General features: G+C 43.9%; 2 protein-coding genes across 2 annotated transcripts; both read right to left on the reverse strand.

Moving 5' to 3' along the window:
* Nucleotides 1–13511: 13511 nt before the first annotated feature.
* LOC143935144 (myosin-4-like) lies at nucleotides 13512–29697 on the reverse strand. The gene is made up of 40 exons (XM_077458789.1): nucleotides 29646–29697; nucleotides 28722–28935; nucleotides 28479–28622; nucleotides 28236–28392; nucleotides 26738–26765; nucleotides 26509–26626; nucleotides 26331–26423; nucleotides 26178–26241; nucleotides 25396–25494; nucleotides 23778–23881; nucleotides 23523–23661; nucleotides 23066–23184; nucleotides 22826–22975; nucleotides 22564–22734; nucleotides 22138–22447; nucleotides 21952–22019; nucleotides 21769–21856; nucleotides 21472–21589; nucleotides 21051–21174; nucleotides 20829–20965; nucleotides 20487–20742; nucleotides 20141–20383; nucleotides 19849–20025; nucleotides 19618–19763; nucleotides 19382–19472; nucleotides 18901–19290; nucleotides 18691–18817; nucleotides 18485–18603; nucleotides 17352–17548; nucleotides 16882–17065; nucleotides 16624–16789; nucleotides 16293–16417; nucleotides 15733–16041; nucleotides 15440–15643; nucleotides 15229–15354; nucleotides 14427–14597; nucleotides 14230–14334; nucleotides 14053–14148; nucleotides 13817–13948; nucleotides 13512–13649 (listed from the first exon to the last, which is right to left on the reverse strand). Exons 2-40 carry the CDS (start codon nucleotides 28920–28922, stop codon nucleotides 13635–13637), a joined length of 5811 nt encoding a protein of 1936 aa, XP_077314915.1. The 5' UTR covers nucleotides 28923–28935; nucleotides 29646–29697; the 3' UTR covers nucleotides 13512–13634.
* A 41078-nt stretch (nucleotides 29698–70775) lies between these two features.
* Nucleotides 70776–202203, reverse strand: LOC143934966 (uncharacterized). The gene is given in 77 exon segments (XM_077458511.1): nucleotides 70776–70910; nucleotides 71605–71736; nucleotides 71841–71936; nucleotides 72205–72309; nucleotides 72429–72599; nucleotides 72683–72808; nucleotides 72896–73099; nucleotides 73189–73622; nucleotides 75044–75209; nucleotides 75382–75565; nucleotides 77177–77373; nucleotides 77458–77576; nucleotides 78101–78227; nucleotides 79041–79430; nucleotides 79518–79608; nucleotides 81059–81204; nucleotides 81295–81471; nucleotides 81591–81833; nucleotides 81950–82205; nucleotides 82820–82956; nucleotides 83045–83168; nucleotides 83262–83379; nucleotides 86925–87012; nucleotides 87132–87199; nucleotides 88792–89101; nucleotides 89202–89372; nucleotides 89748–89897; nucleotides 89981–90099; nucleotides 90207–90345; nucleotides 91820–91923; nucleotides 94487–94585; nucleotides 97989–98052; nucleotides 98180–98474; nucleotides 101424–101451; nucleotides 101821–101977; nucleotides 105161–105304; nucleotides 105399–105612; nucleotides 122006–122154; nucleotides 124622–124717; nucleotides 124946–125050; nucleotides 125136–125306; nucleotides 126755–126880; nucleotides 126982–127185; nucleotides 129351–129659; nucleotides 129796–129920; nucleotides 131044–131209; nucleotides 131452–131635; nucleotides 131843–132039; nucleotides 132149–132267; nucleotides 132758–132884; nucleotides 136582–136971; nucleotides 137723–137813; nucleotides 137982–138127; nucleotides 138214–138390; nucleotides 139630–139872; nucleotides 142732–142987; nucleotides 144669–144805; nucleotides 144909–145032; nucleotides 147150–147267; nucleotides 147358–147445; nucleotides 149931–149998; nucleotides 154472–154781; nucleotides 154870–155040; nucleotides 157193–157342; nucleotides 161233–161351; nucleotides 163782–163920; nucleotides 168669–168772; nucleotides 170756–170854; nucleotides 173883–173946; nucleotides 174147–174239; nucleotides 181875–181986; nucleotides 182383–182410; nucleotides 184184–184340; nucleotides 191319–191462; nucleotides 191573–191833; nucleotides 201330–201362; nucleotides 202165–202203. Coding segments are annotated over 75 exon segments (11718 nt in total). The 5' UTR covers nucleotides 191777–191833; nucleotides 201330–201362; nucleotides 202165–202203; the 3' UTR covers nucleotides 70776–70895.
* Between the last annotated feature and the right edge of the window lie 77605 nt (nucleotides 202204–279808).

Here is a 279808-nt window from a genome sequence, read left to right on the forward strand (position 1 = left end):
CCATCCATCCTGACAGAGCTTGAGATATTTTGCAAAGAAGAATGGGCAGAAATGTCCTCTCTAGATGTGCAAAGCTGGTAGAGACATCCCCAAAAGCTGTAATTGCAGTGAAAGGCGGTTCTACAAATTATTGACTCCGCCATACAAATGTAGACCCCACACTTTTCACATATTTATTTGTAAAAAAAATTGAAAACCATTTATCACTTACCTTTCACTTTACAATTATGTGCCACTTTGTGTTGGTCTATCACATAAAATCCCAACAAAATACATTTAAGTTTTTGGTTGTAACACGACAAAATGTGGAAAATTTCAAGGGGTATGAATACTTTTTCAAGGCTTCCTCTGATTGACTGAGGTGGAACATCAACCACCTTTCATGGAATAGAAAAATTTGGCTCGGCGGTACACCCACACTCAAAGTGTAATGGATTCCTTTATTGAATAAGATAAAAGCAATAGATGGATACAGGCAAGGGAAAAGCAGGTAGGTTGACGCATCGACAAAGCACTTCTATAGTGTGAAACGCGTCAACCTACCTGCTTTTCCCCTGCCTGTATCCATCCATTGCTTTTATCATATTCAATAAAGGAATCCATTACATTTTAAGTGTGGGTGGGCTGCCGATCTGAATTTCTCTGTACCTTGATTTCTGCTGCAGTGGCAGGGCGTGCCCCCCGCCCTACGGGATCATCTTTGGATTAGAAACTGATGGTATCACCTGTGAGCAGCAGTCCTTTCTTTCAATCAACTACCTGTCACTCCATTTTGACCAATCATAAAATCACTTATAGTCATTAAGAAAAATACAAGGCTTCTCCTAAATGGCGGAGAAGCAGTCAGACCAACTCTTGGACTGGGGGATCTTCGATGTACAGACAACAGACATGCAAGGGCAATGCGAGGTCTTCTTATGCAGCTGTGGCCCTTTCAGGAATGAACATATACAGGCAGCTATGCAGGGGTTCCAGGGAGATTGCCCAAGGCAATGTAGCCACCCAATAAGAGGAAGCATAGTAGGCAATATTGTCAAGTAGATCTTCTACAGCATGGAGCGACCTGGGAAAAAAGTGACTGAGCAAGTAAGTGAGGCTAACAAAATATAAGAATTTAATAACACTTCAAACTACATATCCATCTAGGCCTATCCCGTCCACAGGGTGACAACACTGCTGGGAAGAATAAACAGTGTTGTCACCCTGTTCCAGGAAGTAGAAACCTAAGAGATCTACTGGTAATAAAATTATGCTACCGGAAGGACTCAAAAGCTGCTGCGTTGAGGATATTGCGGGAATGGATATGTAGCACTGGAACCTTAGAATTTAATTATTGGTGTTACTATCCAGTAGTGCTGCAATGGTGTTTATGAAGGCTGTCAGGATTCTGGGTGGACGGCTTCTACACACCAAAAAATTCCCACAGTTAAAACAGTTTGTATTGCAAATGAAAGGGTCTGAGATTGAGACGCTTAACTATGGCCAGATATGAATCTAATATTTGATTGGAACAGCCCCCACGAGCCCACCTCAGGAAAAGTTTGAAAAGTCTACATCTTATATCACGGCAGATACCTTACACACTGGACCTTCCATCTCATTTTCATGCATTGTTTGATATTCTTAGGCCCTGATGAAGGAGGTGAGCTCTGGTCACACATTGGCTTTTGTGTGTAGACTTCCACCCCTGTACATCGGAATAGATTTGTGTATGGAGTATTCACTGACAGTGTGGCCTTTCCAATCTCAGATCCATTGGTGAAGGAGGCGAGCTCTGGTTCATGCATTGGCTTTTGTGTGTAGACTTCCACCCCTGTACATCGGAATAGATTTGTGTATGGAGTATTCACTCACAGTGTGGCCTTTCCAATCTCAGATCCATTGGTCATGTACCTGTATGAGGAGCTAAAGATGATGAGAGTGCCCTCTTGCACAAGTCCTGTCTGAGCCCCCCCTGGTGTGTGAGACAAGGGGCTGCAAGGGCAATGGAGGGGTACAGGTGCCAGGAAGCTGAAACACACGACTTGAACTTGGTGCCAGTTGAGAAGCCCATTGATGAGGACATCTCAACTTGTCCCAGTAGAGAGCAGAGCTGGCTCTCAAACAAAGTTTGGTAAGGAAGCCACCAAATCATGAGCAGGATCAAGGTCAGAAATGAGCATGGTTGGTAACCTACAGGCAACGAGGTACAGAATCAATGAGGCAGAATCTTGGTCAAGAGCCAAAGCCCAAGCCAACATCGGTAACACAGGTAGGCAACAGACATAAACAGCCAGGGGTAATCCAGGGGCAAGTCAGATGGAAGTCGGGTCCATAACAGAGTCAAGCATAATTCAGGAACAAGGATAACAGAGATAAAAGCTAAAAGACCATCCAGCAATGATCCCATTTATTTTTCCTGGCGTACCACTGTAAAAGGGGAAACAGTTTAGAACAAAAATTGATGTTTGAATTTGGCTTTCAGATCGAATTTAAACTAGCCATACACTGGTAGATTTTTAGTATGAAGATTCTCACTAGTATATTCTATAATGCCATCAGAGAATGTAGTATTAAAGAGGAAGTAAACCCTGATGAGTTTACTTCCTCTTTTTTTCCCTGCAAAGGTAAAGCATAATGGACTACTATGCATCGCATAGTAGCCCATTATGTGTCACTTACCTGACACAGGAGCCAGCAAAGTCGCGCTGTCCCCTGTAGTCCGCCGCATCCATCTTGCTGGTGGCGTCTCGCAGCTCCGCCGCTGTCATTCGGCGAAGCCCCGATGACGTCACTCCCGCGCATGCGCACGGGAGTCGACAAATGCGGCAGCTCCATTCTTGGAACTGCCGCGTTCAGTGCGCCTGTGCGCCGCTGTCTACGGCGCATGCGCCGTAGACAGCGGTGCCCGTTTTCGGGCAAATATCTCCTAAACCATATAGGTTTAGGAGATATTGCTTGGACCTACAGGTAAGCCTTAATCTAGGCTTACCTGTAGGTCAAAGTGGTTTGTAAGGGTTTACAACCACTTTAACGTGCTTTGCAATTTTGGTTGCTTTTAACGTTTGATTTTGTAAGAAATGAAAAGCACGTAGACTATTAGAAATTTGTTCATTTGAGAATAATTTTCCATCCTGATCCTTTGAATTTTCTCATCACTACAGGAGAAAACAATCTTTGATTTGACCCCATTAACTATTAGAAAATCGAATGAATGCTCCAAAAATGGAAAGCAAAATTCCACCAGCGTATGACCACCAGTGTTAGAATTCATTTAACTTCTTCCAGATCACTGATTCCTGCGTTGTGCTACCCCCAAAGACACCGCTGGGTAATTTAGGTTCTCTGTTCCTTGCCTCGACTCTGAACAACCTCGACTCCTCTGACACACCCAGCTGAGAAAGTCGTAATTATAAGCTAAATGGCAGTGTATTCATAAATGAGAAAATAGAGAGCTCAGTCAATGACAATTCACTATACAATATGGCTTATACCAGTTGGGTGTGGAGCCCTATATAGTGGAATTGATCTACACTCTGTAACCCACAAATCAGCATAAAACAGTGTCATAGATAACATTAACTGCAGTAGTAAATGGTGTTGTATTGGCTTTCCTGTAACCAGTGTGTTAGACTGCTAGAGTGCACTCTAGGAATGACTATGTCTATACCCAGGTCTCACCACAGGGCTACACCTTTTTAGACAGCAAACGGCATACCTATCGAAGAAGAAAGTCCTTTACCCTGGTTTTTCATCCGGCTAGCGTTGGGGCCCAGCCTTTATAGTGGTGCACATAAGTACAATTCTAGTAAAGCCTGCATGCAGTGATAGAGGCTCCTAGTTAAATATCCAGTCACTATGTGCTCAGTCTCTACTAGCAGCAAACTGGTTAATGACAGCAAGACCCTCTCACCAGACCCAGCAAAAAAGCTGCAACAGTCCCACTCTTCAAATGCCCTTTGCATTGGCCTGGTATAGAGTGGCACAATACATATAGTCCATAGTCCATCTTAGGAGTGAGCAAGAGAGGGTGACTAAATTCCTACATTCAGTGGGACCATGAAGAATGAACATAGCCACCATCAAACCGGAAAATGGATTACAGCAGCAGCAAAAAAAAAAAGCAACTCAGAGATCTGGAGGAGGCTGTAAACAATAGAAGAGACGTTTTAGTGTTAGGAATTCATACTTAAGTAGAATTATTGCAAACCAGAGTTTAGTGTCACTTACTTTGAATTTTTTTTTTTTAATTTGTGAATGGACGTGCTTCCTGAATTGAATAAGCAAGGATAACCTTTCCATTCGCTGGCTGCCTCCTTGGACGCCTATGTCACATTCCAGGAGATAGTATTCTGATGTTGCAACAAAGGTCTCACGCATGCGTAGACTCGGAGCTCTCTTGCGCATGCAGGTCTCTGACAGTCTATGGGTACTGGCCTACGCAGGGGGAGCTTGCACATGCACAAACACAACACGGGTCTCTGCCTGGTCCAATAGACTTGACAGGCAGCTGCAGCCTGAGCATGCGTGGGATATCATTCCAAGATGGTGGTGTGGGAGCAAAGCGACATAGAAGACCTTCTAGGCTCAGAGGAGGACAAAGTTGGCCTCTATGGACCTGTAATTATGTTTTTTTTTTTCAAATACAGGAACAATTATCAGGGACTAGAAATAAAAGTTTATCTAATGTGAATCACCAAATCACAAATAAAAGCGGTAAATCTTGAGTTTGTATTTAAGTCACTGAGAGCCATCAGGATATGAGAAGGCCGAAGGATGGGAACACAAACAAATTACCGGTAGCTAAGAGCTGGGAAGAGAGCAGCTGCAAGATGAGCAGCTTGTGAGATGGAAATGTGAGAGCAGTCAGTTTAGGACACGGTTCCTGCTGGGCTCAGGACATGAGATCCGGAGTGGGGGGGGGGGGGGGTGGCTGCTTGGGCCAGGAGCCAGGAACATCATTACTACCAACATCTAGAGGAGAAGGCCTGGGAGCGAGGTGTTGAACACTGGAAGAACAGCCGGTGCTGTATTAGTTATAACAGCACTCATGGGCTGCTGCTTAGGGCGTCAGGGTTAGAGGGGGCATCAAGCCTGTTAAAAGCTGAACTCTGGGTACAAAACTTTAGTTTAAATATGTTTCTTAATACCCACAGAGGATATAAATCCACTTTGTAGGCACTAAACCCAGGGCCGTCTTTAATATTGATTGGACCCTGGGCAAAAAAAAAATGTTGCCCCCCCCCCCCCCTCCATGCAGTTTCGCTCTCCACCTGCTTTGAAACATATAATAAAAAGCAGCAAGTCTCAAAATCAGTTTACAGAATCAGATCAGACAGCAATTGCATTTGGTTGCCAGAGGTTACAGTGTATCATTATCACTCACTGTCTGGTTGCTAGAGGTTACAGCACATAATTTCTGCTTGTTGATTGGTTGCTAGAGATTACTGTACATCAATACTGCTCATTGATTGGTTGCTATAGGTTACTGCACATCCTTGCTGCTTACTGATTGGTTGCTAGAGGTTACAGCACATAATTTCTGCTTGTTGATTGGTTGATAGAGATTACTGTACATCAATACTGCTCATTGATTGGTTGCTATAGGTTACTGCAATCCTTGCTGCTTACTGATTGGTTGCTAGAGGTTACAGCACATCATCTCCTCACTTCCTGCACCCCATGGACTGGAGAGATGAGGGGGCCCATTAATAGACATTAAACTCCTAGGGATCCTAGGACTCCTGGGCTCAGTGCAGTGCAGACTTTTAAGCATGCCCCTTCACCTCCCCAGTGGGCAGCATTCAGTATAGGTAATGGTGGATATGACATCAGGGGGGAATGATATACATATGAATACTGCCTCTATTTACATATGAATCCTGCCGGTCTGCCTCTATTTACATATGACTGTCGTCACTATTTACATGTCAATGTCAGTATTTACATATAAACATAGGGTTTGCTGGTGAGTCATCTGTACACAACAATAGGGCAGAGCTGGGCAGCATTAGTAACAGCACTTCACACTGAGATATCAGGACACAGCACAGGACTAAAACCTCAAGGAACAAGGGAATTTAAACTGGGATAGTCGCCAAGTATGAGGCAGATGCTTTGGGCCCCACAACAATGACAGGGTCCAGGGCAGCTGCCCCTTTTGCCCTGCCTTAAAAACGGCCCTGACTAAACCTCTTTACAAACCCAGATAAGATCTTGCAAAGTAGCAGTGATATCATCACTGTTGCTGTGCATAGCTTGTGCAGATAACAGAGCCGTGGGAGGGGCCTAGCAGGCTCCACCCACTACAGGCTGCCTGCAGAAAACTACCGGAGGGGGAGGAGACAAGACCAGTCACCCTGTGCAAGGAGAGAGAGCAGCAGAGAGCGGTCTTCATTACAGGAAGTCTCACACTGGATTACTATACAGATCTGGAAAAAAATACACAAAGCACACAAAGATGTTTGGTTATTCCGGAGTTCAGCTTTAAATTCACTTTCTGTTGACTTACTGCCTCTGCTGGAAGTCTGTTCCAAGCATCAGCTACTCTTTTGGTAAAATAATATTTTCTACGGTTAGTGTTGAATTTCCTTCTACTAATTTCTGGTCATGTCCCCATGATCTTAGCTTCATGCTGAAAATGATTAGCGCTTGATCTCCATTTATGCCCTTCATGTATTTAAAGGTTTCAGTTCCGTCCATCTTTTCCAATCTTTCCTCCAGGCTGTACATTTAAAAGTGGTTGTATGCCTACGGAAATGAAAAATGAACAGAGCATATCCCTCCATAGTGTGTACTTGCCTCAAATCAAAGCACATAGTGTGGTTCCTACAGGGCTGCTGTTAAAAAACACAGGGCCCAATGCAGCCTAATTGACAGGGCCTCCCTCCCCCTCCTTGGCCAAAAGTGACTGAGGACTTAGATTTATCAGACTCTTTCTCTACAGCCTGGGCTGCACAGATAAACAAATAGGAAGCGCTCTGAGGCTTCCTGCTCATTCACAAAGTGAAGCACAGTGAACACAGTTGAGTGTGCTTCAGTGATGAATGGACACAGGAGTGATGAGCACCAATTACTCACTGTGTTTATTCAGAAAAGGAAGGGGCCAGTAAATGACAGATTTACTGGCTCCTTCCCCTGCTCTCTATCCTGAAACATCCCCCTGTGTGCCCCCAGCAGCTGCCAGCGGGAGAGGAGGGAAGCCGGCAGCACTACAGGAGAAAGGGGCACACAGTGGGGCCCGGACAGCGGATTGAAGGGACCAACCCCCCTGCAGTGCAGCCAGAGGGAAGAGGTGGAGAAGCTGGCGGCACTGCAGGGGGAGGTAGAAGAGGATCGGTGTCTGCAATAAGACAGTACAGCCAGGACTGCTGCTCAGCAGGTGCCCGGGCCACCCTTTTTGAACTGATGGTGCCCAGGTCCAGTACAAGGGGGCTGGCTGTACTGCCTTATTAGCGACCCTGGATTCCTATCTCTCCTTCCTCTGCTATCTGCATGAGTTACTTCTGATAGTTTATGTCCACACCACAGAACTCTGGAGACAACTTACTTCCACCCACCCTTCCACCCAGCAGCAACCACTGTATTTGTAGGACTGCTGTCTCCTATGGCAACTGAACTTGTAACAGTCAATAAAGATCTTTACATGTAACTCACAGTAACCTGGTATGGATCTTCTCTCACATCTCACAGTGTGCCACTGTAGATCTTCACTCACTGAGCTTCCAGTCTCACCCTAGACTTCCAGATCCCAGTCGTCACTGAATCCCCTGAGCTTTTCCACAGCTACCACGCTGTATATTCCTCAACCATCACCCTGGCTAACCCGCTGGGTCCCTGGCTTGGCATTTGCTGAAGCTTTCCCACGGCTAGTGAAAAAAGCTGCTCTGGTACTTCTTCAGGCTTCCATAAACTGGCCTCTGATAACAGGAGGGATGGCCCCTTAGTGGCGACTGCTTCCTCTTTACCTCTGGCCTTGACCACTGGCAACCGGAGTGGTTGTCCCTGATGGCAACTGTTTCTCCTTTGCCTGTACAATAACTTGGTTTCCCGTCCGGCTGAACCTCTGCAACTCGGTTGGACTCCAAGCCTGATATCCCAACCCTACGCTGCTTCTCCAGCTCCTGGATAGGCCTCAGACAGCCTAGCAGCCAGGTGCTCCCGGGATAGGTCTCAGGCATCAGGCCTACCGGAGCATTTCAAAACACGTCCGCCTAGACAGCTGTCCAGGTGGCACAGAACCCCCCGATCACCTAACTCCACCCAAATAAATAGGCTCTCCCAACATGCCAAGGGGCTAAAGAAACCCCTGCCGATTGGCTGAGACAACCCATCCACTCGTAGTCTGAATTCGCTATGCCCTTGTCAATCCAATGTCACCGGCAACAGTGCCACTCAGTGACAGAAGAGAGAAGTGCATCAAACTCGGATTTAGGGAAAATTCAGAGGAGCTTCTAACAATTAACCAGGACACTTACCCCCTGAAGACTAAATTTGTAAACACCAGTGTGTTACAAGTGCCTATGTTTAGTGTGTGTGTGTTTGTATGTATGGGTGTCTGTGTATGTGTTTATGTTTGTATGTATGTGTTCCTACGAATGGGTGTCTGTGTATGTGTGTGTGTATGTTTGTATGGGTAGTTGTGTCTGTGTGTGTATAAATGTTAATGTATATACGTGTGTGTATGGGTGTATGCAAGTATGTGTGTGTGCTTGTACGTATGGGTGTCTGTGTGTGTGCGTGAATGGGTAGGTGTGTTTGTGTGTGCAAAAGTGTCAATTTGTATATATGTGTGTGTATGGGTGTATGCATGTATGTGTATGTGTATGAATGTATATGTATATGTGTGGGTGTGGGTGTATGCATATATGCGTGTACGTATGGATGTCTGTGTGTGTCTGTGCATTTGCGTGTATGGATAGGTGTTAATGTGTATGTGTGTGTGTGTGCCTGTGTTTATGTGTGTATAAGTGTTAATTTGTATATATGTATGTGTGTGTATGGGTATATGCATGTATGTGTATATGTGTATGTATGTATGTGCATATATATGTATGTTTATGGGTGTATGCATGTATGTGCATATATATGTATGTTTATGGGTGTATGCATGTATGTGTGTACGTATGGATGTCTGTGTGTGCGTGCATGTGCGTTTATGGGTAGGTGTGTTTGTGTGTGTATAAGTGTTAATTTGTATATATGTGAGTGTGCGTGTGTATGGGTTTATGTAAGTGTGTGTGTGTGTGTTTGTACATTTGGTGTCTGTGTAATGTGTGTGTATAGGTAGGTGTGTTTTTTGTGTGTATAAGTGTTAATGTATACTGTATATGTATGTATGGGTAGGTGTGTCTGCGTGTGTATAAGTGTTAATGTATATGTGTGTGTATGGGTGTATGGATCTACAGTATCTCAAAAAAGTGAGTACACCCCTCACATTGTTGTAAATATTTTATTGTACCTTTTCATGTGACAACACTGAAGAAATTACACTTTGCTACAATGTAAAGTAGTGAGTGCTGTCCCCTCAAAATAACTCAACACACAGCCATTAATGTCTAAACCGCTGGCAACAAAAGTGAGCACACCCCTAAGTGAAAATGTCCAAATTGGGCCCAATTAGGCATTTTCCCTCCCCAGTGTCATGTGACCCGTTAGTGTTACAAGGTCTCAGGTGTGAATGGGGAGCAGGTGTGTTAAATTTGGTGTTATCGCTCTCACTCTCTCATACTGGTCACTGGAAGTTCAACATGGCACCTCATGGCAAAGGACTCTCTGAGGATCTGAAAAAAAGAATTTTTTCTCTACATAAAGATGGCCTAGGCTATAAGAAGATTACCAAGACCCTGAAACTGAGCTGCAGCACGGTGGCCAAGACCATACAGTGGTATAACAGGACAAGTTCCACTCAGAACAGGCCTCGCCATGATCGACCAAAAAAGTTGAGTGACGTATGAGTGCTGCCAGCTTTGCTGCAGAGGTTAAAGGGGTGGGGTCAGCCTGTCAGCCTGTCAGTGCTCAGACCATACACCACACACTGCATCAAATTGGTCTGCATGGCTGTCATCCCAGAAGGAAGCCTTTTCTAAAGATGATGTACAAGAAAGCCGGCAAACAGTTTACTGAAGACAAGCAGACTAAGGAAATGGATTACTGGAACCATGTCCTGTGGTCTGGTGAGACCAAGATAAACGTATTTGGGTCAGATGGTGTCAAGCGTGTGTGGGGGCAACCAGGTGAGGAGGGCAAAGACAAATGTGTCTTCCCTACAGTCAAACATGGTGGTGGGAGTGTCATGGTCTGGGGCTGTATGAGTGCTGCCGGTACTGGGGAGCTACAGATCATTGAGGGAACCATGAATGCCAACATGTACTGTGACATACTGAAGCAGAGCATGATCCCCTCCCTTCAGAGACTGGGCCGCAGGGCAGTATTCCAACATGATAACCACCCCAAACACACCTCCAAGATGACCACTGACTTGCTAAAGAAGCTGAGGGTAAAGGTGATGGACTGGCCAAGCATGTCTCCAGACCTAAACCCTATTGAGCATCTGTAGGGCATCCTCAAACGGAAAGTGGTGCAGTACAAGGTATTCAACATCCAACAGCTCTGTGATGTCATCATGGAGGAGGGGAAGAGGAATCCAGTGGCAACCTGTGAAGCTCTGGTGACCTCCATGCAGGGCCGGATTCCCCACAAGGCCACCGAGGCCAGGCCTTGGGGCGGCAGGGGTGACAGGGGCGGCCCGTGCTACTTGCTAATTGGGGCCCCGATGACAGCTTTGCAGAGTGCGAGGCTGTAATCCTGATCTAGCCAGCAGGGAGGGGGCGGGGCCGGGAGCTCCACTGATGCGCTGACTCCGCCCCATGTAGCCTCGGAAAAGAAGGGCTGTAGTTAGAGCAGTGATCGGAATGGGAGTGTCAGTGGAGCTCCCGGCCTCACCCCCTCTATACTGGCTGGGGAAAACAGAGGTCCGGAGGCGGGGCCAGAAGCTCCACTGACGCGCCCACTTCGATCACTGCTCTAACTACAGCAGCTCTGTTCCGAGTGGAGCTCCCGGCCCCGCCCCCTCCCTGCTAGCTAGCGCGCAAATACAGGCTCCTGTGTCCTCTGTGCACTCTCTCTGCAAAGCGGTCATTGGGGCCCGTTGAAGCACCTGCCCCCTGGATTATCCATGATATCTGATATGCTTGTATTCACTCTGCTTTTGTGAGTAGCCATTTGGCTTTGGTTTTTACATTTATTAAATAGTGATATTTTTTTTTCTGGTAATCTCATGCAGTATGTCTGCAGTCTCTTATAATCCTGTGCAGTATGTCCACAGCCTCTTATAATCCTGTGCAGTATGTCTGCAGTCTCTTATAATCCTGTGCAGTATGTCTGCATGTCTGCAGTCTCTTATAATCCTGTGCAGTATGCCCACAGTCTCTTATAATCTTGTGCAGTATGTCTGCAGTCTCTTATAATCCTGTGCAGTATGCCCACAGTCTCTTATAATCTTGTGCAGTATGTCTGCAGTCTCTGATAATCTCATACAGTATGTCTGCAGTCTCTGATAATCTCATACAGTATGTCTGCAGTCTCTTATAATCCTGTGCAGTATGCCCACAGTCTCTTATAATCTTGTGCAGTATGTCTGCAGTCTCTGATAATCTCATACAGTATGTCTGCAGTCTCTTATAATCCTGTGCAGTATGTCCACAGCCTCTTATAATCCTGTGCAGTATGTCTGCAGTCTCTTATAATCCTGTGCAGTATGTCCACAGCCTCTTATAATCCTGTGCAGTATGTCTGCAGTCTCTTATAATCCTGTGCAGCATGTCCACAGCCTCTTATAATCCTGTGCAGTATGTCTGCAGTCTCTTATAATCTTGTGCAGTATGTCTGCAGTCTCTTATAATCTTGTGCAGTATGTCTGCAGTCTCTTATAATCTTGTGCAGTATGTCTGCAGTCTCTTTTAATCCTGTGCAGTATGTCCACAGTCTCTTATAATCCTGTGCAGCATGTCTGCAGTCTCTGATAATCTCATGCAGTATGTCCGCAGTCTCTGATTATCTCATGCAGTATGTCCACAGTCTCTGATAATCTCATGCAGTATGTCCGCAGTCTCTGATAATCTCATGCAGTATGTCCGCAGTCTCTGATAATCTCATGCAGTATGTCTGCACTCTCTGACCCTCTCCTGTAGTATGTGTATTAATGTGCTGCTTTACTTGCTCAATTATTTGGGATTGCTCCACTGCCCAGTGAGTGTTATTGATGTGCATTAAAGTATAGCAATCAGACTGACCAGTTTAGCTTTACTTGCCATTGAGTCAGAACAATACTTTGTCCTACGAAGATATTATTGATGAGTTTGCCAAAAGAAAAGTTAGAACTAAAAAATGTCTTACTGCTATAATCTTTAAAAGGCATTTTCTGCATTACAGAGTATTTTCAGTCTGTACATTTAAAGGCAGTTATTTTCAGTGTTCTTGTGTGTGGAGATATGTTTTTAATTGATCTATTTGATCTATTGTAGCAGTCATCGATAAAGGATGAGAATGGTGGTGTGTGTGTGGTGGGGGGGCGGCGGCGGCGGCATTGAAGGACCCGGCCTTGGGGCGGCAAAGGGAGTAAATCCGGGCCTGGGTGTACTCACTTTTGTTGCCAGCGCTTTAGACATTAATGGCTGTGTGTTGAGTTATTTTGAGGGGACAGCAAATGTACACTGTTATACAAGCTGTACACTCACTACTTTACATTGTAGCAAAATGTCATTTCTTCAGTGTTGTCACATGAAAAGATAGAATAAAATATTGACAAAAATGTGAGGGGTGTACTCACTTTTTTTTAGATACTGTATGTGTGTGTTTGTATGTATGGGTGTCTGTGTGTGTGTGTGTGTGTGTGTGTGTGTGTGTGTATGTATGGGTAGGTGTGTGGGTGTATGGGTAGGAGTGCTTGTGTATGTATAAGTGTTAATTTGTATACATATATGTGTGTGTATGTATATGGGTGTATGCATGTATGTGTATATGTGTGTGTGCATGTATATGGGTATATGCATGTATGTGCATATGTGTGTGTGCGTGTATATATGTATGTGTGTACGTATGGATGTCTGTGTGTGTGTGTGTGTGTGTGTGTATATATGGGTGTACGCATGTATGTGTATATGTGTGTGTGCATGTATATGGGTGTATGCATGTATGTGTATATGTGTGTGTGCTTGTATATATGTATGTGTGTACGTATGGATGTCTGTGTGTGTGTGTGCATGTGTATGGGTAGGTGTGTTTGTTTAGAAGTGTTAATTTGTATATATGTGTGTGTTTGTACATATGGTGTCGGTAGGAGTGTTTTTGTGTGTATAAGTGTTAATGTGTATACATGTGTGTGTGTGTGTATGTGTGCATGTCAGTAACCATTATATCTCAGTCTAATTTTACGATCAGTCCAGAACAAGTTGACTATCTCACTTGATTACACACAACCACACCTTATTTCTTAATTGATTACCAAAAAAAAATGAATGGAGACATTTAGATACTGACTGATTATTTATTTGCATCTAGAGCCTAAGAAAACTATAAAGTGGGTTTCATATTTACAAACACAGCTCATATTTTATGAACATCCTTTGTAAATATCTTCTTTTCGGTCCGTTTCATTACTCTTCTACCTTCTGCAGAGAAAAAAAAAATATATGATTTAGATACAAAAATAATGACGAAAACTTCTAGTCTACAGTTCAGGGATTCATCATTTTGATTCTGGAGTTATATTGCAGTATATTTTGACATTGTATAAATGAAGGTAAATAATGATCCTCTATAAGAGAACTCTACTTGCCTTGCTGATATCCCGGCTCTTGACTCTCAGTTTGTTGACCTGGGACTCAGCAATGTCGGCGCGCTCTTCAGCCTCCTCCAACTCATGCTGGGTTTTCCTGAACCTAGACATATGTGCATTGGCTTGTTCCTCCTACAAGGAAAGTGATGTGATGGGAGGTTATGAATTATTTCAAAGGAAACTACGGACTCTTAATGTCTAGAAATAACCCTCCACCCCATAAAAATTGTACTTACAGATTCCTCAGCCTGTCTCTTGTAGGCTTTGACCTTCAGCTGCAGTTTGTCTACCAGGTCCTGAAGCCTGAACACATTCTTCTTGTCCTCCTCAGTCTGTAAAGTAGAGAATCAATATGAGATATAGAATATAAAGTTCAAATAGAATGTTTCATCTCTAAGAAACACGGTATATACCTGGTAAGTCAGTTCCTTGACTCTCCTCTCATACTTGCGTACACCCTTGATGGCATCAGAGCCCCGTTTTTGTTCAGCTTCAAGCTCGTTTTCAAGTTCACGCACCTAAAAAAAAAAAAGGAAATGATATCACTGTGTTAAACATGTCAAATACATATTCATTATCAAATACTGTAAATATATAAAAGACCGCTTACCCTGCTCTCCAGTTTTTGCAATTGCTTCTTGCCACCTTTCATTGCCAGTTGCTCAGCCTCATCCAGGCGATGTTGGAGATCCTTCACAGTCTGTTCAAGGTTCTTCTTCATCCTCTCGAGGTGAGCGCTGGTGTCCTGCTCCTTCTTCAGCTCTTCAGCCATCATGGCAGCCTATAAAATAAAAGAGCAAGCACATTAACAAAGATCTTCGCCCCTGTACACACGGTCGGAGATTTCCACAACCAAATCCGTCGGATTTTGTCCATTGGATCTTGTCCGAAACTGTTGCATACACACGGTCGGACAAAGTTGGCGAAAAATCTGATCTTTCAGAACGTGATGACGTAATTTTTGTTACGATGGGACTACATTCGGACTAGTAGCCAATAGCTTTGATGTAGGAATTTGATCTGAGCATGCGTGGCACTTGGTCCAATCAAAATTCTCTACACATGACGGAGTATGTCCGACCGGCCCAGTTGGTCGGGAAATATTTCCAACATGTTGGAAAATTGGGTATGACGGATATTCCGACGAAATCAGTCCGATGCATACCACACACAATCGGATTATCCAACGACACGGTCAGATAGGACACATTCCGACGGATTCTCCGACCGTGTGTACAAGGGCTTCTACATATAGGATCAACTAAAATATCTTCCAAAGCATAGTTTGGGAAAGTTACGTTGACATATTGTTTTGAAATTGCAATAGTTTGAATAGGAAGCTGCAAATGGTCGTGTGAGGCATGTATTTCATTACCATGCGATTTACTAATTATGGATGAATTGGGACTTACATCTGTGATTGCCTTCTTAGCTTTGTCATCTGCATTCCTGCATTCTTGGATAGCTTCATCCACTTCACTTTGGAACTGAGAAACATCAGCTTCAAGCTTCTTCTTAGTGTTGATCAGACTGGTGTTCTGTTGGATAAAGATACCCAAAAAGTTGTCACGTGTTCTGTTATTGCTTTATTCAGATTTGTTAGGAATGAGCCGTCATCGTTACCTGTGTATGTAGAAGTTGGACACGTTCGGTGACATCGAGCAGCTCGTGCTCAGCCACTTTGCGACCACGCTCTGTCTGTTCCAGGGCAGACCTCATCTCTTCAATTTCTGCTTGCATGAGATTGTTTCTCCTCTCCACAATAGCCAGCTGTTCCTTAAGGTCATCATTTCCTCTAATAGCATCATCAAGATGCAGTTGGGCATCCTAAATTGAAGGAACACAGTGTTGCTGATTATGATATTTTTGTAAAGCCACAAAAAAGGTAAGCATTCATGAAGGTAATTATTTTATACCTTGAATTGTCCCTGGACATTCCTAAGCTGTTTCTGGGCCTCAGCTGCCTGTCGGTTGGCATGGCTCAGTTGGATCTCCATCTCATTGAGATCTCCCTCCATCTTCTTCTTTAGTCTCAGCGCATCATTCCTGCTTCTGACCTCAGAATCTAGGGAAGTCTGCATGGACTCCAGGGCCCTCTGGCTATTTCTCTTGAGCTGTTCAATCTCTTCCTCCTTTTCAGCCACCTTTCTGTCAACCTCAGACTTCACCTGGTTCAATTCAAGCTGTACACGGAGGATCTTGGCCTCTTCATGTTCCAGAGATCCCTAAATGTTACAAATTTGTAAATACGAAGATCTATGAAGACTCAGTGGTTTATGTATAGTGGCCATAATGTGTTTTTTTTTTCCCTCTGAAATGCAATATGGACACCAGATGGCACTCATGATGTAGGAATTACACATATTTAAGAAAAATAGGCAATTTTTTGTATTGACTGCTAGTACAGCAAAAATTTTATACATAGAGCCCAAAATATCAAAGAGTTTTAAAGCATAACATTGTCCAGTCTGCCTACCTCAGCTTCTTCCAGTGCTGATTGCAGCTCAGATTTTTCCTGCTCAACCTGTTTCTTGGCTTTCTCAATCTCATGGATGCTCTTTCCAGACTCGGCAACTTGCTCTGTCAGATCTGAGATCTCCTCTACAATCGTAAGAAAAGAGCATATTTTGCCATAGTCAGGATCAAAGAACCTTCAAACACTACTTTTGTGCAAACAAAAATATATGACCAAACAAATTCAGTGCTGGTGGCCAAAATTACAAAGAAAGTCACTTTATACAATAATTATGTTCCAAAATGATAGTTTCTTTGCTCCTCCCCTATGTTAAATGTAAAGTTGGACATACGTTGGAGGTTCTTGTTTTCCCTCTTCAGTGTCTCAAGCTGGTCGAGTGCTTCCTCATAGTTGTTCTTCATCTTGAAAACTTCTGTGCTGAGACCTCTAGATTCCTTTTGAGCAGCTTCAAGTTCAGCCTGGGCCTCCTCATACTTCTGCTTCCATTCAGACAGGACCTATTCAATGCAAAATAATATTTTTTTATTTCATAAGTTCAGACCACTACACTTACATCAAAATCTTCTCTTGCTTCTATTTTTTAGCACACCTTGTCAAAGTTCCTTTGCTTCTTATCCAGAGCGGCACATGCTGAGTTGGAACGTTCTACATCCACCATGAGATCCTCTACTTCACATTGTAGTCTCTGTTTGGTCTTTTCCAGAGAAGCACATTTAGAGTTGACAGCCTCAATTTGTTCTTCAGCCTCTTGCAGACGCTGGGCCAGCTTCTTCCTGTTATGCAAGAGATGATATTATAGAGATGAGATTATAGAGATGATATATATAATGCTCACAAAAAATTTACATTACAAAGATAAAATTGCTTATCTGTGGATGTCAGAATTTCACTATCGCATTATTTGAAATAAATATCATCTTCCACTGGTGGAAGATGATCATCAGTATCATTTTCCACTGGTTGAAACTTGAACAACTTTAACTCTAATTCAATTCACATTGAAGGATATCATTCAAAAGCCTCTACACCATTTATTTTAAAAACCTGACAGAATCTTACTTGGCCTCTTCCAGTTCCTCTGTGCGCTGAATGGCATCTGTCTCATATTTTGTTCTCCATTGAGAAACCTCACTGTTGGCTTTGGAGAGTGAACGCTGAAGTTCACCCTTGGCTTCCTGTTCCTCTTCATATTGCTCCCTGAGAAGGTCACAGTCATGGCGGGCAGACTGAAGTGCATGAGCAAGGGCATTCTTGGCCTTGAAGGTAAAGGGACATTTTATAAATGTAAGACAAACAGTCTTCTATTATAGCATTAAAAATAGCTGACAAAAAATTATGATCGATTAATGACAAGTATGTAAGGTTTAGCATTATTTACAAGCATGGCATACACAATTCATTATGGGCATTCAAGGACTGTTTTTCTGCATTAAAGTTTAGACCTGCAGCCTGCTTCCAGGTATAATTGTATATGTTGTAGTAGTAAATATCAGCCCGGTATGAACCAACATACTACTCACCTCTAGTACAATGCCCTGCCCCCTCTACAGATAGGCACCCAGATATTGGTGCTGTGAGATATTTTCAAATGCCAACAGGGTAGGTATTTAATGGTTAGGTACGTGTTGGGTAAAGGTTAATGGTAGGCTTAGGTTAAGGGCAAATGGTGGGTAAAGGTTAATGGTAGGGTTAAGTTAAGGGCAAATGGTGGGTTAAGTGTTGTCTTCTCACAGTCTAGTCAGAAACTGAAATTCTGTACTGATTTCCAAAGAGCCCATATAAGAGCAATTTACCACGTGGGCTTCTATAAGGGAATATCATTAATGATTGTGCTCCAAGTCAACATGAGCCCTGGGAGAAGTCTGAAAATGACACTAAGCAATTGTTAGCCTTAAAGTTTCTGTGAAAAGCTGCAACACAAGCTGTCCTAATTTAATGATGGGCGGATGTAGGAAAGGCTTACATTATTAATGAAATTATATTGTATGTGTTGGGTATGCACCAGTTAAATGAATTCCTAAAGGTACCATTCCCAACAATTTTAGTGAATTGTCCTAAACACACCAGTCATAAGAACTATGTCAGATGAATAGTAAGAGTTGATTTTTGGCCCTTATCATTAAACTTTATTTTTGCAAAAGCATATACTTAAGATAGTGTTTCACAATTTTTTTTGTGTATGGCCAAAGTACCTTGGTCTCCTCCTCAAGCTGTCTCTTCAGCTCCTCGGTTTGTTGGGTGAAGGCTTGTTTTCCTCTAGAGAGCTGAGAGACAAGAGATTCTTTTTCCTCCAGCTGACGGGTATATTCACCTATTTTATAAGAATAACATTGTAGTTAAGCATATTTTGTGAATCTGTTATGTGTCATCTTTTTTACTCTTGGCATTCAAAAATTACCATTTTCTGTATGAAGACGTGCTTTTTGAGCATTTAAGTCATTAATTACTCTCTGATGCTCATCTTCTTTGGCTTTAGTTTCACTGTATTGGTCCTCAAGAGTTCTGCACATCTTCTCTAAGTTGGCCTACAAGGTAAATCAAAGTCATTATTTCCAGTATTCAGAATTGTATTGGTTGGCAATAAAAGCCAATGTAGTATTTTATTTACCTTGGACTTAGAGACACTATCCATGTTGCTGGCGAGGTCATCAATCTCCATCTTCAGCTCACTCTTCTCCTTTTCTAATTTCTGTTTGACTCTTTGAAGGTTGTCTATTTGTTCTCCAAGTTCAGCTACACTATCAGCGTGCTTCTTCCTAAGTGCTGAAGCAGTGGCTTCATGCTGCAAGGTGGCCTCCTCTAGGTCTCGTCTCATTTTCTGGAATTCTGCTTCACGTTTCTTGTTCAGTTCAATCTGAGCAGATGTTGCCCCACCAGCTTCCTCTAGACGCTCGCTGATCTCTTCAAGCTCTCTGGAAAGGTCTGCGCGTGTTTTCTCAGCCTTGGCACGAGCTGCTCGCTCTGCCTCTATTTCTTCTTCAAGTTCCTCAATGCGGGCCTAATGTTAACACAAATTGACATTTTCTTATAACACAGTTGATAGGAAAAGCACAAAGTTGGTATTGTCATGTTTGTTGGAAAAAATCTACCTGAAGCTCTTTGATTTTTTTCTGCAATTGTGCACCCAAGGCCTGCTCATCTTCAATTTTACTTTGAAGCTGGCTAATTTCAAACTCCTTCCTGTTAAGTTAGAAGACAGACTTATGTGAGACTTCAAGGTATGAAATGGTGCACAAAACAACACAAAATCTAAATTATACAAAACATCAACAACAGGGGGAAGTGGGACACCCAGTTCCCTACATATCTGATTAAAATGTCTTACTTTTTAACTTTTTCATCCAGCTGTTGCCTTTCATTTTCCAGGTCCATTGTTGATTCCTGAGACAACTTCAGATCACCCTCCAGCTTCCTCTTTGCTCTCTCCATGTCCATGCGGAGCTTCTTCTCTTGTTCAAGAGATCCCTCCAGCTACAAGAAAAGAAAACTTGTTCAAACGTGTGACATTTTTATATAACTTTTAGCACCAGTATATATTTTTTATACTTCCACATACATCATCAACTTGCTGCTCCAGCTTGGTCTTGGCCTTGCTCAGAGTATTGACCTTGTCCTCTTCTGCTTGTAGATCATCCAGAGTTTGTTGATGGGCTTCTTGAAGGGCTTTCTTTTCTTTAGAAAGTTTGGCAATGTTCTCATCAAGAACAGCCATTTCTTCAGTGAGGTTCTTAACCTACATTTCAAATTATATTTAAGTGTGATTACCCCAAAACATTAGCTGCAAATAACATAGTTGGGTAACTCTTAACTGTTGATGTTGAAGAGTACCAAGTAGAAAATGAAAATACCTTGTTTTCTGTAGCATGCTTCTCTTTCTCTACTTTGGCCAAAGTCAGTTCAAGATCATCAATGTCCTTTTTCAGCTCAGAACATTCATCTTCAAGTTTCCTCTTTTTGGCTGTCAGCTCTGCATTTGATTCTTCTTCATCTTCTAGTCTCTCATTGGCCTCCTTGATTTTGGCCTCCAGTTGAATCTTGGCTTTGATGAGACCCTCACACCTTTCCTCTGCATCTGCTAGGCCCTCAGATTCCTGGGAAGTACATTTAATTATAGGTATAAATTGTTATTCTTAGATTGTGTATCATGCAAGGTTTTTTGGTCTGAAGCGTTATTATAAATGGGTAAACACTTACAGATGCAACTTGGAGCTGCAGGTCATTCTTCTCTTGAATGATGGCTACCATTTTCTCTTCAAGCTCCTTCTTCTTTGCCTCTGACTTGGCCAGAGCCTCCTTTGTCTTCTCAAACTCTTCCTTCATGTTGGCCATTTCCTTCTCAGATTCAGCGCTCTTTAGCAAAGGCTTGATCTTGAAGTAGAGTTTCATCCATGGCCAATGCTTGACATTCATGAAGGAGCGGACATTGTACTGGATGCAGAAGATGGACTCTCTGGAACAAAATGTAGCACTCAGAGTCAGATTAGACATATCTGGTTTAAAAATTGATTAAGTTAAGAACAAAGAACTTGAAGGTACCTCCTCTCCATCATTTTCCTGAACTCAACCCTCATGAGATATCCTCTGCAAATGGCCTGAGTACGAGTAATCAGTTGTGCCAACTTATCATCTCGCATCTCCTCAAGGACACCCAGCAGACCAGCTTTAAAGAACACCTGTGCATCAAGTCAAATAAAATAATATTATATTGTTTTGCTTGTACTATTTGATTACCTAAAATTGCACAAACCGTAAAAATACCTTAGTGTGTCCAAATTTGTACTGTGTGTGGTCAACATCAATGGATCCAAGAAGCTTCTCAGAAGCCTTTTTGCTGTCAATAAACTGGCCTTCTGGGATGGCACTTGCATTCAGGACCTTGTAACTGTATTACAAAGAGTAACACATTTGTAAACTAAACTAAATAGAACTTCCTTAACTTCACACTTTTGTTATGGTATGTTAATTCCATATGCACACTTAGGGGAGGTTTACTAAAACAAGAGCACTCAGAATCTGGTGCAGCTGTACATGGTAGCCAATCAGCTTCTAACTTTAGCTTGTTCAACTAAGCCTTGACAATAAAACCTGGAAGCTAATTGGTTTCTATGCAGAGCTGCACCAGATTTTACACTCTCCAGTTTTAGTAAATCCCCCCCTCAGTGTCCGATGTGGCCCATACCGTTGTTTGAAGTCACCGTAGATGATTCTGCTGGGGAAGCCTTTCCTGCAGATCCTGATGCCCTCCAGCACCCCGTTACACCTGAGCTGGTGCATGACCAAATAATGATCCATAGCACCTAAAGATAACAATTTTTAATTGTTAAAGAGAATCCACAGTATTTAACAGATTTAAAATTGTAAGCTGGTGCATAAGCAAATGATGAACTATAATATCTAAATTAAGGAAAAAAATCTGAATCAATATTTTAACAGGAATTATGTTTCCTATCAAATCAAATAATTTTGTTCAGCTGACCTGGGGTCTTGGTTTCATTGGGGATCAAGCAGCGCACAAAATGAGGGTGGGTGCTCCTCAAGTTTGACATCAATTTGTTCAAATTCTCCTGTGGGTTGAGCAGTGATAATTGTATCATTAAAGCTAAAGAAATGCACTAAACTATTGGTATTCTAATTCATATTTTTTTTTTTAAATGTTTACCCTGAAAAGAGCAGACACAGTCTGGAAAGAGGAACCCTTCTTCTTGCCACCCTTCTTTGAACCGGAATCTGTAAAAAAAAAAAAAAATGTAAGTTAAGTTAATATACTGTATAAGAAGACTGACTAGGATGCTGTATAGTGATTAACATGTTATTGATTCGAGCAGATGATGAAACCATGTAATACCTGCGTCAGTAGCATTATGGCCAGAATACAGGAAGGATAAGAGTTTTACTGAAGACTTCTGGTAAAGCTGAATGACACTGTCATTCAGTGGGTCCTTATTCTTGTCCAGCCAGCCACTGATGTTGTAATCCACAGTTCCAGCATAGTGGACCAGGGAGAAGTGAGCGTCAGCTTTGCCTTTGCCAGGTTTGGGTTTTTGGAAGTTGTTGGACTTGCCCAAATGTTGGTCATACAGCTTGTTGGTGAAGGACTGGTCTGTTGCCTTGGGGAACATGCACTCCTCTTCAAGGATGGAGAAGATACCCATAGGCTAAATACAAAACAGTAAATCTTAAGAAACTTGGTACTGCTGAAGCATATTACTAATGACATTAGTGCTCAAAATATGTAATGTTACTGACAAATGCCAATTTTTATATTAAATACCTTTTCAATAAGCTCAATGCAGGCAGCCAAGTCCATGCCAAAGTCAATGAACTCCCACTCGATGCCTTCCTTCTTGTACTCCTCTTGTTCCAGCACGAACATGTGGTGGTTAAAGAACTGTTGCAGTTTCTCATTGGTGAAGTTGATACAAAGCTGCTCCAAGCTGTTGTACTATTCAAAAGAATACAATATAATGAGTTAACTTCTTCCAATGAAGACAAGTACATAACAGGACATTCATTAACCAAGTCATTTTACTCACATCAAAGATCTCAAAGCCGGCAATATCCAAGACGCCAATATAGTGCTGCCTTGCTTGCTTGGTGTCCAGCTGCTGGTTGATACGAATGACCATCCACAAGAACATCTTCTCAAAGACAGACTTGGCCAGGGCACCAACGTTGTTGTATACCTAAAGATCAAAGATGACAATGAGGCTTCTGTTTTATCAATTTTAAAAACAAAAAAAAAAATTATATGGAAGCAAAAAAGTGAAGTTTACCTGCTGGACAGTTTGACCTTTGGTGACAAATTCATTTCCGACTTTGACCCTGGGGTAGCACAGAGCTTTCAGGAGATCAGCTGAGTTGAGGCCCATTAGATAGGCAATCTTGTCAGCCTCTGAAGAATAGTAATATTTGTTTTAATGTCTTGAATAAATCAATTCAAACGATAGAGATTATGTTTAAAGAGCATAATAATAAGTAATATCGCTCTGTCTTTTTTTGGTACATTAATAAATAATAACAGTTTTTCTAGTGCTAATAAAGGATTCACTTAAAATCACAGCCGGCTTTCCACAGTCCACATGTCTGCACCAAAGACAGGCGAAGAACCGGCCCAGGTGAGGACAGCGCTGGATGCCTGGACTAGTAAATGTCCCTTTTTTTTTAAAAGTCAGCAGCTGCAGTATTTATATATTTTTTTTTGAATGACCGAAGATGCTCTTTAATTCTCACCTTCTGTGCCGTCTGGCTCAGCCTGCTCCTCTCTTTGCTTCTGCTTGAACTTCATGTTACCGTAGTGCATCACAGCGCCGGTCATTTTGTAAATCCCTACCTTCTCGTCTGGGTTGAAGCCCAGGATGTCAATGGCACTCTGTTAAACAAAAACTCAGTAGATTAAACGTCTCCTTGACTGTAACACATTAATATATACACTGCATTTGGTAAATCAAAGCGTTAAAAGTATAATGTTGCAGAGAGTCCACTTACATCGGTGGCCATTAATTCTTCTTGATCATCTATGCTGGCCACGGTGATCTCACCTTGGCTGACAAAGTGGAAGTCATAGGGGTTGGTGGTAATCAGAAGCATGTCTGGAATAAGGAAGGGATGCATGTTTTTTTTTTTTTTTTGTTGCAGACATTACAGTCATTTTAACTAATAACCAGCCTTGAGAAACCAGGTTTTTTTTCTTAATATGATTTTAGGTCCATCTTAAAGCGGAGGTCCACCCTAAAGTGGACCTTCCGCTCATCGGAACCCTCCCCCCCTCCGGTGCCACAATCGGCACCTTTCAGGGGGGAGGGGGGTGCAGTTACCTGGATAATCCAGGTAACTGCACCCACTTCCGGGATAGCTCTCTGCGGAAAGGGGCGTAACTTACGCCCCTTCCCGCAAGTGCCCCGCCCCTTCCCGCAAGTGCCCCGCTGCCTGCTGGGAAACACACAGATCCCAGAAGCAGCGGGGAGCGTCCTTATTGCGCCACGCGATTCGCGCATGCGCAGTAGGGAACTGGGAAATGAAGCCGAAAGGCTCCATTTCCTGATTCCCATACCCAAGATGGCGGCGGCAGGACCCGACAGACGACCTACAGATCGGCTTCGGGTGCCGACATCGCGGGCGCGCTGGACAGGTAAGTGTCACTATTTTAAAAGTCAGCAGCTGCAGTATTTGTAGCTGCTGGCTTTTAAAAAAAAAAAAAAAACGCGGAGTCCCGGTGGACTCCCGCTTTAAGGTTTACATCCCAGATCACAAGTCACCAATTCAGTGACAATTTTCTATTCCTTGTCAAAATTTTCTGATGTTTATTTGTATATATTCTCCAGATCTAATCAGTCACTTTAACGGTTTTCCTAAGACCAGTCCTTCCAAAATTCATACACCACTTTGCCCTTGTACACACGGTCGGAGATTCCGACAACCAAATCCGTCGGATTTTGTCCGTCGGATTTTGTCCAGCGGATTTTGTCCGAAACTGTTGCATACACACGGTCGGACAAAGTTGTCGGAAAATCCGACGTGATGACGTTATTTTGTTACAACGAGACTACGTTCAGGCTAGTAGCCAATAGCTTTGGTCTAGGAATTTGATCTGAGCATGCGTGGCACTTTGTCCGATCGTTATTCTCTACACATGATCGGAGTATGTCCGATCGGAGCATTTTGTCAGAAAATTTTTCCAACAAGTTGGAAAACTTGGTCCATCGGATACTCCGACGGAAACAGTCCGATGTACACCACACACAGTCAGAATATCCGACAAAACGGTCCGATCGGACACATTCCGTCTGAATCTCCGACCGTGTGTACAAGGGCTAAGGGTTGTATTATACATTTTCTCAGAGTTGGTTGCAGTGAAATCTTTGCCAAGCTGCTTTGGACAATACAATCCCTCTCCTTGTTGGATACTTATGTTATGGAAAAAGTAGCAGCAGGAGTGAGACTTCAGAGCAGAACCAAGAGATCTCCCCACTGGAGCCCCCCAAGAGATTTAAGAAGCAGAGTTATGATTCAGTCTAGCCCTCTGCAGAAACAGACTTTCATTTGATGGACTTTTATGTTTTTACACAAAGAGGTTAATAAATAGGTATTCCTTATCATCACTTACCAATCAGCTCGGGCCTTTTGTTGGACATGATCTGGTAGAAGATGTGGTAGCTCCTCTCAGCAGACAACTGGAATGTTACTCTGGATTTTTCCAGTAGATCTAGAACAATTAATAATCAATGGCTCTCATAAGGTAAGATTGTCATACAACATATATATTTGAAACAGTTTACCTCCCTAACTTTGGTCAGCCATGTACTGCAATCATGATATTTGTCAGGTCTATGCACTTCCTGTAATTATACTGTTTGGAATTTTGGTAAAAAGAGTAAGTGGGCATTATGTGCCACCTGTTATAAGGCTAGCAGCAAAATAGTTCAAATATACTTACAAATCTTGCCACCTAAACAGTGAGCTGCATAGGTAATATTCCCATGTTTATGTCTTCTACTAGATAGGTAAAAAGGAGACCACATGTGTTTGAGCTATGTATTAAGTCTCCTCCATTCTGGGAAACAACATAAAACCCTTCCATGGTGGATCTATCATAACTCTTTAAATAGTAAACCATTTCGAGATTAGCCCTAGATTTTGGCCAGTGAGTGAGATATCACAGGATCAGCACAGCACAGTGCACCTGCCCCCAGCTTGCAGGTAAAATCGCTGGTATGACCAATCTGGTATGACCAATGTGGTATGGTATGGAGAGAACAGAAAATAACTGCTTGGTGGAGATACCAACAATGACCTGTTTCTAGATCTCCTGAGTCCCCCCCCTTTTTTTTTTTTTTAGTTTGACTGTCCCTGTTTTTACAAGTAAATTATCTCCCCTACAAGACTTACATGTCTCAATATCAGCAGAGGACAGTTTTCCTGTGGTCCCAAAGTGGATTCTGATGAATTTACCCTAGACCAGAACAAGAAATACCAGTCAACTGGCAATTTTCTTTTCAATGCAAAAAGGAGAAGTATAAGGTTAAAATAGGTAGAACTTACAAAACGGGAAGAGTTGTCATTCCTCACAGTCTTAGCATTACCAAAAGCCTCCAGCAGTGGGTTAGCCTGGATGATTTGATCCTCCAGATTCCCCTATAAAGGTTTAAAACAAAATAGTTTCTGTGTTTGTTCTATTAGCATCATTTTCAATGCTTAGAAGGAAATGGAAGCTACAGACCTGGATTTTTCCAGTTTGCTGTGGCTCGTCCTTCTTTTTCTCACCAATAGCTGCAATTGTTGCAAAGTACTGGATTACACGTTTCGTGTTGACAGTCTTTCCGGCACCAGATTCTCCACTGTAGGTTAAAAAGAGGTAACAAAAATAGAATTAAAAAATAGTTATCTCTTGCACAACTCATGTTTACAACGTAAAGCAACATAGATTCAATTATATATTTTAAACTTACGTAATCAGAACAGACTGGTTTTCACGATCTGTTAACATGAAACAGGGTGAAAGTAAACATTACAACCCCATTATATGCAAATATAGCATGTTAATCTATGTGAGAGCTTGCTAATTAATATGTTATGTGAATTTGCCACTTATCTTATACATATTGTACTTTCTTTTTCTGGGGTTTGGATTGTAAAACTGTGGCCTTTTAAAAAGGTCTATGTAATGATTTGAGTTAAACATCTAGAGCAGCCATTCTCAACCAGGGTTCTGTGGCACCCTAGAGTTCCTCCAGGGGTTGCTAAGGGGTTCCTTGAGCTGTGGTTGATTGACCTCTCATCTGTTGGTTCCTATATAATTCCAAGTCCATTACCATTTGGCAGAGCCAAAGGCTACATGGAGTCAAGCCCGACTTGTGGAAGCCAAAGACTATCTACATGTTGATCTGAGCCACTGTGGAGCCTGTTCCAGGCCTACCTCCAGCCACTTGCAAGGTGGTCTGGAGGAATGTTTCTTCAAAGAGACTTACCAACATGCACAAAGATCTGGCATGGATGAAAATCCAAGGGTGGGTGCCCACTCAGGACATGTATGCATGCCAGAAACCTGTGCAGATACAGACACTGCCCTTTCTGCATCATCAAGGAGGATACTGCTTTGCATGTTTTCTGTGAGTGCCCCTTTGCACAGGACCTTTTGAGGGCCTTGGAACCAGAGCTCAATGACTTTGTGCTACAGCCATTACTCACTTTGGTGTGCTGAATGGACTATTCTGTAGGGCTTTTACTCAGGAGGACATTGATGGTGCCTGGCAGGTGATGTGCTGCTTTAAGAATACTTTATGGTGTGTCTCGTCCAGCAGCGGGAGAGGATGTCCATTGAGGACTGTCGCAGACTGGTTCACAGTCTGCTCAGAGACTATAACCTGATAGATGTCAAGGAGGAAGAGGACATCTGAATATCTCCCCTTCCCCCACTCTCCCTTGCGTTTTTATCCTTTCACTAAACCTTTGGGCCTGTGAACTCTTTTCCCATCCCCTATGCCTTGTCCCTACGCCCCATCATACCAGTTGCTTATTAAATTGTATTGAATTATGTTTGAAACTTTGCATGCTTTCTTTTCAGTCGCGGTGCCATGCAGGACGTGTGGGACAGGGGTCTAACTCAGGGCACTGCATGACACTAATAGTCTTTTTAGCTGTCTGTAAGGGTGGCACTCTGACTAAAACTGTAAGGGGGGCATTCTTACCACTAGCAACCAATGCAAGGGACACTTTTTTCCACCGACCCTGAATAAATAATTATAGCAGTGTTTCCCTGAGGCCTGAAGATAATTGCAAGGGCTCCTCTGGGGTAAGAAGGTTGAGAAAGGCTGAAATAGAGCATTTTGTTTTCTATCTGCTTTGAAACATCTTAATGAAAGGTTTACATTTGGCCACACTTCCAGAAAGTACTCTACGTATATGAATCTAGTGTTGTCTGCTAGCAAGTAAACCCCCAGTACTCACCAGTCAACATGGCCTGATAGGCATTATCAGAGATGGAGAAGATGTGTGGTGGGGCCTCCTGACGCTTCTTCCCTCTGTATCCAGCAACAACCTCTGGGTTGTACACAGGCAGCCACTTGTAGGGGTTGACTGTGGCACAGAAAAGGCCAGAGTAGGTCTGCAGAGATCACAGAAAAAACTTAGCGACACCAGGAATTTGTCATGGAGTCAGATCCAGAGGACTGAGCTGGCTGAGAGACTTACGTAGATCATCCAGGCTGCATAACGCTCTTTGAGGTTAAACAGGACAGATGGTTCGTTCAAGTGGGTCATCATGGCCATGTCTTCAATCTTATCGTACTTTGGAGGGTTCATGGGGAAAATTTCATCTTCCTTCACTGTTGCACTCTACAGAACAGCATGGGGCAATAAAAACATGACTGTGTGCATTTATTACAGATTATATTAAATACAACCCAAGCTGATAATTTGATTTTTTCAACTTACGGTGTTGTCTTCTTTCTTTACGGTGACCTTTCCCCCTTCTCTGCCGGTGACAACGCCTTTCACGTACATTTGCTTGGGGTCAATCACAAAGACATTTGTTTTGGCATCAAAGGGGCGGGTCTGAGCCGCAATTCTCTCCTTATCTGACTTTCGGAGGTATTGGGCGGCCTCCCCAAACACAGCCATCTCACCGTCACCCATGGCTGCTGGCTTTCTGTATGGAGGAAATAAAAGCGTCAGCTTCTAACAGGACAATAACTAGGTGTATTGGGGCCCCATAGCAAAATCATTAATGGGCCCTCATGTCCCTTTATTCTTCATGGCAAAGCAATTCCTCTAGTTAGTACGAATTACTTTAAGAACAATTGCTATAGGGGGGTCCCAACATTAAATACATTATTTGTATTCAAATGTGTTAGACAAATAATATTGCTCTACATGGATTTATCTTCAAGGCTACACAGGGCCCATAGCATGGTCTACTATTTCAGTAGTTATCCTCTAGACTTTTAGAGTGGTCAGTATGACACCTTCCTGACATATTGAGAGAGATTTACTAAAACTGGAGCCCTCAGAATCTGGTGCAGCTGTGCATGGTAACCAATCAGCTTCTAACTTCAGCTTGTTCAATTAAGCTTTGACAATAAAACCTAGAAGCTGATTGGATAGAATTCACAGATGCACCAGATTCTGTATGCAACCGTTTTAGTAAATTCCCCCTATGTCATCAAAGTATTGTTATTTCAGAAAGCTTTAAAGAGAATAACATTTGAATTAATGTTCTGCTAACTCCTTATTCTATAACTGTTGTTAAAACATTTGTGATGTGATTAATTGTATGCAATCTAAAGAAATTGTAATTTATTAATTATTTTAATTACATGGGACAAAAAATTGTAAACTTTACAGAGGCAATGTACCAACCTTGTGTCCTTCTAAGATGGAAAAATATTGTTCAAAGTATTTCAGCTATGGAAAAAAAAATATTCATTAAAAAAATGGCAAATTGATTTCTTATGTTTCCTACTTCTTATTTATTCACATCTCTCTAACTCTTTCTTTCTTTCTTTCTTTCTTTCTTTCTTTCTTTCTCTCTCTCTCTCTCTCTTTCTTTCTTTCTATCTTTCTCTCTCTCTCTTTTTTTCTTTCTTTATTTCTTTTTTTCTTTCTCCCTCCCACCCACCTCATAAATGTTAAAAATATTTTTTATAATTGTACATGATAAAAACTTAACACTATTAGGCAAGTTTGAATAAAAATAAAATACCTTTATGAATGTATTTTATTTTTATTTTTTTTTAGCCTATACAATTCAAGTTATTTTTATATCAAGTCACTTCTTGCTGCTTCTGTAATTTTTTAACCTCATCATTTTTAGCTACTGAATTTAATTGTACTCAAATACTGTATTTCTAAACTTAGACCACAACATTTTTTATTTATAACATGTATAGTTAGCATTGAAATATTGTTTAACCAAAAACAATTCTAAAGGTATTTTTATATCAAGTCACTTATTGCTGCTTCTGTAATTTTTTAACCTGATCATTTTTAGTTACCGGATTTAATTGTACTCAAATACTGTATTTCTAAACGTAGGTAACTAAATTATTTATTTTCAACATTTATAATTAGCATTGAAATATTGTTTAACCCGAAAACAATTCTAAAGGCCATTTTTTATATCCGGTCACTTATTGCTGCTTCTTTAGTTATTTAATCAGATCATTTTTAAATACTGAATTTAAATATACCCAGATATTGTATTTCTAAACTTGGTTCAATATATATTATATAGCTGTTATTTAAAAAAAATTGGACATTTTTTTTACACACACATATAAATATATATATATATATATATATATATATATATATATATATATATATATATATAAAATTAAATAAATATATAAATATATATATATATAAAAGCAATGTGTAATTCTATATATTTATAGCACACTGTAACCCTTTTTACATTTAATAATAAAAAATAAAAATAATAATTTGCATGTCAGTCTTTGATTAAAGTTCTAATTGGCTAACTTTTTGAGTGGTTGGAGTAGAAAAAAGATCTAATTATATTAATTGTTGGTTATAAAATATATACGTTTTATAGAAGCATGGAGGTTGATTTACTAAAGGCAAATATACTGTGCACTAGAAGTGCAGTTGCTCCAGATCTGAAGGGAAGCTCTGCTTATTTCTATCATCCAATCATGCGCAAGGAAAAATGCAGTTTATTATTTTACTTGCATGTTCCCCTCAGACCTAGAGCAAAACTTGCAATGCGCAGACTATTTACCTGACTATCAACCCCATTGATACGTAAAACAAGTTTTTTTTTTACTTTTTGTCTAAGTGTAGATCTAAGTTAAACCCAAGCAAGTTTCTCTACTTTTTATGTTTTTTTTTTATTTTTATTTTTTTCTTAGTATAGATCCACGTTTATCCCAAGCAAGACTCCCTACCTCTTCTGGAAGTCTGTTAAGCATCTTCCACTCTTTCAGTGAATTTTTTTTTTTTTTTAAATATAAAATAAAATTTAAAATAAAATATAAAAAGTTAATCATGATCCTTACTAAAAAAAATAAAAAAAAAATAAAAATTTTTTTACTTTTTAATTAAACATTTCTACTTTTTTTTCAAGTCTGTCTTAAAAAAAAAAAAAAAAAATTCTAAATGATTCTCTATGTGAGGATTAACAATAGCAGGACTTGCTTGCTTGTGGAGATGAGTGTGAGCACAGTGGACAGGATGCTGTGTGTGGTGCAGTGCTGCTGAGCTGGAATGAGATACCACACAGACGCAGGGACCGACTTACCTCTAGATGCAGAGCCAGTGAAGGATAAGTGGGTCTGTGCCTTGCTAATACTTTTATATAGTGAGATCTGCTAGACCAGCATTATTGGCTCTCTATATTTGGAGATTAAATATTAAAGGCTCTCAGCTGCGAATGTGTCGATGCTGTAATTTTACTTCTGTTGACCACTGTGAGATACAAGATACGCCCAGTACATGAAGACCAGCGGCCATATGGGCGATCCATTTATTTTTCTATTTTTTTTTTTTTAATGTAACGTGTCACCTGCTATGTGTTTATATCTCCCGTCTTCCCAATATAGAACGCTGATCTGAAACTGAATCGAGCAGCTCAGTGTCGCCAGAAAACCTGGAGAAAATTCTGTCTATTTCTCAATGAACTTGTATTACAAGTGTACATACGTTCCAGGGTGGGTATCACTTTCAGGAGGGCACAAGTGTTTGTGCTGACGGTGGTGGCGCACGGACTTTGTAGGAACGAGGACATTTGAAAATATGAGAGTAGATCTGTGGGATTGTTAATAAAAAAAAATAATTAAATTAGGGAAAACTCTGAGAATTATGCAAAAAAAAAAAAAAAGTCTGCTATTTTGACATATATTTTTTTACAGTAGAGAATTTGTTTACTTGTCAATTCTGCTGTCTTCGGATTGCTATTTGTAACCTGTTTGTTTTTCACTTATTTTGTAAAATTTTTCAATAAAAACAATTGAAAGAGAAATTCCTTCTGGATCTTTTTATCCACCCTCCCAAAAACCTAAAAGAAAAGCAAAAATCCCCCCCCCCCCCCCAAAAAAAAAAATCAATAAAAAAAATCAATCCCTTTTAAAAAAAAGTTGTGTTTTTTTTTTTCCCTATTGGTCTGATTTTTATCCCGTATCCAATATAAAATAAAAAATAAAAAATCTTTTAATCCCATTTAGGACGACTATTAAGATATTTTTTTTAAATATATATATAGGTTCCAAAGTACACTATTTTGTCAAAAGGACGCACATGTACAGTGAAACCTCGGATTGCGAGTAACGTGGTTTACAAGCGTTTTGTAATACAAGCTATTTAAATTTTAAAAAACCCTGACTCGATTTGCGAGCGTTGATAAGCAGGATTCAAGCCGCTGGGGGTGTGCAGTACCGCATTTGGCCAGAGATGCGGGGGGGGGGGGGCGTCGGAGGCGCTCGGGAACACTCGGAGACACATCATTCCCGAGTGTCTCTGGCACCCCCCGAACCTCTGGCCACATGCGGTACTGCATACACCGGTGCCTCCGCACTTCTGGTCACATACAGTACTGCATACACCGGCGCCTCCGCACTTCTGGTCACATACAGTACTGCATACACCGGTGCCTCCGCACTTCTGGTCACATACAGTACTGCATACACCGGTGCCTCCGCACTTCTGGTCACATACAGTACTGCATACACCGGTGCCTCCGCACTTCTGGTCACATACAGTACTGCATACACCGGTGCCTCCGCACTTCTGGTCACATACAGTACTGCATACACCGGTGCCTCCGCACTTCTGGTCACATACAGTACTGCATACACCGGTGCCTCCGCACTTCTGGTCACATACAGTACTGCATACACCGGTGCCTCCGCACTTCTGGCCACATGCGGTACTGCATACACTGGTGCCTCCACACTTCTGGTCACATACAGTACTGCATACACCGGTGCCTCCGCACTTCTGGTCACATACAGTACTGCATACACCGGTGCCTCCGCACTTCTGGCCACATGCGGTACTGCATACACTGGTGCCTCCACACTTCTGGTCACATACAGTACTGCATACACCGGTGCCTCCACACTTCTGGTCACATACAGTACTGCATACACCGGTGCCTCCACACTTCTGGTCACATACAGTACTGCATACACCGGTGCCTCCGCACTTCTGGTCACATACAGTACTGCATACACCGGTGCCTCCGCACTTCTGGTCACATACAGTACTGCATACACCGGTGCCTCCGCACTTCTGGTCACATACAGTACTGAATACACCGGTGCCTCCGCACTTCTGGCCACATGCGGTACTGCATACACCGGTGCCTCCGCACTTCTGGTCACATACAGTACTGCATACACCGGTGCCTCCGCACTTCTGGTCACATACAGTACTGCATACACCGGTGCCTCCGCACTTCTGGCCACATGCGGTACTGCATACACCGGTGCCTCCGCACTTCTGGTCACATACAGTACTGCATACACCGATGCCTCCGCACTTCTGGCCACATGCGGTACTGCATACACCGGTGCCTCCACACTTCTGGTCACATACAGTACTGCATACACCGGTGCCTCCGCACTTCTGGTCACATACAGTACTGCATACACCGGTGCCTCCGCACTTCTGGCCACATGCGGTACTGCATACACCGGTGCCTCCACACTTCTGGTCACATACAGTACTGCATACACCGGTGCCTCCGCACTTCTGGTCACATACAGTACTGCATACACCGGTGCCTCCGCACTTCTGGTCACATACAGTACTGCATACACCGGCGCCCCCGCACCTCTGGTCACATACAGTACTGCATACACCAGCAGTCACTGTGGAACGAATTATCTGAGTTTTCATTGATTCCTATGGGGAAACTGGCTTTGATATACGAGTGCTTTGGATTACAAGCATGCTTCTGGAACGGATTATGCTTCGTAATTCAAGGTACTACTGTATTGATTTGTCATCTGTATTAAATAATAATTAATACCAGTGTAAAGAGAAAAAATAAAATGTGAATTTGAGTCTTGTTACAATCTAGATACTTTATGTAAACTTAATGAAAAAAAAGTGCGCACCCATATTGACCAATTGCAAATCAGCTTTCCCAATTTTTATTTTGAAAGGTTTGCATTGGCATATTTAGTTGCCTTCGTTAAATCCGAAGCTGCATTTGAAAATACTACAATTTATTTATAGACATTAACTGGTAATCCTTATATAGCCTGATATTTATATTGTGTTGACACCCCCCTTATATAAACTATATTGTCAGAAGTATTGGGACGCCTGCCTTTACACGCATATAGACTTTAATGGCATCCCAGTCTTGGTCCGTAGGGTTCAATATTGAGTTGACCCACCCTTTGCAACTATAACAGCCTCAACTCCTCTGAGAAAGCTGTCCACAAGGTTTAAGAGTGTGACTATGGGAATAGTTGACCATTCTTGCAGAAGCGCATTTGTGGCTTCAGGCACTGATGTTGGACGAGAAGGCCTGGCTCGCAGTCTCTGCTCTAATTCATCCCAAAGGTGTTCTATCGGGTTGAGGTCAAGTTCCTTCACCCCAAAGTCATCATCCATGTCTTTATGGACCTTGCTTTGTGCACTGGTCCAAAACATTTGGTGGAGGGGGGATTATGGTGTAGGGCAGTGATGGCTAACCTTGGCACCCCAGATGTGTCGGAACTACATTTCCCATGATGCTCGCCTACTCTGCAGAATGCATGCGCATCATGGGAAATGTAGTTCCAAAACATCTGGGGTGCCAAGGTTCACCATCACTGGTGTAGGGTTTTCAGAGGTTGGGCTTGGCCCCTTAGTTCCAGTGAAGGGAACTCTTAAGGCGTCAGCATACCAAGACATTTTGGACAATTTCATGCTCCCAACTTTGTGGGAACAGTTTGGGGATGGCCCCTTCCCGTTCTAACATGACTGCGCACCAGTTTTACAAAGGAAGGTTCATAAAGACATGGATGAGCGAGTTTGGGGTGGAGGAACTTGACTGGCCTGCACAGAGTCCTAACCTCAACCCGATAGAACACCTTTGGGATTAATTAGAGCTGAGGCTGTGAGCCAGGCCTTTTCGTCCAACATCAGTGCCTGTCCTCATAAATGCGTTTCCGGAGGAATTGGTCAAACGTTCCCATAGACACACTCCTAAACCTTGTGGACGGCCTTCCCAGAAGAGTTGAAGCTGTTGTAGCTGCAAAGGGTGGACCGACTCATTATCGAACCCTACGGACTACAACTGGCATGCCATTAAAGTTCATGTGCGCGTAAAGGCAGGTGTCCTAATACTTTTGACAATATAGTGTGTTTACAATCATAGACCTTTTTTGCTCTTTTTTCTAGTGATCAAAGGGCAGTATTAGAACTTCTGTTGATTTTTATAGTTTCTTGACTTGTTTTCCTTTGTAGGTGGCTGATGTGCTGGATATTAAAGTGGACTCATGCTACCAAATGGGTTTCATTTCCAGCTTTATTTATTGCCTCTCACAGAGTTCTCAATGTTCCCCCTGGCAATCCCTCTAGCTGTATGTTTATGTATGATGGAGATGACAATCATAGGAAATATTTTAATTAGATTTTTATTATTATTTTTTTTTTATTGTGCATTAAAAAAAAGAAAACAAATAAAATTAGACATGCTATCAGCCAATAGAACATAACCAAAAAGTGCATTCTATGCATCCAAAAATATAGAAAATATACCAAGTCAAATCATTATTAGTCAACCAAAAAACAAAATATAACCCTCATGCATGTGTCCTGCTTCTTAATATAGGGGGTCAGCAATGTCAAGAGTTGGTGAAAGCAGGGGTCCGACATCCGGAGATAATGACAAAAATCATCCGGATTATTCCCCTGGAGCTCCCGCAGCAAAGGCATATGACGTAATTGGTCACGATTAATAAAGCAACCAATTTTTGGTCCAAGAAATCCTCCTCCTCCTGTTCCTGGACTGGACTTGGGTCAAAGCAATAACTCCAAGGCCAAGAATAAATAACACGTTATCTCCTCCGATTCCGAAACATGTCTGGTTGAGGAACGGCCGTTCATAAACGAACTGAAAAGCGCAAAATGAAAAGCGCAAAAATAAAAAGTGCGAATCGACACTCAATCAAACTTTTACTAACACAAAATTAGCAGAAGGAGCCCAAAGGGTGGCGCTAAAGAGCTGAAAAACCATGTAGTACGTCACTACATTCGTGTTTGTTGGCCGACAATTCCCTGCTGTTTGTATGCAGGACAAATTCCTGGCCAACGCCCTTCGGAAAAAAGTCAGAGGTTTTGTCTGCGCCACATCCGATTGTGTGTATGAGGCTTAAGTCTAGGTTCACACATCTATGCGTTTGCAGTTGATGCGGTTTCCATGCGTATTTAAACACACTGTATATAGCTGGTTGCTAAGGAGCGGGCCGAGAAGCTGTCCGCCGGGTCCTTAACAACTGATCATCAGCTGTCAGTGGGGTTCCCCGCTGACAGCTGAATGTAAAAAAAAAGAATTGCTGGCAAAAACAAATTCAATACCACAACCTTATCCGAGCATACACCCTGGAAGGTCAGGAAAGGGAAGAGACGAGAGAGCACTCCCCCTGCCCCTCCCCCCTGAACCATACCAGGCCGCATGCCCTCAACATGAGGGGGGTGCTCTGGGGCAAGGAGGCTTCCCCACGCTAAAGCATGTGTTGATGGGGACAAGGGTCTCTTCCCCACAACCCTGGGAACTGGTTGTGGTGGTCTGTGGGTGGGGGGCTTATCAGAATCTAGAAGCACCCCTTTAACAAGGGGGCTGCAGATCCCGGCCACCACCTCCTATGTGAATGAGTATGGGGTACATTGTCACCGACCCAGCATGTGCCTGGTATGGATTTAGGGGGGACCCCACGCCATTTTTTATTTTCCCGTCAGTCAACGACTCATCGGTTGTTAAGGATATGACGGCCGGTGATGTGTCGAATAGTGCCCCCGTCGGATAGTGTCCGCCCTGTACTGCGCTTGCGGAGGACAAGGAGAAGCCGAACATCTCCGAAGATGAACGACGCCTGTGCAGATTCAAGCACCACCATCCAAGCGGACATAGAGCTAGAATAAAAAATAGCCAAGCGAAGCGAGGCCGCGCCCAAAGCGTGGTGAGCGAAGCGAGCCGGCGAGGGGCCCTGTTACTACGTGCCACCGTTTGTCCACTTGGATGCTGCGGCTTGCACCTGGACTCACAGCGCAGGCGCCGTTCTTCTTCGGAGACTTTCGGCATCTCCTTGTCCTCCGTACTGCGCAAGCACTGCGACTGCGCCTGCGCAGTACGGGCCGGAACACTATCCGATGGCCGGACAGTTTTTGACAGACAGGCTCCTTAGCAACCAGCTATACACAATGGGGTTGATTTACTAAAACTGGTGCACTTCGAATATGGCGCAGCTGCGCTTGGTGGGCCAATCAGCTTCTAAATTCAGCTTTTTCAATTAAGCTTTGACAATAAAACCTGGAAGCTGATTGGTTTCTATGCAGAGCTGCACCAGATTTTGCACTCTTCAGTTTTCGTAAATCAACCCCAATGGGTTTCAAGAGAATCACTGACTAGAGATCAAAGAAGATATTCTAATTATAAAAGTGTAACATGCCAGGAATTTATTCATGCAGACTTCTAAAGTTACTGACCGGGTCGACTTAACATTTGCTTTAGCTTTGTTCACAATTGGGAAATTTTCGTACATTTATGCCCTGCCTACCAACATACACACCCCGGCCACTTTATTGGGTACACCTGTTTAATTGCTTGTTAACAAAAATTGCTAATCGGCCAATCACATGGCAGCAACGCATGTATTTCAGCATCTAGATATGATGACGACTTGCTGAAGTTCAAACATCAGCGCATCAGAATGGTGGGAAAAAAGGGGATTGAAGTGACTTTGAACGTGGCGTGGTTGTCGGTGTCAGACGGGCTGGTCTGAGTATTTCAAAAACTGCTGATCTACTGGGGTTTTCACACACAACCATCTCTCGGGGGTTTACAGAGAATGGTGGGAAAAAGAGAAAATATCCAGTGAGCGGCGGAGAATGTTCCAGATGATAGAAAGGCAACAGTAACTTAACCACTTTCAGACCGGACCAATTTGCTGGTCAAAGACCAGACCACTTTTTGCGATTCGGCACTGCGTTGCTTTAACTGACAATTGCGCGGTCGTGCGACGTGGCTCCCAAACAAAATTGACGTCCTTTTTTTTCCACAAATAGAGCTTTCTTTTGGTGGTATTTGATCGCCCCTGCGGTTTTTATTTTTTGCGCTATAAACAAAAATAGAGCCACAATTTTGAAAAAAATGCATTCTTTTTTACTTTTTGTTATAATAAATATCCCCCAAAAATATATATAAAAACATTTTTTTCCCTCAGTTTAGGCCGATACGTATTCTTCTACATATTTTTGGTAAAAAAAAATAGCAATAAGCGATTATTGATTGGTTTGCGCAAAATTTATAGCGTTTACAAAATAGGGATAGTTTTATAGCATTTTTATTAATAATTTTTTATAATTTTTTTTTACTAGTAATGGCGGCGATCAGCGATTTTTATTGTGACTGCGACATTGTGGGGGACCCATCGGACATTTTTGACACACTTTTGGAACCATTGTCATTTATACAGTAATCACTGCTATATAAATGCAGTGATTCCTGTGTAAATGACACTGGCAGTGAAGGGGTTAACCAGTGGGTGGCAGTGTAGGGGTTAAGTGTTCCTAGGGGTGTGTTACTAACTGTGGGGGGGTTGGGCTTTCATTTAGTGAACACTGATATCTGCTCCAATCACATGGAGCAGAGATCAGCGTCACTAGTTGCTAGGCAGAATGGAGAAATGTTGTTTACAACGGCACTTCTCCATTCGGCCGCTCGAGTCCACGGGGATTGAGTCCACGGGTCCCGCGACCGGACTCACGGGGGTCCCGACCATCGCGGGAGCGCGCCGCCGCCGGCGTGCTCCCGATGGCAGGGCGGCAAATTTAAAGGGACGTACATGTACGCCCATTTGCCTGCCCGTGCCATTCTGTCGACGTACATCGTCGTGCGCTGGTCGGCAAGTGGTTAAATAACCACTGGTTACAACCAAGGTATGCAGAATGCCATCTCTGAATGCACAACACATCAAACCTTGAAACAGATGGGCTACAGCAGCAGAAGACCACACCGGGTGCCACTCCTGTCAGCTAAAAAACAGGAAACTGAGGCTACAATTGGCGCAGGCTCACCAAAATTGGACAATAGAAGATTGGAAAAACGTTGCCTCGTCTGATGAGTCCGGATTTCAGCTGCGGCATTCAGATGGTGGGGGTCAGAATTTGGCGTAAAAAACATGAAATTATGGATCCATCCTGTCTTGTATCACCGGTTCAGGCTGGTGGTGGTGTAATGGTGGGGGGGGGGGGGGGATATTTTCTTGGCACACTTTGGGCCCCTTAGTACCAATTGAACATCGTTTAACCACTTCAATACCGGGCACTTATACACCTTCCTGCCCAAGCCAATTTTCGCCTTTCAGCGCTGTCGCAAATTGAATGACAATTGCGCGGTCATGCTACACTGCACCCAAACACATTTTTTTATCATTTTGTTCCCACGCATAGAGCTTTCTTTTGGGTGTATTTGATCACCTCTGCGATTTTTATTTTTTGCGCAAGAAAAAAAAAACAGACTGAAAGTACGTTTTCTTCTTCAATGATGGGTAGGGCCTTCTTTTTGCGGGGCAAACGGGGAAGCTGCCCAGGGCCCTTTCACTGTTTGGGGCCCAAAAGCATAGCTGCTTCTTGCACTGCCCGCAAATCGCTGAAAATCCCCACTGTCTGTCACGCAGTGCCAGTGCGGCATTTTTTCTGATCAGGGAGCAGGCCGTGGGTGGGCGGGGCCTTGAGCTCCACTGACGCTCTGGCCCCGCCCCTTGCTATGCTGCTTGCAAGCAAGCGTGATCGGTCTCGGAGGAGCAGAGGCCTCGGTAGGAGGAGTCTGACCGTGACGCGTAGTAGAGTGGGGTCAAGTGAAACTAGCAGCAGCAGTGTGGAGGAATTGATCAGATTCAGAGCTGAGCTGGCCAGGAGGACAAGGTAGGTCTTCTTTCTCCTCCCCTGGCTCCTGCACCCCATGTGTAGAAAAGTAGAAAGTTTTAAAATTTTATAAGCACAGTGGCTGCATTTGATGGGCACAGTGGCTGCATTTGATGGGCACACTGGCAGCATTTGATGGGCACAGTGGCAGCATTTGAGGGCACAGTGGCAGCATTTAATGGGCACAGTGGCAGCATTTGATGGCAAAATGGTAGCATTTAATGGGCACAGTGGCAGCTTTTGAGGGCACAGTGGCAGCGTTTGATGGCACAGTGGCAGCATTTGATGGGCATAGTGGCAGTATTTGATGAGCACAGTGACAGCGTTTGAGGGCACAGTGGCATTTGATGGCACAGTGGCTGCAATTGATGGCACAGTGGCAGCGTTTAATGGGCACAGTGGCAGCGCTTGATGGCACAGTGGCAGCATTTAATGGGCACAGTGGCAGTGTTTGGCACAGTGGCAGAATTTGAGGGCACATGGGCCTGCACCCCATGTGTAGAACTGGAAAAGTAGAAAGTTTTTAAATTTTATGAGCACAGTGGCTGCATTTGATGGGCACACTGGCAGCGTTTGATGGGCACAGTGGCAGCATTTGATGGGCACAGTGGCAGCGTTTAATGGGCACAGTGGCAGCATTTGATGGCACAATGGCAGCGTTTAATGGGCACAGTGGCAGCATTTGAGGGCACAGTGGCAGCTTTTGAGGGCACAGTGGCAGCATTTGAGGGCACAGTGGCAGCGTTTGATGGCACAGTGGCAGCTTTTGATGGGCATAGTGGCAGTATTTAATGGGCACAGTGGCAGCGTTTGAGGGCACAGTGGCAGCATTTGATGGCACAGTGGCTGCAATTGATGGCACAGTGGCTGCGTTTAATGGGCACAGTGGCAGAATTTGAGGGCACGGTGGCAGCGTTTGATGGCACAGTGGCAGCAATTGATGATTTTGTGAGGCTGTGGCTGTATTTTTTATTACAGAGCACACAGCATTACAGCACATAGATAGCATTATACCATGTACACACGATAGGATTTTCTGACAACAAAATCCATGTTTTTTTTTTCCGATGGATGTTGGCTCACACTTGTCTTGCATACACACGGTCACACAAATCTTGTCGGAAATTCCAAACGTCAAGAACGCGGTGACGTACAACACGTACGACGAGCCGAGAAAAATTAAGTTCAATAGCCAGTGCGGCTCTTCTGCTTGATTCCGAGCATGCGTGGCACTGTGTGCGTCGGAATTATGTACACACGACCAGAAAATTTATGCGAACGGATTTTCTACCGTCTAACAACATTGAGGTTTGACTTTTGATTATCTCTATTGCTGTTAATTGACCCCTGCTGTTCAGTGCCCCCTGCAGCTACACTAAGGTGGCTACGGGGTGGTCGCTGCTTGCATGATTGCGTCCCGGCGGTCTTTCATGCGAGGCCATTAAGGGAACTTCTACTATCCTCCTTGGATTTGTTTTCTATTCACCCCTGAGGAAGCCATCGGTATGGCGAAACATGTAGGGAAAGATTGATCAGACAGAATCTAAAGGCCAATACCATCTGTGCCCAACATGCTCTATATTTAAGGCTGTCTGATAATTGGATAGAATATATACATTGTATGTTTTAGTATGTCACTGTATCTTTGTCTATGTTGGATTTATATTGTCTATTGTATTGTTATACTTTTTTACTCTGTGTGATATTTATTAAAAATTGTGATAATATAATTTATGGTTTTCTTTCTATTCTTCTTTTGAATTTGGCACCGCAATAATCCCTTTTCTCCCCGGTCGCGCTTTCTTTCTTTTCATAATATAATATAATGTTTCTTTTCTAATAAGCTATACAAAACTGGAAGTGCCTGGGCTTAAACCACATTTGATATCTCAGCCCTCTACATGAAATGTCGCATTTTCACAAAGAGGAATTTTCTGTATTCCAAATGTGTGTCGCAAAATTAAAACTGGAAATTGGAAGTCACCATGACTCAAGACAGAGGAGGGATCTCCTTATCCACCGGCACCGTACATGGCAGCGCATCTGACAGGCAGGGCAGGACTTAGAGTGGTGGGGGCCCTGGACTTTTGGGCCCTACCTTCTATACATTCCAGTATTTATCGGTGTACAGCACGCACCCAAAGTTTAGGAGGGAAGTTTAAGGGAAAAACTTACATTTAAATGCCCATCAATGCAGCCTTATCAGTGTCCATCTGCAGCCTTGCCCATCCATCTGCAGCCTCGCCCCAGTGTCATTTGCAGCCTTGAAGTTTAAAAATGGCGCCGCCAAGATACAGAGTCCTGTGTATCTCGGCGACTCTCGGGTCCTCTCGCAGTCCCGAGTGGAGCCGAGAGTAGCCGAGTGTACTCAGCTCACAGTCACCACCAGTTCCTGTGTTATGTCCATCATAGGGCGGGACTGGGCGTGACTATGAGCGGAGCCAAGTACAATCAGCTATGTATCTCGGCGGGGTCCCCTATTGGACGGGGCACATGGGCTTGAGCCCAGTCAAGCCCAATGGTAAGTCCAGCCCTGCTGACAGGGCAAACACTCTGATCACCGTCTGCAAAAATTCTGAGGCTTGAACTGGCTTCAAGTGACTTTGGTCTGGTGGGACCCTCAGAAGAATCTAAACTTCCTGGACATTTCTAGGTTGGAATGTTTTACGCTCACATATGTTTTCCCATTTGCAGAGGTTCTTGGATAGTGCAAATGAGGGACCCCTTGAAACAAGCAGCTGCCACTTAGTAATGATCGCCTGGAGGGAAAATAATTAAATTTGGATATCTAGAGTGGTCGTCTGAGAACATTGTAGTAATTGAACATCTGGGAAGTTAATTACAGATAATTGTTAGGCATATTGTGGGCACCTCTACACTCATACTTATCTGAAGTGAAGAATCCTAGACTTGAATATGCATTCTGATTTTACATACACAGCTTAGAAAAAAAAAAAAATGTTCTGTGAAGTTTGGGGTCTGTGGCTTGAATACGAGCCTAAGCTTCTATAGGGTGGAGAAAACAAACCAGCCATTACACATAATACCATTCTGTCTAAGCCCTTGTACACACGATCGGAGATTCCGATGGAATGTGCCCGGTCAGAACGTTTTGTCGGATATTCCGACTGTTTGTGGTCTGCATCAGACTGTTTCCATCGGAATATCCGTCTGACCAAATTTTCCAACTTTCCGGAAATATTTTCCGACAAAATGCTCCGATCGGACATACTCCGATCATGTGTAGAGAATTCCGATCGGACAAAGTGCCACGCATGCTCAGATCAAATTCCTACACCAAAGATATTGGCTACTAGCCTGAACGTAGTCCCGTCGTAACGAAATAACGTCATCACGTTCTGAACGATCGGATTTTCCGACAACTTCGTCCGACCGTGTGTATACAACAGTTTCGGACAAAATCCGACGGATTTGGTTGTCGGAATCTCCGACCGTGTGTACAAGGGCTAATACTGAGTTTAGCAGTAAGAAATTTGCCTTAACCTAAAGAAATCTGGTCATATTTTCCATGGGAGCCGGACTTGTGATCTCAACGGGCAGCCATAGTGGTTTTTCAAAAGCCAATGCATGTCAAGACTTCAATATGGCAGGTAGGAGCACAAAGAAAAGAAAGAAAATAGAGGCTCTGGACTTGAAGCTTGGCTTTCCTGGACGGACATCTCAAAAGATAAAACACGCAGGCGGGCAGAGTTCAATGGCTGTTTGGTGGCAATGCGATATTTGTCCAGAAAGTTATACGAAAGTCCATATTGGAACTCAAACAACCAAGTTTTAGTCCTTATGAATGGGGGTTTTTTGGCCCTTAAAATGCATTGGCTACTTTTTTTCCATTGGTTTTGACATGTGTAGCACTAACCCCCGAAGGAGCTGCTGAATTTAATTTGGGCTTACCAATTACCTCCTCCAGCTCATACTCGTTGTCCTTGTCTAGGGGTTCCCAGGGTTGACCCAGTAACTGTAGAGACCGACACTTGAATTCCTTGTTAGGATTTTTATTTATATCTCTAAGTTGGGAATACAGGATATCAGTGTAGAGTTTAGCTCAGGTGCTTGGAACTGCTGACTTCAAATGAAGTCTCTTTCTATGTTCACAATCCAGGGAACAGCCGCTCACAACTGGATTCTTTAACTGTTGGATAAATCCTTGAGTTTTGGGTTTAGCAGCCAACAGGTAATTCTAGCTTTTCAAAGTCTCTCGCACAGACTTGGTTGGAAACTTGGTTACAACTGGAAGGGTAGGAGTAGGAACTTTTCTTACTGTACCAGAATCTTTCAGCCAGTCCGGCGATACTGTAAGAATTGTGGATTCAATCAATGTCCATGGCAGCTCTGCTTCCAGGCTCTTAACGAGTAGCCAGCCATGTGTGTGGCTCTCTTACTGAAGAGTCCTCCCCTGGTCAGGTGTAGAGTTGCTGGGCCTCTCCAAACCCGAGACGGCACTGGAACACCTTAGAATCCTCCTTCCAGTTACTGCGCCTTGAACTAGCCAGTTCCGAGGCTTGGAAATGGATGGATCCACACCCCAGGCCATGAGGGCCCCCGGGGGCTGGTCAGGAGGACCAGGACCACGGAGTCAGCAACAACTTCTGGACCGGAACCCAGAACCACATGACTTCGGCACCTTAAGTACCCTTCCCCCGGACTACGCAGGATTGGCTCCGAGATAAGATTGGCTCCGAGATAAGATTGGTACCCAATGCGTCCAACCAGACTGCGTTCTAAAGCCTCCCACAGGTGTACAACCCCACCTATGACCAGGCAGAACTTCTATGCAGCACAGCCAAACTGATGCCAAAGTACAATTTAGCACAATTAACCCCAAAACTCACTACAGTTTTGAGCAAAAACTAAATTTAAACACATAGCTCGTACTCGTTAGGAGTACCGGCACTACACATGATTGTCAAGATTAAAGGATATATGGACTCATAAATCGATTGTCTAGCACAGGAGTCTCCATACTTTTCAATATGAGGGCTACATTTCAGTATGAGGGCCACATCCCCATTAGAGCCCCCCTCCCCCCTTATATCAGGTTACCTATTAGAGTCTCTTTTACATCCAGGTCCCCTTTATGTTAAGGTCCCCACCGGAGTCCCCCTTAAATCAGGTTCCCCATATGAGTTTCCCCTTACAGAGTTTGGGTTAGGATTGAAATAGAGACCATAGGTAGCATCTGCTGACCTGAATCCTCAGTCTACTGCACATTGAAGATCCTCCACTGACCCTAGCTGTGGGCTGAAAAAAATCCTGTAGAGGGTCAGACACGTCGTTTCGAGACCCCTGGTCCAGCACTTGTTCCCCTTTGTTTGTGAAAACTCTTCAAGTTGGGTGTGTCCCCATTCATGTGGGACTATCCCCCCCCATTTTGGCCAATATCCATTTGACAAGACCCACTACCAACCTGTATCTGGAGAAAGCCAAGCTTCAAATCCAGAGCCTTGATTTTGTTTAATTTCTTTGTCTTCCTTCCTGTTATATGGAAGACATTGCTATGCATTGGCTTCTGAAACACTACTAAGGCTGCCAAGTTTGATTAGAAGGCCAGCAACCGTGAAATAAGTGCCCAGATCTCCTTAGGAGAAGGCAGGTTTCTTAATGCTGAATGGAGAAGGCTTGGTGTTGGACAGAATGATCCCTTCTATTCAGGTGAGAGGACAAAGGAACAGACGTTCGTCACTTGATAGATGTTGGAAAAGATAATGTATTTAGTTAAGAGATGACCTCAATTATAATATATGGCGGTTACTTCTAAAGCCCATTTCCATTTTATATGTGTATCGGACTGAGCGGCCAGAGTGTGTATTGTGTGTTATATGTCATAATCCATCCCTTATCCCACAAGAAGAGCCAAACACTTTCAACACTAATCAGATTTTATTTATGAGCCAATTTAGTGAAATATCCAACTTATGGCTGCAGATATTTTCATAGATCTTTTCAATGGGAGGTCTGAGGTTCATAGAGGAAAATCAATGCATGTTCCAGGAATTATGACTTTCTCATTGGCAGCTAACACAGAAAATGTTTTGATTTCTTAAAGCGGTTGTAAACCCTTCCATATACCCAGTGAAGTAAATGGCCTCAGGTATAAACACAGGGATGAACAAATTCTCCTACATAAGTTGTACCAGTGTAACTACAGTCTTCTTTCCCCTACATCCAAAGTGTCTCCGTGATCTCCGAGATCTGAAAAGCAGGGGGCGGAGAGCTTAAGTTACATCAGGAAGAAGAGCTCTGAGAGCTGATTGGAGGGAAGGGACACCCCCCCCCCCCCTTCACACAGCACAAAGGAACAGAGCTGATGCTGTCAATTCCAGGCTGTGCCCTCCCCTGTCACCTTTTTTTCTCCTGGTGTCAGGAAACCTCGTCAAAAGTGACTCATACAGATAGCAGAGGAATGGGGCAGCAGACAGAAATGACACTCAGTGCTTTGGATTGAGATAAGTACACACCAGAGGGATATGTTTTGTTCATATTTCATGTCCAAGGTTTACAAACACTTTATTATGGGAAATGTCCTGCCTGCAAACTTGCGCAGTGTAACGTCCTCTGATTTCTGTTGCACCAATCACATTCATACTTCCAAGGCAGGCTTTGATTTGATTGGTGGCTGTGACCATCTTGCTATAGACATTTTTAGAGTATGAGGCAGGGATAAGCCTGCAGAGGGTGTGTCTGGGAACTCCTCTTTGGCATCACAAATCAGGGTTCCCAAAACACCCAAAACAGGAGGGGGGTGGGTGGAGTAGTACACAAGTGTCTGGATAAAGGAACGGAGCACCCAGACAGTCCACTGTGAATAGAAGTCTTCATTTTTATTTTTTTTTAAAGCTGAATACAATATACAGTGAGGGAAAAAAAGTATTTGATCCCCTGCTGATTTTGTAAGTTTGCCCACTGTCAAAGAAATGATCAGTCTATAATTTTAATGGTGGGTTTATTTTAACAGCGAGAGACAGAATAACAACAAAAATACCCAGAAAAAAATCATTTCAAAAAAGTTATAAATTGATTTGCATTTTAATGGGTGAAATAATCCCATCAAACCCCTATCAATCCGCAAGATTTCTGACTCCCAGGTGTCTTCTATACAGGTAACGAGCTGAGATTAGGAGCACAGGAGCACTCTCTTAAAGGGAGTGCTCCTAATCTCAGCTTGTTACCTTTATAAAAGACATCTGTCCACAGAAGCAATCAATCAATCAGATTCCAATCTCTCTCCACCATGGCCAAGATCAAAGAGCTGTCCAAGGATGTCGGGGACAAGATTGTAGACCTACACAAGGCTGGAATGGGCTACAAGACCATCGCCAAGTAGCTTGGTGAGAAGGTAAGAATAGTTGGTGCGATTATTTGCAAATGGAGGAAACACAAAATAACTGTCAATCTCCCTCGGTCTGGGGCTCCATGCAAGATCTCACCTCATGGAGTTTTAATGGTCATGAGAACGATGAGGAATCAGCCCAGAACTACACGGGAGAATCTTGTCAATGATCTCAAGGCAGCTGGGACCATAGTCACCAAGAAAACAATTGGTAACCCACTACGCCATGAAGGACTGAAATCATGCAGCGCCCGCAAGGTCCCCCTGCTTAAGAAAGCACATGTACAGGCCCATCTGAAGTTTGCTAATGAACATCTGAATGACTCCGAGGAGAAATGGATGAAAGTGTTGTGATCAGATGAGACCAAAATCAAGCTCTTTGGCATCAACTCAACTCGCCGTGTTTGCAGGAGAAGGAATGCTGCCTATGACCAAGGAAACAAAGGAGTGGCTCAAGAAGAAGCACATCAAGGTCCTGGAGTGGCCTAACCAGTCTCCAGACCTTAAACCCATAGAAAATATGTGGAGGGAGCTGAAGGTTTGAGTTACCAAAGGTCAGCCTTCGAAACGTTAATGATGTGATGTGTGCAAACCTGGTGGCCATCTACAAGAAACGTCTGACCTCTGTGATTGGTCAAGGGTTTTGAGACCAAGTACGAAGTCAAGGGGTCAAATACTTATTTCACTCATTAAAATGCAAATCAAGTTATAACTTTTTGAAATGCATTTTTCTGGATATTTTTGTTGTTATTCTGTCTCTCATGCTCCGTACACACGATAGGAAATACCGCCAGCAAAAGTCCCATGTGAGCTTTTGGTCAGAAATTCCAACCGTGTGTAATGCTCCATCGGACTTTATTGGTGGAATTTCCGCCAGCAAAAGATTGAGATAGGGTTGCCACTTTTTCTTCAAGCCAAACCCGAACGCTTTAGCAAAAATATGTATTTTATACACTATAACAGTGGTCTCCAAACTGTGGCCCTGGGGCCAGATGCAGCCCTTTGCTTGCCTTTATTGGGCCCTTGAGTCATTATTCCTACCATTGACACCAACAATGGGCAGTATTCCTTCCACTGACATCAACGATTGGGCATCACTTCTTCTAACGACAACAGAAATTGGGCACGTTTCCTCCCATGGACACCAACTATTTCTCCCCCTAATACCAAAGTTCGGGCATTGTTTACTCCCACTGGGTACAGTCCAGCCACCCTAAACTGGCCCTTTCTTTAGAATGTTTGGAGACCTCTGATCTATAGGATTGTAACAGGCCTAGGACACCTTTGGGCACTCCAAAGAGATTAGTAATGTGGCCATGCATAGTGCTCCCCTTACCCTCCTATGGGGCCCTGTTCTAAGCCACATTCCTGCCAGAATATTGTGTCCGGGTTTCAGGTGGACTGAAACCCGAACACGATTCAAAACCCGAACTGTCCAGGTGAATCCCGAACAGGTGGCAACCCTAGATTGAGAGCAGGTTCTCTAATTTTCCGACGGAAGAATTTCCAATCGGAAATTCCAATCATCTGTAGCAATTCTGACGCGCAAAATTCCTACGCATGCTCGGAAACAAGTCAACGCATGCTCGGAAGCATTGAACTTCATTTTCTCAGCTCATCGTAGTGTTGTACGTCACCGCGTTCTTGACAGACGAAAGTTCAGAGAACTTTTATGTGACCGTGTATGCAAGCCAAGCTTGAGCGGAATTCCGTTGAAAAAACCATCCAAGATTTTTCCGATGGAAATTCCGCTCCTTTGTATGGGGCATCACTGTTAAAATAAACCTACCATTAAAATGATAGACTGATCATTTCTTTGTCAGTTGGCAAATGTACAAAATCAGCAATGGCTCTAATACTTTTCCCCTCACTGTATAGAGGATGGGATAAATAGATCAATCTCAGTATTTGCGGATGGTACAAAGTTAAACAGGGCAATAACTTCTGTGCAGGATGTGGAAACCTTACAAGAAGACCAAAATAAAATAATGGGGTGCGCAACTAAATGGCAAATTAGGTTTTTTAATGTTGAAAAATGTAAGGTAATGTATTTGGGTTCTAAAAACACGAGTGCAAGTTACTCTCTAGGGGTAGAACCTCTGGGGGAATCCAGGATGGAAAAGGACCTGGGGGTCCTAGCAGATGTCAGGCTCAGCAATGGCATGCAATGCCAAGCTGTTGCAAGCAAAGCCAACAAAATATTAGCATGCATCAAAAAGGAGATTCACTACAGAGATAAAATGATAATTCTCCCACTCTACAAGACTCTGGTCTGACCACATCTTGAGTATGCCATCCAGTTCTGGGCACCAGTCCTCAAGAAGGATGCGCTGGAACTGGAAAGAGTTCAAACAAGAGCAACAAAGCTAATAAAGGATCTTAGCTATGGGGAAAGACTACAAGCATTAAACATATTCTCTCTGGAGAGGGGACACTTGAGAGGGGATATGATAGAGATGTACAAATACCGTACTGGTGACCCTAGTAGGGAGTTTTAAAGGACACGCGGCCATTCATTGAAATTGGAAGAGAAGCTGTTTAACCTTAAACTGCGTAGAGCAGTCAAACTCAAGGCCCGCGAGCCAAATGCGGCCCTCCAAGCCTTGACATGTGGTCCTCACACCAGGCTTGGAGCTGCATTGTGCTGAAACTGTAGTCCACCACCTCTGGCACTCACCCTCTGCTCCAGCTCCACACTATCACTTGTAAACACAAAAGACTTCTGTGTTTACAAGGGCCAGCTTTGGTCTCAGGAACTGACAAATCTCTGCTAGCACTCATGGCAGGGCATGGTGGGGGCAGATCTCCAGAATCTGTGAGGGAGAATGATCTCCCTCCAAGGCTAGGCAGAGTGCTATACATAGGGAGGTACTAGAGCTGGGTCAGGTAGGAGAGAGAGACACGAAGAAGCTTTGGGGGGTTGGGGTTCCACACTGTGCATAGTGCACTTTTGAACCCTGCACTCTGTACACAGCACACCCCTAAACTCTGCACTCTGTACACAGCACACCCCTAAACTCTGCACTCTGTACACAGCACACCCCTAAATTCTGCACTCTGTATGTAATGTACTCCTGAACCCTGCGCTCTGTACATAGCAAACCCCTAAACTCTGCACTCTGTACACAGCACACCCCTAAACTCTGCACTCTGTATGTAATGTACTCCTGAACCCTGCGCTCTGTACATAGCAAACCCCTAAACTCTGCACTCTGTACACAGCACAATCCTAAATTCTGCACTCTGTATGTAATGTACTTCTGAACCCTGCACTCTGTACACAGCACACCCCTAAACTCTGCACTCTGTACACAGCACACCCCTAAACTCTGCAATCTGTATGTAATGCACTCCTGAACCCTGCACTCTGTACATAGCACACCCCTAAACCATAGCATAGCACACTTCTGAACTCTGCATGTAGCACACCCTAGATACAACAGGTCCTTTGAGGGCAACCATAATGCCAATGCGACCCACAATGAAATTTAGTTTGACACCCCTGATATGGAGGGTTCTTTACTATCAGAGCGGGAAGGATGTGGAATTATCTTCTACAAGCAGTGGATCAGCAGGGAGTATCGATGGTTTCAAAAACTATTAGATGGGCATCTTAACGATCGCAAACATACAGGGATATACGATCCACTATTGACATAAACACATGCACACTGGGAGATACCTTGCTGATGCAGTATAACTACCTTGGGTCTTGTTGCTGTGCTCAGTCTTGCCATGGTGTATTAATAATGCATGAAAATGTAACTGCGCTGACCAAAAAGTGCTTGTACAATATTACCACTAAAATAGTGTCTACTACATGTGCACAAACCCCAATATTTTATAACTATGAATTCCTGGTGATGCATGTATGTATGTGAAATGCGTAGAGGCTTCTGGGTAATCGCCGACGTCACTTCCCGTCCCAACCCATACAAGATCGAGGCTTGGAACGCACGCCGATCCCGGGAGATGAAGCGGCGGAGCTAAACCCAAAAACTGGAAAGACTCAGTGTCGGTCTTAAGGCACTTGAATTATACCAAGATTGACATGGAGATATGAGGAGTAACTAGCGGCAACCTAGGTGGAGAAATGCCAGGAAAGTGCTGTGGTTATCCCAATATGAACCAAAGGCAAAGCTTTTTCTAGGTTCTGGTGAGTGCCCATTTCAGAAGGTGGTGGTGGCACACGAAGTGGTAAAAAGGCTTTTTATAGAGCACAGATGAGAATAGGTGCATACTATGCACAAGGGATTTTACGTGATAACCATTGTGAAGCGGACCTTGGGGATTATTGTAAAACACCTATGTTTTGGGGTTTGTGATATTTTGTACCTGATAAATTGCACTTTATAGTAAAATATTGAGGTTTGTGTACATGTAGTAGACACTGTTTTTGTGGTAATATTATACAAGCACTTTTTGAGCAGCCCAGTTACATTTTCATGCATTATCAATGTTCCTCTTACCTATGGTATAGGTTTTCTAACTGTAGAAGATCACACTTTAATTTTAATTTAAAAAAATTATTATAATTTTTTTGCGCCGGCGACACACTTTTTCACTTTTGCCATGGTGTATGACCTGTGACATGAAACATGTCTTCCACAACCCCGCCTTAGTAGCAGAGTTTGGCTGTTCCTCACCCAGTTTTAGGCCTCCAACACAGCTGTTTCAGTTATTGACTGTGTTTCAACCTACATACGACATTGATGTTAATTAGCACCTACTTGGTATAATTAGTTAATCATACTAATCCTACCAAATTCCTGACTTTGTGCGGGTGTTGTTGTTTTGAAGAAAAAGGTTAGTCACACCAAATATTGATTTGATTACATTTTTATTTATTTTTTGCTCTTTTTTGCTTAGATACTCTTAAATCTTCAAAATCTAAAGAGGAATCCAGGACATACGCTGCAGGGTAGAGTTTCAGTAATAAATATTAAAAATAATAGATAGATAGATAGATAGATAGATAGATAGACAGACAGACAGACAGACAGACAGACAGACAGACAGACAGACAGACAGATAGATAGATAGATAGATAGATAGATAGATAGATAGATAGATAGATAGATAGATAGATAGATAGATAGATAGATAGATAGATAGATAGATAGATAGATAGATAAAGAAGAAGATATTAATAATAATAATAATAATAATAAGATAATAATATTAATAATAGATAGAGAGATAAAGAAGATAATAATAATAGTAATAATAATAATATGTAGATCATAATATTAATAATAGATAGATAGATAGATAGATAGATAGATAGATAGATAGATAGATAGATAGATAGATAGATAGATAGATAGAGAATAAGAAGATAATAATAATAATAATAATAATAATATTAATAATAGATAAAGAAGAAGATAATAATAGTAATAATAATAATAATAAGTAGATAATAATATTAATAATAGATAGAGAGATAAAGAAGATAATAATAATAGTAATAATAATAATAATAATATGTAGATCATAATATTAATAATAGGTAGATAGATAGATAGATAGATAAAGAAGAAGAAGATAATAATAATATTAATAATAACAATAATATTAATAATAGATAAAGAAGAAGATAATAATAGGAATAATAATAATAATAAGTAGATAATAATATTAATAATAGATAGAGAGATAAAGAAGAAGATAATAATAATAGTAATAATAATAATATGTAGATCATAATATTAATAATAGGTAGATAGATAGATAGATAGATAGACAGATAGATAGATAAAGAAGAAGATAATAATAATATTAATAATAATAATAATTAGATAATAATATTAATAATAGATAGATAAATGGGATAAAAATCTATTCCCATAATAATAATAATAGTAATAATAATAATAATAATAATCATCATAATTAGATCGATAGATAGATCTCCATCTAATCATGTACAGATATAACAACATCCAAATTCTTAATATCCTTTACTAGCTAGAAGTCCTCCAGAATTTGCATTTAATGCGCTTTAAAAGGTTTCTGGAATCTATTTTAATAGGGATATTAAACATGATCCTTCATTTGGTAAATTTAGATTGTCAGCGCTATATTTTATCGGCGGCAGTTATCATAACTCTCGAAATAAACGATCGTCCTCCTCCCTCCATATTCGTCATTCCGTGGATATCGTTTTACCATCCTGGGACCCACGCCCGGAGGCCCTTATCATTGATAATCTATTACACATCTGCTTGTACTAAGGAATAATACTGCAGATCCACATTTATCCAGGCTGCAAAAATTTCCAATAAACTTTGGGCACAGAGTTGGAAACTGGGACAGGAAAATTGTGTGCAAAATTGTAAGAAAAAAAAAAACTCACATTGCGCCAAATGATCTAATATGAGACAATGACCAAAGTTTATAAGGAGTTCTGTGCACCAACTATGTGGTGCATTAAGACCCCATACACACTATTCAATGTTCTGCAGATTTTTGCCTTCAGATTTACCAAAACCATATAATATGAGGTCAAACCTTAATGCCCCATACACACGGTCGGAAAATTCCGGTGGAAAAAGTCCGATCTGATCGTGTTGTTGGAAAATCCGATTGTGTGTGGGCTCAATCTGACTTTTTCCGTTGGAATTTCCAACGCACAAAGTTTGAGAGCAGGATCTAAAATCTTGCGACAACAAAATCCGATCGTTTAAATTCCGATCGTGTGTAGACAATTCCGACGGACAAAGTGCCACGCATGCTCAGAATAAACGAAGAGACTAAAGCTATTGGCTACTGGCCCGTTTATAGTCCCCTCGTACGTGTGTTACGTCTCCTCGTTCAGAACGATCGGATTTTCCGACAACTTTGTGCGCCCGTGTGTATGCGAGGCAAGTTTCGGCCAAAATCCATCTGAAAAAATCAGACGGATTTTGTTATTAGAATGTCCGACCGTCTGTATGGGGCATAAGAGTTTCAATGTGTATGCAATCAGGAAGGCCCTTGCACTACATGGTTTTGGTAAATCTGAAGAAAAAAATCTGCAGAAAATCCAATAGTGTGTATGGGGGCTTTTTACTCGCTCGTCCCCACCCCCTTTCCTGACCAGCCGGGCTGCATGCTCGGATAAGGGTCTGGTATGGATTTTTGGGGGGACCCCATGCTGTTTTTAAGGATCACCTTAAAATCCATACCAGACCGAAGGGTCTGGTATCGTCCGAGGAAGGGAGGAAGGGAACTCCACGGCAATTTTTTTTTCATTTTGGCTGGGTTCCCCTTCATCCTCAGCACACAAGTCGCACCGCAAGTCGGATCATCATGATCCGACTTCTGGTGCGACTTCTATTTAAATAAATGGGCTCCCATAGGGAATCATTGATTTTGAAAAGAGGCAGAGAAACAGCCAAATTAGGCTTTAACGCTCTTTTTACAGCGTTAACCCTCGTTTAACACCTTTTAACACCTTTTTTTCCGTGTTTCCAGTATTGCTCTTGAATGCGATTTTATGGCGTTCAGAAAACAGCCCATAAACTCCACTGCTGATAAACGTCCAACAACGTACTTGTGTGCATGGACACATAGGATAACATAGAGCGGAGTTTATGGGCTTTTTTAAAAAAACGCCCAAACCCCAAAAAACTGCAATTTGTGAACTCCAGTGTGGGTGGAGCCTAAAGCTTTGGATCAAACCAAGATGGGAATGATCTGATGCTTATTTTCAAACCAGTAAGGGTCTGTTTACAACCAGCAAAATATACATACTTGCATCGGTTCAAGTTGGTCCAATGTAACTTTGTAAAAATGACCATACCTAATGTCCAGCTTTAAGCTTTTCCCCAACAGCAACCATTACTTAGCCAAGTGAGCCGGAAATTTTTAATGCGTTTTCATGATAATATACACAAAATAATGTGCAAAATGTTATCATAGAACCTTTCCCAGAGAGCGTTACATACAACAGAGGCATTTATGAAGGGCGAGAACAAAGGTCAACCAACATATCGTTGGGTCTATCCAATAGAAATCTAGGCTGTAGTTTATCAGAGTCTGATAACTGGACAATAAATTGTGATTGGCTGGCTGCTGTTAAATTGGCAATGTAATCAGGAATTACGCAGGATGTCTTGGATTGTAATATATAGGATTTACATATATAAACTTTAACAAATTTAACAAATTGTGGAGTTGATAATTGGAAAAATCAGCCTCTCCTCCATAAGAACTTATGGAGTATTGTCAGGCTGAACCAGCAGAAGAGGAACCTTGAGAAGTGGAAGAGGAGAGGAGCCTGAAGATTGAAATAGGAGTGGAGGAGTAGGAATAGAAGCGGAAGCCTGAGGATGGGAGAGGAAAAGGACAAAGAAGCCTAAGGATCAGAGCACAAGAGGTGGAAGAAGCCTGAGGGTGGGAGTAGAAGAGTTGGAAGAAGTCTAAGGGTCAAGGCACAAAAGGAGGAAGAAGCTTGAGGATCAGAGTAGGAGTTGAGGAAGGAACCCTTAGGATCAGAGTAGAAGAGTAGGAAGAAATCTAATTTTCAGGGCAGATGAGCAGGAAGAAGCTTGAGGATCAGAGTAGGAGAGCGAGGATGAAGCCTGAGAACCAGAGTAGAAGAGGAAGAAGACGTCTAAGGATTAGGGCAGAAGAGGAGAAAGAAACCTGAGGATGGGAGTAGGATTTGAGGAGGAAGCCTGAGGATCGGAGTAGAAGAAGAGGAAGAAGCCTAAGGATCAGGGCATAGGAGGAGGAACAAGCTTGAGGATCGGAGTAGGAGTGGAGGAGGAAGCCTGCAGACTGGAGTAGAAGAGGAGGAACAAGTCTAAGGATCAGGGCACAAGAGGAGGAAGAAGCTTGAGGATTGGAGTAGGAGTGGAGGAGGAAGCCTGAGGTTCAGAGTAGGAGAGGCGGAAGAAGTCTATGGATCAGGGCAGAAGAGGAGAAAGAAGCCTGAGGATGTAGTAGGAGTAGAGGAGTAAGCCTGTGGATAAGAGTGGAAGAGGAGGAAGAAACCTGAGATTGAGAGATGGAGAGGAAGAATAAGCCTGAGGATCCAAATATAAGAGGAGGAAAAATGAGGATTGCATTGAAAGGAAAAGGAGAAGCTTGAGGATCAGATCAGGAGAGGAGGAAGAAGTTTAAGGATCAGAGCAGGAGAGGAAGATGAAGCCTGAGAATCAGAGAAGAAGAGGGAGAAGCCTGAGTATCAGAGCAGATAAGGAGGAAGATGCCTGAGGACCAGAGTAGAAGAAGAAGAATAAACCTGAGGATCAGAGCAGGAGAGGGGGAAAAGCCTGAGGATCAGTGTAGAAAAGGAGGTATAAGTCTGAGGATCAGAGCAGAAGAGAAGGAAGAAGCCTGAGGATCAGATCAGGAGAGGAGGAAGAAGCCTGCGGATTAGAGTAGATGATGAATAATAATCCTGAGGATCAAAGTAGAAAAGGAGGAGGAAGTTTGAAGATCAGAGTAGCAGGAAAGGAAGAAGCCTAAGGATCAGATCAGGAGAGGAGGAAGAAGCCTGTGGCTCAGAGTAGACAATGAAGAATAATCCTTAGGATCAAAGTAGAAAAGGAGGAGGAAGTCTGAAGATCAGAGCAGCAGAAAAAGAAGAAGCCTGAGGACCAGAGCAAGAGAAGGGGAAGAAGCAAGAGAGGATTGGAGTAGAAGATGAGGAAGAGGTGTGAGACACAATAATGGAGTACAGATCGTTCCAGATTCTTCTCCTGTTATTATAACTGGGATGGGAAGTCAGGTGAGCTCTGTACACCATAGCTGGGATGGGAAGTCAGGTAAGCTCTGTACACCTCATATGGGATGGGATGTCAGGTGAGATCTGTACGCTTTAGCTAGGATGGGAAGTCAGGTGAGCTCCATACACCATAGCTGGGATGGGAAGTCAGATGAGCTCTGTACACCATATCTGGGGTGTTAACATGGGTGTCCGCAGAACTTTTTTCAGGGAGGGGCATCAATTTAAGGTCACCCATGCTCTGACCCTTTTCGACAACGTCATTATCACATTATCACAGTCAAAGACTGCAGACGTAGTAAAGGTGATGGTCAGAGACTGCGGACATGGCCCAAGAGACTGTCAGAGATGGCATACATAGCCCAAGAGACTGTCAGAGATGGCATACATAGCCCAAGAGACTGTTAGAGATGGCATACATGGCTCAAGAGACTGTCAGAGATGGCATGCATGGCCCAAGAGACTGTCAGTGACTGCATATATGGCTCAAGAGACTGTAAGAGACTGCGGACATGGCACAAGAGATGACCAGAGACTGCATACATAGCCCAAGAGACTGTCAAACTGCATACATGGCTCAAAAGACTGCTGACATGGCACAAGAGACTGTCAAACTGCATACATGTGGGGGTGACAGAGAGAGAGGAGGGGGTGACAGAGAGAGAGGGGGGGTGACAGAGAGACAGGGGGTGACGGGGGGGGTGAAAAAGACAGGGGTGAGAGAGAGAGAGAGAGAGAGGGTGACAGAGAGGGGTGATGGGGGTCTGATCCCTGATTCCGGGGGGGGGGGGGCACTTGCCCCCCCCCCTTGCCCCTACCTGCGGACGCCCATGGGTGTTAAGTCAGATGAGCTCCATACACCATAGCTGTGGTGTTAAGTCAGGTTAGCTCCGTACACCATAGCTGGGATGGGAAGTCAGGTGAGCTCTGTACACCATAGCTGGGATGGGAAGTCAGGTGAGATCTGTACACCATAACTGGGATGGGAAGTCAGGTGAGATCTGTACACCATAGCTGGGATGGGAAGTCAGGTGAGCTCTGTACACCATAGCTGGGATGGGAAATAAGGTGAGATCTGTACACCATAGCTGGGATGGGAAGTCAGGTGAGATCTGTACACCATAGCTGGGATGGGAAGTCAGGTGAGATCTGTACACCATAGCTGGGATGGGAAGTCAGGTGAGATCTGTACAGTGTACACCATAGCTGGGATGGGAAGTCAGGTGAGATCTGTACAGTGCACACAATAGCTGGGATAAGTCTGCTCAGCATTGTTTCTAATAGCTGGGTTGGAAAGTCAGATGAACTCTGCTGCCATCTAGAGGGCAGTGGCATTTATTGCACATTTTGAATGCTACAGGAAAATAGGCCAGATTTCTAGAGCAGAAAAGTTTAATCCTTTGAATGTCTTGTGCTGACAGCTCAGATAACATTTGCCAGTACTATGCTTAGAACAAACGGGAGAGTTTTGATTGCTGCATAATTGGATTGCACATCTCTACTGATTTATTGCACAGGATACTTTCAGAATGTTTTCACTCTTCGATACATCTCAGTGCTGCTGATCTCTTGCAGCCTCTCTGCAGCCACTTCAGGCCAGTCAAGTTCATCCACCCCAAACTCGCTCACCCAGGTCTTTATTGACCTTGCTTTGTACACTGGTCTAAACCATTTGGTGGAGGGGGGATTATGGTGTGGGGTCGTTTTTCAGAGGTTGGGCTTGGCCCCTTAGTTCCAATAAAGGGAACTCTTAAGGTGTCAGCATAACAAGACATTTTGGACAATTTCATGCTCCCAACTTTGTGGGAACAGTTTGGGGACGGCCTCTTCCTGTTCCAACATGACTGCGCACCAGTGCACAAAACAAGGTCCATAAAGACATGGATGAGTGAGTTTGGGGTGGAGGAACTTGATTGGCCTGCAAAGAGTCCTGACCTCAACCCGATAGAACACCTTTGGGATGAATTAGAGCAGAGACTGCAAGCCAGGCCTTCTCGTCCAACATCAGTGCCTGACCTCACAAATGCTCTTCTGGAAGAATGGTCAAATATTCCCATAGATACACTCTCCTAAACCTTGTGGACGGCCTTCCCAGAAGAGTTGAAGCTGCTATAGCTGCCAAGGGTCAGACAACTCAATATTGAGCCTTACAGACTAAGATTGGGATGTCATTAAAGTTTGCGTAAAGGCAGGTGTCACAAATCTTTTGACAATATAGTGTATTTTATCACAAAAAAAAAAGGTCAGTCTAATGCCGCGTACACACGGTTGGACTTTCCGACGGCAAATGTGCGATCGGAGGTTGTTGTCAGAAATTCCGACCGTGTGGAGGCTCCATCGGACAGTTTCCAACAGAATTTCCGTCACACAATATTTGAGATCTGGTTCTCAAATTTTCCGACAACAAAATCCGTTCGCCTAAATTCCGATTGTGTGTACACAATTCTGACGCACACAGTGCCACGCATGCTTGGAATCAAGCAGAAGAGCCGCACTGCCTACTGAACTTCATTTTTCTCGCATACACTTTTTTTTAGCATACACTAAGCCCTTGTGCACGCGGTTGGAGATTCCGACGGAATGTGTCCTATCGGACCGTTTTGTCGGATATTCCGACTGTGTGCGGTCTGCATCGGACTGTTTCCGTTGGAATATCCGACGGAGCAAGTTTTCCAACTTGCCGGTAAAATTTTCCGACAAAATGCTCCGATTGGACATACTCCGATCATGTGTAGCCTACTCCGATGGACAAAGTGCCACGCATGCTCAGATCAAATTCCTAGACCAAAGCTATTGGCTACTAGCCTGAACGTAGTCCCGTCGTAACGAAATAACGTCATCACGTTATGTGCAATCGGATTTTCGGACAACTTAGTTCAACCGTGTGTATGCAACATCACTTCCCGACCTCTTACGGATTTGGTTGTCGGAATCTCCGACCGTGTGTACAAGGGCTATAGGAGTGTAATAGACCTGGGACAACTTTGGGCGCTCCAAAGAGAATAGTAATGTGGCGTGCATAGTGCCCCCTGCCAGGTCCTGTTCGGAGCCACAGTCCTCTCTGAATTTTATGTCCGGGTTCCAGGTGGACTGAAATCCAGGACACATGGTTCAAAAACCCGGACTGTCCAGGTGAATCCCGGACAGGTGGCAACCCTAGCCTATAGGCTCCTGAGATGTAAATCTGGCCCTGTAGGAGACAATTCAAATAAATACATGAGGGTTAGGAGGGTCCTGCTCGTAAGAGCTTACAATCTAAAGAATGGCAGGTCTTTACACTAGAATAAGGAGCTTTATTTTCAGCCATGTGACTGTCATTTTTAAATCTCATTGGACTTCCACTAGCTGATAATAACTGCCACTTTAAAAAAATAAAATATTCTTCTCCTGGTGTGTTAGCTCTGTGAATTGTAGTGTATCTTCTGCTCGTCTTCATTCAGACAGCGATTGAATTAAATGAAAACACATCTGAAGTGGTTGTGGAATAAATGATTACGGGGGAAATATTCCAGAGATGAGCGGAGCGCCTGCCAAGTCCTGAGCTCTGAGATGGGTGATGGGGGGGAGGGGGGCTACGAAAGGGGAAAATTCTGCCCTGCTCGAACCTGAGATGATGCAGATAGAAAAATGATTTGTCCATATGGCCCTCCGCAGCTAATCATATCCTATTGGTGGGGGGGGGGGGGGGGGGTCAACGGCGGGAAAATAGCACCATCTGCATATCTCCAGCCAGAGGAGCCGATATTAGTGACCTAATATAGATCTCTATATCCTGCTGGTTGGAGGAGGGGGGGGGCATATATAAGAGGTCTGGAGAGGAAAGGATAGTCTCTCTGCTACCCCGAGGGTAGGTGAGTGGCAGAAAAATTTGTATTTTGGGAGTTGCATGAGCAATGTGTCAATGGAGGGATTATATGATTACTTCCTTGGATTTTATTTTTGTGTATTCGTTACTCCAAGGCCCCTTTCACACCGAGGCTCTTCTAAACTGCCAGTAAAACATTTGAGCGCTTTTTAAGAGCTTTCCATTCATTTCAATAGAGAGTGGCATTTTTTCACCGCCCTGCCAGCGCACTGCCCCAGTGTGAAAGCATTCATTGATTTTAATTGGAAATAGGTTTTTCGCAAGCTTTTCAGGCACTTTTTTTAGTGTGAAAGCGCCTGAAAAACGCCTCAGTGTGAAAGGGGTCTAAAAGGATCAATTTTAGGGATAAGTGATTTGAGCAAAATGAGGGAGTTTTTGGTAGTTTTGAATGGTACTGAGGGCTACAAAAGCCCCTTTCACCTACCCTGGATCTTCTTGTGCCAGAAAAACAGCCCTGTTTATTTATCACAGTGCCAACAATTTATGTAGCGCTTTATATACTGTACATTCATTATTTTCATTCATTATTATTAAATAAATAAATAAATATAAATATATATATATATAGAGAGAGAGAGAGAGAGAGAGAGAGAGAGAGAGATAGATAGAGTATTAATATATTATATTATTATGCATTGTCATTATTATTATTTTTCATTTATTTATATATCGCCAACAATTTGTGCAGCACCTTACATACTTTACATTCATTATTTCTATTTATTTGTTATTACTATATTATTATTATTATTATACATTATTACATTTTCAGATTTTATTTCTTTAGAGCCAACAATTTATGCAGCACCGTACAACCTTACATACTGTACATTCATTATTTTTATTTAATATTATTGTTTATTTTTCATATTTATGACACACACACACACAAATACATAGAGAGAGAGAGAGAGAGAGAGAGAGAGAGAGAGAGAGAGAGAGAGAGAGAGAGAGAGAGAGAGAGAGAGAGATCTCTTCTAAATTGTAAGCTCTAAGGAGCAGGGCCCTCTGATCCCTCCTGTATTGATTTGTATTGTAAGTGTACTGTCTGCCCTCATGTTGTAAAGCACTGCGTAAACTGTTGGCGCTATATAAATCTTGTATAATTATAATAATAATAATAATAATATCTCCAGATATATCTATCTATATATCTATCTATCTATCTATCTATCTATCTATCTATCTATCTATCTATCTATCTATATATATATATATATATATATAGATAGATATATATATAGATATATATAGATACATATAGATATACAGATAGATAGATAGGCAAATTCCACCCAATGAGCAAAACTGAGATTTCCTGCTTTAAAAATTAGCAATTGTACGTACTTATTGACTTTTACATTACAATTCACAAAAAAATAATAATAATAATAATAATTCTGCCAAAATGTCTGAATTTTGGCTAAATTTTGGGGAACTAAAAACTCTCAGTTTCGTCTTATGCTTTAATCAGAATGATTGATGAATAATCTTGAAGGCTTTATTACATCCTCCATATTACTAAAAAATTGCTTTTTATTCATCTCTATTCAGTTTTTAATTTTATTTAATTTATTTATTTTTTACTTATTTTATAATTTTCATTCTTTGATTTCTTTTTATAGTGGGGAGAACAAAGAGGTGTAAATATCTGTTGTATGTTTGACTTTATAAATGATAAGAATTCCGTCTTGAAGCTCTTTTAATTTTTTGTGTTTTTTATTTATTTTGCAAGTACTTTTTCAGATAATAAATCAGTATTAATGGGTACTATGTTCAATATTCAGGGGGAAAAAAAAGAATATTTACATAATAATACTGAGACTGACACACACATTTGCACTATATATTTTATATATATATATGTGTGTATATATATATATAGAGAGAGAGAGAGAAAGAGAGAGAGAGAGAGAGAGAGAGAGAGAGAGAGATAGGTATATATATATATATATATATATATATATATATATATATATATATAAAATTTCCCTTTGGGATTAATAAAGTATTCTGGATCTGAATTTGAATGTATCTATATATACGCAGACACCCACACTTGGCCCCCACCGGGCTTTCTTGCCGTGTGGCTCTACTGCCATCTACTGTGCTTCACTCATTGTAACATGACAAGCTCCAATGAAGTTGAAAGCCAAATTGCATAGAGTTATTCTACAAAGGGCCACACTACAGCGACTAAGGAAAGACATTACTTCTGCAAGACATACTAAACATACTAAAACTATTTATAGGGTCAGTCCACCCAGAACTGATATTTGGTGGATGATGGGGAGTTCAACAATTCAACCATCTTCTTCCATCTATCAGGAACTGTATTTGGTGCACACCTACTGTGCCCATTTTAAGGGGTTCCCACCATCCCTGTGCAGAGTTGCCATCTCTGAACACCTACTTTGCCCACATGAGTTTTACTGCCCCTCTTAACTGAACACTGTGGGCGGATGGGACTGTGTATACTCCTGGCCAGGTCAGCCATCAGAAATGTACACAGCTTTAGTCCTGGGCCTCGCCGGACCTGACCACCAACGTTCCCCAGGGCTTGCCCAACATCCCACCGAATCCAACAGCCCTATATATTCACCCAGGAGACATCCCCATATAATCAGCAAATAGGAAAAGCCCAATTTAAGCAAAGCAACATCCCAATCCAGAAAAGCAACATTGCCACATAGCAAAGAGACAACCCAATCCATAAAAGTGACATCCCTATATATTGAGCAAAGAGACATTCTCATATATTCAGCTAAGAGACATCCCCATATAGTCAGTATCCCAATCAAGTAAAGAGACGGCCCAATCCAGCAAAGAGACGGCCCAATCCAGCAGACACATCTCAATATATTCATCAAAGTGACATCCCAATCCAGAAAAAAGATATCTTCATATAGCAAAGAGATAGCCCAATCCAGCAAAGTGACATCCCAATCCAGCAAGAAGATATCCCCATATAGCAAAGAGACATCCCAATCAAGTAAAGAGAATGCCCAATCCAGCAAAGAGATGGCCCAATCCAGCAGACACATCTCAATATATTCATCAAAGCGACATACCAATCCAGAAAAAAGATATCTTCATATAGCAAAGAGATAGCCCAATCCAGCAAAGAGACATCCCAATCCAGCAAAGAGACCTCCCCTTATATTCAGCAAAGAGACATCCCAATACAGGAAAGAGATGGCCCAATCCAGCAAAGAAAAGCCCAAAACCAGCAGAGACATCCTGATATATTCATCAAAGGGACATCCCAATCCAGGAAAGAGGCATCCCTATATAGCAAAGAGACAGCCCAGTCCAACAAAGTGACAGTCACAGCCCAATCCAACAAAAACACTCACCTCACCACGCAAGCCCACATTCAGTAAAAATGTTAATCAATTTACCCTTCTGATGTCTAACAACTTGTCTACAGTCCACAGTGAGCAGTTAGTCAGGCAGACCACACGCAGCGCAGCTCTTCTACGCGGCTGAGCTGCGGTTGGCACCCAAAACCAACATCCAGTCTGCAGGGAGAGTCTTTCTCCCTCACTATCCCCGGTGGAGCTGCCAGAACGCCACTCTGGAACATTCCACCAGAAAAAAAGCCCTGGTTCATGCTATACAGTAAGTTAATAACATGTTGGTTTGGGGGCCTAGGCCCCTGGGACTGTCCCTCCCTGATGGCAGCCCTGCCCAAGGCTGTGGCAAAAATGATATACCCCTGTCACATTCAGTGGGCAGTACAACTGCTAAATGTGACCCATTCAAGTGATTGCGGGCCTACCACAATCACCCTGCGTTGGTGCTAGATTTACAGAGTTAAAAATGGATCACTCATAAATAGAAAGTGCTTGCTGTCCACTCCTTCTCTGCTTTGCTGCTTATATGGCTGCTTTTTTTTTTCTGTTTTTAGGCGAATTATGTGCACTGTGCTTCCTGAGAAATATAAGTCACATATCCTAGGAGGACTTAGTGTTTCAATCACAGAAAAAGAGGGGGATGGGCCTAGTGGAGCGTCATCAGGAGGCCAGCTTGAACACGGGCGAGGATGAGGCATATTGGCTCCCAGCCTCCTGTCAAACACCCCCAGAAATGCAATCCACTGCAGATCGCTCTTCAGAGGGCTACACAATTGTAATCAAGCCCTAAGGGAGCCCCTAAGAGAGATGACAAAGCTAGAGGAAAATGGTGCGTGACTGTGGGTGGTACATTAGAATGTAAGCTCCTCTGGTGCAGAGACTGATGTGACTGGCTCACTGTCCTCTGTACAGTACTACAGTATACAGTTGTGTGAAAAGTTATTTGCCCCTTTCTGATTTTTATTTTTTTTGCATATTTGTCACACTTAAATGACTCAGATCATCAAACAAATTTTATTCTCACACAAAGATAACCCGAGTAAATACAAAATGCAGTTTTTAAATGATGGTTTCATTTATTAAGGCAAAAAAAGCTCTCCAAACCTGCCTGGCTTTATGTGAAAAAGTAATTGCTAATAACTGGTTGTGCCACCCTTGGTGGCAACAACTGCAATCAAGCGTTTGCGATAACTGCCAATGAGTCTTTCACATTGCTGTGGAGTAATTTTGGCCCACTCTTCTTTCCAGAATTATTTTAATTCAGCCACCTTGGAGGGTTTTCCAGCATGAGCGGCCTGTGTAAGGTCATGATACAGCATCTCAATTGGATTTAAGTCTGGGCTTTGATTAGGTCACTCCAAAACCGAAATCTTGCTTTGTTTGAACCATTTGGAGGTGGACTTGCTGTTGTGTTTCAGGTCATTGTCCTGCTGCATAACCCAAGTGCCCTTGAGCTTGAGGTCAGGAACTGATGGCTGGACATTCTCCTTTAGGATTTCCTGGTAGAGCTCAGAATTCATGGTTCTATCAATTATGGTAAGTCGTCCAGGTCCTGAAGCTGCAAAGCAGCCCCAGACCATCACGCTACCACCACCACCATGTCTGATTGTTGGTATGATGTTCTTGTTATGAAATGCTGTATTAGTTTAATGCTAGTATGTAACGAGACACACACCTTCCAAAAAGTTACATTTTTGTCTCATCAGTCCACAGAATATTTGCCTAAAAGTCTTGGGGATAATCAAGATGTTTCTTGGTAAATGTGAGATGAGCCTTTGTGTTCTTTTTGGTTAGCAGTGGCTTTGGCCTTGGAACTCTCCCATGGATACCATTTTTACCCTGTCTCTTTCTTATTGTTGAATTATGAACACTGAGGCAAATGAGGCCTGTAGTTGTTTAGATGTTGTTCTGGGTTTTCTTATGACCTCCTAGATGATTCGTTGTTGTACTCTTGGAGTCATTTTGGTTGACCGGCCACTCCTGGTAAGGTTCACCACTGTTCCAAGTTTTCTCCATTTGTGGATAATGGCTCTCGCCGTGGTTCACTGGTGTCCCAAAGCTTTAGAAATGGCTTAGTAATCCTTTCCAGACTGATGCATGTCAATGACTTTGTTTCTCATCTGTTCTTAAATTTCATTCGATCACTACATGATGTACAATATATATATGTATAAATAAATATATATATATATATATATATATATATATATATATATATATATAATATCTATATGTATACTGGAAGATCCCTGTTCAATATGTAATGTAATCTCAGTAGTGAAGTCTGATTGGTTACAATGTGTGGCAGTGAGACCGTAAGGCTCAGCGCTGTATGGACGTCTTTACATCCTTTAAATCCTGAATAATAATAATAATAATAATACATGGAAAGTTCCCTTTTTATCTGTTGGATCTCTATGCTGTTTCTTGTCCTTGACTTTGGCTCTTATCAAAAAAAAATGATAATTGATATAAGAAAACACTTTTAATTGTCTATTTAACAAAGAAAAACAACAAAAATGGTGCAACTGAGGACACCATGTAAACCCAAAAATCCCCAGGACAATTATAAAAATAATAATAAATATAGATCAATAAAGCATAAAACTGATGATATTCAATATTAAAGCGGAGGTCCACCCTAAAGTGGACCTTCCGCTCATTGGAATCCTCCCCCCCTCCGGCGCCACAATTGGCACCTTTCAGGGGGGAGGGGGTGCAGGTACCTGTACAGTACAGGTATCTGCACCCACTTCTGGCGTAGATTCTGCAGAAGGTATGCCCCTTTCCGCAGAATCTACGCCCCTTTCCGAAAGTCCCCCGCTGCCTGCTGGGAAACACACGGATCCCAGAGACAGCAGGGACCATCCTTATTGCGCAGCGCGACTCGCGCATGCGCAGTAGGGAACCGGGAAATGAAGCTGAAAGGCTCCACTTCCTGATTCCCATACCCAAGATGGGGGCGGCAGCACCCGAGAGACGATCGAGAGATCGGCTTCGGGTGCCGACATCCCGGGCGCGCTGGGCGGGTAAGTGTCATTATTTTAAAAGTCAGCAGCTGCAGTATTTGAAGCTGCTGGCTTTTAAAAAAAAAAACGGCGAAACTCCCGGCGGACTCCCGCTTTAAATATAAGGCTGCTCCATCAAGAAACAGAGAGATCTCTGTAAAACAAACAAAAGAAGACAGGGGGAGCCACCAAAGTGCAGCATTATAGTACTTTATTGTATAAAAGACAATTAGAAACTTACACTGTGCCCATCAAACAGAAAAATCCCAGGCAGAGGTCACATGCTGGTAAGGACTTGCATTGTAGCGCTGCCGAGAAGAATTTTCTGTTTGATGGCGCAGTGTACTTTCCCCCCTGTAAATTGCCAATTGTCTTTTATACAATAAAGTTCTCTAATGCTGTACTTAGGTGACACCCCCTGTCTTTCTTTATTTAGCAAAGAGCAGCTTAAACAATAAGTTAAAGTATAACTAAAGGCAACACTTTTTTTAAGTTTTGGATAGAGTAAAGAGGAATTAGAACTCCTGTCAGGTCTTTTTTTTTTTTTTTTTTTTTGCTGTTTGTGCCACCATTAGGGAAATTCACCCTCTTTACTTGTCATGTTTACTGTTAACACTGGGAGTAAAAGTGAAAGAAAACCACAATTTTCGGGTTAGAGGGGGACACTAGTTCTGATGATAACCAGGGATTCCTTCCTGATTTGGCTATGAGACAGGAAGTGTATAGAAATCTTCAACATTAAATGTCTAGATTTACACCCATGTTATCATAACTCCCAATTTTTGAATATGGGAATGAGGTTATAGCCAGACCATTATTCCTAATTTCTATGGACAGCATACTGACAGGAATGGTACCAGCTGATTGGCAAAAAGCCTGCGTGGTACAAATATTCAAAAAAGGGTAGAGACATATTCCTGAAAATGACAGGCTTGCCAGTCTAACATCAATAGTATGTAAACTATTGGAGGGGATAATAAGGGGCTAAAGAAAACAATATAATTAGTAGTAATCATAATCAGCATGGATTTACGAAGGGTCGTTCTTGCCAAACAAATCTGTTAACATTCTATGAGGAAGTGAGCTGCCATCTAGATAAAGGTAGGCCTGTGGGTGTGATGTATCTGGATCTTGCAAAAGCATTAGATACGGTTCCCCACAAAGGCTTAATCTACAAACTGAGGTCTGTAGGCATGGACCATAGGGCTTGTTCATGGATAGAAAACTGGTTACAGGGGTCCAAAGGGTGGTTATAAATAATGTGTACTCAGACTCAAGTGGTAAATGGGGTACCCCAAGGCTCTGTCCTGGGAGCAATTCTGTTTAATTTTTTGCTGATGACACAAAAATAAGTAGGGCAATAACTTCACCTCAGGATATAGACATTTTACAAGAATAACTGAATAAAATAACGGGGTGGGCAACTACATGACAAATGAGGTTTAATGTTGAGAAATGTAAAGTGATACCCTTGGGGGCTAAAAACATAAACGCAAATTACTTAATAAAGGAACCTCTGAGGGAATCCAAGGTGAAGAAAGATCTGGAGGTCCTAGTAGATAACAGATTGAGCAATAGTATGTAATGTCAAGCTGCAGCAAGCAAAGACAGCAGACTATTAGCATGCATAAAAAAAGGAATTTACTCCAGAGATAAAACTATAATCCTGCCACTTTATAAAACTCTCGTTCGGCCACATCTGGAGTATTCCGTCCAGTTTTGGTCACCAGTCCTCAGGAAGGATGTGCTGGAACTGGAGAGAGTCCAGAGAAGGGCAACAAAACTAATAAGGGGACCTCAATTACGAGGAACGACTACATGCACTAAGTGTTTTCTCCCTAGAGAAGAGACGCTTCGAGAGGAGATATGATACCAATCTACAAATATCTCAATGGTGATCCCAGCGTAGGTAGGAAACTACTCAGTCTCAGGGAGTGTAAGAGGACACGGGGCCACACAACGAGAATGGAGGAAAAGCGGTTTAACCTTAAGCTAGATAGGGGGTTTTTCACTGTAAGGGCAATAAGAATGCGGAACTCTCTTCCACAATTGGTGGTGGCAGCAGGGAGTATTGATAGTTTTAAAAGACTCTTAGACGTGCATCTTAGTGAACACAACATACAGGGATTTGGAAAATGATTATCGACATTGACACACATACACCTTCACAGGATGAACTGGATGGACTAGTGTCTTTATTCAGCCTTACCTACTATGATGAGGGAAATCTATTAGCAAAAGTATGTGGGCATAGGACACACCCCCTGCCACGCCCCCTTAAAGGAGAGTTATCCAAAAAATGATTAGTTAAACACAGAAGTGCTTTTTTTTTACCACTATTCCTTTGTGAATGAATGAGTGACTTGTATTGCTACCTATGCGAGCTGAATTGCCTCAGGGTGCTTTTGCTGCTGGTGTCCATCTGCGGTATAGCGCAGTCCTTCACCCCGTGGAGTCCCGACATGCTTACAAACACATACAACATACACATATCTGGCCAATTTTTTTGACAGGATCTAGTTAGCCTACCAGCATGTCTTTGGGGTGTGGGGGCTGGGGTGCCCGGGGGGGGGGGGCCCACATGGGCACAGGGAGGCCATGCAGGCTCCAGGCAGATGGTGTTGTGGTTGGGATTTGAACCAGTGACCCTATTGCTGCTAGGTGAAAGTGCTAACCACTACACCACTGTGCTGCCCCCTCATAATGGCTTTTGAAATTGACAAATGCCGCAATTTAGAAATTGGATGAAAGGTTTAGCACTGGGAAACACTTTTTGAAAGATAAATAGTGCGTTTTTATACAACTATATAGATCAGACCATAATGAGGGACAAATGAGGGACAAATGAGGGGCAGAGGGACTTTGTTCCAAATCAGGGACAGTCCCTCAAAATCAGGGGCAGTTGAGAGCTATGCGTTAGAGTAAACCTGTTAAGAGACATAGAGTGGCAGCCATCACCATCCTTCTAAAAAGTCCCGTCTCTTTGGAGACTTCTATGACAAGCATGTGGCCAGTGAAGATAGACCTTGTGATAAATCACATCAGCAATCCCCGATATTGCTATACTAATGAAAATAAATGTAACACATGGAGATTTTTTGGTTTTATGTTTTATTTGCACCTAGAGCTACACGTACTAATTACATACGAACAGTTTTAATTACATAAAAGTCCATATTGTATGAACTTCTGCAAAGTGTTCCTTGATCTCTTCACTCTTCTGATTTCTGCAAAGATAAGATAAAAAAATAATTAGTTGGATGCTGTGCATTAAATACAGATAATCTGCAGTAGACTCTGCAGTTTTGTAGCTTTCTGTGGCATCTTGCTGCCATTAGCCTGATCATTGGTCTATGAGTGATCATTGAAAACCTCCCTGGTCACCTCCACCACCATGTAAGATGCCTAGACATCTCCCTTCTGCCACACAATGCCTAAAACAGCCTTTCTTAAATGTTTTAACACCAAGGAACCCTTCAAATAACTTTCTGGTCTTGAGAACCCTTGTCATGAATTATATATTCAGAGCTACAGTGGCATTAACGTGATGGCCACTGGGAAGGATGCCCCTTTATATTTGTGGTCAGTGCCGGGACAAGGTCATCCAGCATCCAGGGCAAAGATGCCAAACTGCGCCCCCCTTTCCCTTAGGGTTAGGGTCAGGGTGTCCCCTACCTCTGCAATAAACCATTGTGCCAGGGGCAGCCATCCCTCCTGCCCACCTCTTGTCCCGGCCCTGTTTGTGGTCATTGGGAAGAATCGCCCCTTACAGACATATGAGCCCAGAGGAAGGGACCACATAATTCCAAAGGATAGTATTTTCAGGATGAAGATGCTCTATGCATATGCTCTATGCATTTATACGCTACACATTTACGTATGACTGGAGAACACCAGAAAGCGCAAGTCTGAAGTCCTCACCTTGATAATTTCCCGACTCCTGACTCTGAGCTTGTTGACTTGAGACTCTGCGACGTCAGCACGTTCCTCGGCCTCCTCCAGCTCAAGTTGAGTCTTCCTAAATCGGGCCAGGTGGACGGTAGCCTGTTCCTCCTGGAATAATCATGAGCCACTTTTAGAATTTGTCTCTTCTCTATGTTTTTTATTACGTATCAGTGAGCATCAAAACAATTGTAGACTAGTCTCAGTATACTTACCACTTCCTCTGATTGTCTCTTGTAAGACTTGACTTTCATCTGTAACTTGTCAACCAAATCTTGGAGCCTCAACACGTTCTTCCTGTCCTCTTCAGACTGTGATATGTTAGATACAATTAGACATTTTAGGAAGTGAACTCATTTGCATGTTAAATTTAACCAGGTTTTTGTCAGAAGCCAGCAAATAAAATGTATTTGGCTTCTGGATTCTTTGAAATTTTATGTTAGGAAAAAAGCAACGTGTTCCAGAAATCACTTTTTCCTCTAAATTTTGTAGCTATTGTACTGTACGTTCTCTTGTTATCTACTTCAGTCTGTAAGTTTCCTACTAGTTTATCAATATCTGGTGATTAATTTTACAAACCTGGTATGACAGCTCCTTGACTCTCCTCTCGTACTTGCGCACGCCTTTGATGGCGTCTGAGCTTCTCCTCTGTTCAGCATCAAGTTCATTTTCCAACTCACGCACCTGTAGAGTAGCATGAAATTGAGTTTTAGGTCTAAATTATAATAAAATTACAAGTTTTAACCTTCTGTCAGTAATAAAATATTGGTTCTTACAGGAACAAGTAATTTAAGAAAACTTACTCTGGCCTCCAGTTTCTGAAGTTGCTTCTTGCCACCTTTCAGGGCCAGCTGCTCAGCCTCATCCAGACGATGTTGAAGGTCCTTCACTGACTGTTCAAGGTTCTTCTTCATCCTCTCAAGGTGAGCGCTGGTGTCCTGTTCTTTCTTCAGCTCTTCAGCCATCATGGCAGCCTATGTATTTAATAAATTTTAATTACAAAGACAAAATGTTAACTATTCAAGTGTTATGTCTGTTTTTGTTCTCTAAGACTTACATCAGTGATTGCTTTCTTTGCTTTTTCATCTGCATTCCTGGACTCTTGAATGGCTTCTTCCACTTCAGATTGCAGTTGTGAGACATCAGATTCAAGCTTCTTCTTTGTGTTGATAAGGCTGGTGTTCTGAAGGAAAAAATAACAAGCAATTATCACATCTATCACTGTGGATGAAGACTAAAACAAAAAGTCCAAGGAAACTATCTTCCTCACCTGGGTGTGAAGAAGTTGGACACGCTCCGTGACATCGATCAGCTCTTGCTCAGCCACCTTACGTGCACGATCTGTCTGTTCCAGGGCAGACCTCATCTCTTCAATTTCTGAAGTCAAGAGATTGGATCGTCTTTCAGAAATAGCCAGCTGTTCTTTAAGATCTTCGATTCCTCTAAGTGCATCATCAAGATGCAGTTGGGCATCCTAAATAGGTACAATGTGAAAGGTTAGCTTAATGGAAAACCTTATCGTTTCAGTTATTTCGGGCTAACTAGAATCTTCAGTAACTGTACCTTGAATTGTGCCTGAACATTCCTAAGTTGCTTTTGAGCCTCAGCTGCCTGTCGGTTGGCATGGCTGAGTTGGATCTCCATCTCATTGAGATCTCCCTCCATCTTCTTCTTCAGTCTCAGAGCATCATTCCTGCTTCTGATCTCAGAATCCAAGGAGCTCTGCAAGGATTCCAATGCTCGTTGGCTGTTCCTCTTAATCTGGTCTATCTCTTCATCTTTTTCAGCTATTTTCCTGTCAATCTCAGACTTAACCTGGGTCAGTTCAAGTTGTACGCGCAGAATTTTGGCCTCTTCATGCTCCAGAGATGCCTCTGCTTCTTCAAGAGCTGCTTGGAGGTCATACCTCTCCTGTTCAATCTGTTTCTTGGCCTTTTCCAACTCGTGAATGGTTTTTCCTGATTCTGAAATCTGTTCTGTCAGGTCTGAAATCTCCTCTGAAGAAAGTATTTTTAAAACAGAAAATTAAATTCAACAAGCGTGTAACTTCAGAAATTATATGAATTAGTTATTTAGAGAAAAATATGATGCTTTTGTAGCACCCTCCTAGATAAGTGCTAAAATGAGGAAGATTTGGTGACTGCAATTGCTGCGCTGGTAAATTTAGTCGTCCCTGTAATCGGTGCAGCTGCATGTGATTAGTTAGGTCTGCTCTATGTTTTAGCTGCTGTTGGTTTGCTTGTTTTGTCTGTTTTCCAGAGAGCAGGAGAATCTTCTGGAAAATAGGCATGGAGCAATGCAAAAAGCAGTATGAACATTTATACAGCCGTGGCATATCCCTGAGAAGGGTGGCCCTGAAACTTGCTGGGAGTCTATATAAATACTCTGAGACACAGAGCTGCTGTTTCTTTTCCTTCAGGAGAGGAACACATCTTGTAGGGCTTGTTGTCCTCCAGGGCAGCGCTGCCATGTGCTTGCTGTTTGTGAGGCCTTAGGTGGGCAACCTGAGAGCCTGGATGCTAAGTGCCCGTTCACACAGGGGCGACGCGACTTGCAGCGCGACTCACAGACGCGACCTGCACACGACTTCAGCAACGACTTGCAAAACGACTACTGTATAGAAGTTAATGCAAGTCGCCTGAAGTCGCTCCAAAAATAGTACAGGAACCTTTTTCTAAGTCGGAGCGACTTGAGTCGCTCCTATTAGAACGGTTCCATAGTACAGAACGGAGCGCGACTTGTCAGGCGGCTAAGTCGCCTGACAAGTCGCGGTAGTGTGAAAGGGCACTAAAGCTACAGAGAACTGACTTAAGGGTATCATCTGAAGATCTAGTGCGGTATAACAGGAGAAAGGTGTTGCATGGATGTTGGAATGAGGCAACCAATTTTCCCTGGACATTTGTGAGTACAGACTGTTGTGAGAGATCTTAGAGACTTATGAGCTGCTGCCATCACTCTGGTGCTAGAGAATCAGTTGTGTGTTTGTTTAAAGGGGCCACTGGCTGGGGTCCTGCAGAGCTCAGTCTACGTAGTTTGTTTGTGAAGGTACTCTACTCTTGTTGCATTAAAGAAAGAAGCTTTTGCTCTTTTAACTGCTTCTACTACAAAGCCAAGTCCATAGTTTGCTTGTACGAGGACTTCTGCTTTACAGAAAGGAGTTCACTGTTCTCAACATGTACACAGTTCTCTTTTTTTGGAATATCCTCCTCAGTTCCCTCAACCCTATCCCAACCCCTATCCCAGTTAATCCAAAAATAAAAACACCAAAAAAGAACACCCCTAGACTGGTCATTGAGGCAAAGAGTGACTGTGAAGGTGTGCCTGGGTGTGGGTCAATCTACTGGGAAAAGAACTTGGGTGATTTCCAGTGGCTCCATCAGGGGTAGCACTACACTTTTAAAATAAAGTATATGCTTACGTTGAAGATTCTTGTTTTCTCTCTTCAAGGTCTCCAATTGGTCTAATGCCTCTTCATATGAATTTTTCATCTTGAAAATTTCAGTGCTTAGAGACCTGCACTCTTTCTGAGAAGCTTCCAATTCAGCCTGAGTCTCCTCATACTTCTGTTTCCATTCAGCCAGCACCTGTTGAAATAAAAAAATGGAACATGGTCCTGAGATCCATATTTTTTGTTATAAACCGAGTATTGGTTGTAATAACCTCGTAATATTTAAATCATTTGATCCATTGTCAGAATTATTCCTTGATAATCATAGGGCACAACTAAAAAAAAAGTCTTCTATATCATAGACAAACCTTATCAAAGGACTTCTGTTTCTTATCCAGAGCAGCACATGCTGAATTGGAACGTTCTAAATCCACCATGAGATCCTCCACTTCACATTGAAGTCTCTGTTTAGTCTTTTCCAGAGAGGAACATTTGGAATTGACTGCCTCAATTTGTTCTTCAGCATCCTGGAGACGCTGGGCCAGCTTCTTCCTGTAATGCAGATTATAATAAGTTACATCAGTGTTTCTCAACTTTTTTTTCAGTCAAGGCACCCTTTAAAATTATAGACAATCTCAAGGCACCCTTTAAAATTATAGACAGTCTGTCAGGTCACCTGGGGCCAGGTGACAGATGCACACCGTTGGGGGCAGGAGTGCACCGCTAAGGTAGTGGACCCTACGGGTGGTTAAGGAAGGCAGGTCCACTGAAGCACCAACACGGATCCCACAGGGAGTTAGAGCATAAGATTCCCCAGGGTGCGGAGTCTAAGGCCGCGTACACACGGGCGGACTGTTCGCCCAACTTTGTCCGCTGAACAGTGTTTCAGCGGACAGTCCGCTCGTGTGTGGGCGTTCAGCGGACAGTTTCAGCGGACAGTTTGACGAACAAGGTTTTTCGGAAATTCCGAAAAACTGTCCGCTGAAACTTTGTTTGAGCGAACAGTCCGCCCGTGTGTAGGCTTGTTCGACAAACTAAGTTCCGCGCATGCTCAGAAAAGCTTAACACGCCGAAAGTTATAATGCAGTGTATAGGACGTCGTATTTTTCGTCCCGTCGTACGTGCCGTTCACGTCATCGCGCACGGTTTCAGCAAACTGTTCGTTCGTCGTGTGTGGCCATTGCCGTCCATGCTAATTTTGAGCGGACTGTTTGCCGAAACTGTTTGACGGACAAAGTTGGGCGAACAGTCCGCCCGTGTGTACGCGGCCTAAGAGCCAGCAGGTGTTCACCAGGGCCTCTAGTGGTGAGGATGGACTGCGCTGCAACTAGGTTCAGGTCGCAGGGATTTATTCTTCCAAAGCAAATACACTTTTGCCCACTGGTACTGACTAGTATACCAATGTTTCTCTTATCCCTCAATTTCTCTCCATCAATCAGCAAATGTCACCCCCAGTGCTGAGAAAGAGGAGCACAGGAGGGTCAAACAAGGAGGCAACAGACATCCTCCTTAACTGATGGTGTTATTGGTTGTTAGGATGCCAGTTTCTAGAAAGTCGTAAAGGGGCATAATGAAACTCCGCGGCTTTGTGCAACTAAAAGGCAGGCTTGATCCACCTACTGGATTGTATAAAATTTTTGATACATTTTTAGGCAGTTTACACACCTGAAGAAACCTCAAGGCACCCTGGTTGAAAAAGGCTGAGTTACATATAAACCAGTGATCTCTAAACTCCGTGCCGAGGGCTGGATGTGGCCCATGCTAGCCTTTATCCGGCCCTTAGGGCATTATTACTTTCAATGATATGAGGCACTATTCCTCCCACTGACACCAACAATGAGGCACCATTTCTTCCACTAATACCAATGATAGGGTAATATACCAATGATAGGAGGCCGTGTTTACCCTCACTGACCACAATCTGGCCCCTCTAAAGTCTGAAGGACAGTAAACTGGCCCTTTGTTTGAAAAGCTTTTAGACCCCCCTAATGTAAACCATCCATACCAATTTGCTGTTTTGTATGATTTTCTTAAGATAAATAATGCTAAATGAAATACAGTCGTTTGGGATTCATTCACTGAGCCTTGTTACATTATTTAACAATTATTATAAAAGCATTCTTAAGATTTAAAACTGTAGTTGGAAAGAACTAGGACACCTACTTGGCGTCTTCAAGTTCCTCTGTGCGCTGAATGGCATCTGTCTCATATTTTGTCCTCCACTGAGCGACTTCACTGTTGGCCTTGGACAATGAGCGTTGAAGCTCAGACTTAGCTTCCTGTTCCTCTTCAAATTGCTCCCTGAGCAAGTCACAGTCATGGCGAGCAGACTGAAGAGCATGAGCAAGGGCGTTCTTGGCCTATAGAAGTATGAAATAGCAAGGCTTGTGAGTGTTACTCTCATTTACAAGTTAGAGAACATTTCAGTAAAGATTATATCGTACCTTTGTCTCTTCCTCAAGCTGCCTCTTCAACTCTTCAACTTGTTGGGTGAAAGCCTGTTTGCCTCTGGAGAGTTGAGAGACCAAGGACTCTTTTTCTTCTACCTGGCGAGAGTATTCACCTGTTTGGAGAGAAAAAAATAAAAATAAAATTGGTATGGTGCTTCTCTTGCCGCGTACACACGATCAGATTGTCCGGCGTACTTAGTCCGCCGAAACGCATTTCAGCGGACAATCCGATCGTGTGTGGGCTTCAGCAGACTTTTCCAGCGTGAAGTCCGGTGGACTAAGAAAGTATTTTTTCACTCCAATCTTCCAGTCCCGTCGGACTTGGGTTTCAGCGGACAATACGTTTGTCAGTATGCTAGTACGGCGGACTAAGAATGACGCATTCTCAGAAGCAAGTACGAAAAAGGAAGCTATTGGCTACTGGCTATTAAACTTCCTTTTTCTAGTCCCGTCGTACTTGCTGTACGTCATCGCTCAAGCGAATGTCGGACTTTCTGTGTGTCCGTGTGTGGCCAAGGACGTTCGGTAGAAAGTCCGCCGGATTATCCGCCGGATTGTATGCCAGACAATTCGATCGTGTGTACGCGGCATCTGTGTGACAACTATTGCAGAAAAATGTTTCAAGGTAGATAAATACCAGTCTCTGTTTGAAGACGAGATTTTTGGGCGCTTAAGTCATTAATCACTCTTAAATGTTCTTCCTCTTTTGTTTTGATCTCAGAATATTGGTCCTCTAGAGTTCGGCACATCTTCTCCAAGTTTGCCTGTTAGGAAATCCAAGTAAATCTTTAGTACAGGGCAGTAACGAATTAATAAAACAAAGCTCCGTTATCAATTTGTGATTTTGTTGTGAGTTTTAAGTAGATTTTTCCAGTTTTCAACTACTTCACGCCATTAGGACGTAGCGGTACATCCATGGGTTGAAGTAGTTATACCAGCCAAACTATCAAACCATCCAATGGCTGGTGTCATAACAAATCACATGTGCAGCACCATAGCAGTTGTAGATTAAACAGAGGCAAAGATGGCAGCTTCCTTGGCTGAAAACGATAGGAGAGTTTACTTCCACTTTAAGCACCCCTCATTCCAAAGAGTGGTATTCAGGCTGCTTATATTCCAGGGAAAACAATGGTGCCCATAACAGTGCCTGTACTTGAAGGGGCCCCATTTTGTGCTGAAGGGAAAACGGGTTGTTATGTGTATGGCACAGGACTTGCGGCCTTCCAGCCATGGGAAAACTAACCTGAATGTCAGTTTGAATCAGAAGCATTGAGAATAGATTCACTCATCTGCATCATGGAGCCAGTGCTTTCTCACCTTACCTGCTTATCTTCACTAAAAGTTACAGTGATCTCATTGTTAACATACTTTTCCTCATATTGTATACAGCAGTGATGGAGAACCTTGGCACCCCAGATGTTTTGTAACTACATTTCCCATGATGCTCAACCACACTGAAGAGTGCATCAGCATCATGGGAAATGTAGTTTGAAAACATCTGGGGTGCCAAGGTTCACCATCACTGGTATACAGAATGTCTTACCTGAAATAAAAAAAGAAACCAAGCTTGCACTTACCTTTGATTTAGAGACAGTCTCCATGTTGCTGGCGAGGTCATCTATCTCCATCTTCATCTCACTCTTCTCCTTTTCCAGTTTCTGTTTGACCCTCTGAAGGTTGTCAACCTGTTCACTGAACTCTGCCATGCTATCAGCGTGCTTCTTCCGGAGAGTGGCAGCGGTGGCTTCGTGCTGCAAGGTGGCCTCCTCCAGGTCACGTCTCATCTTCTGGAATTCTGCCTCACGTTTCTTGTTCATCTCAATCTGAGCAGATGTTGCCCCTCCAGCTTCCTCCAGACGCTCGCTGATCTCTTCAAGCTCTCTGGCGTGGTCGGAGCGTTGTTTCTCAGCCTTGGCACGAGCTGCGCGCTCTGCCTCAATTTCTTCTTCAAGTTCTTCAATGCGGGCCTAAAGTTCACATAAGTTATTGTTTTCCTGTATATTTTTGATAACAGAAACACAAAATGATTTTTTGCATCATGCTCTTCAAGTTACCTGAAGTTCCTTAATCTTTTTCTGCAGCTGGGCAGCCAAGGCCTGTTCATCTTCAATCTTGCTCTGGAATTGGCTGATTTCAAAATCCTTCCTGTTTAAGCAAAAGTGTAATAGAGTTAAATACCTTCATCTATGGCAGTGCAAAGTGTGGCTCTTTGACTGCCTATATCCAGCCCTTGGGGCACTATTACTCCCACTGACACAAACAAGAAGGCACAATTGCTCCCACTGACACCAACAAGAAGGCACAATTGCTCCCACTGACACCAACAAGAAGGCACAATTGCTCCCACTGACACCAACAAGAAGGCACAATTGCTCCCACTGACACCAACAAGAAGGCACAATTGCTCCCACTGACACCAATGATGGGACACTATTCCTTTCACCCGCACCAATGATGGGAGGATGGGACACTATTTCTTCCCCTGATACCAATGATGAGGCACCATTCCTCCCACTGACACCAATGATGGAACACTGTTCCTCCCACTGACACCAATGATGGAACACTATTCCTCTCACTGGTACCAATGATGGGGCACTATTCCTCCTCCTGATACCAATGATGAGGCTCGATTTCTCCCACTAATACCAATAATAGGGCATTATTCCTCCCACTGGCCATAATGATGGAACACTGTTCCTCCCACTGACAGCAAAGATGGGGCACTATTCCTCCCACTGTAATGCAGGGCGCAGGGCGCCCACCTAATCCATGCGTCCAGAAACATGCAGGGCGACGGACACATGGATTCCAATGGGTTTTTTTTTTTTGAAGCACATGATTAGAGCCAGAGGTTCTAATAGGCTTTAAAAAGGGTGGGCCTCGGAGCGCAGAGCACTGCGCCCCGAGCCCACCCAGTTGTGTGACAATAGCGAATTAATATTTGCTATTGTCTTCCTGATTCTCCTCCCAGCCAATCAGGAAACGGGTCCTGAGACCCTTCTTGGCTGAGAGGAGAAGTGATCCTATTCGCTGCTGAGGAGGAGGAGGGAGGATACGCAGGGGAAGCTGATGTGAAGCACCTGGAGGAGGAAGTGCTGGCTGCCTGTGACCTAGATGGGGTAAGTGTGGGGCTTAGGACCGAATGGGGGGGGGGATTCCTGTGTCAGACCTGACCCCTGGCGGGTGAATTGTTTGCTGCCCCCCCCAAAAATATGCCACCAGCTGCCACTGAACACCATTCCTCCCACTGATACCAATGATGGGGGACTATTCCTCCCACTGACACCAATGGTGGGGCACTATTCCTCCCACTGACACCAATGATGGGGCACTATTCCTCCCACTGACACCAATGGTGGGGCACTATTCCTCCCACTGAAACCAATGAGGAGGTACTATTTCTCCCCCTAATACCAATAATAGGGCACATTTCCTGCCACTGACATTAATGATGGGACCCTATTCCTCCCACTGACACCAATGATGGGAATTGGGGAACTATTCCTCCCACTGACATTAATTATGGGACCCTATTCCTTCCCCTGATACCAATGATGAGGCACGATTCCTCCCACTGACACCAGTGTCTTACTTTTTAACTTTTTCATCCAGCTGTTGCCTGTCATTTTCCAGGTCCATCAAGGACTCCTGAGACAACTTCAAATCACCCTCCAGCTTCCTCTTTGCTCTTTCCATGTCCATGCGGAGCTTCTTTTCTTGTTCAAGAGATCCCTCCAGCTACAATATACAGTTAAATTAATAACTATATTAATACCCTATTATTATAGCACAAAAAAATTGATTTCTTTTTCTGTTTTATTTGCTCACATCATCCACTTGCTGCTCTAGCTTGGTCTTAGCTTTAGTCAGGGTGTTGACTTTGTCCTCTTCAGATTGAAGGTCATCCAAGGTCTGTTGGTGGGCTTCCTGAAGAGCCTTCTTCTCCTTGGTCAGCTTGGCAATGTTTTCATCAAGCACGGCCATTTCTTCAGTAAGGTTTTTCACCTACGTAGTACAGGAATGATAAGTTATTATGTAGCTGACATACAAGTTACACTCAGTAAGCAAATACCAGTGCCACCAATGTATCACGTCACATGTACTGGACTGGTTAAATAGTATACCTTGTTTTCTGTGGCATGCTTCTCTTTCTCTACTTTAGCCAGAGTCAACTCAAGATCATCAATGTCCTTTTTCAACTCAGAACATTCATCTTCAAGTTTCCTCTTCTTTGCTGTAAGCTCTGCATTTGATTCTTCTTCATCTTCCAGCCTCTCGTTAATCTCCTTGATTTTGGCTTCCAGTTGAATCTTGGCTTTGATAAGACCCTCACACCTTTCCTCTGCATCTGCAAGGTTCTCAGATTCCTGGGAAGTAGATTTAATTATAGGTATAAATTGCTTATTCATAGATTGTGTATCATGCATGTTTTTTTTTGGGGTGTTTGCGCCGATGTGCTAAGTACAAATGGTTAAACACTTACAGATGAAACTTGGAGCTGCAGGTCATTCTTCTCTTGAAGTATGGATACCATCTTCTCTTCAATCGCCTTCCTCTTGGCTTCTGACTTGGCCAGAGCTTCCTTTGTCTTCTCAAACTCTTCCTTCATGTTTGCCATTTCCTTCTCGGATTCAGCGCTCTTTAGGAGAGGCTTGATCTTGAAGTAGAGCTTCATCCATGGCCAATGCTTGACATTCATGAAGGAGCGGACATTGTACTGGATGCAGAAGACGGACTCTCTGGAAGGAAGGTGCAACCATCATTTGAATGAACCAGGGCCAGATCAACGTAGGGGCTATTGGAGCTGCAGCTCCAGGCCCCTACTTTAATATAGGCCCAGCAGGGTTGGACTGACCATTTGGGCACTGCCATTGTCCTACTGATGCCACCCACATCCTCAAATGCATTTTGAAAATAAATAAATAAATTGAAAAAAAATTTAATAAAAATATTTAAAAAAACTGCTGACACCATCCACTACTCTACTGACTCCATCCACTGCCCTACTGACACCCTTCCAAAGCATTGTGGGAAAAAAAAAAGTTAAATTGTAAAAAACTAAAATAAAAAAACTAAAATAAAAATGTAAACAATAAAAGATAGCAACAAATAATTAAAAAATTTAAAAATGTGAGCTCATTCACACGGGTTCTACTGTACATACAGTGTGAATGAGCAGTTTGGTTAAAATACTTAATTTGTTATAATAAAAAAATTGTTTGTGTTTAATTTTATTTATTAACCATAAAAATGGCCCTCCAAAATCCTCAGCACCAGGCCCATGATGCTCATAATCTGGCCCTGGAATGAACATTTCATAATTGTTTTATAAGAAATTTTGAAATTAAAGTACCTCCTCTCCATCATTTTTTGGAACTCAACTCTCATGAGGTATCCTCTGCACATGGCCTGAGTACGAGTAATCAGTTGTGCCAACTTATCATCTCGCATCTCCTCAAGAGTACCCAGTAGACCAGCTTTGAAGAACACCTAGAAATCATAGAATTTAATATAAAACTTGTGCATCGTTTTTTTTGTTGAGTTAAACATTGTAAATCACACTGATACGAAAGTGTACCTTAGTGTGCCCAAATTTGTATTGCGTTTGGTCAACATCGATGGATGCAAGAAGCTTCTCGGAGGCCTTCTTGCTGTCAATAAACTGGCCTTCTGGGATGGCACTTGCATTCAGGATTTTGTAACTGTATTATTGAATAGGTAAACAAATTTAAATATTTCGATTGTGTTTTCTGTCATATACCGTCACATAATGTATTTGAGCAATTGACCCATACCGTTGTTTAAAGTCAGCGTAGATGATTCTGCTGGGGAAACCTTTCCTGCAAATTCTGATGCCCTCCAGCACCCCGTTACACCTGAGCTGATGCATGACCAAGTGATGTTCCATAGCACCTAAACATGAAAACGTTTAATGGTGAAACTGAATCTATGGTAGAACATTGGTATTTTTATATTTCTCAAGATTACATTTTTATTTTTCCAAAGTTTACTTTAACCACTTGCAGACCGGACCATTTTGCTGGTCAAAGACCAGACCACTTTTTGCGATTCGGCACTGCGTCGCTTTAACTGACAATTGCGCGGTCGTGCGACGTGGCTCCCAAACAAAATTGACGTCCTTTTTTTCCCACAAATAGAGCTTTCTTTTGGTGGTATTTGATCACCCCTGCGGTTTTTATTTTTTGCGCTATAACCAAAAATAGAGCGACAATTTTGAAAAAAACGCATTATTTTTTACTTTTTGTTATAATAAATATCCCCCAAAAATATATAAAAAAACATTTTTTTCCCTCAGTTTAGGCCGATACGTATTCTTCTACATATTTTTGGTAAAAAAAATCGCAATAAGCGATTATTGATTGGTTTGCGCAAACGTTATAGCGTTTAAAAAATAGGGATAGTTTTATAGCATTTTTATTAATAATTTTTTATTATTTTTTTTTTACTAGTAATGGCGGCGATCAGCGATTTTTATTGTGACTGCGACATTGTGGGGGACCCATCGGACATTTTTGACACATTTTTGGGACCATTGTCATTTATACAGTAATCACTGCTATATAAATGCAGTGATTCCTGTGTAAATGACACTGGCAGTGAAAGGGTTAACCAGTGGGTGGCAGTGTAGGGGTTAAGTGTTCCTAGGGGTGTGTTACTAACTGTGGGGGGGGGGGTTGGGCTTTCATTTAGTGAACACTGATCTCTGCTCCAATCACACGGAGCAGAGATCAGCGTCACTAGTTGCTAGGCAGAATGGAGAAATGTTGTTTACACGGCATTTCCTCCATTCGGCCGCTCCGTGAGACGATCGCGGGGATGCCCGCGGCGATCGAGTCCGCGGGGCCCGCGACCGGACTCAAGGGGGTCCCAACCAGCACGGGAGCGCGCCGCCGGCGGCGCGCTCCCGATGGCAGGGCCGCATTGAGTATTGGACGTACCTGTACGCCAATATGCCTGCCCGTGCCATTCTGTCGACGTACATCGTCGTGCGCTGGTCGGGAAGTGGTTAAAAAAAAAGTTTAAAAGTAAAGAAAAAACTCTCATATTTACAGTAGAACTATAGGCAAAACTTATTTTTTTTCATTTTGAATAGAGCAAGGGAGGGTTATAACCCCTATCAGATATTTTTTTAGTCATCTGTGTCTCATTGCAGAGATTTCTCTTCACTTCCTGTCCCATAGCCAAATGAGAAGTGAGAGGAAATCCCTGTAAATCAAGGGAATTCCTTGGGGACCCCCAGGTCATCCGAACTAGTGTACCCATTGGAAGATTTCCCCTCTATTACTTTTCTGGGGACAACACAAAATTTGGGATTTTCTTTTACTTTCACTTTCAATGATAATGGTAAATAGGATAAATAGAGAGGCTGAATATCCTTAACGGGGGGCACAGGTAGCAATAAAAAATGACAGGTGTTCCAATACCTTTCCACTCTATCCAAAACTGAAAAAAAAGTTTTGCCTTTACAGTGCCTTGAAAAAAGTATTCATGCCCCTTGACATTTTCCACATTTTGTCATATTACAACCAAAGTCGTAAATGTATTTTATTGGGATTTTATGTGATAGACCAACACAAAGTGGCACATAATTGTGAAGTGGAAGGAAAATGATGAATATTTTTCAAAATAGTTTACAAACAAATATGTGAAAAGTGTGGGGGGTACATTTGTATGGCGCCCCCCGGAGTCACTACTTTGTAGAACCGCCTTTCACTGCAATTACAGCTGTAAGTCTTTTTGGGGATGTCTCTACCAGCTTTGCACATCTAGAGAGGGACATTTCTGCCCATTCTTCTTTGAAAAATAACTCAAGTTCTGTCAGATTGGATGGAGAGCGTCTGTGAACAGCAATTTTCAAATCTTGCCACAGATTCTCAATTGGATTTAGGTCTGGACTTTGACTGGGCCATTCTAACACATCAATATGCTTTGATCTAAACCATTCCATTGTAGCTCTGGCTGTATGTTTCGGGTCGTTGCCCTGCTGAATGGTGAACCTCCACCCCAGTATCAATTCTTTTGCAGACTCTAACAGGTTTTCTTCTAAGATTGCCCTGTATTTGGCTCCATCCATCTTCCCATCAACTCTGACCAGCTTCCCTGTTCCTGATGAAGAAACGCATCCCCACAACATGATGCTGCCACCACCATGTTTCACAGTGGGGATTGTGAGTTCAGGGTGATGTGCAGTGTTAGTTTTCCACCACACATAGCATTTTCCTTTTAGGCCAAAAAGTTCAATTTTGGACTCATCTAACCAGAGCACCTTCTTTCACATGTTTGCTGTGTCCTCCACATGGCTTCCCACAAACTGCAAACAGGACTTTTTATGGCTTTCTTTCAACAATGGCTTTCTTCTTGCCACTACATAAAGGTCAGACTTGTGGAGTGCACGACTAAGCCCTTGTACACACGGTAGGAAATTCCGACGGAAAATGTCCGATCGGACCGTGTTGTCGGATAATACGACCGTGTGTGGGCTCCATCTGACTTTTTCATCGGAAAGTCCGACCAACAAAGTTTGAGACCCGCCGCCATCTGATCTGATCCTGCACACAAAATCCAGATGGATGGTGGTCCTATTTGTCATCCATCTGGTGGATCGGATAAAAACGGACAGGTGGTCCATTTCCACCCGATTTTCCCATAGAGGACAGTGGGACTGTGTCTTTGTCCGCTCTCCACAGTGGAGCGGACAGGACCCGTCATCCGACTGCTCGGCAGGGATCGGCGGAGCAATCCCTCCAGGGCCGTTTTTAAGGCAGGGCAAAAGGGGCAGCTGCCCAGGGCCCTGTCATTGTTGTGGGCCCAAAGCAGCTGCCTCCTACTTGCCAACTATCCTGGTTTAAATTCCCTCATCCTTTGAGGTTTTAGTCCTGTGCTGTGTCCCAATATCTCAGTGTGAAATGCTGCTACTAATTCTGCCCAGCTCTGCCCTATTGTTGTATAAAGATGACTCACCTGCAGACCCTGTGTTTACATGTAAATTACCGGAATTCATATGTAAATAGGGACAACCAACGGTATTGATATATATATATATCATGACCCCCTGAGGTCATATCCACAGTAATCTCTAGCAACCAATAAAAAAACAGAAACCATGTGCTGTAACCTCTAGCAACCAGTCAGTGAGCGGTAATGATACACTGTAACCTCTGGCAACCAATCGCAATAGCCACCTGATCTGATTCAGTAAACTGATTTTGAGTCTAGCTGCTAATTATTGTATGTCTCAGAGCAGGCGGAGAGCAAAACTGTATGGGGGGGGCCCCCCAAGAAAAGTTTTGCCCAGGGTCCAATCAATATTAAAGACGGCCCTGAATCCCCTGCTGAGCAAGCGGAATCCGCTCAATGGAGGTGCCCACGTGAAAGGGGCCTTAAACTTCATTATAGATCAGAGCGTTTCTTATACTTTTGTTTTTGGGAGAGCCAACCTGGAGTCTTGGTTTCATTGGGGATCAAGCAACGCACAAAGTGAGGGTGAGTGCTCCTCAAATTTGACATCAGTTTGTTCAGATTCTCCTGTAGCCAGAAAAAAAAAGATATTTTATATATATATATATATACTGTATATTAGTAAATGTTCAGCAGAAATTAGAAAACATGTGTATCCAATATAAAGAATATAAAGTGTCACAAACCCTGAAGAGAGCAGACACAGTCTGGAAAGATGAACCCTTCTTCTTCTTACCACCCTTTGAACCAGCATCTGCAACAGAAAGAATTTCTTTTTAGGACATTTGTAGAAGGATTAGTGTTGCAGGTGATAAGAGTGTGGGCTCAGCTCCTAATTTTGAGAATATTTTCTTCCCACATGGGCCTTTCATTCCATAATACCAGGGCTTTTTTTCAAGGGGAACTTGGTGGAACTCAGTTCCACCACCTCTGGCTAAGACCCTTGGGGGGGGGGGGGGGGGATTTGCTCACCTCCATCACTTGTAAACACAGAAGTCTGATTTCTATGTTTACAAGTGAGAACTCTTCACTCTGTATGTAATGCAATCCTGGTATTTAATCCCCCTTTAAGGCCCTCCTACTGTTCGTGAATTTGATTGACCACACCCACTATTTGATGTGATTTGGAGGGTGTGGGTGTGGGCAGAGGGGTTTTGGGGGGGTCGTGGTTGAGTTCCAGCACCTATTGTTTGAGAAAAACAAGCCCTGCATAATACTAAAGCAAACTGGAAACTATGTGCGAATGTCTGTAGGCTATGATGGGAACATTGGAGGGTAGGTTCCTTTGAGTGTAAGCCCTTGTACACACCGTCGGACATTCTGCCAACCAAATCCGTTGGATTTTGTCCGACGGATTGTGTCTGAAACTGTTGCATACACACGGTCGGACCAAGGTGTCGGAAAATCTGATCGTTCAGAACGTGATGACGTTATTTCGTTATGACAGGACTACGTTCAGGCTAGTAGCCAATAGCTTTGGTGTAGGAATTTGATCTGAGCATGCATGGCACTTTGTCCGATCAGAATTCTCTACACATGATCAGAGTATGTCCAATTGGACCAGTTTGTCGGAAAATATTTCCAACAAGTTGGGAAAATTGGGTCCGACGGATATTCCGACAGGATCAGTCCGATGCATACCACACACAGTCGGATTATCCGACAACACGGTCCGATAGGACACATTCCGATGGATTCTCCGACTGTGTGTACAAGGGCTAAGCCCCTGTACACACGGTCTGAGATTTCGACAACCAAATCCGTCGGATTTTGCCCGTCGGATTTTGTCCGTCGGATCTTGTCCAAAACTGTTGCATACACACGGTCGGACTAAGTTGTCGAAAAATCCGATCTTTCAGAACTTGATGACGTAATTTCGTTACGATGGGACTACATTCAGGCTAGTAGCCAAAAGCTTTGATGTAGGAATTTGATCTGAGCATGCGTGGCACTTGGTCCAATCGGAATTCTCTTCACATGATCGGAGTATGTCCAATCGGACCAGTTTGTCGGAAAATATTTCCAACAAGTTGGAAAATTGGGTCCAACGGATATTCCGACGGAATCAGTCTGATGCATACCACACACAGTCGGATTATCCGACAACACGGTCCGATAGGACACATTCCGACGGATTCTCCGACTGTGTGTACAAGGGCTAAGCCCCTGTACACACGGTCTGAGATTTCGACAACTAAATCCGTCGGATTTTGCCCGTCGGATTTTGTCCGAAACTGTTGCATACACCGACCGTGTGTACAAGGGCTAAGAGAGACTGAATACTGGAAGTGTAGTAAGCAAATGTTTTAGGCACCAATGGCACAGAAGACAAAACAAAGGTATTACCTGCATCTGTAGCAGCATAGGAAGAATAGAGGAAGGACAAGAGTTTTACTGATGACTTCTGGTAGAGTCCAATGACACTCTCATTCAGTGGGTCCTTGTTCTTTTCCAGCCAGCCAGTGATATTGTAATCCACAGTTCCAGCATAGTGGACCAATGAGAAGTGAGCCTCAGCTTTGCCTTTGGTTGGTTTCGGTTTCTGGAAGTTGTTGGACTTGCCCAGATGTTGGTCGTACAGCTTGTTCTTGAAGGAAGCGTCTGTTGCCTTGGGGAACATGCACTCCTCTTCCAGGATGGAGAAGATGCCCATTGGCTAATCACAGAAAAGCAATAACATTTTGGTGTATTGATAGGCTCTCAGTTTCTGCTTGTAGAATGTGTTAAAACTGGGTGATAAAATGTAGTAAGCATACCTTCTCAATAAGCTCAATGCAGGCAGCCAAGTCCATGCCAAAGTCAATGAACTCCCACTCGATGCCTTCCTTCTTGTACTCCTCTTGTTCCAGCACAAACATGTGGTGGTTGAAGAACTGTTGCAGTTTCTCATTGGTGAAATTAATACAAAGCTGCTCCAAGCTGTTGTACTGTACAAAAAAAAAAAAAAAGACAATTTACAAAATTTTACCAAGTAAAACAATGGCAGGACATCAGGCATGTACTGGCCATTGGGACTACCGGGAGTTTCCCGGTGGGCCAATGGCTCAGTGGGCCACTCTGATGTAAGGGGGCTGGTGATGGGACACTCTGATGTAAGGGGGCTGGTGATGGGACACTCTGATGTAAGGGGGCTGGTGATGGGACACTCTGATGTAAGGGGGCTGGTGATAGGAAACTCTGATGTAAGGGGTGCTGATGGGACACTCAAAATGTAAGTGGGCCGGTCTGGATGAATTCCAGGGCCAAATTTCTGTCCCAGTCCAGCCTTGCAGGACATTCATTTTTTAAGTCGTGCTACTCACATCAAAGATCTCAAAGCCGGCAATATCCAAGACGCCAATAAAGTGCTGCCTTGGCTGCTTGGTGTCCAGCTGCTGGTTGATACGGAGGACCATCCAAAAGAACATCTTCTCATAAACGGACTTGCCCAGGGCACCAACGTTGTTGTATACCTTGAAAATAAAAAAAAGTTGCAAGTTTATATGCTTTAAACTGTGTCCTATGAATAAAAAAAATTGTAGAAAAAGGTATATACCTGCTGGACAGTTTGACCTTTGGTGACATATTCATTTCCAACTTTGACCCTGGGGTAACACAAAGCCTTCAGAAGATCAGCTGAATTCAGGCCCATCAGGTAGGAAGCCTTGTCAGCCACTGTGAAACAGTAATTACATAAATGTCCGCACTTTTTGGCTTTTTAGAGCAGAAGACTCTATGATAACAGGAAGAATCACAAGTAATCAGGGCAAAATCTGCCTCACCTTCTGTGCCGTCGGGCTCAGCCTGCTCCTCTCTTTGCTTCTGCTTGAATTTCATGTTACCGTAGTGCATCACAGCGCCCGTCATTTTGTAAATACCAACCTTCTCTTCTGGGTTGAAGCCCAGAATGTCAATGGCACTCTGTTAAACATAAACTCATCAGATTAAACGTCTCCCTGTTCCACACTGTAACACATTGTTATATGTATTATACGCACTGCATTAGGTAAATTGATATGTTATTATAAGACCCCTTTCACACTGGGGCGTTTTTCAGGCGTTTTTCAGGCGCTTTAGCGTTAAAAAAAAGCACCTGTAAAGCGCTTGAAAGAAGCCTCATCTGCAGTCCCAATGTGAAAGCCCGAGTGCTTTAAGAGCCCTTTCATAATGTCAGCGCCCGAAAAACGCTCGTAAAGCGCCGCTTAAACTAGCAGCGCTTTACCAGCGTTTTTCGAGCGTTATTGGGGCACTTTTAATCCCTGCTAGTGGCCAAATAAAGGGTTAAAAGCGCCCACAAAACGCTGCTGCCAATAGCGTTTTTCAGGCGCTTTTCAGGCGTTTTACAGGACGCTTCCCATTGATTTCAATGGGAAGGGGCGCTTTAGGAGCGTTGTATTCACTGCTCCAAAAGCGCTGCAAAGAAGCTGCTTGCAGGACTTTTTTGGACGCCCTGCCAGTGCAGCGCCTCAGTGTGAAAGCACTCGGGCTTTTACATTGGGATTGCAGTTGCGGCTTCTTTCAGGCGCTTTTTTTAACGCTAAAGCGCATGAAAAACGCCTGAAAAACGCCCCAGTGTGAAAGGGGTCTAAGGGTTTTTTCTCAGAGAATAGGTGAAGGTACTCCCTTGACCTACCTCTGAGCACCTTTTAGAGAATACAGAGCCAAGTATTATTTGCGGTGTTAAGTCATTTGTATGGAATTGGTTAATGATAATAGACTCCTGACCCCAGCATCATAATATCACTCAACAATAACAGATCCTTCCCAGCAACAATAGACCCTCCCTCAGGGACAAAATTCACCCCCCAGCAACAATAGATCTGCCCCAGTAACAACAGACCCCTGCTGGCAACAATTTATTCCCCAGCAGCCAGAATCAACAGATCCTCCCCCTCAACAGTGGATCTCCTCCAACAATATCTTCCCCAGAGCAAAATAAGATCCCTTTACCGGCAACAGTAGATCCACCCAGCAACAAGAGACACCCCCATAGCAACACTACAGCCCCCAGCTACAATAGATTCCCAGCAGTCAGCATCAATAGACTCTCCAGCACACCCCAGCCCCCTTTGCCAGGACATCCATTCTGTGCTGGAGGTGCCGGAACTGCATTCCCCCACTGAAAAAAAGCCCTGGTTAAAAGTATAATGTTCCAGAGAGTGGGTCCACTTACATCCAAACCCATCATTGTTAACACATTTATATTGTTACTTGTTGTGATTATGCCATTCATCACTGTTGAGTGTTATTTTTAATCTAGTTATCCAGCGCCCCCCACTTTACTTATTTCATTTACACTAGAATTTCTATATCTAGCACGGGGGACAGCAGCTCCAATTCTTTCTTATACATTCATTCTTTTGGCGCAAGGATTTTATATATATTGATCACTTACATCGGTGGCCATTAATTCTTCTTGGTCATCGATGCTGGCCACGGTGATCTCACCTTGGCTGACAAAGTGGAAGTCATAGGGGTTGGTGGTAATCAGAAGCATGTCTGGAAGAAGGAAGGGAAGCTTGTTTTGTGTTGCAGTCATTACGGTCAGTTATTATATTCATGTCCATCTTAAGGTTTCAAAGTTTACATCCCAAGTCACCAATTCAGTGACAATTTTCTATTCCTTGCCAAATTTTTCTGCTGCTTATTTGTATACATCCTCCATATTCCTTACATCTCCATCTCTTTCTTACATTTAAAAACTATTAACAATATTTTTACTACTAGCACCCCCCCCCCCCCCCCCCCCGCCCTAGATCTTTAAGCATTTTCATAAGACCAGTCCTTCCAAAATGCATATACCACTTTGGGTTGTATTATCATTATGCTGCGTACACACGAGCGAATTGTCCGGCGTACTTAGTCCGGCAAACAATCCGGCGGATAGTCTGGCGGACTTTCTACCGAACGGACTTGGCCACACACGGACACACAGAAAGTCCGACGTTCGCTAGCGCGATGACGTACAGCAAACGTACGACGGGACTAGAAAAAGGAAGTTCAATAGCCAGTAGCCAATAGCTTCCTTTTTCGTACTTGCTTCTGAGTCATTCTTATGCCCCGTACACACAACCAGACTATTTCAACATCAAAAGTCCGACGGAATTTTTCCGGCAGACCATAAGATCGTGTGTGGGCTGCAGCGGACTTTTGATTTGCAAAAGTCTGACAGACTTTAGAAATGGAACATGTTTCAAATTTTTCCGACAGAACTCCGCCGGACCCAGTTACTACTGAGAAATCCGCTCGTGTGTGTGCTAGTCCGACGGACAAAAACCGACGCGAAGGCAGCTATTGGCTACTGGCTATGAACTTCCTTATTCTAGTCCAGTCGTACGTCATCACGTTCGAATCCGTCGGACTTTGGTGTGATTGTGTGTGGCCGTTCATTCGGAAAGTCCGTCAGAACTCTGTCAGAACTCCGTCAGAACTCCGTCGAAAGTCTGTCGGACCTAAGTCCGGTCGTGTGTACGCGACATTAGTCCGCCGGAATAGCATACTGACGAATGTATTGTCCGCTGAAGTCCGGCGGAAAGATTGGAGTGCAAAACTACTTTCTAAGTCCGCCGGACTTTACGCTGGAAAAGTCAGCTGAAGCCCACACACGATCGAATTGTCCGCTGAAATGCGTTTCGTCGGACTAAGTACACCGGACAATTCGCTCGTGTGTACGCGGCATTACACATTTTCTTAGAGCTGCTGGATATTTGTGTTGTATGGAAAAAATAGCAGCAAGAGTAATGCCGCGTACACGCGGTCAGACTTTCCAGCAGAAAAAGTCAGACGGAATCTTCATCGGATATTCCGATCGCGTGTGGGCCTCATCGGACTTTTTTTTCTTTTTTTTTTGAAAATTCTGACGGACCTAGAAATAGAACATGTTCTAAATATTTCCGAAGGAATCAACTCCTTTCGAGAAAACCGCTCGTCTGTATGCTGTTCCGACGGACCAAAAACGACGCATGCTATGAAGCAAGTACGAGACGGCAGCTATTGACTACTGGCTATTGAACTTCCTTTTTCTAGTCCCGTCGTACATGTTGTACGTCACCGCGTTCTGGGCGGTCGGACTTTGGTGTGATCGTGTGTAGGCAAGACATTTTCAGCGGAACTCCGTCGGAAAAAAACGTCAGATTTTTTTCCGACAGAAAAAACAGTCGTGTGTGCGCGGCATGAGACTTCATAGTAGAACCAAGAGATCACCCCCCACAGGAGCTCCAGGCGATCTAAGAAGCAAAAGCATAAATCAGTCTAAGCCCTTGTACACACGGTCGGAGATTCCGACAACCAAATCCATCTTATTTTGTCCGACGGATTTTGTCCGAAACACACGGTCGGACAAAGTTGTTGGAAAATCCGACGTGATGACGTTATTTCGTTACAACAGGATTACGTTCACTCTAGTAGCCAATAGCTTTGGTGTAGGAATTTGATCTGAGCATGCGTGGCACTTTGTCCGATCGGAAATTCTCTACAGTATGTCCGATCGGAGCATTTTGTCGGAAAATTTTACCAACAAGTTGGAAAACTTGGTCCGTCGGATACTCTGACGGAAACAGTCCGATGTAGACCACACACAGTCGGAATATCCGACAAAACGGTCCGATCGGACACATTCCGTCGGAATCTCTGACTGTGTGTACAAGGGCTTACACACCACAGAATTATTTGATGGACTTTGCCAGTACAGCACACTGGCTAAGTGGTTAGCACTTCTGTCCAGCAGCACTAGGGTCGCTGGTTCGAATACCAACCATGGCACTGCCTGGAATTTGCATGTTCTCCCTGTGCCTGTGTGGGTTTCCTCCAGGTTTTCCAAAGACATGCTGGTAGGTTAATTGGCTCCAGTCTAAAATGGCCCTAGTATGTGTGTATAATTGCAAGTTAGGGACCTTAGCTTGTAAGCTCCATGAGGGCAGGGACTGATGTGGATATACAATATATATGTAAAGTGTTGCATAAAAATTGTCAGTGCTATATACAGTGCTATATACAATAAGTACCTGTTATAATGTTTTTACACAAAGAGGTTAATAAACTCATCTTCTTCGGCATCACTTACCAATCAGTTCTGGCCTCTTGTTGGACATGATCTGGTAGAAGATGTGGTAGCTCCTCTCAGCAGACAACTGGAATGTTACTCTGGATTTTTCCAGAAGATCTAGGATAAGTGATAAGTTATAACAATAAAACTGGCTACATTCTTTAGTGTGTGATGCAGTCAATCAGACATATTAAAGTAACAATGGTAGAGAATTAAAAAGGTCTCTATTGACCCTTAATATTTAATGCAGAACTAAATTCTCTCAATCAACACTAACTATTTTAATACTTTTTCTACCAGCCTTACGATTATATATATTTGTTTACATTTTTTCTTTTTTTTTTGCATTTGCTCAGTTGCTCCCTGTTTTTTGGCCTAGGCCAAAATGATGTCATACATCCCAAGAGTCTCCATGGGCCTTTTTTGCTTTCATCTGGAGGAGGGGAGAAGGGACTTTCTCAGCTAAGCACACCATCCAAGCCTGAGCAGATAAATTCCAGAAAGTAAATTCTATATGGATAATCCGCCCTATTTAACCACTTGCCGACCAGCGCACGACGATGTACGTCGACAGAATGGCACGGGCAGGCAAATGGGCGTACATGTACGTCCCTTTAAATTTGCCGCCCTGCCATCGGGAGCGTGCCGCCGGCGGGGCGCGCTCCCGCGCTGGTCGGGACCCCCGTGAGTCTGGTCGCGGGACCCGCGGACTCGATCACCGCGGGCATCCCCGCGATCATCTCACGGAGCGGCCGAATGAAGAAATGCCGTTGTAAACAACATTTCTCCATTCTGCCTAGCAACTAGTGACGCTGATCTCTGCTCCATGTGATTGGAGCAGAGATCAGCGTTCACTAAATGAAAGCCCAACCCCCCCACAGTTAGTAACACACCCCTAGGAACACTTAACCCCTACACTGCCACCCACTGGTTAACCCCTTCACTGCCAGTGTCATTTACACAGGAATCACTGCATTTATATAGCAGTGATTACTGTATAAATGACAATGGTCCCAAAAATGTGTCAAAAATGTCCGATGGGTCCCCCACAATGTCGCAGTCACAATAAAAATCGCTGATCGCCGCCATTACTAGTAAAAAAAAAAATAATAAAAAATTATTAATAAAAATGCTATAAAACTATCCCTATTTTGTAAACGCTATAACTTTTGCGCAAACCAATCAATAATCGCTTATTGCGATTTTTTTTACCAAAAATATGTAGAAGAATACGTATCGGCCTAAACTGAGGGAAAAAAAAGTTTTTTTTATATTTTTGGGGGATATTTATTATAACAAAAAGTAAAAAATAATGCGTTTTTTTCAAAATTGTCGCTCTATTTTTGTTTATAGCGCAAAAAATAAAAACCGCAGGGGTGATCAAATACCACCAAAAGAAAGCTCTATTTGTGGGAAAAAAAGGACCTCAATTTTGTTTGGGAGCCACGTCGCACGACCGCGCAATTGTCAGTTAAAGCGACGCAGTGCCGAATCGCAAAAAGTGGTCTGGTCTTTGACCAGCAAAATGGTCTGGTCTGAAAGTGGTTAAGATGGCCACAGCTAGAAATGCTGGGGGGGGGGGTTCAAATTGTTAATATTTAATATGTGAATATTAATACTGAGTTTTCATTTTAATGAGTGACATCCTGACACAAGGCAAGATTTTATATCTGCTGAGCTTACAGCAGATTTTACTATACAGGTGCCATACAGCTTCACCTTAAAAGAGGAGTTCCGGCCTGGGGGGAAAATTTTTTTTTAAAGTCAGCAGCTACAAATCCTGTAGCTGCTGACTTTTAATATATGGACACTTACCTGTCCAGGGACCCCGTGATGTTGGCACCCCAGCCCATTTTCAGATCGGCTGTTGGGTGCTGCCACCGCCATCTCCAATAAGGGAAAGCGGAAGTGAAGCCTTTCGGCTTCATGGCTGGTTCCTTACTGGCGATGCGCTTTCTAATTGACCCAACGGCAGAGGAAGGAGGAGGGGGGCCGAACCTTCGAAGGATATAACCAGAAGTAAGGATGGGGACCTGTCAAAAGCAAGTTCCCGTTCCCTCCTTTCCCCTGAAAGGTGCCAAATGTGGCACCGGAGGGGGAAGGAAGAAAAAAAGGGTTCCACTTTTGGATGGAACTCCGCTTTAAAACCAACCCAGCCATCAGCTAGGGCTAGCACTATGTGTATTTTCTAGGAGGAGAACCTTGTGAATGAGCATGTGGACATCACTGTAGGTTGGGCACAACCATATGGATAGGGGCATCAAAGCTGAAGTCAGTGAGTATACTAGACTTTGCACAGAGAGGTGATATACGACCAGGCAAGTACTGGCCATCAGGACTTCCTGGAGTTTCTCGGTAGACCGATGGCTCATTGGGCCGGTCAGGTGCAGTCCTGGAGCCGCTCCTCACTGACAGTGAGTGATTGGGATTTTACTCCTGTCACCAAGGACCAGCTGCCAACACTTGCTGGAGTGAGGATTAGGCTTTCTGCTCCCTCCAGCCTGCAGGGGGAGATAGACAGCTGGCAGACTTTGCTCTCTCCACTTGTCACTTATCACATGACTAGAGAGAGGAATGAGAAGCTTCCTTCAGAACTGTGAGTACACGTAGGAGGGGGAGGAGAGGGGTGACACCTGTTGTAAAGTAGTGCTGATGGGGACACTCTGATGCAAGGGGGTGCTTATGGGGACACTCTGTTGTAAGCGGGTGTGGATGGGGACACTCTGATGTAAGGGGGTGCTGATAAGGACACTCTGATGTAAGGGGGTGCTGATGGGGACACTCTGATGTAAGGGGGTGCTGATGGGGACACTCTGATGTAAGGGGGTGCTGATGGGGGACACTCTGATGTAACGTAGTGCTGATGGGGTCACTCTGATGTAAGGGGGTGCTGATGGGGGACACTCTGATGTAAGGGGGTGCTGATGGGGGACACTCTGATGTAAGGGGGTTCTGATGGGGGACACACTGATGTAAGGGGGTGCTGATGGGGGACACTCTGATGTAAGGTAGTGCTGATGGGGGACACTCTTATGTAAGGGAGTGCTGATGGGGACATTCTGATATAAGGGGGTGCTGATGGGGACACACTGATGTGAAGGGGGATGCTGTTGGGGACACTCTGATGTAAGGGGGTGCTGATAGGAACACTGTGATGTGAAGGGGGACACTGTTGGGGACACTCTGATGTAAGGGGGTGCTGATAGGGGAACACGCTGATGTAAGGGAATGCTGATGGAGACACTCTGATGTGAAGGGGGATGCTGTTGGGGACACTCTGATGTAAGGGGGGTGCTGATGGGGACACTCAAAATGAAAGAGGGCCGGTCGGGATGAAGCCCTGTATACGACTTTGCACAGAGAGGTGAAATACGACTTTATCTAGTATAGATATACCCTGCACCAGCCATAATTAGGATGTATAGAAGGGCGCTATGCTTTGATAGAAACAAGCCTGTGTGGCACAATAAGGGCAGAAGGGAAGTTGGGCCTTAGTTCTCCTATAAGACATTTTACTTACATGTTTCAATATCAGCAGAAGACAGCTTTCCTGTAGTGCCAAAGTGGATTCTGATGAATTTACCCTGTACATCAAATAAGAAGTGTTAGCGATAAAGTTTGTGTACATGCATTTTAAAATAGTACAGACAGGGACACAAACATCAGGATACTGCAGCCCAAATCCCAGTCAAATTATTTAGTCCAACTTACAAAGCGGGAGGAGTTGTCATTCCTGACCGTCTTAGCATTGCCAAAGGCCTCCAGCAGAGGGTTGGCCTGGATGATTTGATCCTCCAGATTTGCCTAGAATTGGTGGAGTGAAACATACAGGTGTAAGTAAGGATTTCTTCCTGCTGTTGGGTTCACCATGACCTTCCACTGGTGACTCACCTGCACCTTTCCAGGAGCTTCATCTTTGGACTTCTTCTCTCCAATAGCTGCGATTGTGGCAAAGTACTGGATGACACGTTTCGTGTTGACAGTCTTCCCGGCACCAGATTCTCCACTGGGGGATACAAGATGTAATAATCACTGAATCTTAATATTTAAGAGGATCTGTCAGATGTGATATTTCTTTAGGAATGGACCCGCCATTGAATTTAGAGCCTCCAAGATGGACAGAGGAGGAGCGATCATTTAGTGTCAGACAATACAACCCACTGTAACTACTGTATACCAACAATTTTCGAATGCACTGTTAGATTTTTTTACTTACAGTCTGGCATTTTCTGCAATTTCCTAAGTCAAAATTTGCTTTCTCTTCACTGCACAATAAGCATTGTGTACAACATTTTGGGGTTGATTTACTAAAGGCAAAAAGACTTTACAAGTGCAGTTGCTCCAGAGAAAAGAGAGTCTCACCGCTCCAGGAGAACACACGCAGACAGTGAACTGTTCTCTCGGCCCCGGAGGCCACAGGTGCTGCCAATTCCCAATAGCAACAGACGAAATTAGACTCTGGACTGCCGCACTCTTCAGAGAAACTGCCTTTCTTTATTAAAAAATCACATCAAAACCCAACAACACAGCAGACAAAAAAAGCTGACGTTTCGCACTAGCAGTAGTGCTTAATCATAGCAAAAATAAAAAAACTTTTGCTATGATTAAGCACTACTGTGGTTCTCTGAAGAGTGCGGCAGTCCAGAGTCTACATTAGGCAGTTGCTCCGGAGCTTAGTAAATAAGGTGAAGTTTCACTTTGCAAAAAATACCCAATCATGTGGGATCTAAATGATACTGCAGTAGAGTAAGGAAAGATAGGTTCTGTGATATACCATCTCCACCATAGGCTGAGGTTTCCCCACAGTATATGGGTTAATGATGTCTTACTGTATATGGGCTGAGGACACACCACTGGATATAGGCTGAGAATGCACTACAGTATATGGGCTGAGGATGTCCTATGGTATATGGGCCGAGGATGTCCTACGGTATATGGCCCGAGGATGTCCTACGGTATATGGGCTGAGAACAAGCTACAGTATATGGGCTGAGAACAAGCTACAGTATATGGGCTGAGGATGCACTACGGTATATGGGCTGAGAACAAGCTACAGTATATGGGCTGAGAACAAGCTACAGTATATGGGCTGAGAACAAGCTACAGTATATGGGCTGAGGATGCACTACGGTATATGGGCTGAGAACAAGCTACGGTATATGGGCTGAGAACAAGCTACAGTATATGGGCTGAGGATGCACTACGGTATATGGGCTGAGGGTGTCCCACGGTATATGGACTGAGGTTGCACTACGGTATATGGGCCGAGGATGTCCTACGGTATATGGGCCGAGGACGTGCTGCAGTATATGGGCTGAGGATGCACTAGACATGTGCAATTCGTTTAGTTACGAATTCGTTTTTGGTTAAAATTCATTATATTCGTTAATTCGTAAGCATACGAATGAACGAACGGTTTACTAAAAATTTGAACGAAAAACGAACTATCGAAAAGAACGAATATGGAAAACAACGAAAATACTAAATAATTAAATTAGAAACAATGAAAATACGAAAGAATGGAAATCCGAAAAAATGAAAACGGAAACAAAGAAAATACCGAACAAAGATTCAAAATAACGAAATTCATAATGAACGAAAAATCGAAATTACGAATATTCGGAAAACGTAAATCAAAACAACGAAAATACGTAATAACGTAAATTTTGCTGATCGAAAATTCGAAAGAACAAAATTTGTTAGTTCTGATTCTGAAATATTCCATCCAGAGTCCAGATGGGGTGTGGTTGGGTCGGAGGCACTGTTTTGGTGGATTTGTGAGTTAAGCTCTGACTTGTGAGAGAGAAATTCTTTGTTTCTTAAACATATAAATAGCATACACATTACCTAAAATTACGAATTATGCCCCAATTACGAATCTACGAAAACAATGTTATGAAAGTACGAATAAATGAGGCAGTCAATCTCACGAAAGTACGAATGTAATTAAATCTACGAAAATACGAATTTCGAATCAACGAAAATTAGACTCACGGAAATACGAATCATTTCACATCAACGAAAATATAGCTCTTACGAAAATACAAACGCGTTCCGAATATATAATATAACGAAAATAAGAATTTGGAATCAACGAAAAGCAGAAATACGTCTAGGATGCCCTAAGGGATATGGGCTAAGGATGTCCTACGGTATATGGGCTGAGGACATGCTACAGTATATGGGCTGAGGATGCACTACAGTATATGGGCTGAGGATGCACTTCGGTATATGGGCTGAGGATGTCTTACGGTATATGGGCTAGGGACGTGCTACAGTATATGGCTTGAGGTTGCACCACGGTATTTGGGCCAGGGATGCACTACAGTATATGGGACAAGGATGTCCTAAGGTATATGGGCTGGGGACATGCTACAGTATATAGTCTGAGGACATGCTACAGTATATGGGCTGGGGATGTCCTACAGTATATAGGTATACAGTATATAGGCTGAGGATTTCCTACTGTATATGGGCTGGGGATGTCCTACGGTATATGGGCTGGGGATGTTCTACAGTATATAGGCTGAGGATGTTCTACAGTATATAGGCTGAGGATGTCCTACTGTATATGGGCTGGGGATGTCCTACGGTATATGGGCTGGGGATGTTCTACAGTATATAGGCTGAGGATGTCCTACAGTATATGGGCTGAGGATGTTCTTACGGTATATGGGCTGGGGATGCACTTCACTATATGGGCTGAGAATGTGCTAAGGTATATAGGCTGAGGATGCTCTACGGTATATGGGCTGAGGATGTCCTATGGTATATGGGCTGAGGATGTGCTACAGTATATGGGCTGAGGATATCCTAAGTTATATGGGCTAAGGGTGTCCTACGGTATATATGGGATGAGGACGCTCTCCCCCCTTTATTCCCATTTGTAATAATGACGCAATGGCCAAGTGACGCAGATGTCAATAGTGGTGCAGACATAAAAAATTGAACTCACGTGATCAGGATGGACTGGTTATCACGATCTGTGGGGGGAAAAATATACATAGTATTAGTATCCCGTAAAAAAATAAAATAAATAATAATAATAATAATCCTCTACAACTTTGTTCATCCTTAAGAGGCACCGTACGGCACTGGAGAGGAATGCAGATCAGCTAAGGCCTTAAAAACGAATGGGGCTCCCACATTTGTTTATGCTTGCTCCCTTCTATGTGATTTTTAGCCATATTTTTAGGGCCTAGCAATGTTGTAATGAAACCATCACATTTCTGATGGTATAAAGACTGCTGAAAAGCCCACAAGAATGCAACTCATTGACGGAACTGGATGTGCTAAGCAGTAGACAGAAGAAAACATTTTGTGTCTATCAGTTAATATTTGATGTGACTCACCAGTCAACATGAACTGATAGGCGTTATCAGAGATGGAGAAGATGTGTGGTGGAGCCTCTTGACGCTTCTTCCCTCTGTATCCAGCAACCACCTCGGGGTTGTACACCGGCAGCCACTTGTAGGGGTTGACGGTGACACAGAAGAGCCCAGAGTAGGTCTGTATGACAAGTGACAAGTGAAGGCAACGTGTTAGCAAGGGATAATAAAGATTCTTTACAGTTTCAGCATGAGCATCAGACACTCTCTAGTGCGGAAATATTTGCAAATCATGAATGGAATATACTGACAAACAGGGCATAACTCTTTTAATTGTAACATCTATCGTTATAATTAATAATAGACAGCGTGGAAATAATCAGATCTAGAGAAATGATCTGACTGATTTTGGGAGATATGAAAGGATTATTCTCCTCAACTGCCCTAAAATTTACCACATCTGCCCCGGGACTTGTTCCGCCTCCTTTAAACTAAGCTAACTGAAGTTTGTGAGAGGTTGAACATGGTGGACATGGTGGACATGGTGGACATGTGGCCTACCTACCTAGCAATTTAATTATGGAAGAGAAAAGGAAAATACAGCCACCATAACTATTTCACGATTAGCAGATGTTATTGTGCCTTTTTGTGTGCTCCCATCACATGTTGCTTAAAGAAAGCGTCCTATAATGCGTGCTGCTATTAGACATGTGCAAAAGGAAACAATTTGTTAAGTTTCGTTTCGTTTTAATTCGTTAATTCATTAATTTCGTTTAGTTATATTCGTTAACTTCCTTAAATTCGTTTTCGGATTTCGTTTAGTTTTCTACCGAATTGGAAAAATCGGCCACATTCGAAAATATTTCAACCAAATTCAAAAATATTTCTACCGGATTCTAAATGATTTCAACATGATTCGAAATGATTTCAACTGCATTCAAAATGATTTCAACTGCATTCGAAATTATTTCAACCGCATTCAAAATGATTTCAACATGATTCGAAATGATTTCAACTGCATTCAAAATGATTTCAACATGATTCGAAATGATTTCAACTGCATTCAAAATGATTTCAACATGATTCGAAATTATTTCAACCGCATTCAAAATGATTTCAACATGATTCGAAATTATTTCAACTGCATTCGAAATGGTTTCAACATGATTCGAAATTATTTCAACCGCATTCAAAATGATTTCAACATGATTCGAAATTATTTCAACCGCATTCGAAATGATTTCAACATGATTCGACATTATTTCAACCGCATTCGAAAATATTTTGTGACCCGACTTTAGGGCCATGTATCTCGGGGTCACTTGAAACTTGAAAATTAGAATCACTCGCAGAATTGAGCGATAGTAATTCGTGGGGAAATTCGTCATCAAACACTAGAAGTAATGATAGCGACAATTCTGCAACTCAGCATATTTCAGTGTTTTTGATTTGATTACATTATTGAATAATTTTTATTATTATTATATTATTATTTGTTATAATTATTTATAGTTATTTATTTTATTTATATATATATATATATATATATATATATATATATATATATATATATATACATATATTATATTATATTATAATTTATGATTTCATATTTCAAATTTTAACATACCTGGGATGTCTATTAGACTCTTGTTTGGACGGATTTAAGTGAATTATTTCTAAGAATTACAGACCTACAATATAAAACGCCAAATTTCCATGCAAAATAATTGTACCGCTTTCAGCACCTAAAATCTGAAATAATCATACCGCCAGGGAGGTTAAAGATGCTATATAAAAAAAAAGTTTATTAATATTATTAATAATAAAGTATAACTAAAATAATTTTTTTTTTTTTTTTTTTTTAGTTTAGGAAAGAGTGGAAAGTTTTTATTGCTGTTTGTGCCCCTGTTAAGGAGTTTTTCCTCTCTATGTGTCCTGTTTACCATTAGCATTGAAAGTGAAAGTAAAATAAAATCCCAAATTTTGGGTTGTCCCCAGAAAAGTAATAGAGGGGAACATTTTTCAATGGGGACACTAGTTCTGGTGATCTGGGTGTCTCCAAGAAATTCCCTTAATTTGCAGGGATTTCCTCTCACTTGGCTATGGGACAGGAAGTTAAGGTAAATCTCCCCAATGGAGCACATATGGCAAAAATGATTCAACAGGGGTTATAATCTTTTCTCTTACTCTATCCAAAATGAAATAAAAGGTTTTGTCTATCGTTCTACTTTAACCACTTCCTGCCCGTAGGCTGTCATTATTATTATTATTCAGAATTTATATAGCGCGGACAGTTTGCGCAGCACTTTACAACAGTAGGGCAAGACAGTACAATTACAATACAATTCAATACAGGAAGAATCAGAGGGCCCTGCTCATCATATGACGTCCTGGGCTTTGAACCGAGATATCTGTATGATGCCAATCATTCAGATATCATTCTTTTCTTTTCTGTGGGGACTTATAGACCCCAGATCTCTCTGTAAAGAGGACCTGTCATGCCCTATTCCTAGTACAAGGGATGTTTACATTCCTTGTAATAGGAATACAAGTGATCAAAAAAACTTATTTTAAAGGGAAAGTGTAAAAATAAATAAAATAATCAAAAAAAAAAAAAATAATAAAATGTAAAGCGGCCCCTGTCCTCGCGTGCTCGCACGCAGAAGCGAACTCATGCGTAGGTCATGTCTGCATATGTAAACGACGTTCAAACCACACATGTGAGGTATCGCAGTGAACGTTAGAGCGAGAGCAATAATTCTAGTAAAAGACCTTCTCTGTAACTCTAAACTGGTAACCTCTAAAAAAAATGTAAGCCTAGCTTATGGAGATTTTTAGCGAAAGCGTGCAAAATTTTAAAGCGTGACATGTTAGGTATCTATTTACTCAGCATAACATCATCTTTCACATTTAAAAAAAATAAAAAATAAAATCGGGCTAACTTTAGTGTTTTTTTTTTTTTTTTAATTCATGAAACAGTTTTTTTTCCAAAAAAAATCAGTTTGAAAAATTGCTGCGCAAATATTGTGTGACATAAAAAGTTGCAACAACTGGCATTTTATTCCCTAGGGTCTCTGCTAAAAAAAAAAAAAAAAAATAGGTATAATACTTGGGGGTTCTAAGTAATTTTCTAGCAAAAAAAATTATGATTTTTACTTGTAGGAGGGAAGTGTCAGAATCGGCTAGGGCAGGAATTGGTTAAAATCAGAGGAGATATCTTTTTTTTTTCAACACTGTTTACTACATACTGTAACACATGTCTACTGGCCACCAGAGCCGCCATATCTCTTGTTGGCCCAGTATATTGTCTTTTTCGTGTAGTTTGAGATTTTGTTCTTTCATGTAATGTGATCCCACTTACGTAGATCATCCAGGCTGAATAACGCTCTTTGAGGTTATACAGCACACCGGCCTCATTGAGGTGGGTCATCATGGCCATGTCTTCAATCTTGTCGTACTTTGGAGGGTTCATGGGGAAAACTTCATCTTCCTTTACTGTTACGGTCTACAGAAAAGCATTTAGATATTAAACACCACTGAGTGTAGTTATTATAAACACGTATTATAATGGAGATGAGATTTTGCTTTCTCCAACTTACGGTGTTGTCTTCTTTCTTTACAGTGACTTTTGCCCCGTCTCTGGACTGGATAACACCTTTCACGTACATCTCCTTTGGGTCGATTACAAAGTAGGAGGTTTTGGCATCAAAGGGACGATTTTGGGCCTCAATCCTCTCCTTTTCAGATTTGCGCAGGAAAGGGGCTGCGACCCCAAATACGGCCATCTCACCATCCCCCATGGCTGTGGGTTTTCTATTAAAAAAATTAATCAATATCAGCATTTTCTGAAATGTTGGTATTATTTAAAATTTTCAGTGTCACTATACTTAGAGGAGAATTCCAGCTGGTATCAAATTGCATTTAAACAGTCTACAATGTGCCAAAACGACCATGTCTGTAAGGTGTGGAACAATTATACAGCAGTGGCCTCTTTGTTATTATTTGTAGCCTTGATGCTACCTTCCTCTGGTTGGCAGCCTAAGATCTGCAAAAGCAACAAAAATAAAACATGTCCCTGCAATACTGGTTTCTTGCTATGTTCCAGGATTTAAAATAGGACGGATCACGTAATATAGTCCACATCCTGCAAAGATGGGATGCTGGGGGCTTAACATGAGATGGGTTAAGCAGTATAGTCCATGTTATCCCATGGCAGGGTGGCAGGTTTTAACATAGGATGGATCATATAATATAGTCCATGTCCTCCCAGAGCAGGGTACCATGGTTTAATGTGGGATGGCTCATGTAATATAGTCCACATCCTCCCAGGAAACAGTGCCAGTGTTTAACAAGCAAGGGAACGTGTAATATAGTCCACGTATCCATACGGTGAGTTGCAAGGGTTTAACTTGGGATGGAACATGCAATGTAGGCCACATCCTCCCAAGGTGGGTCACCCAGGTTTAACAAGGCATGGAACATATAATATAGTTCATGTTCTCCAAAAGTGGGGTGCCAGGATTTAACAAGGCATGGGAAATGTTATATAGTCCATGTCCTCCTATGGCGGGGTGCCAAGGTTTAACATGGGATGGCTAATGTAATATAGTCCATGTCATCCCATAGCGGTGTGCCAGGGTTTAACATGGGATGGTTCATTTAATATAGTCCATGTCCTCCCATGTTGGGGTGCCAGGTTTTAACATCGGAAGAATCATGTAATATAGCCCATGTCCTCCCAGAGCTGGGTGCCAGGGTTTAACTTGGAATGGAACATGCAATTTAGGCCACATCCTTCCAAGGTGAGTCGCCTGGGTTTAACAAGGCATGAAACATATAATATAGTTCATGTCCTCCAATGGTGGGGTGCCAAGGTTTAACAAGGCATGGCATATGTAATATAGTTCATGTCCTCCCACAGTGGGGTGCAGGGTTTAACGTGGGAGGGAAGTGTAATATAGTCCATGTCCTCCCACGGTGGGATGCCAGGCTTCACTGGGATTTTACAGATAGGACAGATTATTTTACAACAAAGTTCCAACAAGAAGTAAAATGGAATGTTAAAAAAAAAAAAAAAAATCTCTTTATAAATTAAAGTACAATAATAGAAAACTACTTGGCTTGGTCACCCCCCTCTAGACCTAAATGTTACATAGATAAGGGCTGTGATGACTTCTCACCTCTAATTTGCCTTTAAGATGTAAAAATGATGACTCTGGAAGGGAAATGAAGCTGTGAAGAAGAAAGACATTGTATTAAACACAGGATGTAAATGATAGAACATGAGGAATCAAGGACAAAGGAATAACATATGGACAGATATCATTATCATAGGTAAAAGTTGGGTATATGATAGTATGGCCTCCTTTCCTAAGCACAGAAAAGTTTCTGTAAAAAAAAAACCTGTCAACCAGTGCAATTATAATCCTCTCATACGCCAAACCGAAAAAATAAAAAAAATAAAAACAATTGTGATTAAAAGCCAAATTAAGCAGATATTGGTGAATTGCAAATAAAGCATCTTAATCCAACCAATAATGATGCATAAATAGATCAGGCAGATTTTCTAGATTAATCCTGCTCAAAGTGGGTTATATTGATAGTAATAGAGGTCCTTACAGGAGGACTCCTCCCCCTTGTCTGTGACAGGCAGACCAGTCATTATTGAGCAAAACAGACTTCTGGTGATTTGCTACACCAAGGATATGCAATTAGCAGACCTCCAGCTGTTGCAGAACTACAAGTCCCATGAGGCATAGCGAGACACTGACAGCCACAAGCATGACACCCAGAGGCAGAGGCATGATGGGACTTGTAGTTTTGCAACAGCTGGAGGTCCGCTAATTGCATATCCCTGTGCTACACTGTCAAGGTCTTCGCCAATCTTATCCTCCCTGCAGAATCCCTATTGGCTCTCATTGTTAAAAAAAATAAAATTAAATTAAATTAAAAAAAAGCAGGCCATAGAAAAGGTAGTTTGTTGTTGGGAATCTAAAAGTTTCCAATTTATGTAACAAGTTGAATCCTTAAATAAAAAGTATTTTATTACTAAGCTGAATTATTATATTCAAGAATGAAACCATTAAATCTCAATTATTAGTAATTTCCTCAAATTAGAAAATTCTTAAAAAAAATAAAAAGTAAAAAAAATAAAAAAATTTGCAGCCTGGCAGGAAGGGGCCCCAGGTCCTCTCATAATCCAGAATGAAGGTTGGTGGTCTGGGTAGCATTGGCAAAAAAAAAGTATTTTTTTTTTCTTTTATAGTCAAATATGAAACCATTAAATCTCAATTATTCGGCCGATTTGAATAAAAAAAAAGAAAAGAAAAAAAAAAAAAGGATGTGTAGCTTGCCAGGAATGGGCCCTGGACCCTGTCATAATCCGGGAGGGAGGTTGGTGGTCTGGGTAGCATGGCGGCTCCTCTGGCACGTTCTTACCTCTAGATGCAGGGCAGTGAAGGATGAGCCCCCTGGTATCTCAACTACTTTTATATACACGCAATTGCTGCCCCAGCACATTTGCTCTCTATATTTGGTGAATCAGACTCTGGCCGCAGCTGTAAAAATGTGTCAAGGATGCGATCTGCCATCCATGGGGGCACGGCGGGATATTATTGGCTGCTTGTGTACACACCGCCATATGGACAAATCGTTAATGCTATGAGATCTGATGGCTGGTTATTACTGTGGGAGACGGAGATGTAACTGGAGCTTCTACAGACTGGAGAGCAGAGAGACGAGGACTCACAATTTACACTCCAACGGAAACCAAAATCATTACCCGGCAGATAGAGAGACACCGACTTAAGTGAGTGATAATTACCACAGGGATAAATAAAAAGACAGAGTGATAGGTAGATAGATAGATAGATAGATAGATAGATAGATAGATAGATAGATAGATAGATAGATAGATAGATAGATAGATAGATAGATATAGAGATAGAAATAGATAGATATATAGATAGATAGATAGATAGATAGATAGATAGATAGATAGATAGATAGATAGATAGAGAAATATATATATATATATTTATGTTGTATTATTATATTATATTATTATACATTATTACATTTATCAGATTTTATTTCTATAGAGCCTACCATTTATGCAGCACCCTACATACTGTCGATGGCGCTATATACATCCTGTATAATAATAATAACAATATCTCCAGATATATAGATATATATATAGATATAGATAGATAGATAGATAGATAGATAGATAGATAGATAGATAGATAGATAGATAGATATAGAGATAGAAATAGATAGATAGATAGATAGATAGATAGATAGATAGATAGATAGATAGATAGATAGATATAGAAATATATATATATATATATATATATATATATATATATTTATGTTGCATTATTATATTATATTATTATACATTATTACATTTATCAGATTTTATTTCTATAGAGCCTACCATTTATGCAGCACCCTACATACTGTCGATGGCGCTATATACATCCTGTATAATAATAATAACAATATCTCCATATATATATATCTATATAGATATAGATATATAGATAGATAGATAGATAGATAGATAGATAGATAGATAGATAGATAGATAGATCTATAAATACGAGACAGACAGATAGATGAAAGAGATATCAATAGATAGACGGATAGATAATAACTAGATAGACAATAGATAGATATATAGATAATTAATAGATAGATAGATAGATAGATAGATAGATAGATAGATAGATAGATAGATAGAGAGATAGATAATAGATGGTTAGACAGACAGATGGATAGATAGATCAATAATAGTTTGTTAGATAGATAGATAGATAATCAATAGATAGATAATAAATAGATAGATAGATGAGAGATCAATAGACTGAAAGTGATAGCTAGAGATCCATAGATGATAGATAGATAGATAGATAGATATAGAGATAGATAGATAGATAGATAGAAGAGAGATCTATAGATATGAGACAGACAGATAGATGAAATAGATATCAATAGATATATAGATAGATAATAGATAGATATATAGATAATGAATAGATAGTTAGATAGAAAGATAGATAGATAATAAATAGATAGATGAGAGAGCAATAGACTCAAAGTGATAGATAGAGATCCATAGATGATAGATCAATAGATAGATAGATAGATAGATAGAAGAGAGATCTATAGATATGAGACAGACAGATGAAAGAGATATCAATAGATAGATAACAGATAAAAGAGAAATTAATAGAAAATAAATAGCTCAATAGATAGAAGATAAGAGAGAGCTTAATAAAAGAGAGAGAGAGATCAATAAATAAAAATAGATAAAAGATAGATAGATAGATAAATAGATAAATAGATATGATAACAGGGAGATCAAAAGATAAGAGTGGGATTTCCATAGATAGATAGATAAGAGAATAATCAATAGATAGATTATTATTATTTATTATTATACAGGATTTATATATCGCCAGCGCTTTGCGCAGCACTTTACAACATGAGGACAGACAGTACACTTACAATACAAATCAATACAGGAGGGATCAGAGGGCCCTGATCCTTAGAGCTTACAATCTAGAAGGGAGGGTCAAGTGGAAACAAATGGTAATAACTGTGGGGGATGAGCTGATGGAGAAAATGAAAGTACAGTTGTTAGGTGGGGGTAGGATAGACTTCTCTGAAGAGAAGGGTTTTTGGGGATCATCTAAAAGCTAATAGAGTAGGAGATAAGCGGACAGATTTGGGTAGGGCATTCCAAAGGATTGGAGAGGCTTTGGAAAAGTCCTGGAGGCGAACCCGGGAGGAGGTGATGAGGGAGTTAGAGAACAGAAGGTCTTAAGACGAAGAGAACGAGTAGGTTGGTATTTAGAGACCAGGCTAGTGATGTAGCTGGGGGCTAAATTGTGGACGGCTTTGTACGTAGTTGTTAGTATTTTTAATTTAATTCTTTGGCCAAGAGGAAGCCAGTGGAGGGATTGACAGAGAGGAGTAGCAGAGACAGAACGATTGGTAGGGTGGATGAGTCTGGCAGCAGCATTCATGATGGATTGAAGCCGTGATAGACTATGTAGAGGTAAGCCAATGAGAAGGGAGTTGCAGTAGTCGAGGCAAGAGATGACCAGTTGGTTAGAAAGGGGCGTATTTTGGAGATGTTGCGGAGGTTGAGGCGGCAGGATTTGGACAGTGATTGGATGTGGAGCTTAAAGGAGAGTTCAGAGTCCAGGATTACACCTAGGACCTTGGCGTGTGGGGGATGGGCTTATAGTTGTACTATCGATTTTGACAGAGAGATCAGGGGAATGGATAAGGGATAGTAAATTAGTGATATGTGAGGAGACAGAGGGAGTGAGCTGAGGGGTAGAGAAATAGATTTGGGTGTCGTCAGCATAGAGGTGGCATTGGAAGTCATGGGAGGCTGACCCAGGGAGGAGGTGTAGATTGAAAATAGGAGAGGTCCAAGACCAGAACCTTGGGGGACCCCAACCAAGAAAGAAAGAGGAGAGGAGGAAGTAGAGTTGTAAGAAACGCTAAAGGTGCGGTTGGATAAGTAGAAAGAGATAAGTAGATAGATAAGAGAGTGATCAATAGATAGACTGACAACAGAAAGAGATATAGATAGATAAGAGAGATCTATAGATAATAGATAGATAGAAGAGAGATCAATAGATAGATAGATAGATAGATAGATATAACAGATAGATAGATAGATAGATAGATAGATAGATAGATAGATAGATAGATAGATAGATAGATAGATAGATAGATAGATAGATAGATAGATAGATAGATAGATAGATAGATAGATAGATAGATAGATAGTGTTAGTAACTCTCTCTGGAAGTTTATTTTAAGGTTCACAACATCATTATTAATAACTCATTTATATCTTTTCAAAGGACCTTTCCACTTATAGAATAGACATCAGTGTGTCTTGATAGTGATGCTGGAGGGCAGAGTCTAATCCCTGCCTCAGAGTCTCATTCCTCCTGCTGCATTCCTTATAATGGACGCAGCAGGTGTGTAGAGCCGGGAACTCTCTCAGGGGGTTTAACCCTCCTTTACCCACCAAACACATTTCAGTTCTAGGTGAAGTCTCAGCGGTTTTGTGTTGTATGAAATGTATATTATATTTACTTTGATCTTATCATTTTGAAGGCCTGATGTCTTCATAACAGGGAGGAAAAATCAAAACTTCAATTTTATTCCCATTTCATATCACAAAGCGCTTCAATTTCCTTTATTATGTGAAGGATTGCACTGATATATGTTTTTCTGCTTACAGTAATAGATTCAACAATTGTGTTGTTTTACAGGGCACTGCCTTCAAAACCATTGGATACATATAGATAGATAGATAGATAGATAGATAGATAGATAGATAGATAGATAGATAGATAGATAGATAGATAGATAGATAAAGATAGATGGATAAAGATAGATGGATAGATAGATAGATAGATAGATAGATAGATAGATAGATAGATAGATAGATAAAGATAGATAGCTAAAGATAGATAGATAGATAGATAGATAGATAGATAGATAGATAGATAGATAGATAGATAGATAGATAGATAGATAGATAGATAGATAAAGATAGATAGATAGATAGATAGATAGATAGATAGATAGATAGATAGATAGATAGATAGATAGATAGATAAAGATAGATAGCTAAAGATAGATAGATAGATAGATAGATAGATAGATAGATAGATAGATAGATAGATAGATAGACAGATAGATAGACAATAATTGTAAGTGGCTCAGTCTCTTCTTTTACATGACATATTACATTGATTTATTTTATTATACTGACTTTAATATATGGAATTATTTGGTTCTGTTGCAGGGTTCCCCCTCCGGATGTATCTCTGGGAATTATCTGTCAGGGTGCGGATATTATTATCATACTATATAGTGTGCAGAACAGAAGAGGAGTCCCCGGACACACCTGGCAGGAGACAGGTACACTTTATTGGAGGAACACCGTTCACTATCCATATCAATACCCCAATCATTCTCAGTGGTGGAATGTCATCTCATAGTATTGTCACCTAACTAGTAGCCAACTAACTAGATTGTAGTTCTTATCTATTACATCTATACCCCCCTTCCCCACAACCATTTAGTCTTGCCAGGTTTTGGGGGCATTGATCCACTATCAGCTCTATAAGTCTTTCAAGGTCCGGGGTGGGGGTGGTTGGAAATCTCTGTTCTGTTCTCTCTACCTACCTATCTTCTCCAAACATAAGAGTTCACACTTCTTGTATATCTACATTGCAATACAGAGAATGCAGCTGATGGGGTGAGACTCCCTTTGCTGCATCAGAAGGATTTGTATTATCATCTTTGTATTTACACTCTTTACATTATAGTCTCTGTTTAATGTAGAGCCCAACAAAGGGCCTGAAAATTTATTCTCAATCTTAATTTTCTCTGTCTCATTAATAGATGTATTGTAATTGGCCGCATAGTCATTATTAGCTGTTCATTTAGTAGAGTGAGTGTCAACCAATCACTGAGCAGAGAACAGGCAGTGCCCTCTCCTTCACCCATGGCAGCTTATTCCTCATATACACCCATATAGGCAGTGTCCTCCCTTTCCCTCATCGGTGGCATCTCATTCCTCATATACCTTCATGTATTATTGTTATATAATAATAATAATTATATATATATATATATATATATATATATATATATTTTATTTTTTTATATATATATATTTTATATTTTATATATATATATATATATATATATGTGTGTGTGTGTTTGATATATGTATATATAGTATATATACTTTATACTTTTTTAAATGCTTTGCTGTGTTTATACAAGATTTTAATATATTTGAAATAAATGCCTGAAATAGAAATTCTCTTTTGGTCTCTTCCATTTATTTGTGTGCTGTGGTGCAGATTCTTATTCATAGTACGTGTGTTCCGGGCATGAATTCACCCCTATGAAATCATTGTATTAGGGCAAATACCATTGGATTTTTGGCATCTTTTTTTGGTGGGATCTGAACAGTGGTACAGTTACTAATAAAAAGATGATCATTGACAATTACCATTTGAGAAGTGTTTTGCTAATTATCTATTTGAAGCTACAGAGGGGTTGACCTGTGTTCTGCATCATACCTTATCATACCTTATGTCAGCTTTATGTCAGTGTAAAATGCATATTCCCTTAGGCATGCGCAGGGGGTGTGCCGGATGTGCCTAATCACTCCGTGCACATTAGTATTATCACTTTGTTTGCCAGCAGGGAGATGAGAAAGGTCCCCACTGACCAGCTCTGCCATAAATGTGCAAATGTTTGTGTGTGTGTATATATATATATATATATATTTTAAGCGCCGCTTTTAGGCTGCTAACCGTGCACTTTAAACCCCCCCCCCCCGTTAGCAACCAAAGAAGGGGTAAAAACCACCCGTGTTGCAGCGCTTTCAAATCGCTTTTAATGTGCTACCCATTCATTTCAATGGGCAGGGCACTTTGGGATCACTGTATACAGCACTCCTACACTTCCCCAAAGATGCTGCTTGCAGGACTTTTCCTAACGTCCCGTAAGCGCACCGCCCCCAGTGTGAAAAGACGCACTGAAATGAATGGGAGGCAGATTTTAATCATTATTTAGAGGCTTTTTCTAGCGCTTAAACCGCCTCAGTGTGTAAGGGGTCTTACATTGCAAAGAATACCTAATCACATGCAAGACAAATTAAAAACCAAAATGCATTTTTTGCGTTTTTTTTTTTTTTTTTGCTTGCACATGATTGGATGATGGAAGTCAGCTGAGTTTCTGCTCATTTACTAAGCTCTGAGTCTGGAGCAACTGCTCTTGCTGAGCGCAACTGCACTTTGCCCAATGCACAGTCATTTTGCCTTTAGTAAATCAACCCCTTTAATTCCACCCATGTCCTTGGGAAAACATAAAGAAAAACGTATAATAATTTTTTTTATTTTTTTTTATTATGATATCTTTTTCTTTACGTTTTACCAAGGACATGGGTGGAATCAAAGGGGTTGCATTACTAAAGGCAAATAAACTGTGCATTGGGCAAAGTGCTATTGCATTCAGAAAGAGCAGTTGCTCCAGAGCTTAGTAAATGAGCAGAAACTCAGCTGACTTCCATCATCCAATCATGTGCAAGCAAAAATTCAATTTTTTTTCCGCCGTTGCTCCACAACACTGGAGTTTTTAAGCCCTTCTTTGTGGTTAAAAGCGCCCCACTAGCGGCCAAAAAGCGCCACTTAAACAACGCTAAAGTGGCGCTAATACGAGTGGTGCTTTAGCGCTGCTGCAGCCCCAGTGTGAGAGGGGTCTAAGGTATATAGCGTTACAAATATTCATCAAGCCTATCCAAGCGTCAAACAATGAATATTGTGCAACAGACCCTTGTCTCAGGTTACAATAAAATGGAGTAACAAATAGTAAAAAAAAGCAAATAGTAAAAAAATAACGTGTCATAAGGCGACTATTTGTTGGCGTGATATAAGAAAAATCAGAAATGTACTCAAAATTAACTAGATAAGAATATTAATTTGGTGTACAGTAAAACCTTGGATTGTGAGCATAATTTGTTCCAGAAACATGCTTGTAATCCAAGGCACTTGTATATCAAAGCAAATTTCCCCATAAGAAATAATGGAAACTCAAATGATTCGTTCCACAACCATTTATTCATAGGTCCTCCAATTTATAGTCCATATAAAAAGATTATAGCAATGAGACCAGGTTGTGTAACCATAAAATGTCCATCCACAAGGGCAAAGTGCTATTGCATTCAGAAAGAGCAGTTGCTCCAGAGCTTAGTAAATGAGCAGAAATGCCCTGTACACACGGTCGGACATTCCGACTACAAAATCCGTTAGATTTTTTCTGACGGATTTTGGCCAAAACTTGTGTTGCATACACACGGTCGCACAAAGTTGTCGGAAAATCCGATCGTTCAGAACGAGGTGATGTAAATCACGTACAGCAGGACTATAAAGAGGCCAGTAGCCAATAGCTTCACGTAATTTATTCTGAGCATGCGTGGCACTTTATCCATCAGAATTCTCTACACACCATCGGAAAAAGTCCAATCAGATTTTGTTGTCGGAAAATTTTAGATCCAGGAAAAAGTCCGATAGAGCCCACACATGATCGTAATTTCCGACCGTATGTATGGGGCATAAGAAGTAAAAATCCAGCAGGAGCTACAGAGTATAAAAGAGAAGAGAGGCGCCTCTAAGTGTAGCAATATGTTGCTAAATGTTGTACCTTCATTAATTGTAACCATATTGCTATACTTAGAGGTGCCTCTCTTCTCTTTTTATACTCAGTTGTGACTTGACGCTACTCTTATATTAAGACATCGCTTGTATATCAAGTCAAAATGTATTAAAATATTTTGCATGTCTTGCAAAACACTCTCAAAGCAAGTTACTCTCAAACCAAGGTTTTACTATAGATCAATCATTGTAAGGCAAAAGCAGGGCTGCACTGGGACAGAAATTTGGCCCTGGACTTCATCCAGACCGGCCCACTTACATTTTGAGTGTCCCATCAGCACTCCCTTACATCAGAGTGTCCCATCACCAGCCCCCTTACATCAGAGTGTCCCATCACCAGCCCCCTTACATCAGAGTGTCCCATCACCAGCCCCCTTACATCAGAGTGTCCCATCACCAGCCCCCTTACATCAGAGTGTCCCATCAGCACTCCCTTACATCAGAGTGTCCCATCACCAGCCCCCTTACATCAGAGTGTCCCATCACCAGCCCCCTTACATCAGAGTGTCCCATCACCAGCCCCCTTACATCAGAGTGTCCCATCACCAGCCCCCTTACATCAGAGTGTCCCATCACCAGCCCCCTTACATCAGAGTGTACCATAACCACCCCTTTACATCAGAGTGTCCCATCACCAGCCCCCTTATGTCAGAGTGTCCCATCACCACCCCCTTACATCAGAGTGGCCCACTGAGCCATCGGCCCACCGGGAAACTCCCGGGAGTCCCAATGGCCAGTACATGCCTGGGCAAAAGCACAATCGTAAGGAAAGCTCTAAGCCAACACGCACAATCAACTATTTGAACCATATCACAATAATTGAATTTACATTTGCAATAATCTGTCTAGGACAGTGATGGCGAAACCTTGGCAACCCAGATGTTTTGGAACTACATTTCCCATGATTCTCATGCACTCTGCAGTGTAGATGAGCATCATGGGAAATGTAGTTCCAAAACATCCGAGGTTCACCATCACTGATCTAGGGTGAGCTATGGAGGAGCTAAACCGAAGACATTAAGCGGACACTGCCCATATAGGCAGAATGTTCTTTTGTGCATCAGTTTTAGTAGATCTCCCCTTATGTGTCTGGATCAGACTGGGTAAAGCAAGCTCACAGTGTTGTAGGTCATGAATGATAAAACAAAATCACTTGCATATTCATGCCACCATTGCAGAGCGATCAGCTGTGGAAAATCAGTGGGCTATCTGTCCTCCTATTGTAATGTACTCTATATCAGAGAGGTGCTTAGGGCTCCAACTGATCTGTGCCTGGACTGTGCAGATCATAATGTAACATGGCTAATCCCAGTATGATATATTGCTACAGTGTAGCCCACATTCTGACACTGATGAACTGCTTCATGAACTGTCTTTCTTTACGAGGAAGGACATCTACACGTTATACTGTAACAAGATTGTAGCAAGTCTTATTAATACTGAAAACTGACAGTTACAGTTTCCGATTACATATGACTAATTAAAAAAAAAAAAAAAACAACTGTCATTATAATATTTATGATGTATAACACTCAGTACAATAAACTTTAATGCAAGGATAAGGATCTTTATTTTCAGCCATGAGTCTGTTATTTGTTTAATCTCATTGGCTGGAAATGGCGCTCCGTATTTTAAAAATAAGGATCTTTTTTTCCCATTGTGTTAAATTTTGGCGAATTGAGCTCAAAGATGAATTGAAATCTCTTCCTATTTGTACACATATTCATGCTCATCATTCGGTTTGTGCACTTTGAAGAACGTTGTTGCTATAAAGGTCAATAAGTGAGTGACATGCAAACATCTCTGGTTGGGTCCCAGCTTCTACTTATAGCAAGATATTTGTCACCCCCGGTCTTGTAATGAAATATTCCTTGACCTGCCGGCTGCCACACACGGTCATCCAAGCTGGAGGAGACCATTCTGAGCTGCTGAAATCATCCTTGTATTAAAAGGACGAGACACGGAGGGGCGATGACCAAAATCTCACTTTATTTTCGAGATGGTAAATCGTAAGCTCTTTTCGATCTTCTCTGGTAAGCTGGTGACTAAATATCATAAGCAATAATAATTATAATATCAATATAAATTAATTTCATTGCATTTTTTTAAATATAATGTACTTGACTTGTCATTCCTTCCTGGCCTTGAAGACCAATGATATGTCCACCTCTATGGTTCTCAAATACACATTGCAATCTTCCATCGCCTCTGAGCCCAGAGATGATCATGAAAACTCAGACTTGATTTTCTATTATTACTCTAAATTTATATAGTGCCAACATCTCCTGCAGTGCTCTCACACAGGAACCCCAATCATGGTCTTTCAGCAATGGAGGTAGCCTTTTCTCATGTATGGAAGAAAAACAGCCACACACCACCAGAAGCTTGAATAAAGAAAAATCCTTTATTCACATTTGCCAGAGGTAAACAGGATACACAGAATGCAAGGTAGACGCGTTTCACACGAACTCAACGTGCTTGTTCACTACTAGCCTTTTCTTATGGAGGAGTAATTATGTATGAGCTTCAAACAGGATCATTTTAACACTATCAGTAGGCATACATGTTTTCTTAAAAAAAAATAAGCATAAAAAAATACCAAAAATTATGGATCCCCTTGCAGAAGGTCTAAAGAAGAAGCTTCAACTCTCCTGACTGGTTCTTCTTCACGCCCACCGGATCGTAAATCTAAGAATTTTATGCCGCTCTCTGGAAATCTCCAGAGCTTTGAAGTATTTTTCCACAGCCTCTTTAGATATCCTCCAGGAGTTCCTGATAATTGACCAGCTCTCTGGATACTCTGGACACCTCAAGAGCTTTGAGTTATTCTTCAAAAGATATCCTTCAGAGGTGTCTGATCATTGACCAGCTCTCTGGATACTCTGGAGACCTCAAGAGCTTTGAGTTATTGTTCAAAAGATATCCTTCAGAGGTGTCTGATCATTGACCAGCTCTCTGGATACTCTGGACACCTCAAGAGCTTTGAGTTATTCTTCAAAAGATATCCTTCAGGGGTGTCTGATCATTGACCAGCTCTCTGGATACTCTGGACACCTCAAGAGCTTTGAGTTATTCTTCAAAAGATATCCTTCAGAGGTGTCTGATCGTTGACCAGCTCTCTGGATACTCTGGACACCTTTGAAATTTTGAGGTATTTCGGTAAAGCTTCTTGAGATATCCTCTTAGGCCACGTACACACGATCGGACATTCTGACAACAAAATCCATGTTTTTTTTTTCCCACGGATGTTGGCTAAAACTTGTCTTGAATACACACGGTCACACAATGTTGTCGGAAATTCCGAACATCAAGAATGTGGTGACGTACGACGAGCCAAGAAAATTTAAGTTCAATAGCCAGTGTGACTTTTCTGCTTGATTCCGTGCATGCGTAGAACTTTGTGCGTCGGAATTATGTACACATGGTCGGAATTTCCCACAACGGATTTTGTTGTCGGAAATTTTGAGATCCAGATCTCAAATTTTGTGTGTCGGAAATTCCGATGGAAAATGTCCGATGGAGTCTACACATGGTCAGAATTTCCGACAAAAAGCTCCCATCGAACATTTTCCATCGGAAAGTCCAACCTTGTGTACGCGGCATAAGAGTGTCAGATAATTGACCAGCTCTCTGGATATTCTGGACACCTCAAGAGCTTTGAGCTATTCTTCTAAGCTTCTTTAGATATCCTCCCGAAGTGTCTGATAATCGACCAGCTCTCTGGATACTCTGGACACCTCTAGAGCTTTAAGGTATTTCTCCAAAGTTTCTTAAAGTATAACTAAAGGCAAAACTTTTTTTCATTTTTGATAGAGAGGAGAGGGATTAGAACCCCTATTGAAACTCTAAAACCTCAGGAGTGTTTAGGTATTTATCCAAAGCCTCTTTAGATATCCTCCAAGAGTGTCTTATCATTGACAATTGACCAGCTCTCTGGATACTCTGGACAACTCCAGAGCTTTGAGGCATTTTTCCCAAGCTTCTTAAGATATCTTCCAGGGATGACTGATCATTGACCAGCTATCTGAACACTCTGAGCACTTCTGGAGCCTTGACATATTTCTCCAGTGTCTCTCAAGATATGCTCCTGGTCATCCCCTCCCCATCCTCTTCTACTTTCCTGTGAAATACCCCCATCTTCATGTCCATACCTGGACAGAACATCAAAACAATATTAAACAGCCTCATGTAAAAAAAAGTTTACAGTAAGAGGGGTAAAATAACCCCAGGGGGAGAGCAGATTTTCAATTACCATATGACTTAAGTCGCAATTGTACACGCTATATTTATGTAGAAGACACTTGTCAGTAAGTATTTGAAGATGAATACCACAACCTCTTTCTGTGAACAAAAAACAGCTTCTCGCAGTGTACCCATATCACTTATAGTCATACACATGTGAATCAACCAAAAAAAATAAAAATAATGGCCATGCCTTTTCCATGTGGTGTTATTGCTATGTGGCAGGACGTGGACACAGCATGTCTGCCCATGATCGTATAGAAAGGCAAGCACAGGCACCAAATCAGGGGCGTACATACAGGGGTCACAGTGGTCGCCACTGCGACCCTACCTCCTGCTTAAATAGGAGAGTGGCGGGGGCGGCGGCATGTAAAGGAACTGATTCCTCGGTGCAGCCACTGAACCCTCCTCTGCCTCCTGCAGATATTAAGCAACTACAGGAGGGAAATGGAGGGCATCGGCTCCTCCACATGCCGCTCCTGTGGTCTCCCTATGCCTGTTCTTCTGCCCCTGGGCTTCTGTGTCCTTCCCGGCCCCCCTCCCCCCACACAGCGCTGCCAGGTTTCCCCCTCCCACCTCCAGCCAGCTGCAGCGGGGGATCTGTCAGCATAGAGAGTGGAGAAGAAGCCGGTAAATGTGTCATTTACCGGACCCTTCTTTGTTTTAATGAATAGCGTCAGTGATCCATACTGATCAAATTTTTCCTTTTTTTTTTATTCATTCATAGCTCAGTTTATGAATAAATGGGGAGCTCTGTACAGAGCTATTCCTGTTCATTAATTCTGTGCAGCCGAGGCTGCAGAGAAATCGACTGATGAATTTGTCCTCCATCCCTTTCTGCGTCCCAAAAGTGAAATATTTCACCAAAGTTCTAAAAAAAATGTAAAAATAAAAATAAAAAAATAAAATTGTAAAAAAAAATAATTGGTAATAAATTATAAAAACAAAAACTACAAAAAACTGCTGACACCAGTGGAGAAATTACCAAGGTCGCACTTGTGACTGGGATCTGGCATTCTTCCACCATGGGGGGACCCCAACATGGCACGAAGGTGGCCTACTGCAACTGTACCTCTGGACTTCCTATTCTGGATCACTTTCTTTGGCCCTTTTTCTTTTGGTCCTCTGGATCTCTTCCTCTAATGCCCTGTACGCCAATTTGCCTGCCCGTGCCATTCTGCCGACGTACTTCGGCGTGCACCGGTCGGGAAGTGGTTAATATAGGAGGTCAACAATGCCAAGAGTTGGTGAAAGCAGGGGCCCGTCATCCGGAGATAGTAAGATGTAATAAATAGTCCCACTATGGGAGTAAAGGGCCAGGGGATCAGTAGCAAGGGCCCTGGTCGGGGGCTAGGGGGACCCTTCATGACTTCTTTGACCGAGGCCCCGAAGGTTTTACTTACGCCTCTGCACCAAATGACTATATTAATTACACCAATATCTTATAGATTATATCAAGGGATCTAAACCAAAGGTTTTACTTTCAGAAACCCCGATTTCCTTTACATTGAGTACCAGCTTCTGAGTCACATGCAGGTAAGGTAGACACTGACACTGCCGAGCATTTGCAAAGGTCTAAAGTTTATTAACACTGTAAATTTAAGACAACATCATTTAATGACAAAGTGAGAAAGATTTCACATTATGTGCTTGTCTTTGTTCACCTTGAGGCTCAGTCACTCCCTCATTCCTCGCTCTTGGTGGTCTTGATGACATCTCGTGTTTTAACCCGAAGCTTGTTGACCTGGGACTCAGCAATGTCAGCACGTTCTTCAGCCTCCTCCAGCTCATGCTGGATCTTGCGGTACTTGGACAGGTTAACATTGGATTGCTCCTCCTAAGGTTTGACAAAAGAGCAGAAGAAAAGATCAGCCATTGAGCACTAGCCATTGCTAAGCCTTAATGGTCAACTCCACCACAAATTCTAGCTTTGCATAGTTACTGTTAAACTAACATGGTACAGTTCAGTCCAACTGTCAAAACCATCACAGTACGGGGCATTTTCAGTAATGTGGAATAAACAAATAACTTGGGTGTTTGGAGAGTGTGACAGCTTCATTATGAACCTGTGGGGTGGGTGGGGTGGGGCAGAGACAGACAGAGTCTGTCAAGGAAGGAGAATGTGGTTCAACACACTGGTGTTGGGTTATAAAATTAAATAATCATGGCTGACTTGACTGCATTTTGCAAAATGACACTATTAATGTACTATTATCTTCAAATAATTAAAATATAAGCTCTTATACAGATATAAGGCTGCAGCATTACATGGCAAAACTGTGTATAGCAAGCGCAGCAACGCTTTCCTAAAATAGAATGTATCAACATGTCTTCTGTCACAAATCCTAAAAAAACAAGGTTTTTTTTCTAGGGCTGTGGAAATTAAAGATTAATTCCTCGATTAATCGATTAATTCTTTTGATCGGTACTCACCTCTCCGCCGGCTTCCAGGTCTTCAGGGAGTTCCGTCGGAGATCCGGTGACGTCACGGACATCAACGTCACTGGAATCCTCCCCCCTTCCCCAAGTGCCTCCGACTGCTAACGAAGGGAAGGGGGGAGGAGTCTGGTGACATCAAAGTTCTGACTGAACGTAATGCGTACGGGGGAGGAGCTACGCATGACGTCACCTGCTGCTGCCCTACGGAACTAACGCGCTTGTCGGCTTTACATGCTGTGTTTTTATCATCTTTATGTGAGTAGTTTGTGTTTGAACACAAAAATGAAATCTTATACTTAAGCGGTGAGCACTTAGATCTTTTCTTTCTACCCATGACCTGGCGTCCTTGCTGAGATCTAAGTGGACGTGAGAGAAGTTTATGGTCCGTGTTAACCCTTTTGATAACCGCTTCCATGACCACCTGTTTGCACAGGGGTCCATGCCATAAGGTAAGAGCGATTAGTTAGACCGGAGGTGGAGGGATTGTCACGCTACTGTGGGAAAAAAATGACTTACGTCATTGCTACAGTTTGAATTTAAAACTGATTTGTGTGAACTGTGAAGTTAAGTCATGGATTGTGGAAACTAACTAGTGTCGGGTGATTGTATATAGTGTATACCACATTTACCACTGAGTAATGCAGAGCTGCAATGCAAGGAGATCAGCTAAAAGTAGTTGGATCTGTATGTGCGTTATAATTAATCGAAATTAGTCGAATAATCGATTTAAAATAAATCGATTAATCGAACACGAAAATTTTAATCGGTAACAGCCCGATTTTTTGCCCTCATTTCAGGATAGTGGGCAAACCATGCAAAGCATTGCTTTCTGTGCCCCTTTGGCCAAATGAAGAAATTCTCGTTTATAAAACAAAAACAGCTTTAGGAGCCATTTTGTCAGGTCACCTTAAGGCGAGGTGACAGATGCACACCGTAGGGATCAGGAGTGCACCACAAGGTTGTGGACTCTACGGCTGACTGCTGCGGATGGGAGACAGGTCCCACCGCGTAAGATTCCCTGGGGCGCGGAGTCTAAGAGCCAGCAGGTGTTCACCAGAGCCTCGAGTGGTGAGGATGGACTTGGCTGCAACTGGCTCCAGGTCGCGACCCCCAGGCTCCCCCAGCTCACACCCACAGTAGGCAACAGGAGGATAGGGATGGTGAGGGACAAAGCCAAGGTCGGGGCCACAAGCAGACAGGAATAGTCAGGGACACGCCAAAAGGTGAGGATCACAGGCAAACAGGGATAGTCAAAGACACGCCAAAGTCGGTAACGGAACAACAGAAGAGCACACGGCAGGTAACAGGAAGCTAAACACACAAAGGAATACACAATGGTTGATCAGCACTGTTGGCTTGCAGTGCACAGGTTAATATAAGGTTCCCTGATAGGGCCTGGGGTGGAACCATGCTTAGAGTAGAGGTTATAAAAACCACCAGGTGGAAGTAGCTTGCCTCTTAGTCTGAACACATGAGGGGAGGTAAGCAAACAGGAAGATCACTGCATAACCATGACACATTTATACTATTGGCCATCTTCAGTGTAGTGAATGGATAACATTGTTTCTATAGAGTAGGGCTCTGGGTAGAACCTGTAACCCAACAGGTTATCTACAGCGGCAAGAACAAGAATGTGACCCCCTTGGAATTAATTCGTTTTCTGCTGTAATTTGCCATAAAATGTGATCTGATCGTCATTTAAGTCATAATAATAGACAATCTCAAATGGGGAAACATGCATCAATATATTCCTGGCAGGAGTTCTAAACCCTCTCCACTTTATTCAAAGCTTAAAATACACATTAGATCTCCGGCCAAAGTGTTGGCCTATTAGATATGCAGCTTTCCAAATCCATTGCACTCACAATTTCCTCAGTCTGTCTCTTGTAAGCTTTGACTTTCAGTTGTAGTTTATCAACCAGATCTTGGAGCCTGAAAACGTTCTTCTTATCTTCTTCAGCCTGCAATGAAGAGCAACAAAAGGTTGTTGGTTGAGAAGATCTTATTATAAATGGCTTTTTACTTTAAGTTCTTATATTGCCTTTGAAATTAAGCTGTTTCGGTCTGCATTATTGCAACTCAAACTTTCTATAAAGTCAAAATGTAAAAAAAAACGAAAAACTTTTAACTTGTAACAAACAGTGTAGTTCCAATAATCTGGACTTTAACCTGAGAAAAAAAATACTGACCTGGTATGAGAGCTCCTTGACCCTCCTCTCATATTTACGGACACCCTTTATGGCATCAGAGCTGCGTTTCTGTTCTGAATCCAGTTCATTTTCAAGTTCCCTCACCTGAAAGCAGACAGAGACCAATGTCAGTGAAGGCCAAAGGCTGGGTTGGTCCTGTCCATAGTTTCAGGAAGTTCTCTATACACACCCTGGCCTCCAGTTTCTGGATCTGCTTCTTTCCCCCTTTAAGAGCCAGTTGTTCAGCTTCATCCAAACGAAGTTGAAGGTCCTTCACAGTCTGGTCAAGGTTCTTCTTCATCCTCTCAAGGTGAGCACTGGTGTCCTGCTCCTTCTTCAGCTCTTCAGCCATCATGGCAGCCTGCGTACAAAGCAATACTTAAAGTGGTTGTAACCCCTTCCGCCACAACTTTGTCCCATGTAAATCAGCATAAAAAACCCTAATGAACACTGCTTGTAGATATCTCCTTACTTGCTTAGTATTGTTGTAATCCTTGTTGTTCTATAGAATGAAGTCACTGAGCATGCCCAGATCTCCCCTGATTTAAGGCACACTCTCTATGTCTTATCTATCTGTTATCAGGACTTCCTACGGCACACCACTGAACTCTGCTAATCACTCAGAGCTTCCTCCTACACACCATGTGACCTCACATACACTCTAAACCTGGCCATTACTGCAGTCTTATCAGCTGAAGCTGATAAGTCTGACAAAGGGAAACATTAGACATCGGCACAAGTAAATACTATGAAATAAACAAGTAAGCTATGAACAGCGAAGCAGGGTTGCCATAGAAATGTTGGATTGAGAAGGAGGCTTGGTTAACAGTACAGGAAGTGCTCAATGTAAGGGCGGAAATACACTCCACTGTGGACTCAGAAAACAATACTTAAGATGGCACTGCCTAACCCCAGGAAACAAGTTTTTTTAAAGTTTCTTTAAACAGTAAGTAATATGCAATTTGGGCTGGATTACAGTGGCTATAGTCTGATAATTACTTATTGTAATGGACTAAATGAAAAGAAGCATCAGAGTGGGAGAGTTTACTTCCTCTTTAGTGTCTGCAGTGGTCACAGTAGATGGTAGTCCAGGTCACCAAAACATATTAATATATAAACATATTGATGGAGAAAATACACATTTATTTTGTTATTTTATATCAGTGTAATGCTCTTCAAGTAATAAAGAGTCAACATTTGTAGCACAAGTTATAGGTGAGTATAAATACATTCTATTGTTTTCTAGTGGGTTTGTGGCAAACACTAGAATTTCCATATGAAAAGCTTACAGGCTTGAAATGGTTTCTGAACTTTCACAATTGCATATTTATTTATTTTTTTTAACATTGCATCACTCAGTGCTTTCTTTTTTTCCCCTCTGCTTTTCATTCTTATGCCACGTCCACACGTTCAGATTGTCCGGCGTACTTAGTCCGCTGAAACGCATTTCAGCGGACAATTCGATCGTGTGTGGGCTTCAGCGGACTTTTCCAGCGTGAAGTCCGGCGGACTAAGAAAGTATTTTTGCACTCCAATCTTTCCGCCGGACTTGGGTTTCAGTGGACAATACGTTCATCAGTGTGCTAGTACGGTGGACTAAGAATGACGCATGCTCAGAAGCAAGTACGAAAAAGGAAGCTATTGGCTACTGGCTATTGAACTTCCTTTTTCTAGTCCCGTCGTACGTGCTGTACGTCATCGCGCTAGCAAACGCCGGACTTTTCGCTCGTGTGTACGGAGCATTAGAAGGAGCAGAATAAAATGCAAAGACAAAATAAAGACAGTACTCAAGAAAACACATGAACTTACATCAGTGATGGCCTTCTTGGCCTTTTCTTCTGCATTGCGAGCTTCTTGAATGGCTTCCTCAACCTCAGTCTGGAGCTGAGCAATGTCAGTCTCATTCTTCTTCTTAGTGTTAATCAAACTTGTGTTCTAAAAAAAAAGAACAGAATTGTCAAAATGTGTACATGTTGTTAATCGGCTGCTTGTTCCAGTCAAGGCTAATGTTTGGCTTGCATATGGGTAATAGTCACCTGTGAGTGCAGAAGTTGGACACGTTCGCTTGCATCCAACAACTCTTGCTCGGCCACCTTCCTGCTCCTCTCAGTCTGCTCCAGAGCTGCTCTTATTTCTTCAACCTCTGCCTGCATCAGGTTGGCTCTGCGCTCAACCATGGCCAACTGCTCTTTAAGATCGTCACTTGTCCTCAAGGAGTCATCCAAGTGGATTTGGACATCCTGGTGAAAACAATTGCAAAGAAAAATAAAGTTGTTTGCATGGTCATGTACCAAATTTAAATCTTTGGTAATGTTATTTTCTTGACACTTTAATCCTATTGATTGGGTTGTCTGATTAATAGGCACTCCAAGCGTTCAATGATCATGCGCTTATCCATTTCTTGTTAAAAGAAAACAGTATTACATTTGATAGTTGTCCTATAAAATCTAGATGGTTAAGTTGCCCTGCCTTTGTGCACAATAATGTAAATGAACAGCTACTGTTCTGATCAGTGTAATAAAGGCTTGAGGTTCAGGTTGTTCAGTTTTGGGGCCCTGGCTGGTCAAGCAAAGGATTTACGCTGTCCAGACTTGGTGTCCGGGCTGCTAGAAACAAATTCCTCTATAGACATGCATCATGCTATATTCTTTGGCTGCAATATTTTCACATTTTTTAATTTATATCTAGACTTGTGCACAACGGAAAATTTTGTTTAGTTTTGGTTCGTTGTCATTCGTAAAAAATACATAATTTCGTTCTGTTATATTCGTTATGTCACGTTAATACATTTTCGGATAATTCATTATTATTCGTAGGGTATCAAATTCATTCGTTCGTATTCGTTGAAATTCGCTATTTATCTATGTATAGACATTCGTGATAATGATTCGTAGTTTGGAAAGTCGTTTGTTTATTGAATCTTTTAACACATACAATGACAACGTCTCTTCTCCTATGGCTCAAATACAATACATCACCCTTCTCACTCAGTTCTCAGTAATGCACTTTGCCAGTAATCCAACCTCCGGCACAAAATTAATTAGCTGATTGGACTATAAGGCTCCATGCACACTGGAGCTCATAAACTGCAGTTTATTGGAGTTTGGGCGTTTTTTTTAAAAGCCCATAAACTCCACTCTATGTTAGCCTATGTGTCCATGCACACATGGACGTTTTTCAGCTTTAATGAGCAGTGGAGTTTATGGGCTTTTTTCTGAACGCCAGAAATTCGCGTTCAAAGTGCCGTTTTTCACCGCCAAAAAACGACAAACGCTGATAAACGCTCATAAACGCTTATAAACGCTCATAAACGCGTGTTAATTAGTGTTCGGCATTCTATTTTTTCAATGCGTTGTGGGAGTTTGGAATGTACTGTGGGATTTTTGGAGTGTCCTCTGTGTATTTTTATTGAAAACGCCCATAAACGCTAACGCTCATAAACGCTCATAAACGCTAGTACAAAACGCTGTTAAAAGCAAGTTTTTTAACCAGCGTTTTCTGCCAGCAATCTGGCGTCCAGAAAAAGCTTTTTTGAGCTTCAGTGTGCATGGAGCCTAAGGCCGCGTACACACGGGCGGATTGTCTGTCCAACTTAGTCCGCTGAACCGTGTTTCAGCGGACAATCCGCTCGTGTGTGGGCTTCAGCAGACTTTTTCAGCGGACAGTCTGGCGAACAAAGTCTTACGGAATTTCCGTAATTTTGTCCGTTCAAACTTGGTTTTGTCCGTCCAAACTTGGTTTCAGCGGACAGTCCGCTCGTGTGTAGGCAAGTTGGACGGGCTAAGTATGGCGCATGCTCAGAAAGGATTTACACGGCCGAAGGTTGCATTGCAGTGTATAGGACGTCGTTTTTCTAGTCCTGTCGTACGTGCTGTACACGTCATCGCGCACGCTTTCAGCGGACTGTCTGCTCATCGTGTGTGGTCAAGTCCGTTCATTCAAATTTTGAACGGACTGTCTGTCGGATTGTCTGACGAACTTAGTTGGGCAGACAATCCGCCCGTGTGTACGCGGCCTAAGATTTACTTTGAGCTGACCTTTTGTTTCATTAGATCTTTAAAGAATTACCGAATCATGTCGAATTCATTTGTTATATTTCTTTCGTATTCGTTATAATTTGTTATTTTTTTATTCGGACATTCGGATGCATCCGAATGTCTGAAAGATGCAAAATTCGTCCGAATCTCGATTTGTTACGAAACGAATTGCACAAGCCTATTTATATCCTTTTTCTACCTTTGAAGAGAAGTTGTCTGGGGAACACATTATATTGGTCAGCTTACTTTGGAGTTTTATTTGATATTGTTTGAAGTTGTAGGTGTGAAGTTTGCCTTCAGTTACTTTTTATTAAAACAATTAAAAAAAAAATTTAATAAAAATATTTATCTGCATTGTGGTAATTTACCTTAAGCATTCCTTGGACATTTCTCAGCTGCTTCTGAGATTCGGAAGCTTGGCGGTTAGCGTGACTCAACTGTATTTCCATTTCATTTAAATCTCCTTCCATTTTCTTCTTCACCCTCAGAGCATCATTTCTACTTCTGATTTCAGCATCCAGGCTGCTCTGCATTGTTTCCACCACCCGCACATGGTTCCTCTTCATCTGGTCAATTTCTTCATCCTTCTCAGCAATCCTCCTGTCAATTTCTGATTTGACTTGTGTAAGCTCCAGCTGGATTCTGAGGATCTTCCCTTCCTCGTGTTCAAGGGATGCCTAGGGAGCAGAAGACACTTGATGAAGCACCAACAAAATAATCCTTTAGGATTCTCTCTGTTTTAGGTAATTCTACAGCAATACAGCCATATGCAATGCAAAAGATTGTTAAATGAATAGGTTTATTATTGAGTACCTCTGCCTCCTCCAGAGCAGTATGGATTTCATTCCTCTCCTGCTCAATTAGCTTCTTGGCCTTTTCTACTTCATGCAGAGTCTTGGAACTTTCTGACACTTGCTCAGTGAGGTCGGAAATCTCCTCTGTGGTCAAATTAAATATTTTTTATTGTTTTATTCCTTGTGATCCATCGGATTCCACAAAGTTAAGAGATACAAAAAGGTAACAAAACAACGTTAAATCAGTCTTAGCCCCTGTACACACGGTCGGACATTCTGCCAACCAAATCCGTCGGATTTTGTCCGTCGGATCTTGTCCGAAACTGTTGCATACACACGGTCGGACTAAGTTGTCGACAAATCCGATCATTCAGAACGTGATGACGTAATTTCATTACGATGGGACTACGTTCAGGCTAGTAGCCAATAGCTTTGATGTAGGAATTTGATCTGAGCATGTGCGGCACTTGGTCCGATCAAAATTCTCTACACATGATCGGAGTATGTCCGATCGGCCCAGTTGGTCGGGAAATATTTCCAACAAGTTGGAAAATTGGGTCCGACGGATATTCCGAAGGAATCAGTCCGATGCATACCACTCACAGTCGGATTATCCGACAACACGCTCCGATAGGACACATTCTCCGACCGTGTGTACAAGGGCTTAGAAAAGACTTCATGAGTTCAAAAGATGTGGCCAGCCAATATAAAATTAACTAATGGGAGTAATAGGAGGTCTCTCTAAGCCCTTGTACACACGGTCGGAGATTCCGACAACCAAATCCGTCGGAGTAATTCAGACGGATTAATTTCCGGAAGAGGTCCGGAAGTGATGTTGCATACACACGGTCGGACTAATTTGTCGGAAAATCTGATTGTACATAATTTGATGACGTTACTTCGTTACGACGGGACTACGTTTAGGCTAGTAGCCAATAGCTTTGGTCTAGGAATTTGATCTGAGCATGCGTGGCACTTTGTCCGTTGGAGTAGGCTACACATGATCGGAGTATGTCCGATCGGAGCATTTTGTCGGAAAATTTTACCGGCAAGTTGGAAAAGTTGGTCCGTCGGATATTCCGATGGAAACAGTCCGATGCAGACCACACACAGTCGGAATATCCGTCAAAACGTTCCGATAGGACACATTCCGTCAGAATCTCCGACCGTGTGTACAAGGGCTTAGATTGGTCAAGGAAATAAAATGCATACAGATATTTGCAACAAGAGACAAATAACATTTGATTAAAAAGAATTAATTTATTACGTTGTAAATTCTTGTTCTCCCGCTTGATGGTTTCGAGCTGGTCAATGGACTCTTCATAAGCATTCTTCATCTTAAAGAGCTCAGTACTGATTGATCGGGTTTCTTTCAAAGAAGCTTCTAGTTCAGCTTGGGTCTCCTCGTATTTCTGCTTCCAGTCAGCCAAGATCTATACAATGTGGCATGAATAAATGATGATATTGAATGAATAACATTAAATAATATTAAATGATGATAAATTATATTAAATACAAAAATTATGTTAAAGCAATTATCACGAAGCACATATAGAAGGGACCGTAATATAATTATGATGCAAAAACCCACCAAACAAAAGAAGCCAAACACAGGTTGGCAAATGGAATGATAGGAGATTCAAGTGAAGTTATTGCTATAGAATTACATCTATACCTTATCAAAGTTCTTCTGCTTCTTGTCCAGGGCAGCACAGGCAGCATTGGATCTCTCCACATCAACCATAAGATCCTCAACTTCATTCTGAAGCCTCTGTTTGGTCTTCTCCAATGAAGCACACTTGGAATTCACTGCCTCAATTTGCTCCTCAGCGTCCTGTAGTCTCTGGGCCAACTTCTTCCTAAATTGAAAAAGGCATAACAGTCGTACTGTATAATTTGAAACCACTTGGTTTAGAAGTCGCCAGTGGTTTCTGGTCCCAGCTTCCAATATAGAGTGATGACCTAATAATCTCTTTTGCAACTAAACATTTCTCATATAGAGGATACCAAATAGACTTCAAAATATTAAAAAATATGAGATATCAGTACAAGCACTGGTAACTCACTTGGCTTCCTCAAGCTCCTCTGTGCGCTGAATGGCATCTGTCTCATATTTTGTTCTCCATTGAGCGACTTCACCATTGGCCTTGGACAGTGAGCGCTGAAGCTCAGACTTTGCCTCCTGCTCCTCTTCATATTGCTCCCTCAAAAGGTCGCAGTCATGGCGTGAAGATTGTAAGCTGTGTGCCAGGGCATTCTTAGCCTGTACAGACAAGCATATTTCAATATATATTGGAAGGTAACAAAACTGTACTTTGAGTTCTATGACTGCAGTGATGAGTTATTTCTAGCGTTTAATGTATATATTATACCTTTATCTCCTCCTCCAGTTGTCTCTTCAGCTCTTCAAGTTGCTGGGTGAAAGCCTGCTTGCCACGAGAGAGCTGAGATATCAGAGCATCTCTTTCTTCCAGTTGTCGGGAATATTCACCTGTTCACAATATGGCAGTTAATGTGATTTCCGGAGGGTGACTGAGCCTTTTATATCATCTAATTCCCAACACAAATGTACTGCACATAATAACAATCTCACTGAAGCTCACAAATTGCCAAAAGGTGACTTTAAAAGGCCACTAAACAAAATCTATCGGCTAGTTTATGTAAATCAGTTTTAGTGAACTCTCATGGATGGGTGGATGAGTGTCCAAACAGCATTTTGAATGAAGGTGACATTACCAGTACTTTTCTAGTTTGTATCTTCCTTTTGGGCAATCCACATAATGGTCAACTTTTCATTTAGGTGCCATATATAGCCAAAATAGGCAGCTAACATGGAACGGGCTGCACCAAAAACTTACAGAAATACCAAATATGTCATCCTTTGTTTGGTTATACCTTTACATTTTTGTGAATGTTTTTGTAGCACTTTCACATAAAGGTTTGTTTCTTATTTAGTTTTAGTAGTCATTGATTATATTCACCATTTTCAGTTTGCAGACGGGCTCTTTGAGCATTGATATCATTAATTTGCCTCTGGTGTTCCTCTTCTTTTGACTTCAGCTCGCTCAACTGATCTTCCAGCGTTCGGGAGATCTTCTCATAATTGGCCTGAGTACGACACAAAGTAGTATTAAAGCGGGAGTAAACCCAGTTTCAAAAAACACTTAAGCCGCGTACACACGGGCGGACTGTCTGGCCAACTTAGTCCGTCGAAACACATTTCAGCGGACAGTCCGCTCGTGTGTGGGCTTCAGCGGACTTTTTCAGCGTGCAGTCTGGCAGACTAAGTATTTCGGAATTTCCGTAATATTGTCCGTCGTACTTTGGTTTCAGCAGACAATCCGCTCGTGAGTAGGCTAGTTCGACGGACTAAGTATGGCGCATGCTCAGAAAGGATTTACACGGCGAAAGGTTGCATTGCTGTGTATTGGACTTCCTATTTCTAGTCCCGTCGTACGTGCTGTACACGTCATCGCGCAAACTTTCGACGGACTGTTTGTGCATCGTGTGTGGTCAAGTCCGTTCATTCGAAAGTAGGACGGACTGTCCGTCGGATTGTCTGACGGACTAAGTTGGCCATACAGTCCGCCCGTGTGTACGCGGCTTTACATTCCCAGCATGCCGGAAATGCTAACTTTCACATTGGTTGTGCTCTCAACCAAACTTTCAAACCATCCAATGGCTGGTGTCATAACTGATCACATGTGCAGCATTATGGCAGTTGAAGAATTATTAGAGTCCAAGATGGCAGCTTCCTTGACTAAAAACGATAGGAGGGTTTACTTCCACTTTAAAGTCTGAGACACCTCATAGCTCCATACATTTGAAGTATGTCTCAAACTTTTTAGTGTGGCATAAAGTGTGGAAGTATTGCAAATGTATTAGTTTTCTTTTTTTTTTCTTTTTTCTAATATTTTTCCTTTGTTTTTGCTGTGTAACCTCGCTGAAGAGATTTACCCTCTCTATTTGTCTTGATCACCACTTTCATCAGGATAGAAGGTTATGGGAAATCCCAAATTTTTCAATACACTAAGGCCGCGTACACACGCGCGGACTGTTCGCCCAACCTTGTCCGCTGAACAGTGTTTGGGCGGACAGTCCGCTCGTGTGTGGGGCTTCAGCGGACAGTTTCAGCGGACAGTTGGCCGAACAAGGTCTTACGGAAATTCCGAAAAACTGTCCGCTGAAACAAGGTTTCAGCGGACTGTTCGCTCGTGTGTAGGCTTGTTCGGCCAACTAAGTCTCGCGCATGCTCAGAAAGGATTTCCACGTCGGAAGGTTGCATTGCAGTGTATAGGACGTCGTATTTTTCGTCCCGTCGTACGTGCCGTTCACGTCATCGCGCACGGTTTCAGCAAACTGTTCGTCCGTCGTGTGTGGCCATGTCCGTCCATGCTAAGTTTGAGCGGACTGTTCGCTCAAACTGTTGGACGGACAAAGTTGGGCCAACAGTCCGCGCGTGTGTACGCGGCCTAACTGTTGATCCAGTGGTGGATGTTAACACCTATTGGTTGGGGTCATTGTGGCTTCTATATATGGTATAGTTTGTTTTACACAATTACTGTTATCACCTGGCCAAGTGGTTGGGTGGCCAGGTGTAGTCTTGCTCGACCCCCTCCGCCAGGCCTACAGTGCTAAGCCTGGTACACACTTAGCCCCTGTACACACGGTCGGAGATTTCGACAACCAAATCCGTCGGATTTTGTCCGTCGGATCTTGTCTGAAACTGTTGCATACACACGGTCGGACTAAGTTGTAGAAAAATCCGATCTTTCAGAATGTGATGACGTAATTTCGTTACGACGGGACTACATTCAGGCTAGTAGCCAATAGCTTTGATGTAGGAATTTGATCTGAGCATGCGTGGCACTTTGTCCGATCAAAATTCTCTACACATGATCGGAGTATGTCCGATCGAACCAGTTGGTCGGAAAATATTTCCAACAAGTTGGAAAATTGGGTCAGATGGAATCAGTCCGATGCATACCACACACAGTCGGATTATCCGACAACACGGTCTGATAGGACACATTCCGACGGATTCTCCGATCATGTGTACAAGGGCTAATAGTTTTTTTCTGTTCTACCCACCGGGTTAAATGGAAAAAAAACTGACAGCTCTGGTCCAAGCTGCTGTACTAACAGTCCGATAATAAGAAAATTATCTCCCCCCCCACGCCCGCCAGGACACTCCAATCGGCGCTGGTATTCCAGAATGCTCGCCTGACAGAAGACTGTTGCTAGCTACTATCAGAGACTAAGCTTATAAGGATTAGACACTTAACCAGTAGCTTATAATGCTGCATGCAGATTCCCATTTGGGACTACGCATATGTGCACCAACAGCAAGATGGGCCCCAATGTTAGCCGGCTGGAGGTCAAGGGTGTAGGACTGTCTCTTTAGATATGTCACCCTACAAGGAACACTGGTTATTTCCTGTAGAAGTAGGGATATAACTGCAGTAGACCTGGGCTATAGGGCAATCACCTCTGAATTGCACCCATACTGTTACTGTGATTCCTGCTGGCTTCTGTCAGACCGGCTGACATACAAACAGGCCAAATGTCGGGCGGTTTTTATTGAACCGGCCAACGTCTCCTGACATTTGGCCCTTGTGTAATAGGCATAAGTCTACCTTGTAGACCATTTGTTAACTGGCTTTTTCATGGAATATGACTTTTTCCACATCACAGAAGACGATGCAAAATCTTCCAATGGGTACACCTTAATGGGTAGCTCCACTCTTGTGGAAAAAAATAAAGCAAATAAAATAAAATAATATAGCATACGATTCTTACAGAAGCCATATTGTATTTGAATGTTAATAAATTATCAATCTTTTCAATCTGCAGCTGCTGTAACGTTCTATAAATTCAATGCAATATGGCAACCTGGAGGCATTCTGTACACAGTTGGTATACAGAAAGCCCCCAGAAAAATTATTTTCTGCTTGTGTGGAGAACTCCCTGAGAGTTAATAACCTCTAAAGAGATGTTGACACTGCAACCGTTTTAATCAGAACCCTGAAAATGCATCAGCTGCTTGTAATAGATTAGTGTACCCGCTTCAGAATCAGCCCTGTACAAGACATGATCTAACAAACCTATTCCTTCAGAACAGAAACAGTTAGAAATCACAAAAACATGTGTTAAAAACCTTGTAATGTATATAGATCACCCAGAAGGGATTGGTTTTTTTTCTGAAACAAATGTGGAGTTACTCTTTAATTTCCACCAAGTAGCTGACTTTTTAAAGAAACTTTTTATTTCTATTTTATATAAAGCTTACTACTCAGAAATGATTTCTCAATTTGCCCTCTATGAGGCCTCTATGCACTATAATCTAATAATAAAACACTTTATATATATTAAACACAGAATGTCCAGGACCATGTTGATGAGGCCAGTAAACCAAGACAATATCTGTGCTAGTAAATGGGACACTTAATTTAGGAACCTGTGTACAAACTTTGTATTCACCCAAAAGCCAACTCTGCTTTCAGAGAAACCCAAATGATGATCTCAAAGATTAAGGAACTTTCCCCTATGATTACGGTAATCCCCGGTGGGTTGGGGCGAAACATGTCAGGGGGCAGGGTATACATCCACACTAGGATCGGCTATGGCGAGTGGCGGTTTCAAGCTAAATTGTTCATTGCTCACTGGATTGGTTATTCTTACACTGGCATCCCTACTATCCTGAATCCTAAAGGGGTTATACACTTCAGCCTGGAGTGGCACCACCAAGTACGTATGACCTTAATATAGGGAATCTACCTCCTACAGAAATGTATCTTTCACTTACCTTGTATTTAGTAACTGTTTCCAAGTTGCTTGCGAGGTCATCAAGTTCCATCCTCAGTTCACTCTTCTCCTTCTCTAATTTCTGTTTGACACGTTGAAGGTTGTCAATCTGTTCTCCAAGTTCTGCAGAACTGTCAGCGTGCTTCTTCCTGAGAGCTGCAGCTGTGGCTTCGTGCTGCAAGGTGGCCTCCTCCAGGTCTCGTCTCATCTTCTGGTATTCTGCCTCACGTTTCTTGTTCATCTCAATCTGAACAGATGTTGCCCCTCCAGCTTCCTCCAGACGTTCGCTAATCTCCTCAAGTTCCCGGGAAAGATCAGATCTTTGCTTCTCAGCCTTGGCCCGGGATGCCCGTTCTGACTCAATTTCTTCTTCCAGCTCCTCAATGCGGGCCTAAAGTTAAAAAAGATAAGCAATTGTGAGTAAGAGCCATATGACACTGTGGGAGAGATTTACTAAAACTGGAGCGTGCAAAATCTGGTGCAGCTCTGCATAGAAACCAATCAGCTTCCAGGTTTGATTGTCAAAGTTAAAAGTGATTGTAAAGTCTAGATTTTCTATTAAAGTAGGAAAGATGTTATACTTAGATGCTCTGTGCAATGGCTTAGCACAGAGCAAGCCCTAAACCCTCTGTTCTGGGGTCGCCCGCTGGCTCACCAGGCCCCTACTTTTTTCTGCTTGTCCCCATAGCAAGCCATTTGCTATGGAGGCACATGTGTGTGCCCCCTCTCAAGCTGTGTGTGTCTATGGAGCCGCGCTGCATAGACACACACAGTGTGGCTCGGCCCTGCCCCCTGGTCCCTCCTCACAGTATTAGATTGACAACAAAGGCTCCTGCTGTTGCTCCAGTCCCTGTGAGAAGAGGAAAAGAAGGGAGAGAAGACTGCAAACAGGCACAGCGCTGGATCCCTGACATGCTAAGGTAAGTGTTTATAAAGTGGGGGGAGGGAAATAGTTAGAATGCATTAAGGTAAAAAACACCTAGCCTTTAGAACCACTTTAATTGAACAATTGAAGTTAGAAGCTGATGGGCTACCATGCACAACTTCACCAGATTCTGAGTGCTCCAGTTTTAATAAATCTTCCCCTGGGAGTATTTGATGAAACTTCTGTCAACTGTTGGCAGACAGTTAATAGATCATACCTGAAGCTCTTTGATCTTCTTCTGCAACTGGGCACCAAGGGCCTGCTCGTCCTCAATTCTGCTACCAAACTGGCTTATCTCAAAGTCTTTCCTGGTGTGAAATTGATATGGTTTAGTCATTTAGTCATATATGTCACTTGGTAATATAAAAAATGATTACCGACACCATAGAATAAGTAAAACCACACATATACGTTGCATATTCTGTGCCATTTGTTGCATTGGCCAGTTGTTTGGGTAAATCTATATGGACACCTACTTTTTCAACTTCTCATCCAGTTGTTGCCTATCATTTTCTAGGTCCATCATAGTCTCCTGAGCTAATTTGAGATCACCCTCAAGTTTCCTCTTGGACCTTTCAAGGTCCATGCGCAACTTCTTCTCTTGTTCCAGAGAGCCTTCAAGCTAATGTAAAAAAAATTTAATTTTAGCGGCATGAATGTATATACTATATGTTTGTAATGGGATTTAGAGTGTAGCTTCTTACTCACATCATCAACTTGCTGCTCCAGCTTGGTTTTGGCTTTGGTCAATGTGTTGACTTTGTCCTCTTCAGCTTGGAGGTCATCAAGAGTTTGCTGGTGAGCTTCTTGAAGTGCTTTCTTTTCCTTGGTAAGTCTAGCAATGTTCTCATCCAGAACGGCCATCTCCTCTGTGAGGTTTTTGACCTTTTTTAAAAAAAAAAATGTGTTTCATTATTGGTCTAGATTGGTCTAGATTGGTCTGGACTAGATGATTGTAGAAAACATTGCATCAACCCGTGACAACTGTTTGAAACAGTATTGTACAATGTGAAAAAGACAACTTGGACAATTACTAGACATGTGCGATTCGTTTCGTACGAATCTCAAATTCGTACGAATTTCCAAAAATGTGTACGTTCAGGAGGATCCGAAATACGAATTGCCGTGCGTCCGAATTCTGTACGGAATACGAACTTTTGTTTACGAATTCCAGATTTCGGACGATGACTCAGTGCCTGTTCACACTGCCGCGACTTGTCAGGCGACTTAGTCACCTGACAAGTCGCGCTCCGTTCTGTACTATGGAACCGTTCTAATAGGAGCGACTCAAGTCGCTCCGACTGTCAGGTGACTTAGTCACTTGACAAGTCGCGCTCCGTTCTGTACTATGGAACCGTTCTTATAGGAGCGACTCAAGTCGCTCCGACTGAACTTTTGTTTACGAATTCCGGATTTCGGACGACGACTCAGTGCCCGTTCACACTACCGCGACTTGTCAGATAGAGTGATCTGACACCAGCACCGTGACATAATACATGTATGAGGTGCCCCAGGAGGATGTAAGTTTTTACGAAACATGTCGGGCTGTTTGTGCTGATACCACCACGCTTAGAATATTCCCTAGCACGGGTGTATATTTGTTCTAAATTTTAACCGTTTTTTTATGCATACTTTTTATTTGTTAGAATCGGACCTATTCGGTCTGCTGTGGTCTGCTGTGTATTTATATTTTTTTATTAATAAAATTGTCGACTGCTTAACAGTACGTTCACGATCGGAGTCCTTCTTTGTTTTCCCGTTCCCCACGCTCGTGGCCGGGAGGCCCGAGTGTTTTGTGTTTCACCACAGGTTTGCGCACTGAAAAACCTTGACATTCGACGATGTCTTCAGGCAACTTACATTGACTTCTATCACAGAAGTCTTCTGCAAGTCATAATAAGCATAATGAGCAATGTTTTTGCCTTTAAACTCATCGTAAAGAACGAACGAACGACAATTCATATTTCGTACAAAACAGAACGAAATTTCGGACACGAAATACGAAGTACGAATTAATTTTATTACGAATCAAAACGGAACAGAACAGAACGAATTTATTGATGGCGCCCATGTCTAACAATTACTGTTTTTTCAAACATGCTTATTTTACCTATAATAAATTACCTTGTTTTCTGTGGCATGCTTCTCCTTCTCAACTTTAGCCAGTGTCAGCTCTAAGTCATCAATGTCCTTCTTCAGTTCGGAACACTCATCCTCCAGTTTCCTCTTCTTGGCAGTCAACTCAGCATTTGACTCTTCCTCATCCTCCAACCTCTCGTTCAGTTCCTTAATCTTCGCCTCTAATTGGATCTTAGTTTTGATCAGCTGATCACATCTCTCCTCTGCATCTGTTAAATTCTCAGATTCCTTTTCAAAACAAACATTTATTAGTGAAAATGTTCTGATTATTATCCTTATCTTTCAGCCTCTCATTCAGATCCTTGCTTTGTCTCCAATTAAATTTTGCCTTCAGCTGATCACAACTTTTAGCCCTTGTACACACGGTCGGAGATTCCGACAACCAAATCCATCGGATTTTGTCCGATGGATTTTGTCCGAAACTGTTGTATACACACGGTCGGACAAAGTTGTCGGAAAATCCGTCGTGATTACGTTATTTCGTTACGACGGGACTACGTTCATGCTAGTAGCCAATAGCTTTGGTGTAGGAATTTGATCTGAGCATGCGTGGCACTTTGTCCGATCGGAATTCTCTACACATGATCGGAGTATGTCCGATCTGAGCATTTTGTCGGAAAATTTTACCAACAAGTTGGAAAACTTGGTCCGTCGGATACTCCGACGGAAACAGTCCGATGTAGACCACACACAGTCGGAATATCCGACAAAACGGTCCGATCGGACACATTCCGTCGGACTCTCCAACCGTGTGTATAAGGGCTTAGGGTTTCTAACTGGAGTGACACAGGGGCTATAAATTGCAGATACTTCAAAAGAAGAATTCCAGGTGTGGAAATTTGATATAGCTTCGACCAATGTAACTTTGCATACAGTATACCATACCTGGGTGATGCCCCTGGAATCTGGAAATCATTGTTGGAGACCAGGGTTTCTCAACCAGGGTTCCATGGAACTCTAGGGTTCCTCCAGATGTTGCAAGGGGCTCCTTGAGCAATGAGCAATTTCTGCTGCTCAGATAAGTTTCCACTGACACTATTGATCTTTTTAGCTATCTGTAAGGGGGAATTCTTCCCAATGACCACAAGTGTAAGGAGCATTACTCCCACTGACCATCACATTCATATACATTATGAGTTTTAGATATAGTAATTTTTAGCAGGGGTTCCCCGAGACCAGAAAGTTATTTCAATGGTTCCTCTGTGTTGAAAAGGTTGAGAAAGGCTGTTGTAGACACTGCTACTACAGTGGTCTCCACCAGCTTCCAGATCCTATGCCAAGCGGTTGCCCTACTGCATTGTGAACACAGGAGGTTGGCTGCTTCGCATGGGTGCCATTCAGAGATTGCTTTGCATTTTCTCAATGAGTGCAAAACATTCTCTGATTGGATAAGGCGGTTAGCCAGGCGGTGGAATCACACTCCCTACCTCATCCAAACACAGAATGCTTTCATTCATTGAGAAACTGCAAAGCATTCTCTGAATGACGCCTGTACCAAGCAGCCGACCTTCTTTGTCTAGAATGCGGTAAGAGCAACCGCTCGGCACAGGACCTGGAAGCGAATGGAAGTCACTGTAGTAGAGGAGTAGTAGTCTGATACAGCGATTTCCAGTTTCTAGAGGGATCCCACTGGTATACAGTAGTACCAGAAGATACACTGGTCCAAGCTGGACCAATCTAACTACCGTATTTATCGGCGTATAACACGTGCCGGCGTATAACACGCACCCCAAGTTTAGAAGTTTAAGGAAAAAAACTTTTAGGAGGCAAGTTTAAGGAAAAAACCTTACATTTTAAATGCCCATCAATGTAGCCTTCCACTGTCCCCCTGCAGCCCTACACTGTCCCCCTGCAGCCCTACACTGTCCCCCTGCAGCCTTCCACAAAATTGCAGTATGGCTAGTTTTAAATTTACAGCCGCCGCCATCTTTGGCTCCTCCCGCCGTGATCTTCGGCTCCTCCCGCCTCCGCCGTCGAGATCTTCGGCTCCTCCCGCCGCCGAGATCTTCGGCTCCTCCCACCGCCGACATAAACCATACCGTCAGTCGAAATACAGTTGACCCCCCGCTAAGTCGCGGTTCTAAATTCGCAGGTTCAGTTGTTCGCTGATTTTTCCCTAGAATCTAACTAATAATTGCACGCGGAAACCCCCACACTTTCACGGAAACCGCAAATATCCACCGCTAATTTTTTGTGGCAATATATCATTTTTTATCCGTTTTAAGGCTAAATTATTAAGAACAATTTAATTAAATTATTACTGTATTTACCCCACTTATAACAAAGAAAGTTACAGCGCATACCAAAGAAAACACGCTTGCATGAATTACAGTACATATAGGAGTAACATGCTTGTATCATGTGATAGGGAACCCGGACTCTCAGTTTCCAATCATTAGTAGGAGACTTGGGACTTTCAGTCTCTGTGCTGGGAGCACACTGTGCAACGCGCTCCCAGCACAAAGACAAGAACAAATATATGCGGCCCCTGGGGATTAAAGCCCACCTCCTGGATGCTGCATATATGTGTTGCCAGAGGCGGACTGACCATTGGGCCACTCGGGCACTGCCCGAGGGCCCCATGCCACTAGGGGGCCCCATCAGGGTTGCCAGCCTCAGTAAAACCAGGGACAGTATGTAAAAATTTGTGTTTTTTTTTTACATCTGTCTTTGAAATGTCCCTTACCGACATCCTTTTGGTCTAAAAATCCAGAGATTATAGTTGCCTCACCTCTCCAGTAACCTTCTCAGCCAATAGAAACATGTCTGTGTATACTGTGTGATTGTATACTGTGTATGTGTGCTTGTGTATACTGTGTGGCCCCATAATCTCTGATTGCCTGGGGGCCCCATAATCTCCGATTGCCCGGGGGCCCCATGAGTTGTTAGTCCACCCCTGTGTGTTGCTATATTGCACATGTGTCAAACACAAGGCCCACAGGCCGAATGCGGCCCACCAAGAAATTTTGTGTGGCCCTCACACCTCTCCTGCAGCTGAGGCACCCCCCTCGTCTCTGCTATTTTACTTTCTATTTTCTCACTATTTGTTTCCAATATTATTTCTCAATATTTTTGGCTGAGACTCACAGACTGGACTTGAAGAAGAAGGTCATTTTTCTCTTGGAGAACTTTGACCATCTTCTCTTCAAGCTCCTTCTTCCTTGCATCTGACTTGGCCAGAGCCTCCTTGGTCTTCTCAAACTCTTCCTTCATGATGGCAAATTCTTTCTCAGATTCGGCACTCTTCAGAAGAGGCTTGATCTTGAAGTAAAGCTTCATCCATGGCCAGTGTTTGACATTCATGAATGATCGGATGTTGTACTGAATAGTGAACAAAGCTTCCCTGGAAAACATAACAAAACATTTACACCTCATTCAGCAGACTTAAAAATTATTAACATGGATCTGGTTTTGACAGTCCGACAGAAGCGAGAGGTTTATATGAAAGCCTGTACCCTATATTGAACATGTTTATCTACTCAGAGGAAGGTAAGGCTCTCTTCGATGTGGGTCCCAATGGTTGATGGAGTTAACGCATTCTGTCCTCTGGAACTGACTGGCTCTTCAAAATTTGGCAGTTTTCTGCCACATAAAAGGGTTCCCCCAAAGGGTGTCCCACTTTGAGATTCCTAGTCGAGGCATCTCCATGAAATGCCAAGTCATTGCCCACAGGGGTCTATCCCCCCCCCCCACCCAGTTCCTTTTGTTGGGACAGGATAGCATTCTTGTTGATTTTGTATATAATTATGGAACTTGATGGATCGTATTGGTCTATTCCTTGACGCTATGCATTGGAACAGATAGGCACCGGAAGTAACGTCAGGTTGCGAGCTCGTCACTCGTGGTGCTGTGTTTATTTTTATATAAAACTCACATTAAAATATATAAAAACAAACACAGCACCACGAGCAACGAGCTCGCAACCTGACGTCACTTCCGGTGCCTATCTGTTCCAACGCGTAGCATCACGTAACTTCATCAAGGACTTCATCAGGTAACCATGACGCTACGCATTGGAACAGATAGGCACCGGAAGTGACGCCAGGTTGCGAGCTCGTCGCTGGTGGTGCTGTGTTTGTTTTTATATATTTTAATGCGAGTACCAAACGGGCTGTTTTAAATCTAATAAATTCAAAGTTTCAACATACTTCACGATCTGGGCCCCCCTTTCTTTCCTTTTATACACTGGCATTGGACATGGAAACCTTACCCTTCGTTTTCCATGCATTGCTGAGCTGCACAAACGAGAAACTACCAGCTGCACAGACGAGAAACCACCAGCTATCCACTACAAGAACTTGGATTTCGTTGGATGCTATCTTTTCTTTCACGCTGTTACCTTACAGCGGTAAGGTAGGGGGCTAATTCACACAAAGGTGCATTTGCACTGAAGAAACCAACTACTGAGTCACTGTTTATATTCTCATCGAGTGTTAACTGGAGCAGCACTTCACAGCTTCAGTTTACTCGTCTATATGGACACACTTCTCTTGGAGCACTTTTTTATTCACCTGAAGAGTTTTTTTATTTGGACAAATTTAATTGTATTTATACTTTATATATACAGTTTGAAGATTATATGTCACTTCTGTCACTTTTATCACTTGTACTTTATATATTAGAACATATCTAGGTTGTTAACATTATTTTCTGATAGAATTTAGGATTTCAGATGTGTCTACTTTCTATCTACTTTGGTTTTACAACACTTTCTATATATCACAATTATTTTAGTTTTTACCTAAATTATTGATTTTTACTCTAATAATTAACATATGTTTTTTGTCCTGGGGTGAAGACTTTCTTCTTAAAATAGCTGTCAGGATCTATGTCTCTAAAAGCTATGTCAAAAATGCTATGTCTTAAAAAGCTGGTCATTATGAAGACATAAAAAACAAAGTAAAAAAACTAGTTCCGGAATATTATTTGGCTGTGCAATATGGTTTTCTTACTAATTAGCTAAATTATTGGTAAATAATATAAATATATGAGTTGGGGAATCCATTCTTTAAGTGAACACACACCTCCTTTCCATCATCTTCTTGAACTCCACCCTCATCAGATATCCTCTGAATAAAGCTTGAGTGCGTTTGATGACATGGACCAAACGATCGTCTCTCATTTCTTCCAGGGTACCCAAAAGACCAGCTTTGAAAAACACCTTCAGATTTAGAAAATACAGCGTTACAGTTATTAGAGCTACGAACAATTTTCGCCTTTTTTGAACATATTAAATATAAACAACAGAAGCTAGTGGTAAGCACCTTGGTATGGCCGAATCTGTATTGTGTGTGGTCAACATCAATGGATGCAAGAAGCTTCTCAGAAGCCTTCTTACTGTCGATAAACTGACCTTCTGGAATAGCACTTGCATTTAAGATTTTGTATCTAGAAAAGAATATAGAAAATGTTTGAGCCATTTTACATGAGTAACCATATTTTGATGCCCTGAGATAATATGATAGCAAAAAGTATCTCAAGCGTTGAGCAGGCACCAGCTGAATTTCTATTCATCTATGGGCAGGCTGGTTGTACTGAAGTCGATCCATCAATGGACTTCAGTACAACCATCCTGTTGGTTTTTTTTCACCTGATCACTGCCGGAAGCTATAGCAGCCAGCAGTAACCACTGGATTTTGCTGGTGGGAAAAGTTCTCCATGCTCCCCGCTGGCAGAACACATTAGCACTGCGGGAGAGGTTCCCCTATCAACACTGACTGTGTGGATGGGGGAATCGAGCAATTTTCTTTCCTTTAACCCACAGTTGAAAAAAAAATCGGCCTGCCTTAGACAAAAAAAGAGAGAATTTCATTGAATACATATATACTTTCATATCACTTTCTGTATCATCCCAATGAATTAACCAACTATTTTCATTCTTCTTAAAGTATATCTAAAGCCTAAACCTTGTTTTTTTGGATAGTGTATTGAAGTGATGAAACCCTGGTCAGGTTTTATTTTTTTATGTCTGTTTTCCAATGTGGAGAGTTCACTGCACTTACTGTCCTTGAGACACAAAAGAAAGTTAGCGAAAACTTTCTAAATTTGGTAAAGGCAAATTCCCTCTTAGACAATTGTCATCAAAACAGGTGTACTCATTGGAAGATTTAGCTTCACCTACAGTCATGGAAACAACTGTACTATTCTAGATTTCCTCTAATTTTTGTCCTACTGACAATAGCCACCAGCAGGGCCGCCGATAGGGGTGTACCACTGGTCCTCTTGTAGGGGGCCCGGCACACAGGGGGGGCCCATATAGCAGGGGATCAGTGTGGTGGGACGGAAGGACAATTACAGACCAATGAACTGTGTCTGTGTCTCTCCCTCCAACAGCGGAAAGATGGTTTCTCCCCCTTTCCCTCCCACTGGCTTTCAGCTGTTGAGAGACACAGACACAGTGCATTGTTCTGTAATTGTCCTCCCATCCCTCCGATCCCCCTCCATGTTCTGCCCACATCTGATGTAGGTGGTCCGGTAGTCTGTACGAGGGCCCTGTGATTTCTAACAGCAACCAGAACAAATAAAGGTTAATTTACCCAAAAAGGACCAAAATAAAAAACAATAGTTTAAATGTAATAAGTTTAGCTTCTTTAAAATGTTCAACTAATAGTTTTTAGTCTTTATGAAAAAAAAATAGTAGTCTTATTAAAATACAAAATATTTTCACATTCCTGTATATTTTATGTCTTTTATATGTTTTTTCAATAAAGTTTTACTTTTTTATAATTGTGTATGGTCTGGTTTTACCTCCCATGCCCATAGAATCCCTGGGGCTTGGGTTCTCCAGACCTTATTTCCATCTGAGGTTTCTCTTAAATAATTTTCTATTAAACCAAAAAGGGACAGTAGATGCCTCTACCCCTTCCCTTCATCCTCACCATCCTGAGGTACAAAAATCCACATCTCTTCAAGTATCTTCTTTAAGATTCTTACACAAGGAATATCTACAGCAGGAGTGAGGTCTTTCGAAAGTCAATGCTTTATTCTTACTGCGATGCAGGACCTAAATCCAATATCTAATATCTGGGCTAAATGTCCACCCTTGACCTCTAAGGCCAAGCACAATATGTATGTACCAAGCCTTTAGTCAAAGAATGTGTTTATACCAGTCGTTAGGGTTTATTTTTCCAATTTCTAACCTAAAAACAACCTAACTCCACCCCTGCGGAGCTTTAAATTGGCAAAACCTTTAATGGGGCCTTTTTAATTTAGTGCTTCAGTTGATTTGCCCTCAAAAAAAGAAAAAAAGACCCTAGTGTATGGTGAATGTGATGAAGCTTAGGGTATGACTGAAGAAACATTTTAGGAGCTGGCTGGCCAGTATCTATACTACTGATTAAAAAATGGACAGCTGCTATATCAACTATATTGAAACTTCAGCCTATAAAAACATGCACAAACTTTACACCAACTTTGTTGAACTTTTATCTGTCCATCATTAAGATTCCCTCTCTACAACTTTGTATTGATGTTTCCCTGGCATTGCCACTCGGCTCTTTTGGTACCTTTGTTTGAAGTCGGCATAAGCGATTCTGCTTGGGAAACCTTTTCTGCAAATCCTGATGCCCTCCAGTACTCCATTGCACCTCAGCTGATGCAGTACCAGATGATGATCCATGGCACCTTTAGGGAGAGAGATGGTGGAAGTTTATGGATGCTTCTGATCACCTCACTGCACACTGACGATTCACCATTCACTGCCTTGGATCTCACCTGGTGTTTTGGTCTCATTGGGAATGAGGCATCGTACAAAGTGAGGATGAGTTGTCCTAAGATTGCTCATCAATTTATTTAAATTTTCCTGTTGCAAAATAAAATTGCATTGATAAATAACCTACAAGGACAGCTTTTCACAACCTGAAACTGACTCTGCTAAATATTATAATATTGTATAGGACCCCAGGGATGGGGCTTTGATGGTAGGTATGTGTCCTCTAGGGATGAGCTTCGTGTTCGAGTCAAACCTATGTTCGACTTGAACATTGTCTGTTTGTCCGTTCCGCGAATTCCAAACATTATGGGCCGTTCTCGCCAAATTCGAGTGGCGCGTCATGGCCCATAATTCACTGCAGCGTCGCAGTGCATTGCTGGCTGATGATTGGCCAAGCATGCACTATGATCCGCATGCTTGGCCAATCACAGCGCCGTCTGTCTAGCGAGCCGTCATTGGCCAAAGCCAGGGTGGCTTTGGCCAATTATGGCTATGCGGGTTTAGTACACGCCCCACACTATATAAAGCCGCCTGCGTGGCAGCCTTGTGTAGTGTGTTGCGGCAGCGGAGAGAGATAGACAGAGAGACAGTGTGATTTCATTTCATTTGAGTTAGATAGAGCAGGCAGGAGGCTAGTCAGCTAGCTGCAGTCAGTGTATTGTGTATATATATGCATCGTAGGTGTTGTATATATATATATGTATATATATATATATATATATATATATATATATATATATATATATACATATATATATATATATATATTTATTGTATTCAGTTTAGCTAGTGTACTGTGTCCTTTGCACAGTTTGCACCTAAAGCTACCCCAATAGCTGGTGTTCTGCTGATCCTATCCGAAGACAGCTCTAGCAATTACAGTTGGTGCATTGTGCCATCTGCACAGTGTGCACCTAAAGCTACCCCAATTGCTGGTGTTCTGCTGATCCTATCCACAAGCAGCTGTAGCAATTACAGTTAGTGTATTGTGCCATCTGCACAGTGTGCACCTAAAGCTACCCCAATTGCTGGTGTTCTGCTGATCCAATCCGAAGGCAGCCAGGGCTCTCACTGGTCTCTCCCTCCTGATTGCTTGAGGTGCAGCAAGAGGAGCCATTGGCTCCTGCTGCTGTCAATCACAGCCAGTGATGCGGGAGTGGGGGGGTGAGGCCAAGCCATGCTTTCTGTGTCTTATGGACACAGAGAGCCAGCTCGGGGGCGCGCTCATGCACGGGTGCACCCTTAGCAAGCAGCTTGCTATGGGGGCACTTGCCAAGGGAGAAGGGTCCAGAGCACTGGCATGAGACCTTAGAAGAGGAGGATTAAGGAGAGGAGGATTGGGGGGCTCTGTACAAAACCATTGGAAAGAGCACCTGACTATAACATGTTTGTTATTTTTTATTTAAAAAAAAAATTTACTTTACAATTACTTTAAGTCCTCATAAGGGCCCTAGAATTTGAGGACTCATGGAGAGATTTTTGGGTGGGAAAGAGCCTCTAACCTTGACTACGGTTCCTGAAAGGGTTAATTCACTTGTGAGAGAGGGTTGAAAAGGACAGGAAGCAGCCAGCAGTTGTCTATGAGGTGTTAAAGTGATATTAAAGCCTTCATTTTTTTTTGGTTTAAAAATAACAAACATGTTATACTTACCTGCTCTGTGTAATAGGTTTGCACAGAGCAGCCCGATCCTCCTCTTCTCGGGACCCTCGTCTGCGCTCCTGGCCCCTCCCTCCTGCCGAATGCCGTAAGCAGCTTACTAGGGAGGCACCCGAGCCAAGGTGCTGCTCTGTGTATCCATTCAGACACAGAGTCGCGTCTTGGTCCCGCCCGCTCTCAGCTCACTGACTTTGATTGACAGCAGCAGGAGCCAATGGCACCCCACTGCTGTCTCAGCCAATGAGGAGGGAGAGTCCCGGAGAGCCGAGACTCTCGTGCATCATCACTTTATCGAGATGGGGCTCAGGTAAGTATTAGGGGGGCTAACAGCATTCAGTTTATGAATAGGATTCTCAGATTCCTCATCCCCCTGCTCTTGGAGGTTTATTTATAAGCTTCATGTTGCATGTCATTAGATTTTTTTTTTTTTTATTGAGAGTTTCAGCTTTGGTGAGATACTTGCCAAGATTGTAATAAATCTAAAGGCATTCCAAATGTGCAGTTTGACCCATTGCAACTTTGGGATGGATTGTGTTATTATATTAAAGACAGAACCTCCCACTTGACCCTCATTTACAAAGATTTCAGTTAGTACCATAACATGGGGGTCCTTAGACAGAAAATGCCTGTACAGCAAAGCATTGATGTGGGGCATTGTATATTTTTCTTGACAATCTTAAATTATGCTTAATTTTAATAAATAATTTTAATTTGAATAAATATGATAAATAATCTGTATTAGCAGAAAATGCCTGTACAGCAAAGCATAAACTATGCTTCATTTTAATGAATAAAATAAATAATACTTATTAACTAATTTCACACACAAAGGAAATTTAAAAAAAGACAATTGGACAAGCAGCACACAGGATATGAAATTCAGTCACATTATTTTGATCATGTGGGGACCTCACTTACCCTGAAGAGAGCAGACACGGTTTGGAAAGAGGAACCCTTCTTCTTACTGCCCTTCTTTGAAGCACCCTCTGCAAGATGACAAGAGAGTATTAATAGTATTAAAAGGGCCTGCAAACACAAATAAGTCTGCGGCTGGCCTGGCAGCTTGTGGTGAGATCCGCAATAATCCAATGGCAATAGTCAAAAGGTTTTGCAATAAATAGTTAAAATTAAAGTTTCGTCTGCTTATATTTTCCTCCCTTGGTTCCTCTCTCCCCCCCATCCACATTCTAATGACCCTTGTAAATAAAACCTTTCCATTTTCATTCCATACCTTATTTTAGACCCAGTGATGTCATCACTGGGTCCATTGGCGTGCGCAGCCTATTGCATTAGGTCAGGGCTGGACTGGGACAGAAATTTGGCCCTGGACTTCATCCAGACCAGCCCACATACATTTTGAGTGTCCCATCAACACCACCTTACATCAGAGTGTCCCATCACCAGCACCCTTACAGCAGAGTGTCCCATCAGCACCCCCTTACATCAGAGTGTCCCATCAGCACCCCCTTACATCAGAGTGTCCCATCACCAGCCCCCTTACATCAGAGTGTCCCATCACCAGCCCCCTTACATCAGAGTGTCCCATCACCAGCCCCCTTACATCAGAGTGTCCCATCACCAGCCCCCTTACATCAGAGTGTCCCATCAGCACCCCCTTACATCAGAGTGTCCCATCAGCAGCCCCTTATATCAGAGTGTCCCATCATCAGCCCCCTTACATCAGAGTGTCCCATCACCAGCCCCCTTACATCAGAGTGTCCCATCAGCACCCCCTTACATCAGAGTGTCCCATCAGCAGCCCCTTTTATCAGAATGTCCCATCACCAGCCCCCTTACATCAGAGTGTCCCATCACCAGCCCCCTTACATCAGAGTGTCCCATCACCAGCCCCCTTACATCAGAGTGTCCCATCACCAGCCCCCTTACATCAGAGTGTCCCATCACGAGCCCCCTTACATCAGAGTGTCTCATCACCAGCCCCTTACATCAGAGTGTCTCATCACCAGCCCCCTTACATCAGAGTGTCCCATCAGCAGCCCCCTTACATCAAAGTGTCCCATCAGCACCCCTTACATCAGAGTGTCCCATCACCAGCCCCCTTACATCAGAGTGGCCCACTGAGCCATCGGCCCACCGGGAAACTCCCGGTAGTCCCAATGGCCAGTACATGCCTGCATTAGGTTGTGCAACCCAGAGTACATACACACATGCGTGTATATCAGCAGAGCAGTGGATGGTGTCAGTCGTTTTTATTTTTATTATTTTTTCCAATTTTTATTTTTTATTTTTTACAATATTATTTTTTATCATTTTTTTTTTTTAGAGCCCCATGGGGGGGGGGGGCTTTGGTGAAATATCAAGGGGATAAACAGACCCCTGATGTCTGACTTTTTTTCTTTTTTTTAACAGAAGGAATTGAATGGCCTTAAACCGCTCCTCTGGAACTTTTTAAAATAGTCACTCAATTAATGAACCCGGTATGCTTAGAGTCCCCAGTAAACGAAACCCAAGATTACTGCAATGAACTGTCAGACTTTTTCATCGACAAAATCGAAACCATCAGGAAAACAATTCATCAGGAAAAAACAGCCAACATCAGCCAACAAAAGCAAAAAGAAGATATCTACACCAACATCCCACAACCGCCAAAGTTTTTTCTGACTTCAATTGCCACGGACACCACTAAAAACATCATCAAAAAACTTCGAGACAGTACATCTCCAATGGAAATCATCCCCACTAAACTCCTGAAAGAATATTCCGACATCGTGCCTCCCATTATAACGCACCTCATAAATCAGTCGTTTAAAGAAGGGATTGTTCCTGGTGCCCTCAAACAAGGCATCGTCAAACCCCTGCTAAAGAAACCTAACCTCGACCCTCAAGACCCAAACAACCGTAGGCCGATAACAAGCCTCAACACCATTTTCAAGAACATGGAGAAAGCTGTAGTACAACAAATACAATTCCACCTGGATACATACAAACTCCTGGACCCGCTGCAATCAGGCTTCCGCCCGGGCCATGGAACAGATACAGCTCTCCTCAAGATATGGGACGACGCCCTCGAAGCAGCAGATGATGGAGATTCATGTCTCCTGGTACTGTTAGACCTCAGTGCAGCGTTTGATACAGTAGACCACAATACTCTACTCAGCCGCCTCACAGAAGTTGCAGGAGTCACAGGCTTTGATCTTCAGTGGTTTGTGTCCTTCCTAGGAAATCGTTCACAGACAGTGAAACTAGGAGAATTCACCTCTGAAACACGGGCAGTCGCCTGCGGAGTCCCTCAAGGATCCCCCTTGTCGCCAGTCCTCTTCAACATATACATCCGCCCACTCCTCCAAATCATTAGATTATCAGACCTCTGTTTCCACTCGTACACTGATGACACGCAACTTTACTTCCGTATCACCAGACAAAGAGACCATCATCAACAACTAGAAAATTGCCTCACTTTGATAGAAGACTGGATGACCACTAACTCCCTTAAACTCAACGAATCAAAAACAAAGCTTCTTATCCTACACGCAAACCATAATTCCCGAACCAAGACCTCCTGGACACCACCCACCATCTTTGGGCAGACCATCTCCCCAAAGACCAAGGCCAAGAGTCTCGGCGTCATTCTTGACTCACAAATGTCTATGGATGCTCAAATAGGAGCAGTAGTTAGTGGTTCCTACCATCTGCTCCGCCTGCTACGCAGACTCATCCCTTTCATCCCAAAGAATGACAAAGCAGTGGTAGTTGGAACAGTCATTAATTCACAACTTGACTACGCAAACTCCCTTTACTTAGGATTACCCCAATATCAATTTGCGCGATTACAACTAATCCAAAACACGGCGGCAAGGCTGATAACAGAAAAAAAAAACTGGGAATCCCTCTCCCCTTCCCTGAGGAGCTTACATTGGTTAACCGTAAAGAATCGGATCACATTCAAGACCCTCTGCCTCACCCACAAATGCAAAATAAAATGCTACACACCCAACCGCAGTCTTCGATCATCTAACAAAAACCTCCTCCTTGCTCCCAAATCCTGGTAAAAATCAAAGGGGGAACGAAGATTCGCTGTCCAAGGACCTCGGCTATGGAACGCTCTACCCATCAACATCCGCTTGGAAGAAAACCACCTGGCCTTCAGGAAAAAAAGACCTTCCTCTTCTAGAAGCTGGACAACAAAGGCTCTTCGCAGCGCTTTGAGGCGATTCAGTTTGCGTTGTGCACTATACAAATAATTTCATTCATTCATTCATTCATGTCTCACTTTTAAGAATTTTCCTGTTCATTCACAAAAGACAGGTAAGAATGAACATAGGAGTGACCGGCACAGATTACACACTGTGTTTAAATTGAATTAAATATTTACCGGCCCCTTCCCTTGCTCTCCATCCTGAAACATCCTCCGAAGCAGCCAGCGGGAGAGGAGAGAAGGGAAGCCAGTAGCACCGTAGCGGGGAAGACAGGGCTCCAGGAAGCAGAAGATATCGGCATTGCACAGTGTGATTAGGGTGTGCGCAGAATTTTTTTTTATTTTTTAAAGCTAGCAGATACAAACACTGTAGCTGCTGACTTTTAATAAGGACACTTACCTGTCCAGGGAGCCCACGATGTCGCAACCCCCCCCCCCCTCGAGGTTGATCAGTCCATCGGATCGGGTACAGCCGCCGCCATTTTAACGAAGGGAAAAACTCTGCGCTTCCTGAATGACCCCATCATCTTCTGGGACACACACTTGTCCCAGAAGGCAATGGGCAAGCAGCAGGAAATTATGCCTTGGGTCGCGGTGATGCTGGGGCAGAAGTACACAAGGTTCTTCAATAAAGGTAGGAAGGAACAATAAAAAAAAAAATCAATAGCCAAAAACTAGTGGTGGAGGAGTAGGCTTTCCTTCAGGATCTAGTTTAAAAAGTGGGTGGAACTCCGCTTTAAAGACAACAGGTCACAAGAAAATGCTAAATCCAATACTGTTAACAGCAGGTATCATAAGGTTCTTGTTCATACCAACACATGTATAAATTTGCCTTCTAAGCAGGGCTGGCGTTAGAAATCACGGGACCCTGTACAGCCTACCTGATAGAATCCCCCCAAAGGGACACCATTTCTTCCACTGACACTGATGATGGGACACTATTTTCCCCCTGATATCAACGATTGCCACTATTCCACCTCCTACTCCTAATTCATTGGACTATTTCCTAGACTGACACCAATAATGGAGCACCATTCCTCCCACTGACACCAATGATAGGGCATTTTTCCTTCCCTTGATACCAACAATTGGTACTATTCCTCCCACTATTACCAATGATGAGGCATTGTATACTCCCATCGACGCCAAAGCATGTAGAGGCAACTTCAAAGCCCTGATATTTAAAAAGTTAGGAGACCTTTAATATGGCAGATTTCATGACAGGATTTTCACTTTCTTGGAGAACTAAGTTAATTCTCCCAATGGCACCTGACATTTTTTAGGTTTTGCTTTATACACTAACCTGCATCAGTTGCTGAATAGCTGGAGAAAAGGTTGGCCAAGGTCTTCATGGAAGATTTTTGGTAGAGCCCAATGACAGTCTCATTCAGTGGGTCCTTGTTCTTGTCAAGCCAGCCAGAGATGTTGTAGTCCACAGTTCCGGCATAGTGGATCAGGGAGAAGTGAGCCTCAGCTTTGCCTTTGGCTGGTTTTGGTTTCTGGAAGTTGTTGGACTTGCCCAGATGTTGGTCGTACAGCTTGTTCTTGAAGGAAGCGTCTGTTGCCTTGGGGAACATGCACTCCTCTTCCAGGATGGAGAAGATGCCCATTGGCTATGCACAATATAAGACAAAATATATTTACAACACATTTTTTACAATACCTATAAGACGCACTTAACTGTTCTACAGAACAATATACCTTCTCAATGAGCTCAATGCAGGCAGCCAAGTCCATGCCGAAATCAATGAATTCCCACTCAATGCCTTCCTTCTTGTACTCTTCTTGTTCCAGCACGAACATGTGGTGGTTGAAAAACTGTTGCAGTTTCTCATTGGTGAAGTTGATACAAAGCTGCTCCAAGCTGTTGTACTATAAGGAAATAAATGTTAGCCAAGCCTTGGATGAAAATCGCTAGATTCCCCCATCAAAACATTCAGCGTTAATGGGGGAATGCATCCTACAGTGCTATTGTATTCTACCAGTAGGTGGGGGTGCACAGAGAGCCTTCAAGGCTGGGAGGATACAATCATTACTGCTAGCCAGTGGCGTAACTAGAACCTTCAGGGCCCCAATGCAAGAAACCATGAAGGGCCCCCCTGAACCCCAGCCAGGGCCCTTCCCTCCGAGTCCGGTGGTGGAACTCCAGGGCGTGGTCACAGGTATGACCTTTGTGAGCCCTGTAGTTCCACCACTGGCATCAGTAGTTTTTTTTTTTTATTATTTTATTTGTTATTTTTAGGTGTCCCATTGGGGGACTGTCCCTAGGCAGGATGGGGTCCCCATCCCCAGAAGAGATGAGGTCCTTTTCTCCAGGGCAGATGAAGTTACTGCCCCCAGGTGAGAAGGGGTCCTCCAGTGGTCGGACTGAGCGGCAATGCATGGAGCAGGAGAGGGGTACTCTGAGGAGCCGGTGTTCTGCCGTATAGCGTCCGGCCATCATATAGCGTCCGCCCCGTACTGCGCATGCGCAGTACGGAGCAGACGAAGCTTCGGAAAATTTCCGAAGCTGAACGGCGCCTGCGCCGTGAGTGGAGGTGGTAGCCCCACCATCCAAGCGGACATAGGGTTGTGAGTATTAAAGGGCCCCTCGCGGGCGAGCTTCGCTCGCCACGCTTCGGGCTCGGCCTCGCTGCGCTCGGCTCTTTTTTATTCCTACTCTATGTCCACTTGGATAGTGGGGATAGAACCTGGACTCACGGCGCAGGTGCCGTTCATCCTCTGCAATTTTCGGAATCTGTGTTGCTGTGTACTGCGCATGCGCAGTACACAGCGGACACTATCCGATGGAGGACGTTATTAGACAAGACACCGGCCGAGGACACAGGTCATGCGGGGAATGCACAACTAAAGAGCAGCCAGTGTGATAGTCGAGCATGGAGCTCTGCTAGTCACCCTCCACCCACCCGTGTGCATGGTGCCCTGGTACCCCTAGCTGCCTATGTTGCTGCCGGCCATATGTAGAGGGGGCTGCATGGGCCCCCTGCAGCACAGGGCCCAGTTGCGGTCGCGATTGCTGCACCCCCTATAGTTACGCCCCTGCTGCTAGCAGCTATAGTCACCGGCAGTAACCGCATGTAGAAAAATCAGATTAGCTGGTTGGACCCAAATGGATTGATGGATCGACCTAGGTACAATCAGCCTGCCCATACATAATCCCTGCTGAACTGACCAAATTAAATGATCACTCATAGAGCAGTGGTCTCCAAATTGTGGCCCTTTGCTTGTGTTTATCAGGCCCTTGGACACCAACAGTGGGTCACCTTTCTTTCCACTGACACTAATGATGGGCCCGGGGCACTATTCTTTCCCCTGATATCAACGATTGTCTCTATTCCACCTCCTAAGCCCCTGTACACACGGTCGGAGATTTTCACAACCAAATCCGTTGGATTTTGTCCGTCAGATTTAGTCGGACGGATTGTGTCCGAAACTGTTGCATACACACGGTCGGACTAAGTTGTCGAAAAATCCAATCTTTCAGAACGTGATGACGTTATTTCGTTACGATGGGACTACATTCAGGCTAGTAGCCAATAGCTTTGATGTAGGAATTTGATCTGAACATGCGTGGCACTTGGTCCAATCAAAATTCTCTACACATGATCGGATTACGTCTGACCGGCCCAGTTGGTCGGGAAATATTTCCAACATGTTGGAAAATTGGGTCAGACGGAGATTCGGACGGAATCAGTCCGATGCATACCACACACAGTCGGATTATCTGACGACACGGTCCAATAAGACGCATTCCGACGGATTCTCCGACCGTGTGTACGCGGCATAATACAAGGGACTATTCCTCAGACTGACACCAATAATGGAGCACCATTCCTCCCACTGACACCAATGATTAAGCATTGTCTACTCCCATTGACGCCAAAGCATTTTCTACTCACAATCGCCAGGCCCTCAGAAAGTCTGAAGGAAGGTAAACTGGCACTTTGTTTAGAAGGTTTGGAGATCTCTGGTATAAAGCTTCATTTACATTTCATGTGTGTTGATCAAAACAACATTTGCTTACATCAAAGATTTCAAATCCGGCAATATCCAGGACACCAATAAAGAACTGCCTTGACTGCTTAGTGTCCAACATCTCATTGATACGCGTGACCATCCAGAAGAACATCTTCTCATAGACTGCTTTGCCCAAGGCACCAACATTGTTGTAGACCTGGAAAGAGGACAACAGACAAATGCAACTTTATATTGCTTTTTCTTTCTTTTAAAAACTTTTGACACAGAAGTCATTAGATTTACAAAACAATCATAAAAGACGAGGTCAGTAAAGCTTAACGTGTAGAAAATAGAATTTTGGTCCTGCCCACCATTCCTTTTAAAGGACAAGGTGCCACATGTTCAACTGATGTGCTCATTGATTGATTCATCGCTTATAGGGATGAGCATACGTTCGACTCGAACATCGGCTGTTCGCCCGTTCGGCGAATTCCGAACGTTATGGGCCGTTCTCGCCAAATTCGTGTGGCTCTCACGGCCCACAATGCACTGCGATGGCGCAGTGCATTGCTGGCTCATGATTGGCCAAGCATGCACTGTGACCCTACATGCTTGGCCAATCACAGGCAGCGAGGAGAGCCATGATGCCTGTGGCCAATCATAGCTCAGGCTGTGTAGTACACGCCCCACACTATATAAGGCCGCCAGCGCGGTGGCCTTGTGTAGTGTGTTGGCGTCTGTAGCAGTTAGTGGGTGTTCTGTGTACCTTCAACACAGTATACACCGATCGTTATCGGCCGATTTTTCGTTCTTGCTCTTCTGTAGTGGTTGTTGTCTGCGTGCCCTGACCGCAGTATACACCGCTATATTCACCTATATAGCTAGCGATATATCTATCTTTTATAATAGAGCTTTCAGTCAGTGTTAGGAGATTGTGCGTGCTGTCTGCGTGCTCTGAACGCAGTATACACCGCTATATCCACCGATATATCCACCTATATAGCTAACTATCTTGCTCGTTTTAAATAGAGCTTGCAGTCAGTTGTAGGAGATTGAGCTACACTTTAAAAACGTACCAGTTGAAAATTACAAACAGATTCAACTTAACACAACAAATCTACACAGTCCCTGTCTTGTTTGCACCGCCTGTATACTGCTGTTCTGAGTATATAGGGCCTGGGGGCCACACGCATTTCCTTTTTTTAATATGGGTACGGGGTTCCCCTTAATATGCGTACAAGACCCAAATAGGCTGGTAATGGGCAGGGAGGGCTACCCATGCCATTTTTCTGAATGATTTTCAACCATATTGCAGGAACCAGATATAACATTAAAACCGCAAGCAGTTTTAAACGACGTTATTTCCATTTAATGTCATTTTGTGCAGGGACTGTTCTAAACACGCAGCACTTCACATGCATACTACAGACACCCCCCAGGCCCCATATTTAAAGGAGTATTTCACTTTTTTTTTTTCACTTTAATCGTCATTAAAATCAGTGCTCCCGCAAAAACGGTCATTTTTAAAACTTTTTTTTGCATTGACCCATGTCCCCTGGGGCAGGAGCCAGGTCCCCAAACCCTTTTTAGGACAGTATCTTGCATATTAGCCGTTAAAATTAACACTTTTAATTTCGAACGTTCGAGTCCCACAGACTTCAATGGGGTTCTAACGTTCGTACGAATTTGGGGTCCGTTCGAAAGTTCTGGTGCGAACCGAACCGAGGGGGGTGTTCGGCTCATCCCTAATCGCTTAGTTGCACCCAATCAAAAATGCCAACTTTTTTATAACAGGTACTTAACATTTTTAACAGTCTTATAATTAAGTTTTTACAATATTTCGGATTGGTTATTTAAGCCTCTTCTCAAAAGTACCATTAAAGTGAATGTTTTCTTTTTTACAACAGCTTACACATACCTTCCCTTTGACCCCCACCCATGTTGTTTATCCACTTGCCGACTTTTTTTTACTTTTTGCTTGTAAATTACTTTGAACCCCCAAACATTATACATTTTTTTTAGCAGAGACCCTAGGGAACAAAATGGCAATCGTTGCAATTTTTTATGTCACACGCAGTGGCAGCCCATCCATTAGGGGCACCTGAGCTTCTCCCCCTCTATCCACGGCCGCCACCCCCATGCTGTAGCCATCGCCGCTGCCACCCCCTATTTAGGCGTCCAGCCCCTTTCAGGATGCCGGGAACCTGAATTACAGCGGGGGGGGGGGGTGTTTTTTTGACCTACCTGATTAGAGCCATCGGCTCTAATAGGCTTCAAAGTAGGGTGGACTCGTGGCGCAGAACAGTGAATGAATAATCGCTGTTGCAACACTGATCCTCCTCCCGGCCAATCGGGAAGCGGGTCTGTTACCCATCGCTCAATTGGCTGAAAGGACAGGCGATCCTATTGGATGCCTAGAAGGAGGGGAGGCGACGCACAGGAAGCGAGGAGGAGGGATGAGGAGAAGACACAGAAGCCGCTACCCAATTCCCTGATCTCCGCAGCTTCTTGATGTCTGGCGTTGCCCGATGCCTAGATGGGGTAAACAAGCAGGACAAAACTCTGGACAGCCGCACACTGGAAAAAGACCTGAAATCCCATCTTCAATTGAAACAACGTGGGTCACATCAAAACATTATAAAAAAATCCACAGCAAGAGGAATAACAGGGTACAGGAAAAACGGACGCGTTTCGCACCGCAATCAGTGCTTACTCAGAGCTATGAGTAAGCACTGATTGCTGTGCGAAACGCGTCAGTATTTTCTTTTACCCTGTTATTCCTTTTGCTGTGGATTTTTTTATATTGTTTTGATGTGACCCACATTGTTTCAATTGAAGATGGGATTTCAGGTCTTTTTCCAGTGTGCGGCTGTCCAGAGTTTTGTCCTGCTTGTTTGCTCAGTGTGTGTGTAATGGTCAGCACCTGGGGCTCATCAATAGGAGACAGAGCTTCAGTCCTCCAGGATTACCTTGGAGCGGTGGTTAATCCTTTCTGCCTAGATGGGGTAAGTAGACCGACCAGGAGGGGGAGGTGCTGTGGTAGGGGATGTTGTTTGCCACCCCCCCCCCAAAAAAAAATAAAAACACATGCTGCCATTGGTCACACGGTATTTGCAAAGCGGTTTTTTGAATGCTATTTTTTTGGCGAAAAAAAAACACACGATAGTTACCTCAATTAATTTGTAAAATGTGAAAGATGGTGTTACACTGAGTAAATAGATACCTAACTTGTCACGCTTTAATATTGCACACGCACGTGGAATGACGATAAACTGCGGTACTTAAAAATGTCCATAGCTGACGCCTTGAGTTTACCTCTTTAGAGTTACAGAGGAGTTCTAGTGCTAGAATTATTGCTCTCACTCGAACGTTGGCGGCGATACCTCACATGTGTGGTTTGAATACCGTTTACATATGCATGCGCGACTTACATATGCGTTCGCTCTTGTGCGCGAACACTGAGGGATGGGACGCTTTAACGTTTTTTTTTATTATTTTTTTTTTTTTTACTTTTTTTTTTACACTGTCCCTTTAATTATTATAATTTTTTATTATATCACTTTTATTCCTATTACAAGGAATGTAAACATCCCTTGTAATAGAAATAAGCATGACAAATCCTCTTTGTGGAGAGATCTGGGGGTAAAAAAGACCCCAAATCTCTTTTTTTACAAGCAAAAAAAAAAAAAACATGAAAACATTTAATGTGTATTGAATTTGTTAATGATAACAAGGAATGCAGTAACAATAGATCCCCTATAGTCAGTAACAATAGATCCACCTCAGCAATAATACATCTCCCAGCAGCCAGCATCAATAGACCCTCAGTCAGCCAGCAATAGGCCCCTCCCTCAACAGCAAATCCTCCCCAGCAACATGGGAACCACCCCCCAGGAACAATAGATCCCCCACAGCAACAATAGACCTCCACAGCAACAAGAGACCCACCCACAACAATAGATCCCCCAGCAGCCAGCATTAATAGATCCTCCAGCACACCCCAGCACCCCCTTGCCATTACATACAGTCGGTGCTGGAGGTGTCAGAACGGCATTCCCCCACGTTCCCCCTGAAAAAAAAGCCCTGTCCTTCGACAAGGCCACGTACCTGCTGCACAGTCTGCCCTTTGGTGACGTATTCATTTCCAACTTTGACCCTGGGGTAGCACAGAGCCTTCAGAAGATCTGCCGAGTTCAGACACATCAGGTAGGCCGCCTTATCAGCAACTGGAAGAAAAACAAAACATATTTATCAATATAGGAATGAAAGTGTGAAATAGACACTGTGTGCACTGCCGACAAAAAATTGTAATGTTCGTTTTAAATTCGTTTATTTTTTTCGTTTTTTCTGTTCATTTGTTATGATCGAAATTAGTTATTTCAAATCAATTCATAAATTTGGAAAAATCTGAATTTGTTATGTTCCATTCGTTTAGATGCGGTATTCCTTATTTTGAAAATTACAAAAAATTTGAAAAAATTCTGAAATTCGAAAATCCGAAAATAATAACGAAAATTCGAAAGAACGAAAATCCATCAATCCGAAATAATAACAAACTAATTAAAGCTAACTATTAAATTATAGGTATTGGAATTTCCTTTCAAATTTGGCTGTTAGTTAGAAGTTAGTGAACGAATACGAATTTATCCAAAGTTACAAATTATCCGAAATAACGAATTGCACATCTAAACTAAAGGAAAGTTACGAACTAATAATAATAAAAAATAATAATTATAAAACATTTTTATTATTATTATTATTTATTATTAGTAATTCATTACGTTCCATTTAGATGTGGAATTCATTATTTCGGATAATTCGTAACTTCGGATAAATTCGTATTCGTTACGTTCACTAACAGCCAATTTGAAAGAAAATTCCAATACCTATAATTTAATAATTAGTAATAGTTATTATTAGTCATTTAGTTATTATTTCAGATTTTCAAATTTTCGTTTTTTTGAATTTTTGCATTTTCGTTCTTATTTTCAGGTATATTCTACTCTAGTCAGGGCCCTCACCTCTTCTCCCCAGGTAGGACTCCCACCTTCTTTCCCAGCCAGAAGCCCCATCTTTTTGCCCTGGTTAGGGCACCCCCTTCCTCTCTGTGGTCAGGGTCCCCCATCTTCTTCCAGTCCATCACTCCCTTCTCCCCAGTCAGGGTCCCTACCTCCTTTCCCCAGTCAGTAGGACCCCTACCTCTTCTCCCCAGTCAAGTAGGACCCCTACCTCTTCTCCCTGATCAGTAGGACCCCTACCTCTTATCCATGATCAGTAGGACCCCTACCTCTTATCCATGATCAGTAGGACCCCTACCTCTTCTCCCTGATCAGTAGGACCCCTACCTCTTATCCCTGATCAGTAGGACCCCTACCTCTTCTCCCTGATCAGTAGGACCCCTACCTCTTCTCCCTGATCAGTAGGAACCCTACCTCTTATCCCTGATCAGTAGGACCCCTACCTCTTATGCCTGATCAGTAGGACCCCTACCTCTTATCCCTGATCAGTAGGACCCCTACCTCTTATCCCTGATCAGTAGGACCCCTACCTCTTATCCCTGATCAGTAGGACCCCTACCTCTTCTCCCCGATCAGTAGGACCCCTACCTCTTCTCCCCGATCAGTAGGACCCCTACCTCTTCTCCCCAGTCAGGGCCCCCACCTTGTCTTCCCAGTCAGGGTCCCAACCTTATCTCCCTGGTCAGGGCCCCCACCTTGTCTTCCCAGTCAGGGTCCCAACCTTATCTCCCTGGTCAGGGCCCCCACCTTGTCTTCCCAGTCAGGGTCCCAACCTTATCTCCCTGGTCCTCTTCCCAGGCAGCCAGTGCCAGGACAAGGTAATCTAGAGCCCAGGGCAAACATGCCAAATTGCACTCCCCTTCCCCAACATGTATGAGCATTATATGTCAGCGAAAATCACCCCCCCCCCCAAAAAAAATTAAGCGTATGCTCAGCCTCTAAGCATAAATCCCCCTCTTCCCAGCTCTTCTATCTCCCCATCTGCCCCCCAGCAAAAATTGAGCACTAATTTGCATGCTCACCCTCTAAACATAAATTCCCCCTCCACCCAGTACAAACCTGCCCCCCTGCTGAAATCCCTACTCCCAGCACAAATCTTTACCCCCCCCAGCTCAAATCCTCTCCCTCCCCATGTGCCCCCAGCTCAAATGCCCGCAAAAAAAAATCTGCCTCCTAGCACAGATCCTTTACCCCTCAAATTTCACCCCCCAAGGACAAATCCACACCCCCCTCATAATTTCCTCCTTCTAGCATAAATTCTCCCCACCCCCCATCCTAGCACAAGTCCCCCACAAATTTCCCCTCCTAGCACATATACCCCCCCCCCAAAAAAAATATTTACCCTTTACCATATTACTTTTATAGCACAAACCCCCTAAATCCCCCCTCCTAGCACAAATCACCCCCCCCTCTCTTCACCACTCCAAGCACACCTCCCCAAATGTGTCCTCCTAGAACAGCTCTTACTCCCTGCTGCCCCCCCCAAATTTCCCTTCTTAACGCATTTCCCCTTCCCGCCAATCCCCCTGTGGTGCCCCACCCACCTCACATGATACCACAGTGCCCAGGATAGCCGCTTCTCCTGCCCACCCCTTGTTCCAGCCAGGACCCCCCCTTCCTCTTTTTACATCTCCTCACCCTCTGTGCCTTCCGGCTCAGCTTGCTCCTCTCTTTGCTTTTGCTTGAACTTCATGTTTCCATAGTGCATGACGGCGCCGGTCAGCTTGTAGATGGAAAGCTTCTCCTCAGCAGTGAAGCCCAAGATGTCAATGGCGCTCTGCAGATTAGAACAGGAGAGTTACTTGAGCTTCACATCCATCACTCACAAGGATTGGTATAAAGAAAAAGAAAATAACAAGATATGTGATAGAAAAGGCTGATTGAACATGTATTTTAAAAAGGCACCTCCAGCCAAGGTCTTTGGGTCATCCCCACACTGACACCTGCTCTGATCTCTCTCCTACTACAGGATCATCTCAATATCTTGCACCTATCAGCTTCTAGAGTAGCCACACCCACTGCCAGCCTGATTTCTTTAGGCATGTGATTTATTTAGGCTCATTATATACTGTATTTATTGGCGCATAACATGCAATTTTTCACCCTGAAAATCGGGCGCAAATAGTGTGTGCGTGTTAAACGCCAATACTGCAATTTGGGCTGCCTAGGAGGGAAACGGGAGGGAGGGCGGGACGAGCGCCATCAGATTACATACAGAGAGAATCTCAGTGGCCTCTGTAATAGGAAGTCCCATCTCCTGAGCCGGTGTCTTATCATATAAGGTCCCCCATCAGATAGCGTCCGCTGTGTACTGCGCATGCGCAGTACACAGCAACACAGATTCTGAAAATAGCCGAGGATGAACAGCGCCTGCGCACTGAGTCCAGGTTCTAGCCCCACCATCCAAGTGGACATAGAGTAGGAATAAAAAAGAGCCAAGCGCAGCAAGGCCGAGCCCGAAGCGTGGCGAGCGAAGCTCGCCCACGAGGGGCCGTCTAATTTTCACAACCCTATGTCCGCTTGGATGGTGGGGCTACCACCTCCACTCATGGCGCAGGCGCCGTTCAGCTTCGGAAATTTTACGAAGCTTCTTCTGCCCCGTACTGCGCATGCGCAGTACGGGGCGGACGCTATATGATGGCCGGACTGAATATGCCAGAACACCGGCATTAGGTCAGTGTTCTGTCTATCATAGAAGCCGGTCCAGGGGGCGGGACTTTGTATTAAAGAGGCCGCCGAGTAAACAGGAGATACAGGAGATTCTCGCTGTATCTCAGCGGCGCCATTTTTATATGACAAAGCCACAGAAAAGACTGCAAATGACTGACGAGACTAAATGCAAGGCTGCAAGTGACTGACAAGGCTGCAATGCAAGGCTGCAAGTGACTGACAAGGCTGCAATGCAAGGCTGCAAATGACACTGACAAGGCTGCATTGATGGGCATTTAAATGTAAGTCTTATTAACAAAGCATGTAGCTCAATCAGAGATACGTTCCAATGAAAAATGTGATTGATTAGTAATTACCATTTTTAGGAGGAGTCAGTGTGTACTAAGTAAAGACCTTCTCTGTTTTTAACTTTAGACTGGGGCAGTTTGGTTGTTTTGCAGGCTTGCAAGTATGCTGGGGAATTTCTTTTGTTTGTTTATGATGTGCGTTGCCCTTCCACGTGCACCTCGCTGAAAAGGCTACATATAGATTGAGGTTGTTGCCACTTGTAACAGCCTCTACCTAGTGTAGGCGCTAGAGTGAGATTGTTTTGTAGAGCAGGTAAATCAAGGCTTTTAGCTAGGCCTGTTTGTTTTGGTCTGCGGGGGCTGGGAGTGGCTCAGAGTAGGCTGGTGACTCACAGACAGCATCATCTTTCGGTTACCTCCCTTCTGCTTCTAGAAGTTTCTAGAAGGAAGGAGGGAAAGAAGGGTTAAGCTGTCTGGGGTGTTCTAAGGAGCCCTGACCAACCCCCAACCTGTATTGGCAGGGGGCAGGCCTCCTTAAATACCTAGAGTCAGCCCAGCTGGGGAGGAGTTGTTTGGGTGGAAGAATTGGAGATGGAGTGTTAGTCTGTCAGGGCCTTGGAGGTAGCCCCCCAGTCTGGGGGGAGGGTGACCTTGGGCTAGGGGCTCGGAGCTGTGAAGGAACCCCACACAACCCAAGGAGTGTCCTGAAAAGGAGCAGGAGAGGACAGCGGGGAAGACTGCTGGGCAACTCTCCAGGAGGGATCCACCAGGTGTCTGTGAATGAAAGGCACAGCCAGGAAAGCTGGGAGAGACATGCCGGAGAGGACTGGGAGGCAGTCTGAGATGGATGTAGAGCCAGCAAGAGAGACTGTGATTTTAGTGGCATTGAAGTTGGGCCGCTGCAGTCAGGAGGGCAGTCAGGGACTGCAAAGGGCTGACTGGGATTAGTAGTCCACCAAAGAGGGCAGCTAGCACCAGAACTTTATTTTGCTACACCATAGGGGCCTGTTGTCCCTGCCTGTAATAAGGAAATTTTGCTAAGGCCTGGCTGAGGCCCAGTGTCAGGCCTAACCATGTGCTATCTGCACCTGCAGAATTGTGCTGGAGGGAGAAGGAGAGAAAGTCTTCAGCAAGTGTTGTGCAGAAGCAAAGTATCTAAATTGTCCCAAGCAATGCAAGAATCTTTTCAGGGCATCCCATGAACCCATTACCCCATCCAAGTTTAATCCCTCAATAAAATATAAAAACAAAGCTGATGGACTTTTCATTGTCTTGAGTGACTGGGAAGTGAATGCCAGGCTGGGCAGGGTGACAGGTGTGCCACATCACTCAGCAGCCCCTATGGGGGTACCACACTACACACTTTTTTGGTTGAATTCTGTGCAGGAATGCACTGGATGTCTTCGCTGCCTTTGTTTTCTTACTGGGCTTCACCTGCATCCCTTTGCCTTTAAGAAGTGGTGGGCTCCCCCCAGGCACAAGGTTGGTTGAATTGGGTGAGGGGGCGCACTGGATGCCTTTGCTGCCTTTGTGCTCTTACTGGGCGTCAGGTGCGTCCCTGTGCCTTTAAGGAGTGGTGGTCTCCCCCCCAGGCACAATGTTGGTTAAATTGGTTGAGGGGGCACACTGAATGCCTTTGCTGCCGTTGTGCTGTTACTGGGCGACACATGCGTCCCTGTGCCTTTAGACCCCCTTCCACACTGGGGCTTCAGCCATGTTCACGATAAAGCTTTTCGGCCGCTAGCGGGTCGCTTTTAACCCCAAAGAAGGGGTTAAAAATTCCCTTCCGAAACACTTTTCAGGCACTTCGGAAGCGCTACCCATTCATTGCAATGGACAGGAGCATTTTGGGAGCCAAAGATGCTTGCAAGGTACCACAAGCGCACCGCCCCAGTGTAAAAACACTCAGGCTTTCACACTCGGGCGGCATGGGAGGCAGTTTTTAGGCTCTTTACAGGCACTATGTCTAGCCTCAATGTGAAAGGGGTCTTAAGGAGGGGTGGGCTTCTTCCAAGCACACCTTAATCTATCCAGTGCTATGCGGCTCCTAATTAGGAGGCTCTGGAAATTGTAGATTTAGGACCACAGTATACAGAGGAACCTTGGCGTGGGTTACTGGAGCTTAGGCATATATTTGCAAATGTATGCAAACAAAACGCTCTGTTTTTAATGTAACCGGGTTAGACAGGACCAATTTGGTTGTTTTGCAGGCTGGCTGGTAAGTGTGCTGGGAAAATCTTTTGTTTGTTTGTGATGTACGATGCACCTTGCTGCAAAGGCTAGCTATAGGTTGGAGCGGTTACTACTTTTTTGTATAGTTGGTTGAATTGAGTGCGGGGGGGCGCACACGCTGCCATTGTGCTCTGATTGGGCGTCATATGCGTCCTTGTACCTTTAAGGAGGGGTGGGCTCCTTCCAAGCTCACCTGCCCTTAATCTATCCACTGCCCTATGTGCTCCTACTTAGAAGGCTCTGGAAATTGTAGCATTAGTACCGCAGTATACAGAGGAACCTTGGCGTGGGCACTGCGGCTTAGGCACATATCTGCAAATATGTGCAAACAAAACGCTCTGTTTTTAATGTAAACTGTTAGACAGGGCCAATTCGGTTGTTTTGCAGGCTAATTGGTAAGTGTGCTACAAAAATCTTTTGTTTGTTTGCGGTGTGTGTTGCCCTTCCATCTGCACCTTGCTGCAAAGGCTAGTTATAGGTTGGGGTGGTTGCCACTTCTTTGGACATTAAGTAGAGGCTGAGTTCATGATAAAAGTTAAACCTGAACAGTCAGTACAGAATTCACCAGCGAACATACATACAGGGCCGTCTTTAATATTGATTGGACCCTGGGCAAAACTTTTCTTGGGCCCCCCCATGCAGTTTTGCTCTCCACCTGCTCTGAGACATACAATAAATAGCAGCTAGACTCAAAATCAGTTTACTGAATCAGATCAGGCAGCAATTGCGATTGGTTGCTAGAGGTTACAGTGTATTATTACCACTTACTGACTGGTTGCTAGAGGTTACAGCACACATTACAGCTCACTGATTCGTTACAGCACATCATCTCGTCACTCCAGGGGTCATGCTATACATATGGATGCCACCTTTAGTTACATATCTATGCAGCTATTTACATATGAAAGCTGCTTCTATTTACATATGAATGCTGGTTATTTACATGTAAACACAGGGTCTGCAGGTGAGTCATCTGTGCACAACAATAGGGCAGAGCTGGGCAGCATTAGTAGCAGCACTTCACACTGAGATAACAGGACACAGCAAGAGGCAAGAAAATTTAAACTGGGATAGTTGGCAAGTATGAGACAGCTGCTTTGGGCCCCACAACAATGACAGGGCCCAGGGCAGCTGCCCCTTTTGCCCTGCCTTAAAAACGGCCCTGCATACATAGTGTCTGAGGTTGTGACTTGAGGGCTATATCATGCTAAGAGAAGCTGCTTTGAGTTAAATGACTACAAAGAGATCCGAGCTGCTTCTACCAGTAATGGGAATTCCTTTTCCGTTTGATCTCTACTGTCAGCCAATTTTACATTAAAGTTCTTCCTGGACTTACATCAGTGGCCAACAGCTCTTCAGCATCATCAATGCTTGCCACGGTGATCTCCCCGTGGCTGACGAATGGGAAGTCATATGGGTTGGTGGTGATCAGAAGCATGTCTGGAGGACATATAACATATACATTTAGTATATAAATTCAATACAAAATGCCATTGTTGTTTGCTATAAATGTCAGATATAAGAAATATGTGTTCGGGGGAACCATTGTGAGTAGGAACATCAATATATCAAAAGGTCCAAACATGATTCATTTACTGAAACCTAAACTGAGAAGAACGAGCTGGAATAAGTGCAATGCCGGATGGGGAGAGCTTTATATATCATGGAGAGATTTAGTAGTAGGCAGGGGCGTAACTATAGGGGGTGCAGCAGTCATGACCGCAACTGGGCCCTGTGATGCAGGGGGCCCATGCAGCCCTCTCTACATATGGCCGGCAGCAGCATAGGCAGCTAGCACACACTATTACATACCCCCTCCATATCCCCCTGGGGACAGGGACCCCCACCTCCCCTGGGGGCAGTAACTTCATCTGCCCTGGAGAAAAGGACCTCATCTCTTCTGGGGACGGGGACCCAATCCTGCCTAGGGACAGTAAAAAAATAAATAAAAACTGCTGATACCAGTGGTGGAACTACAGGGCTCACAAAGGTCATACCTGTGACCATGCCCTGGAGTTCCACCGCCGGATTCGGAGGGAAGGACCCTGGCTGGGGTTCCGGGGGCCCTTCATGGTTTCTTGCATCGGGGCCCTGAAGGTTCTAATTACTCCACTGGTAGTAGGGCTGAGCAGATATATAAATATAGTTAATTTTTTTGACCGCTTGTATGAAACATTAGCACTAGGGCTCCTCAATATCTAACTTTATAAACCCAGCTGATGAGGGTCTGTTAGAAAAGATCCAGTTTCAGTAAAAGGAGCATTTAATCCTCAGAAGTCATTACAACTAGGGATTGAGCTTGGGTTCAAGCTGAACCCACAAGGATGCGTGCCGAGCCAAGCAGCTGCTGGCAGGGGATTCCACCACCCTGCACCAGCACATAACCAAAGGGGTGGGATTGCTTGTGACATCATTGATCTAATGATAGCCATGTGACCAAGTATAGTCATGCAGCCCTATTAGGTCAATGATGTCAGAAGTGTCCCCGCCCCTTTGTGTTTTCGATGCAGGGCGGGAAATCCCCCATCAGCAGCTGATTGGCCCCTCTACTGTTTTTCTTTTGAGTTTGGCCAAACATGGGTTGAGACCAAACCCAAGTCAAGCCAAAGCTCATCCTTAATAACAACTCCTTATTTCACCTCAATGTATTTCACCAAAATGATAAATTTCGCCAAAATGTCCCACATTTCCAGTGAAGTGAAAGCAGTCAGTTTTGCTCATCCCTATTCACTAGTGATTGGCTGACAAAACATTTTTCATATGGTTTTACTCCCAAAAACCAAAGTTTTGCTTATTCCTTGTAGTAACTGAACATGAGCAGTAAGGCTGCTTTCACACTGGGGCGGTATTCAGGCGTTACAGCGCTAAAAATAGCGCCTGTGTAGCGCCTGAAAAAAACCGACCCCTTTCACTCCAGTGTGAAAGCCGGAGGGCTTTCACACTGGAGCGGTGCGCTGGCAGGACAGTGAAAAAAGTCCTGCCAGCCGCATCTTTGGAGCGGTGAAGGAGCGGTGTATTCACCGCTCCTAAACCGCTCCTACCCATTGAAATCAATGGGACAGCGCGGCAATACCGCCGGCAAAGTGCCGCTTTGCGGCGCTTTGCGGGCGGTTTTAACCAATTTTCGGCCGCTAGCGGGGGTTAAAACCACCCCGCTAGCGCCCGCAGACCGCCGCTAAAACGACGGTAGAGCGCCGCTAAAAATAGCGGCGCTTTACCGCCGACGCCCGCACCGCCCCAGTGTGAAAGGGGCCTTAGTGTTCCACTAACAATTATGCTAGTGGTTATGAGTTTATGACACAAATTCTCAGGAACGTGTAAATTAGCCTATTATCTCCCCGATACATTCTGCTCTAAGAATGGGATCCAAAACACGAGTCAGCAAACATTTCGGAACACTGATCGCTGAACAAAGTTCCTTACCGATTAGCTCCGGCTTCTTGTTGGAACAAATCTGGTAGAAGATGTGGTAGCTCCTCTCTGCTTTCAGTTGGAAGGTGACTCTGGATTTCTCCAGCAGGTCTAATAAAAACAAGCATTTTAATAAACAATCACAAAAACCAATGTCCATCAAGTCCAACTTTTCACAAACTCCACCAATTTTGGGGGGGGGATATAAATATTAAAGTATAACTAAATGCAAACTTTTTTTTTTTTTTTAGTTTTGGACAGATTGGAGAGGGATTAGAACACACACAAGGTTTTTATTGCTGTCTGTTCCCCCGCTAGGGTTATTCATCCTCTCTATTTGTCCTGTTTACCATTATCATTGAAAGTGAAAGTAAAGAAACCCCCAAATTTTAGGTTATCCCCAGAAAGGTAATTTTCCAATGGGGACACTAGTTCTGGTGACCTGCCAGTCCCCAAGGAATTTCCTTAATTTACGGGGATTATCTCTCACTTCCTGTTTTGGCTATGGGACAGGAAGTGAAGGTATATCTACCCAATGGGACACAGGTGGAAAAAAAAATAAACTGACAGGGGTTATAACCCTTCCTTACTCTATCTAAAGTGAAAAAAAAAAATGTTTGACTATAGTTCTACTTTAAATCTAAAGCCTAATTCTAGCCTTCTTTTTTATTTTAGATTGGATGGAGTGGGGACGAGGTAAAATTTCTTCCAGGGTTTAAGTTCTGTATATGACCCATGTCACATACGGAGGAAATTTTTTATCACATCCTGTCCCTGTGACACCCATACAAGAAATGGTGGTAGCGGTTGGCACTGGCACAGGAATAAAAACAATCGCCGGAAGTTCTGACCCTTTATTTCTTGTCGGTGTCCCTGTTAGCCCTTGTACACGCGGTCGGACATTCCGATGGAAAATATCCGATCGGACCGTGTTGTCGTATAACTTGACCACGTGTGGGCTCCATCGGACTGTTTACTTCGGAATATCCGACCAACAAAGTTTTAGAGCTGGGCTATAAAAATTTATGATAACATGATCCGATCGGACTTTGTCCGATCGTTTGTAGAGAATTCCGATCGGACAAAGTGCCACGCATGCTCAGATCAAATTCCTAAACCAAAGCTATTGGCTACTAGCCTGAACGTAGTCCCGTCATAACGAAATAACGTCATCATGTTCTGAACGATCGGATTTTCCGACAACCTTGTCCGACCGTGTGTATGCAACAGTTTTGGACAAAATCCGTCGGACAAAATCCGTCGGATAAAATCCGTCGAACAAAATCCGACGGATTTGGTTGTCGAAATGTCCGACCGTGTGTACAAAGGCTTAGAAAGACTTCTCGTCACTTCTGGCCCTGACAAGAAAAAAAAAATCTCCCAGTAGGAACGCAGGCATCAAACCAAATCATGAAAGAGTCTTCAATACTTCTCAGCTCTAAAGCTCTGAACTACAATAAAAAAAAAAAAAAACGTGGCTGGTCTTTACATTTATTTAACTTAAAGTCAAAATTTTAAGCAGGGCAGAATAAACCTGGGACAGTCTCTCCTTACCAACACTTTGTTGCATAAATGTTTAAAAATTGTCCTGTTTGTCCATCGTAATAAATTTGATAATACTAATGATAAGCCCTTGTACACACGGTCGGACATTCCGACGGAAAATGTCCGATCGGACCGTGTTGTCGGATAATCCGACCATGTGTGGGCTCCATCGGACTGTTTCCGTCGGAATATCCGACGGACCAAGTTTTCCAGCTGGGCTATAAAATTTTCCGAAATCACGGTCCGATCGGACTTCGTCCGATCGTTTGTAGAGAATTCCGATCGGACAAAGTGCCACGCATGCTCAGATCAAATTCCTACACCAAAGCTATTGGCTACTAACCTGAACGTAGTCCCGTCATAATGAAATAACGTCACCACGTTCTGAACGATCGGACATTCCGACAACTTTGTCCGACCGTGTGTATGCAACAGTTTCGGACAAAATCCGTCGGACAAAATCTGGCGGATTTGGTTGTCGGAATGTCCGACCGTGTGTACAAGGGCTAAGAGTGTGCACTAGAAACAGCCACATTTAACGCTATCAGTGCACAAGTATTGTAAAGCACGGGTGACATCACGCTAGAGTTTGTTGGTGGTGAGTAGGTCTATAGCGACTCATTGAGGATCCTCAGTATGGGTCCCTTCAAGTATGTAAAGATCGTTGAGGTGGGCGAGGAGCACTGTGCATGAATGCAAGGTCTGGAAACTCGTTAAAGAACAATGATCACTTTATCAGTGGATGACATAAAAAACAACACATTTTGGGGGACTGTGGCTACTGCAGGCACAGCAGAAACTCCAGAAAACCATTATCATATTCGGCCATAGACTGCGGTATCTATGACCACCAGATCTAAGCCCTTGTACACACGGTCGGACATTCCGACAACCAAATCCGTCGGATTTTGTCCAATGGATTTTGTCCGAAACTGTTGCATACACACGGTCGGACAAAGTTGTCGGAATGTCCGATCGTTCAGAACGTGATGACGTTATTTCCTTTACGACGGTACTACATTCAGGCTAGTAGCCAATAGCTTTGGTCTAGGAATTTGATCTGAGCATGCGTGGCACTTTGTCCGATCGGAATTCTCTACACATGATCGGACAAAGTCCGATCGGACCATGTTGTCGGAAAATTTTACCGACAAGTTGAAAAACTTGGTTCGTCGGATACTCCGACGGAAACAGTCCGATGGAGACCACACACAGTTGGATTATCCGACAAAACGGTCCGATCGGACACATTCCGTCGGAATGTCCGACCGCGTGTACAAGGGCTAACAATACCAAAGTCTTGAAAAAGGAGGGGAGCCTCAATCCCCCAAAACATGTTAGCTACGTTTTATGTCCTACAGTACTATAGAAATCATTATTCTTCAACCAACTGGAGCTACCAAGACTTTCTATTCACACATTTGCTCCTCACCCACTTCCACGAGTACAGGTGTGTCAGTTTTCATGATAAATGCCAATTTAGTGAGAATTCCTGAATACGTCTGACCGAAAACATGGTGGAACAAAAATTCCATAGTTTGTTAATGGCTGCCCAAAATTGCTAAGACTGGGATTATCACAATGGTTGGCTTACATGTCTCAATATCAGCAGAGGCCAGCTTTCCATTGGTGGCAAAGTGGATTCTGATGAATTTACCCTACAAGATAAAGAAATGGAAATCCAGATTTAATCGACTAAAGCCAACAGCTTTCTGCAAGAATATAGAAAGTCAAGAGTTGGAGATAAATAGCTTCAGTTTTTGGAAGAAACCATCAACTTTATTGGTTGAACTAGATAGACTTGACTCTTTTTTCAGCCTGGCTAACTATGCAACTTTTTGTGAAAAACTGAACTTACAAAGCGGGAAGAGTTGTCATTCCTGACGGTCTTGGCGTTACCAAAGGCCTCCAGCAGAGGGTTGGCCTGGATGATTTGATCCTCCAGAGTCCCCTATAGAAAATATATAGAGTTAGTAATTATAGGTGATTTTACACATATTTACCTGTTATTCAGGTTGGTGATTTGGCTTAGGTAATAGAAATTCACAAAAATATAGTGCTATATTGCTGTCCAATATCTGACCATGTCATGGGATTGTACACATTATACCTTGCTAAAGAAATTATGTATACATTATAGACCTGCCCACTTCAATTTTGTAAACACAGACAAAAACAGTATATTATTTATACGCAATTGCGCAAAAAAGCCTCCCCCTTACATCAGGGTCCCCAGAGAGCCCCTCCTTACATCAGGGTCCCCAGAGAAGCCCCCTTACATCAGAGTCCCCAGAGGGCCCACCCTCTTACATCAAAGTCCCCAGAGAGCCCCTGCCTTGCATCAGGGTCCCCCCCAGGGAGCCACCCCCTTACATCAGAGTCCCCAGAGAGCACCTTCTTATTTCAGGGCCCCCAGAGAGCTTCCCCCTTACATCAGGGTCCCCAGAGAGCCCCCCTTACATCAGAGTCCCCAGGGTTTCTCAGAAAGCCCCCTTACATCATAGTCCCCAGAGAGCACCCCCCCCTTACATCAGAGTCCCCAGAAAGCCCCTGCGTTGCATCAGGGTTCCCCCCAGAGAGCCCCCCACTTACATCAGGGTCTCCAGATAGTCCCCCTTACATCAGGGTCCCCAGAGAGCCTCTCCCTTACATCAGGGTCCCCAGAGAGCTCCCCCCCAGAGAGCCTCTCCCTTACATCAGGATACCCAGAGAGCCCCTCCTTACATCAGGTTCCCCAGAGAGCCCCCCCCCCCCTTACATCAAAGTCCCCAAAGAGCCTCAGCCTTACATCGGGGTCCCCAGAGAGCCCCCCTTACATCAGAGTCCCCAGAGAGCCCACCCCCTTACATCAGGTTCCCCAGAGCGCCTTCCTACATCAGAGTCCCCAGAGAGCCCCCCCCTTACATCAAAGTCCCCAAAGAGCCTCAGCCTTGCATCAGGGTCCCCAGAAAGCCCCCTTACATCAGGGTCCCCAGAGAGCCCCCCTTACATCAGAGTCCCCAGAGAGCCCCTGCCTCTCATCAGGGTCCCCTCCAGAGAGCCACCCCCTTATATTAGAGTCCACAGAGAGCACCTCCTTACATCAGGGTCCCCAGAGAGCTCCACCCTTACATCAGGGTTCCCAGAGAGCCCCCTTACATCATAGTCCCCAGAGAGCCCCCCCTTACATCAGAGTCCCCAGAGAGCCCCTGCCTTGCATCAGGATCTCCCCCAGAGAGCCCCCCACTTACATCTGGGTCCCCAGAAAGCCCCCTTACATCAGGGTCCCCAGAGAGCCCCCCTTACATCAGAGTCCCCAGAGAGCCCACCCCCTTACATCCAGTTCCCCAGAGCGCCCCCTACATCAGAGTCCCCAGAGAGCCCCCCCTTACATCAGAGTCCCAGCCTTGCATCAGGGTCCCCAGAAAGCCCCCTTACATCAGGGTCCCCAGAGAGCCTCCCTCTTACATCAGGGTGCCCAGAGAACCCCCCCTGACATCAGGGTCCCCAGAGAACCCCTCCTTGCATCAGGGTCCCCAGAGAGCTCCCCCTTACATCAGGGTCCCCAGAGAGCCTCCCCCTTACATCAGGGTCCCCAGAGAGCCTCCCCCTTACATCAGGGTCCCCAGAGAGCCTCCCCCTTACATCAGGGTCCCCAGAGAGCCTCCCCCTTACATCATAGTCCCCAGAGAGCCCCCCTTACATCAGAGTCCCCAGAGAGCCCCTGCCTTGCATCAGGGTCCCTCCCAGAGAGCCCCCCACTTACATCAGGGTCCCCAGAAAGCATCTCCCTTACATCAGGGTCCCCAGAGAGCCCCTCCTTACATCAGGGTCCCCAGAGCGCCCCCCTACATCAGAGTCCCCAGAGAGCCCCCCCTAACATCAGAGTCCCCAGAAACCCCCCCTTACATCAGAGTCCCCAGAGAGCCTCAGCCTTGCATCGGTTTTCCAAAAAAACATCCCCTTACATCAGGGTCCCCAGAGTGTCTCCCCCTTACATCCGGGTCCCCAGAGAGCCCCCCCTTACATCAGGGTCCCCAGAGAGCCTCCCCCTTACATCAGGATCCCCAGAAAGCCCCCTCCCACTTATATCAGAGTCCCCAGAGAGCCCCCCCTAACATCAGAGTCCCCAGAAACCCCCCCTTACATCAAAGTCCCCAGAGAGCCTCAGCCTTGCATCGGTTTTCCAAAAAAACATCCCCTTACATCAGGGTCCCCAGAGTGTCAATGGCTGTCACTGAAGTCGGCCCACTGGCCCATTATACTTTGCTTTGTGAATTTTGTAAATAATATATCTTGAAACAGGACTTCTCTATGCATTATACTTTCCTATGTGAATTGTATATGCCATATACCTTGCTAAGATAATTGCATATACATTATGCCTTACTATTTCAATTATATAGTATATGCAATATAGTAAGCCTTGCTACCCTAATTTTACTTACATTATACCTTGTTATTAAGGACGAGCTGTTCGTCTATTCGGCGAATTCCGAACATTATGGGCTGTTCGCGCCAAATTCGAGTGGCGCGTCATGGCCCATAATTCACTGCGGCATTGGCCAAGCATGCATTATGACCCCTATGCTTGGCCAATCACAGCGGCGTCTGTCTAGCGAGCAGAGGTTTAGTACCTGCCCCGTACTATATAAGACTGCCTGCGTGGCGGCCTTGTGTAGTGTGTTGTGGCGGCGGAGAGAGATAGACAGAGAGACAGTGTGATTTCATTTAATTTGAGTTAGATAGAGCAGACAGGAGGCTAGTCAGTTAGCTGCAGTCAGTGTATTGTGTATATATATATATGCATCCTAGGTATTTTATATATATATATATATATATATATATATATATATATATATATATATATATATATATATATATGTATATATACACACTGTATTCAGTTTAGCTAGATTCGTTCCTGTGTACTGTGTCCTTTGCACAATGTTCACTTAAAGCTACCCAAGTTGCTGGTGTTCTTCTGATCCTATACCGCAGGCAGCTGCAGTAATTACAGTTGGAGTATTGTGCCATCTGCACAGTGTGCACCTAAAGCTACCCCAATTGCTGGTGTTCTTCTGATCCTATACCACAGGCAGGCAGTTGCAGTAATTACAGTTGGTGTACTGTGTACTCTGCACAGTGTGCACCTAAAGCTACCCCAATTGCTGGTGTTCTTCTGATCCTATACCGCAGGCAGCTGCAGTGATTACAGTTGGTGTACTGTGGTGTACTCTGCACAGTGTGCACTTAAAATGACCCCAATTGCTGGTGTTCTTCTGATCCTATACCACAGGCAGGCAGCTGCAGTAATTACAGTTGGTATACTGTGTACTCTGCACAGTGTGCACATAAAGCTACCCCAATTGCTGGTGTTCTCATACTAATAATACTACAGGCAGGCAGTTGATTCTGCTAGCTGCAGTATATCAGTATATACGTCCAAGCTTTGTGCAGCTACATCTCAATGCAGGCCATTAGTATGTCTGGAAGGCCAACAAGGAGAGGCAGACAGTCACAAGCCAATAAAAGAGGGCAAGCAGGCTCTGTGTGGACCAAGCCGTCCTCCTCCTCCTCATCCTCTCTCACCCAGGCTCAGGGTACTTTGTCTGGCAAAGCAACTGCCAACGTGGCCCCTTCCCTCGGCTCAATGGCATCAGTCACTCCTTCCCTAGCCCCACAATGTCCTCCTGAGAAGTCCCCCAAACTGTTTGAGCACAGTGTTGGGTACATGCTCCAGGAGGATTCCCAGCGCTTGGAAAGGTACTGATGATGATACCCAGCTACAGGAAGGCAATAACGTGAGCCTAGAGAGAGGGGATGCCCAAGAAGGACAGCAATCTGGCAGTCATGTTCCCCCAGCTGCAGCATACTGCCAGGTTTGCTCCAGTGATAAGGAGGGAGGGGATGATGAGGTCACTGACTTATCGTGGGTGCCTGATAGGAGAGAGGAGGAGGCACAACTCCAATGAGGCAGGATGCCCTCCAGGGCCCAGCTTAAGGGCAGCACACCGACTGCATCACACCGTAGAGATCCGCATGTGCAGGGCACTGCCTCTGCGCATTATTTAAAAAGTTCTTTGGTGTGGGCCTTTTTTGAGACGAGTGCATCAGATCGCACTGCTGCTATTTGCAACATATCTCTCAAGCGTATCTCGCGTGGTCAAAACATCAGCCGCTTGGGCACAACATGCTTGACCAGACATATGTCAACCTGCCATGCAGTTCATTGGCAACATACATAAAAGACCCACACCAAAGAACAAAGCGGACCTCTCCTTGCTCCTCATCAGCTGGGATCTCCAACCCCACTAGACCTTCAGTCCTCTCTGAAACCTGCACTGGGAGGAATAAAGGTGTAGAATTAGGTGTTTCACAGCGTGGTTGATGCCACGCTAGGTTAAGCCAGGAATGGTGGTTTGCGACAATGGCACCAACCTCCTCTCTGCCCTCCGACAGGGACAACTGACCCATGTGCCCTGTCTGGCTCATGTCCTTAACTTGGTGGTGCAGCGGTTCTTGGGCAGGTACCTGGAATTACAGGATGTCCTGAGGCAGGCCAGGAAAGTCTGTGTGCATTTCTGCCAGTCATATAATGCCAGTGCTCTGCTGGCTGACCTCCAAAAGAAATTTAACCTGCCCAAGAACCGCCTAATCTGTGACATGCCCACCAGGTGGAACTCAACGTTGGCCATGCTGCAACGGCTGCACACGCAGCAGAGGGCCATCAATGAGTACCTGTGCAACTATGGCACCAGGACAGGATCAGGGGAGCGTGTTTTTTTTCCCCAACGCCAGTGGGCCATGATCAGGGATGCATGCACTGTCCTATCACCATTTGTGGAGGCCATGAGGATGGTGAGCAGTGACAGTGCATGCATCAGTGACACTGTCCCTCTTGTCCACCTGTTGGAGCACACGCTGCGTGGAATAATGGACAGGGAACTTGAGGCAGAACAGAGACAGGAAGAGGGGGACTTCCTTACCTCTCAAGGCCCCCTTTATCCAGACACTGTTCATGCTGGCCCGCCGATCACACAGGAAGAGGAGAAGGAGGATTGTGATGGAGGTTGAGCCTGGCACTCAGCATCAGCAGCAGGCTTTTAGGGATCATTTACAGTCCCAGGAAACCCGTGGACTTGTACGTGGCTGGGAGGAGGTGGCTGTGGATCATGTCGTCCTTAGTGACCCAGAGGACACCGGACCGAATGCCTCAGCTAACCTATGCTGCATGGCCTCCCTGTTCCTGCAAAGTCTGCGGAAGGATTCTCGTATTCATCGGATCAAGGAGAGGGATCATTACTGGCTGGCAACCCTCCTTGATCCATTTTACAAGGGTAAGGTTGCGGACCTTATCTTGCCATCGCAGAGGGAGCAGAGGATGAAACATCTTCGGGAGGCCTTGCAGAAAGGTCTGTGCAAAGTGTTCCCAGAGACTGGGAGGTTACAAATTCCTGGTCCTGGACAACATGTTGCTGAGGTTTTGGTCAGTCACAGAAGGAGCAGTGGAGAAGGTGGCCGTCTGACTGATGCGTTCAGACAATTTTTTAGTCCGCAGCCCCAAGGTATGATTGGTCCCAGCAACCACCGCCAGCGTCTGATTTACATGGTGCAGGAATACCTAGGCAAGATCAGACTTGGACACCTTTCCCACCGAAAATCCTCTGGGTTACTGGGTCTTGGGGATGGATCACTGGCCAGAGCTTGCAAAGTATGCAATTGAGCTACTGGCCTGTCCTGCATCCAGCGTTCTTTCGGAATGCACATTCAGTGCTACTGGAGGCTTTGTAACCGATCACAGGGTGCGCCTGTCCACCGACTCGGTTGATTGACTGACCTTCATAAAAATGAATCAGTCTTGGATCACCACCAGCTACCAAGCACCTGATGATGATGTAACCGAATATTTTTTTTTTGAAATGTCAGATCCCTTCAAGATTGCCTATGCTGATGCTGAGTGACTATCCTGTTATGCTGAGTGACTATCCTCTTCCTCCTCCTCAATGATCATGCTGATAGCTTGTAAGAACATTTTTGGTTCTGGGCTAAGGCCCAATTGGCTAAGGCCCAATTTTTCAGCCCCTGTTTAACAGGGGCGTGTAATTACAATTTTTTATGCAATACTTTGCAGCAGGGCTCATTCCTGCACTCCAATTAGAGTTTCTGTGAGGTGTTGCAGTGTTGTGGCACCAGTGCCTAAGGCCCAATTTTTCTGCCCCTGTTCAACTTGGACATGTAATTACAATTCTTGATCCATCTGCTTTACTGCGCAGGCGCCAAAGCGGCAATTTTAAAAGCCCAGAACGCCAGGGGGCTGTAAGTGGAGGACACAGAGCTGTGGGCAGTAAGCATCCTAAGGGGTTGGATCCAGGCAAACCTAAGACACCTACTCAGCATCAGGTTGTGCAGTTTAAGCATATATGTTTATTATGAGACTTGTAGCACAACAGTAATTGCACTTTTGTACTAGTACCTCTGCTTTGTAGCTTAGGACTATGTCTCCTTGTAAGAGGGTCTCAGGGGGAGGTAACAAGGGCACTGGTAAATCACCGCCTAGGTCTAGGGGTCCTAAAGATGCCTGTAGATTACCACCCCCCCCCCCCCCCCTGCAAGACTGTAGCCAGCCTCACAGGATGAGTCAGTGCCCCTGTCAGGTTTTGCAGCCTCTCCTAATGTTTCAGCCCCAGCGTATGTCACTGAAGACTCCCTTAAGGCTACATTGGAGGGTTTTGAAGGGAGAATTATGGATTTTATTTCAGCTTCCCTGAAAAATAGCAGAAAAAGGGGTAGATCCCCTCTCTCTGCTGAAATTCCTTTCAGATGACACCTCTGACAATGAGGAGAGATCCCTATCATGGGATAGGGATCAAGAGCAGTTGGATGAATCAGAGGAAGAGGAGTCCCCTCCTCCCAGGCACTTAGAAAGCAGGTTTAATATTACACTGAATTGGTGCGTACCACTTTCAGAATGCCCGCTTCTGAGGCCTCTACATCCTCTGTTTCTTCCCTGGGGGTCAGGAGAATCCCACAGACTGCCTTTTCCTTTCCAATTCATCCCTTAATGGATAAATTGTTGTATGAGGATTGGGGACATCCCGATAAACTGTTTGCTCCTCCTAAAAGGTTTACTATGCATTATCCTCTGGAGGAAAGTTTCACCAAGAAATGGGGGGTCCCATCTGTCGATGCGGCTGTTTCTTGTGTGAATAGAAACCTGACCTGTTCTTTGGATAATGCTGCAGATATGGATCCGGTTATCATACCCCTTAGACCCCTGCAGGGACCTGCATAGAGCTTTCTTCATAGCACATGTTTTACTTGACCAACCACCTTAGACACTGGCGAAAAAACTGAGGTGCCTCCCATATGGGAGGGGTTATATAGGGGAGGAATTCTCCTTAATTGGGGTTAGCCAGTGTCCAATCACCGAAGGTGCCTATATAACCCACTATGTAATGAAGCTCCTGTGTCCCGTGATGTATGATCAAGAAATATATATATATATAATTTATGCCTTGCTATGAGCCTTCTCAATACTATTTACCTTGCTATGTAAATTATATATAAATTATAACTTGCTATGTGACTGGTCTATACAGAATACCTTGTTTTTTGCAGCAGCTTCTTCCTTCTTTTTATCACCAACAGCGGCAATTGTTGCAAAGTACTGGATGACACGTTTAGTGTTCACAGTCTTTCCGGCACCGGATTCTCCACTGGCAGAGAAAGAATAATATGGTGTCACTTGGCCAGCCAGTAGACAGGTACTCATTAATGGACAACTACATACACAACTGAAAATAAATCCTAAAGATAATCTGTCACCATAATCATACAGGGAAAAGTGGCAAGTCCTCTTGAAAATCCATTTCACCATTGATATGGCATTTCCCCGCCATTTTGTTTATCTGTTAGAACTCTCACAAATAACCAGTGTGACTTTCTCCTCTCCCTCCCAAAATTCAGTGCTCAGTCCTAAGCAGCCAATCAGCAGGCCCGCACACTGTGACATTGGAAGGGGAGGAGAGCATTGACCCTGTGTAAACTCTCTGATGCCATCTAGCACACAGGTCACAATTGATAACAATTGAATAATATAAGAGTGTACATACGTGATGAGGATAGACTGGTTTTCACGATCTGGAGAAGAAAGACAGAAATTGAATTATTTCACAAAAAGTTATGTAAATGTTTAGCCATGATTCATATAAAAAGTACATACAATGTTGTAGTTTTGGGTTTTTATATTTATTTTTTATATTCTTGTGACATTGTTACTCCTAACAAGAACCCAGATAGCAAGCCATTGTGCTGCAAGTTTGAAATGACTTGCTAAGCTATTGCTAGACTTGTCAGGCTTCACAAGTTTGTTGCACAATTGCAGTAAGTCTGCATTGCATGACTCCAGATCAACTTTCTTTGCCAACATTCTACAAGTCTGCTGCAAGTTCCGATTCAGTTATATTGTGCAATAGTCATCCCACCACAGGGGGCACTGTGGCGGAATTTTCATGCTGTAGTCTTGCAGAGCTCTTGCTGTAGACTCACCACTGCAACATTGCTCTTGCTAGAGACTTGCCATGCAAATTTTCTACAAATTGGAAAAGTTTCAACTAAAACTTGTGCTTCAAGGGCTCTGCGAGTGTGCAACTTGCCAGTGAACATGTGCAGCAAGTTACAATTCAACGCTGTCACAAATTTGTGGCAAGTTATCCTTGCTATCTGGGAAGGTTTGAGGTGGAGACAGCCCCCAAAATATCCCTAACTGTGTGAAATATCTTCCCTACTTTATGTGAGACAACTCCCAACATATGCCATACTGTGTGTGAGACAACTCCCAACATATCCCCTACTGTGTTAAAAGGGACTCCCAACATATCCTATACTGTGTGCAGTACAACTCCCAACAAATCCCCTATTGTGTGCAAAAGATCTCCTAACATATCCTCTACCTTGTGCAAGACAACTCCCAACATATTTCCTACTGTGTGCAAAAGATCTAACATATCCTCTACTGTGTGAAAGACAACTCCCAACATATCCTCTTCTGTGTCAGAGACAATTACCAACATATTCCCCACTGTGTGTGAAACATCTCCCAACATATCCTCTACCCTGTGCAAGATAACTCCCAACATATCCCCTATTGTGTGAGACAACTCCCAACATATTCCCTATTGTGTGAGACAACTCCCAACATATTCCCTATTGTGTGAGACAACTCTCAACATATCCCTTATTGTGTGAGACAACTCCCAACATATTCCCTATTGTGTGAGACAAATCCCAACATATTCCCTATTGTGTGAGACAACTCTCAACATATTCCCTATTGTGTGAGAGAACTCCCAACATATTCCCTATTGTGTGAGAGAACTCCCAACATATTCCCTATTGTGTGAGAAAACTCCCAACATATTCCCTATTGTGTGAGACAACTCCCAACATATCCCCTATTGTGTGAGACAAATCACAACATATTCCCTATTGTGTGAGACAAATCCCAACATATTCCCTATTGTGTGAGACAAATCCCAACATATTCCCTATTGTGTGAGACAAATCCCAACATATTCCCTATTGTGTGAGACAACTCCCAACATATTCCCTATTGTGTGAGACAAATCCCAACATATTCCCTATTGTGTGAGACAACTCCCAACATATCCTCTACTCTGTGTAAGACAACTCTCAACATATCCCATACTGTTTGCATGAGAAGTCCCAACAGATTCCCTATTGTGTCCAAGACAATTGCCAACATATTCCCCACTGTGCGTAAGACAACTCCCACCATATTATGTACTATGTTAGAGACAACTGGATGGGAGGAAGAAAGGATGGATGGATGGAAGACGGGATAGATGGATGGATGGATGGATTGATTAAGAAGCAGGAATTACTGTGACTCACCAGTCAGCATGGCCTGATAGGCATTGTCAGAGATGGAGAAGATGTGTGGTGGGGCCTCCTGGCGCTTCTTGCCACGGTATGCATTAACCACCTCGGGGTTGTACACGGGGAGCCACTTGTAGGGGTTGACAGTGACACAGAAGAGGCCAGAGTAGGTCTGGAAAATAGAGAATAGTAAAATAGCGGACCTTTTCCTCAATTCAGAAAGCTAACACACCAGGGCTAAGATTTTTATTTTTCAAACAGAGATAGTGATTTTTAGCTGAGATATGAAAATGACAGTCACATGGCTAAAATAGAGCACCTTAAAATGGCTGTAAACTCTTACACATGACCAGTGAAATGACTGGTCTCAGATGATACATAAAAATCTAATTCTCCTACATAAGTTCATAGTTGCAACATTGTAAAAAAAAAAGGATAGGGACACTTTTTTGTCTGTAGGCGGAGTCTTGTTATAAATTGGGGACAGGGCATTCGTTTGTGGGCATGGTGTAGCAGGGAAATGAAAATATGGGTGTGGCTTAAAGGGCGTGGTTCAAATGGGGTGTGGTTCGAGTCTGAGATGAACGAGGGATGGAGGGAGGAAAAAAAAAAGATATAGGGAGGGAAGGAGAGAGAAGGAAGGAAAGAAAGAGGGATGGAGGGACAGCAGGCCCAGATCCTACACGACAATAGAAATATGTGTATTCCATAAAGTTTAACAATCAGCAGATAAAGATACTCCAAACACCTGGTGTTAGCGCTTCAATCATCCCGGCACCATAGTTGTTATGGTGTCAGGATGATTTAAGCGCATTATTTCTATTATTACATTGTAATATAAAATGAAATAGTTAAATTCACCATAATGTAGAATCAGTGGGAGTCCCGAGTGTGTCCCTTGCCACGTCGCCTGCCACCAGATGCCATCAGGTGTCCCCAGCAGAGTCCTTCCTTACATCAGGTGTCCCCAGCAGAGTCCCTCCGTACATCAGGTGTCCCCAGCAGAGTCCATCCTTACATCAAGTGTCCCCAGCAGAGTCCCTCCTTACATCAGTTGTCCCCAGCAGAGTCTCTCCTTACATCAGGTGTCCCCACTCCACAGCAGAGTCACTCCTTACATCAGGTGTCCCCAGCAGAGTCCCTCTTTACATCAGGTGTCCCCAGCAGAGTCCCTCCTTACATCAGGTGCCCCCAGTAGAGTCTGACCTTACACCAGGTACCCTCAGCGGAGTCCCCCCTTACATCAGATGCCCTCAGCGGACTCCCTCCTTACTTTAGGTGCCCCCAGCAGAGTCCCTCCTTACATCAGGCATTCCCAGCAGAGTCCCTCCTTACATCAGGTGCCCCCCAGCGGAGTCTCTCCTTACATCAAGGGCCCCCAGTAGAGTCCCCTTACATCAGGTGCCCTCAGCGGAGTCTCGCCTTACATCAGGTGCCCCCAGCGGAGTCCCTCCTTACATTAGGTGACCCCAGGAGAGTCCCTCCTTACATCAGGTGTCCCCATCGGAGTCCCTCCTTACATCAGGTGTCCCCATCGGAGTCCCTCCTTACATCAGGTGTCCCCAGTGGAGGTCTTCCTTACATCAGGTGTCTCCAGCAGAGTCCCTCCTTACATCAGGTGTCCCCAGTAGAGTCCCTTGGCTCTGCCTCTTGTCGGACACAGACCAGCAGCAGACTGTGGGTGGAGGGTTGGAAGGTTGGCGGCAGCTCCATGTGTCTTAGCAGGTCTCTTTTCCCGCGTGTTCAGTGGAGAGGGGAGGGGCCTCCGCTCTGTGCAGCTAACCGGCTACAGTGTACAAGCAAATTGTCTACTTGTACACTGAAGAGAGAAGCCAATTGGCTGCACGGATCGGAGGCCCCTCTCCTCTCCACTGAGCACATGGGGAAAGAGACCTGCAAGCCGTAAAAAGATCTCGTGGCGGCGACCGCCATATTTTCCTAGCCAGAAGCTGCATCCGATACCCAAAAAAATCCTGATTCCCGGAAAAAAAGCAAAATCCTGGGATTTTCATTGGGACACACTCAGATCAGGACGAGGGTCCAATTTACAGGGATTGTCCCGGGAAAATCTGGACTGTTGGCAATTATGTACCTGTTTATTTGCACTTTTCTCTGCAGCTGTCCAGAATTTCTAAAGCTTGAGGGAGGAAAGCTAAAGTTACACACTGCAGAGCTCAGTGAGGAGAGCTCTGAGAGCTGATTGGAGGGAAGGGACACACCCCCTTCACTCAACACCCAGGAACAGAGCTGAGGCTGTCAATCACAGGCTGTGTGCTGGAGGTTCCTCCCCTGTCACCTTTTTTCTCTTGATGTCAGGAACATTTGTCAGAAGTGACTCATGTTGATAGCAAAGGAAGAAGACAGTAGACCGAAATTACACTTAGGGGTTGATTTACTAAAGATAAATAGACTGCACCCTGCAAGTGCAGTTACTCCAGAGCTTAGTAAATGAGGTAAAGCTTCACTTTGCAAAGAATACCCAATCACCTGCAAGGAATTTTTTTTTAAAAACTGCCTTTTTGCTTGCATATGATTGGATGATGGAATTCAGCAGAGCTTTTCCTCATTTACTGAGCTCTGGAGTAACTTCTCTTGCAGAGTGCAACTGCACTTTGCAAAGTGCCCAGTCTATATTCCTTTAGTAAATCAACCCCATAGTGCTCTTACTTGAGACAAGTATACACACTATAGAGGCATATGCTTTGTTCGTATTTCATGTCTGAGGTTTACAACCACTTTACACTTGTGTTAAAGGTTTTTGAAATGAGACAGACAATGTGTCCTATACAGGTCCTGCATAATACGACTTTTATTAGGGGAAAGTTGCAAAGTTCCTTACTCATACTTTCTCTGACCCGCGGACATCACGATGGTCCGCATGCACATACAGCCTGCTTAGGAACACCCAACTCCTCTAGACTAACATTGACTCATGAAATAATTTTGATATTTGCCACTGGCGGCTGGTGCTCCATTTTTGCATAACTACTCCCAAAAGCCAACCCACTTCAGGTTTGAGGGATTTTGAGAGGAGTACTGATGCAGGGTGCTGTGATGTTTTCAGGAAGCTATGTACAGCCCCCCTGCCAGTCCCTAACACCAGCCGTGATCTACCTGAACTACATAGAGAAGCTGTGTCTAAAATAAGGTATGTAATGAAAGCAGAAAGGTTTTTAATGTGATTCTAAAGGTTGTAATTTAAAAAAATAAAAATAAACATGTTATATTTACCTGCACTGTGCAATGGTTTTGCACAGAGCAGCCCCGATCCCTTTCTTTTTCAACGGTGCCCCCCCCCTGCCAAGTGCCCCCATTAGCAAGCCTCTTGCTATGGGGGCACCCCCAAGCCGTGTTGTGTGTAAATGGACATTGTCCATTCACATACAGAGCGTGGCTCAGCTCCGCCCCCTGCTCTCTCCTCATTGGCTCACTGGCTGTGTTTTGCCAATGGCCCCTGCTGCTGTGTGAGCCAATAGGAAGAGAGAGACCCAGGAGAGCCCTCGCACTCATGCACATCACTGGATCAAAATGGGGCTCAGGTAAGTATAAGGGGGGGGGGGGGGTTGGGGCTGCACCCAGAAGGTTTTTTACCTTAATGCATAGAATGCATTAAGGCAGTGGTCTCCAAACTGTGGCCCTTTACTTGCCTTTAACTGGCCCTTGGGGCACTATTCCTTCCACTGATAATTAACAATGGGGCATAATTCCTGACACTGACACCATCAGTGGGACTCTATTTCTTCTACTAACACCCATGATGGAGCACTTTTCCTCCCAATGACACCAATGATGGGGCACTATTCCTCCCACTGACACCAATGATGGGGCACTATTCCTTCCACTGACACCAATGATGGGGCATTATTCCTCCCACTGACACCAATGATGGGGCATTATTCCTCCCACTGACACCAATGATGGGGCACTATTCCTCCCACTGACACCAGCGATGGGGCACTATTCCTCCCACTAACACCCATGATGGAGCACTTTTCCTCCCACTAACACCCATGATGGGGCACTATTCCTCCCAATGACACCAATAATATGGCACTATTCCTGTTACCGATACTAACGATGGGGCATTGTTACCGAAGCCAGGACATTTTCTACTCACACTGGCCACAGTTCAGACCCTCTAAAGTCTAAAGGATAGTATACTGGCCCTTTGTTTAGAAAGTATAGAGACCACTGCATTAACCCCCCTAGCGGTAATCCCGAGTCTGGCTCGGGTTGGGATTTCACTAACAGGAGCGGTAACCCCGAGCCAGACTCGGGATCGCTTCGCTGGATGCAGAGGAGGACACAGGGAGAGTTAGTTACCTTGTCCCCTGGATCCAACGATGTCCTCCGCGTTGTGTGATCGAGCTGTCCTCCACTCAAATCACAGTGCCAAATGCCGCCGAGCTCCGTTCCCTGCGACGTTACGGCGCACGGAAGCGGAGAACGGCGCCAAATTCAAAAAAGTAAAAAGACACAAAACACACACACAGCACTGTAATCTTACAGATTACAGTGCTGTATTAAAAATTACACACCCCCTTTGTCCCTAGTGGTCTGTGCAGTGCCCTGCATGCACTTTTATATTATCCCTTTCATGACTAAGCCTATTTTTGGAATTTGGTGTTTACAAGTTAAAATCCATATTTTTTGCTAGAAAATTACTTGGAACCCCCAAACATTATATATATTTTTTTAGCAGAGGCTCTAGAGAATAAAACGGCGATTGTTGCAATATTTTATGTCACACGGTATTTGCGCAGTGGTGTTTTAAACGCAACTTTTTGGGAAAAGGGACACTTTCATGAATAAAAAAAAAACAAAACAGTAAAATTAGCCCAATTTTTTTGCGTAATGTGAAAGATAATGTTACGCCGAGTAAATAGATACCAAACATGTCACACTTTATAATTGCGCGCACTTGTAGATTGACGACAAAGTACGGTACCTAAAAATCTCAATAGGCGACGCTTTAAAAAAAAATTACGGTTACCAGGTTAGCGTTACAGAGGAGGTCTACTGCTAGAATTATTGCTCTCACTCTGACGATCGCGGCGATACCTCACATGTGTGATTTGAACACCGTTTACATACGCGGGCGCGACTTCCGTATGCGTTTTCTTTGGTTTGCGAGCTCGCGGGGACGGCGGGCGCTTTGAAAAATTTTTTTTTTTTTTTTATTTATTTTAAAATGACTAAATTGTTTTAAAAAAAAAAAAAATTTGATCACTTTTATTGCTGTCACAAGGAATGTAAACATCCCTTGTGACAGTAATAGGTGGTGACAGGTAGGGACCCCCCACCCCTCCTTTACACTTCAATGTATTCAGATCGCCGAAAACGGCGATTCTGAATACCGGATATTTTTTTTAAACCGGCGCCATTGGCAGCCGAGTAAACGGGAAGTGACGTCATGACGTCGCTTCCGTGTTTACGATGAGGAGACTGGAACGAAGCCGATTACGGCTTCCTTCCAGTTCCTCCCCAGCAGCCAGAGCCGACGGATCGCTAATCGGTGCTCCCGATCGAGCGGGAGCACCGGTAACAGCGGCGAGAGGCGGCGGGAGGGGGGGACGTCCCCTCCCGCTCCTCAGGCATAACAGCCGGGCGGCTTTTAGCCGCTGTAAAAAACGGTACCGGGATGATGCCTGCAGGTGCGGGCATCATCCCGGTATACCCCCCGGAAGCCGAGTACGCAGATCTGCGTACGCTCGGCGGGAAGGGGTTATAAATACTGTTTTTCTGCCTGGAATTGGGAGATTGTCCATAGCAACCAAAACGTGTCCCTTTTTCAGTGTTTTAGGATTTGATTACATTATTGAATAATTTTTATTATTCTTTATTATATTATAAACTTTATCATACCCAGGATTGTCTGCTAGACTCTGGTTTGAACAGATTTAAGAGAGTTATTCCTAAGAATTACAGGACTACAAAATAAAACGCCAAATTTCCATGCAAAATAATTGTACCGCTTTCAGCACCTAAAACCAGACTGAATCATACCGCCAGGGAGGTTAAGGTAAAAAATCTTCTGCCTTTAGAACTACTTTAACAATGTCATTAGCATGTCGATGAGGAGAGAGGGAGGAACCAGGGAGGTAGAAATATAGATAAATTAAACCTCAGCTTTAAATCTATAAAGCTCTAGTATAGTGGTCTCCAAGCTGCGGCTCGGGGGCCGGATGCAGCCCTTCACGAGCCTTTATCCAGCCCTTGGGGCACTTTTCCTTGCACTTATATAAGAGACTATTTCTCTCACTGACACCAACAATGGGGCAATATTCCTGCTATTGATATCAACAGTGGGGCACTATTTCTTCCATTGATGCCAACAATGGGGCGCTATTTATCCCACTGACACCAATGATGGGGCACTATTCCTGCCACTGACACCAGCGATAGGGCAATATTGCTTCCCCTAATACCAAAGATGTATTGTTTACTCGCACTGATGCCAGGACAATTCTACTCCTAATGGCAACAGTCAGGCCCCCCTAAGCCCTTGTACACACGGTCGGTGAATCTGTCGGAATGTGTCATATCAGACCGTGTCGTCAGATAATCCGACTGTGTGTGGTATGCATCGGACTGATTCCGTCCGAATCTCCGTCCGACCCAATTTTCCAACATGTTGGAAATATTTCCCGACCAACTGGGCCGGACGGACCTAATCCGATCATGTGTAGAGCATTTTCATTGGACCAAGTGCCACGCATGCTCAGATCAAATTCCTACATTAAAGCTATTGGCTACTAACCTGAATGTAGTCCCATCGTAACGAAATTACGTCATCACGTTCTGAAAGATCGGATTTTTCGCCAACTTGGCCCGACCGTGTGTATGCAACAGTTTCGGACACAATCTGTCGGACTAAATCCGACGGGCAAAATACGACAGATTTGGTTGGCAAAATCTCAGACCGTGTGTACGTGGGCTAAAGTCTGGAGGATAGTATACTGGCCCTTTGTTCAGAAAGTTTGGAGACCCCTGCTCTAGTAGAAAGTTGGATGGAGTTGGGTGCTTAGACTACTACAGCTAACTAATCAGAATGGCTGCTGAGTAAATTTCATATTATTTTGTAAATTTAATTTGGATACTGATGCACGCTTCCCACAATGCACTGTTCCTATGTGCTCCTGAGACTTACGTAGATCATCCAGGCTGCGTAACGTTCTTTGAGGTTATACAGGACGGCCGGCTCGTTCAGGTGAGTCATCATGGCCATGTCTTCAATCTTATCAAACTTGGGTGGATTCATGGGGAAGATTTGGTCATCCTTCACTGTTAGAGTCTAAACAAAAATAAGAGAATTAAAGAAGCTGCATTATAAACGTACAACAAGCAGCTGATTGGCTGTGGTGGGAGTCTGCACCCGTTGCTCTTAGTAATTGCGGTATGTACCTGTCCGCCCTCGGTCTTCACAGTCGCCTTCCCTCCTTCCTTGCTGGCCAGCGTGCCCTTCGCATACGACTCTTTAGGGTCTGCCACAAACACAGAGGTCTTGGCGTCGAACGGCTTGTTCTGGGCTTCGATCCGCTCCTTCTCACTTTTCCTGAGGAAGGGCGCAGCCAGCCCGTACACCGCCATCTCCGCGTCTGAACTCATGTTTCCGGATTATGGGGGGAGAGGGGGGGGGATTTCTACGGCTCTGAATTTCTCTGTCTAAAGTAAGAGACATTAAAATCAGTGTGCCACATTGCCAATCCCATCGACATCTCTGTCCATCCACCGCAGTCTCATGTTGTGTAGGCTTGTGCAATTCGTTTCGTAACGAATCGAAATTCGGCCGAATTTTGCATCTTTCGGACATTCGGATGCATCCGAATGTCCGAATAAAAAAAAATAACAAATTACAACGAATACGAAAGAAATATAACGAATGAATTCGAATGAATTCGACATGATTCTAAATTATTTCAACCGCATTCGAAATTATTTCAACATGATTCGACATTATTTCAACCGCATTCGAAAATATTTTGTGACCCGACTTTAGGGCCATGTATCTTGGGGTCACTTGGTGCTAGACACTTCAAAATTGGATATGTTGTATTGCTAGTATTATTGTGTTTGCATACCAAATTTGGGGTTTCTAGCTATAAGTGACCCCGAGATATATGGCCCCAAAATCGGGTCGCAAAATGTTATTAGTTATTAGAGCAGAGAATTACATTTTGCGACCCGATTTTGGGGCCACATATCTCGGGGTCACTTATAGCTAGAAACCCCAAATTTGGTATGCACAATACACAATAGTACTAGCACTACAACATGTCCAAATTTGGAGTTTCTAGTACCAAGTGACCCCGAGATACATGGCCCTAAAGTCGGGTCACAAAATATTTTCGAATCATGTTGAAATCATTTCGAATCCGGTAGAAATATTTTCGAAATTTCGTTGAAATATTTTCGAATGTGGCCGATTTTTCGAATTCAGTAGAAAACTAAATTCCGAAAACGAATTTAAGGAAGGTAACGAATATAACTAAACGAAATTAATGAATTAACGAATTAAAACGAAACAAAACTAAACAAATTTTTTTCCTTTTGCACATGTCTAATGTTGTGGTAGAAGTAGACGTAAACCCCAAACTGGAAGAAGGAAGGAGCCGGGAAGGAGCTCATTTATGCCCCAAGCGATGGTAGAGAGTGACCAGGAGCCGCAACATCAAGTCAAGACAGGCTGTATGAAAGTGATAGGCATTCTCAGCCTGGACTCCCACCAGGCCACACCTTCAACGTTTTTCACTCACTCATGATTTCCCCATGAGTAAGCTCCGCAAGGTGGAGTGAAACGCGTTGGCCTGGCGGGGGTCCAGGCTGAGAACGCCATTTACTATCGTACAGGTCTTGACTCGATGTGCGGCTCCCAGGAGACCTAGTCACTCTCTGCCATTGCTTGGAGCATAGATGAGCTCCCTTCCTGAATCCTGGCCACCACTAGACATGTGCAAAAGGAAAAAATTTGTTTAGTTTCGTTTCGTTTTAATTCCTTAATTCATCAATTTCGTTTAGTTATATTCGTTAACTTCCTTAAATTCGTTTTCGGATTTCGTTTAGTTTTCTACCGAATTCGAAAAATCGGCCACATTCGAAAATATTTCAACCAAATTCGAAAATATTTCTACCGGATTCGAAATGATTTCAGCAATTCGTTTCGTAACGAATCAAAATTCGGCCGAATTTTGCATCTTTCGGACATTCGGATGCATCCGAATGTCCGAATAAAAATAACAAATTACAACGAATACGAAAGAAATATAACGAATGAATTCGAATGAATTCGACATGATCCGAAATGATTTCAACCGCATTCTAAATTATTTCAACATGATTCGACATTATTTCAACCGCATTCGAAAATATTTTGTGACCCGAATTTAGGGCCATGTATCTCGGGGTCACTTGGTGCTAGAAACTCCAAATTTGGATATGTTGTAGTGCTAGTACTATTGTGTTTGCATACCAAATTTGGGGTTTCTAGCTATAAGTGACCCCGAGATATGTGGCCCCAAAATCGGGTCGCAAAATGTCATTCTCTGCTCAAATAACTAATAAAATTTTGCGACCCGATTTTGGGGCCACATATCTCGGGGTCACTTATAGCTAGAAACCCCAAATTTGGTATGCAAACACAATAATACTAGCACATATCCAAATTTGAAGTGTCTAGCACTAAGTGACCCCGAGATACTTGGCCCTAAAGTCGGGTCACAAAATATTTTCGAATGCAGTTGAAATAATGTCGAATCATGTTGAAATAATTTCGAATGCGGTTGAAATCATTTCGAATCATGTCGAATTCATTCGAATTCATTCGTTATATTTCTTTCGTATTAGTTGTAATTTGTTATTTTTTTATTCGGACATTCGGATGCATCCGAATGTCCGAAAGATGCAAAATTCGGCCGAATTTTGATTCGTTACGAAACGAATTGCTGAAATCATTTCGAATCCGGTAGAAATATTTTCGAATTTGGTTGAAATATTTTCGAATGTGGCCGATTTTTCGAATTCGGTAGAAAATTCGGTAGAAAACTAAACGAAATCGGCCGAATTTCGATTCGTTACGAAACGAATTGCACAAGCCTAGCCAGCACTCACAGCGGTGGGCACAGGACTTTATTCCCGTACAGCCTAAGCAGCTCACACACATATCCTTGGTTCACAGTGTGACAACACAGAAGCACAGTTGGTAGACTGGGAAATAGCGTTGTCCCGATAACAGGAAGTGCCTGAAAAAAGACATTTACGGCAGGATCACCGTGAAATATTCTAATGTATAAAATGCAGATTTTAAAAGTTTGAAATGACATTAACATGCTAAAGCTCCTATGAGATTCCTGTCATTGGGTTTACAGATACTTTAATTATTATCAATTACATTGCAGACCTGATAATGGGGCCCTTTCATTGGGCTGACAATATGGAACCTTCCCTGTCTGTTCCCCCACCTCCCTTCCTTACCCTATAACAATATGATAATTACATAATCTTGATAAAGAATATTCAGCAATCCGACACTTCTGGGAGTGTCAGATTTATGCGGCTTCTCCCATCATCTCCTGCATCACTATTGTGTCCAGGAGTGGTGTAGGGACAAGTGGAAGGAACTATATAGTGCAAAGGGGGACCAGATGCCAAATTTATTCAAGAATCTTAGCTTTTTGTGATGGCAAAGATGGACAATGCGGGTGGTGGGACAGATAATTATTAATTATTTTCTTTGTATGGCGATTTTGATTTTTTTAACCCTTTCATGACTAAGCCTATTTTTGGAATTTGGTGTTTACAAGTTAAAATCCATATTTTTTGCTAGAAAATTACTTGGAACCCCCAAACATTATATATATATATTTTTTTTTTAGCAGAGACTCTAGAGAATAAAACGGCGATTGTTGCAATATTTTATGTCACACGGTATTTGCGCAGTGGTGTCTTAAACGCAACTTTTTGGGAAAAGGGACACTTTCATGAATAAAAAAAAAAAAAAAAAAACAGTAAAATTAGTCCCATTTTTTTGCATAATGTGAAAGACAATGTTAAGCCGAGTAAATAGATACCAAACATGTCACGCTTTATAATTGCGCGCACTTGTGGATTGACGACAAAATACGGTACCTAAAAATCTCAATAGGTGACGCTTAAAAAAAAAAATTACGGTTACCAGGTTAGCGTTGCAGAGGAGGTCTAGTGCTAGAATTATTGCTCTCGCTCTGACGATCGCGGCGATACCTCACATGTGTGATTTGAACACCGTTTACATACGCGGGCGTGACTTCCGTATGCGTTTTCTTTGCTTCGCAAGCTCGCGGGGACGGCGGGCGCTTTAAAAAATTTTTTTTTTATTTTTTTTATTCTATTTATTTTAAAATGACTAAATTGTTTTAAAAAAATAAAATAAAATTTGATCACTTTTATTGCTGTCACAAGGAATGTAAACATCCCTTGTGACAGTAATAGGTGGTGACAGGTACTCTTTATGGAGGGATCGGGGGTCTAAAAGACCCCCCACCCCTCCTTTACACTTCAATGTATTCAGATAGCCGAAAACGGTGATTCTGAATACCGTATATCTTTTTAAAACCGGCGCCATTGGCAGCCGAGTAAACGGGAAGTGACGCCATGACGTCGCTTCCGTGTTTACTATGAGGAGACTGGAACAAAGCTGATTACGGCGTCATTCCAGTTCCTCCCCAGCAGCCGGAGGCATCGGATCTTGAATCGGTGATCCCGATCGAGCGGGAGCACCGGTAACAGCGGCGGGAGGCGGCGGGAGGGGGGACGTCCCCTCCCGCTCCTCCGGCATAACAGCCGAGCGGCTGTTATGCCTGGATAGCCAATCGCCTGCTGAAAAAAGCGGTACCGGGATGATGCCTGCAGGTGCGGGCATTATCCCAGTATAACCCCCGGAAGCCGAGTACGCACATCTGCGTACGCTCGGCGGGAAGGGGTTAAGATTATAAATTTAGTGATGGAGTCCATTTAAAGAGGTCTTCTGCTTTGAGCTTTAAATTCCAGATTTCTCTACTTCTGTCTTTCTAGTCTGTTTTTTTTTTTTTCAGGTATAAATCTCTGTGCCCAGGGGGTAGGATGTGGAAGATGTACAGTATGCCCCATTGGCATCATAAATTATGTATATTGCTCTCCTAGATGGTAGAGATACAATCATGAAAAGCATGAAAAGGACAGAAGACAGGTGAAGAGGAGAATGGATGTTGGCAGAGAACACAGATAAACTGATATTTAAAATCAAAGTAATGAAGTCGTTAGGTGGTGGAAATTATTTGTAAATGAAAGCCTTTTACTGGCAGCCAAGGAGTGATTATTATCTGGTGAGCTTGGATGGAACGTTGGGAATGTGGCAGCTGCTCATTCAGTGATCCTGTCCCCAACGCTTGTCTGTTCTCATCTCTCCACCGTGTCCCAACTTGCAGAATAAAGGACCCCATGACAAATAAATCATTACCGCCACATCAAACAAGTCTACAACCTCTTACTAGTATCCCCATGGGTCAATAATAACTGTTACAAATTTCTTCCACTGTCCCCCGCAGCCTGTTATAATATATCCCCCATGGGTCATATATCACTTTTATAATGTAAGCCACAGGGGCCCTCTGCATCCTGTTACAATGTATCTCCTGGGGTCCTTTGCAGCCTGTTACAACATATACCGTATATATAGCTTGTTATAATGTATCCCCTAGTGGTCCTCTGCATCCTGTTACAATGTATCTCCTGGGGTCCTTTGCAGCCTGTTACAACATATACCCTATATATAGCTTGTTACAATGTATCCCCTAGTGGTCCTCTGCATCCTGTTACAATGTATCTCCCCAGTGTTACAACCTGTTGCAATGGATATATCCCCCATACAGGTCCTCTACCACCAGTTATAATGTATCCCCTGGGGGTCATCTACATCCTGTTACAATGCATCCCCTGGTGTCATCTATAGCCTTTTACCACCTACCCCCTAGAGGTCGTTTACATCCTATTATAATGTGTCCTCCTGGGTTCCTCTACAGTCTTTTACAATGTAGCCCATCAGGGTCTTCAACCTGTTACAATGTATCCCCCAGGTTCTCAACAGCTTGTTTCAATGTATTCCTCCTGGGGTTCTCTAACACCCTGTTACAAAATATCCCTGGAGTCCTCTACATCCTGCCCCAGGTCCTCCACAACTTGTCACAATATATCCTCCTGTGGGTAGCCTACATCCTGTTACAATGTATCCTTCTGGGTCTTCTTTTGGCTGTTACAATGTATCTTCCTGCATTCTCTATTACTTGTTACAATGTATCCTAGAGGACCTAGGAGTACCTAGAGGTCCTCTACAACCTGTTATAAAATATCGACTCAATAATATCTACAACATGTTGTAATGTATCTCTCCCTTTTTCTGGGCCTCTACTGCCTTTGGGTCCTTTACTGTCTGTTACAATGTATCTCCCCAGGGTCCCCCACATCCTGTTACAATGTTTTAGCCAAGGGTCCTCTACATCCTGTTACAATGTGTCTCCCAGAGCCTTCTGCAGCCTGTCACTATGTAATTCTTTGGAGTCCTCTACAACCTGTTACAATGTATCCCCTGGGGTCCTCTACAACCTGTTATAACATATCTTCTCAATGATATCTACAACATGTGGTAATGTATGTCCTCCTTCTCCTGGGCCTCTGCAGCCTTTGGGTCCTTTACTGTCTGTTACAAAGTATCTCCCAAGAGTTCTCTACATCCATTTACAAAGTATCTGTTTCAATATAATTCCTTGGCCTTCTCTACATCCTGTTACAATGTATCTCCCCAGAGTCCCCTACATCCTGCTACAAAGTATTTCAATGAATTATTCTACAACTTCTTTCAATGTAATTCTCTGGGCTTCTCTACAGCTTGTTACAATGTATCTCCCCAGGGTGCTCTACATCGGTTTACAATGTTTCAGCCAAGGATCCTCTACAATATATCCTAATACAATGTATCTCCCAAAAACTTCTGCAGCCTGTCACAATGGAATTCATTGGGGTCCTCAACATTCTGTTACTATTTGTCTCCCCTAAGTCTTCTATGACTTGTTACGATGTATCTCCCAGGGGTCCTTTACATCCTTTTACAATGTATCCCCCAGAGTCTTTTTCAGCCTGTCACAATGTAATTCCTTGGGGTCCTCCTCTACATCCTATTACAATGTATCCCTCTGGGAGTCCTCTACAACTTGTTATAACATAACTTCTTAGTGATATCTACTACATGTTGTAATGTATCTCTTCCTTCTCCTGGGCCTCTACAGCTTTTGGGTCCTTTACTGTCTGATACAATGTATCTCCCAGGGGTCCTCTACATCCAGTTACAATGTTTCTCCCCTGGGTCTGCTACATCCTGCTACAGTTATCTCCCTGGAATCCTGTACAATATGTTACTATATGTTCCAGAGTCCTCTACCACCTGTTTTAATGCAATTCCTTGGGCTTCTCTACAACTCGTTACAAATTATCTCCCCAGGGTCCTCTACAACCTGTTATAATGTATCTCTCCAGGGTCCTCTACATCCATGTACAATGTTTCAGCCAAGGGTCTTCTACATCCTGTTACAATGTCTCTCCCCTGGGTCTGCTACATCCTGCTACAGTTATCTCCCTGGAATCCTCTACAATATGTTACAATATATGTTCCAGAGTCCTCTACAACCTGTTACAAAGTATCTTCTTGAAGTCCTCTACAACCTGTTGCTATGTAATTCCTTGGGCTTCTCTACAACTTGTTGCAATGTATCTCCCAGTGGTCCTCTACATCCTTGTACAATGTATCTCCCAGGGGTCCTCTACATCCTGGTACAATGTATCTCCCAGGGTCCTCTACATCCTGTTGCAATGTATCTCCCAGGGCTCCTCTACATCCTGGTACAATGTATCTCCCAGGGTCCTCTACATCCTGTTACAATGTATCTATCAGGGTCCTCTACATCCTCTTGTAATGTATCTCCCAGGGGTCCTCTACATCCTGGTACAATGTATCTCCCAGGGGTCCTCTACATGCTGGTACAATGTATCTCCCAGGGGTCCTCTACATGCTGGTACAATGTATCTCCCAGGGGTCCTCTACATGCTGGTACAATGTATCTCCCAGGGTCCTCTACATCCTGTTGCAATGTATCTCCCAGGGTCCTCTACATCCTGTTACAATGTATCTTCCAGGGGTCCTCTACATCCTGGTACAATGTATCTCCCAGGGGGCCTCTACATCCTGGTACAATGTATCTCCCAGGGGTCCTCTACATCCTGTTACAATGTATCTCCCAGGGGTCCTCTACATCCTGGTACAATGTATCTCCCAGGGTCCTCTACATCCTGTTGCAATGTATCTCCCAGGGTCCTCTACATCCTGTTACAATGTATCTCCCAGGGTCCTCTACATCCTGTTGCAATGTATCTCCCAGGGTCCTCTACATCCTGTTACAATGTATCTCCCAGGGTCCTCTACATCCTGTTGCAATGTATCTCCCAGGGGTCCTCTACATCCTGGTACAATGTATCTCCCAGGGTCCTCTACATCCTGTTGCAATGTATATCCCAGGGGTCCTCTACATCCTGGTACAATGTATCTTCCAGGGTCCTCTACATCCTGTTACAATGTATCTATCAGGGTCCTCTACATCCTCTTGTAATGTATCTCCCAGGGCTCCTCTACATCCTGGTACAATGCATCTCCCAGGGCTCCTCTACATCCTGGTACAATGTATCTCCCAGGGGTCCTCTACATCCTGTTACAATGTATCTCCCAGGGGTCCTCTACATCCTGGTACAATGTATCTCCCAGGGCTCCTCTACATCCTGGTACAATGTATCTCCCAGGGGTCCTCTACATCCTGTTACAATGTATCTCCCAGGGGTCCTCTACATCCTGTTACAATGTATCTACCAGGGTCCTCTACATCCTGGTACAATGTATCTTCCAGGGGTCCTCTACATCTTGTTACAATGTATCTACCAGGGTCCTCTACATCCTGGTACAATGTATCTCCCAGGGGTCCTCTACATCCTGTTACAATGTATCTCCCAGGGGTCCTCTACATCCTGTTACAATGTATCTCCCAGGGGTCCTCTACATCCTGTTATAATGTATCTCCCAGGGCTCCTCTACATCCTGTTACAATGTATCTCCCAGGGGTCCTCTACATCCTGTTATAATGTATCTCCCCAGAGTCCTCCATGACTTTTTATGATGTATCACCCAGGGGTCCTCTACATCCTGTTACAATGTATCTATCAGGGTCCTCTACATCCTGTTGCACTGTATCTCCCAGGGGTCCTCTACATCCTGGTACAATGTATCTCCCAGGGGTCCTCTACATCCTGGTACAATGTATCTTCCAGGGGTCCTCTACATCCTGGTACAATGTATCTCCCAGGGGTCCTCTACATCCTGGTACAATGTATCTCCCAGGGGGCCTCTACATCCTGTTACAATGTATCTCCCAGGGGTCCTCTACATCCTGTTATAATGTATCTCCCAGGGGTCCTCTACATCCTGTTATAATGTATCTCCCAGGGGTCCTCTACATCCTGGTACAATGTATCTTCCAGGGGTCCTCTACATCCGGTTACAATGTATCTCCCAGGGGTCCTCTACATCCTGGTACAATGTATCTCCCAGGGGTCCTCTACATCCTGTTGCAATTTATCTCCCAGGGGTCCTCTACATCCTGTTGCAATGTATCTTCCAGGGGTCCTCTACATCCTGTTGCAATGTATCTCCCAGGGGTCCTCTACATCCTGTTGCAATTTATCTCCCAGGGGTCCTCTACATCCTGTTGCAATGTATCTCCCAGGGGTCCTCTACATCCTGTTGCAATGTATCTCCCAGGGGTCCTCTACATCCTGTTATAATGTATCTCCCAGGGGTCCTCTACATCCTGTTATAATGTATCTCCCAGGGGTCCTCTACATCCTGTTATAATGTATCTCCCAGGGGTCCTCTACATCCTGTTATAATGTATCTCCCCAGAGTCCTCCACGACTTTTTATGATGTATCACCCAGGGGTCCTCTAAAATCTGTTACAATGTATCTTCCCAGAAATCTCAGCAGCCTTTTACAATGTAATTCCTGGGGATCCTCTACAGTCTGTTACAATGTGTTCCCAGGGGTGTCCAACGTACCTGTGAGGTTTCCAGATAGATGACCGGACAGCCCTGCGAAGAAAACAATACATTAATCCCACAGCCCAATAAATGTAACACTTCCTGCGGCATTTGGTATCATGAAGTTTAAGGTTTCATAGAAGCTCCAATGTATTTGTTGGGTGTAATCTAGCAAACAATTTGCTAATTGGGGCGATAAAACCTCAGAAAGAGGCCCTAATAAAAAATTAGAGACCGTCGAGGGCCTGAAGGTGGGAGGAAAATACGCCCCTTAAAACGACAAGGACATCCCTGGAGAGTTCCATACCTGAAAGCGAAGACACGAAGGACACGAAGGACACGAAGGACACAGCCTCAGCATCCCCTCTGGTACTTTTATAACTCTGGGGGGTCGGTGAACTCACTCCCATCTTCTCAAAAAGGACAAAACAATTTTGGCAATGGTCTCGGAGAGGACAATAATTCCCCCCTCTGTGTAGGATTTGGACTGGGCTATATTTAGAAGTGATTTTATAATTTTCCTTGGGCTTCTCTACAACTTGTTTCAATGTATCTCCCAGTGGTCCTTTACATCCTGTTACAATGTATCTATCAGGGTCCTCTACATCCTCTTGTAATGTATCTCCCAGGGGTCCTCTAAATCCTGTTATAATGTATCTCCCAGGGGTCCTCTACATCCTGTTATAATGTATCTCCCCAGAGTCCTCCACGACTTTTTATGATGTATCACCCAGGGGTCCTCTAAAATCTGTTACAATGTATCTTCCCAGAAATCTCAGCAGCCTTTTACAATGTAATTCCTGGGGATCCTCTACAGTCTGTTACAATGTGTTCCCAGGGGTGTCCAACGTACCTGTGAGGTTTCCAGATAGATGACCGGACAGCCCTGCGAAGAAAACAATACATTAATCCCACAGCCCAATAAATGTAACACTTCCTGCGGCATTTGGTATAATGAAGTTTAAGGTTTCATAGAAGCTCCAATGTATTTGTTGGGTGTAATCTAGCAAACAATTTGCTAATTGGGGTGATAAAACCTCAGAAAGAGGCCCAAATAAAAAATTAGAGACCGCCGAGGGCCTGAGAGTGGGAGGAAAATACGCCCCTTAAAACGACAAGGACATCCCTGGAGAGTTCCATACCTGAAAGCAAAGACACGAAGGACACGAAGGACACGAAGGACACAGCCTCAGCATCCCCTCTGGTACTTTTATAACTCTGGGGGGTCGGTGAACTCACTCCCATCTTCTCAAAAAGGACAAAACAATTTTGGCAATGGTCTCGGAGAGGACAATAATTCCCCCCTCTGTGTAGGATTTGGACTGGGCTATATTTAGAAGTGATTTTATAATTTTCCTTGGGCTTCTCTACAACTTGTTTCAATGTATCTCCCAGTGGTCCTTTACATCCTGTTACAATGTATCTATCAGGGTCCTCTACATCCTCTTGTAATGTATCTCCCAGGGGGCCTCTACATCCTGTTACAATGTATCTCCCATGGGTCCTCTACATCCTGTTACAATGTATCTATCAGGGTCCTCTACATCCTGATACAATGTATCTCCCAGGGGGCCTCTACATCCTGTTACAATGTATCTATCAGGGTCCTCTACATCCTGTTGCACTGTATCTCCCAGGGGTCCTCTACATCCTGGTACAATGTATCTCCCAGGGGTCCTCTACATCCTGGTACAATGTATCTTCCAGGGGTCCTCTACATCCTGGTACAATGTATCTCCCAGTGGTCCTCTACATCTTGTTATAATGTATCTCCCAGGGGTCCTCTACATCCTGGTACAATGTATCTCCCAGGGGTCCTCTACATCCGGTTACAATGTATCTCCCAGGGGTCCTCTACATCCGGTTACAATGTATCTCCCAGGGGTCCTCTACATCCTGTTGCACTGTATCTCCCAGGGGTCCTCTACATCCTGGTACAATGTATCTCCCAGGGGTCCTCTACATCCTGGTACAATGTATCTTCCAGGGGTCCTCTACATCCTGGTACAATGTATCTTCCAGGGGTCCTCTACATCCTGGTACAATGTATCTCCCAGTGGTCCTCTACATCCTCTTGTAATGTATCTCCCAGGGGTCCTCTACATCCTGGTACAATGTATCTCCCAGGGGGCCTCTACATCCTGTTACAATGTATCTCCCAGGGGTCCTCTACATCCTGTTATAATGTATCTCCCAGGGGTCCTCTACATCCTGGTACAATGTATCTCCCAGGGGTCCTCTACATCCGGTTACAATGTATCTCCCAGGGGTCCTCTACATCCGGTTACAATGTATCTCCCAGGGGTCCTCTACATGCTGGTACAATGTATCTCCCAGGGGTCCTCTACATCCTGTTGCAATGTATCTCCCAGGGGTCCTCTACATCCTGTTATAATGTATCTCCCAAGGGTCCTCTACATCCTGTTATAATGTATCTCCCCAGAGTCCTCCACGACTTTTTATGATGTATCACCCAGGGGTCCTCTAAAATCTGTTACAATGTATCTTCCCAGAAATCTCAGCAGCCTTTTACAATGCAATTCCTGGGGATCCTCTACAGTCTGTTACAATGTGTTCCCAGGGGTGTCCAACGTACCTGTGAGGTTTCCAGATAGATGACCGGACAGCCCTGCGAAGAAAACAATACATTAATCCCACAGCCCAATAAATGTAACACTTCCTGCAGCATTTGGTATCATGAAGTTTAAGGTTTCATAGAAGCTCCAATGTATTTGTTGGGTGTAATCTAGCAAACGATTTGCTAAAAGGGGGCGATAAAACCTCAGAAAGAGGCCCAAATAAAAAATTAGAGACCGCCGAGGGCCTGAAGGTGGGAGGAAAATACGCCCCTTAAAACGACAAGGACATCCCTGGAGAGTTCCATACCTGAAAGCGAGGACACGAAGGACACAGCCTCAGCATCCCCCTCTGGTACTTTTATAACTCCGGGGGGTCGGTGAACTCACTCCCATCTTCTCAAAAAGGACAAAACAATTTTGGCAATGGTCTCGGAGAGGACAATAATTCCCCCCTCTGTGTAGGATTTGGACTGGGCTATATTTAGAAGTGATTTTATAATTTTTGCCTTCCCCCTTCTCTAAATGAAGCTATACCCTAAAAATAAGTTCCTAAGGTGAAGCTGAAGGGAGCGATTGTGCCCTTTAGGAAAGAACGGACTAGACAATCCAAAACGCGACACAGAAAGCATAGTCCACATAGCTGTGATAGAAGACCCTCACCCTTCTATCATTACACACTGTCTTCTCCCCTGCAGCCGGGAGGAGACGATTGTCTACACTCGACTCCTAAAACCCTCCAGACGGAGAAATCTCCAGAACGAAAACTTTTTCCCAAAGGAGATTTAAAAAAAAAAAAAAAAAAAAAAATGTACCCTCCAGAATCTCTTATTCAGGTACAATTTGTCCCAACCCCCCCACCCAATAACACGACCTAACCACTGTAACCCACTAACGTCTCCTGCTAATTAATATGGAAAGCAGTTTTATGGCATGTGAGAGGTGCAAAAGTGTGAAGGTGTCTAACCCCAGAGGTGACAGGGATCAGGACCTCGCAAACGCATTGATAGCTTGTGGTAAACGAATCTCGCCCGGGGCGGCTCACGTTACACAGAAGCTGCCGGTCGGTCGCGCTGGAGGACGGAGTGCTGCGAAATCCATTAGCACCCAATTAATGTTTGCTGCTTCAATGGGTTCTGCGCTGAGTGAGTGATCCTTTCCTCGAAGACGACGGGAAACGGGACGAAGGCTGGTGGAGAAACCGTCACGGACCGAAGAACCTCTCAACTTTATTGGGCTGATTTACTAAAGGAATATAGACAGGGTCGTCTTTAATATTGATTGGACCCTGGGCAAAAAATTTCTTGGGGGCCTCCCCCCCCCCCAATCAGTTTCACTCTCCACCTGCTCTGAGACATACAATAAATAGCAGCTAGACTTAAAGCGGGAGTCCACCGGGACTCCGCATTTTTTTTTTTTTTTTTAAAGCCAGCAGCTACAAATACTGCAGCTGCTGACTTTTAAAATAGTGACACTTACCTGTCCAGCGCGCCCGCGATGTCGGCACCCGAAGCCGATCTGTAGATCGTCACTCGGGTGCTGCCGCCGCCATCTTGGGTATGGGAATCAGGAAGTGGAGCCTTTCGGCTTCATTTCCCGGTTCCCTACTGCGCATGCGCGAGTTGCGCTGCGCAATAAGGACGGTCCCCGCTGCCTCTGGGATCTGTGTGTTTCCCAGCAGGCAGCGGGGCACTTGCGGAAGGGGGCGGGCACTTGCGGAAAGGGGCATAATCTACGCCCCTTTCCGCAGAGAGCTATCCCGGAAGTGGGTGCAGTTACCTGGATTATCCAGGTAACTGCACCCCCCTCCCCCCTGAAAGGTGCCAATTGTGGCGCCGGAGGGGGGGAGGATTCCGATGAGTGGAAGGTCCATTTTAGGGTGGACCTCCGCTTTAAAATCAGTTTACTATATTGCGATTGCAATTGCTATTGGTTGCCAGCGGTTACAGCTTACTGACTGGTTGCTAGAGGTTATAGCACACAATGGTCACGGCTCATATAAAGTCCCAATTGTTCTTGTTTTTATTTAAATTTTTTCTTATAGCACACATTTTGGCTCACTGATCAGTTGCTAGAGGTTTCAGCAAATGATTTCTACTTGTTAGTTGGTTGCTAGAGATTACTGTAAAGTATTACTGCTTATTGATTGGTTGCTAGAGGTTACAGCACATCAACTCCTCACTGCAGGGGGGCATGATGTACATATGAATGCCGCCTTTATTTACATATCAATGCTGCCGGACGCAACTATTTACTTATGAAGTCTGCTGCTTTTTACATATGAATGCCTGTTATTTACATGTAAACACAGGGTCTGCAGGTGAGTCATCTGTACACAACATCCTATGCATTAAGATGAAAAAACACCTGTCAATGACCGGCCCTCAACCCCCCACATTTTATTTACCCGAACCCTCGAACTGGTCCCACGAGGATGCGCCATCTTTCTGCTAGGGGGTTCTTGGCTGTTGATTGGATAGATTGATAGCAGCGCAGCCATTGGCTCCCGCTGCTGTCAATCAAATCCAATGACGCAGCCGCCTGGGGGGGGGGGCCGGGGCCGAGTCCATCCCGTAGGCGACAGAAGACCGGGCCACCGCCTGCAAAAGAGCTATAAGAAGGCGCGGTGGCCCGGCAGAAGAACCGAAGAGGGGGACAAGACCCCCGAAGTCGGGAGAAGAGGCCGGCGGCGGGGAGGAAGAAAGCCGGACTCCTCCGCTAGCAAAAGAGCTACAAGAAGATAGCGGAGGAGTCCGGCGAGAAGACCCCCGAAGACGGAAGACCCCCGGAGCTGTGCAATAAAATATTTTTTCCCTGTGATGTGTTTTTTTTTGTACTTTTTTTCCACAGGTGAATGGGTAGGGGTACATTGTATCCCATACTCATTCACATAGGGTGGGGGGCCGGTATCCGGGGGCCCCCTTATTAAAGGGGGCTCCCGGATTCCGATAAGCCCCCCGCCCGCAGACCCCGACAACCAACGGCCAGGGTTGTCGGGAAGAGGCCCTTGTCCTCATCGACATGGGGACAAGGTGCTTTGGGGTGGGGGGGCCGCACGCCCCCCCCTCCCCCAAGGCACCCCCCCCATGTTGAGGGCACGCGGCCTGGTACGGCTCAGGAGGGGGGGGGCGCCCGCTCGTCCCCACCCCCTTTCCTGGCCGGCCGGGTAGCGTGCTCGGATAAGGGTCTGGTGTGGATCTGGGGGGGACCCCCACGCCGTTTTTTCGGCGTAGGGGGTTCCCCTTGGAATCCATACCAGACCTAAGGGCCTGGTATGCTCTCGGAGGGGGAACCCACGCCAAATTTTTTTCAGAAATTTGCCGTGGAGTTCCCCCTTGAGCTCATTCTCTGCTTGGCCTCGGCAAAAGTCGCCTGGCCTGGGGCGACTTGTAAGTCATCCCAAGTCGGGCTTGAAGTCATCACAAGTCGTTTTGAAGTCGTCCCAAGTCGCGCTGTGATCTTAACTCAAGTCGTGTCCAAGTTGCCTGACTCAAGTCGCCTACAAGTCGTGTTGCCCCTGTGTGAATGGGCTCTAAGGAACATCACCATCACCATGCATGTAGCCTTTTATCAAAATTGTATTGGATCTGAAAATCTAGGGGAGTGAAAGAAGAATACAAAGAAAGCCGCACACCCCGAGATCAACAGGCAGCAACTACAGAGCCCCGATATTCCTCCACGCCTTTATCCAGGCCTCCTGCTGCCACCTGTCTTTCTCAAGACCCCAAATCTTCCCAACCTCACCCAGAATGTTCTGCACCACCACTTCCACAGGGAGGATTTTACCCCGTAAGGATACCTGACACCGTGCACTCCACGTGAAATAACGGACTACTAAACTAACTAAAAAAAATGTTTCCAAATCATAATCCCGACGAGTCTGGAAAGCCCCATACACCCACTCTGCATAACTCATATGGGGGAGGAAGGGTATACTCAGAGCCCTCCCCAGCCTCTTGTATACCTCTATATTAAAAGGGCACTGAAGTAGAAAGTGATCCATGGACTCCACCACTCCTCCACACTCCACTCTCGGGCAGCCCCGATCACTAATGGAAAGAAACTTCAAGTTGCCCTTCACATATAGTTTTCCATGAAAGGCAAACCAAGCCTGATCCCTAAACTTCATTGGGATTCTCTCTAAATTAATCAACCGCAAACCCACCCCCAAAACCAGGCTTGGGCAATCCCTCAAGGCCAGTGGCTCGCAAAAAACAGAGCTCATGATCCGCTTCTCAAGAAGTTTCCTTGGAAGAGATCTGACTTCTCCTGCCGTTACTTGCCACTGCCGAAGCATTTTCAAACACGGGGCAACATAAGCCGGGAGCTTATCATGCTTGACCCTCAGGCTTTTCACTGGCCCACCATTTTCCCAGTCTCGCAGAAGGGGTCTAAACCAGGACTGGAAAATACCAACCCACCCAGGCGGTCTCTCTGCCAACATGTTACCAAGATTGTACTTCACAAACATCAGAGAGAAAAAGACTACAGGGTTGATCATCCCTAGACCACCCTCCCGCCTAGAAAGGTAAGTCACATTCCTTTTGACAAGGTTTATTCTGTTCCCCCATAACAGCCTGAAGAAACAAGTATAGACCCTGGTATAGAGAGAAGCTGGCAAAACGCAAACAAAACTGACATATAGAAAAATCGGAATCAGGTAAGTCTTGATCAGATCAACCTTTTCCCTCAAGGAAAGCTGCCAACCTTTCCAGCTTGCCACCTTGGCATCGGCATTCTCCAGCCTGTTCACCCAATTTGCATGACCATAGTCACCTGGGCCAAATTCAATGCCTAGAACTCTAATTTTTTGCTGGGGCTCCGGGAAGTCATCCGGGAGAACAAAGCTCTCACCTTCCACGCCCATCCAGAAAGCTTCACACTTGTCCTGGTTGACCTTTGAACCTGATGCCTCTGAATACTGTGTTATCACTGAGACCACCTCCTGCGCCTCCCCAGTCCCAGAGACAAAAACAGAAACATCATCAGCATAGGCCACAACTTTCAAAGGAGGCTCACCAGCGATGCCCAAAGGTACCCCACACAATGGCCCATTCTCCAGCCTTCTGACGAAGGGGTCAATTGCAAATGCATATAACAGAGGACTCAATGGGCACCCCTGACGCACACCTGAGCCGACCACAAAGGGTTGCCCGACCCAACCATTAACCAGCGGAAAGCTTTCAGCCCCTTTGTACAAAATCTTGAGCCAATCAATGAAACCCCCCTCCAGGCCATATCTGCCAAGAAGGAGCCATAAGTACTCATGATTAACCCGATCAAAGGCCTTAGCCTGATCCAATGTCAGCAAAAATGTACCCCAACCAGCAGCCCTACAACGCTCCAAGGCCTCCCGGACGGCTAACACTGCTGAGAAAGTGCTTCTACCTTGGACCGAACAGTGCTGGTGGTGGGATAACAAACTGCCTGCCACTGGCGATAATCGCCAGAAAAAAATCTTTGCCAGTATCTTTCTATCAACATTAAGAAGGCTAATGGGGTGCCAATTCTCAATCATCGAAGGATCTTTACCCTTTGACAGAAGGATCACTGCAGATTGCCTCATGGAGGGAGGGAGAGAACCCTCATACAAACAGCTATTAAAAACCTCCGCAAGGTAGGGAGCCAGGATCGTCTTAAAACATTTATAAAACTCAGCTGTCAACCCATCTGGCCCTGGCGTTTTCTTGATGGCCAGTTTATCAATAGCCTGGACTACCTCATCTGCAGTGATTTCATCTGTCAAATTCATCAAAGGAACATTACTTTCCAGTCCTGGTGTAGAGTCCAAAAAACCCAACATCCTTGTCCGATCAAGGTTCCTTCCTCCCAGGAGATCGGCATAGTATGACCTGACCACCTCCAGGATCCCTGACCTAGACTTCGTCAGAGAGCCCGTACTGTCCTTCAGGCCATGGACCGTCTTAACTGCTACGCTCTGTTTACAGTTCTGGTAAGGGTCAGGCGAATGGTATTTCCCGTAATCCCTCTCCTGAACCAAAGAGGCGTGCCGGTCATATTCATGTCTCCTAAGGAGGAGCTTCACCTCAGAGATCGCCCCACAATCTCCTCCATTCGAAACAAGGCGGTCAAGTTTCCTCCGCAAACGCTGGTAGGTGATATACTTATCTTGCTGCTTCTTTCTTCCTATGGCCTTGAAAAGCCTAACAGTCCGCTGTTTTACAAGCTCCCACCATTCTGACTTGCTGTTGCAAAAGTCTAGGATCGTTACCTGTGCTTGAAAAAAATCCTCAAAGGATTGTCTTACTCTCTCGTCTTCCAGGAGGGTCGAATTCAATCTCCAGATACCCCTCCCCCTAGGTGGCATGTCTGAGGCATTCAGAGTCACAGATAGAATACAGTGATCAGAAAACTCCACTGCCCGACACACAGGTGCCAAAAAAGCAGAGTCTCCCTTTAAAAAAAAAACTATCTATCCTACTCTGACTACTACCTCTCTGAAAAGTGAACCCCGTGCTGTCTGGGCAACGCTTAATGTGCGCATCCACCAGACCTGCTTCCCTAACTATCGCATTGAGAAAAAGGGTGTCATAGCCCAGCTTATCTCTGAAACCTCTCCTGTCTTTAGACCTAGTAATGGTGTTAAAATCACCTCCAAAGATAACCTGCTGGGCCGTAAAAAGAAAAGGCTTAATCTTTGTAAAGAGGCATTTCCTGTCCCACTTCGTCTGGGGACCATAGATGTTAATCAGGCGCAAGTCCTGCCCCCTTACAGAGACGTCCAAGACCATGCATCTCCCAATCTCTACCTCAATTACCCGCCGGCACGTTACCATACCAGAAAAAAGGACTGCAACCCCGCTGTAAGGCTCGGCCGCAAGAGACCAAAATGAGGGACCACGTCTCCACTCCTTTGCCAGATGTATATCAGCCAGACTACTCAGATGGGTCTCTTGTAAAAACAAAATGTCAGCATCAAACTCGCTGAGCAAAAATAGGGCCATATGACGAGCGCTTACTGATCTCAAGCTGGCAACATTAATGTTTGCCACTTTTAACGGAGTGGGAACTGCCATTAGGGTAATTGAGGCAGACGTTTCTTAGCCTGACTACTCCCTCTCCCTGGAGAACCAGCACGCTTTGTTGCGCCCTGGCACTCATCATCCATGGAGGACGCTGAACTGAACGAGTCCCAATCATCATCATCATTGTCCGACAGGACCTTAAACTTATTTTTCAAAGGCAAAACTTCAGGATTGAAGGGAACTGAACCCCTTTTTTTCCTTATTTTGCCCCTCCTCCTCCTATCCTCCAACCACTCCATATCATCTTTGGATAAACCACAACCAGCCTCCCACACCTATCCTCCCCTTCAACCCCCCTCCCCCCCACTCTCCCTTCCCTTATCTACCACCAGGCCAGCCTCCCCACTATTTTCCCCACTCCTCTGCACCCCACGATCTGCAATAGAAACCCTGCAGCGTCGGGGGAGGGGGACTGGCACCACACCTGATGCACCAGCCTCAGCACCTCTTGCTGCCTCTGCAATTTTAGAAGACACAGAAGGATTGGACACATTCTTGGCAACTGAAACTTTACATACAGGCTGGGAGGACACAGGCACACTAGGTACACGCACAGACTGGGAGGACACAGAAACATTGGGTACTGGCACAGACTGGGGAACCACAGACTGGGGAGACACAGACCCATTGGGTATGGGCACAGACTGGGGAGACACAGACCCATTGGGTACTGGCACAGACTGGGGAGACACAGACCCATTGGGTACTGGCACAGACTGGGGAGACACAGACCCATTGGGTACTGGCACAGACTGGGGAGACACAGACCCATTGGGTACTGGCACAGACTGGGGAGACACAGACACATTGGGTATTGGCACAGACTGGGGAGACACGGACACATTGGGTATTGGCACAGACTGGGGAGACACATTGGGTATTGGCACAGACTCAGATGGAATTACAGGCCCTCCAGCTGATGAGCTCTGTGCATCCTCCATGTCCAGACGGAAAAACTCCCTCATGAGCTCAGGCTTGTTGTGCATTGCCTCAGGACACTGACTATAAGGATGTCCCACTGCATTGCACAGATTACACCTTATAATATTACAATCCTTTGCCAAATGCCCTATACCCTGACACAGAGAGCACTTCATTACTGGACAGGAGGATGCAAGATGCCCTTTATCTCCACATTTATTGCAGAGCTTTGGCTGGCCCGGGTAGAAGATGGTCAGCCTGTCCCTCCCCAGGAAAGCTGAGGATGGCAGATGTTGGACAACATTGTCAATAACCTTTAGTTTCAGCTGCACAGACCATCCCCCTGTCCATATTCCCCGATCGTCCAAAATCTTTCTTAGGGGGCTCAGGACGTCCCCATACCTCCTCAACCATACAGTCAGATCCCCTTGTGGTATAGATTCATTGTGCACAAGTATTGTCACCATTTTAATGAGGGGCTGGCGCGAAATAAGCTTGGGGATGAGCCCTTTCCAGTCCGGCAGGCCCCTACACACGTGTTCAAACTTCTCCCAAAATATGTCCAAAGACTCGGGACGGATAAAGGACAAATCATATTCATAGGAACCTGCCGGACTGATCAGGGCAAAGATATCTGCAGGCCTAAACCCCATCTGCAGGATTTTATCCACCACTGTCCTCCTATGTGGGGGGTTTCCATCACCTTCCCATTTCAATTGTACAACATTCCTCCTTTTAAACAGGGAGGAAGATAGAACATCCCCATGCTCCTTCCCTGCTTGTTCCCCCTTCCCAGATCCTGTGGCAGCAACACCAGCATAAGTTTTTCTTCCTCCACCAGCTTTTGCAGTCTTGTCCTCAGATACATTCAAACCTGCTGGCAGAGAGTCTGAATCAGCTGGGATAGCAGTCTTCTGATTAGCAGGACCCACCCCCTCCCCCGAACACTCAGCTTCAATCCTGGGAGCCATCACAGTCTTGGCTGCTGTAGACTCCTGGAGAGCTGTAGTACTACTACACCCAGCATCTCCTCCATCATTCAAAGGAACAGCCGCTGTGCCTGGTCCAGGCAAAGTCACTGTATTGTCCATGGACCTCTCTACAGACTGAAGCTGACAGTTATTTATTGCTTGCAGTACATTGTCTATGGGTCTGGGCTGACTGTCTGCAGTACTACAACCCTCAGCAAGCCCATTGTTATTAAAGTTCCCACCATCCTGCACACACACTGTACCTGCACCTGCTCTCTCCACAGGTCTTTCTTCCACAGGACTGGGAACGGTGTCCATCTTCTCCTCACCTTCCTGGGGAGCTGAATCTGGACTGGTCTCTAGTTTATTGATCAGATCCAGCATGTCAGAACCTTCATCCTCCTGCTCAGATGTTCCACAATGCTGGGGAGGGAAGGGGACAGAGGCCTCCGCCATTGAGGGCTCAGCAGGTGTCCGAGATGTTGAACAGCTGGGCTCATCCTCCGGGCCCACTTTCTCACTCTCTGCTTGCATCTCCTCGCTCTCCATGCAGGAAGAGGCTCCTTTCCTCATTTGATTAAATCGCTCCTCATTTTTATATTTTTCTTTAAAAGCTCCACTATTCTCCTTCAGAGAACTCACCAATTCCTTCTGCTTCCGCAGAGCTTGTTCCAGGTCCTTCAATTCAGGCCTCAGAGCCGGTCTCTTCTTACTGAAGACTTTGGCACAAATCTGTTTTTTCTTTTTAAATTCAGCTTTCAAAGCTCCCAACTTCTCCTCTTCCTTCTCAATCCGCTTCAGCGTTTCCACAATCCTCCGTCTAAAGGCAGACAAAGATTCATCCTTCCTTGGGCCAGGCCCAGAATCTTCCACAGGTTGAGGCCTATCCAGGGGGCCCCCGCCAGGGTCCTCCCCAGGATCCAGCATCCTTCCTGGGGCAGAGGAGTAACTCTAGCCCCTGGTCTCTGGAAGCACAGGAGCAAAGGGACTCGCAACCTCTCACCTCGCTGTCAAGGAGAGGAATGGCAGTTTCCCACCATCCCTGTGCTGAGTTCCCAGGGCTGTACACCTGCTGTTGTCACTATGAGGGGTTCCCACCATCCCTGTGCTGAGTTCCCGGGTCTGTACACCTGCTGTGCCCATTATGAGGGTTTCTCACCATCCCTGTGCTGAGTTCCCAGGTCTGTACACCTGCTGTGCCCATTATGAGGGGTTCCCACCATCCTTGTGTGGAGTTCCCAGGGCTGTACACCTTCTGTTGTCACTATGAGGGGTTCCCACCATCCCTTTGCTGAATTCCCAGGTCTGTACACCTGCTGTTGCCATTATGAGGGGTTCCCACCATCCCTATGCTGAGTTCCCAGGTCTGTACACCTGCTGTTGTCACTATGAGGGGTTCCCACCATCCCTTTGCTGAATTCCCAGGTCTGTACACCTGCTGTTGCCATTATGAGGGGTTCCCACCATCCCTTTGCTGAATTCCCAGGTCTGTACACCTGCTGTTGTCACTATGAGGGGTTCCCACCATCCCTGTGCTGAGTTCCTGGGTCTGTACAGCTGCTGTACTTAGTATGAGGGGTTCCCACCCTATCCCTGCACTAAGTTTTTAAGTCTACACACTTGCTGGACCCACCATTAGGAGTTCCTATCATCTCTCCACTGAGTTCCTGGGTCTGTACACCTACTGTTCCCATTATGAGGGGTTTTCCCTATCCTTGCTCTACATTTTCAGGTCTGCACAACTGCTGTGCCAATTGTGAGTGGTTCCCACCATCCCAATGCTGAGTTCTGTACCCATCCTGACTGATGGAAGGGTTGACAATTGACAGAAAATCTGGCAATATATAAAAGTGCAGACAAGTAAATGAAAGGCTCACAACTTATAGGCTGCCTGACGATATATATAAAGGTTGACAATCTATAGACTGATAATTAATAGAAAGGCTGACAATTGACAGGGGAGGCTGACAATGAAAAGAATGTCTGACAACTAGTAGAGATAGAAGAGATGACAATTGATAGTGAGGATGAGAAGTCTCACAATTGATTAAAAAAGGGCTCAAATTGATATGAATGGTGACAATTAAAAAAAAGGATGAGAATTAATAAGAAGGCTGATGACTGATAAGGCTGTAGTAGGTTATACCTAACTATACAGTATAAACCGCTTGCTCCCCTGAAACATGTACTAGTTTCAATTTTCAACAAACACCTTCTAACTCACCTTTTAACTTGCATATTATTGGACATAGGGCACTCCTTTCCACCTAGCTTTCTAAGTCTACATTCAGAAACAACCTCAAGGCCGTACCAAAAGGCAGCAGCCCAAGCCCCAAGAGGACTTACTGGTACCACCCACAAATTGGTCACAAACCACTGGAAGGGACTTCTTTCAGCCTGCCTACACTATCACTCACCCACCACCACTAGTCAGTCAAGCAAGGTCTCCAGCCCTCTTATAATAAAGACAGATATGTTGTACGGTCACTGTTCCTCCTCCCCACATGTGTCAATCGTATGTGTAATATTCACATATGTGTGGTCAGCGCTGCTGTTAGAAACCACGGGGCCCCATACAGACAACCTTACATGGGGCCCCATACAGCCAATGTTTCAGTCATGAATGAGCACACTGATGATTGGTATCGATCGCTCATTGTGTTCAGTCAGTAAAGGAAGGTGAAAGGAATTGTACACCTTGACGACCACCCTGGTTTATGCAAGCAGACCACCGGGACCCTCGGATCCGTGAGAGACCACATGAGACACAGGAAACAAGCTTGAGTGTGTGTTCATAAGATCTCTGTCTTTATTGAATACAACAGTAGTATATATACCAGTAAAAATACACGTCTAAGGGTTATGCAAACTTTACACTCAGTACTTTATTATAAAGAGTTAAGCCGTTTGACTAGATAACAAGAAATAGCCGATGAGTTGCTGACACAAATTCGGCTTAACCACAATATCTCATAGGGTATGGTTCTATGCAAACTTTTAAGCTGAGTATGGCAAAACTCACACACACAAAAAGTTCACTTCTACTTTTATTTAAAATGGAAGGATATCTAAGATGGAGTCAGTTGTTTATACATTCTACTGCAGAAGGGGCTGGTAAATATGACATATTTACCTAGCTCTTCCCCCACTCTCAATCTTGAAGGATCCTATTGTGTGCTTGCAGCTGCCAGTGGGAAGAAGAGGAGGTAAGCCAGCAGTGCTGTGGAAGCGGGGGGGGGGGGGGGCCCACAGGGGGTCCTGAGCAGGGGGAAACGTATAGTGCACAGGGAGGGTGATCTTTGTGGCAGGGGGGAAATTACTGGAACTGATCCCCTGTATGGCTCTCTCTGCAGCAGTTGAATGCCAACAGGCAGGAAAGGAGAAGAAGCTGGCTTTCAGCTGCTGCAGAGAGAGCCATAGAGGGGATCAGTTCCAGTAATTGCCCCCCTGTCATACCAATCATCCTGCCTGCCCATATCTGAGTCACCCTGCTGCCTGGGCCCCCCTGTTGGCCCGGGCCCCGTACAGGAGGACTGGTGGTACCCCCTTATCTATGGTCCTACACATGCAAACAAGCCATGATCCGATATAGCTATGAAAAAATATCCATACCTGGAATTCGGTTTTAGACACATATATACTTGCACGTTTGTGTGGGCACGCGGCGCATAGAGCAGCCCCTTCTTTCCCATGAGCTGCCCTACCCGCGATAAAAGAAGTCCCCAACCCTTTTTTGGGAATCACACCATACCACATGGTACTGTGCGCCATGCAGTTTGGTATGCTCGAAGCTGTATTGTTATGTGGTGTATTTATGTGCTGCGTCGCAGTACAGGGTAGAATTTACCCTGATGAAGCATTTGTTTTTTTGTATATTTTATTATGCAAAATAAAGTATACATTTTCAACCAAAAAATGCACTAAAACATGCTGCAGTTGCTAATGCAGTTGGTCTGGGGTTTAGTTAAATCCCAGACCATTTGGCTGCCCAAAGACCAGAGCACTTTTTGCGATTAGGCACTGCGTCGCTTTAACTGACAATTGCGTGGTTGTGCGACGTTGCTCCCAAACTAAATTTTTCCCACAAATAGAGCTTTCTTTTGGTGGTATTTGATCACCTCTGCGGTTTTTATTTTTTCTGCTACCGAAAATATTGAAAAAAAATATATATTTTTTTACTTTCTGCTATAAAACACATCCAATAACAATATATAAAAAAACAAATTTCTTCATCAATTTAGGCCAATATGTATTTAGGCCGATATGTGTTTAGGCCGATACGTATTCTTCTACATATTTTTGGTTAAAAAAAAATTGCAATAAGCGTGTATTGATTGGTTTGCGCAAAAGTTATAGGGTCTACAAAATAGGGGATAGTTTTATGGCATTTTTATTAATATTTTTTTTTTTTTACTAGTAATGGCAGCGATCAGCGATTTTTATTGTGACTGCGACATTATGGCAGACAGATTGGACACTTTTGGGACCATTCACATTTATACAGCGATCAGTACAATTAAAAATGCATTGATTACTGTGTAAATGTGACTGGCACTGAAGGGGTTAACCACTAGGTGGCGCTGCAGGGGTTAAGTGTGTCCTAGGGAGTGATTCTAACTGTGGGGGGAGGGGCTGTGTGTGACACAACACTGATCATCGCTCCCGATTACAGGGAGCTGTGATCAGTGTCACTAGGCAGAAAGGGGAGATGCTTGTTTACATTAGCATTTCCACATTCTTCCTCTCCGTGAGACAATCACGGGTATCCCCACGGACATTGAGTCTGTGGGACCCGCGATCACACTCACGGAGGTCGTGGCGGGTGTGCGCGCAAACGGCTTCTTAAAGGGCAACATACAGTTACGTTAATCTGCCTGTGCGTGCCCTTCTGCTGATGTATATTGGCGTGAGCCGGTCAGCAAGCGGTTAAAGTGGAAGTAAACTCCCCCATCGCTTTCATCCACGGAAGCTGCCATCTTTGCCTCTGTTTAATCTTCAGCTGCCACGGTGCTGCACATGTGATCCGTTATGACACCAGCCATTGGGTGGTTTGACAGTTTGGTTGAGAGCACAGCCAATGTGCAGTTAGGATTCCGGCATGCCGTTATTTGACACTGTTTAAATCGATGGGTTTACTTCCACTTTAAGCACATGATTAGACCTAGACATGTGCAGAACGAAAAAATTGTTTTGTTTCATTTATATTTGTTATTTACATAAATTCGTTTAATTAAGATCGTTTCATTCATTTAATTCATTTTTTGGAATTCGTTTTACCAATTCGGATCGATTCGAAAAGTTTTCAAATCAATTTCGAATAGTTTTCGAATTCAAATCATTTTCCAATTTCCAAAGAGAATAAAATAGAATAGAAAATAAAGGAATAAAATAGAAAAAAAATCATTTCTATTCTATTCCTTTATTTTCTTTTCTATTTTATTCTCTTTGGAAACTAGAAAACTATTTAAATTTGAAAACTATTCAAATTCGAAAAGTTTTCGAATTTGCAAAGTATTCAAAAAGATTCAAAAACAATTGGAATTCGAATTTCGTCCAAATTATTTTTTCGTTATTTCGGATTCGTTTTAAATTCGGTATTATTCTAATTTGGAAATTCGGATGTATCGTCCGAATTCTAATTCAGAATGAAACAAATTGCACATGTCTAATTAGAGCCTGAGGCTCTAATTGGCTTCAAAAAAGGGTGGGCTCATGGGGGGAAGAGCACTGCACCCTGAGCCCACCCAGTTGTGTGACATAAGCGAAATAATATTCTTAGTCATAGGACTCCCGGCCAATCAGGTCTCAGGCCTCGCTTCCTGTTCGGCCGGGAGGAGAAGCAACGGCCTTGGAGCGAGCACCAGCAGCCCTATCCCGGATCCTTGTCATCTGCCTCCAAAGGTAAGGAGGCATCTGATCTCCCCCTTCCCATCCGTCTCCTGTGGGGGGGTTGGGGATTGCCGCCCTCCCATCCGTCTCCCACTGGGGGGGTTGGGGGTCGGCACCTTCCCATCCGTCTCCCACGGGGGGGGGGGGGGTTGGGGATCGGCACCTTCCCATCCATCTCCCACGGGGGGTTGGGGATCGTCGCCTTCCCATCCGTCTCCTGCACGGGGGGGTTGGGGATCGCCGCCTTCTCATCCGTCTCCCACGAGGGGGGGTTGGGGATCGTCGCCTTCCTGTTTGTCTCCCACGGGGCGTTGGGGATCGCCACCTTCCTGTTTGTCTCCCACGGGGGGGGGGGGTTGTCGATCACCGCCTTCCTGTTTGTCTCCCACAAGGGGGTTGGGGATCGTCGCCTTCCTGCTTGTCTCCCACGGGGGGTTGGGGATCGCCGCCTTCCTGTTTGTCTCCCACAGGGGGGTTGGGGATCGCCGCCTTCCTGTTTGTCTCCCACAGGGGGGTTGGGGATCGCCGCCTTCCTGTTTGTCTCCCACAGGGGGGTTGGGGATCGCAACCTTCCTGTTAGTCTCCCACAGGAGGGTTAGGGATCGCCGCCTTCCTGTTTGTTTCCCACAGGGGGGTTGGGGATCGCCGCCTTCCTGTTTGTCTCCCACAGGGGGGTTGGGGATCGCCACCTTCCTGTTAGTCTCCCACAGGGGGGTTGGGGATCGCCGCCTTCCTGTTTGTCTCCCACAGGGAGATTGGGGATCACCGCCTTCCTGTCTGAATCCCACGGGGGGGGGGGTGGGGATCGTCGCCTTCCTGTTTGTCTCCCACAGGGGGTTGGGGATCGCCGCCTTCCTGTTTGTCTCCCACAGGGAGGTTGGGGATCGCCGCCTTCCTGTCTGTCTCCCACGGGGGGGTTGGGGATCGTCGCCTTCCTGTTTGTCTCCCACGAGGGGGTTGGGGATCGCCGCCTTCCTGTTTGTCTCCCACAGGAGGGTTGGGGATCGCCACCTTCCTGTTAGTCTCCCACAGGAGAGGTAGGGATCGCCGCCTTCCTGTTTGTCTCCCACAGGGGGGTTGGGGATCACCGCCTTCCTGTTTGTCTCCTACAGGAGGGTTGGGGATCGTCGTCTTCCTGTTCATCTCCCACGGGGGGGGGTTGAGGATCACTGCCTTCCCATCCATCTCCCACGGGGGTCGGGATCACCGCCTTCCTGTTCGTCTGCTGCAAGGGGCGGGGAGGGGGTGGCGACCGTCTCCCCCGGGGGTGGGGTGGCGTTGGTTTGCTGCCCCCCCCCAAAATATCGAGCACCAGCCACCACTGATGGAACCCATGTGCGTCTGCTATATTGCAATGCATTCTCTTTGGGTTCTCGCAGAGATGTGAGTGACCCTAGCCTTAGGGCTTTGTCACTTCTCCTGAACCGCACAAAAACACGCTGCTTTATGCAGAAGCGTGCAACTTCCATTCATTCTTAAAGGCACCCCCCCATGCATCTAGCAAACGTGCACACATTTGCATGAGTCAACACACAAGGTACCACAGTACCATGCTTTTGGTGCGGGCACAATTTTTAAAATCGCGCTTGCGACTTTTTGGTATGATTTACGTGCATCGGAAATTAATGGGCCGTCCTAAAATGTGACGTGTGTGAACTTGCAGGATAGCAAATAAAAAAGCGCCTCGTGATCAGGCGCACCTGATGGTGTAAATGAGCCCTTAATAAAAACTCTAGATCCATGAAAATGGTTGTCACCTATATATAAATAATTTCACAAAACAATTCAGACGCGTTTTCCTCGCTGTCAATCGGTTTATTTGGCTTACAGCAATCACTCTGCTCTTTGGCATTGAGTGAGAATTTAAGTACTTGATGCTGGAAGGTCGCCGGGGTCAGGAAACTCGCCTTTTACTCCGTATCAAGTTTAAAGGAGCAAATTCCTCCTGAACCCTCCGTGCCAGACTGAGGAGTGATTACAGCGTTATAACCGGAGTCCCTCCACCAACATGTATACAGTATATATGTGTCTCCCGGATCCTCATTACACAAATATTGACTGCAAATGTAAACATAATTCCAGACAGATTCCTGGCTGACAGTTCACGGCATAGAGAGACGGAATCATCAATCCGATACTATGGGGATGGTTTACTAAAGGCAAATGGGCTGTATACTTTCCATAGAATTTTCCCTTAGATTAGTGAATTGGGTAAAAAGTCACTTTGCAGAGAATGCCAAAGCATGCGCAAGGAAAGTCTAAAAAAAAAAAAAAAAAGAAAATGTTAGTACATGATTTACTAAGCTAAGTGCAAATTCTCTTGCAAAGTGCATATGTAATTTTTTTTCAATTTCTGCTACGGACCTATTGATTCAACAATAACCTTTTTGTTATTTAACCATTTGCCTACCGAGCACTTTCACCCCCTTCCTGCCCAGGCCAATTTTCAGCTTTCAGTGCCTTTGCAATTTGAATGACAATTGCGCGGTCATGCTACACTGTACCCAAATAAAAATTTTATCATTTTTTTTGAGACAGAGAACTTTCTTTTGATGGTTTTTAATCACCACTGGGGTTTTTAATTTTTGCTAAACAAATTAGTTTCTGTTCTAAAATTTTGCACAAGTAATTTTTCTCTTTCGCTGATGACGCAACACTTATGGGCACTGATGGGCACCGATGAGGTGGCACTGATGAGGCTGTACTGATATGCAGCACTAATGGTCACTAGACATGTGCATTCGTTTTCGTCCGAATTTCAGGTATTTTTGTTTTCGTTTTGACAAACGATAACGAAAGCACAGAATCCGAAAAACGAAAGATGCGACATAAGTAAATGCTTTATTTTCGTTTTCGTTGTTACATCAGTTCGATATAGAATAGGAGATTTGACGTGACTCTGACAATAACAATCTGTGTCTATGGAACCTGTGGTCGAATGTGCCTAACCTTACCTCTATTAGTCCAAGATTATATAGAGAAAAGATTTGACAGAGAGAAAAGATTCTAAAGTGCTCATTTTAAAGGGTAATATGCAAGTTACTGTCCTAAAAACTGTTTGGGGACCCGGGTCCTGCCCCAGGGGACATGGATCAATGCAAAAAAAAGTTTTAAAAACGGCAGTTTTTTCAGGAGCAGTGATTTTATTAATGATTAAAGTGAAACAATAAAAGTGTAATATTCCTTTAAATCTCGTACCTGGGGGGTGTCTATAGTATGCCTGTGAAGGGGCGCATGTTTCTGGTGCTTAGAACTGTCCCTGCACAAAGTGTAATTTATGCAGGAAAAAAAGTCCTTTAAAATCACTCGCAGCTATTATGAATTGTCGGCTCCGTAATACAGAGAACACTCATTGAAAGTCATTGATAGCAAAAAAAAAAAAAGCATGGGGGTCCCCCAAATTCAATTAACAGGCCCTTCAGGTCTGATATGGATATTAAGGGGAACCCCACGTCAAATAAAAAAAAACTGATGGCAGTACTGATGGGCACTGGTAGGCAGCACTGATTGGCACTGATTGACACTTATGGGGCTGCACTCATAATCAGGGCACTGATAGGCAGCACTGATTGGCACTGATTGACACTTATGGGGCTGCACTCATAATCAGGGCACTGATAGGCAGCACTGATGGGCACTGATTGGCCCATATGGGGCTGCACTGATAATCAGTCTGTTGCACTGTGATCAGCTGTGATGGGACACAGCTGATCACATGGATGAGCAAGTTTGGGGTGGAGGAACTTGACTGGCCTGCACAGAGCCCAGGGAGCCCCGTAATGATCTGCCCCAAAGGGGAGGGGTAATGGAGGGGCGGGCATGACCTGGTGCCTTAGGAGCCAGGAAGATAGAAGAAGGAGTGGTAGGTGAGGAAAATAGAAGAAGGGGAGGAGCGGTATAAAAGGGGGGTGGAGCCAGAGCGAGCACCAGTGCACGAGGGAACTCATCAGAGGAGGCAGCTTTCCCACCCTCCCTTCCTACTGTGGGGTTGTTCTTTAGTGCGGGGCTGTTTTGTATCTGGCTGGTGTTTTTCGTTTCTGTTTTTTCTTGCAGGCGCAGATGGCTGGTCGTCACAACGGTGGAAAACGGCCCTTTTGGGGGGCTGCAGCGGTATCTTTCTGGTGGTCTTTGACGGTGGCGGTAAACGGAGGTGATCAAAAAGGGGTGGGGGGGCTCATCGGTAAGATGGGCCCCTCTGGTGTATTCCTGAACGGTGGACGGAATACTGGGATGTTTTTCACTGCAGGAATTGGTTGTCTCTGAGCGGTCACAGCTAGAGGCCTGCTATGTTAAAGGTACCGCAGTGAGGTTGGTGTTTTTGGTTTAAAGTGGGTCACCGTCAGAGATCACCAGACTGGAATTTAGTTTAAAAAATGTTGTTTATGGTTTGATATACATGTTTATATATTTATATATATATCTTTGGAGTGAGTAAAAAGTTTTGGTTGTGTTAATAAAGGCCGTTGTGGCCAGTTTACTCCAAAGAGAAGGTGTGGTCTCGTTATTAAGGTTGATAAGAAGGTCGAGGTGGCAGTGGGTAAAAAGAAAGGGGACATTTGGGCTACGCAGGTCATGACTTCAACCTGATAAAACACTTTTGGGATGAATTAGAGCGGAGACTGCGAGCCAGGCCTTCTCATCCAACATCGGTGCCTGACCTCACAAATGCACTTCTGGAAGAATGGTCAAACATTCCCATAGACACACTCCTAAACCTTGTGGACGGCCTTCCCAGAAGAGTTGAAGCTGTTATAGCTGCAAAGGTTGGGCCAACTCAATATTGAACCCTACGGACGAAGACTGGGATGCCATTAAAGTCCATGTGCGTGTAAAGGCACTCGTCCCAATACTTTTGGAAATATAGTGTATTAACAAGGGTAGGATTCTGGGTACATGCATTAGCAGATACATGGGGTGCCATTAGGAATTAAAGGGTGGTGCACATCTGTGCATGTCTGGAAAGCATACTTTTTTGCGCACATCCCTGGCCTGCACTTGTGTGAACCAATGCTCCCACCGTTATCCACCGTTATCCAACCGTTTAGAGGGTCTACAGATTGTCAAGTGAAAGTGCCATTGGCATCTTTACTGATGGAGCTCTGACACCCATGTGGGGTGATTGGGGCAATGAGGTTGGGGAAGGCCTTCCCCGGGCGTCTGTTAGTACATTGCTCCAGTCGGTCTGTGTGGGTCATCGGGGTAACGTGTTACTTCAGTTACTGACAAGCTAATAAACCACCCAGTGACAGGTGAGAGAGGTTGTCTTTGGTTTGGCCACGTTCCCGGAGAGAAGATGATACTCTCAGTAAGTCCTCACACATCCATCCACTTGTCAGGTCTGCGCTGCTCCGCCAAGCGACTCCATCAGACGTGTGTCCCCATATGTACAATCCATCATGGCTAAAGATTAGGTGTGTGTGTGTGTGTGTGTGTGTGTGTGTGTCCTAAATTATATCTCCATGTGAGACTCAAAAAAAGAAATTATACCCCGGTACATATTCTTTTTTTTTCTGTAAGACTGAATATATATACCGTATATACTCGAGTATAGGCCGACCCGAATATAAGCCGAGGCCCCCAATTTACCCCCAAAAAAACTGGCAAACTTATTGACTCGTGTATAAGCCGAGGGTGAGACATGCCTGTCCATCCCTGTGTGTGTGTCCGTCCATCCCTGTGTGTCCGTCCATCCCTGTGTGTCCGTCCATCCCTGTGTGTCCGTCCATCCCTGTGTGTCCGTCCATCCATCCCTGTGTGTGTGTGTGTCCATCCATCCATCCATCCCTGTGTGTGTGTGTCTCCATCCATCCATCCATCCATCCCTGTGTGTGTGTGTCTCCATCCATCCATCCATCCATCCCTGTGTGTGTGTGTGTCTCCATCCATCCATCCATCCATCCCTGTGTGTGTCTCCATCCGTGTGTGTGTGTGTGTGTGTGTGTGTGTGTGTGTGTGTGTGTGTGTGTGTGTCCAGCCTACCTTTGTCCCGAGCCTCCGTCCCGTGCCTTGCCTCCGTCCCGTGCCGTGACTTGCCTCCTTGCATCCGTCCCGTGTCGTGCCGTGCCTTGCCGCCGCCGTCCCGTCCCGTCCCGTGCCGTGCCTTCCCTTGCCTCCGTCCCGTGCCCTCTTCGTCGGCGGCCATTGTAAAGTTCAAAAGCTGCGCCGCCGCCTTCGCCTGTGATAGGCGGAACACTGAATTTCCCAGCAGCCTGTGTTCCGCCTATCACAGACGTCGTATCATCCTCGTCCGTAGTACGAGGATGATACGATGTCCGTGATAGGCGGAACACAGGCTGCTGGGAAATTCAGTGTTCCGCCTATCACAGGCGAAGGCGGAGCCGGAGGCGCGGCTTTTGAATAGAATGGCCGCTGTCTGTCTGCTCGACACGCTGATCGAGCGGGCAGACAGCGATGACTCGAGTATAAGCCGAGGGGGGCACTTTCAGCCTCAAAAAAGAGGCTGAAAATCTCGGCTTATACTCGAGTATATACGGTATATATATTTATATACACACACCCCTTAATCTCCTATTGCCCGGGGGCCCCATGAGTTGTCAGTCTGCTCCTGGCTGCCACTGTGCCATCAATTGCAGCCACTGTGCCCATCAAATGCTGCCACTGTGGCCAAAAACTGTCACTGTGCCCATCAAACACTGCCACTGTGCCCATCAAACGCTGCCACTGTGCCAAGGGCCATCCTTAAGGCAGGGCAAAAGGGGCAGCTGCCCTGGGCCCTGTCATTGTTGTGGGGCCCAAAGCAGCTGCCCCATACTTGCCAACTATCCCAGTCTCCTGAGGTTTTAGTCCTGTGCTTTGTCCCGATATCTCAGTGTGAAGTGCTGCTACTAATGCTGCCCAGCTCTGCCCTATTGTTGTGTACAGATGACTCACCTGCAGACCCTGTGTTGACATGTAAATAACTGGCATTCATATGTAAATAAAGGCGACATTCATATGTATATCATGCCCCCCTGCAGTGAGGAAATAATGTGCTTTAACCTCAAGCAACCAATCAGTGAGCAGTATTACTGTACAGTAATCTCTAGTAACCAATCAACAAGCAGAAATCATATGCTGTAACCTCTAGCAACTAATCAGTGAGCCTTAATGTGTGCTGTAACCTCTAGCAACCAGTCAATAAGCGGTAATGATATGCTGTAACCTCTGGCAACGAATCACAATTGCTGCCTGATCTGATACAGTAAACTGATTTTAAGTCTAACTGCTATTTATTGTATTTCTCAGAGCAGGTGAAGAGCGAAATTGCATGGGGGGGGGGGGGGTCCTCTCCTCCTGATAGGTGTCCAATAGCGGTGCCTGTCCTTTCAGCCAATCAGGTGACAGGTAACAGACCCGAGCACCTAATTGGCGGAGAGGCGGTTTAGTGTTAGGAAAGTGAATATTCATTCGCTTTTCTAACATAGCTGAGTGCTGGGCGCTCGCAGGTCACCTTTTTTGATGCCTATTAAAGCCTATGGCTCTAATCAGCTGCTTCAAAAACACCCCCCTCCGCTGTAATTCAGGCGCCTGAATAGGGGGTGGCAGCGGCGGCCATAGATGGATTCATTTGTCCCTCACGTTCGTCTGATCTATATAGTTGTAAATGTAGCACTAACCCCCGAAGGAGCTGCTGGTTTTGTGGGGCTTAACGTTACCTTCTTGGCCTCGGGTGCGTCTAGGGGGTTTCCCATGGTAGATGGACCAAAGAATTGTAGAAACTGACACCGAATCCTCTTTTTGGGATATTTATTTGAAGAGATAGATAACACAGTCTCTTAATGAAGGGTAGAGGGTTGGGTTGGAAGTTCAGGTACCTTTGGAACTGTAAAAGATAGGAAGTCTCTCACTATAGAAATCCAGAGAATTACCGTTCACAACTGGATTCTCACAACCACCGGATAGACCTCCTCTCACTAGGCCTAGCAGCCGGTAGGGTGTTTAAATAGAGCAAAGTCTCTGCCACAGACTTGAACGTAGAACACCCGGACAATGTCTCTGCCACAGACTTGGATGTAACTGAGGGACGTAGGTAAATTTAGAGAGCCATCATACAGCACCAGTATCTTGCAGCCGGTCCGGCGATACCGTATGAGTGTAGATCCATTTAGTGCCCTTCAACTGAACCTCCAGGCACTTCCTGAGAAACCAGCCTTATGCGTGGTCTTCTCCCGAAGAGTCCTCCCCTGGTTGCTTATCCAGTCGCTGGGCCCAGTGGCGTAACTAGAACCTTCAGGGCCCTTCCCTCCGAGTCCAGCGGTGGAACTCCAGGGTGTGGTCACAGGTATGACCTTTGTGAGCCCTGTAGTTCCACCACTAGTATCAGTAGTTTTTTTTTATTTTTTACATTTTTAGGTGCCCCATTGGGGGACTGTCCCTAGGCAGGATGGGATCCCCGTCCCCAGAAGAGATGAGGTCCTTTTCTCCAGGGCAGATGAAGGTACTGCCCCCAGGTGAGAAGGGGCCCCTGTCCCCAGGGGAGGTGGGGGTCCCTGTCCCCAGGGGGAGATGGAGGGGTATGTAATGGTGTGGGGGATGGGGTCCTCTCACTCACCATGACCAAGCTGTAGGCTGGCTGGGGAGACTCTGGCTGGGGAGAACAGACATCGGACTGAGCGGCAATGCATGGAGCAGGAGAGGGGTACTCTGAGGAGCTGGCCGAGGACACAGGTCATGCGGGGAATGCACAACTAAAGAGCAGCCAATGCGATAGTACAGCATGGAGCTCTGCTAGTCACCCTCCACCTCCAGCCACCCGTGTGCATGGTGCACTGGTACCCCTAGCTGCCTATGCTGCTGCCGGCCATATGTAGAGGGGGCTGCATGGGCCCCCTGCATCACAGGGCCCAGTTGCGGTCGTGACTGCTGCACCCCCTATAGTTACGCCCCTGGCTGGGCCTCTCCTTAGACGAGATGGCACCGGACCACCTTTGAAGCTCATTATGCCTTTTCCCTTGCAGGTCTGAAAAAAATATATATTTTTCAGCGGGTTTACTACCGCTTTAACTAAAAAGTGCATTCTATGCATCCAAAAATATAGAAAATATAACAAACCAAATCATTATTATTCAACCAAAAAATAAAATAAAAGCCTCATGCATGTGTCCTGCTTCTTAATATAGGGGGTCACCAATGCCAAGAGTTGGTGAAAGCAGGGGTCCGACATCCGAAGATAATTCCAAAAATCATCCGGATTATTCTCCTGGAGCTCCCGCAGCAAAGGCATATGACATAATTGGTCACCATTAATAAAGCAACCAATTTTTGGTCCAAGAAATCCTCCTCCTCCTGTTCCGGGATTAGACTTGGGTCAAAGCAATAACTCCAAGGCCAATAATAAATAAAACGTCATCTCCTCCGATTCCGCAACATGGCTGGTTGACGAACGGCCGTTCAGAAAAGAACTGAAAAGCACGAAATGAAAAGAGCGAATGAACACTCACCAAACTTCTACTAACACGAAATTAGAAGAAGGAGCCCAAAGGGGAGCTGAAAAACCATGTAATACGTCACTACGTTCGTGTTTGTTGGCCGACGATTCCTTGCCCTTTGTATGCAAGAAAAGTTTAGGGTCAACGCCATTCGGACAAAAGTCAGAGGTTTTGTCTGCGGAAAATCGATCGTGTGTATGATGCTTTAGGCTCCATTCAGACCTATACATGTTGCTTTTGAGAGTTTCTGCAGTGCTTTTTGCATTTGTTTCTTTTTACCACAATGTTGCGTTTTGCATTGTATACGTTTTGTTTTTTTGGGGGGTTTTTTTTGGAAAATTTGTTGTTAGGCAGAAAAATGCAAATACATGCTTTTCTGCAGCTTGTTCATTGAACTCTATTGAACCCCCCCCCAAAAAAAATGCAGCGATTTGCATAAAAAAAAAAAGTCCCTGGCCCTTTCAAAAAAATGCATTGATGTGAACATGTCCATAGGAAACCACACTAAAAAAAAACAAAAAAAAAGACAGCCTGTGTTTCAGCAAAAGGCATGACAAAATGCATTGGTGTAAATGGCGCCTCAGATGCAGTATGTGTGAAGAGGGTCTTAGCTCCAAAAGGCCTGATCTCCCCCCCCCAGCTGTGTCCCAGGTGAGTATAAATTGCCAAAATAGGAGAAGTGCAAAACCCGACATGGATAGAGGATCAGGGAAAGGTGTATGAGAGGCACCTGGGAGATGTCTAAATCCTGAACAGGACTTTTCATATACGTGAATGTTCATATATATTCTTATACAGTATATATACTATATAATACAATTGCTCTATATTATGTCCTCTCTGTATATAGCTCATCTCTCTGAGTATGATGTCATCCCTGTATATGATGTCATCCCTGTGTATGATGTCATCCCTGTGTATGATGTCATCCCTGTGTATGATGTCATCCCTGTGTATATCTCACACATGCTCCAAGTAGAGTTGCCACCTCATCCCTTTAAACCCGAACACATATTAATTACACGGTTTCTGTGGCTGATTAAGGTGATAATTAAACTCACTTGGTGCCTTATCTGCATTCAATTAGCCTCAGAACCCGTGTAATTGATATGTGTTAGGGTTTAAAGGGATGAGGTGGCAACTCTAGCTCCAAGTCATATCATTGTCAGTAATCAGCTGTCTGTAGGGAGTTCCCCCACCCTGCAGACACACGGGCCATTCCCTCCTATGGGGTCTATTCTGGGGGACATCTGTGGAAGACATTGGAAGTGTTTATGGGCGCTGCGTCTCTTCTGACATACAACACCCAACAAACATGTCCGCACATCCACCTCATGTTCCCGCTCAGAGGTTGCAGGTCATGACCTTTCCATTACTGACACCTCTTCCTGTCACTCCTCCGTCATCATAGTCTAAAGTGACACCACCGCTATAATGGGGGTGTGCCAAAGACCACCAATCTGAGGAGCGCAGAGAAGGAGAATTCAAACAAACTTCAGAGAATTCTCAGTCTGTGTGCAGAAGAAGAATATACAGCAATATACTATAACATCATACAATATACAACATACAATATACAACATCATACAATATACAACATCATACAATATACAACATACAGCAATATACTACAACATCATACAATATACAACATACAGCAATATACTACAACATCATACAATATACAGCAATATACTACATAGAGTTGCCACCTCATCCCTTTAGGCTGGGTTCACACTGCTGCGGCTAGGAGAACCGGATGTGATTCGCACCGCACTGGAGTGCAAATCACATCCGATCTCTGTGCAATACGAGTTCAGCCATACAGATAGTATGGCTGAATTCGCATCGCATCCGGCCCAAACTCGCACGGGACCCTTTTTTTGGTCCGCAGCAGAATCGGATCGCATGGGTGTTCACACCATACGATCCGATTCCTGTCCGAGTTTGCAGATCGCACTGCGATATGCGGACGGATCTGGGGGTGTCATTAACATTTCACTGACACTCCCTGCAGTTCGCATAGGGCAGTGTGAACTGCCGCCGGGAGGAATGCGATGCGGGAACCCTCTGCGGATTTGCGGCGTTCCCGCATCGCTGCAGTGTGAACCCAGCCTTAAACACGAACACATATGAATTACACAAGTTCTGAGGCTAATTGAAGGCAGATAAGGCACCAAGTCAGTTTGATTACCCCCTTAATTGGCTACAGAACCTGTTTAATTAATATGTGTTCGGTTTTAAAGGGATGAGGTGGCAACCCTAAGGCTGGGTTCACATTGCAGCGATGCGGGAACGCCGCAAATCCGTGGCGGGTTCCCGCATCGCATGCCTCCCCGGCGGCAGTTCACACTGCCCTATGCGAACTGCTGGGAGTGTCAGTGAAACGTTAATGACACCCCCAGATCAGTTCGCATATCGCAGTGCGATCTGCAAACTCGGACAGGAATCGGATCGCATGGTGTGAACACCCATGCGTTCCGATTCTGCTGCGGACCAAAAAAAGGGTCCCGTGCGAGTTTGGGGCGGGTGCGATGCGAATTCAGCCATACTATCTGTATGGCTGAACTCACATCGCACAGAGATCGCATGTGATTTGCACTGCAGTGCGGTGCGAATCACATCCGGTTCTCGTAACCGCAGCAGTGTGAACCCAGCCTTATACTACAACATCATACAACAACATCATACAATATACAACATACAACATCATACAATATACAACATACAGCAATATACTACAACATCATACAACATACAACGTCATACAATATACAACATACAACATGATAGAATATACAACATACAGCAATATACTGCAACATCATACAATATACAGCAATATACTACAACCTCATACAATATACAACAATATACAACATACAACAACATCATACAATATACAACATACAGCAATATTCTACAACATACAACATCATACAATATACTACAACATCATACAACATACAGCAATATACTACAACATCATACAATATACAACAACATCATACAATATACAACATACAACATCATACAACATACAGCAATATACTACAAGAAACAACATCATACAATATACAACATACAGCAATATACTACAACATCATACAATATACAGCAATATACTACAATATCATACAATATACTACAACATCATACAATATACAACATACAGCAATATACTACAACATCATACAATATACAACATACAACAATATACTACAACATCATACAACAATATGCTACAACATCATACAATATACAACATACAACATCATACAATAATATACTACAACATCATACAACAACATCATACAATATACAACATACAACATCATACAATATACAACATACAGCAATATACTACAACATCATACAACATACAACGTCATACAATATACAACATACAACATGATAGAATATACAACATACAGCAATATACTGCAACATCATACAATATACAGCAATATACTACAATATCATACAATATACTACAACATCATACAATATACAGCAATATACAACAATATACAACATACAACATCATACAATATACAACATACAGCAATATACTACAACATCATACAATATACAACATACAACAATATACTACAACATCATACAACAATATGCTACAACATCATACAATATACAGCAATATACTACAAGAAACAACATCATACAATATACAACATACAGCAATATACTACAACATCATACAATATACAGCAATATACTACAATATCATACAATATACTACAACATCATACAATATACAGCAATATACAACAATATACAACATACAACATCATACAATATACAACATACAGCAATATACTACAACATCATACAATATACAACATACAACAATATACTACAACATCATACAACAATATGCTACAACATCATACAATATACAACATACAACATCATACAATAATATACTACAACATCATACAACAATATGCTACAACATCATACAACAATATGCTACAACATCATACAATATACAACATACAGAGCACACACAACATACAGCACATACTACAACATACAACAATGTGCAGCACATACAACAATACACAACATACTGCATACAGTATACAAGAACACACAGCACATGCAACAATATACAACATACAAAATACAGTATGTGCAACAGCATACAGAACATACAACACATTCAATATACAACATACAACAATATAAAACATACAGCACATGTAACAATATACATCATCAACACACAACATACAGCATATTCAACATACAGTACATACATCAACACACAGCATAACCGCATATACAACAACACACATATGGCCCATGCAACATACAGCACATGCTACAACTTACAATGACATACAGAACATACAACATACAGATAATACAATAACATACATTGTCCTGTTCAAGCATCAGGACAAAGCAAAGGCTGAGACACGACAGGCTCCTGCCTTGGGCGGCATGGATGCGGGGGGCACAGACAAAGCATTAGCCTCTCTTGGCTCAGGATTGGCTGATCACAGTTGCAGTCGTCATTCATATATCAGTGTTATGTGCCATTTGTTAAAAAAAAAAAAAATGTGAGTTTAAACTCTTATTAACCCAAATTAGTCCTTATTAACTCCTTCATCCCCCTTCTTCCTTTTTATTTATTTATTTATTTATTTTTTATTTCTTCTTTTAATCATTTGTATACTAACCTTTTTACATTTGTATTTGTTCCTTTCTGTGCTTTGTGCCAGAACCAAAAGTCACTTTTCTGCTCTTTGGACAAGTTAGGTTGGCCCATACACCATACAATCTGATTGTACAATCTTTGTGTAACCCTTTTCATTCGTTTCAGCTCTGACCGTTTGTGGTACTATATAGTTGATGGTCGATCTAAAGAAGATTTCCCCCCCGCGATCGTCAATAACCCTTTGCCTTGTGTTATTATCCTTCATTTTTATGCATGTTGACATCCACTGGTATGAGTTTTCCCTTTTATGTTGCATTTATGTGCGCCTTACATGCATTCATGTGCTGTGTGTTACAGAAAATCGCATACATGCGTCAAATCGTGCCACACATCGGCGCTACGGCGCAATTGTTTTCTCTGTGTCCTCACAGAGACCTGCACTGATCACCTACGGCTCTTTGCACACGATGTGAATGAGCCCTAAGACTTGGTTTAAATCTATGCGTGTCTAGGACGTGCGCAAAATCGCGCGCTTTCCCAACACGCACAGAAACGCGTTGGGTAGCCGACATATGGGGTGGCACGCAGTTTGATGCGCCGCAAATTTTCAAAAAGGGGCGGGAACATCTTTCCCCCGTGTTCCTCATGGGTAGGGCACACCAACCGGATCATTCTCCGAGTAGATTTAGCATTGGTTCACATCTATGCGTGCCCGGAACGCACACAAAACCGCACACTTTCCCAACACGCACAGAAACACGTTGCGTAACAGACATATGTGGAGGGCACGCGGTTTGGTACGGGGCCCTCATTCCCATCTCAAAATGTTGGGAGGTATGGATTTAGCCTCAGTTCACATCTATGCGTGTCTAGGACGTGTGCGCAAAATCGCATGCTTTTCTCAAAACGCACAGAAACACATTGTGTAGCAGACATATGGGGTGCCACGCTGTTTGGTGCGGCGTGACTTTTCGATTGGGTCGGGGACATCTTTCCCTGTGTTCCTCATGTGTAGAGCACATCGATTGGATCATTCTGTGAACAGATTTAGCATTGTTCACATCTATGCGTGTCCAGAAAGCGCGCAAAATCGCACGCTTTTCCAACACACACAGAAACACGTTGCGTAGCAGACATATGGGGTGCCACGCTGTTTGGTGGGGCACGACTTTTCGAAAGGGTCGGGGACATCTTTTCCCGTGTTCCTCATGGGTAGGGCACACCAACTGGTTCATTCTCCGAGTAGATTTAGCATTGGTTCACATCTATGCGTGTCCAGAAAGCGCGCAAAATCGCACACTTTCCTAACACACACAGAAACACGTTGCGTAGCAGACATATGGGGTGTCACGCTGTTTGGTGGGGCGCGACTTTTCTATAGGGTCGGGGACATCTTTTCCTGTGTTCCTCATGAGTAGAGCACAACGATTGGATCAATCTGTGAATAGATTTAGCATTGTTCACATCTATGCGTGTCCAGAAAGCGCACAAAATCGCACGCGCTTTTCCAACACGCACAGGAACGCGTTGTGTAGCAGACATATGGGGTGCCACGCTGTTTGGTGCGGCGCAACTTTTCGAAAGAGTCTGGGACATCTTTCCCCGTGTTCCTCATGGGTTGGGCACACCAAGTGGATCATTCTCCGAGAAGAGTTAGCATTGGTTCACATCTATGCATGTCCGGAACGCATGCAAAATCGCCCACACGCACAGATACACGTTGTGTAACAGACACATGGGGTGGCACGCGGGTTTGTGCAGCACAACTTTTCGAAAGGGTCGGGGGTTCCTCATGGGTAGGGCACACCGATTGGATCATTCTGTGAATAGATTTACATAGCTCCCAACTGTCCCTGATTTGGAGCAATGTCCCTCTGTCCCTCTGTCCCCCTCATTTGTCCCTCATTTTTTGTCTGATCTATATAGTTGTATATAAAATGCACTTTTTATCTTTCAAAAAGTATTTCCCAGTGCTAAACCTTTCATCTGATTTCTAAATTGCTGCATTTGTAATATAAAGGAATAGGAGCGGTAAAAAAAAGTCCTTGTGGATTTAATTAACCTTTTTTTGGGGTTAATTCTCCTTTAAGGGGGTTTGTCAGGGGGGCGTGTCCTATGCCTACATACGTTTGCAAGTAGGTGTCCCTCATTCCCATCTCAAAATGTTGGGAGGTATGGATTTAGCCTCAATTCACATCTATGCGTGTCTAGGACGTGCGCAAAATTGCACGCTTTCCCAAAACGCGCAGGAACACTTTGCGTAGCAGACATATGGGGTGCCACGCGGGTTGGTGCGGCGTGACTTCTTAAAAGGGCTGGGGGACATCTTTCCCCGTGTTCCTCATGAGTAGGGCACACCAACCGGATCATTCTCTAAACAGATTTAGCATTGGTTCACATCTATGCATGTCCGGAACGCGGGCAAAATCGCACGCTTTCCCAACGCGCACAGAGACACGTTATGTAGCAGACATATGCGGAGGGCACGCGGTTTGGAAAGGTGTGACTTTTCGATAGGGTCGGGGACATCTTTCCCCCGTGTTCCTCATGAGTAGGGCACACCAACTGGATCATTCTCTGAGTAGATTTAGCATTGGTTCACATCTATGCATGTCCGGAACACGGGCAAAATCACACGCTTTCCCAACACGCACAGAAACACGTTATGTAGCAGACATAAGCGGAGGGCACGCGGTTTGGAAAGGTGTGACTTTTCAAAAGGGTCAGGGACATCTTTCCCCCCGTGTTCCTCAAGGGTAGGGCACACCAATTGGATCATTCCGTGAATAGAATTAGCCTCAGTTCACATCTATGCGTGTCTAGGACATGGGCAAAATCGCACGCTTTCCCAACACGCACAGAAACACGTTGCGTAGCAGACATATGCGGAGGGCACGCGGTTTGGAGCGGTGTGACTCTTCAAAAGGGTCGGGGACATCTTTCCCCCGTGTTCCTCATGAGTAGGGCACACCAACCGGATCATTCTCCGAGTAGATTTAGCATTGGTTCACATCTATGCATGTCCGGAACGCGGGCAAAATCGCACGCTTTCCCAACGCGCACAGAAACACGTTACGTAGCAGACATATGCGGAGGACATGCGGTTTGGAAAGGTGTGACTTTTCAAAAGGGTCAGGGACATCTTTCCCCCCCGTGTTCCTCATGGGTAGGGCACACCGATTGGATCATTCTGTGAATAGATTTAGCCTTGGACAATGCACAGGCAGGTGCGCGTACGCATGCGCGCCACGTGTAGGGCAGCCCATTCATTTCAATGGAGAATGATCCGATCGGTGAGCGGCGGTCTATCCAACTGGGAATTGTATGAACATTTTTTTTGGGGCGACAATTCCCGGGTTCACAACCTTCCAGCTTGTCCTGTCATAGTAAACCTGCTTTTCCCCAAAGAGCTCACACTCTAATGCCATGGTGTCGTACAAGGAGCCCTTTGCCCGGCCTGAGACGGAATGAGTTAAGCGCCCACAGCCGGTTGGGATGCCGTCCCTCGGGGAGGAGATGGAACGGGTCCAGCTGTCGTCTATATAGCGGAGAAGCCGCACTGGAGGACCATATTAGGCAGACGGTTATTAAGAGAATTTCCTGGGTCAGCGCTTTATCGGCCAGACGCGGCCGCTGGCGATCAGATCTTATTTTTAATCGATGCGCGCACCACCTCCTCGCCCCCCCGGCTACGGTTTCAGGCCCATGGAAAGACATTTAACACTTGGTAGATTAAGGCCAGGCTGCGGCGAGAGATGGAAACCCGAGACGTCTCGAAATAGAAAGACATCAGAAGAGTTTTTTTTTCTCTCCGCACCTCTTAGATGACGGAGTCCGCTCTCCATGTTTGGAGAAATACGCCGCGGGAACGGGGGGGGGGAGCCACAAAACCGTTCGGCCCGGAGGTCGGAGACGCCTTCTGCGCACCCGGCAGATAACCGCAGACGTCGACTCAGACTCATCAATTGCCAGGATAATCCGGCAGAAGAGCGTCCTCTCTGCACCAACACTCCATTCACATCTGCGCGTTCCATCGCACTTGAGGCGCCGTTAATTGTTAAACGCAGCCAGCAAATGCGCGTTTTTTTTTTTGTCTGCGGCAAAAGCGTAAAAAAAATAATAAAACGCACAAAGGTTTACGCCCCAAAAAGGGTGCAGGAGCTTCTTTGGCTGCATTTGTCACGCAAATGAAGGGGCTGTCCTATGTGTGTTGTGTAAAAAAAAACGTGCCAAAACAGCTCGCTAAAACGTCATGTGATGCGGCGGTGTGATTGGGGACTAATAGGAAACTCCACCTTTAAGCCCGCTGCACACTGGTGCGGCTTTTAAATCGCGCTACTTCACTGCGATTTGCACCTCTGATTTCATTGCGGCTTGCGACTTTGTTTAACAGAAGTCTATGCAAGTTGCAATGAAGTCAAAAAAACTAAAAAAAAAGTAGTGCAGGAACCTTTTTCAAAGTCGCTGCGACACGAGTCGTGGCAATTTGAACGGTTGCATTGTCGGCAATGGGGTGCGACTCATTGTGCGATTTGGAATTGTCGAATCGCATGACAAATCTCACCAGTGGGAATGAGGGCTAAGGCTTCTTGCAAGCGGCAAGCTGCATTGCGTCCTGAATGCACAGGGAAGGACGCAATGCAGCTTGGCAGCCCCGTGTGCTGGGGGCCTAATTGTATTTTCCATAACCACACTCTTATTGGTTCCGAGCCAGTTCACATCACATGCAGTCCAGTGCATTTTTTTTCTGCATCGAAAAAACGCATAGAAAGTAGGTTATATGGTTTTCAGTGGCATAGTTCACACCAGTGCTTGCAGTTCCAGTGCGTCCAGTTCCAGGAAAAAAAGTAGAACATGCTGCATTTTTTCTGCACTGGACTGTACTGGAATGCTGTAAAAAGCATCAAAAACTCACGGGAACGCACCTAAACGCACCAAAAACGCACTGGAATACCCATGTTCTTATTTACAGTTAAGGGAAAAAAAGGGGGGGTAAATGCACTGGAATGCATCAAAAACGATCATGCAAAAAAGCATCTTGCCAATTCTTAGATGTGATCCCTGCATTCGTTTTCTATCTTTTTTTTTTCCTTCTCTCTTTTTTTTCATTCTCTCTTTTTTTTCCTTCTTTTTTTCTTTTTCTACCCCTCTTCCTTTCCTTCTTTCTTTTTCTTTTTTTTCCTTTCTTTCTCTCTTTTTTTCCTTTCTTTCTCTCTTTTTTTCCTTTCTTTCTCTCTTTTTTTCCTTTCTTTCTCTCTTTCTTTCTTTCTCTCTTTCTCTCTTTCTCTCTTTCTTTCTCTCTTTCTCTCTTTCTTTCTTTCTTTTTCCTTCTCTGTTTTTTTTTCCTTCTTTCTTTTTCTTTCCTTCCTTCTTTCTTTCTTTTTCTTTCTTTCTTTTTTTTTATTTTTCTCTTTCTTTCTTTTTATCATTCTTTGTTTTTTTCTTTTTCTTCCCCTCTTTCTTTCCTTCTTTCTTTTTCTTACTTTTTTATCTTTCTTTTTTTTTTTTCTTTCTTTTTCTCTTTCTCTCTATTTCTTTCTCTCTTTCTTTACTTCTTTTTTCTTTCTTTCTTTTTTTTCTTTCTTTCTTTCTGTTTGTTCTCTTCTTTTATTTCTTTATTTTTTATTTCCCTCTTTCTTTTTCTTTCCTTTCTTTTCTTTTTTTTTTTCTCTCTCTCGCTCTCTTTATTTCTTTCTTTCTTTCTTTCTTTTTCTTTCCCAACCTCTAATAGAATCAGGGTATTAAAGCGTTATTAAACCCAAAAGCAAACATTTATTATATTGCAGCTTACCAATTCTTGGATGTGATCCATGCACTGGTTTGCTTTTTCTTTCTTTCTTTCTTTCTTTCTTTCTTTCTTTCTTTCTTTCTTTCTTTCTTTCTTTCTCAACTAAGAATCCAGCCAGCAAGTTTGTTGTTTTTCAAAAACACAAGCTCTCCAGCAGAATGCATCAGTAAGAGCCGGTTCACACAGCGGGCGATGCGAGGCGACACGACTCTCCTCGCCTCGCTCTCGCAAGTCGCCCCCGTTCTGTACAATGGAACCGTTCTGAGAGGAGCGACTCGAGTCGCTCCGACTCAGAAAAAAGGTTCCTGTACTACTTTTGGGCGACCTCGGGGCGACTTGCATTGACTTCTATACAGAAGTCATCTGCAAGTTGCCGCTGAGGTCGCGGCGAGGCAAGTCGGAGTCGCCTCGCCTCGCCTGCAGTGTGAACCGGCCCTTACAGCGATGAGACAAACTGTTTAAAGCGGTAGTAAACCCGCACATTTATTTTTTATTTTTTTTAAACCTGCAAAGCAAAAGGCATAATGAGCTAGTATGCACCGCATACTAGCTCATTATGAAATACTTACCTTAGAACGAGGCCCCGACATCTGGCCTGATCCACGCGAGGGAGCTGACATGCTCCCTCGGCGTTTCTTCCGGGTATCGCGGCTCCGGCGCTGTGAGTGGCCGGAGCCGCGATATCGTCACTCCCGCGCATGCGCGCGGGAGACTTCATTCCGGCCGGCCGGCCACTGCCGGATTTTCAGGCCGAGAATTCCCTTGTGCGCATGCGCCGCTGCAGTCAGCGGCGCATACCGAGGGGAATATCTCCTAAACCGTACAGGTTTAGGAGATATTTTTTTTACCTACAGGTAAGCCTTATTATAGGCTTTCCTGTAGGTAAAAGTAAAAAAATCGAGTATACAACCACTTTAACACTGACAGGGGTGCTCACAATGATCAGCTTTTATTTATTTATGTAAAACCTTTAATCCAAAAGATAAAAAAAATTTTTGCTGTAAAGCTCCATTAATAACCGATCATGTGCAGAATCGTCGCAATCCTCCCCCTACGATTTTAAATTGCTGCAAAACACGGGCCGCGTTTGCGATGCCTTCTAATGGCAGCCCAATCGCGCGAAACAAAATACAGAACTTCTTCTTTTGGGTGGCACGCGTCCGCACGATTTGTCATGTCACAGTCTCAGCAAAATTTCGGCGTGATCACGCGTCCCCTTGGCAAGGAAGCAGGAAGGTGCTGGGATGCAGCACACAAAAAGGGCAACGCAATGGCTTAGCAGTTAGTGCTTTTGCTTTCCAGTACTGGGTATGTGAGATAGGGACTTTACATTGTAAGTTCCTTGCAGCAGGGACTGATGTGAATATTTACTGCGTACAGTGCTGCGTAAATTGTTAAAAAATAAATAAATATATATATATATATATATATATATATATATATATATATATATATATATATATATTATTAATTATTGAATATTATAATAATATGATAATTCAATATTAATATTTATATATTTATATTAATATTTAAATTAATTAATATATAATAATAAATACATTTAAATAAATAAATATGTGAAACAAAAAATATAATATATATATATATATATATATATGTATATATGTTATTATTATTATTATTTAGGTACTTATATAGCGCCGTCAATTTACGCAGCGTTTTACATATATATTATACATTTACATCAGTCCCTACCTTCAAGGAGCTTACAATCTAAGGTTCCTAACTCACATTCATACATACTATGGTCAATTTCAACAGGATCCAATTAACCTACCAACCTGTCTTTGGAGTGTGGTAGGAAACCGGAGTACCCGGAGGAAACACGCACAGGCACAGGGAGACCTGTGTTACTGTTTTTTGCTGTATTTGTTTGTATTTGTTTGTATGTTTATATATTTTTCTCTCTTGTAGAACAATTAATAATCTCCCGAAGAAGCATTCAATTGCGAAACACGTAGAGCGCTTTTTTCTTGCATACTACATTATGTTTGCAGGATTACAATGATGTTTAAAGTCATGCATTTTTTGTCTAAAGCCCTGTACACACAGTCGGAGAATCCGTCGTAATGTGTCCTATCGGACCTCGTCGTCGGATAATCCGACTGTGTGTGGTATGCATCGGACTGATTCCATCCGAATCTCCGTCGGACCCAATTTTCCAACACGTTGGAAATATTTCCCGACCAACTGGTTCGATCGGACATACTCCGATCATGTGTAGAGGATTTTGATCGGACAAAGTGCCACGCATGCTCAGATCAAATTCCTACATCAAAGCTATTGGCTACTAGCGCTGAACGTAGTCCCGTCGTAACGAAATTACGTCATCACGTTCTGAAAGATCTGATTTTTCGACAACTTTGTCCGACCGTGTGTATGCAACAGTTTCGGACAAAATCCGACGGGCAAAATCCGACGGATTTGGTTGTCAAAATCTCCGACCGTGTGTACAGGGGCTTAGAGAGATGTCAGTTTTGCATTTTTTCATTGCAAAAAAGTTTTTAAATGTGACCTTTTGTATTATTATGTGTTTAATAAACAATTATGTATTTTTTTTTTATAATTGGTGCCTACAAAGTCTATTTTTTCTTCACTTTATCTCGATTTAAAATTGACTTATAGGACGTGGCACTTCTCTATCACTAAGACTCCCACAGCAGGGCTGGACTGGGACAGAAATTTGGCCCTGGACTTCATCCAGACCGGCCCACTTACATTTTCAGTGTCCCATCACCAGCCACTTACAACAGAGTGTCCCATGAGCAGCCCCCTTACATCAGAGTGTCCCATCACCAGCCCCCTTACATCAGAGTGTCCCATCACCAGACCCCTTACATCAGAGTGTCTCATCACCAGACCCCTTACATCAGAGTGTCCCATCACCAGCCCCCTTACATCAGAGTGTCCCATCACCAGCCCCCTTACATCAGAGTGTCCCATCACCAGCCCCCTTACATCAGAGTGTCCCATCACCAGCCCCCTTACATCAGAGTGTCCCATCACCAGCCCCCTTACATCAGAGTGTCCCATCACCAGCCCCCTTACATCAGAGTGGCCCACTGAGCCATCGGCCCACCGGGAAACTCCCGGTAGTCCCGATGGCCAGTACATGCCTGTCCCACAGTGCCATTCTGTGATGGAGCCCTGGTAAACTTTTTGATACATGTGGGCAGGTAGTGTCGTGGTTGGCATTCGACTATATATATATATATATATATATATATATATATAAAGTATATATTCTCAGAAATGAGGAAACGTCCTCCAATGTCATAGGGCGGAGGCGACAGCAGAGAAAAACCCTATAATTAGTGAAGTCCCCTTTTCTCATCTGCACATTCCAAAAGCGCGTTTCAAGAATGTGCAAAGAAAAAAAAAAAGAACGCGCGTCACGCTTACGGTCCTATTAATTGCTAACGACGCGCTAAAAGTAATGGCAAGCGCACATTATGTCCTGGGGTAAAACGTACAACAAATGCACCAAAGTAAGTGGAAAGAAAAAAAAAAAACATGCGACGCTCAGTGCCCAGGAAAAGGTGCGGGAACTTCTTTTGGCGCGTTCGTCGGACGTAGGCACCACCCCGTTCAATTGAATGGGCCACCCCACGAAAAAAAACTCAGATGTGAATGGGGACTAAATGAGAATTTAACCCTTGCAGTATGGGGGGGGGGGGGGGGGATATGAAAGGGTATTTTTTTCTTGTGCCAGGGTAGGGCTTCACATTTTTTTTTTTTTTACGTAGATGATGTATTTTTTATGGAAGGTTTTTTTATACTTTTGTTTTTGTTTTTTTCTATCAGAGTATCCGCTATGCGCGGTGTTAATTACCATCGCAGCGCAGGTTAATAGGAAGGCCATGTGTTTGGTTTGCGGGCCTCGTCCTCATCGGTCAGTATTGAATGACTGACCCCCATGGAGGTTCTGTAATGTTTACATGCCGGGGGGGCACTGTGTACACATAGCCGGGATGGTTAGAGCGCCCCCCATATACCATTAGTACTAGAATGTCAGATAGACCCTCACCTCCTGACCCCTCCGCCTGCTGCCCTCATCACTGACAGACACAATGTAGACGGTGAGGAGTCTATTAATGACCAAGTCAGATCTTCATATAGACCGAGAAAATCTCCACTCAGCGTTCGCGTCTACTTGCCGGGATCGGTCCGGACCGATCGATTTCCAGGTCCAACACTGGTAATACCCTGACACCTTGGTTTGCTTTTTACAATTTTTGGGGTTTTTTAATACACAAAACAAAAACAAAAAATATTGTTAATTATTATATTAATAAAACAATTATCACGAGGGCGGGGAGGCGGAGCCTGTGATAGACTTCTTATTGTTCGCAAGCCCCGCCTACCTGTCGGCTTGGGGCAGAACAAAAACATTTCTTTCATTCCATTATTTATATAAGGTTGATAAGTTAAATTTGTTAAATTCATTTTAATTAATTTTCTGAATTAGTTTCATTTGTCAATTTTCAAAATTCAGTGTAATTTAATCCAATTCCATTCTAAATTGAATTTATTTTATTCGAAATTAGGATTTTAGAAAATGGTTATATTCTTTCTATTCTATTGTGTTTTTTTTTCTATTCTATTCTTTTTTCTATTCTACTCTTTTCTATACGAATTTGAATTTATTTTATTCAAATTCAGATTTATTCTATTCAAAATGTTAAATTTTTTAAGATATATTCTTTCTATTTTATTCTATTCTTTTCTACTGTGTATTGTTCTTTTCTATTCTATTCGAATTCAAATTTATTCTATTCTAAATTTGAATTTCGGAAGATGGTTGTAGTCTTTCTATTCTATTCTATTGTTTTTTTTTCTATTCTATTCTTTTCTAGTCTATTATTTTATTCTCTGTTCTATTTTATTTTCTATTCTATTATTTTCTATACATGTTTGGATTTATTCTATTCAAATCCAAATTCATTCTATAAAAAAAAATAGAATTTTGTAAGATAGATATATTCTTTTCTATTTTTTTCTATTCTATTATAGTCTTTTCTATTCTAATCTATTCTTTTCTATTCAAATTCAATTTTATACTATTCTAAGGTCAAAAGATGGTTATATTCTTTCTATTGTATTGTATTCAATTTTTTTCTATTCTGCTCTGTTCTTTTCTATTCTAATATTAGAATTTATTCTATTTGAAATTAGAATTTCAGAAGATGGGTATATTCTATTTTATTTTATTCTATTATATTATTTTTTATACAAATTTGAATTTATTCTATTCAAATTCATTCTATTAAAAAAAAATAGAATTTTGTCAGATAGATATATTTTTTCTATTTTATTCTATTCTATTCTATTCTATTTTTTCTATTCAAATTCAATTTTATAATATTCTAAGTTCGAAAGATGGTTATATTCTTTCTATTGTATTGTATTCTATTTTTTTCTATTCTGCTCTGTTCTTTTCTATTCTAATATTAGAATTTATTCTATTTGAAATTAGAATTTCAGAAGATGGGTATATTCTATTTTATTTTATTCTATTATATTATTATCTATACAAATTTGAATTTATTCTATTCAAATTCGAATTCATTCTATTAAAAAAAAATTGGATTTTGTCAGATAGATATATTTTTTCTATTTTATTCTATTCTATTATATTTTTTCTATTCTTTTCTATTCTAATCTATTCTTTTCTATTCAAATTCAAATTTATTATATTCGAAGTTCGAAAGATGGTTATATTCTTTCTATTTTATTCTATTCAATTTTTTTCTGTTCTGTTCTTTTCTATTCTATTATTTTCTATTCTATTCCAATTAGAATTTATTCTATTTGAAATTCGAATTTCAGAAGATGGGTATATTCTATTTTATTCTATTCTTTTCTATTCTATTACTTTATTTTTTATTCTATTTTATTCTGTTCTTTTATTTTCTATTCTATTTTGTTCTGTTTTACTCTATTCTTTTATATTCTATTCTAATATTTTATATTCTATTCCTTTATTTCATCTGAATTTTTGTTTCATTATTTCGGATTTGTTTAGATTTGTTACTTATGTAATTTGGAAATTTCGGATATATCCGAATTTCCGTATAACGAAAAATGTTCTTTCAATCGTGGAGGCTCTGTAGTACATGCGGGCGTTACCTAGGGTGGTCTGCATGCAAATGTAGCCTGGCTAGGGACAGCCGCTCCTCCAGACTCATTGAGGCAATTCTATATTTGCATAACTCCTCCCACTGCTTGTAAACCGGTAATGGCAAATGCGTGCCACTTCGGCTGCATAGGAAAGCAAACCTGTGTCCACCACTGGGGGTGCCGGCCAGGGAAGGAGCTTGTTTCCAAGCAACTGTTAAGCAAAGGATGGATCCCTTGAAGCCACACATCAGTGCAGACCCACTGGTATTGGAATGAATGGCAGTCTCAGCCTAGGCTCCCGCCAGGCCACTCCCTCCCAACGCGTTTCACTTTTCCCCCTCGGAGCTTAATCATGATTAGGCCCTAAGTGTCATTTCTGTCTGCTGCTTCCTTCCTCTACTATCAGCATGAATCCCTTCTGACAAGTTTTCCTGACACCAAGAGAAAAAAATGTGACAGGGGAGGGATCTCTAGCACACAGCCTGTGATTGACAGACCCAGAGGGCAGGGCAGACAGGGGCGATGCCAGCAAGAATAAGTCGTTGTTTTCAGCCGGCGATTGTCCTTCTCATGAAAGTGGTCAGAGTGGCTAATTAGCCACTAGATCGCTTTCAAAAGCAGCAGAAGGGGTCTCGCCTCTGGCCATAGAGATGAACAGAGACCAGATCGTCTCTGATCACCTCTATGATCTTGGAGGACTGGAGCGGCATTATGACGTCACTTCGGGTCTAGACTCTAGAGCGGAAGTAAACGATATATTTTTTTGATCTTTTGCTTTCAAAGGCAGAGGAGAGATTTGAGATCTTGTTGATCCCCAGATCTCTCCATAAAGAGGACCTGTCATCCCTTATTTCTATTGCAAGGGATGTTTACATTTCTTGTGATAGGAGAAAAAGTGATAAAAAAAAATGAAAAGGACAGTGTTAAAAAATAAAAGAAAAAAATAACCTCTAACAGGGTAACCTCTAAAAAAGAAAAAATGTAAGCGTCTCCTATCCTTTTTAAGTATTGTAGTTTGTCGCCCATTCCACGAGTGTGTGCAATTTTAAAGCCTGACATGTTAGGTATCTATTTACTCGGCATAACATCATCTTTTATATTCTACCAAAAACCTGGGTTATATATTGTGTTTTTTTGCATTAAAATTTCAAGTGTTTTTTTTTATTGCATTTGAAAACCACTGGGCAAATACCGCATGACATAAAAAATTGCAACGATCGTAATTTCATTCTCTACAATATATATATATACAGTACCTCACAAAAGTGAGTACACCCCTCACATTTTTGTAAATATTTTCTTCTATCTTTTTATGTGACAACACTGACGAAATGACACTTGTCTACAATGTAAAGTAGTGAGTGTACAGCTTGTATAACAGTGTACATTTGCTGTCCCCTCAAAATAACTCAACACACAGCAATTAATGTCTAAACCGCTGGCAACAAAAGTGAGTACACCCCTAAGTGAAAATGTCCAAATTTGGCCCAAAGTGTCAATATTTTGTGTGGCCGCCATTATTTTCCAGCACTGCCTTAACCCTCTTGGGCATGGAGGTCACCAGAGCTTCACAGGTCACCATTGGAGTCCTCTTCCCCTCCTCCATGATGACATCACAGAGCTGGTGGATGTTGGAGACCTTGTGCTCCTCCACCTTCCTTTGAGGATGTCCCACAGATGATCAATAGGGTTTAGGTCTGGAGACATGCTTGGCCAGTCCATCACCTTTACCCTCAGCTTCTTTAGCAAGGCAGTGGTGGTCTTGGAGGTGTGTTTGGAGTCGTTATCATGTTGGAATACTGCCCTGCGGCCCAGTCTCTGAAGGGAAGGGATCATGCTCTGCTTCAGTATGTCACAGTACATGTTGGAATTCATGGTTCCCTCAATGATCTGTAGCCCCCCAGTGCCGGCAGCACTCATGTAGCCTCAGACCATGACACTCCCACCACCATGCTTGACTGTAGTCCTCCTCACCTGGTTGCCCCCACACACGCTTGTCACCATCTGAACCAAATAAGTTTATCTTGGACTCATCAGACCACAGGACATGGTTCCAGTAATCCATGTTCTTAGTCTGCTTGTCTTCAGCAAACTGTTTGCCAGCTTTCTTGTGCATCATCTTTAGAAGAGGCTTCCTTCTGGGATGACAGCCATGCAGACCAATTTAATGCAGTGTGTGGCGTATGGTCTGAGCACTGACAGGCTGACCCCAAACCTCTTCAACCTCTGCAGCAATGCTGGCAGCACTCATACGTCTATTTCCCAAAGACAACCTCTGGATATGATGCTGAGCACGTGCACTCAATTTCTTTGGATGACCTGTTCTTAGTGGAACCTGTCCTGTTAAATCGCTGTATGGTCTTGGCCACCATGCTGCAGCTCAGTTTCAGGGTCTTGGCAATCTTCGTATAGCCTAGGCCATCTTAATGTAGAGCCACAATTCTTTTTTTCAGATCCTCAGAGAGTTCTTTGCCATGAGGTGCCGTGTTGAACTTCAAGTGACCAGTATGAGAGAGTGAGAGCGATAACACCACATTTAACACACCTGCTCCCCATTCACACCTGTGACCTTGTAACATGAGTCACATGACATCAGGGAGGGAAAATGGCTAATTGGGCCCAATTTGGACATTTTCACTTAGGGGTGTACTCACTTTTGTTGCCAGTGGATAAGACATTAATGGCTGTGTGTTGAGTTATTTTGAGGGGACAGAAAATTTACACTGTTAGGCCTCTTTCACACTACCGATCCGTTCAGGTCCGCCTGTCAGTTTTTCAGGCGGACCTGAACGGATGCTCCATAGAGGTCTATGGTCGTCGGATGTCAGCGGTGACACGTCCGCTGACATCCGACCTGCTCCCATCCGAAAAAGTGTGATGGAGGAAAAACCTACTTTTCCATCCGTCATCAGATCGGATCGGGTGACGATGGACACTGCGGTCCATCATCATCCGATCTCCCATAGGGAAGAGCGGTGCTCCGACAGGTCCGTCCCTGCGCAGTGTGCAGAGACGGACCTGTCATCTGAGCAAGCGGATATCCACGGGGGGGGGGGGATCATCACTGTGTGAAAGGACCCTTATACAAGCTGTACACTCACTACTTTACATTGTAGCAAAGTGTCATTTCTTCAGTGTTGTCACATGAAAAGATAGAAGAAAATATTTACAAAAATGTGAGGGGTGTACTCACTTTTGTGAAATACTGTATATAATGTTTAGGGGTTCTAAGTAATTTTCTAGCAAAAAATACAGATTTTAATTTGTGAACAAAAAGTGCCAGAAAAGTCCTGGTTTTCAAGTGTCTAGAGGGTGGCGAGTTTCTCTGTGCGTCAGGAAAACTTTCGATTTTTGCACGCTTTCCCATCCTGCAAAACATCTGAACCTAGCCTAGCTGCTTATCCTAGTGGTCAGGGCCAGCCCGTCCATTAGGGATGCATGGACGCTGCCCCCCCCCCCCCCCCCCATCCATGTTTCCGGCCCCTATGTAGGGCGCCATATTCATGAATTCCAATGGGGGGGGGTGGTGTTTTTTTTTTTTGAAGCACGTGATGAGGCTCTAATAGGCTTCAAAAAAGGGTGGGCTCGGGGCGCAGAGCACTACGAACCGAGCCCACCCAGTTGTGTGACAATAACGAATGAATATTTTCTATTTTCACACTGGTTCTCCTCCTGGCCAATCAGGAACCCGTTTCCCAATTTGCTGGAAGGAGAAGGGTTCCGATTGGCCGCCGAGGGGGAGAGAGGGAGGCGAAGCCGCCTGTCGCCCTTATGAAGCGCTGCCCGCCATAAGGGCTCCGGACCCGACCGACCGACTGGACCCCCCCACACAAAAAGAAATTACCCCCAGCCGCCACTTCTAGTGGATAAATGCTAATGGAGCCTCCGACTATCCCTTGGCGCAGACTGTGTGTGTTCAGGGTTGCCGTTTAGTATCCTCCCCTGGCCATTTATAAATGTAATCCATAGAGATGTGAGGGGGACACAAATATTAACATTGTACATTTCTGGCCATGTGAAGTTAACCACTTCCGGACCGCCGCACGCCGATATACGTCCTAACTTTGAAGAGGAATATCTTTGTTATCTTATTATATCTTTGTTATGGCAGCAGCTGCAGCCATAACCCCAGTATCCTCTTCTTCGGCCGGCGGTCCGGTTTCCGATAACAGTGGTCTCTGCGGCGGATTCGCCGCAAGATCTCTTTCATCGGCAGCGGGAGAGGGGCCCCTCCTCGCCGGGCTCCGGTGCCCTCCGCCGCTTACCGGAGCCGTCGGCAGCGGCGTGTCCTTCTGCTGGGTGGGTATGGAGACGAGTGAGGGGAAGATAAACCCCACCCGTCTCCATACCATGCAGGGCGGAAGCGACGGCAAAACATCACGTCCACCCACATTTTTTTTATTTAATTTTTTTCAAATTAAATTTTTTTTTTTAATTATTGCATTTTAGGTTTTAATATGAGATCTGAGGTCTCTTTGACCCCAGATCTCAGGTCCTACCGTGCTTTTTTTCTAAAACATCCCTATTATTAGGGATGTTTACATTCCTTGTAATAGGAATAAAAGTGACGCAATCTTTTTTTTTTAAAAGGACAGTGGAAAAATAAAAAATAAAAGGTAAAATAAAAAAAATATATATTTTTTTTTTAACCACTTGCTTACTGGGCACTTAAACCCCCCTCCTGCCCAGACCAATTTTCAGCTTTCAGCGCTGATGCACTTTGAATGACAATTGCAATTGCATTTTTTTCCCACAAAGCTTCCTTTTGGTGGTATTTAATTACAGCTGGGAGTTAATTTTTTTGCTAAACAAACAAAAAAAGATACAAAAAAAATAAAAAATCATGTTTCATAGTTTGTTATAAAATTTTGCAAACAGGTCATTTTTCTCCTTCATTGAAATGCGCTGATGAGGCGGCACTGGTGGGCACTGATAGGCTGCACTGGTGGGCACTGATAGGCTGCATTGGTGGGCACTGATAGGCACAGTTAAGGCGGCACTAATAGGCACAGATAAGGTGGCACCGATAGGCTATGGAGATTTTTAAAGGTAAACGTTTATCGCCATTCCACGAGCAGGCGCAGTTTTGAAGTGTGACGTGTTGGGTATCAATTTACTCGGCGTAACATTATCTTTCAGAATATAAAAAAAAATGGGCTAACTTTACTGTTGTCTTTTTTTTTTTTTTTTTTTTTATTTAAAAAAAGTGTATTTTTTCAACAAAAAAAAAAGTGCACTTGTAAGACCCAGCGGTGTGACAGAAAGTATTGCAACAACCGCCATTTTATTCTCTAGCGTGTTAGAAAAAAAGAAATGTATAATGTTTGGGGGCTCTAAGTAATTTTCTAGCAAAAAAAAAACAAACTGTTTTTAACTTGGAAACAACAAATCTCAGAAAGAGGCTCGGTCTTAAAGTTGTTAATGGCATGAAGGTGATGAGTGGTGCTCATCCACAAAGGAATCTAACAATAGCCGAGCTTGTTACTGTTGACATGCCGCCAGCGATCTCACTTACATCCCAAGAGGGCCCTTGACCCGTCTCATAACAAAGGCCAAGCATGCTGATGAGAATGACCCCCTGCGCCGACTTCCCTCCCAGGATTAATATCTTCTCACTTTACACATCGGACACCAATCCACCAACACTCAGCGCATTGTTATACATATAATGGACTGAAAGGGAGAGTCTAGTCTTAACCACTTGAAGACCAGGCCTTTTCTGGAACTTTTTGTTTACAAGTAATTTTTGCTAGAAAATTACTTCTAACCCCTAAACATTATATATTTTTTTCTAGAGAATAAAGTAGCGGTTGTTTCAATTTGAACATTTTATATATATATATATATATATATATATATATATATATATATATATATATATATATATATATATATATATATTTTTTTTTTTTTTTTTTTATTATTTATTTATTTATTTTATTTGTTTATATTTTTTTTAGCAGAGATCCTCAGGAATAAAATGGCAATGGTTGCAGTTTTTTTTTTTATGTCACACTGTATTTGTGCAGCTTTTTTTTTTTTTTTTTAAATACAGTTTAATGAATTAAAAAAAAAAAAACACAATATATACCCCAATTTTCTTGTAATATTTTATTGAAATATTTTTTTGAAAGATGATGTTTTACGGCGAGTAAATAGATACCTAACATGTCACGCTTTAATATTCCCCCCCCCCTTTTTTTTTGTTGCCCCTATTGACGAGTATGTGAAAAGGTACTCAAGCTCTGTGCGATGAAACAAATATGCTTTCTATGTATGTATGTGTACATGTCTGAATTTGTCTAAGTTTGTGTAATATTTTATAATAATTTACAATAAAATTAGAATTAAGTAAAATTTCACACGCTCGTGGAATGGCGACAAACGACGGTACCTGAAAATCTCCCTAGACGATGATTTTAATTTTTTTTGTAGGTTACCTGTTTGGAGTTATATAGTGCTAGAATTATTTCTCTCGCTCTAACGTTTGCGACGATACCTCACACGTGCGGTGCAAGCACTGTTTTATATGCGTGCGCAACTTTTGGACCCCATTTTTTTTAAAGCAAAAGATCAAGAAAAAAAAATATTTTTTTTTGATCTTTTGCTTTTAAAGGTAAAGGAGAGATCTGGGTTTTTTTTTTTTTTTTACCCCAGATCTCTCGATAAAGATGACCTGTCACCTTAATTTCTATTACAAGGGATGTTTACAGTAAAAAAAAAAAAAAAAATGAACTAAAAGGACAGTGTAAAAATAAAAAATAAAATAAATACTTTTTTTTTTATCTTTTTTTTTTTTACACTGTCCTTTTAATTATTATTATTATTATTTTTTTTAATGCAAACATCCCTTGTAATAGAAATTAAGATGACAGGTCCTCTTTATCGAGAGATCTGGGGTCAAAAAAAAACAAATCTCTCCTTTACCTTTAAAAGCAAAAGATCAAATATAAATGTTTTTTTTTTTTCGATCTTTTGCTTTAAAAAAAAAAAAATAGTTTACCTCCGCCCTAAACCGAAAGTTACGTCATGACGCCGCGCCGGTGCTCCAAAGCCATAGAGCAGGGGTCTCAAACTTGCGGCCCTCCATCTTTTGAGAAACTACAAGTCCCATGAGGCATTGCAAGACCAGGGGCGGACTGACCATTGGGCCACTCGGGCACTGCCCGAAGGCCCCATGTCACTTGGGGGCCCCATCAGGGTTGCCAGCCTCAGTAAAACCAGGGACAGTATTTAAAAATGCGTGTTTTTTTAAAATCTGTCTCTGAAATGTCCCTTACCGACATCCTTTTGGTCTAAAAAATCCAGAGATTATAGCTGCCCCGCCTCTCCAGTACTTTCTCAGCCAATAGAAACATGTCTGTGTATACTGTGTGATTGTATACTGTGTGTGTGTGTTTGTGTATACTGTGTGGCCCCATAATCTCCTATTACCTGGGGGCCCCATAATCTCCTATTGCCCGGGGGCCCCATAATCTCCTATTGCCCCGGGGGGGCCCCATGAGTTGTCAGTCCACCCCTGTGCAAGACTGACAGTTACAAGCATGACTCCCACAGGCGGCAGAGGCATGATGGGACTTGTAGTTTCGCAACAGCTGAAGGGCCGCCAGTTTGAGACCCCTGCCATAGAGGCTATCAGAGACGATCTGGTCTCTCATTGCCTCTGTGATTAGCCAGCCGCACTGTCAGATCGTTACTCAGGCACAACGGTGAAAACGGTAAGCCCAAGAAACACCAGCGAATGGGAGGACGGGACGTCCACCGCTCAAGTCGCTATTCATGAGAATGCTGACTGAAAAAAATAAATACCAGGGTTATGGCTGATAGCTAAACCACTTGCAAACCATAACATATATATATGGAGCAGGAGTACAGGGAGCAGAAGTACAGGGAGCAGGAGTACAGGGAGCAGGAGTACAAGGAGCAGGAGTACAGGAAGCAGGAGTACAGGAAGCAGGAGTACAGGGAGCAGGAGTACAGGAAGCAGGAGTACAAGGAGCAGGAGTACAAGGAGCAGGAGTACAGGGAGCAGGAGTACAGGGAGCAGGAGTACAGGGAGCAGGAGTACAGGAAGCAGGAGTACAGGGAGCAGGAGTACAGGGAGCAGGAGTACAAGGAGCAGGAGTACAGGAAGCAGGAGTACAGGAAGCAGGAGTACAGGGAGCAGGAGTACAGGGAGCAGGAGTACAAGGAGCAGGAGTACAGGAAGCAGGAGTACAGGGAGCAGGAGTACAGGAAGCAGGAGTACAAGGAGCAGGAATACAGGAAGCAGGAGTACAGGGAGCAGGAGTACAGGAAGCAGGAGTACAAGGAGCAGGAGTACAGGAAGCAGGAGTACAGGAAGCAGGAGTACAGGGAGCAGGAGTACAAGGAGCAGGAGTACAGGAAGCAGGAGTACAGGGAGCAGGAGTACAGGAAGCAGGAGTACAAGGAGCAGGAATACAGGAAGCAGGAGTACAGGGAGCAGGAGTACAGGAAGCAGGAGTACAAGGAGCAGGAGTACAGGAAGCAGGAGTACAGGGAGCAGGAGTACAGGGAGCAGGAGTACAGGGAGCAGGAGTACAAGGAGCAGGAGTACAGGAAGCAGGAGTACAGGGAGCAGGAGTACAAGGAGCAGGAGTACAGGAAGCAGGAGTACAGGGAGCAGGAGTACAGGAATCAGGAGTACAAGGAGCAGGAGTACAGGGAGCCTCTGTCTAAAGAATTCACCAAATTTATTGCCATTTACTATTGTCCATTACATAGGACTTTGGGCCATAGACAACTCAGCACCAATTCTGTGCTCTCCTGCTGGCACCTCCTGGGTGGGGCTCCAATACTGTCCGCTCTCAGCAGTCAATCTGCATCATCGCTGTGAACTCTGACCTGTAAAAGTCTTGATTTGTATAAGAAGATGTACAGAATTTCTATCTATCTATATGATATATGAAGTGTCTGAAGCACATTTTGAACAGTGAATAAAGATTTGCCCTGTCGGAGGCCGCTGACAGCTGTGTAGATCGGATGTCAGGGCAGGTGGAAGGTTAATGGAGGAATGCACACACACTGACAGATGAATCTATAACTGTCCTACACAATCTTTTACACTGAGCAGACTTTCCATAACTACAGAAGAGAAGAGAATCTTGGTGTTCACTATGAGCCCCATCCCATGGGGGGAGGGGTTCACCCGCAACTCACATTTACCGCCTAATTATTATATGTCATTATTTTTCAGTATGAAGTGTGTACCATAATGGGTGTAATCCTAATCTCTAATCTCCTCTCTTTTTTTCTCCTCTCTTCTGTCTTTTCCTCACCTCTGTCCTCTTCCCATCCCTCTCCTTTCTTTTTCTTTTCGAATTTCCTCTTCTATCTCCCCTCGTCATCTCTCTCCTCCCTTCCTTTTCTCTCCTTTTCCCTGTTTTTTTCCTATCTCTGCTCTCCTTTCCCTTCTCCTCTTCTCTCCTTTCCTCCTTTCCTCTCCTATCCTCTCCCCTACTCCACTCCTCCCTTCCTCTCTTTACCTCTTTCTTTTTTTTCTCTCCTTTTCTTTTTTATCTCCTCTCTTCTCCCCATCCTCTCCTCTCTTCTTTTCTCCCTTCCCTTTCCCCCTTTCTTTCTCTCATTCTCCTTTCTCACTCACTGTTTCTCTCCTCTGTTCTCTTCTTTCCTGCCCTTTTTACTTTCCTTTCCTCCCCTCTCTTCCCTTCTCCTCCCCTCCCCTTTCCTCTCCTCTCCTCTTTTTCGTTCCTCTGTTCTCTTCTCCTTTTCTCCCCTCTTCTTTTTTTCTCCTTCCTCCCTCCCTACCCCTTTGTCTTCTGTCCTCTTCTAACCATTTCTCTCCCCTGCTACCCTTCTCCTCTTCTCTTCCCCTGTTCTTCTTCTCTCTCCTCCTCCCTCTCTTTTCTTCCCTTCTCTCTCCTCTTCCTTATCTCCCCTCTCCTTCACTCTCCTCCCCCCTCTCTCTCCTCTTTCTTATCTCTCATCTCCTCCCCTCCCTCTCCTCTACTTCTCTCTCCTTCTCTTCTTTCTCCTCCCCTCTCTCTTTTATTTCTTCTTTCTCCTCTACTTCCTACTTCTTCTTTCTCCTGCCCTCTCTCCTTTCCTTCCCTCCCCTCTCCTCCCCTCACCTCTCCTCCCCTCACCTCCCCTCCCCTTTGCTCTCCCCACTCCTCTCCTCTTTTTCTCTCCTCTGTTCTCTTCTCCTCTTCCCTTCTCCCCTCCTCTTTTTTTCTCCCCCTGCCCCTCCCTACCCACCCCCTTCCCTTCTGTCCTCTTCTAACCATTCCTCTCCCCTCTTCTCTCCATTGCTACCCTTCTCCTCTTCTCTTTTCCCTCATTCTACTTCTCTCTCCTCCCATCACCCTTTTCCTCCCCTCTCCTCTCCTTCTCTCTCCTTTCCTCCCCCCTCTCTCTCCTCCCCTCTCTCCTTTCATCCCCTCTCTCTCCTCTTCCTTATCTCCCCTCTCCTCCCCTCTACTTATCTCTCCTCCCCCTTCTCTCTCCTCTTCCTTCTCTTCTAATCTCCTCCCCTCCCTCTCCTCTACTTCTCTCTCCTCCCCTCTCTCTCTCTCTATTCTTTCTTCTCTCTCCTTCCCCTATCTCCTCCCCCCCCTCCCCCCCATCACTCTCCCCTCTTCTCTCTCATCTCCACTCTCCTTCCCTCTGTCTTTTCCTCCCTTCTCTCACCTCTTTCTTCTCTCTCCTCTCCTCCCCTTTCTTCTCCTGTTCTCTCCTCTGCTCATCTCTCCTCCCTTTTCTCTATTTTCTCCCTCTTGCCTCTCTTTTCTGTCCTCCTTTCACTATTATTTGTCCTCCTCTATATCATCTCCCTGTCTCTCCTCTCCTCTCTGTCTTCCCTTCTCTTCCTTCTCCACGTATCTCTCTTTCTCTCCCTTCTTCTCTCTCTCTCTCTCTATCATCAATCACTCTGTAGCCAGAACAATTATCGGAGGCTCTCCCATCAGATTGGTGTTTTTTAATATTAAGAAAAGGAAGAGCCAATAGAGCCCTAAAACATGGCGGACTTTGTAGGCACAACATGAGACAACCCTTTTAAAAACAAACATGGAGATCCAGATCCAGCCAAGCAGGAGAAAGAGACGTTCCTTAGTGGAAATAGCATATGTCATGTCGGCGTGGATCTATCGGGAATCAATTCCACAGTTCCTCCACACTTGTTTGTCAACGCGTTTCTAAAGATCTACTCGCTTCTTCAGGACTGGTTGGGTGGGAGCCAGGGTCGTCTTTAATATTGATTGGACCCTGGGCAAAATTTTTCTTGGTGCCCCCGCTCATGCAATTTCACTCTTCACCAGCTCTGAGACATACAATAAATCAGATCAGGCAGAAATTGCAATTGGTTGCCAGTAGTTACAGCACATCATTGCTGCTTACTGACTGGTTGCTAGAGGTTACAGCACTCATTACGGCTCACTGATTAGTTGCTAGAGGTTACAGCACATCATCACCTCACTGCAGAGGAGCATGATATACATATGAATGCTGCCTTTATTTACATATCAATGCAGTTGGCCTCAGCTATTTACATATGCATGTCACTGCTATTTACATATGAATGCTGGTTATTTACATGTAAACACAGGTCTGCAGGTGAGTCATCTGTACACAACAATAGGGCAGAGCTGGGCAGCATTAGTAGCAGCACAAGACTAAAACTTCAAGGGACAAGGGAATGTAAACTGGGATAGTTGGCAAGTATGAGACAGCTTCTTTGGGCCCCACAACAATGACATGGCCCAGGGCAGCTGCCCCTTTTGCCCTGCCTTAAAGACGGCCCTGTATACATATCATTAGTACTTAATGCATTATTATACTTTTTTACGCCTACAGTTTCCATTACACTTGGACTCAGTGAGACTCCTGGGAACACACTCCCACATGGGCACCATGCTTGTCCTCTGATTTTCCACACTGGGGTGCCATTTGGCTCCGCCTCCTCAGTTCCCGGTTAAGACACCTGCCTCTGGGAACCGTACACCTGTTCTCCTGGCCTTATTTAGTGGTGAGTATGGGCTCTGCAACTATTCTATCAATACTATACCATCTACCTATTTATATTCTTCCATCCTAGATACACGCGTCAACCCCTGAAGAGTGAGCTGGGTCTCGTGAAACGCGTCGGGTACACTAGATGCTTGTGTATCACATGTTTTCTATTCATAGTTTACACCAAATGCCCGTGTATTACATGTTTATTATCCATTCATGTACCCATTGTCTATTTTACATGTATGTTGTTTTACAACTGGCCATTGCTGATGATACCAATGTATGCATGACTTTTACCTGAATAAACGCATATACTTTATACTCCAATTACTGGTACGATGCTTTTTAGCCAAATGGTGGCCACCTCACTTAAAGTCCCATTAGGGCGAATCGTTTCTTTCAGTTCCACCACACTTCCACAGTTCCTCCATACTTGTTTGTCAACGCGTTTCCCAAGATTTACTCGCTTCTTCAGGACTGATTGGGTGGGGATCCAGATCCAGCCAAGCAGGAGAAAGAGACGTTCCTTAGTGGAAATATGGAAATAGCATATTTATACAGAAAAGATACAGGTGGGACTTTATATGAGCCGTGACCATCCAGTACACCGAACTCCATCCCCCGATATTTAAACAAAAAGAAGGGAAAAAGGGACAACGAGGGGGCAGCAGCGGGACTTTATATGAAACAAGACATTGAGGGTCAATTAAATCAATCAATAAAATAATAATTTATTGGCGATGCAGGGGGAAATAGTACAATCAAGTAATCAAATTCATATTATATTAACATTATTATGTATAATTTGTACTATAATAGCATAATTAGTAACAGACCAATAGTAATTACTATTGGTCTGTTACTAATTATGCTATTATAGTACAAATTATACATAATAATGTTAATATAATATGAATTTGATTATGTTATTATCATAGTATTTTTATTTTACGTATTACATTGATTTATTATTAACTTACTTAATTGTACTATTTCCCCCTGCATCGCCAATAAATTATTATTTTCTTGATTGATTTAATTGACCCTCAATGTCTTGTTTCATATAAAGTCCCGCTGCTGCCCCCTCGTTGTCCCTTTTTCCCCTTCTTTTTCTTTGGAAATAGCATATGTTATGTCGGTGTGGATCTATCGGGAATCAATTCCACAGTTCCTCCACACTTGTTTGTCAACGTGTTTCCCAAGATCTACTCGCTTCTTCAGGACTGGTTGGGTGGGAGCTATGATCAAGTCCAAAATATGTTGTTTTTTTTTCATATAAAACGACACTTTCTTGCAGTAAAGCTGAATCTGTCCTGTCATCACGCTGCTTTCCTGTCTCTCTGAATTATTAAGTTTCCATTCAAATGTATTTATTAGCGGTCAGTCCAGTTATTAGCGCCTCGCTCGTGGCATCTAGCGCCCACTGTCTGTGAATCATAGTATTTTTATTTTACATATTACAACATTGATTTATTATTAACTTACTTGATTGTACTATTTCCCCCTGCATCGCCAATAAATTATTATTTTATTGATTGATTTAATTGACCCTCAATGTCTTGTTTCATATAAAGTCCCGCTGCCGCCCCCTCGTTGTCCCTTTTTCCCCCTTCTTTTTGTTTGGAAATAGCATATGTCATGTCGGCGTGGATCTATCGCGAATCAATTCCACAGTTCCTCCACACTTGTTTGTCAACGCGTTTCCCAAGATCTACTCGCTTCTTCAGGACTGGTTGGGTGGGAGCTATGATCAAGTCCAAAATATGTTGTTGTTTTTTTATATAAAACGACACTTTCTTGCAGGAAAGCTAAATCTGTCCTGTCATCATGCTGCCTTCCTGTCTCTCTGAATAATTACGTTTCCATTCAAATGTATTTATTAGCGGTCAGTCCAGTTATTAGCTCCTCGCTCGTGGCATCTAGCGCCCTCTGTCTGTGAATCATATGTGTGACATAGAGCCAGAAATCAGCGCTAAACTGTTGTAACTGGCTGGAAATTTCCAATGTGGATCTAATTGGTTGTGCTAATCAATAAATGTCACTATAAGGCGCCCTATTCATGTAGACAAATTATCGGGAGACCCAGACATCCTACGTCCAAGCACAGAAATGAATGCAATGTGAGATATTCACTTTATCTAATCTGAGATCTGTGGAAGGGCAGAGATGGAAATTATAGATGGCAATCCGCCCAACACAAGATTAAAATACTCTGTATATAATAGTCCTCTTTATGTAGATGTTTTATGGCTGGAGAACGGATGTTCCTCAGTTTATCTTCTCTTGGGTATTTGTTGTATAGTAAAAATGATTCTGGGACTCTATTGTCCATTTTAGGCTAAAGAAGGCTCATAAGGGAAAGTTAAAGCTGAACAAGCATAAACAAAAACTTTCATTTGAATATACCCTATATTACCAAAAGTATTGGGATGCCGGCCTTTACAGGCAAATTAACTTTACCGACATCCCAGTCTTAGTTCGTAGGGTTCAATATTGAGTTGGCCCACACTTTGCAGCTCTAACAGCTTCAACTCTTCTGGGAAGACCGTCCACAAGGTTTAGGAGTGCGTCTATGGGAATGTTTGACCATTCTTCAAGAAGCGCATTAGTAAGGTCAGGCACTGATGTTGGACGAGAAGGGCTGGCTTGCAGTCTCCGCATTAATTCATCGCAAAGGTGTTCTGTTGTGTTAAGGTCAGGACTCTGTGCAGGCCAGTCAAGTTCCTCCATCCCAAACTCACTCATCCATGTCTTTATGGACTTTGCTTTGTGCACTGGTGTGCAGTTATGTTGGAACAGGAAGGGGCCGTCCCCAAATTGTTCCCACAAAGTTGGAAATTTTCCAAAATGTCTTGGTATGCTGACGCCTTAATGCCATGTACACACGCCCGGACTTTCCGGCAGAAAAGGTCCGACGGTCTTCCCGAACGGAGTTCCGACCGAATGGACTTGCCAACACACGAAAAGGACCAAAGTCTGTTCGTTTAGAAAGTGATGACGTACGACGGGACTAGAAAAGGAAGTTCAACAGCCAGTAGCCAATAGCTGCCCTTGCGTCATATTTGGTCCATCGGACCAGGATACAGACGAACGGTTTTCCCAATAGGAATCGATTCCATCGGAAAGATTTGAAACATGTTCTATTTCTAGGTCCGTCTGAATTTCTTTTAGAAAAACGATTGGGTTATCCCACACGCGATCGGAATATCCGACGGAATGATTCCGTCTGACCTTTTCTGCCGGAAAGTCCGGTCGCGTGTACGCGGCGTAAGAGTTCCCTACACTGGAGCTAAGGGGCCAAGTCCAACCAGGTTCCTCCACCCCAAACTCGCTCATCCATGACTTTATGGACCATTTCTTTGTGCACTGGTTCAAATCATTAGGTGGAGGGGGGATTATGGTGTGGGGGGTTGTTTTTTCAGGGGTTGGGCTTGGCCCCTTAGTTCCAGTGAAGAGAACTCTTAGGCCGCGTACACACGGGCGGACTGTCTGTCCAACTTAGTCCGCTGAACCGTGTTTCAGCGGACAATCCGCTCGTGTGTGGGCTTCAGCGGATTTTTTCAGCGGACAGTCTGACGGACTTAGTCTTTCGGAATCTCCGTAATACAGTCCGTCCAAACTTGGTTTCAGCGGACAATCCGCTCGTGAGTAGGCTAGTTCGACGGACTAAGTTTGGCGCATGCTCAGAAAGGATTTACACGGCGAAGGTTGCATTGCAGTGTATTGGACGTCGAATTTCTCGTCCCGTCGTACGTGCCGTACACGTCATCGCGCAAGCTTTCGGCGGACTGTCTGTTCATCGTATGTGGTCAAGTCCGTTCATTTAAAAGTTGAACGGACTGTCTGTCGGATTGTCTGACGAACTTAGTTGGCCAGACAATCCGCCCGTGTGTACGCGGCCTTAGGACGTCAGTATACCAAGACATTTTGGACAATTTCATGCTCCCAACTTTGTGGGAACAGTTTGGGGACGGCCCCTTCCTGTTCCAACATGACTGCGCACCAGTGCACAAAGCAAGGTCCATAAAGACATGGATGAGCAAGTTTGGGGTGGAGGAACTTGACTGGCCTGCACAGAGTCCTGATCTCAATCCGATAGAACACCTTTGGGATGAATTAGAGCAGAGACTGCGAGCCAGAATGGTCAAACATTCCCATAGACACACTCCTAAACCTTGTGGACGGCCTTCCCAGAAGAGTTGAAGCTGTTCTAGCCACAAAGGTCTAACTCTAACGTAACTTAATGGTATTTTTTTTATTTCTTTATTTTTCATTCCATTTCTTTTAAATTTGGTTGAAACAAAGAGTATTATGCCTTATTTTATTGACATCTTGTTTGATAACTTAATGTTCAGGGGTTGTAAAATAAAAAAGTTATTCAAAATCGTGAGAGAATGGTGATCTTTATTCTAAGGCCTCATGCACACGGACGTTTTTACAGCCGCTTTTTTGAGCGTTTTTTGCAGCCTAAAAACGCCTGTCCATGTTAGTCTATGGCTTCATGCTCACCTAGGCGTTTTTGAGCTGCAAATGGCATAGGCGTTTTTAAGCTGTAAAAAAAACCCAGGACCAGTGCGTTCCGTGGAGCGGAGCTAGAGCTGTAAAAACGCTAATCGCGGAAAAATGCGTAACATATTTTCTTTGTTTTCTGAGTGCTATAGCCAAGAGATGTGTTTCTTTAAAAAACGCTACTTAATGCTAACGCTAAAAAGATTCTTCCAGGCGTCGGAGCTAGCTTTCCATCAGCACTAAGCGAAAAAAAATTGTGATTCTCATTTTATCCAGATACCAACAATTGGGCACTCTTCTTCCCACTGACACCAATGATGGGGCATTATTCCCTCCAGCTGACACCAATTATGGGGCACTCTTCTTCCCACTGACACCAATGATGGGGCATTATTCCCTCCCGCTGACACCAATTATGGGGCACTCTTCTTCCCACTGACACCAATGATGGGGCATTATTCCCTCCCGCTGACACCAATTATGGGGCACTATTCCCTCCCACTGACACCAGCGATGGGGCACTCTTCTTCCCACTGACACCAATTATGGGGCACTATTCCCTCCTGCTGACACCAATTATGGGGCACTATTCCCTCCCACTGACACCAGCGATGGGGCACTCTTCTTCCCACTGACATCAATTATGGGGCACTATTCCCTCCCACTGACACCAGCGATGAGGTACTCTTCTTCCCACTGACACAAATAATAGGCACTCATCCTCCAACTGACACCTGCGATGGGGCACTATTCCTCCCACTGACACCAATATTGGGGCATTCTTCCTCCCACTGACACCAATGATGGGGCACTATTCATCCCGCTGATACCAGTGATCCTCCTCTACCAAAGATGCGTTGTTTACACCCACGGACGCCAGGACAATTTCTGCTCCCAGTGGGCACAGTCTAGCCCCCTTAAAGTCTGGGGGACAGTAAACTGACCCTTTGTTTAGAAAGTTTGGGGACCCCTACTATGGAGGAAAAGTCTTCTATAAAGTAAGTCAATCACTCCATGACAGAGAATTTTAGCGTTGCGGAGGACCAAGGGATTCAGTTTCAGAAACTTTTTTGCTTCATTCCTGCTTAGTCGCCCTTTAATAAAAAAGGTGGGCATTTGGCAACCTCCCCCCCCCCCCCCCCCCCCAAGGTCACTGGTTCTCCTCCAGCTCCTCATTTTGGGATGAAATTTTGATTTTTCAGCACAGAGGTCAAGTGTCATCGCTGTCAGAGGAGGAGGAGAACCTTGCAGAAAAATTCCTCTTCTTCATACTTCTCTTATTTTTAGCCCAGATCTTCTGCACAGTTGTTGAGACTTAAGTTACATGCCAATGCTTGGGCCCGAATCCTGGCACGACTCTTAAGAGTTGATCCCTGATATATTTTTAATAAAGTGTCTTATATTTCCTCCTTGTGAGTCACGACATTCCCGAGAGGGGACAGTAAATCCAGCAGCATGCCTATATATGACGGGGGCCCAGAATAGAGCCCGGCTTTATAATAACACCTTTCTGGGCGCGGGAACTGAGGAAGACGAGGAGACGGCACAGTACACATGGGGAGCGGATCTGTAGGTCTCATCCTAAGTCTATGTCAGACCGCACTTACTGTCCGTTTCCCAATATCCACCGCTCTCCATCCTGGCCGGCACAGTGATACGTAGATTGTAAGACCTGCCCGCTGTACAAATGGCTTCCCCTAAGTGGGTTCTATAGTGCTTCAAGTGCCTCTTATACCCCTCAGTGGGTAATATTCCTCACGTGTCATTCTGTATAACGATGTTTCCATATTTCTCCTGGCTCTTGAGGGGATGCTGGGGCTTGTAGACTTATGGCTGTTGTCTGCTTCTGATCTTCACCACTGATTCACGTTGAGCACCATTTTCTTCCCATTTAACCACCTACAGACCGCCGGACGCCGATATGTCTCCTAACTTTGAAGAGGACATCTTTGTTATGTCGGCATCTAGCTGTCACAACCTCGGTATCCTCTTCTTCGGCCGGCGGTCTGCTTTCCGATAAGAGTGGTCTCTGTGGCGGATTCACCGCAAGATCCCCCCCCCTCCCGCCTTGCTCCGGTGCCCTCCGTTGCTTACCAGCGCCGTCGGCAGCGGAGGAGGCGATCGGATGTTTCCCCTTGCTTGACATCGAGATGAGTGAGGGGAAGATGGCCCCCACCCATCTCCATAACATTGCAGGGCGGAAGCGACGTCAAAACGTCACTTCCGCCCATAGCTCTTAAAGAGGAAGTAAACCCTCTGGAAAAAATTTAAAAAAATAAACACCCTGCAAGACAAAGGCACAATGAGCTAGTATGCATAGCATACTAGCTCATTATAAATTACTTACCTGAGATCGAAGCCCCCGCAGCAGTCCTCGTTCCCCTCCTCTGTCGCCGTCATATCTCCCAGAGTGACTTCCGGGTATCGTGGCTCCGGGGCTGTGACTGGCCGGAGCCGCGACGACGTCACTCCCACGCCTGCACGCGGGGGCCGCCACCAACGCCACGGTCGCCTTAAAAACGGCACGCTCAGTGCGCCTGCATGCGCAGTAGACATCGGTGCCTGTCTTTTGCAAATATCTCCTAAACCGTGTAGGTTTAGGAGATATTTCTTGCACCTACAGGTAAGCCTTAATCTAGGCTTACCTGTAGGTAAAAGTGGTCTGTAAGGGTTTACAACCACTTTAAAGGGCCATTTTTTTTATTTATAAATTTTTTAATGGCAAATTTTTTTTTTTTTTTTTTTTTATTTATTGCATTTTAGTGTAAATATGAGATCCGAGGTCTTTTTGACCCCAGATGTCATATTTAAGGAGGTCCTGTCATGCTTTTTTTCTATCACAAGGGATGTTTACATTCCTTGTAATAGGAATAAAAGTGACACAATTATTTTTCTTTTAAAGGACAGTAAAAGGTAAAATAAATAAGAATTTTTTTTTTTTTTTTTTTTTTAAACGCGCCCCGTCCCGACGAGCTCATGTGAAAATGGTGAGGTATCGCCGCAATCAGTAGAGTGAGAGCAATAATTCTAGCCCCAGACCTCCTCTGTAACTCAAAACATACAACCTGTAGAATTTTTTAAACGTCGCCTATGGAGATTTTTAAGGGTAAAAGTTTGTCGCCATTCCACGAGTGGGGCGCAATTTTAAAGTGTGACATGTTGGGTATCAATTTACTCGGCGTAACATTATCTTTCACAATATAAAAAAAATTGGGCTAACTTTACTGTTTACTGTCTAATTTTTTAATAAAAAAAAACTGTATTTTTTCCACCCAAAAATAGTGCACTTGTGAGACCGCTGCGCAAATATGGTGTGACAGAAAGTATTGCAACGATCGCCATTTTATTATTTAGGGTGTTAGAAAAAAAAATGTATAATGTTTGGGGGGTTCTAAGTAATTTTCTAGCAAAAAAAATGTTTTTAACTTGTAAACAACAAATCTCAAAAAAAGGCTCGATCCTTAAGTGCTTAAGTGATCCAAACCTCAGCTTTAAAGGGAACTGAAGAAAAAATGGACTCAAAGTCCTAATAAGACAAATGTGCAAGGACCAATGGTGCCCAACCTGATAACTAATACTGCTGGAGGTGTCTGCAGTGGAAAAATGCACAGGAAAAGCCTTCATTTGGCACCCCTCCCCTCCCTACTCAACTTGAAGAATGTTTCATAGTCATAAAACATTCATCAAGTCAACTGAATAGGAGTGTGTGTGGAGTGACAGTTGTCTGTCCCACTTTGGTGAGATTTTGTGTACTTCCTGTTACAGCGACCACACAGGAAGTGAAGGGAAAATCTTCCCAATGGTTACAGAAGCCTACCGCCACCTCCGTTCCCTCCACTCTGTCCAAAACCAGCTTTGGCCAGAGTTGCCCTTTAACGGCTTGCCGAACGCCGCACACAGATATACATCAGTAGAATGCCACAGACAGGCAAATGGGCGTAAACGTACGTCCCTTTAAATTTGTTGCCTATCGGGCACGCACCCGCGGGTCCTGGGAACTTGATGTCTGCCGGTGGCCCGCGATTGCGGTGTGGAAAGGTAGAACGAGGATATGCCTGTGTAAACAAGGCATTTCCCCGTTCTGCCTTGTGACATGACAGAGATTCATCTCCCTGTCATCAGGAGCATTGATTGCTATCATGTCCTAGGTAGCCCCCCCCCCCCACAGTTAGAATCACTCCCTAGGACACACTTAACCCCTTGATCGCCCCCTAGTGTTTAACCCCCTTCCCTGCCAGTATCATTTACACAGTAATCAGTACATTTTTATAGCACTGATCGCTGTATAAATGACAGTGGTCCCAAAATAGTGTCAAAAGTGTCCGATGTGTCCACCATAATGTCGCATTCACGATAAAAATCGCAGATCGCCGCTATTACTAATAAAATAATAATAATAAAAAGTCTATGCCCTATTTTGTAGACGCTCTAACTTTTGTGCAAACCTATCAATATACGCTTATTGTGATTTTTTTTACCAAAAATATGTAGAAGAATACATATAGGCCTAAACTGAGAAAAAAAGTTTATAAATAAATTTAATAAAATATTTATTATAGCAAAAAGTAAAAAATATAGCTTTTTTTTTTCAAAATTGACGCTCTTTTTTTGTTTATAGCGCAAAAAAATACAAACTGCAGAGGTGATCAATACCTCAATAGCGTAATTGTCAGCTAAAGCGACGCAGTGCCGAATCACAAAAAAATGCTCTGGTCGGGAACGGGGTAAAATCTTTCGGGGCTGAAGTGGTTAAAGAGAAAGGAAACTTCTAGAAGATCTCGGTCAACTGGCGACTGGTGATTGAGGAAAGCGTGGAAATGGAAAGACATGAAATATGGGACATCCTGCTAATTTTTAGTAAGAGTAAAATGTAACAATCAGTTCCCAGGGAAGGAAAACCCAAAAAGATTCTGGATCTATTGATAACATTTTTCGAGTACGTTGTCTTTTCCCAAATACCGTAAATCTTTTGATTTCTTTGGGAAAAAAATTTAATCCTGGGTGAAAATTGTGTGAAAACAGAAAATTGTATCATACTTACCGTAATTTTCCTTTCCTGGTGCCAATCCATGGCAACATACCTGTGATAGAGCTCCGCCTCTACTCCACCTTCAGGACTAGTGAATAGCATAAATTAAAGGGCATTGTCCCTCCCCCAACATTCTCTGTAATATAGAATACCGAGGGTGGGAGCGTATGTTGCCATGGATTACGGTAAGTATGATACAATTTTCAGTTTTCCTGGTGCCTCAATGGCAGCATACCTGTGATAAATAACTAGCTTACATGGGTGGGCAGGGCAGGACTTACCATTGGGCTTGACTGGGCTCAAGCCCATGGGCCCCGTCCAATAGGGGGCCCCACGGGCCCCGCCGAGATACATAGCCGAGTGTACTCGGCTCCGCTCCGCTCACAGTTATGCCCAGTCCCACCCTATGATGGACATAACACAGGGACTGGGTGTGACTGAGAGCCAAGCCGAGTACACTCGGCTACTCTCAGTTCCGCTCGGGACTGCGAGAGGACCCAAGATCTCCGCTGTAAGGACATATTCTGTGACCCATTGCAGTTTGCTACGGAAGTGACGTTCCGTCGCTGCCATCTTGCTACACCCCACACTCGTCCACAGTAAGGATACACTAAGAAGGGGTAAAGCGGTCATGTTGTTACACCCAGCAGAGTTTTGCATTTTAGACGTATTTATAACATTAAAGTTAGAATATAGTGAAAAATAGTACTTACAACTCCGTCTGACTACTTAGATGTTGAATTTTAAAAGCAGCAAACTTCGGTCAGATTATCAAACCTGTGAGATGAGCAGGGTTGCCACTGCTTTTAAAATTCAAGATCTAAGTAGTCAGTATTATTTCACTATATAAACTGTTATAAATACGTGTAAAATGCAAAACTCCGGTGGGTGTAACAAGATGTCCGCTTTACCCCTTCAAAGTGTATCCTTACTGTGGAAGAGTGTGGAGTGTAACAAGATGGTGGTGACGGAACGTCACTTCCGTAGCAAACTGCGATGAGTCGCCGAATATATCCTTACACCGCCGAGAGGACCCAAGAGCTGCCGAGATACACAGGACTCTGTATCTTGGCAGGCCATTTTTAAACCTTTAAGACTGCAATGACAAGGCTGCACATGACACTGGGACAAGGCTGCAAATGACACTGGACAAGGCTGCAGATGGATGGGTAAGGCTGCAGGTGGACACTGATAAGGCTGCATTGATGGGCATTTAAATGTAAGTTTTTTCCTTAAAATTCGCTCCTAAACTTTGGGTGCGTGTTATACGCCGGCACGTGTTATACGCTAATAAATACGGTAATGTATAGAAGGTAGTGCCCAAAAGTGACTCAAGCCCAGGGGCCCCCACCACCCTAAGTCTTGCCCTGTGGGTGGGTTTAATGCTTTAACAAAAACATTTTTAGTCAGATACAGACATAGCAGCATGAAATGCTCTTCTCCCAAACTCTACAGTCGTAAGAGCTTTGGGATCAACACGATAGTGTTTAAGGAACGTGTGTCAAGAAGACCAAGTGGCGGCCCTGCATACTGTTTCCAAAGAAAAAGCATTAGCCCTCCCTGCCCAAGAAGCTGATACCGCTCTTGTTGAATGAGCATTCACCTGAGCCGGAGGTTCCAAGTTCTTCACCCTGTATGCCTTCTGAATTAGTTTGACTAACCAGGATGCCAAGGTTCTGGTAGAAGCTTCCTTTCCCCTATTTTTGCCCCATGGGATGATGAGTAATCTTTTAGAATTCCTGAAACTTGCTGTGGCTTCCAAGTAGGCCCTGAGGACTTTGAATATGTCCAACTCGTGACAGGAGTTTGAGTCTGAGTCCATGAAAACTGGTAATGCCCATGGTTCTGACAGGTTTGCCGTTGTGGTGACCTTAGGCGTAAACCCTCTGAGAGGGAGAAGTTCTACCCTATCTGGGAAAAATGATATATGTTAATCTCCGATGCCCAGAGAGTGGATTTCCAAAATCCTCCTGCCAGATGTAATGGCCAACAGAAAAGTTGTTTTTAAAGTTAAGATCCAAATTGAGACTTCTTCAACTGGCACAAACGGATGAGTGGATAGGACTTTCAGTATTAGAGGAAGATCCCACTTTGGGAAGGAACGTCTGGATGGAGGACGCATCTTCAATACTCCCCTGAGGAACGTAACCACTAGAGGGTCTTCTGCCCACTTGGTGTTGGTTGTTTTAGGTCACCTTAAGGCGAGGTGACAGATGCACACTGTAGGGATCAGGAGTGCACTGCAAGGTTGTGGACCCTACGGCTGACTGCTGCGGACGGGAGACAGGTCCCACCGCGGTTAGAGCGTAAGATTCCCTGGGGCGCGGAGTCTAAGAGCCAGCAGGTGTTCACCAGAGCCTCGAGTGGTGAGGATGGACTTGGCTGCAACTGGCTCCAGGTCGCGACCCCCAGGGTTCCCCAGCTCACACCCACAGTAGGCAACAGAAGGATAGGGATGGTGAGGGACAAAGCCAAGGTTGGGGCCACAAGCAGACAGGAATAGTCAGGGACACGCCAAAAGGTCAGGATCACAGGCAAACAGGGATAGTCAAAGACACGCCAAAGTCGGTAACGGAACAACAGAAGAGCACACGGCAGGTAACAGGAAGCTAACACATAAAGGAATACACAATGGTTGATCAGCCGCGTTGGCCTGCAGTGCACAGGTTAATATAGAGTTCTCTGATAGGAGCTAGGGTGGAGTCAAGCCAGAGGATGGATTACAAAAGCAGTCAGGTGAGGGTCGGCTGGTCTCTAGAGATGAACACATGGAAACAGGTAAGCAGACCAACTCTATTGCATAACCATGACAGGTTGCAGCAGAAATTGCAGACACTTGTACCTTGAGGGAACTTTGGCTGAGCCCCAAATCGAGACCAGTTTGCAGAAAACTTAGAACATCAGCAGTGGAAGTAGAGATAGGATTGAATCCTTCCCCTGTGGCATAGGATAAGAACTTGTCCCAAATTCTTGCATAGATTGTATTGGTTGCAGGCTTTCTAGACAGGGTGGATATGACCTCTTGGGAACAGCCTAATGATTCAAACCTCCTCCTTTCAACTTCCATACACGAAGATCCAGCTTCTGTGGGTTTGGATGGGCCAGCCTGCTCTGGGTCAACAACTGTGGGAAGGGAGGAATTCTGATCAGAGGATCCACACTGGGGTGCATGGCTAATGGAAACCAAGGTCTCTTTGGCCAATAGGGTAGCACTGCTAGCACTTGTACTGGTTAGTTCAGGAGTCTGAGGAGAAACCTCAAAATGAGTGGGTGAGGAGGAAAGGCATAAGCTGTCTTGAAGGTCATAGGACAAGATAGTGCATCTACTCCCTCCGCCTGTGGATGTGGAAGGCGAGAGAAGAATCTCCTGAGTTTGCAATTCTCCTGTGTAGCAAAGAGATCCACCTGTGGGGTCTGCCATAGATCGGAGATTTGGTTGAACACATGGGGATGGAGAGACCACTCGTTGTTGTCACCAAATCTCCTCGATAAGACATCTGCCTCCATGTTCATCTTGCCTGGAAGATACATTGCTCTGAGGTCTGCCAGGTTCCTCTCCGCCCAGAGCATTATAGGTTCCACTTCCCTCAGAAGTGTCTTGCTGTTGGTGCCCCCTTGTTTCTGAAGGTATGAGACTGCCGCCTTGATGTCCAAACATAGAAGTACTCTCTGTCCCTTGACCTGAAATGCAAAAGAGGTTAAGGCTAGAAATGCTGCCCTCATTTCTAGGACGTTGGACACTATCCCTCTGGTGGGAAAGGACCATCTTCCCTGAATTCGGAATTCTTTGCAATGGGCACTCCATCCCTGGCCACTCGCATCTGACATAATTGTGGTCCATGAGTGGGAACCCAAATGATGGAACCAGGAGAGATTCTCTGGATTCGTCCACCAGTGTAGACTCCTGCTCATTAGCGTCGTTAAACGGATTGTCTGAGAAAGATGTTGCCGTCTCCATTGTATTAACAATCCCGTCTGGAAGTGTCTCAGATGCTAGTGAGACCATGGGACTAGAGGTATGCATGAGAACATCGTGACAATAAGGCTCAGACACTGTGAGGCTGATAGATGGGATCTCTGTATGATCTTGGATACCTTCTGAATGATGCCCTCCATCTTCATCTGGGGTAAAGTGACTGTGCCTAGGAGCGTATTGAACATTGCTCCTAAGTAAACCATCTCTTGTGTTGGAACTAATTGGCTCTTCCGATGGTTCACCAGCCACCCAAACTCCGACAACGACTGAAGAAGAATCTCCCTGTGGACTATAAACTGGCTTGGGTTGTTTGACAGCAAGAGGAGATTGTCCAGGTAGTGATAAATTCTTAATCCCTTCTCTCTCAGAGGGGCCAAGACAGATATCAATACTTTTGTGAACACCCGAGGGGAGGTGCACAGCCCGAAGGGGCAGAGCTTGAAATTGCAGGAGGACATGACCCACTGCGAACCTTAAGTATTTTTGGAAGGATGGTAGAATAGGGATGTGGAGGTAAGCATCCTGCAGGTCTATTGATATTAACCAATCTCCTGGTTGTATGGTTTGGATGATCGTTTGGAGCGACTCCTTTCGAGATGGATGTATTGATTTAGCTTTTTCAGATCTATTACAGGTCTCCAGTTGCCTGTTTTTTCTGCACCAGGAAAAGGGTGGAATAAAAACCTGTAAATCGCTCCGATGGGGGGACAGGTATTGCTGCCCCTTGACGCTGCAGGGACTCCAAAAATTGGTTTAAGGCCAGTGCTTTCTGTTGGGAGGCTGGTAACTGTGTTTCTTTGAAGGACGTGTGAGGAGGCTGCTGAGGGAAAGTCCAGAAGTGACCATACCGGATCGTTGATAGGACTCATGGGTCTTGACACTTGGAGGCCCAGATGGGGAAAACGTTTTTAAACTGGGTGCCTCTCCATGATTTCTTGTTGTCCCTAAAAGGGCGACACTGTCTTAAGTCTCTAGAATTTGATTGCCGGAATCGGGATAAATAGGCCTTTGTTCTCCGGACCTTCCTGTCCTGAGGAAGTAAGCCAGATTTGTTACTCTGGAGATTGCTTTGTCGAGTTTCTCGCCAAACAAAGATTTTCCATCAAAGGGAATCTTGCACCAATTCTGCTTTGATGCTAGATCGGCTGTCCAAGGTTTTAGCCATAAGGCCCACTTTGCCATAACAGAGTGCAGCATTGAATTGGCTGAACACCGGATTGTATCAATTGCAGCTTCTCCTACGAAATCTCCTGCCAACTTAAGCTCCTCCAGAGCTTTGATTATGTCATCTTTAGGAACGTCTTGGTGCAGGGCTGTCTAAACATTTTCCGTCCAAGACCTGATGGCATTGGAAACAGATGTCAGCGCAAAGGCTGGTCTGCAAGCCGCCCCTGCTGCTAGATAGCTCCTCTTGAGGTCTAGGTCAATACGTCTATCTAGGGGATCCTTGAAAGACATTGAATCCTCCATTGGCAGTGTTACATTTTTTGCCAGACGCACTACAGCCACATCAACCACCGGCATTGAGCTCAAGGACTGAGTATCCGAATCTGCCAGAGGATATAGTTTGGTTAAACGGGCTAGAGAAAACTTCTTGTCAGTTTTGTTCCACTCATCCTCTATGATCTCCCTGATCTCCCCCATCAATGGGAAGAAGATCTGCTTTCTCTTGAGGAATGGGAAATAGGCTTTTGATTTTTGAGGAGGTTCTTCGGGGTCTTCCCAGACAATGGCGCTCCTCACTGCTTGTACAAAGGGTTGAACCAGTGAGAAATTGAAACCAGATGGTTCTGTATCATCTGAAGACTCCTCGGATAAATCTACTGGTGTAGTTTGTTTAGCTGTTTATCCTGACGGAGGCAAAGGAGTGCTAACAGCTGATGGACCCGGTATGTCGGGGTCTACATCCAACATTTGTGCAGCTTGTGAAACCGGGTGAGCAGGAATCATGGAATCATGGCCGTCAATTCAGAAAGAGAGTCTCTCATGGTTTTCTTAAGTAGGTCAAACACCGGTTGGCCTTCTAATTCCCGGTTAGCTGCGTAATCCCTGAGACAGTCTCCGCAGACAAGCTTATCAGGGAGTGGAACTGCGCCACAGGCCCAGCATTTTTTTCTTGACGCCCGCGGTGGAGGCAAAGGCGAACGACAATGTCTATAAGATCCTGATCTTCTGGAAGATTTATGGTGAGAAGAGTGTGACCTCCACTCAGAACTATCGTCATTGTCATGGCGCCTTTAGGATTTTCTGGACCACTTTGAAGGAACAGGGCTAAAACAAACAAAATGGAAAATTTATATCAAATACTTACCGTAATTTTCCTTTCCTGATAGGCACCATGGCAGCATACGTGTGGGTTAGCCCCGCCTCCATAACTACCGAATAGGACCCCTCTCCCATAAATCTTTGCTCTAGACTGCTATCCGTGTTCCGTAACTAGCCTACTCCAGACATTTGGGAGGGAACTCCTGCTGCCATGGAGCCTATCTGAGCCCAGCTTATTATTGGCTCTACTTCCTGCAATAGGGACCAGCTGCCCTCATAGGAGATAGAAGTGCCTGAAAGGCTGCCCTCAATTCCAGAATGTTGGAGACAACCCCCTGAGAAGGGAATGACCACCTGCCCTGAGCCATTTCCGAAAGGCAGCGAGCGCCCCATCCTTGGTTGCTGGCATCCGATGTTACTGTGACCCATGAAATGGGAATGATTGAATGATGATTGCACAGATTCTTCCCTTTAAGCCACCAAAGGAGAGACATCCTCATGGTTGGAGTAAGGAGTATGCGTTGGGTTTGGCTGGCCAAATCCTATTGTTGTAGGAACCCTTTTTGGAAGGGTCATGTATGCCACTGGACTTTTTATTTATTTTATTTGTGTTGTGTGTCATGTTTTATGTTTGTCACCTGCACGTTTGGCTAGTAGGGTGTTGGTCCTCGGGCCAACCCTGAACGTTTTGTGGGAGGGTGGACATAGGCCTTCTGGCTTGGTTCGCCCTCTCTTTGGGGGTCTCCCTTCGGGGGAGCCCCTATACCCTAGTACCTGGGTGGGTCTGTTTTGGCAGACCTTCCGGAGAAAGGCGGTCGTCCGGCTTCAGCTGGATGGGCCATGATTATGGTACCTTAGTCCCCGTCTGGAGCCTAACGCCCCTAGTGGAGAACAGCAGACACCTGTGGCACGGTTTTGTGTTTCACTCTTTATGTGTGTGCACTTTTTTTGGCACCGGGTGGAAGTTTTTTGGAGTGTGTTTTGCACGCCATAGGCTTAAGAAAAAAAAAAAAAAAGGTAACTGCAGAAAAAGCAAACCCCATAAGTTGTCTGTCAAGTCAACATAAACAAATCTCTAGCCTTAGAGATTGTTCTTCCCTGTAATCACCACGATAATAGCCCCAGGAAGTCACAGTATCACCCACAATCACCCACAATCCGACTAAGTCGCCTGACAAGTCGCGGTAGTGTGAACGGGCACTAAGTGTCTGACAAATGGAAATGTTGGGTTTGTCACTCTTGATCTCAGTAAAGAGGCTCCATAGATCATTCCCCTACCAGCCCTTCATAGTGTTAACTCCATATATACCCCATCATGACTCATGGTGGTTGATTTACTAAAACTGGAGAGAGCAAAATCTGGTGCAGCTCTGCATAGAATCCAATCAGTTTCCAGGTTTTTTTTTTTTTGTCAAAGCTTAATTGAACAAGCTGATTGGCTACCAGAAACAGCTGCACCAGATTTTGCACTCTCCAGTTTTAGTAAATCAACCCCATGAGGTCCTATGACTAGGGAAGAACTACAAGTCCATAAACAGTTTCTCATACACGTTCTCTGTATTTATCACGTGGCTCTTGTCTCACCATAACGCAGGTCACTCAAACCAAACACTTCCATTTACTTTAACCACTTGACGTCCAGGCCATAGCCGAATGACGGCTACAGCGCGGACCTGAATTTCCGGGAGGCCGTCATATGACGGGCCTCCCCTTTGCACGCCCCTGCAGGGCACACGCTGTGATCACAGAGACTCAGGTGATCACAGATCCGAGTAAGGGGTCGATACCGGCCCCTTACCATGTAATCAGCTGTCAGCCAATGACAGCTGATCACATGTGTAAACAAAAGCTCGGTAATCCAATTGCTTATGTGCAAGGGACATCGATCCCGAAGAGGAAGGAGGCACATCTACCTCATCTGTGCCAATCAGTACCCCCTGCCAGTGCCACCTGCCAGTGCCCACCAGTGCCACCTATCAATGCCCATGAGTGCCACCTATCAGTGCCCACAAGTGCCACCTATCAATGCCCACCAGTGGTGCCAATCAGTGCCTCATCAGTTCCACCTAGAAGTGCTGCCTATCAGTGTAACCTAACAGTGCCGATCAGTGCCATTGTTGCCACCCATCAGTGCCCATCACTGCCACCTATCAGTGCCACTTCTCAGTGACCACCAGTGCCACCTATCAATGCCCTTCAGTGCCACCCATCAGTGCCACCTCTCAGTGCACACCAGTCAGCCTATTAGTGCCCAGCAGTACCGCCTATAAGTGCCCACCAGTGCCGCCTTATCGTGCCCATCAGTGCTGCCCATCGGGGCCCATCAGTGCTGCCTCATCAGCGTACATCAGTGCAGCCTCATCAGCGTACATCAGTGCAGCCTCATCAGCGTACATCAGTGCAGCCTCATCAGCGTACATCAATGAAGGAGAAAAATTATCTGTTTGCAAAATTTTATAACAAGATATTAAAAAAAAATTTCCTTTTTAAAATTCAGATTTTTTAAATCTTTTTAACAAAAAATAAAAACCGCAGAGGTGATCAAATACCATGAAAAAGAAAGCTCTATTTGTGGGGAAAAAATGATAAAAATTTCATTTGGGTACAGTGTTGTATGCCCGCACAATTGTAATTCAAAGTGCGGCATTGCTGAAAGCTGAAAATTGGTCTGGACAGGAGGGGGGGTTTACGTGCCCAGTAAGCAACTGGTTAAGGGTAAAACGCAGACCAATGCCCTAGAAATGCATCATGTGTGATTTTTACCTGCCGCTCAGTGGGGAGCAGGAGCTTCAGAAATGAATTTCTTATTTTTGTGTGCATTTTTAAATGCAGCTCAATGTATTATAATGTGTCTGCTAGGATGTGATGTTCAGGTCACAGAAGAAGAAAATGCAGCCAGAGAATGATCACAGACAGCTCTGCGGCACCCTCATGTGGCTTCATCTGAGTACTGCAATGGAAGGGTCGGATTTACACCTTTAATTTCTTTGCACTTGCTGAACCTGTAGCTCACATTTGCCAGTTCTATATCCTAAACCTGCAGACAGCTTCCGGCAGTAGAGGTTATTTGCAGGAAAGACGGATAAGTACTTCTGCTGATTTGTTTTTTTTTAAAACAATTTTGAATGTTTTTGTTGAGTTACAGTTGTTTTTTTACCAGAATAACTGTGTTGGGACATATAGTGGAAACAGGTTGTTCTTTTTTCTGAGCAACCTGGCTTATGTGACAAGTTAAGTCGCATCAGCTCCTGCCTAATCTACCAAAGGTTGAGGGATCAAAGTGCCTAGCATGTTGGGGCTTGGTGCAGGGAGGGGGGAGGGGGAAGGGGAGATGTTCTTTTTGTTGGGAATCACATGTCTGTCCCCAATTGGTATGTCTAAGCCCTTGTACACACGGTCGGACATTCCGACAACATTTTTTTTCGAAACTGGTGGTGCATACACACAGTCGGACAAAGTTGTAGGAAAATCCGATCGTTTGTAACGTGATGACGTTATTTTGTTACAACGGTACTACGTTCAGGCTAGTAGCCAATAGCTTTGGTCTAGGAATTTGATCTGAGCATGTGTGGCATTTTGTCCGATCGGAATTCTCTATAAGCGATCAGACTAAAGCCTTGTACACACGGTCGGAGAATCCGTCGGAATGCGTCTTATCGTGTCGTCGGATAATCCGGCTGTGTGTGGTATGCATCGGACTGATTCCGTCCGAATCTCCGTCGGACCCAATTTTCCAACATGTTGGAAATATTTCCCGACCAACTGGGCCGGTCGGAGCTAATCCGATCATGTGTAGAGCATTTTGATCGGACCAAGTGCCACGCATGCTCAGATCAAATTCCTACATCAAAGCGATTGGCTACTAGCCTGAACGTAGTCCCATCGTAACGAAATTACGTCATCACGTTCTGAATGATCGGATTTTTCGCCAACTTTGTCCGACCGTGTGTATGCAACACAAGATCTGACAGACAAAATCCGACGGATTTGGTTGGCAAAATCTCCGACCGTGCGTACAGGGGCAAAGTCCGATCGGATCATGTTGTCGGAAAATTTTATAGCCCAGCTCTAAAACTTTGTCGGTCGGATATTCCGACGGAAACAGTCCGATGGAGCCCACACATGGTCGGATTATCTGACAACAAGGTCCGATCGGACATTTTCCTTCGGAATGTCCGACCGTGTGTACAAGGGCTATGATGGAATGCTTACAGTGAGGGGGAAGCTAGCCTCTGTTTATGAGTGTGGAGAGCTCTGGAGCTCATTCCTACTGTCAGATTTACTCCGTGGAGGTGAGGTAACGCCCCACCTTACATGCTGCTGTAATGGAGATTTTGGCCTTGAATGTTAGGGGCCTTAACTCAAAATGTAAGCGCTCATTAATTTTTGATTACCGTATTTATCGGCGTATAACAGGCACCCCAAGTTTAGGAGGGAATTTTAAGGAAAAAACTTTTAGGAGGGAAGTTTAAGGAAAAAAAACTTACATTTAAATGCCCATCAATGCAGCCTTATCAGTGTCCATCTGAAGCCTCGTCAGCATCATTTGCACCCTTGTCATGCAGCCTGTCCTCATTGCACCCTTGTCATGCAGCCTGTCCTCATTGCACCCTTGTCATGCAGCCTGTCCGTCATGCAGCCTTGTCATGCAGCCTTGTCATGCACCCTTGTCATGCAGTTTGTCCGTCATTGATGTCAGCTAAAAATGGCGCAGCCAAGATGTCCTGTGTATCTCGGCGGCGCCCGGAAGTTCTTGGTGGCTTTCGGCCGCTCTCGGCCGTACTCGGCGGCTTTCGGACGCTCTCGGACCTTCTCGGCGGCTTTCGGCCGCCGAGAAGGTCCGAGAGCGGCCGAAAGCCGCTGAGTACGGCCAAGGTGGCCGAAGGCCTAAAAATCGTGCGTAAATCGTGGAGGATCGGCGTATAACATGCACCCGCGATTTTCCCCTGATTTTAAGAGGGGAAAAGTGCGTGTTATACGCCAATAAATACGGTATATCAAAAAACATAAACCGCACATAATACTGTTGCAGGAGACACATCTCCAGGGCTCCAGGGTTCTCACTCTAAAAAGGGCACATATTGCCCTGGCCTACCATGCCACATATTCATCATACGCCAGAAGGGTGTCTACTCTGGTCACTAAGAGTATGCCTATATCGATACATGCTAATCGGACCGACTCGAAAGGGAGGTTTGTGATATTGGTGCAGGTGATGAATAGTTTTCTAACAATTGTTAACCTGTATGCTTTCTCGCTAGCTCATTTGGATGATATGCTCCAGGCTACCCATGAGGTGGCGGAGGGGAGGATTTTCATATCGGGAGACTTTAACTCTGTGTCTGACTCAGCTTTGGATAGGCTGGGAATGGCCTCTGGCACGGCGGCTCCCTTGGCGGGCTGGTTGTCTGCTCATGGTTTTAGAGATGTCTGGCGTTTCCATAATCCTGATATAAAATAGTACTCCTGTTATTCGGAAACGCATAAGACGCTCTCCAGAATAGATGCTATCCTGACAGGGGGGGACGGTATGGCATTGGTCAAGGGGGTTTCTTATCGGCCTAGAGCCCTTTCAGATCATTCCCCTATGCTACTGGAATTGGGGCTGGGGCCGAAACCAGGCCTACGTGTCTGGAGGATGGAGGCCAGTTGGCTGCAGGAGGAGTATATAAGGATCAAGTGTACAGAGGCTATTAAACACTTTTGGGCTGAAAATTGTGATATTAGCTCTTTTCTCCTCCAATGGGAGGCCTTCAAGGCCGCGTTAAGGGGGGTGTTTATAGCTGAAGTTTAAGGTTTTAAAAAACAACTAGCTTCCACAGTACAGCTTAAAGAAAAAAGAGGTGACACTGGCAGAGGCAGAATATGTTAGCCCTTGTACACACGGTCGGAGATTCCGACGGAATGTGTCCGATCGGAGCGTTTTGTCGGATATTCTGACTGTGTGTGGTCTGCATCGGACTGTTTCCGTCGGAATATCCGTCGGACCAACTTTTCCAACTTGCCGGAAATATTTTCCGACAAAATGCTCCGATCGGACATACTCCGATCATGTGTAGAGAATTCGGATCGGACAAAGTGCCACGCATGCTCAGATCAAATTCCTACATCAAAGCTATTGGCTACTAGCGTGAACATAGTCCCGTCGTAACGAAATAACGTCATCACGTTGGATTTTCCGACAACTTCGTCCGATCGTGTGTATACAACAGTTTCGGACAAAATCCGTTGGACAAAATCCGACGGACAAAATACAACGGATTTGGTTGTCGGAATCTCCGACCGTGTGTACAAGGGCTTAGGGACCCCAACAGGGAAAGGTTACTAACCCTACAGAACAGAACCAGGGAGTACAAGACAGTTCTTACAGACCGCACCACAAAACGTAACCTTGCGCAACGTAGGCATATTTTTGAATTTGGCGACAAGAATGGCAGGCTTCTGGCATACTTGGCGCGACCGGAATATGTACCGGTCTATATTAAATCAGTATACGATAATTCCACAGTTGAAGTATGTGACAGCAGATATCCTGAAAGTCTTTGCTCAATACTATGGGAAACTGTATAGGTCTTGTGCTCCTATGGGGACGGAAGAATTAGGAAAATACATGGCAGTGGCAGATATAGACTTACCTAGGTTGACGGAGGAGGACAGTATTGCTTTAGAAACAGGTATCACGGTGGAGGAGGTGGAGAAGGCGATTGCTTCTTTCCCCCCTAGAAAATCTCCTGGTTTAGATGGCCTCCCCTCGGAATGGTACAAGACTTTTAGGTCTGTGTTGGCCCCCCGTCTACTAAAAGTATTCAATGCAGCCAGGTCGGACGGTAGACTTTCCCCCTCAAAGAGGGAAGCTTTGGTTGTCCTGATCCCTAAAGGGGGAAAGGACCCTCGAGAATGTGACTCCTATCATCCGATCTCGCTGATGAATGTTGACACAAAAATTCTGGCAAAAATACTGAAAGGAAGGCTACAATCAGTCATCCTCAAATTAGTGGATGCTGATCAAATAGGTTTTATCCAAGGTAGATGTGCTCAGATGAACATTAGGAGACTCTTTGTAAACCTCTAGACCACTCATGACAACTCTGGGACTAGAATAGTGGCACCCTTGGATACAAAAAAGGCCTTTGACTCGAGTGGCAATTTCTGTTCCACCTTCTGGAGTCTTACGGATTTGGCCATGTCTTTATCTCTTTGGTGCGGCTTCTGTCTACAGATCCGTTAGTTAGACTGAGGGTTAATGGCGTTGTTTCAGATGCATTCCCTATATTTCG

This window comes from Lithobates pipiens, unplaced genomic scaffold (assembly GCF_037356315.1).
Source record: "Lithobates pipiens isolate NorthernLeopardFrog02 unplaced genomic scaffold, aLitPip1_a1.2 Scaffold_28, whole genome shotgun sequence".
Classification (NCBI taxonomy): domain Eukaryota; kingdom Metazoa; phylum Chordata; class Amphibia; order Anura; family Ranidae; genus Lithobates; species Lithobates pipiens.

Excerpts from the sequence above, each read along its gene's own strand:
- LOC143935144 (XM_077458789.1), bottom strand. The coding sequence starts at position 28,922 with ATGGGTGACGGTGAGATGGCTGTGTTTGGGGAGGCCGCCCAATACCTC. Across the intron at positions 22,735-22,825 it reads CCGGCTTTGAGATCTTTGAT|TACAACAGCTTGGAGCAGCT; the intron begins GTGAGTAAAATG and ends TCTTTTGAATAG. Across the intron at positions 15,355-15,439 it reads TCCAACTTCTACATACACAG|AACACCAGTCTGATCAACAC; the intron begins GTAACGATGACG and ends TTTATCCAACAG.